The sequence below is a fragment of the Somniosus microcephalus genome, chromosome 2 (genome assembly GCF_052327205.1).
Source record: "Somniosus microcephalus isolate GS21.2 chromosome 2, FLI_Smic_1.0, whole genome shotgun sequence".
Taxonomy (NCBI): domain Eukaryota; kingdom Metazoa; phylum Chordata; class Chondrichthyes; order Squaliformes; family Somniosidae; genus Somniosus; species Somniosus microcephalus.
Window position 1 is genome coordinate 230,210,577 of NC_140988.1, and position 288,358 is coordinate 230,498,934.

Sequence of the window (288,358 nt, forward strand, 5' to 3'; positions counted from 1 at the left end):
TTATCTGGTCATTATCACATTGCTGTTTGTGGGAGCTTGCTGTGTGCAAATTGGCTGCTGTGTTTCCTACATTACAACCTTGACTACAACACAAAAAAAGCACTTCATTAGCTGTAATTCGCTTTGGGACGTCCTGAGGCCGTGAAAGACGCTATAGAAATGCAAGTCTTTCAAGTTCCACGCTGCTCACAGCACTGAGACTACCCTGGCTAAAGTCACAAATTATATTCTCTGTGACTGTGATGCATTAGACTTCACAGTGTTTGGCATGATCAACTGCACCATCACCTCAATCACCTCTCTTCCATTGTTCAGATCTGTTACACTGCTCTTGTGTGGTTCCATCAATGCATCTTCAGCAATGGTTTCCAGCACTGATACTTCCGGAGTCTTCTCTACCTACTCTACAGATCCTAGCCCACATTTCCCTCCCAACTCCACCCCACTGCATTCTCTCCTGGACCGAACCTCCTTAGATCCAGCCCAAGACACCAGTTTTTCTTTGATATGCACATGTTGCAGTGGGTAGGTGAGCGATAACAACTCCTGCTTACTTTTCAACTGGTTGACATTGCAAGCTTCCTTCAAAGTTCAGTCAAAGAAGCATGGTGACCAGGATGAGAATGGACACCAGCCCTCCCCCAGCTCTTACAAACGTGCCTTCCAACATTCCCAGAAAACATTAAGTAAAGACAAACGGAATAGGTTTTGGGGATGCCGCCCAGGATGGTGATGGCAGTGAGCTCCTTGTCTATAATTTGAAATGTTTCTGTGGTGTTCCAGAGGGAGTTACAAGGTGAACTGTGGCTTTGTGCCCAGGGAAAGATGATGTAATTGCTACAACATTCAGAGGATTGGGCTTTGCATCTACCTTCAGGTCTCCACTGGAGGTCAGATAAAAAGGAGAGACTAGGCGATAAACAAAAGAGGAGAGAGACATACAGAGAGAAAAGAGAGGGGTGCATACAGAGAAAAAGAAACAAAATATGAGAGAGAAACAAAAGAACCAAAGTGGAGATGAAGAGAAAACATTTTATGCAGCGAGTTGTTATGATCTGGAATGCACGGCCTGGAAGCAGATTCTATTGTAACTTTCAAAAAGGAATTGGATATATACTTGAAAAGGAAAGATTTGCAGGGCTATGGGGAAAGAGCTGGGGAGTGGGACTATTTGGATAGCTCTTTCAAAGAGCTGGCACAAGCACGATGGGCTGAATGGTCTCCTGTGCTGCATGATTCTATCTTGAAAGAACTATAACTGCAAATTGTTATTGTGGATTGCCTGATGTTACAAATAAATCATTATTTTCTCGACATTTTAATCTACTTTTCTATATATCAAATATATAATTATTTTGTAACGGAATAGGAAAAACGTGTGAAAAAGGCATTACATACATGCAATCTTTAGACGTATTTGAGTTAAATATTTTTTTTAAAAAGTAGGCACTAATGGAAATTACAATCATCGTAAAAAAGTTAATAAGGATTCACCTTGTAGGAACGTCATATTGTATTTTGCTAAACAGGGTTAATGCCACACATTTCTGAATGCTCTACTACAATAAGAACTGAACAAGATTACCTGCCGCAAAGAAATAGCGTTGCTACAACTAAAGAACCGCGGTGGCAGCACAGCGCACGCGTAGCGTCCCTGACACCAAAAGCAAATAGTAATCCCCCCACCCCTGTATAAATACCGCAGAAACCCCTCTGCCTCAGGGGGGTCGGAGCTGATTGTGCGGCCAAGCTAAGTAAGTAGTGCGCGGCCATTCGCAGGAACTACGAGCGGCTGCACCTCAGCTATGGCTGACACTTTGCGAAGGTTAGTCAATACGACGACCTACAAACTGCTGCAGAATAAACTTGAAACCTGGTACAAAGAATATCATGTGAGTTTTATTTTACTTTCGTTCTTTTTCATTTGGGAAATTCAGGCGACTTTGCCAGAAAGTCTATGTGAGAATGCAACTTTTGTAACCAGAATGTCACTGTGCAATATACTGGATCTGGCAGCATCTATTTGCAAAACGCTATTTTTTTAACCAAAATAAAATCGTATCAGTTACAAAATAATTATTTATGTTTGCACGAACAAACTACTTGAAAACACTCATGTATAATCTAATTTGCATTGTGAATGGCGCTAACACTGATGTGCTTTGGTCTCACGTTAATTTAATAAGCGATCAATCTTAGTTTTGATTAGCTGCATGTAATTGTTATTTTGCTATTTAATGTAGTAGGCTGCAACTGCAAATATAAGACAGATTTTTAGACACTATACATTCCAATATGCAACGTGTCCTGGTAAGGTCATTCTTGTAGACATTTTGCAGGTTAACGTGGAGATTTCCCGGGAGTTTGGTAACCAAGGACGCTCGCTGCTATGGCAATGTGAAAACCAGCTCCAGTAAAATTGTTCAACACATTTTCTGCAGCTACGCTCTTCAATGCATTTTTACTCCTTCAATCAAAATTACTTAAGTACACTTATCGCTGACACTGTCATATGCAAAAGTGAAGCTAACATTAGCCCACACAAATAATTTTGTTTTTTATTACAGATAATATTTTGCTAATAACCAATGTGTAAATAGATAGTGACATTTTGTAAGGGAACAATACATATTTTTAGGCAACATTGCAGGTAAAACTACAGCAGCAACTTGTTGAGTTTCATTTTGTTGTCTTTCATTTCTACACAGGATTGAGTTTCAGGAAAATACCGTATTTGCATAAATCGGTTGCAGTCAATGTCTATTAAGACGATTATCTAAGTCAGTAAACATTTGCAAATTTGCATGGGCAACAAAATTGACTCATTATTTAGAGTTTTATTACAATCGGAGATTTATGATTTCATTCCCATAAATACTATTCATTTAATCATTTTGAAATATACATTTAGAATAATCAATTGGAGAAGTCTTTCATTATAATGGAGTTGCATTTAGTTTAATTAGCTTCAGGAACCTTGTCCTTCACATAATATTACAACTACATCCATTTATTAAAAAAAATCTCCATTTACTTTCTTGCTAGTCTGATTAAACACAATCTGTAAATAATGTGACCAGCTTGTTCCACAGCAAGACAATGAAATACTATTTAAATTAATACGTAGAAATATAGCCTTTAGTTAGTACCTTGATTACATCAGTAGCTTTAGGTTTATTATACATTAAACACTTGTTTTGTGGTGCTCTGTCTAGGCTTATTTTTAGGCAGCACAAACAATAATGCCCAGAATTTCCTCAGTTCGATTTACATTACTGTTGCACCTTTGGGGGGAAAAGTGTTACATCTGCCACTGGCCTCTCTTCTTAGGCAGTCCCTCGGAACCGAGGATGACTTGCTTCCACATTTAAAATGAGTTCTCAAGTGACTGATGAGTCCAATGCGGGACCTACAGTCTCTGTCACAGGTGGGGCAGATGGTGGTTGAAGGGGTGGGTGGATGTGGTGCTTGGGTTGACGTGCGCTCCTTGCGCTGCCTGCGCTTGTCTTCTGCTTGCTCCCGGCCAAGAGACTCGAGGTGTTCGGCGCCTTCTCGGATGCTTCTCCTCCACTTTGTGCGGTCTTGGGCCAGGGATTCCCAGGTGTCGATGGAGATGTTACACTTTTTCAAGGAGGCTTTGAGGGTGTCTTTGAAGCGTTTCCTCTGCCCACCTGGGGCTGTCTTGCCGTGCCGGAGCTCCGAGTAGAGCGCTTGATTTCGGAGTCTTGTATCAGGCATGCGGACAATGTGACACGTCCATCGGAGTTGATTGAGCGTGGTCAAAGCTTCGATGCTGGGGATGTTGGCCTGAGCAAGAACACTGACGTTGGTGCGCCTATCCTGCCAATGGATTTGCAGGATCTTGTGGAGGCAGCAGTGATGGTACCTCTCCAGTGCTTTGAGGTGCCTGCTGTACATGGTCCATGTCTCTGAGGCATACAGCAGGGTGGGTATCACTGTTGCTCTGTAGACCATGAGCTTAGTGCCGGGTTTGAGGTCCTGGTCTTCAAACACTCTCTTCCTCAGGCGACCAAAGGCTGCACTGGCATACTGAAGGCGGTGTTGGACTTCGTCGTCGACGTCTGTCCTTGTTGACAGTAGGCTCCCGAGGTATGGAAAGTGGTCCACGTTGTCCAAGGCCTTGTCATGGATTTTGATAATCGGGGGGCAGTACTGTGTGGCGGGGGCAGGTTGGTAGAGGACCTTTGTCTTACGGATGTTTAGTGTAAGGCCTATGCTCTCGTACACTTCGGTGAAGGTGTTGGCGATGGTTTGGAGATCGATCACCGAGTGAGCGCAGATGCAAGCATCGTCTGCATACTGTAATTCAACGACAGAGGATGGGATGACCTTGGATCTGGACTGGAGGTGACTAGCGGGCCTCTAGAGGGAGATGCATGAACATTTCCTGGGTATTCTCATTTGTATATCTATTGGTGCGAGTAGCTGAACTAGCAGAAAATGATTGCAGCCTTTTAAATGTATTGTTCAGCCTGCGCTATTCACCAGAACACTGGGGGACAAAGTAAGGCAGGAACACTGCTTGACTCTTTCATTCTCTCTCAAATTACTTCACTGCATGTTTTACCAATACTTTTATTATAATTTAATATTCATAATTTGGTCGAAGTGCTATCAGTGCCTAGAGGGCAGCAGGACATGGCACCAAGCCAGAAGTGAAGAATGCACAAACTAACTCCTTCACAGGGGGAATTGAAGGCAGGATGAACAGGCTTCTGAGTGTGGGTGCCACCAAGTCACCCAGGATTATCACTCATGCCACCTGGAGGGAGTTGGCACTAACACTGACTGCCAATTTTCTCACCCGAGCATTTCAGAACAGTGCTGGAAGAAGTTCCATACCCTCAGTAGGACAGGCAAGGTATCACACTGTACACCTCTCCCTTTTCTTCCTTTACCACCCTGGGCACCAGCACACTCTTCATCCTCTTAAAGCAGCAGTTTCTTCGTTAATCTTTCGCTATATTCTCTGGTTAAGGATGCCTCCAACTCCTACCCTGCACTATGGCTACATTACTCCCCAAACACACAACAACTGCCTTGTACAACCCCAAAACCCCATCCTCCACTTTAACATGCTCACACCCATCCCCATCTCTCTTACTTCACCTCTCCCATGCCACTTGCCACTGCCAGACTTCATTTACTTATCTCTTTGCAGGACAAATTGGTGAACAATGCCAGGCACCAGAGGGGTTTCCCCCACCTTTAGACACCTCACCCCCTTCGAGGACAAGGCCCTGCAGCTTTGATATCAATGGAAACAAAAATTGGGAGCGGTGTATAACGGGAGCCGATCTGATACCAGCTATTTTATGCTATCGCCACAAGTTAAAATGATCCCCTGTGAAGGAGGAGGTGCTTTTCTGAAGTTAGCGTTAAGCCAAATTGTCTGGGTATAGTTGAGGGAACTTTATTCTGCATCTGACTGTGCTGTACCTGACGTCCAAGTGCTAAATGTTGACACTGGTTAGCAAGATTGAAAAAATGTTTCATGCCCCAGAAATATCCTCCATCGTCTTCATGAACACACAAGATTAACAAGAAACCATAAGCTAAAGGTTATAAAAAATGTAATTTCTTCATGAATTCATGCAATAAACTTGGTTGGCAAATGCTTAATCTATTGAGTTATTAAATAAGAAATTGAGACATTCCTGATTTCAGGAAGGAATCATAGGCTCCTTTCTCGCACTATTGTTATAGGTCTATCAGAAAGTAATTTGCAGTCAGTTACAGGAAAATGTCCAATATATGCACATTTCTTTTAAACAAAATGGGTTATGTACGAGATATTCCCATTAGGAGACTGTTAATTCTTGATGTTTCTTGGACTTAGTATGGCCCAAAACCATTGAGAGCAGTGGGCGTGAATTGTCTGCTCTGTGCTAGAGTGGACTGAATGTGCAATTTCTAGTACATATTGAAGATGTAGCCAGGTTATCCATCCTATACAAGACTCTCATGTTTTGGGATTTTTTTTGACCATTTTTCTGCAGAAAGAATTTGGAAAAGAATTACTCTTACATTTTGAGGCTTTAAAGCAAGTTCAGGGAAAAAAGACACCTAGACAAAAGGTGATTAATATGCTAATGACAGTTGTTTTCCACAAAGATTGTAAACAATAGCAATTCATTAGCTTTTCTTGGTAATCAATAAACACCTTGCATCCGAAAATGCTGGAAAAACTCAGCAGGCCAGGCAACATCCGTGGAGAGAAATTAGAGTCGACGTTTCGGGTCGAAACCCTTCTTCAAAACTGGAAAGGAGATGAAATAGATCGAAAGGTGGGCTGGGGAGGGAATAAAAGAAGTGAATAGACATTAAGAGGTATTCAAAACGAGACGAGATGGTGATAGGACTAGTAAAGAGACAAAAGACGGCTCAGATTAGGTATGAAATATACTGGCAGAATGGGAGACAGCTGCCATGTAAAAAAAAGAGGAAAGGGGGTGAAGGGAAAACCCAAAACAAAGGGGTGGGGAAAAAAAATATAAGTAAAAATGTAATAGGGGCCAAGGTTATGATCTGAAATTGTTGAACTCGGTATTGAGTCCGGAAGGCTGCAAAGTGCCTAATCGGAAGATGAGGTGCTGTTCCTCGAGTTTACGTTGAGGTTCCGTGGAACAATACAAGAGGCCAAGGACGGTGAGGTCCGAGTGGGAATGGAGCGGTGAATTAAAATGACAGGTGACCGGAAGCTCGAGGTCACCCTTATGGACTGAACGGAGGTGTTCCGCAAAGCGGTCACCCAATCTGCGTTTGGTCTCCCCAATGTAGAGGAGACCGCATCGTGAGCAGCGAATACAGTATACTAAATTGCAAGAAGTACAAGTAAATCGCTGTTTCACCTGGAAGGGGTGTTTGGGGCCCTGGACAGTGGGAAAGGGGGAGTTATTGGGGCAGGTGTTACATCTCCTGCGCTTGCACGGGAAGGTGCCAGGCGAAGGGGAAGGGCTGTTGGGGGTGATAGAGGAGTGGACTAGGGTGTCTCGGAGGGAGCGGTCCCTACGGAATGCTGAAAGGGGAGGGAAGGGGAAGATGCGTTTGGTGGTGGGATCACTTTGGAGGTAGCGGAAATGGCGGAGGATGATCCATTGAATGTGGAGGCTGGTGGGGTGAAAGGTGAAGACAAGGGGAACTCTATCGTGGTTCCAGGAGGGAGGGGCAGGGGTGAGGGCAGAAGTGCGGGAGATAGAATGGACACGGTCGAGGGCCATGTCAACCACGGTAGAGGGGAATCCTCGGTTGAGGATAAAGGAAGACATGTCGGAAGCACTGGTGTGGAAGGTGGCATCGTCGGAGCAGATGCGGCGGAGACGGAGAAACTGGGAAAATGGAATAGAGTCCTTTTGGGGTGGGAGGAAGTGTAGTCCAGGTAGCTGTGGGAGTCAGTGGGCTTGTAGTGAATATTGGTCAATAACCTATCCCCAGAGATGGAGACGGAGAAGTCGAGGACGGGAAGGGAAGAGTCAGAGATGGACCATGTGAAGGTGAGGGAAGGGTGGAAATTGGAGGCAAAGTGAATGAAATTGTCTAGTTCAGGGCGAGAGCAGGAAACGGCACCGATACAGTCATCAATGTATCGGAAAAAGAGGTGAGGGAGGGGACCTGAGTAGGACTGGAACAAAGAGTGTTCCACATATCCCACGAAAAGGCAGGCATAGCTAGGACCCATGCGGGTACCCATAGCAACACCTTTGATTTGGAGGAAATGAGTGGAGTTAAAGGAGACGTTGTTCAATGTAAGAACAAGTTTAGCCAGGCGGAGGAGGGTAGTGGTGGATGGGGACTGGTCGGGCCTCTGTTCAAGGAAGAAGCGGAGCGCCCTCAGGCCATCCTTGTGGGGGATGGAGGTGTAGAGGGATTGTACGTCCATGGCGAAAAGGAAGCGGTTGGGGCCAGGAAACTGGAAACTGTTAAAGTGGCGGAGGGTGTCCGAAGAGTCGCAGATGTAGGTGGGAAGAAACTGGACAAGGGGAGAAAAGATAGTGTCGAGATAGGAAGAGATAAGTTCCGTGGGGCAAGAACAGGCTCTTTTTTACATGGCAGCTGTCTCTCATTCTGCCAGTACATTTCACACCTAATCTGAGCCGTCTTTTGTCTCTTTACTAGTCCTATCACCATCTCGTCCCATTTTGAATACCTCTTAATGTCTATTCACTTCTTTTGTTCCCTCCCCAGCCCTCCTTTCGATCTATTTCATTTCCTTTCCAGTTTTGAAGAAGGGTTTCGACCCGAAACGTCGACTCTAATTTCTCTCCACGGATGTTGCCTGGCCTGCTGAGTTTTTCCAGCATTTTCTGTTGTTATTTCGGATTTCCAGCATCTGCAGTATTTTGCTAACACCTTGCATCCATTGTGTTGAGAAGTCTCTGGTCCTGGGTGCTTGGCAGGGTTTCCTGCAGCCCTTCTCTTCCACCTGTGAACAGAGGGAGACAGAAGCACATGTAGGAGAGAGAGGGGAGAGGGAGGGGCAGCAACAAGGTTAGAACACAGTGGAGTAGTTAGAAGGTAAATTGTTTAAGCCAAGCAAGACAACTCACTGATGTAGGGAAGCATAATGTATTAATTATTTTATATTATTACACAAAGGCAAGTTCTACTGATTGAACATAATGAATCCGATCATAACTTGCTGTGAAATGAAGCAGCTTAATGATTTATGTCTGGCCTAGATTAGGCCCCGATATTTCTGGGGAGGATGTGGGGGAGCACAGTAGTGCGGGCGAAACCCGTTGAAGCCGGGGAAGACGCGTTGGTTCTGCCAAATTTAACGGCAGGACCTCATTATCATTTTTTTCTTCCGTTTCCCGCTTGGCAGCCTTCCAAATTGTCCGGCTGCTGGGCAGGAAAACGAGCGACAAGAGGCTGCAGCCGGGGACCCTTGGGGGCATTGCCGGTCTCGCGGGGCAGCCTGCAGGTCGGGGTGGAGGTTGCCAATCACGGCAGGGGCTGGCGAGAGGACACGATCTGCAGAAGGCGTCCTTGAGCGGTCAGGGGGAGCCCAGCTGCTCCTCCTGGGCCACGAGGAGCGCTATAAAAAGCACTTAGTTTCTGGAGCCAGGTTACGCTATTGTATTATTAGATACTAGCTGGAGTGCCCGGCGGTGCCAAGGGTTTTTTGAGGGCATATAAATGAGTTTGTCTGTCTGTCTCTCTGTGTGGGAAGGAGAGAGAAAGAGAGAGGGAAAGAGAGAGAGAGAGAGAGGGAAGAGGAGAGAGAGAGAGGGAAGGAGAGAGAGAGGGAAGGAGAGAGAGAGAGAGGGAAGGAGAGAGAGAGAGAGGGAAGGAGAGAGAGAGGGAGGGAAGGAAAGAGAGAGAGAGAGAGAGGGAAGGAGGGAGAGAGAGAGGGAAGGAGAGAGAGAGAGAGAGGGAAGGAGAGAGAGAGGGAAGGAGAGAGAGAGAGGGAAGGAGAGAGAGAGAGGGAAGGAGAGAGAGGGGGAAGGAGAGAGAGGGAAGGAGAGAGATAGGGAAGGAGAGAGAGAGAGGGAAGGAGAGAGAGAGAGAGGGAAGGAGAGAGAGAGAGGGAAGGAGAGAGAGAGGGACGGAGAGAGAGAGAGAGGGAAGGAGGGAGAGGGAAGGAGAGAGAGAGGGAAGGAGAGAGAGAGAAAGGGAAGGAGAGAGAGACAGAGAGAGAGGGAAGGAGAGAGAGAGGGAAGGAGACAGAGAGAGAGAGAGAGGGAAGGAGAGAGAGAGAGAGGGAAGGAGAGAGAGAGAGGGAAGGAGAGAGAGAGAGGGAAGGAGAGAGAGAGAGAGGGAAGGAGAGAGAGAGACAGAGAGCGCGAGGGAAGGAGACAGAGAGAGAGAGAGAGGGAAGGAGAGAGAGAGAGAGAGAGAGAGAGTGTGAAGGAGAGAGAGAGAGAGAGAGGGAACGAGAGAGAGAGAGAGGGAAGGAGAGAGAGAGAGAGAGAGGGAAGGAGAGAGTGAGGGAAGGAGATAGAGAAGAGAGGAAGACACCCCGGGGAAGGGGCTGGACTCAGAGCCCGGCGGGTGAAGAAGGGCGGCCGCCATTTTGTGAGGTCGGCGGGAAGTTTGAATTGCGGCGGCCGAAGGAAGGAAGAAGGTGAGCTCTCCCTCCCTCTCCCACCCCTTCACACTTTCCCTCCCTCACCCTGTCTCTCTCCCTCCCCCTCTCTCTCCCTGCCGCTCTCTCTCTCCCCCCTCTCTCTCCCTGCCTCTCTCTCTCTCCCTGCCTCTCTCTCTCTCCCTGCCTCTCTCTCTCCCTCCCCCTCTCTCCCTGCTGCTCTCTTTCTCCCCTCTCTCTCCCTGCCCCTCTCTCTCCCTGCCCCTCTCTCTCTCCCTTCCTCCCCGCTCTCTCTCCCTCCCTCTCTCTCCCTCTCCCTCCGACTCACCTCGGTACCAGAACGGAGTCAGTCCGACACCGGGAGGCCGGGTGCCCATCGCTCAGAAGCGAGCCCGGGGTTCCTCATGTTTAACCAGGCGGGCCTTTGGACCCAGTTGGCCAGGCAGCAGTCGAAGGCCTTTCGCTCCGGACTCCCGTGAAGAAGGGCGGCCGCCATTTTGTGAGGTCGGCGGAAAAGAGAGAGAGGGGGGGAAGGAGAGAGAGTGTGGGGGAAGGAGAGAGAGAGAGAGGGGGGGGAAGGAGAGAGAGAGCCGCCGCTCCTCCGGTTGATGTGTTGCGGGCCGACCCCTGATGAGCGCCCGATCCGCTGAGCCGGAGCCGGAGCCCTCGCCACTGCTCCCCTGCTCGCTGTCTCTCGGGCTGCGTGGTTCTCTGTTTTCCCGCGCAGCCGGCCAGAGAGAAGAAAAGCAAAAGAGATGAAGAGAGACGCGACTGAGTGAACAATCGAATTTAAAGCAGCCTCTCCCCTGCTAAAAGGTGAGAGCCGGAGGGAGATTTTGCGGGTGAAGAAGGGCGGCTGCCAGCGCTTCAGGCCCGGCTGGTCTTTAATGGCTGCCACTCACCTCAGCTCAGCTCCCGCTTGGCAGTTTGAAGGATTAGGCCCCGCCCACAAACGCCATGAAACGCCCCCCAATTGATCAACCATCACGTCACTCAACGCTAATGAGCGGTAGGATTGGTCAACCGCTAATGAGCGGATTTTTGAATGTTTTTTGTATACTGTCGGAACAATTTTTGTCTGACCAAAAAGTACATATGCCTATGACACTCCCCTGATCATCAGCTTTCTTTTGATATAACATATGTGTAGGTACGCTCTATAACTTTTGAGTGTATAGCGGACACACAGACAAACAGACAGACAGACAGACAAACCAACTCCATTTTATATATAGACAGATGGGCAGTATGGGCACCTTCCTGAATCTAAGGTGCTCAGACTGCTCATGGGAGTGTCTAACACTGAGGATATCTGAGGCAAGACCCAAAATTTGGAACAAAAACCACGGCCTGGAATTTACTTGGAGCTACTCCTGCTCTGCTGCCATAACTTCACAGGAAGAGCAGCAAAAACCCCTTAATATTGATTCATGATATTTTTCATTGAGTGCAAAAAATTCTCCCTTGGTGTCCCTGATTCTTGACTAGAGTTAGAGTTTTGTATGTCCAGGGCAGGTAACTATGCTGGTAAGTCATACACCATAGGGCAAAATGGGAATGAAGGCATCATAGAGGACTCTCACCTCAACCATCACACCTGGGGCCATTTGTATAGGCCAAAAAGGAGCAACCTGTCACTAATGCTGCTCCTCTGTAACGTTAGCCATAGGCCCCTACCTCAGCCTCTTTGTCACTGAAAGATTTATCCATATAAAAATAGGAGCAGGAGTAGGCCATTCAGCCCTTCGAGCCTGCTCCACCATTCAGCATGATCATGGCTGATTGTCTTATCTCAATACCATATTCTCGTTCTCTTCCCATACCCCTTGATGCCTTTTGTGTCCAGAAATCTATCTATCTCCTTAAATATATTCAGTGATTTGGCCTCCATAGCCTTCTGTGATAGATAATTCCACAGGTTCACCACCCTCTGAGTGAAGAAATTTCCCCTCATCTCAGTCCTAAATGTCCCACCCCGTATCCTGAGACTGTGATCCTTCGTTCTAGACCCCCCAGCCAGGGGAAACATCCTCCCTGCATCCAGTCTGTCTGGTCCTGTCAGAATTTTATACGTTTCAATGAGATCCCCTCTCATTCTTCTAAACTCTAGTGAATACAGGCCTTGTCGACCCAATCCCTCCTCATACGACAGTCCTGCCATCCCAGGAATCAGTCTGGTGAACCTTCGCTGCACTCCCTCTATGGCAAGTATATCCTTTCTTATGTAAGGAGACCAAAACTGCACACAGTACTCCAGGTGTGGCCTCACCAAGGCCCTGTATAACCGTAGTAAGACATCCTTGCTCCTGTACTCAAATCCTCTTGCAATGAAGGCCAACATACCATTTGCCTTCCTAACTGCTTACTGCACCTGCATGTTTGCTTTCAGTGACTGGTGTACAAGGACACCCAGGTCCCTCTGTACATCAACATTTCCCAATCTATCATCATTTAAATAATACTCTGCCTTTCTGTTTTTCCTACTGTAATGGATAACTTCACATTTATCCATGTTATACTGCACTGCCCACATTGCCCACTCACTCAACTTGTCTAAATTGCCTTGAAGCCTCTTTGCATCCTCCTCACAACTCACAATCCCACCTAGTTTTGTGTCATCAGCAAACTTGGAAATATTAAATTTGGTTCCCTCATCTAAATCATTGATATATATTGTAGGGGCTGGGGCCCAAGCACTGATCCATGCGATACCCCAATAGTCACCGCCTGCCACCCCGAAAAAGACCCATTTATTCCTACTCTCTGTTTCCTGTCTGTTAACCAATTTTCAATCCATGCTAGTATATTACCCCCAATCCCACGTGCTTTAATTTTGCACACTAACCTCTTATGTGGACTTTATCAAAGGCCTTCTGAAAATCCAAATATACCACATCCACTGGTTCTCCCTCATCCATTCTACCAGTTACATCCACAAAAAACTCCAGTAGGGTTGTCAAACACGATTTCCCTTTCATAAATCCATGTTGACTTTGTCTAATCCCGTTGATATTTTCTAAGTGTCCTGTTATCACATCCTTTATAATAGACTCTAGCATTTCCCCTACTACAGTAGTTCCCTGTTTTCTCTCTCCCTCCTTTTTTAAATAGTGGGGGTACATTTGCCAACCTCCAATCTGCAGGAACTGTTCCATAATCTATAAAATTTTGGAAGATGACAACCAATGCATCCACTATTTCCATGACTACCTCTTTTAGTACTCTGGGATGCAGATTATCAGGCCCTGGGGATTTATCAACTTTCAGTCCCATTAATTTCTCCAGCACTATTTTTTTATGGTGTGGAGATGCCGGAGTTGGACTGGGGTGGACAAATGTAAGAAGTCACACGACACCAGGTTATAGTCCAACAGCTTTATTTGAAATCACAAGCTTTTGGAGCGCTGCTCCTTCTTCAGGTGAAGTGGAGAAATGCATAAAGACACAGCTTATATAGTCAGAGAATCATGTCAGATGTTTACAGGTAACCTTTCCAACTGCCATTTATCACACCTCGGCAGAGAGATAATCACAGCAGTCAAAGGTGTGAATGGTATCCAAACAGGTCAGTCAGGGAAACATTACATCAAAGAACAATGAGGTGGGGTCACAAGGGGTCAAATATTGCAGATGCTGGGGTCTGTATGAAAAACAAAAAAACAGACAAAAAACATTTTTTTTTTGGCTGGAAATCACAGCAGGTCCGGCCGCATCTGTGTAGAGAGAACAAGCCAATGTCGACTCGAGTCTGGATGACCCTGCATCAGGTGGGGTTACATGTAGCGTGACATGAACCCAAGATCTCGGTTAAGGCCGTCCTCATGGGTGCGGAACTTGGCTATCAGTTTCTCCACTTCACCTGAAGAAGGAGCAGCGCTCCGAAAGCTTGTGATTTCAAATAAAGCTGTTGGACTATAACCTGGTGTCATGTGACTTCTTACTATTTTTTTACTAATACTAATTTCCTTTAATTCCTCCTTCTCACTAGACCCTTGGTTCCCTAGCATTTCTGGGAAGTTATTTGTGTCCTCTTCCATGAAGACAGAACCAAAGTATTTGTTTAATTGCTCTGCCATTTCCTTGTTCCCCATTATAAATTCTCCCGTTTCCGACTGTAAGGGACCCACATTTATCTTCACTAATCTTTTTCTTTTTACATACTTGTAGAAGCTTTTACAATCCGCTTTTATGTTCCTTGCAAGTTTACTCTCATACTCTATTTTCCCCTCTTAATCAGTCCCTTGGTCCTTTTTTGCTGAATTCTAAACCGCTCCCAATCCTCAGGCTTGCTACTTTTTCTGGCAACTTTATATGACTCCTCTTTGGATCTAATACTATCCTTAATTTCTTTTGTTAGCCATGGTTGGGACACTTTTCCTTTTGAGTTTTTGCACCAGAAAGGAATGTATAACTGTTTCAATTCATGCATTTGTTCCTTAAATATTAGTCATTGCCTATCCACCATCATGCCTTTTAATGAAGCTCCCCAATCTAACCTTCGTAGTTTCCTTTGTTTAGATTTAAGAACCTAGTTTTGGATTGGACTTCTTCACTTTCCATCTTAATGAAGAATTCTATCATGTTATGGTCACTCTTCCCTAAAGGACCCCGCACAACAAGATTATTAATTAACCCCTTCGCATTGCACAATACCCAATCTAGGATAGCCTGTTCCCTAGTTGGCTCCTCAACGTACTGGTCTAAAAAACCATCTCGTACACACGCCAGGAATTCATCCTCCACAGTATTATTGCTAATTTGGTTTGGCCAGTCTATATGTAGATTAAAGTCACCCATGATTACTGTAGTACCCTTGTTACATGCATCTCTAATTTCCTGTTTGATGCCATCCCCTACATCACCACTACTGTTTGGAGGCCTATGGACAACTTGCACCAATGTTTTCTGCCCCTTGGTGCTTCTTAGCTCTACCCAGACTGATTCTACATCTTTATTTTCTGAGCCAATATCCTTTCTCACTATTGCTCTGATTTCATCCTTTATTAACAATGCCACTCCACCCCCTTTTCCTTTTTGCCTGTCCTTCCTAAATATCGAATATCCTTGGATATTCAGCTCCCAGCCTTGGTCACCACCCTGCAGCTATGTCTCCGTAATCGCAATGATATCGTATCCGTTTACATGTATTTGCACTGTTAATTCGTCTACCTTATTACGAATGCTTCGTGCATTCAGATACAGTGCCTTTAGATTTGTTTTTTTAACATTATTAGACATCTTAACATTTTTTTGTATTATGGCCCTATTTGTCTTATTACCATTTTTTCTTACCCGGACCCTATTTGTTAGTGCACTCCTTTTTTTGCATGCTCTGTCCCTTCCTGACACAATCTGGTTACCCTTATCCCAATCACTTTCCTGCTTCCTTGTCTTTTCTCTTTAGCATTCTAGGTTTCTCTCCACCGTGACCCTCCCCCCCACTTTGTCACCTCCAGATCCAACTACTCTAATGTTCTCCTTGTCAGCTTCCAATCTTTTGTTTGCCAAAAGCTCTAACTTGTCCAAAACTCTGCCACATCTATCCTGTCCTGCACTAATTCCTGCTTGCCTATCACCCCTGCCCTCGCTGACCTACATTGGCTCCCTTTCCCCCAATACTTTAAATTCAATCCAGAGAATACTGCTCTGCCTCATGGTTCTGCAAAGATCGTGGATGTGCAGCTAAACGCCACCATGAGGTCAGTATCAGGGACGCTTAAGTCCACTCCAACTGAGTGGCTCCCGGTGCTGTCCCACACTGCCCCATTCACCGCGGTGCCAACGTGCTCTGTGAGATGAAAAAAGTCATGAGCAACATCGACCTTCCCATTCACGAAGAACTGAAAAACCCACCATGAAAGCGCTTAAAATCATGCCGGCCATTCTGGGAAACAGCAGCCAATATTCATGCAGCTGGTATCGACCCACTATCCAGAAGGACGGAATCGTGGGACGCATGTAATATAAAGAACCAACATCTCATCACTGATCCAACAGCAGAGGTCCCTGACTTTGACCTCCCTCGAAGACAGTGGACAGCGCTCAACCCAATCTGCACAGAGCATGGACGATGCGGCCGCCTGCTCCACAAGTGGAAGATGAAAGACGACCCGAAGTGCAACTGTGGCCATGAGTCCCAGACCATGGAACACATCACATCAACCTGCCCACTAGGATCTGTTGCGGGAGGCACCTCATTTCTCCACTCGGCATCTCAGGAGGCCATCGAATGGATAGCCAAACTTGACATCCCATTCTAAGCTTTTCTCATCGTACGAAATAACAACATCTCTGGTCAGGCTACACAGAATACTATGCACAGTTCTGGTCTCCATACTATTAAAAGGTCATAGAAGCACTGGAGAAAGTGCAAAAAAGATTTACAAGGATGGTACCAGAACTGAGAGATTACAGCTATCGGGAAAGATTGAACAGGGGCTTTTTTCTTTAAAAAAATAGAAGACCTAGAGGAGACCTGATAGAAGTGTTTAAAATTATGAATGGGTTGGACAGGGTAGGTGTGGAGAGCATATTTCCACTTGAGGGAGAATCCATAACTAGGGGGCCATAAATACAAGATAGTTACTAATAAATCCATTACGGAAATAAGGAAAAATTTCTTTACTCAGAGAGTAGTTAGAATGTGAAGCTCACTACCACAGGAAGTGGTTGAGGCAAATAGCTTCGATGCTTTCAAAAGGAAACTAAACAAGTACATGAAAGTAAAGGGAATAGAAAGATATGCTGAAATGCTGAGATGAGGTAGATGGAAAGGGAGGCGACTTGTGTGGAGTATAAACACCAGCACAGAATAGTTGGGCCGAGTGGCCTGTTTCTGTGCTGTATATTCTATTTATCCTATTTGTACTGTGTCTGGTGTATGGTATCTTTACAGTAACGTATCATTCTGAGTGTGTGCTGATATCCATTGATGTTTACAGAGCAGGAAGGGCAGTATGATACTTCAATTAGTAGTAACATTTATTTCACATTAATGTGCATTACTGCTCAGATTCCTGTGTCCAACTCTGTGACTTTGATTATATGTGCCAAAGTGTGAGATATGAAAAGGTGTGTCAAGATTATGGTAAATGTCATGAAAATGAGTCCCAATAAGTGAATGGGTGAGGTGAATTTATTATGTGTGTTACTGTGTTCATGTGGTCCGAATGGTCCTTCTCAAATTGCTAAGTTCTATACCAGGGGTGTCAAATTAATTTTATATAGTGGGCCTGATCTGTTATCCTGGCACTTGGCGTGGGCCACATTCAGCAAAAGTTATTAAAAGAAAATAAAGATAAACCATATTGGGTCCCAGACTATAATCCTTAATTAGATTTTTCATTCATCTTCAATTATTCCACGCTTTTTGTATTTTGCAGATGTAACTTTTTTGAATTTTTTTCCCCAAGTTCTTCCCCTTCCTTTCCCTGTTGCATTTGTAGTTCATTTTCTTTCTTATCTGTATTTTAATTTCTCTGTGCTTCCATTTGTAAGACATCTTGGGGGAAAATTTGGTTGCTTAGCGCCTCCCGTTAGCGCCTCTAGGAACTTAGCGCCCGAGCGTGGCGATTTTAGCGCCGCTCGTGAAATTGACCAGACATTTTGCAGCGGTGCTAAACACTACCGCCACGATCTCCTGCGCCCGCAGATCGTGACGTCAGTCAAGCGTGCAATGCTCTGGTAGCGTCCCGGGCCGGATATTGAGTCGGGCCCCCTGCCTTTTCGCCTGCCGCTAGCAATGACTGGTAGAGGAGAATGTTTTGCAGTCGGGAAGGGGCTGGGGAGCGCTATTTAAAGGCGGCCGCTTCCTGTCTTTTCTTGTCGGCGAAATTTTTGCACTACGCATGCTGAGAGGGAGAGAGACATCTGGAGAGATTCAACGCTGTACGAAGGAGTTTTGGGTACTGAGCAGCACTTTGCAGGTTCATTTTTATTTCACCTTCATTCCAGCGATTTTAGAAGAGACTGTGGGGGCTGCACTGACTCGGGGCGTCGTCCTGTACCTGCAGAATCGGAGGCAGCAGAGAGAGAGTGGCAAACATGGCCAGAAGGAGGAGGGCCAACAGGCCTCTGCACAGGAGACCTTACCCACCCAGGGTATTCAGGGAGCAGTCCTCATACCTTCATTTGTCTGAGGAGCAGTGTTTGCGCAGGCTGCACTTCAGCAAGGAGGTGGTCACTGAGCTCTGCCACCTGCTGCAACCAGATCTGCAGCCTCAACTCAGTACCAGGACGTCTCTGTCGGTGGCAGTGAAGGTGAGAGTGGCTCTGAATTTTTATGCTAGCGGCTCCTTTCAAGCTTCTACTGGGGACATAGCGAATATCTCCCAGTTCGCTGTCCATTGTTGTATCCATGTAAGGGGTGGTGTGTGTGTGGTCAGCTTTACCTCTGACTCGCTGAGAGGTTCGAATCACTCCCACTCCCTTGGTCCTAGACTTTGGACTTATTTGGGGGTTGTAATGAAATTGCAGCAGACACCTGGGTTGGTCAAAAGAATTGAGATCTTTATTTTGAGACAGGAAAATATATAATACAATAAATCTTATACTTTAAAAGGGGGAACACTCGGAATATGCGAGGGAGAATTACAATATACAAAAGTACCTCACCCTCCCGACCCCACTATCCTAGCCAGGTTGAAATCCAGAGGACCAGGAAATGCTCACCAAACGACTTTCTTGACAGATTGTAGAGGTTTGCGATTTCGGGGTTCTCTCTAGTTGTGGTGGTTGGGGCCTGCCGTACCCCGGATGTTGTGGAAGACTGCACCTGCGTTGGGTCTTCAGTCTTGGTCTGTCCGCTAATGCGGTTAGCTGCGTAGTTGGATTTATCGGGTAAGTACCCAATTTTCTTTAGTTAGGTAAAGTTTTTAGGGTCTTTTGTGTCAAATCTTACCCAGGGGTAAGTCAGACTAGCCTGCAGAGTGGAAACAAGTTGGTGATTTTCGAATTCTCGGTGGTTGGTTTCTTGTTGTTCGTGGTGGCCCAATATTACCTGGTTGGTGGTAATATTGGTAGTTGTTGGTTTCTTGAGGCCTTTGGTTGCCATGACTTTCCCTTTCCTTCTGTTTTGTTCTTCTTTCTTCAAGTCTCTGATTGAACTGTACTGTCTTTTGAACACAGCGATGATCTTGATCTCTCCTGGATGTTACCATGCTGTCTTGTCTCACTGTGCTCAATGTGCTGACTGTGTGCTCTGATCTTCCTGTTTCACCAAACAAGCAGGCCTCAATTATACTGTTTTGAGGCCTGGCTTATCTGACCGCCAAATCTCTGGTTCTTTTGTTAATTTTGGCAGGCTCGTTATTTTTAATATGTTTTAAATCCTCAACGAGCTTCGGGGATGGTCCATCTATCTTTAATTGGCTTTTAACTGGTTTCGGGATTGCCTTGAAATCAGTTTAAAATGTGTAAAGCGTTTTGGAAATCTTTCTGATTGGTTTTTAAACTGCTGTTTGATTGTCTTTTCCTGCTGGGGCCAGCTTCTCTTTTGTTGTCTGTTGGCATGTATTGTTTTATTCATGTTCTTGGTGGCTCTGTGAGTTTCGGCGGGAACAGTTTTTATTGTCTTTATGTAGAAAGGTTGGGGTGGCCCAGAACATTCCCAGACGATCCAATACTCAAACTGTTTGTGTTTCGGGGGCCCATCCCACCTCCTTTTGTCACAGTTTTCCACAAGCCTGAACATGCCTTTTAAACCTGCCAAATCTTCCTGGGGTTTTGATTTTAAGCCCCTTTGGCCCAATATTATCTCAAACAGTCCAATATCTCTTCTTTCTTACTTTGGGGGAACTTGTATAATTTTGCGAGCCTTATACACCCCCCTGTGATATTTTATTACTATAGCATAATGCAGTTGTGAGCAAAATTTTCTGATCCTCGGGAGCCAACCTTCCCCTGTATGATAGCAAAATACTGCAGATGCTGGAAATCCGAAATAACAACAGAAAATGCTGGAAAAACTCAGCAGGCCAGGCAACATCTGTGGAGAGAAATTAGAGTTGACGTTTCAGGTCGAAACCCTTTTTCAAAACTGGAAAGGAAATAAAATAGATCGAAGGCAGGGCTGCGATAGAATTAAACCCAAAACAAAACACTCTCATGTTCCCTTTAGGTGTAGTGTTTACAGATATATACAAGGTACAAAAAAAATTCAATTACATACACATCCAAGCACAGAGGGGGTCCAACACCCCTGCACCACTTGGCAGAAATTATACACACACATAGGAAAATAATGACACACACACTCATCAAACTTTATTTTTAATAACGGTCAAGGTTGGTTTTATACCTGGTCATAGACTTTATTTTTATTTTTGTCCTATGCTCCCTCATGTTGAGAGCGGAGCATCTGGTCCCTTCCTTTGCACTTTGTACACAACAAGTATAAAACTATAATAACAACAGAAAATGCTGGAAATACTCAGCAGGCCAGGCAGCATCCGTGGAGAGAGAAACAGAGTTAACGTTTCAGGTCTGGGACCCTTCGCTGACAAACTACTAAAAGAGGTGAAGCCAGTCGAATCCAAGAAGGGACCTCTATATTTTCAAACATATCCCACCAGGGTGGAACTACAATGTCCAAGATCTTGGCCCCTATCTCGACTGTCTTCTGTTCTAATGGGTAGAAATGTTTCTGTGAGATGACTACTGCTTTTAATAGGGCGGTAAGATGTTCTGGTAGAGGTGGAATCTCATAGCCAAAATGTGTTACGTAATTTTGCAGGTTGGTAATGTTTTCCCTGACAGTGAGGTGAACAGTTGAGGGTTCAGGGATGGGTACAATCCGTTCCTGGGCCACTTGAACTTCTGCCTTGGGTTTAAAACAAAAACTGCTGTCACTCACCGGGCACCAGATGTACTGTCCATGCCGGCAGTGGAGCGCACTTGTGGTGACACAATATGTCCCACCCCCTATGAATGCTACCTGTGGGGAAACATGGCCTTGTGCCATTACCTCCATGGTACAGTTAACAGGTTGTGCGCCAGCAGCTTTAAACCCGCACTGTGGTCTCGAATAGGCATTCAAGTGCTGGGGACACCCGGAGATGTCTGTACCTGTTATAGCGTGCTCCCACTTTATGACATAAGGTGGGACCTCTGCAAAACGGACGTGTGTACCCCCTTGAATGATCCCAATGTTCTCCACCCTGTATACCGGTGCAGGTCAGGCTGTCCCAGCCATGACCGGCATCCTCACTATTATCCCCACGATAGTGTGATTGGAACGTCCACAATCCACTGGGCAGGGTAGGCTTCAGAGGCTAGACGGAGCTGACACAGACTCAGCGAATTACTAAACGGGTGGAGGGCTGCGAGGTGCTTGTTGCTAATCCAGGAGGGGACTAAGCCTTGTTTTAAATCCTCCAGGTTGCTGCGGCCCTCGCCCAGCAACCATGCCCCGTATAGCACGCACATCTCATTCTGTGCAGCTTGATCCGAAGCATTCCTGTCCTCCCGTATGAGTGCATTTACTGTTTTAGCATGTCTCTCCAGCTCAGCAATTATCTCCTTTAAATGGACCTGACGTGCCTCAATAACTTCAAGACTCGAAGTTAGTAGAATAAAACAAAGGCTTTTATTAGCAAAGAAAAGATGCCGGTGGCTGCACCTAGCTTCACCTGGCGTGCTGCTGTTCTACTGCAGGACAAGCCTGGACTTGTCTTAAGTAGGGCCAGGTATGGGCGGAGCTGACACACAAAGGGGGCGGTCCCCTATACACAATACAAGGTACAAACACCGGAGCAGGCAATACAATATATACAGTTAACTACAGAGTCTGATGAATGACATATTTCATCACAGGACCGTCATAGCCTGGTCCTCATGTAGCTCTGAGCCCACCACTGTGTTCTCCTCTGTTAGGAGTTTTCTTAACTGGGTCTTTAAACCATTTATCTGGGTTTGCAGCTCTATATCATCTAGGCTGTTTATCACTGAGGATCCTGTAATATAGGCTGTAAAGATATCATTCCAGGTCTTCTTTGTCTCCCCGCGCCCATATTATGGTCAGGATGTAAACTGTACAGTTTCGCTTTGTCTACCCTGGCAAAGACAAATTCATAAAATTTTCTAAACATTTCCTTCAGCAGGGCTTGGCACAACTGTTCTGTCTTTTTAGGGCACCACTCAGGTAAGTGCACCTCGGTCAAGTTCAGGATCACTGAGGCCACTGCATAGTGTACCCCCTGGTACAGCAACTTATCGGTTGGCAGTAGGACTAACCCATTCCCTGGTCCCTTGGTGGTGGTAGCACACCTCTGGACTATAGTCCGTGATGTCGTGGTCATGAGCAGGGGCTTCCGGGGGCGGGCTACGAGTTCGGTGGCATTGACTGGAATCGGGGAGTGTGGGATCGCATATGCATGCAGGCTGGAATCCCACTCCATCCCCTTCCCGGCATCTTGCCATTGCCGGTGGAAGATGATGGATATGCCTGTGGGGCAGACCTTCTCTGACCCCCACATGCAAACATAAATCCCCATATCTGGTCCCCACCACTTGTCCCAGCACACACTCAATCCCCCTCGGGTCCCTGTAATCGTCCGATGGGTATTGTTCTCCAATCGTTCCCAATCGACTGGGGTTTCCTATATCCTTGCTCAGCTTTCTGAGCCACCACCACCTATCCAAACGAATCTGTCCCTTGCATGTCAAACACACACGTTTCTCCTCAGTGACGCTGACCCTTGTAGCAACGATCTGTACCCTGGGGCACGTGATGGAGGCCTCCCCGTACGTGAACCTGGTCTGGCTGGAGTACTGAGTCGAGTTAGACCCCAGCCACCCTGGCCACCTTCCCTCGTGGAAGTAAATGGCGAGCTCCTCCACACCCCGTTCGCCACCCCCTGTGGTAACGATCGGTGCTCTCTCTCCTGAACACCCATAGATGTAGGAGTCTTCCACGTCTCCTCGGTCACTGATGCTCACCTCTACCAGGGCGAGCAGGAGCAGAACCTTCCTCATCCCAATTTCCTTTCTGTAGGGACACACAAAACAAAATAGCCATGTCCTGAGAAGGTTCTCTGGCCTGACACAGTTAACAAAATTCAAACTTTTACTTATCCTATACTAAAATTAAACCACTAAAATCCCAAACTTCCAAACTGTAAAACATTCTTAAAATACTTCAGATAGCTATATACATCCGCTGCCCGTCTCTGGATGGCCAGGCTAATCCCTGTTAGGCCTCTGCCTTTTGTGGAATCTGGGCAGCTTGTACGCCTGGGCGTAAGGTGACCTGTGCCACTGGAGTCGGAGAGTCCTCCTTAAAACACCTGGGAGTTTCCCTGAATCCCAGTTAATCGGGGGAATGTGCCCTCCTGTGCTGCAACACACTACCCCTCTCGGTGTGGCTGCTGAGTCCCTATCCTGTCCTGTGGGTTCCCCGCAGCCTGATGCTGCAGGCTGGGGACCCTTCTCTCTCTCTTTGCCCAACACTACCTCTCCTGTGAGTCCCTCACCTTTGGAGGCTGTAGGCTGGGGATCTGTGTCCTTAGACTTGTCCCTGACCTTGGGTTTTCCCCTTTTGTTAAGGGTTCTCCTGGGGCTGGACCGTTTAAAATGATACTCGGGTGACCAAGGTAGTTTAGGCTGTGGTATGCGAGGAGATCTACTTAAGGCTCTGGCTACTGGGGGTGTAAAGTCTGTGGGTTGTGCAGTAAATAAATACACAGACTTTTGAAGTACAAACAAACAGGTCTTTACTATTCAGAGGTCAGGGCGAATCTGCCCTAGTTACCCTGTAACATCACTTATATACTGGTGTGGTCACTGTCGGTATTACCGTATACAGAAGCCAATCAAATAGTGCCACACCTAAAGTAGTTCTCTTAAAGGTGAACGGTTACACTCAATCGTTCCCTTAAAGGTAGACGGGTACATACACTACAATCCTCCCTTTTTAGCTTATTACTTACAGGGTCCCCGTTAAACATACATATCTTCAACTTCACATAACAATTTACAGATATACTCTCGGTGGAGAACAAACAATTTACAGAGATAATTCCGGTGGAGTCAACGTCATATAAAACAGTTTACAGATATACTTTCGGTGGGAACAGTGCACAGGTTCAGTCTCTGCGGAAACAGTTCATAGATTCAGTCTCTGATCTTGACTCATTCCGAACAGCATCTCTTTGGTGTAGCTGGTTCACATGGCTAGCGTGACTCCTCCATAGCCTTTTTCTTAACGTAACAGCTTGACCTTCCGTCCTGTTGAACCAGCAGTGCGGACTTTTACAACCAACTGGCTGTCTTGATAATTTTCGGGTTTTCAACTAATTTAGCTCCTTTCATGGTGTCCTGCCTGAGATGATAGTATTTTAGACAGTTATTATCTCCTGCTTCTTCTTTTTCTTTTCTGCCTTTTTGAAACTCTCGGAGCTCCTTTCTCTGCGGCCATCTGTAGCGCCATCAACTCTCTATGTTCATTAGACCTTAAGTGCTTCATGCGGATTTCTGTACTTTGGGAGTTTTCATCACAAACTGGGCAGACCAGATCCTCGTAATATTCAGTGTCACTCAATAGGTCAGGATAGTATTCGGGGTCGTCCTGAGTTAGGCCAGTGAGGGGCCCTTCTACTTCCTTCTTATCCAACTGGACGTTAGCCGACGGTGGTTCCTTCTCTGACCATCTTTCTTGAAAAGACTTCTTCAAGCATTCATATTCATCCCGCTCTTCCTGGGATGTCTGCCATTCCTTCACGCCTGGCCTCATTTGTGAGTTCAATACCTTCCCTTCCATCGGGGATTCCGTTATCAGGCTATTTAATCCTTCTACTGAAGTAGCTGTTTCCGCATTCTTCTGTTCCCCTTGACGTAATTCAGCATACTTTTGACATCCATGTGCAAGCTGTGTTGCCCCCTCAGCTCTCTCCGTGACTTTTGGAAGCTCCGAATTCTTTCCCTTTGAAACCTGAAACTCGTGTTCCCATTTTGGAGTCTTGTCCCTCAGCGTGTATAAGAGTTGGCTGGCCGTTAACTCTTCTACGGGGACACTGTGGATTAGCGCCTTCTCCATTTCATCCACCTTTCCCTCCAATGTTTTCACCTTCCTTTCCTCCGGTCCTTTGGTTTTAAGCGCTCGAAGAAATTGCGCCTTGGTGTTCTCTAACTCCTGATCAGGGGCCATTCCTACAGTCTCTGTGTTCCTTCCATTGGCCTTTCCTTCCACTGCCCGGATTCCTAGTTGAATATGTTCTTCAAGTTGTTGGACCTCTGCCATTGCCGCCTCATATTTGTCTTGGGTTTCCTTCAATAATTTAACGAGTTCTTGGACATCTTGAATTTCACGTTCTGCTATGTCTTCCACCTCTAATTTTCCATCTACGGATGGAATCTCTACCGATGAGTCTGGCTTGGCCTGGAGCTCGTCAAACATTTCCTGCAGCCTTTGTAATTCTCGCTCATGTTCAAACTTTAGTTGTTCATATTCTTTCACTAAAACTAGCTTTTCGGAGGTTGCCGAGTTAACCCCTTCCAGGATTGTAGTCTGGGCCCGTTCATACTGTTCCTTCAACTTGTTACACTCTGCTTGCAACGAGTCGTAGAGATGAACTGGGATAAAATCCTGGCTTCCTGAAGATTCCTCTTCCTTTAGGTCGTTCTGTAAATAGTCTAGTTCCTGAACAGTTTCAGGGAGATGTGATTGGTACTTGGCCACGATGGCTCTATGGTCGCTCTTTTCTCGAGCTAGCTGTCTCTGTTGTCTTTCCAGGTTCTCCCATTCAGTGTCCCAGAACTTTTCCATATTTTTCATCTCTTGTACGAGACGGTCACTCCACTGTTCTAATTGTTGTCGTACTTTGACATAAGTTTGAGTCCGAGCTCGGTGTTCTTCCGTCGTGGATGAATCCTTAGCTTGAACAGGCTCAGAATTCTCTGTCAACCTGGAGTTCTGCTCTGTAACTTTATTCTTCTTGGTGACATAAGTCTTTCTGCATGTCTTTGTTTCCTTCCCCATCGTCGGCAAGTCCCCTTTAGCCTTGTCATGCATATTTGAATTGGTCTTATCGTCATCCATCTCAGAATCTGAGCTGATAGCTTGCACCGAATCCTCCTTCATTATGGCTTTTAGGTAGTGCCATTCCATGTCTATTTTCTTAATCCACTCCCATCCTAGAAGTGGTGGTCCTCCCTCAGGTAATACGTACAAATTCATTCTTGGGTGTTCTTTCCCTCTATCTCTCACCTTGACTCTTATTTTCCCCATGGGGTATACATTATGCCCCGTGTATGTCTGTAATACGAACTTGGTATTTCTCAAAGGTATGTGAGAGAATAGCCGGTGGTAGTCCCTTCGGTTGATGACTGATAGAGCTGATCCAATGTCCAGCTCTATTCGTACTTGGACTCCAGCTATTTTTAGTACGACCCAAATCGTTTGTAGATCAGTTTCTTTCCCCACATTGTGGATCTTCAGACTACCCAGCTCCTGGTTGTTTGGGTCTGAGTCTGAATTCTGTTCGTCTGAACTCTTTTCAGCCACCTTGTGTACCTTGTTGTACTTTTCTTGTGGTGGCTTCCGTTGATTGTTGGTCTTTTTCCCGGACCTGCATACCTTCGCGATGTGACCCAGTTTGCCACATTTCCGACACTCTTGGTTCTTAAACCAGCAGTGATTCTGGTCGTGCGTGGTCTTCCCACAACGGTAGCATTTTGTTGTGCTCGAAGTAATTTGGTCCACCCCGAGTGCCGCCGCCTTTAGCTGCATTTCGGCCGTTCCTTTCACTGCGGCTTCGTGTGATGCAGCTATGAGGACAGCCCTGTCCAGTGTGAGGTCGTTTTCTTCCAGTAGTCGCTTCTGCGTTCCTTCTTTGGACAATCCGCATACGAACTTGTCCCACAGTGCCTCTGTCAGATTCCCTCCGAACTGGCAGTATTTCGCTAGCCTACGCAGTTCGACCAAGTATTCCGCATTGCTTTCGTCTTTCCTCTGCGTTCTTGCGTAGAATTTGAATCGCTCAGCCAGCATCAACGGTGTGGGGTTCAAGTGGTCCTTCAGCACAGCCACAATTTCTTCGAAGGTCTGATCCGCTGGTTTAGCTGGTGCTATTAGATGCTTCAAGAGCCCATATGTTTTTGCCCCCATCGAGTTTAGCAATGTTATCGCCTTGTCGTCTTCCTCTATTTTGTTGGCTTCGCAATAGATCTCTATGCGTTCCACGTACGTGGCCCAGTCTTCTATTTCAGAATTAAAATCGTTAATATTCCCTCGCTTAGGCATCTTTCTTTCTTTGAAGCAGCACAGTATTTCTTTAAGTATTATTTATTATCTTCTTTTTTTTTCGAAAATGGCGGTTTTCCTGCGAAAATGGCGGTTTCCCGCTCTTCCCTTCCCTCTCTCTCTCTCTCTCTCTGCCCACTTCAATGGCAGTTAAGATGGCGGTTCTTTTCCCGTGAAAATGGCGGTTTCCCGCTCTTCCTTTCTCCCCCTGCCCACTTCAATGGCGGTTTCCCGCCTCTGTCGTCTTCCCCGCCTAATGGCGGCTTCCCGCGTTTCTCCCTGGTGTAAGGGGTACGCTTTCCCCACAGCGGACAGGTTCAGCCGCTGGGCTGGCTCTCGCACAGCTCCCCTTACTCGGCTCTGTCTTTTCCTCCCGCCCGCACGGCTCTACCGGCGCTGGGTACACCCCGTTAACGGAGGACAGTTCAGCCGCTGGACTGGCTCTCGCGCAGTCTCTCTCTCCCCGTGCTCGGCTCTGTCTCTCCCTCTCCCGCACGTTCGGTTCTACCAGCTCTGGGTACTCCGTAGGTGGAGAACAGTTCAGCCGCTGGACTGGCTCTCGCGCAGTCTCTCTCCCCGTTCTCGGCTCCTGTTCGCTCTCCCACTCCCGCACGTTCGGTTTTGCCGGCTCTGAGTACCCCGTTGGTGGAGAACAGCTCAGCCGCTGGACTGGCTCCTCGCAGTCTCTCACTCCGCACCCGGCTCTCACCCGCACGGTTCCCGTTCGCCTCCCCAGCCCTCTCGCAGACCGGTGTTTCCCTCCCCGGCTGCGGCTGGGTTTCTCCTCCCGCGCCTACTCGCAGGCTCAGCGCTTCGTGGCTGCGGTCGCTGCCCGGATTTTTCCCGCCGATCGCGGTCCGGCTGTCACCCGACGCCGTTGGACCCGACTTTTGGCCGGTACAGCTCCCCCTCGACCGAGGTCGAGTGCTCTGCCCTTCTCCTCCGGATACTTCTACCCCTTCCCCTACTCACAGTCTCTTCGGCCGCCTTGTTTCTTGCTGGTCGGCTCACTCCACACCGTGGTAGCAGGGTAATCAGTGCCTGTTGCTGATGAAGCTTTTGTTGCTAGTCTTCCAGCTTCTGTAAAGTACCACACTTTCTGTTGTTGTAGCCTCGTGTTTTCTTTTGGTAGCACGATGAGGGCGGTTGCCTCTCTTCGACGCTCTTTGTTACTTTGCTATTCTTGCCGCAGGGTACGATCGGACTCATCGCCACTGTAAAGTCTGTGGGTTGTGCAGTAAATAAATACACAGACTTTTGAAGTACAAACAAACAGGTCTTTACTATTCAGAGGTCAGGGCGAATCTGCCCTAGTTATCCTGTAACATCACTTATATACTGGTGTGGTCACTGTCGGTATTACCGTATACAGAAGCCAATCAAATAGTGCCACACCTAAAGTAGTTCTCTTAAAGGTGAACGGTTACACTCAATCGTTCCCTTAAAGGTAGACGGGTACATACACTACAGGGGGTGTACCTGAGACCCACTTAATTGGTGGGAGGGCCTCTCCAGTCACACACGTCACTGCCCCCACCTTTGCGGTCTGTGAGTCTGCCACAGCTGCAGGCGGCTGCTCTCTAGCTTCGGTGCGGTTGACCCTTGCTGACCGTTCTCCACTCAGTCTTAAACAGCTTGCACTGATTAATGTGGAACCACTTTGTGCGGTGGGGCATCTTGATGGCATGCACCATGGGGCTTGCCTTGTCCACAATGCTGTATGGCCCCATATACAATGGTTTGAAACTTCCCAACCGAGCAAAGTTCCTTACCATGACCTGATCCCCTATCTCCCACGCGTGGTGCCTGTTGGGTTCTAGCAGCAATCGGCTACTTCGATGCTGTTTTCCCATGTTGCTAACAGCCTGCCAGTGAACCTGTTTAAGGTGTGCAAACAGATTCCTGACAAAACTGTCCCGGTTCACCTCTCTGAGCTGGCCTTCCGTGAGCACCGGGGCTAGCACATGGGTGGGGGGCCGCATAACCCTGCCAGTCATCAGCTCGTGTGGGGAATACCCTGTGCTTTTTGACTGGCTGGCTCGGATCCCCATTAGGACCAACGGTAAGACTTCCACCCACTTTTTGGGTGAGTCTCCCATCTCCTTGCGCAGCTTTTCTTTTATAGTACGGTTTAAACGCTCTACAGGGCCCGATGACTGTGGGTTGTAGGCGACGTGCCATTTCCCTTCAATGCCGAGCACCATGAGGGTCTCTTGCATGACCTGTCCGGTAAAGTGACTGCCTTGGTCAGACTCCACGTACTGTGGGAGTCCCCATCGCGAGAACACTTCCCTGACCAGGATCTTAGCTGTACCCAATGCGGTAGCTGTACGGCAGGGAAAAGCTTCTACCCACTTTGAGAACACATCCACCAGGACTAAGCAATACTTGTAGCCTCCCTGGGCGGTGGGTAGGGGCCCGATGTAATCGATCTGGATCGATTGCCATGGTCTCTCTACCCTCCTGGTGTGTCCCAAAGATACCTTCCTTTTCTGGGGGTCAGGGTTATTGGCAGCACACACCAGACAGCTGGCACAGAACTCGCGGGCCTGTTCCCTCAGTCCTGGCCACCATCCTGCCTGTTCCACCCGCTGCCAGGTGGCCTCAGGCCCGGGATGCCCCGCTCCTGGACCCTCATGGGCCAGTTGGAGGAATTACCTTGGGTGCTGCTGCGGCACTACCCACTGCTCCCCCCTGAACAGCATGCCTTCCTTGACAGTGATGGCTGCTGTACCGTATGGGCTCTCTACTTTCTCCCCTTTTGTGAGCGCGTTCAAGATGGCTCTGAGGATGGGATCCCATACCTGGGCCTGCTTTAGATCCGGGACCAAGACTACCCACTGTGTACCTCCCTTGTCCCGGACTGCGGCTACCGAACCTGTCTGGTAGGGGTCCCAAAACTCTCCTTCCCTAGCTCCCTGCTTGGGCAATTCATCTGCCCTTTGGTTACCCTCCCTCATGGGTTCTGTCTTTGAATGGGCCTTAACCTTGTGGATCTAGACCTTCCCTTTCCCTACGGCTGTCATGATTTTCTCCAGCAGAGGCTTGATTGCTAGGGGTCTCCCGTTGCCAGAGGTGTATCCCCGACAGGACCAGATGGCCAGGGATTCCGTACACGAATTGCACATGAATCATGATTGTGAGTGGCAAATGCGCCGAGGTGTGCTCGCACAAATGCCTGGTACTCCACTGGAGTGTTACTGACCATTTGCTCGAGGTCGTAACCCTCCTTGGGTTTTAGGGTACACAAGGTCCCCTTTCCCTGTTTTTCTGGGATAACTGCCACTTCACTCTCTTTGCCGGTGCATGCTCCCCACAGACAGTGGTTCCTGAGATCCACTAGAATCCTGTGGCCTATAATAAAATCAGCCCCCGGGATCCCTTTCCCTTCCTGCTCCCACTTCATTAGAACACAAGTCCACTTGGTGTGGAGTGCTCCCAAATGAATGGACAGTGGGATAGAGAATGAGCCAACCTGTTCGTTACTTGTGAACCCCACTAAGCTGTACGGGACCCCGTTAGACAGAGGTGAGGCAGCGGGGTTATTTGAGTAGACTATGGTGCTCGAAGCTCCCGTGTCCAACAGATAGGTCCCTTTTACCTTTTCCACTTCCATCTTAACAAGCGGTCTTTTCCATACATCGTACTCAAGGGGACACAGATAGACAGGCTGCGCTGGCTCCAGCCATAAGTCTGTGTTAACTGGGGCAGATGGAGGTAAAACACCCGTGGCTGTGGCTACCCTCCCTGGGCCAGCCAACAAAACTCGAAGTGCAGCTACTAACGAATCAACTGCGGGGGGAGAGGTCGGTGTTTCTGCCTTTGGGGCAGGAGCTGGGGAATTTTTCCCCACACTATCCTTCCAAGGATTTCTACAGTCCCTTCTCCAATGCCCACTCTTCCCACACCCGAAGCAGTTATGCCTCGTATCGGAAGGTGTTGTGTATGTAACTTTAAGGGAATAACTGGTCTTAGACTGCAGTACCGGCAGTGACCACCCCTGTATAAAAGGCCCTAGCAGGCTTCTGTAGTTTCAGTTTCAAGCTGCCTCTTGTTCAGTAAAGTACCTGTTAAACTGTTCTCCCGAAGTCCGTGTATTATTGAGGCGCGGACTTTACAGTGGCGACGAGTAAGTTCGAACTCACCTGCAGTGTGGCATCATCTCACGGGGATCTCGCCTGAAAGGAAGGTCCTGGAAGGTCGTAGTCTGAGCAACGGACGTCGACCGAGGGCAACTGCCCAAAGAATCCATCGGTGTTTGGAGAATTGCGGGAGAGACTGTGGTTCCAGCGAATCGTGCTGGTAGCAGGTAGTGCGCTGACCCTTCCGGACTGCGGCGGGCTCAAGCTCGATCGAGCGGCTCTACAAATCAGGCCGCGCAGCGTCGCCGGGAAAAGAAAACAAGAGAGAGAGGGTGGAGCGCACAGGGCGCGGTCGGTGCTCGAGAACAGGACAGCGGAGAGAAACTAAACGGGGGGGAAGGAAAGCGAGATGTGCCGAAGCTGCGGGTCGCCGCCATTACCCTGTAGAACGCTAGGAGCAGCGTGGCAGTAAGGGGAAGAAGCAAAAGCATGGGAGGCACCATTTTATCCCGTTGGGGAAGTAGCAAAAGCGCGGGAGGCGCCATTTTATTCCATTGGGGAAGAAGCAAAAGCGCGGGAGGCGCCATTTTAAATCGCCCAAGATGCCGAAAAGTGGCAGTATCACTGCTTTCGACAACGAGGTAGAAGACTGGACCACGTATGTGGAAAGAATTGAAGTGTACTGCAAGGCAAATGAGGTGGCTGATGGAAAGAGGGCGTCGGTATTATTAAATCTGATGGGTGCGAGTACGTACGGCCTATTGCGGAATTTAATTACCCCAGTTAAACCAATGGAGAAAAGTTTTGAGGAGATTGTTCATATGTTACAGGAACATCTAAGCCCTACACCACTGCTGATAGCAGAAAGATTCAAGTTCCATAAAAGAAACCAGCACAAAGATGAGAGCAATGCTGACGATCTTACGGAACTACGCAAGTTATCGAAGCACTGCCAGTTCGGAGCAGGACTGGCAGACACCTTACTGGATAAGTTTGTCTGCGGGCTCCAAAGTGAAGGAACCCAGAAACGACTACTTTCAAAAAAGGACCTGACGCTAGAACAGGCTTTCAGCGTGGCAGTATCCTACGAAGCAGCAGCATGGGGAGCTGTGGAAATACAACAGAAACCACAAGAATACAGCGCTAACGAAATGGCGTATGGAGCTGAAAAGTGCTATCGCTGCGGCAGAACAACCCATGAGCAGAAGGACTGCTGGTTTAAAGACAAAATATGCAGGCAATGCGGGAAAATGGGACATACAGTAAGAGTCTGCAGGTCGGGAAAGAAGACCAACACGACAAGAACTACTAAGGAACAGTACAGGAAAGTAAAGAAACTGACAGATAGTAGTTCAGAAGATCAGGAGAGTGATAAGGACTCCGGGAGCAGGCGACTAAGTTGTTTAAAGTTACACAACGTGATCGCAAAAGAAGATCACCGAACCATTTGGGTCACCCTCATGATAGCAGGGTCCCCAGTGAAGATGGAATTGGACACAGGATCAGCCCTAACTGTCATGAATCGACGAGACTATGAGCGGCTATTCTCACACATACCCTTAAAGGACACGTCCATTGTATTGAAGACATACACGGGGCAAAAGGTCTACCCCAGAGGAAAAATAAGGGTGCCAGTTGAATATAACGGAAAGGAAACACAGAAACTATACATGTATATACTACGAGATCTCGAGTCAATACAAAGAAGGTTCACTCGGTTAATCCCAGGGATGAGGGGATGGACATATGAGGAGAGGTTGAGTAGATTGGGACTCTACTCATTGGTGTGCAGAAGAATGAGAGGCGATCTTATTGAGACATATAAGATTGTGAAGGGGTTGGATCGGGTGGATGCGGGGAGGATGTTCCCGATGATGGGTGAAACTAGAACTAGGGGGCATAGTCTTAGAATAAGGGGCTGCTCTTTCAAAACTGAGATGAGGAGGAGCTACTTCACTCAGAGGGTGGTAGGTCCATGGAATATGCTGCCCCAAAAAGCTGTAGAAGCTACATCATTACATAAATTTAAAACAGAAATAGACAGTTTCCTAGAAGTAAAGGGAATTAAGGGTTACGGGGAGCGGGCAGGAATTTGGACATGAGTCTAGGTTCGGATCGGTCATGGCCCTGTGGGTAGCGGAGCGGGCCCAGGGGCCGTGTAGCCTGATCCTGCTCCTATTTCGTGTGTCTAATTCTGTTAGATTCAGGAGATGGTTCTGTGATAGTGGATTGGCGGTTAGGATCAGATCAGCCATGATCTTATTGAATGGCGGAGCAGGCTCGAGGGGCCGATTGGCCTACTCCTGCTCCTATTTCTTATGTTCTTATGTTCTTATGAGATAGAGGACCACCATTATTGGGACGTGAATGGATCCGAAGACTACAATTGGATTGGCATTCCATTCTGGCACTAACTGTGACTGACAAAAAAGATGATGATGTCACACCTGGACGTCTGTCACAAATTCTATCTGACGCGGAAGAGGTGTTCCAACAAGGACTTGGGACTCTAAAAGGAGTAAAGGCAACCATAAAGATTGAGGATAACGCAACCCCAAAATTTTTCAAGGCCAGACCGGTGCCATACACGATACGCCCAGCTGTGGAAGCTGAACTGGAGAGTCTGGAGCGTTCGGGGGTGCTGTCTAAGGTGGACTGGAGCGAGTGGGCCACACCCATCGTTCCTGTAATGAAGAAAGCATTGAGCAGCATGCCTGGGGAGCCAAGGAAGGTTCGCATCTGTGGCGACTTCAAGGTGACTGTGAACCCAGTCCTGCACACAGTACAGTATCCGCTTCCGTGGATAGAAGATATTTTCGCCTCACTATCTGGAGGGAAACGTTTTACAAAGATTGACCTGGCTCAAGCGTATCTACAAATGGAGGTGGAAGAAGTATCTAGGAAATACCTCACGATAAACACTCACAAAGGCCTTTACCAGTACAATCGACTGGTATTTGGGGTAGCATCGGCCCCGGCTATGTGGCAGAGGGCAATGGAACAAGTCTTGCAAGGGATCCCGGGGACCCAGTGTTATTTGGACGACATCCTGGTTACGGGCGAAAATGACAATGAACTTGCCAACCTGGAACAGGTGCCCACGAGATTGCAGGAATATGGGCTACGAGCCAACCGTCCCAGATGCGAGTTCTTTAGGAGACAAATCTCGTATTGTGGCCACATGATTGATGAGGAAGGGTTGCATAAGTCGCTGGACAAGATTGAGGCTGTAGTCAAGGCTCCAGCACCAGAAAATGTGTCGCAACTGAGGTCGTTCCTTGGGTTGGTGAACTACTACCATAAGTTCTTGCCGAATTTATCTACAATTCTGCACCCACTGAACACCCTCCTTCAAACTGGTGTAACATGGAAATGGAGTGATGAGTGTAAGCGTGCCTTTCAGGAATGTAAATGCCAAATCACTTCAAAAGAAGTATTGGCCCACTACAACCCAACACTACCGATTCGGTTGGCATGTGATGCGTCACCTTACGGCATTGGAGCGGTGCTGTCACACAAATTCCGTGACGGTTCAGAGAGGCCAATAGCCTTTGCATCGCACTCGCTAACCTCAGCCGAGCGTAACTACGCCCAGATTGACAGGGGGGCCCTCAGCCTGGTGTGGGGGGTGAAGAAGTTCAATCACTATCTGCACGGGCAGAAATTCACCCTACTGACTGATCATCAACCCCTGGTCTCAATTTTTAACCCAAAGAAGGGCGTTCCGGTGATGACGGCGCAACGGCTGCAAAGATGGTCACTTTTTCTAGGGGCACATCAGTATGACACAGAGTACAAAGGTACGAAACAACATGGAAACGCTGATGGGCTGTCGTGCCTACCATTGCCTATGGCGGAAGAAGCACCTGCAGTGGACCCAGTGGAGATATTCCATGCGACCATAGTCGAATGTTTGCCTGTTACAAATGCAAGTATTGAGAAGGAAACCCAAAATGACCCGACACTCTCTCGGGTCTATGATTTGACGGTGAAGGGATGGCCAGCATATGGCGACTCACTGTTGCCAGCATTCTCGCCAAGGAGGGAACAGCTGTCAATGTGCCGGGGAACCTTGATGTGTGGATCCCGAGTGGTAATTCCACCCAAGTTGAGAGAGAGAGTACTCAATGAGCTTCACGAGGGTCATCTGGGAGGGGTAAAAATGAAGAGCCTAGCCAGGGCGTTTGTGTGGTGGCCGGGAATCGATAAAGAAATCGAGGATATGACCAAGAGATGCACAGGATGCCAGAAGGTCCAAAACGCTTCACCACAGGCCCCGCTACATCCATAGGAGTGGCCCTCATCTCCATGGCAACAGGTACACATTGATTTCGCTGGTCCATTTATGGACTCAATGTTTCTAATCGCTGTGGACGCCCATTCGAAATGGCCAGAGGTCATTAAAATGTCCTCCACCACCACGGAGAAAACTATTGCAGTCCTAAGGACCATCTTCGCCAGGAATGGGTTGCCAGAACAGATCTGTTCCGACAATGGCCCACAGTTTGTGTCTGAGGATTTCCGGAGGTTCCTGAAGAATAATGGGGTGAAACATTACACATCTGCCCCATATCATCCAGCCACAAATGGATTGGCTGAGAGGTTTGTTCAGACCTTTAAAAAGGCCATAAAGGCAATGTATAATGACGACATACCACTGCAACACAAGGTGGATAACTTCCTGTTTGCTTACCGGAATGCGACACATGCAGTAACCAACCAAACTCCAGCCGTACTGTTTTTCAACCGGAGACTAAGATGTCGCTTGGATTTGCTCAAACCAAACATAAGACGAGATGTTGAGGATAAGCAGTTCCAGCACATAAATGAGAAGCCAACCAGGAGCTTCAAGATAGGGCAACCAGTCTTGGCCCGCGACTACCGAACAGAAAAATGGCAGCCAGGCACGATATGCACACAGCAGGGACCACTAATGTACACAGTGGACGTTGGAGAGAGCATCGTGAGATGCCGTGCTGACCAGATTCTAGAGTCACAGTAACAAGCCAAACCTGTACCACAAGCATGTGCACCTGGTAATGAGCCCGAAGTACAGATTGCGTCTACCTCAGAAGCAGGGGTATTGGAAGCTGACGAACCAACCAATGACAATGAGCCAGAATTGACTCCACCGCCAGAACAGGATACTCAAGAAAGGCGCTATCCAGTCCGGATCAGGAAGCCTCCTCAAAGACTGAACTTATAAATGACTATTTCAGTTGATGTATATATTACTGAGAAAATTGTAATTGTAATTAGTTATTATTTAGTTGTTAAATGAATGTTATGTACTGTTTATCTAAAAGGGGAGGGATTGTTGTGTATGTACCTTTAAGGGAATAACTGGTCTTAGACTGCAGTACAGGCAGTGACCACCCCTGTATAAAAGGCCCTAGCAGGCTTCTGTAGTTTCAGTTTCAAGCTGCCTCTTGTTCAGTAAAATACCTGTTAAACTGTTCTCCCGAAGTCCGTGTATTATTGAGGCGCGGACTTTACAGAAGGGTTACCCCCTTCCTGGTGCCATTCCTTCTTACTCTGGCTAGGTCTTAGCTTGTGAACTTTTCCTTTTGTTTGTGATTCTTCCACCCCTCTACCTTTGCGGTAGGCCAGGGTCAGTTGTCTGACCACTGTCTCCTCGGTGACTTGGGGGCCCTTTGGGTCGAACCACAGCTCGGCCTTGGCACTGATCTGTGGCAAGCTGTTTGCCACCAGACTTTGGAGCCAGTGAGCCAGCTCACTCTGGTTCAAATTAGCCCGGTCGAGATCCCCATTACAGGCACTCCTGTACACAGGCGACAGCCTGTCTGCGAAAGCCTGTGGGGTCTCCCCTGCCAACTGGGTAGTCTTCTCCACCCGGGAGAACGGACGACCATCATTCATCCCCATCACCTCCAGAACTTGATCCCGGATGGCAGCGTACCCTCCCAGTCCCTTCTTGCACTCGGCAGAGAGGGACTGGTACAGCTTGCCATCTAAGTTGAACAGAAGCATCTTGGCCATTTCTGAGCCGTCGCACTCATTAATGCCTGCTGCTTGTTCCACTTCCATAAGGTGGACTGAGGGGTCTCCCTTTTGAATGAGCTTGCTCAGGTGGCTTACCATAGCCCTAAGCTGTTAGGTCCCATGGGGAATCACGAATTGGCTTTCAAGAGGTCCCTTGCCCCCACCAACCCCGGGTGGGCCAAACTTTTGCTGTCGAGCCGGGCACATCGGCCCTGGCTCCGACCTTTCCTGCATTTGTTTGCCCACTTCTGCCTGCTGCCAAACCGAGTCAAAACCCGGCGCCACAGGTGGCGGTGGTGTGCACTCCTCCCTGTCCTCCCTACAGGTTGCTTGTCCCTCCTGCTGCCCAACCGAGTTGTTCCCCGGCACCACAGGTGACGTCTGCACAGTTTCTACTTCTACCTCCCGGTCTACCCGGGCCGCACCCGGGCTTACTAGGCACACCATGCCTTTTGCCCTGGACAGAGCAAGTTTTAAATTGTCTATCTACTTTTGACAGGGGCCGTGATCTCCCGCTTCAAAATCCCTAGTGCTTGCTACTTTATAAGCTGCCTTCACATCTCTGAACCTTTCCTCCTGTTCCTTTAACTGTCTGGTTAGGCGAGCGTTCTCCTCTTTCAGTACTAGCTCATTTCCTTTTGCCTCGGTGACATGACACCGAAAATACTCATGCCTGTTCCTGTGTTTCTCTACTAGCTGTAATTTCTCTTGATTTTGGGCTTGTAAGTCTTGCAATAGTTCTTCCCCTGCCATAGCTCTTGCCTGAGACAGTTTGGTTGCCTCCTGCAGCTCTGCTGTCAATGCTTTAACATGCTGATCTAAAAGCTGGATCTGTCGTAGGGCACAGACCAACCAGATGGCCTTCTCTACTGACTTCTTATGATCCTTGCTCTCAGTCCATTTGGCTGCAGCGTCCATGGGACACCCAGCACGCAACAGACTGGTCACCCACTTCTTTGTGATATTCACCTTCTCAAAAACGTAAGAGGAAATCCTCTCTTCCATCTTCGTTCTTTCATCAAACGCAGGGTCTATTGCATTACTTCCCTTTTGCCAAAGTCCTGCCGTGGTCGCCATTTCTGTAAGGGGTGGTGTGTGTGGTCAGCTTTGCCTCTGGCTCCCTGAGCAGTTCGAATCGCTCCCACTCCCTTGGTTCTAGACCTGGACTTGCTTGGGGGTTGTAATGAAATTACTGCAGACAACTGAGTTGGTGAAAAGAACTTGGATTTTATTTGAGACAAGAAAATATACACAACACAATAAATCTTATCACTCTAAAAGGGGGAACACTTCAGAATATACGAGGGAGAATGACAATAGACAAAATACTTCACCCCTACCAATCCCACCTTACAATAACTAGGTTGGATTCCAGAGGATCAGGGAAATGCTCACCAAACGCAAGAATAGTTTGTAGAGTGGGAAAAACTTGCAGATCTTCGGTTTCTTCCAGGTTGGTTTCTTGTTGGTCGCGGTGGCCCAATATTACCTCGTTGTTGGTAATATTATTGGTTGTTTGTTTCGTGGGGCCCTTGGTTGCCGCGATTCCTTTCCGTTCTTCTTCTGTTGTCCTTCCGTCGATTGATTGTCCCGAGGCTGATGTCTTTCAAATGAGCTGTGCCTCTGTCTGTGTCTGTCCGAACTGTACTGCTGACTTCAATTCACTGACTGCTGTTTCATTTCTCTGACTGAACAAAACTGATCGAACTGATCGAACCCATCGAACTCATCGAACTAACTGCTTTCTTGTGGAGACTGGTCTTTAGTTTATACTAAACGAAGCCTGCTAATCTTGTTAGATTTTGGGCGGGCTCGTTAACTTTAATAGTTTTTAAATTCTCATCGAGTTTCGGAGATGGTCCCATCCATTTTTAATTGGCCTTTAACTGGTATCGGGATTGCTTCAAAATCAGTTTAAAATGTGTAAAGCATTTTGGAAATCTTTCTGATTGGTTTTAAACTGCTGTTTGATTGTTTTCTTCCTGCTGGGGCCAGGCTCTCTTTTGTTGACTGTTGGCATGTATTGTAATATTCATGTTCTTAATGGCCCTGTGGGTTTTGGCGGGAACAGTCTTTTGGTGGGCTTATTGTCTTTATGTAGAATAGTTGGGGTGGTCCAGAACATTCCCAGACGATCTGGCCTTTTCCAATACTCAAACTGTCTGTGTTTCGGGGGCCCATCCCACCTCCTTTTGTCACAGGTTTTCCACAGGCCTGAACATGCCTTTTAAACTAGCGAAATCTTCCTGGGGTTTTGATTTTTGGTCCCCTTTGGCCCAATATTTCCTTCAAACAGTCCAATATCTTTTCTTTTCTTACTTTGGTGGAATTTGTATAATTTTGCGAGCCTTACATCCGGGAGGTGACAAATGCCCACTATAAAAGGAGACGCAAGTACATCTCTTTCCCCATGACCCGGGCCAAATAGCATGAACGCGCATGTGGCTTTGCTAGGATAGCGGACTTCCCCATGGTGCAGGGCGCCACTGACTGCACACATGTGGCATTGCAGGCACCACATGAAAATGCAGAGGTATTCCGAAACCGCAAGGGCTACCACTCCTTAAATGTGCAGTTGGTCTGTGACCACACACAGCTCATACTCGCCATCAATGCCCGCTATCCTGGCAGCAGCCACGATGCTTTCATCCTGCGCCAGACTGGTGTGCCAGATGTTTTCCAGGCACCGCATCACCCAAGTGGATGGCTCCTCGGGGGCACTCTGCACCTGGCTGATAACACCGCTCCGTAACCCCAACACCCCTGCCGAACTGCGGTATAATGAGAGCCATAGCGCCACCAGGAACATAATTGAGCAGACGATCGGCATGCTGAAGCAATGGTTCCGCTGTCTGGACCACTCAGGAGGAGCCCTGCAGTACTCTCCTGAGTGAATCTCCCTGTTCATAGTTGGGTGCTGCATGCTTCACAACCTTGCAATCCTGAGGACCCAGCCATTGCCACCAGATATTGGTGCACCACCTGAGGAGGAGGGAGAGGAGGAGGAGGAGGAGGAGGATGAGGAGGAGGATCAGCAGCACCAACGTGGGAGGGAGGCGCACAATGTTGCCAGTGCAAGGGCTGTCCATGAATGGCTTATAAGAAGCCGTTCTAGGCCCTTACTGAGAAGATGGCTTTTGGCATGGAGAACAACATCATAGAAAACATCCCGCACCCCCTATTGCCAGCCAAAGCGGGAATGATTCAAAAGACCAAAAATGTAAATTTTGAATAAAAAAACTGATTTATTTTACAAACTCTGTTTGTCATTTATTCAGGACAAACAATTAAAAACCAACACAACAAATCATGAACTAACAGAACTGGTTCTCACAACATGGAGATAAACAGCAAAACAGTAAACAAATGTAATCACACAAACCTCAACCTTTGCCACAAACATTCCCACCATTTATTTACACCTCCTACTGTTTGCCCTTCGAAGGTGATCTCCATCCCCTGCGCACTTCCCCCCTTCCCACCCTACGGCTCCTCCGTGGCTGCAGCAAGGCTGGTGGAAGGCTGCTGAATGTTAGATCGAGAGACTACAGATACCCTCGACCAGCTCTGGGCCTTGAGGCCCCGGCTGCAGACTGCACCAGCTCTGCATGGGCGGCAGCAGTCTGGGCTGGCTGTGTTGCAGGCCGTGGCAAGTGCAATGGGGAAGTGCCAGTGGTGGGAGCAGGAATGCTGTCATCCTGAGAGGGGACGGCACCTTCCTGCTCGACTGACACACTGGCACTCTCACGGGGCAGTACCTCAGCATCCGGAGCAATCTGCTGGAGCACAGATTGCTGGCCTGCTGCAGTACTGTGAGATCCCCGAGGGACTGTGGGTGACCCAGCGAGGATGGCAGCAGTCAGTGCTTGCGTGATATCAATCTGAGACTGCATGAGAGCAGTCTGAGACTGGATGGCACCAGCCAGTGACTGAATTGCAGCACTAAGCCGTGCATTGCATCGGCCTGTCCTGAAGTGGACTGCTCAACACTCCTAGCCAGTCAATCCATGCATTTGGGCACCCCTGCCATTGCACCCATGAGCTCAGTGTGCATGCTCAAGGCCTGGCTATTCATGGCCGCGTTGGCGAGGTCCTCATCCGAGTCCTGTGCAGCAGGACTTGCTTGCCTACTCACCCTCCGGGGAGCTGGCCCCCGAGCTTCCCTACCCCCATGGCGTTGTTGCAGCCCGCTGGGTCCAGGAGCTTTGCCCTCATCAGACCCTACCCCCCTGCTCCTCTCCAGGGAAGGCGTGACCCCAGTGTCGGAATTGGCTCCCTCGAGAGACGCAGGCGGTGAGGCTCCGGCTTCCTCTTCCTGCTTGTCTGGGGCATCGCTGCCACTGGCAGGTTGAGGGACAGGCTGGTCAGCTGGTGGTTCACTATCTGAAAGCAGGGAGGTACAAGAGTGGCTTTAGCTTGAAGACAGGGGGGCAGGAAGGGAGCAAAGACTGGAGACAGTAAGTTGGATTGAAAGTGTTAAAGGCTGGTGTTGTGAGGGGCAAGTGGTATGAGAGAGGAGAGAAAGCTGATGAACATACCATTGCTGTCCCAAAGGGGGTCGACATCTCCAGCGGCCACGGCACCTATGACCTGGCTGGCAACGATCCTGTGCACTCTTGCCTCCAAATCGGTCAGGGGGTGTAGGTCAGCCGGTCCTCCTCCCGTGCGTTGTTGTACCACCTGTTACGAGAGAGCTTGGCCTGCAAGGAAAAGGACAGCGTCTGAGTGAGTGTGCAGCCATGTGCTTGCCTGATGTGCCTCCCATTGTTGAATAGCCCTTAATGCATGCAGCCATGTGCTTGCCTGATGTGCCTCTCATAGTTGAATAGCCCTTAATGTATGCAAGGTGTGGAGTGTGCATGTGTGTTTTATGAGATGGCCATAGGTCTTGGATGAGCGTTGGGCATTTGGGGTTTTTAAACCCTCTGGGCACAGAGTGAAGTTGAGATGGAGGGACGTAGAGGTATTGAAAAGCAGCCACTCACCCTGACCACCTGAGTGAGGTCGTTGAACTTCTTCTGACATTGGGTGTGGGTCTTCAGCACCAGGCTCCTCGAGGAGACGTGCTGAGCCACCTCCCTCCACACTCTTCGGTATTCCAGGGCAATGGCCTCCTGCCACTCTGGGTACAGCACTACCCGTCGTTGCTCGACCACACCAACCAGAGCCACAAAGACCTGATCGCTAAATCGCTGATCTCTCTCCCTGGGCCTATCCATCACTCCTCTCAGCACAATGGTGGTAGGTCTTTCCAGCACCAGAGCCAATGCTACAATGAGCAAGGTGTGGCTGACTAGCAAGATGGCCCCTCCCCTTTAAGAAATGGCCGATGCCAGTCTGTCTGGGTTCCATTGCTAACTGACGGAAGTGTTCTGAGGTAGCGCCTTGCTCCTCGACGTTGGCGCCTAAAGAGAGGTGTGTAGCGCCTGATTGAGCACTCAAATCACCTCTAGGGGCGAAGGAGGCGAATTTTGCAGTCGGAGGCGATAATTAGTGCCGGGCGCTAAACTTTGCGTCCGGACAATATTAACGCCCCAAAATGGGCGATGCCGAATTTTTCCCCCCTTGTATCCCTTATTATTTCTGTTAAGTATATATTTATTAAATTAACCAACTATTTAAATAATTATGATGCTGTTGGTTGAATTTAATAATGAACTTAATAAATTGTGACTGGATTTATTAAGTGATTAATGTCAATTTCTTTGCTATTTACAGCACTGATTTTATTTAAAAATTTGCTGAGATGACTATGAATTTAAGAAATACCATTTTGGAAGTGCGTTACATGCCAATGAGCTGTTGACAGCAATTAGTTAATATTTAATAATTGGCCAGTTTTATTAATTAGCTGTGTTTCTACCAACCCATGCATTATCGCCCTTCAGATCCACATCTAGTGGTTCAACCTGCTGCTGCTATTCCAGTTCCGGGTCCTGCAGCTGCTGTATGAGCATTCACAATTGAGATGCACTCACTGTGCCTATGATCTCACTTACTAAGGTTGTTGCAATGTGTACCTCAGCAGCTAACACACATGCTCTACATCCAATCTCAGACTGCAGAAACCTTTCTTGATCCCCTTACTCATATTGTTCAGGCTGCTCAATGTCTAGGACACAAACTCTTTCAGAGCATCCTCATGCTGCACAATGGTCCTCCTGCAGCCAAGTGAAACTCACATGCCACACATATGGGTCACATCCTGTGCTGGGAGGTTTATTTCCTAAGGCATGTCTAGAGTTGTTGGTCCTCCGCTTAGCACCTCTGAGCCTTTCTGAAGACTACTCTGGGAGCATCGCCTTAACAATAGTACCATTACATCAGGATTCACTTAATGAAGCGATCTCCCTTATCTAATGTAGTAAGTGATTCAGGGGTGCTACAATAAAAGGAGAAAGCTCCTTCTGCTGGTGTTTCCAACTGACATCACCTCAGCTTCGGTAGTGTTCTGAGGTAGTGCCTCGCTCTTGCATCCATGAATTTGATGAGATCTGGAGCCGAGATACGGTGCATTTTGAACTCCTAGGCCATTACTCACCTCCACTGAACCCCTGGATTAATCTCTGCTGGCTCTTAGTCGACTCTCCACTCCTCCTTGGCACTCCATCATCCACTGGACAACCTCCAGCCATGCGCTCACTGATACTCTGCCCTTCAAAGTTCCTAGACTCCCTCGCCCTCCATAACTGTCTCTAAACCTGGACATTGGTTCATTTGATATTCCAAACTGACTCCACCCTATCTACGTCAACTTTGTTCCACTGCAGGGCCTCACACTTTAACTTTGGAGTCTCTCATATCATCGCCCAATGTTGACAAACAGGACATGTTTCTCTTAATTTTTGCCATACTTATGTAGCCTAATTTCCCTGTGTGTCCATTTTGGCTGCCACTCCGGACCCCAGCATATTACTTTTATATACCTTTTCTTCTTCTCTTGACCCCTATTGGGTCCTTCTCTTCTGTCTTCTCCCCTTCTTGTGACCCAGTTATGCTCCCTTTTATTTCTCCCTTCTCTAGTACTTTCCCCGCCCCTTATCCCCTACCCAAACCCATCACTATCCCTCCGCCTTCCTACTCTCTTGCCGCTGTCCCAGGCTTGAATCCGCATTGAATAAGACCACAGCTACCTTCTGTGCTTCCCTTGGCATTCTCCAACGAGCTCATCAAGACACCCATTGTTACCTCCTTAAGTGTAGCAATCCCAACTGCCACATCCTCTTCTCTTGACAGCCTTCCCACCCAGATAACCTGCTGTGGATTAATCTTGCCAACCTTCTTTTTTTCTTGTCCTTTTCACCCCACCCACCACTGCTGCCTTGGAATTTGTCAGCGGATTAACAATTATCGCCCCTCTCCTCATTTGCCTCCCGAATGTCTGTTTACTTGTGACTAAGGCCCTTGCTATCCACTGTCTTTTATTGTGGATAATTGCATTGACTTAATGGCTTTAACAGAAACTTGGCTCACGGATGGTGCTGCTCACCCATCACCCCTGTGCTCGTTGACCTATATTGGCTCCTGGTCCCTCAATGCCTCAAATATAAAATTCTCATCCTTGTGTTCAAATCTCTTCATAGCCAAACCAATTCCTGTCTATGTAAGCTTCTCCAGCCCTACAATCATCTGTTAAATCTATTTTCCTCCAACTCTGACCTCTTGTGCATCGCCCACTCCCTTTGCCCCACCACTGGCAGCTGTGTCTTCAGCTACCTAGCCTCAAGCTCCAGAATTCGTTCTCTAAACCTCTCCATCTCCCTCCCATCCTTTTAAGGCCCTCCTTAAAATCCATCCCTTTGACCATGCAAATGTCTCCTTCTTTGACTCGTGTGAAATTTTAGCCTGATTACACTTCTGTGAAGTGCCTTGGGACGTTTTCTACATTAAAGGTGCTATATTTGTGCAAGTTATTGTCAGTTGAGGCACTTCAGAAGAGTGAAAAATGCTATTATCAAAAATAAATCAGGCTTAGCCAGATTTCTAGAATTAACATTAATGGCAAAGTGTTGAGAGATTGCATCCAGATGAAAACATGAGGGCCTAGAAATTCAGTTGGTAGCACCAGTGATTAGCACCTAAAGGCCTAGAAATTCAGTATAGCCACGTTTGGGGCGCTACAGCCGGGCGGCCGCTAAAGTTTGCACCCGGCACAACTTCGCGCCACCTTCGCCGATATTCAGTGGCATCGCCCCAAGAGGTTGCTGCTGCGCTAAAACAGGCGATGCACGACTATCACTAGGTGCTTAGCCGGCGGCCCGGGGCGAAACCCCCGAGGGCGGGCGCAGCGCAGGTGCGGCGAGCTGCTGATTGACGGCAGACACTCTGGCGCCGGTGAGCTCTTAAAGAGGGAGGGTGGATTTGTTTTTTTGAATGGCCGAGACTGGTGTATTTGTGTTTTTTGAAAGGCCGAGACTGCTCGATTTGTGTTTTTGGGGGGGGCTTCTCTCCATTAGTTTGTTATGTGGGAAGGGCACAGAGGTATCAAAGTAATAAATGTTCTTAAATCGCACTGTCCATGCTTTCTTTTGGAAGTCCTGGTTGCCCTGCTCGGCTGAGGGCTTGTGGAGTGGCTACATTCATCTTGTGCCATTCCCTGAGAGGGGGCCTAGAACCGACGTTCAATAAGCCGCCGACGGGCGGCCCTTGCACTTTCTGCCTCCCTCCTGTGCTGGTCCTCCTCCTCCTCCTCTGGTGGTCCTCCAATGTCTGGTGGCAGTGGCTGAGTCCTGCGGATAGCCAGGTTGTGCAGCATGCATCACACGACCAAGAAATGGGAGACTCGCTCAGGCGAGTACTGTAGGGCTCCTCCGGAACGATCCAGACAGCGGAACCGTTGCTTCAGGACGCCGATTGTTTGCTCAATGAGGTTCCTGGTTGCTTGATGGCTGCCATTGTATCCCTCTTCAGCAGGGGTGCTGGGCGCACGGAGCGGGGTCATCAGCCAGTTGCACAAAGGATAGCCTTTGTCCCCGAGAAGCCATCCTCGTGGGTAAGGCTGGGCCTGGAACATGTCTGCCACAGAAGTCTGGCGCAGGATGAAGGCATCGTGGCTGCTGCCTGGAAAGCGGGCATTGACAGCTAGTATGATCTGCCTGTGGTCACACACCAACTGCACGTTGAGCGAATGGTAGCCCTTCCGGTTGCGGTAATCCTCGGCATGCTCTAGAGGTGCCCACAAAGCCACATGCGTGCAGTCAATGGCGCCCTGCACCATGGGGAAGCCCGCTAATGCTGCAAAGCCCATTGCACGCTGTTGCTGCTTGACAAGGGCCATGGAGAAGGAGATGAACTGACGTCTCCTTCTGAAAAGGGCATTGGTCACCTGGCGGATGCAGCAATGTATGGCAAACTGGGAGATGTTGGAAATGTCCCCAGCAGCGGATTGGAAGGAGCCAGTGGCATAGAAGTTGAGAGACACCGTCACCTTCACTGCCACCGACAGAGATGTCCTGCTCCTCAGCTGTGGCTGCAGATCTCCGCGAAGCAGGTGGCAGATCTCAGTGACCACCGCCCTTCGGAATCGCAGCCTCCGAACACACTGCTCCTCAGACATGTTCAGACGGTGGCATAGTGGTTAGCACTGTTGCCTCACAGCGCCAGGGACCCGGGTTCGAATCCGGCCTCGGGTGACTGTCTGTGTGGAGTTTGCACATTCTCCCCGTGTTTGCGTGGGTTTTCTCCGGGTGCTCCGGTTTCCTCCCACAGTCCAAAGATGTGCGGGTTAGGTTGATTGGCTATGATAAATTGACCCTTAGTGTTAGGGGGATTAAATACATGGGGATAGGGTGGGATATGTGTTGGTGTAGGGGTTACGGGGATCGGGTGGGATATGTGTCGGTGCAGGCTCGATGGGCCGAAATGGCCTCTATCTGCACTGTGGGGTTTCTGTGATTCTGTGAACTGCTGGCGGTATACCCTGGGTGGGTAAGGCCTCCTTAGCCGACGCCTGTTGCCCCTTCTCCCTCTGGCCATGACTGCCACTCTCTCACGGTGTCTCTGAGCCCTTTGAATGCAATGGAGAAGGCCAACGTTTGCACCCATTGCAGCCCCCATTATATGTTTCCAATCAATGCTATGGCTCTGAAGTTAAAGACAAGTGCAAAGCTGTGGCCTGAAGCCACAAGTACCTGTGCGAGTGTTGAGCCAAACCAGAAAGCTCTCTAACTTTGTCTCTCTGCAAAGATCCGTCTCTCACAAAGAAGGAGTGTTGCAAAATGGCTGCCATTTCTACTGCAGGAGGAATGCCATTTAATTAGCGCCCCCCGTGCCCCGCAGTGACTGGGAACCATTCCCCTCTACCAGTCGCTAGGGGCGCCAGGCGCGCAATAGGCCGGTGCCACTGAATTTCCGGTTTGGGGCGCACAAAGGGCGTTGCACGATGAAATGATGTCAGGATCTGCGCGCGCAGCTGAGCGCGCGCAAAGGCTTTGCGCTGCCGCTAAATCTTTACTGAAGTTGGGGAGAGGCGCAGATCGCGCAGCGCCCGCCGCTAGCCGCCTAGCACCCCATGTCTCCTCCTCCTAAGGCGCTAGCGGCTGGTGCAAACAACTGAATTTCTAGGCCAAAGAGCCCGAGAATTGGGGCGTTACCCAATTTTTGGGCGGGCGCAGTGAATATAGCGCCACCTCCCATATTGAGTATGATTTTAGCGCCGGCGCTAACTCTTTGCGCGCACCCGCGGGCGCAGGCAGATCATGACGTCATTTCAGTGTGCAACGCCTTTTTTGCGTCCCGGACCGGATATTCGGTGGCACCCGCAACCTTTCCGCCTGGCGCTATTAGTGACAGTTGGATGGAGCGTTCCCAGGCCCTTTTCGGACTCGGGGGGGGGGGCGCTATTTAAAGGTACAGCACTAGTATAAAAGCTGCAGCCATTTGGGCTGGCCATCCTGATCGTTGCTGGAGAGAGTTGCTGACCTTCTGTTGGACAGTAATTTTCTCATTGAGCCTTCGGAGGCACTGGCACTGGCAGCTTGAGGGCCCGGCTCCCAAGCTGGTGATGCAGCATAAGAACATAAGAACATAAGAAATAGGAGCAGGAGTAGGCCAATCGGCCCCTCGAGCCTGCTCCGCCATTCAATAAGATCATGGCTGATCTGATCCTAACTGCCGATCCACCATCACAGAACCATCTCCTGAATCTAACAGAATTAGACACACGAAATAGGAGCAGGATCAGGCTACACGGCCCCTGGGCCCGCTCTGCTACCCACAGGGCCATGACCGATCCGAACCTAGACTCATGTCCAAATTCCTGCCCGCTCCCCGTAACCCTTAATTCCCTTTACTTCTAGGAAACTGTCTATTTCTGTTTTAAATTTATGTAATGATGTAGCTTCTACAGCTTTTTGGGGCAGCATATTCCATGGACCTACCACCCTCTGAGTGAAGTAGTTCCTCCTCATCTCAGATTTGAAAGAGCAGCCCCTTATTCTAAGACTATGCCCCCTAGTTTTAGTTTCACCCATCATCGGGAGCATCTTCCCCGCATCCACCCGATCCAACCCCTTCACAATCTTATATGTTTCAATAAGATCGCCTCTCATTCTTCTGAACTCCAATGAGTAGAGTCCCAATCTACTCAACCACTCCTCATATGTCCATCCCCTCATCCCCGGGATTAACCGAGTGAACCTTCTTTGTACTGACTCGAGAGCAAGTATGTCCTTTCTTAAGTATGGACACCAAAACTGTACGCAGTATTCCAGGTGCGGTCTCACCAATACCTTGTACAACTGAAGCAATACCTCCCTATATTTATATTCTATCCCCCTAGCAATGAAAGCCAACATTCCATTGGCCTTCTTAATCACTTGCTGCACCTGCATACTAACCTTTTGAGTTTCGTGCACCAGGACCCCCAGATCCCTTTGTACTTCAGTACTTTCCAGTTTCTTGCCATTAAGATAATAACTTGCTCTACGATTTTTCCTGCCAAAGTGCATAACCTCACACTTTCCAGTATTGTATTCCATCTGCCAAATCTCTGCCCACTTACTTAGCCTATCTACGTCCCCTTGCAGGTTTTTTATGTCCTCCTCACTCACTACTTTCCCTCCCATCTTAGTATCATCTGCAAACTTTGATATGTTACACTCGGTCCCCTCCTCCAAATCGTTAATATAGATTGTAAAGAGCTGGGGACCCAGCACTGACCCCTGCGGAACACCACTAGTTACTGATTGCCAGTCTGAGAATGAACCATTTATCCCAACTCTCTGCCTTCTGTTAGATAGCCAATTCTCTATCCATGCCAGAATATTACCCCCAATCCTGTGATTTTTTATCTTAAGCAATAATCTTTTGTGTGGCACCTTGTCAAATGCCTTTTGGAAGCTAAATACACTACGTCCACTGGTTCCCCTTTATCCACCCTATATGTTACTTCCCCAAAGAACTCCAGCAAATTTGTCAAACATGACTTCCCCTTTGGAAAATTATTACCAATGCATCCACAATCCCTACTACCACTTCCCTCAAGACCCTAGGATGTAAGCCATCAGGTCCAGGTGATTTATCCACCTTGAGTCCCATTATTTTACCGAGTACCACTTCCTTAGTGATTTTGATCGTGTTTAGCTGCTCCCCCCCTAGAGCCCCCTGTTTGTCCAGTGTTGGGATATTCTTAGTGTCCTCTACTGTAAAAACTGATACAAAACATTCATTCAGTGTTTTTGCCATCTCCATATTTCCCACCATTAATTTCCCGGTCTCATCCTCTAAGGGACCAACATTTACTTTAGCCACCCTTTTTCTTTTTATGTAACTATAAAAACTCTTACTATCTGTTTTTATATTTTTTGCTAATTTACTTTCATAATCTATCTTCCCTTTCTTAATCAATCTTTTTGTTATTTTTTGCTGTCTTTTAAAGTTTTCCCAATCCTCTATCCTCCCACTAGATTTGGCTACCTTATATGCCCTTGTTTTTAGTCAAATACTATCCTTAATTTCTTTACTTAGCCACGGATGGCTGTCTTTTCTTTTACACCCTTTTCTTCTCAGTGGAATATATATTTTTTGGAAGTTGTAAAATAACTCCTTAAGTGTATCGTCTTACCCTTTAATCTATTTTCCCAATCCACTCTACTCAATTCCGCTCTCATACCTTCATAGTCTCCTTTATTCAAGCTTAGCGCGCTTGTTTGAGATCCAACCTTCTCACCCTCTAATTGAATATGGAATTCAACCATGTTATGGTCACTCATTCCAAGGGGATCCTTTACTAGGACATTTTTAATTAATCCTGTCTCGTTACACAGGACCAGATCTAAGGTTGCTTGCCCCCTGGTCGGTTCAGTTACATACTGCTCAAGAAACCCATCCCTAATACACTCAATGAACTCATCCTCAAGGCAGCCCTGCCCAATTTGATTTGTCCAATTAATATGATAGTTAAAATCCCCCATAATTATAGATGTTCCCTTATTACAAGCCTCAACTATTTCGTGATTGATACTCCGTCCAACAGAGTTGCCACTTTTCGGAGGCCTATAGACTACGCCCACTAGTGTTTTTTTCCCCTTATTATTCCTTACCTCCACCCAAACTGTTTCATTATCCTGATCTTTTGACCCAATATCATTTCTCTGTATTACAGTGATTCCTTCCTTTATTAACATAGCCACCCCACCTCCCCTTCCTTCCTGCCTGTCCTTCCTGATCGTTAAATAACCTGGTATGTTTAATTCCCAGGCATTGTCACCCTGCAGCCATGTTTCTGTAATGGCCACAAGATCATACCCATATGTAGTTATTTGTGCCATTAACTCGCCTATTTTGTTACGAATGCTACGCGCATTCAGATGGAGAACTTTCAAATATGTTTTGTGACACTTAGTTCCTGCTTTTGCCCTTTTTATTACTTTACCTTTTACTCCATACCTTCTGCCCCTTCCTGACACGCTCTGGTTTTTAATTTCCCCACTGCTACCTAAGTCTATGACCTTCTCTGTTGTCATTTTTATTATTTGCGCTCTAGGAACCTCCCCCCCACTAGTTAGTTTAAAGCCCTCTCTACAGCCCTAGTTATATGATCTGCCAGGACTCTAGTCCCAGCACTGGCCAAGTGAAGCCCGTCCCAATGGAACAGCTCCCTCCTGCCCCAGTACTGGTGCCAGTGTCCCAGGAAGCAAAACCCATTTCTCCCACACCAGTCTTTGAGCCACGCATTTAACTCTCTAATTTTATTTGTCCTAGCCAAATTCGCTCGTGGCTCAGGTAATAATCCAGAGATTATTACCCTTGTGGTTCTGCTTTTTAATTTGGCCCCTAGCTGCTCAAACTCCCTCAGCAGAACCTCCTTCCTTGTCCTATCTATGTCGTTGGTACCAACATGGACCACGACAACTGGATCCTCCCCCTCCCACTCCAAGTTTCTCTCCAGTCCAGAGGAGATGTCCTTAACCCTGGCACCGGGCAGGCAACACAGCCTTCGGGACTCTCGCTCTCGGCTGCAAAGAACTCTATCTATCCCCCTAACGATACTATCCCCTACCACTACAACATTTCTTTTAACTCCCCCCACTTGAATGGCCCCCTGCTCCACGGTGCTGTGGTCAGGTTGCTCATCCTCCCCGCAGTCCCTGTTCCCATCCTCACAGGGATTAAGAGCCTCGAACCTGTTGGACAAGTGCAAGGGCTGCGGCTCCTCCAACACTACCTCCTGGATCCCGTACCTGCCTCACTTCTAGTCACACCATCCTGACCCTGGCCACGGCATCTGAAAGGAGGGAGGTGGAAGAGTGGCTTTAGCAAAAGGACAGGTTGGCAGCAAGGGATGTCAGATTGCGGCAAGGCTATGACATGGGTCCACAGTGAGAAAGCATGCTGGCGGGGGGAACAAGTGGAAGGAGACAGTTGTAAAAGGTGAGAACGTTACCATCACTGTCGATAATGGGGTCGGTAGCTGCAGTGGTTACAGGACCACTCAGACGTCCTCCAAGAATCTGGTGGACTCTCTCGAGATCTGTGAGAGTGAGCACTTGTGGAGGTCCTCCACCGGTGCGAAGCTGGTCTTTGCCAATCCTCGCCAGCATGGACTGCAGGGGAAAGGAGGGGAAGTTATGTTACCTGATGCCCTGAGTGATCATCTCATGCCCCCCATGGTGCAAGAGCCCTTACATGACGCCCTGAGTCAAATGTGCATGTGTGAGCCCAGAAAGGGCCATGGGTGCTTGCTGGCAGATGGCCAATGGGGCACAGGCCACCCTGTAGCCATAATGTCAGGTGCAAATGAAGGGATGCAGAAGCTTGCAGGAACAACACCCACCCTCACGACCCGAGTGAGGTCGTTGAATTTCTTTCTGCATTGGACAGGGCTCCTGGTCACCATGCTGCTGGAGTTGACCCTCTGGCATACATCCCTCCAAGCTCGTCGGTAGTCCTTATGATTCGGCCTCCTGCCATTGTCTGGGTAGAGAACATCTTGCCGGCGCTCCACTGCGGCCACCAATTGCTCCAGAGCCTCATTGATGAAGTGCTCTGCTCTCTGTCTCACCTTCTCCATCTGGTCCAAGTTTTTATCGCCAGAGAAGGGCCTGTGCCGATTCTGAGGCCTGCAAGGCGCAGAGTGTGGATGCTGAAGCTGACTGACCCACCCCTTTAAGAGCTGGCCGGCGCCTGGAAGTCTCGTGGTCATCGGTAATTGAGAGCACCTGCGCTGAGCCTGTCCGCTCCGATATTGGGTTGCGCCGGAAGTTTAGCACCTTAGGGGCTAGATTTTCAGTTGCTTGCGCCAGCAGTTAGCGCCTTAAGAGAAGTGATTTCCGGGCGCTATGCGTGTAGCGCCCGGGCGCAGCGCAGTTTGCGCCCCGCCCCAAATTAAGTTGCCCGTTAGCGCCGGCGCAAAGTTTAGCGCCCGCCCGGATGCGCGCGCAGAAAATGACGTCACATCCTCGTGCAACGCCCTTTGGCCGCCCCGATTGCAAACTTCAGTTGGACCGCCCCATTGTGCGGCGGGCGGCCGGAGCGTTTGGAAAAAGGAACGCAACACAACCAGCGCGGGCCCCGGGGGGCGCTAATTAAAGGGAACGTCCTCTCCAGTATAAAGGCCATCCTTTTTTCAGAAAACAGTCTTGTGCAACGCATTTCTGGAGACACAACAAGGAGGATAGCTAACTGGTTTCAAGCAGCAAGAGCCAGGTATTTTTGGACTCAGGCAACAGCGCTGCAAGTGGCCATTTGGAAATTAGAGTGTTTGCCAGGATTTGATGGGGGTTGCATGGGGTGCCAACGCGGAGCTGCAGCTCCATGTCCGTAGGGCTCGCAGACGCATTGTGAGAGGGGCAGCCCTGGCTAGAGGCAGAGGGGGCTACAGGCGTCGGCCACGTAGGCCTTACCCAGTCAGGCTATACCGCCAGCAGCGCTCCTACCTAAACATGAGTGCCGCGCGATGTGTTAAAAGGCTCCGATTCCGAAAGGGGGTGATTGCAGAGATCTGCCACCTGCTTCGCCGAGATCTGCGGCCAAAGCTCAGGTGCAGGACGTCTCTGTCGGTGGAAGTGAAGGTGACAGTGGCATTGAACTTCTATGCCACCGGCTCCTTCCAATACGCTGCTGGGGACATAGCAAACATCTCCCAGTACGGCGCGCATCGCTGCATCCGCCAGGTGACCGAAGCACTGTTCAGAAGGAGAAGCCAATTCATCTCCTTCCCCATGGCCCTGGAGAGCCAGCATCAGCGCGCATTGGGATTTTCCAGACTCGGGGAATTCCCCTTGGTGCAGGGCGCCATTGACTGTACGCATGTGGCTTTGCGGGCCCCTCTGGAGCATGGCGAGCAGTATCGCAACAGGAAGGGCTACCATTCTCTGAATGTGCAGCTGGTCTGTGACCACAAGCAGCGCATCATGGCAGTCAATGCCAGCTTCCCAGGCAGCAGCCACGATGCCTTTATCCTGCGGCAGAGTACTGTGCATGACATGTTCCAGGCACAGCCTCCCCCAAGAGGATGGCTACTCGGGGACAAAGGCTATCCTTTGTGCACCTGGCTCATGACCCCGCTCCGCGCGCCCAGGACCGCTGCTGAAGAGGCCTACAACGAGAGCCATCAAACCACCCGCAACATCATCGAGCTAACTATTGGGGTCCTCAAGCAGCGGTTCCGCTGCCTTGATCGCTCCGGAGGAGCTCTCCAGTATTCGCCGGACCGGGTCTCCCAATTTGTGGTGGTTTGCTGCATGCTACACAACCTGGCTATCCGCAGGACTCAGGCACTGCCACCTGACGTTGGACCAGCACCTCAGGAGGAGGAGCAGGAGGAGCATGAGGAGGAGGAGGAGGAGGAGGAGGAGGAGCAGGAGTACGTTCCCAGGAGGGAGCGACCAGGGCCAAGGGCCGCACGACGCCACCTTATTACACGGTACTTCTAAGCCCCCTGTCAGGGAATGGCCAGGGGCCATGAGGGAAGATGAATGCAGCCGCTCCGCAAGCCCTCAGCCGGCGAAGCCAACAAACACTAAGAAGAACAACCATGGAGACTGCATGAATAAAGATAATTTTTTATTAAACAAAAATGAAAAGCCCTTCCCACATGAATCCCCAAAAACAATAAACGGGCCCCACAAAAAGCCCAACAAACGACTCACTCCCACAAACTGGGGAGGAGCCACTCCACCTTTATTGAAACCGGGCCTCAACGTCGGCCTAACGCAAAAAAAAAGCCCTCCAAAAGCACAACCATGGGCAAAATAAAGATGGCCACCGCCATATTAAAGGAAAGCTGGCCACACCCTCTACTGAGTGGCCCGCGAGGGCGAGACCTTGGCCAGCATTTTGCCTCCCCTGCCCTGCCTGCTGCTCCTTCGCAAGCTCTGCCCAGTGGCTGCTGCGAGGCTGGGGGAAGGCGCCTGAGGCTCAGATGCCCTTCCGCCAGATGCCGCTGGGGGGCGGCCTACACGGCGTTTGGGCCTCGAGGGGCCGTCTCCTGAGTGGCGCGCCTGAGCCTGGCCACCATCAGCTGCAGCCGCTTGCCCTTGACGCCCCAGAGGGGGAATGGCGGCGACGGATGGTGCAATGTGGGCCAGCTGGCGTCTGGGATGCGCTGGCTGGTGCTGTGGCGCGGTGGCACTCGGCCGGGCCCGCACTGCAGGATCCGCAGCAATCAGCCGACGGCCGGCTTGCTGGGATGGTCCAGCGCGGCGCCTGCCCTGGCGATGCCTGCCTGAGACAGCGCGTGTGGCAGCAGTGAGTGGCCCTCTGGTCCTGGTGTGCGCGCGCATCACATCCGCCAGGGTCTTGACGGCATCAGTTAGCATGCGGCCAGTCGCGGCAGTTGCTGCCCCGAACTCGCGCACACTGGTCGCCAGCGACTCGATGGCCTCAGGCATGCGCCCCACCACGCTCATGAGCTCCGTGTGGCGCCGGTCCGAGTCGTCGGCCATCTGATCGAGCTTCCGCACCTCCTCCGAAGTGAAGGTGTCCGGACTGGAGTCGCGACTCTCCCGCTGGGGAGGAGGGGGCCGAACTAGGGGACCCTTGCCGCGTTGGTGACGGCGAGTGTGCCGAGCAGCAGCACTCCCCTCTGATCCTTCCCCCCTTTGGGGGGAAGGCCGCGGGCCACGCGCACGGCTGCTGGGTGGCTGGACGCCACTGGTCCCAGAAGCTGCATTGCCCTGCGACAGTTCCTCCAGGCACTCGTCCAGTGAGGAGGTGTCAAGCATTTCCTCCTCTCCTGCGGGACGTGACTGTTCCCCCGAAGGTCCGGCTTGCTCCTCCTCCTCCTCCTGGTTGGAGGTGCTGTCACTGGCAGCCTCAGGGTCCTGGTCGTCACCAGCTGAAAGCAGGAATGCACAAGAGTAGCTTCAGAGTGAGGAGACGGCGTCAGCGAGGGAGTTAGGACTGGTGGGATTCAGCGCATTGGTGGGACAGTGGCAAAGGAGGTAGCTCGGATGGGCCAGTGCGACGCGAGAGGGCCAAAAGGCGAGGTCCTTACCATTGCCGGGCAGTGGAGGGTCGGATACACCGCACGCTGTGGGGACAATCACACGGGCTCCCATGAGCACACACACGCGCTCCTCCAGCCGAGTGAGCTTCTGCAGCTTGGCGCGGCCACCCCTGGCACGGGCCTGGCGATTAAACGCTACTTTAGCCTGCAAGAGAAAGGACGGGCTGTAAGTGCGCAGTGAAGCCCTGATGTAGTGTGCACTGCCTCCCATGGTGGAATAGCTTGGACAGAGTGAAGCCCTGATGTAGTGTGCACTGCCTCCCATGGTGGAATAGCTTGGACAGAGTGAAGCCCTGATGTAGTGTGCACTGCCTCCCATGGTGGAATAGCTTGGACAGAGTGAAGCCCTGATGTAGTGTGCACTGCCTCCCATGGTGGAATAGCTTGGACAGAGTGAAGCCCTGATGTAGTGTGCACTGCCTCCCATGGTGGAATAGCTTGGACAGAGTGAAGCCCTGATGTAGTGTGCACTGCCTCCCATGGTGGAATAGCTTGGACAAAGTGTAGAGTGCCGAATGGCCATTTGATGCTCATGACTGTCCCAATGCTGCTGGCTGAGGGCTGGCCAAAAGGACTTTCAGGTCCCTTTGCCCATCATGTCAGGTGTACATGCAAGAATGAGGAGGAGACTGGAAAGGCTACTCACCCTCACAATCCTGGTCAGATCGTTGTATTTCTTACGGCATTGTTTGTGGGTCCTGGGGGCCTCGCCGGTGAACGTCACCCTCTGGGCGATCTGCTTCCAGGCTTTGGTGTAGTCATGGTGGGTTGGATTCCTCCCACTCTCTGGAAACAAGATCTTGCGCCTCACCTCCAGAGCTGTGACCATTATGTCCAGATCACCCTCTGAGAAGCGCAGGGCACGCTGACGGGCCTTCTCTGGCGTTGCCATGACTCCCTGGGGCTGAGCAGCAGTGTTGAGGCCTCTTTGCAAGGCTGCAGTGTGCAGGGCGTGGCAGCAGACCAATTCGTCCCTTCCCCCTTTAAGAGCTGGTCGGCACCACGGGGTCTGCTGTCAGTGCAAAAATGACCGCACCCGTGCTGCGCCCCGCCTGGGCGCTATCCCTCTGGACCGCCGGCTTAGCGCCTAAAGAGAGTAGTGGAACGCCTCTTTTAGCGCTCCACCAACCTCTTAGGGCGAAGCCACTGAATTCCCGGCAACGGGGCGCTACTTTGGGGCGGGCGCTAACTTCGGGCGGGCGCTAAAGCTAGCGCCCCAAAACTGCCTATACTGAAAATCTAGCCCTAGGAGTCCCGTGTAACGCCTGAATTTGCGCCTCAATCACCTTTAGGGGCGATGCAACCCAATATCGTGCCAGGTGGCGATAAGTTGCGTCTGGCTATAAACTTTGCGCTGCGCCAATTCTAACGCCCCAAGCGGGGCTATACCCAATTTCTAGGCCGGGGAATTTTAGATGAAAGAACTTTAGTGTTGGTAATTCTGAAAAGTAGAGCTATTATATCTATCTTTTCATTCTATTGGATAATGTGAAGGGTTCTTACTTTTTTTTCTTTGCCTGATTCACAGATCAACTCATGTGATCAGAACTTGAATCGATGCTGTGAACTTATTGAACTGACCTCAAAGGTCCAAGGGGAACTATTCACCATCCTCAGTCTTGCAGCAAGGGAAGGTATCACGTTTAAAACTTCAAATCTTATTTCCACATCTCTTTTTTGCCAATCACCTTTTAAAATCAAGACCACTTCACCTTCACTTTATTTACTGGGATTGCAGGCACCTATTGATTTTTTGGCTATCAATAGAAGGATTTATTGTGGGGGGAAATGAGCCCAGACATCAGTTTTAACCTGAAAAAGCTATCTGATGAGACATATCCTCAGCAGGTTCCAAGTTTTTACCCTGCACAGAGGCCTTCGTTCGTTAGCATTGTGAAAAGAGTGGTTTGAATATATTTTAATTATTTTTTTATGTTTGTATTTTTCTCCACTTTTGACCTCATACTGTTGCTTTAAGTGCCAGGCGGGAGGATGAATTTGGGAAAAGACTAATCCTACCATTTTTTCCAAAACTTTCAGGGTAATGACCAAGAAGTTTGTGAAGTTAGGAAGTCTCTTAGATTGTAGCTTGCTGGCCTTTTTGGGGTGCAGCTCTGCATTTGCTGCAGAAATAATTTGATGTGAACGGATTGCAAACACACCATTCTCATCATTTACCAGTTGTTTGGAAATAAATGATCTACAGGATAGCAGGTACAGTGAGCCACAGGGGTAGATATTCCATCCATTAATTTAAATGGACAGAAAACTGGGCAGGCCCCCTTACGGGTATGCAATTCTCCCTGCCTGATTTTCCTACATTCGCTGCATTCAGACAATCCAATGTGCCCAGGCACAAGACCAAGAAAATCTACACTACAGTCTTTACAAGATAATATTTGCATTTTTATTATTTTTTTTAAAAAGCACATTGCTGCAATAAAAGTTTTGGGATGCCAGCCTTTCAATAGTTGAGTTCTAAATTTATGCCCAATCTAGTTTGGCCTCTATGTCTAGTTAGTCTTATTGCCGAAATTAAGTTGTGTACATGTAGATGTGCCTAGTGCAGGTTAATCATAGTTAGGGTTAATCCTTTGCATTCAAAGGAGAAAGTAGCTGAACAGGCAAGTACGTTTAAATATAAAACATTAAGCCCTTCATTTGTTCCAGATAGTTATTTCATGGATCTTTCAAGAAATAAAGATGATAGTCAATCATTGAAGCATTCCTCCATAGACTCCTGAGGAAATCCATTTCATTGAGTAGTGAGAGGGAGTTTTGCCTAAACTGAATTTCATTACTGAAATGTAGTTGGCTCGAAGCTAGTTTCATTTAATTTAGCTTCAAAATCTATTTATCATAGAAGGAGAGTGGGAGCCAGTATTGTGCAGAACTTGAGTGATGTGTGAGTTTCTTTTAGGGATACACTTAGTACCACTGTACTTCAATTGCCCCTTCCGGCTCTACATTAAGGTAAATGTATTTTAAAATCTTACCATTTTGGTGGCGACATGCAGCTGTTTCTTTAAGGGCCATCTGTTAGGCCGCATGTAGACCTGGTTTTCCTGAATGGTGCTGGTGCTGGCTACCTCAGGGCAACCCAATATTGCAGAGAGAGCCTCAAACAGGCGTTGGGTCCCTTATTTGCATATGCAAAGGTACTAACGCTTGTTTCAGGCGCAGGCCCTGGACACCAGTTGCCAATTTACCAATATAGTGGGTGGTCCCCCTCTGGTTATAATGAACGTGTGCTTCCTGCCCGGCATATTAGAGGCTAAAGAACATAAGAACATAAGAACATAAGAAATAGGAGCAGGAGTAGGCCAATCGGCCCCTCGAGCCTGCTCCGCCATTCAATAAGATCATGGCTGATCTGATCCTAACCGCCAATCCACTATCACAGAACCATCTCCTGAATCTAACAGAATTAGACACACGAAATAGGAGCAGGATCAGGCTACACGGCCCCTGGGCCCGCTCCGCTACCCACAGGGCCATGACCGATCCGAACCTAGACTCATGTCCAAATTCCTGCCCGCTCCCCGTAACCCTTAATTCCCTTTACTTCTAGGAAACTGTCTATTTCTGTTTTAAATTTATGTAATGATGTAGCTTCTACAGCTTTTTGGGGCAGCATATTCCATGGACCTACCACCCTCTGAGTGAAGTAGTTCCTCCTCATCTCAGTTTTGAAAGAGCAGCCCCTTATTCTAAGACTATGCCCCCTAGTTCTAGTTTCACCCATCATCGGGAACATCCTCCCCGCATCCACCCGATCCAACCCCTTCACAATCTTATATGTTTCAATAAGATCGCCTCTCATTCTTCTGAACTCCAATGAGTAGAGTCCCAATCTACTCAACCTCTCCTCATATGTCCATCCCCTCATCCCCAGGATTAACCGAGTGAACCTTCTTTGTACTGACTCGAGAGCAAGTATGTCCTTTCTTAAGTATGGACACCAAAACTGTACGCAGTATTCCAGGTGCGGTCTCACCAATACCTTGTACAACTGAAGCAATACCTCCCTATATTTATATTCTATCCCCCTAGCAATGAAAGCCAACATTCCATTGGCCTTCTTAATCACTTGCTGCACCTGCATACTAACCTTTTGAGTTTCGTGCACCAGGACCCCCAGATCCCTTTGTACTTCAGTACTTTTCAGTTTCTTGCCATTAAGATAATAACTTGCTCTACGATTTTTCCTGCCAAAGTGCATAACCTCACACTTTCCAGTATTGTATTCCATCTGCCAAATCTCTGCCCACTTACTTAGCCTATCTATGTCCCCTTGCAGGTTTTTTATGTCCTCCTCACTCACTGCTTTCCCTCCCATCTTAGTATCATCTGCAAACTTTGATATGTTACACTCGGTCCCCTCCTCCAAATCGTTAATATAGATTGTAAAGAGTTGGGGACCCAGCACTGACCCCTGCGGAACACCACTAGTTACTGATTGCCAGTCTGAGAATGAACCATTTATCCCAACTCTCTGCCTTCTGTTAGATAGCCAATCCTCTATCCATGCCAGAATATTACCCCCAATCCCGTGATTTTTTATCTTAAGCAATAATCTTTTGTGTGGCACCTTGTCAAATGCCTCTTGGAAGTCTAAATACACTACGTCCACTGGTTCCCCTTTATCCACCCTATATGTTACTTCCTCAAAGAACTCCAGCAAATTTGTCAAACATGACTTCCGCTTCATAAAACCATGCTGACTTTGTCCTATTAAATTATGATTATCCAAATGTCCTGTTACTGTCTCCTTAATAATGGACTCCAAAATTTTACCTACCACAGATGTTAGGCTAACCAGTCTATAGTTTCCAGCCTTCTGTCTACTGCCCTTTTTAAATAAGGGTGTTACATTAGCAGTTTTCCAGTCTGCCGGGACCTTTGCCGAGTCCAGGGAGTTTTGGAAAATTATTACCAATGCATCCACAATCCCTACCGCCACTTCCCTCAAGACCCTAGGATGTAAGCCATCAGGTCCAGGTGATTTATCCGCCTTGAGTCCCATTATTTTAAAGCGAACGTTTCGCACTCGATAAATGGGCGCGTGCCAGTGAATTTGTAGGCCAAAGACCCTAAAATTTCATAGCGGTTCTACTGATCCCTCGCCAGAACTCTCAGGGAAATGGTTTAAATGGTGGTTTTCAGCCCCTGTGGAATTTCAACTCCAAGATCTTCTTGCACAGGTGGTGAATATGTGGTATAGTCTCCCCAGGGAGGCAGTGCAAGCGGAGGGTGTTCTCAATTTCAACACAATGACAAGTTCTGACCTTTCAGACTGACCCAATGGTTGGAAATGGACTTTTCTGGTGTTCTTGGAGACTTTGGAGCGCATTAGGGGATTGGTTGAGAGACTGAAATTAAGTATGTGTAGTAATGTTTCATTGGTAACCAAGGTATCCTGAAACTTGCTTTATTGCCTTAGGGAGTTGAGGAGTAATTTCCCCAGAGGTTTTACTGAAATTGGCCAAGGGTTTTTCCTCTTTTTTTTGCCTCTTCCAAATCAACATTATTAATGATTCAGGAGGGTGGTGCACAAGGTTGTGCTTTCTGATGGATAAGGTGAGTCTTGATGGGTTTAAAGATCTTTTCTCCCTTTTTGTATGTTAATATTCATGCATGAGGAGGTGTAGGAGACTTGCCCCAGTGATGTCAGCCAAGGGGAACCCTATAGACCATGTCCATTATCCGTCATTGATGTGAATGGGGTTGCTCTGTTTCAAGAGCAGGAGCTGTCATTCGAGAAAAAAGAAATTCAATAGTCTACTCTTATTGTTTTTTAAAAAATAGGCAAAGGAAGATGTTCTAAAATCAATCAGTAAATATAGTAATTCCATCAAACACATCAAAGGCTAACACTGAATAAGCACTTAAACAAACAGTTGCCATTACCTAATTTTAACTTTGTTTTAAAAGGTGGTGTTTATTCTGGCGTTGATACTATCAAATCCCGATTCTTGCCATGGCTTGGGTCTAGTTTTACCGTCATTACCTCAGGGGTGACCTCTGCCACCAGCCTTACTCTCATGCAGGTATGTAAATATATAACCTCAATGACTCCTGTTCTTGCATTTAAAAATCTCTGCTGATCATGTGTCTCAGAACTTAATTTTCACCAGTCAGCAACATTTTTTTTTGCTGTAGCAGGCCATCTAATGGCATCTATTGTTAATTAAAAACTGAAAATGCTGGAAATACTCAGCAGGTCAGGTAGCATCTGTGGAGAGAGAAACAGAGTTAACGTTTCAGGTCGATGAACCTTCGTCAGCCGTAACCGTACATATAAATCTTGAAATACAGTAACAAATTTGTTTAAAAAAAATGTGTCTGTAATTTGTGGTCAGCGGTGAAGCAAAGGTGCTCGCCGCTGGCCCCGAAGAAAGCTGCCCACAGAGATTTTGCGATCCCTGTGGTGAGAAGTTTGCCTTTTTCAACATTTAATTGTTTGCAGCGCTGTGAATAGGGGATTCCTATAGCGATGCTGCAGTGACGTCAACAAGCTGACTAAGTAGCCAATCACATTGAAGAATTCTCAGACGGCAAACCAGGAAATGAGAAGCTGCTTTTATCTGGATTTATTAAAAATGTTACAGAGAGCAAAATAAATATTGGGACTTTCACATGGGGATAAGGTAGAAGCTGAAATATCCTGAACAAACTCTTTAACAAAAACACATTTTTTTAAAGTTTACATTTTCTTTAAATGTTATCATTATGGAGAGATTTTACATTCCACAAATATAAAAAATTAGATTTTCAGGGCCAGAACGGTTGTTTAGCAGTCAATACGCTGTTGAAACCTCAGTCACACCTATTCCAACAAGGCTCAACATTTAATGAGGTATTTAACAGTGACATTAGCGTGGAAAAGCCCAAGTTTTTATCAGTTTCACTGATTACACTGATTGCTGGCTATTGGGGGTGGGGGGGGTGTCCACAGCACAGCCTGTGTCGGAGCTAAGTCCTGAAGTTGCGGTCAGTTTCAGAGGAGTAATGACGGTGAATGCGGATAGTTCGCTGTCATTAACCACTGCAAATTCCGGGCCATGTAATTTTTTGACTTTGTGCTCGCTGGCGAACCTTGCCTTCTGGCAGTGCCTGTGGGAAATTCTGGTCTATGGGCAGGATTTTCTCGGGTCCCACCCGCACGGTGCGGGGGGACACAGAAGATGGCGGGAAAGCTGATTGACAGGCTGGCTTCCAGTTGTGCGGGGAACGTGGCCACAGGACCAAGTAAGTGCTGGGCCGAGGATGGTGGTGGTGGGGGGTGGGGGTCCGATCCCCCAGAGTGGTCCGATCCCTGACCCCGGGGCTGAGTCGCGATCCCAGTGGTGGGGGGGGGGGTCCGATCCCCAACCCTGGGGCTGAGTCGCGATCCTGGGGGGGGGTCCGATCCCCAACCCTGGGGCTGAGTCGCGATCCTGGGGAGCTTGGGGGGCTGGGAGGAAGCGCTCCTGCTTCTGCTGGCCCACAAGGATTTCTCCCCGAGGCTGAGGCCACCTCGTTGCAACTACCAGGAATCCCGAGCCCCGGGATCCCTGACCGCCTGCAGTGAAACCGGCAAAGCCGATTAAAGCAGAGGCTTCAGGCCTCATTATAGTATTTAAATTGCCAACCCGCTTCCTGGCAGCGGGTTTGCAGCCTGCCACCCCGTCCCTCCTGAGTTAAAGCTGAAAGTGGGCGGGTTGAGGTCAGGGTTCACATTTTTTCAACTTTCATTTCCCCCACACCTCCAGCCCACCCGTTCCTACCTCTGAAAATTCCGGCCATTGTGTGTTTCTGATTAGCTCAAACAATAATTTGGTTCATTTACTCTAATGTAGATAGGTGGAAAAACCTACCTGTGGAACACATTGCTTCCTCACTGACCCCCCTATATAGCCGCAGCCCTACCAATGTAATTCCAGCAGAAGTGTGCTGGAAGGGCCAGGAATTACGTTGGGACCTGAATACACTGGGTTCCGGCCTTGTGTTGGGGAGTCCGTAGGCCTTGTAAGAGGAAGAACTTCTATTACCCCTTACAGGGGAGTAGTGTAGGAGAAGGTGGGGCTAAGGAATCGGGACTCAATACTGCGAGGTCTTGCATCCCTAGTTCTCCTAAAGACCCAGGCCTAGAAATTCACTATGGCCCCGCCAGCTGGCTAACGGCCAAAAGTTAGCGCTGGGCGCGGAGCCATGTGCGACCGTCCGATATTCACTTTTTGCGCCCCAAGTCGGAACTGGCCGCTATTCCAGGGTGTGCCCGCCCCCGCTTGGGGCGCTGAAACTGAATTTCAGCGCTCTAAGTGCCGCTGCGCCACCCGATGCGGTGCGGCAGGCTGCGGTACTGCAGGCCTCCTCCTTCTCTTAAGGTGGAGGTGACTGCAACGGGGAGATCGCCGCTGGATTGTGCCGGCAAATGAGCCCGGCACCACGGAGAAGTGCCGGGCTCGCGGAAAGCAGCCGGCAATGCCGCGGGGGGGGGTGGTGGAGGAGGCCGGGGAAGGAGGTGCGGGCAGGCGGCCGCCGAAAAAGTGGCCGGCCGCACCTCCACCTTTATGCGCCCCACTAAGGCTGCAGTAAGGCCCTGGTCTCCGGATGCTAGTAGCGGCCGCCACGGAGGAGGCGGCGGCAACTGAATATGGGCGTCGGGCCGGCATCGGGGCGGAAACGGGGCACTGCGCACACCGATGACGTCATCGGTGCCGGCGCAGCGCTACCGGCTACCGCCGCCATTACCGCCGAGCTCAATATCAGCGCAACCTCCTATACTGGCGCAGAAACCCTCTTTAGGCGGTAACTGGGCACAAAGCTTGCAGCGCCTTACTGAATTTCTAGGCCCCAGTGTATGATTGAACAGCAGCACCAAGTTGCCGAATTGTGGTTGTGGGGCATTGTTTTTAAAACTGATAAATGTTCCCCCTAAAAAGGGAATCCCTGGAGGCAGTTCTGAAGTGGAGTCTCCAACACAACCACCCACCCCCCCCACCCCCCGCCACCAGCCAGCCAGCCACTCTTTCGTCACAGCATGTGTCCTCTTTGGCAGTTGGACCCTGGATATGCTATTTAAATAAAGGACCTACCCTTAACCCTGCCAACTTTAGTGGGGTCAGTGACAGAGGTTCTGGATCGGCACATCCCAGTACTTATGCTGCGATGCGCCCAGCTGTGGATTTTTGGCCCCAATATTTATTATCTTAAACACAGGTAAAATTCAGTAAATCTGAAAAACAAACACAAAAGTTACTCATTGCATCTTCCATTGATTCAACAACTTTCACCTCCATAGGCCTCCACTTTTCTTAGCAGCTTGTACCTTGCTTTCTGCTCCAATCCTGGAGCTCTTATCTTTCTTTAACTACCTTCACTATGGTGTTGAGTTAGTGCCTCTCAGCTTTGCTCTTATGATCTCCCTGTATGATAATTTAGATATAAACCTCATTGCTGCTTAACGGAGCAATGGCCGCACCGCACGGCGCAGGTAACCTAGGTGACAGGAATGGCAGCCAGATCGAAGAAACAATTGGCAAACCTCACATTGTTTACCCACTAAAATTATTAGCTACAAAAATGCCTCTTTCACCCTGAACTGTGGTTAAGGGGTTCACTAACTCTCTATATCTTGTGTGTTTCCATATCACCTAACATAACAGCACTGTGAAGCATAACTTGTTGAAGCAATAATGCCATCTATGTATTTATGCAAATTAAAACGAGGTGAGAGTCATATGCTGAACAATGCTCTTGTTGTATTACTGGTGACGGTGTGAGTGAGACTGGTCAGTCAAAATTTGAACCAGCCTGCTATGGTAGGATTTTTAACTAAATTTTTGCAACTACCAATGTAAAATTAGTGCAAACAAATAGATTTTAACAGTAATGTAAAATTTACAAGCTGTAAATATCCATTAGAATGGATATTCATCCTATCTACTTATCATACTTCATTTTTCTTTGCATCTTTATTTCACAATTCTTTAGATAGGGGGTTTCCTTTGTTCATAAATCACAAACTGTGCTTGTGTAAGTATACACACATAAGCTAATATTTATGTTGTTCACTGTGGATATTGTCTTCTAGGAATCTGCTGAAAAGGATCAGAAACTGAGGGAACTGGCAACAGTCCATGAACAGGAAATGCTAGAACTGGAGACTGAATTAAATACAACACGTCGCCAACTGGGGACAATCAAACAGGAGTAAGAAATCTAATGTAGAGTTATTAATCTATCTGATTTCTAAAGAATCTTTAATCATCAGCTCCATGTTGTTGAAATCATTTTTTTTATTGGAAGCAATAAATTTTCATAGGAAGAATTCTTGAGCTTCAGAAGACAACCAATCAAACTCAAAGAGGGTCCCGGGTCCGGATGGATTACATTCGCACATTTTAAAAGAATCTAGGGAAGAGATAGCAGAGGCGCTATTACATATGTTTAATAATTTGTTAGAAAAAGGTGTAGTGCCAGAGGACTGGCAGATAGCTAATATAATACCTATATTTAAGAAGGGAGATAGAACATGTCCAGGGAACTATAAACCAGTCAGCTTAACATTGGTGGTAGGAAAAATAATGAAATCCCTACTAAAGGAAAAAATGGAAGAACATCTAGAAACCAAAAATATAATAATGAATAGTCAGCATGGATTTCAAAACGGAAAATCTTGCTTAACCAACCTCATTGAAATTTTGAAGAGTTAACAGAGAGAGTAAACAAGGGTAATGTAGTAGATGTAATTTATCTGGATTTCCAAAAGGCCTTCGATAAGGTACCACATAATAGACTAATGAATAAGATCAGGGAATGCAGAGTCAGGGGACAAGTAGCAGAATGGATAGCTAGCTGGCTTCAAGACAGAAAGCAGAGAGTAGGGGTAAAGGGTAGCTATTCACAGTGGCAGAAGGTGGAACATGGGGTCCCACATGGATCAGTGCTGGGACCACTGTTGTTCACAATTTATATTAACGATTTAGACCTTGGAATCAAAAACACAATTTCTTAATTTGCAGATGACACCAAATTGGGGGGGAAAGCCAATACTGAGGAGAACTCCAACAAATTACAAGACGACATTAATAAACTTTCAGAATGGGCATATAATTGGCAAATGAATTTCAACACAGATAAATGTGAGGTATTACATTTTGGTGTGAAAAATAAGGAGGTCACATATTACTTGGAAAATAAGAATCTAAATGGGGTAGAAGAGCACAGGGATCTCAGAGTACAAATACACAGATCACTAAAAGGTGTGACACAGGTTATCAAGGCCATAAAAAAGCAAACCAAGCACTAGGGTTTATTTCTAGAGGAATAGAATTGAAAAGTAGAGAAGATATGCTAAACTTGTATCGAACCTTGGTTAGACCACACTTGGAGTATTGTGTACAATTCTGATCGCCATATTATAAAAAGGATAGAGAGGCATTGGAGAGGGTGCAAAAAAGATTTACAAGATACCAAAAATGTGAGGGTATACCCATTAGGAAAGGATGAACAGGCTGGGAGGTGACCTAATAGGGGTCTTTAAAATTATGAAAGGTTATGTAGAACAGACACAGAGTGTGTTTCCATTTGTGGGGAAGAGCAAAACTAGAGGCCATCAATATAAGATAGTCAGCAAGAAATCAAATAGGGAATTCAGAAGAAACTTCTTTACCCAGAGAGTGGTGAGAATGTGGAACTCGCTACCACAGGGAGTGGTTGAAGCGAATAGTATCGATGCATTTAAGGGGAGGTTAGATAAGGATACGAGGGAGAAGGGAATAGAGGGTTATGCTGATATATGACAGACGGGAGGAAGCTCGAGTGGAGTATAAACGTCGGCATGGACTGGTTGGGCCGAATGGCCTGTTTTTGTGCCGTATATCCTATGTAATGGCCACATGGCAATGACACAACAGTCAGTAGGTTGAACTTTTATCAGTCCAGCACTTGTCAGCCATTTCTTTCAATAACAGTTTCTTGTAGAAAATAAAACACAAATATGTGTCCTACTCCCTGTAAAGAACTAATGGGATCGATTTTTAACTCGGGCTGGGATGGGTGCGTGGAGGGACCTGAAATGGGCGGTGCAGCTGGAAGTCTGAAATCTCGTGATCAGCTGGATCTCTTTTTAATATCTGAAAGCGGCCTCCTGCCAGAGGTCAGCGGGAATGACAGTAGCTCGGTGGGCAGGCGCAGCAATTGGCACGGGAGGTAGTGGCTGGCGGGTCCCCAGCACAAGTGCTGGGGTAGGGAGCTCGTGTAGGGAGTGCTGGGGAGGCCCAAGGATTCCTTCCAGGTCCCGGAGGAGTACTCCTGCTCCTCCTAGCCCCCAAGACCTCCTCCCGAAGAATAAAACAATCTTACTTGCCTTGCCCTCTTCTGGCCACTCTCCTGCATCCTACCAGGTTTCTCTGGTGGCTTTGACACCACTCAGGCCATTCACCAAGACTTCGTTAAAATAACATTGCGCACCGATGACCTTTAGATTTAAATTAGACGCTTGCTTGCTTGCAGCTGGAGCCTTGGCTGAATTCAAAGTTAGCGAAGGTAAAATGCCGGCAGGTGGGATGGGGCAGCTTTGGCCAATTTCAAGCTCTCCCATGCACTGTTCCCACCATTGAGTGTAAAAATAGAAAGAATGATGCCTGCAGATTGAGTCCCACTGCAAAAAGATCAGATTCATGTATGGTAAAACCAACGTGAAGCAAGAATATGCTAACATTAAGGCCGCGATTTTATCAATGGAGGCGGGTTGGGTGCGGGTCATGTGGTTTCCGGCTTCCAGTCCCGCCTCCAACTGCATCCGGCCCACAGGCGTGATTTTACGTTGATTGACCTTGTTAAGCCCGCCCTGCGGGCTTGCTGGCCAATTAAGAGGAAGCCGGTCAGATGACGTCATTTGATGACACGTCATCTGCCAGTTTTCTTAAAGGGACCACGCACAATGTTTTTTTGACAGCTGATTTCTCAGTGTTTGACAGCATTGAGGTGCTACAATCACTGTACAAAGGTGACCTCTTGCACCCAGGCTCGCCAATGACTCCCTCCATAGGCTGGAATAGATAGCAACTGCAGGTGACATGACAGAAGCGATCTGTCACTGATGAGAGAGGTTCCCCCAATGAGGTGGCACTGGACATGGATTTCAAAACTTGTAACCTAAAGAAATGTGTAAATGTATTAAAAATGCATTTCCCAACATTTTCTTACCTCTGAGACTCACCAGTGCAACATTGGATCCTTCACACCACTTCTGTAGCTGTCATCAATCCACAAACATTACAGCAGACTCGCAAAACGCCACACTTACCTGGCATGGTGTCCGGACGTCGGGAAACCCAAGCCAGGAGACGGGTTCAATCAAAATGATTTTAACCTTTGAGCCGCCTCCAAACCCACCTTCTGAGCGCCGGCAAAATCCAGCCTTAAGTTTCTATGATAAGGGGGGATAAACAAATTAGGTATTTAAAATTGGTAGGCTGGGAGCAATTTGTTGCTTTTCATTAAGTGAAACTTTACTCCGTGGCCCAATGACCTTACCTCACAGCTTTTGAGCATTGATGTATTTTGAAGTTAAGAGGAAGCAAGATAAAATTTGTAGCTTTGTTTAGAAAAAAACATGACTGTCCTGATTGTTGACAAGTGGCTGATTCTCAGTTGGAAAAGGAGGGATTGAAGATTACTTGCAAGTTTAAGATGTTTTGAATAAGTTGTGCATATTACTCGCTCAGTGAACCTATCTAGTGAACAGCTGAACCGCGTAGACCAGGATCGTTTGATTCTTGGTCAGTGCTGAGTTAGCTGATATCAGTTATGCAGCAGTATGGGTGCCATAATTGGTCATTAGTGCTCTGATTTAGAGAGCTGAAAATTGTTCATGATTTCAGCTCCTCAGCAGTATCGCCCCTGCTGGAAATATCTGATAAATACAGGATCAGGCTTGGCTGTGATGCCCCCTCCCCTCCCACGGTTCATATATGAATAAGGAGAATTCAGATGAGGTACCAGAGGGCTGTAGAACTGTACCCCAACAAGATGTGACTGTCTACAGGAGTGGTGAAACTTGGTGAGAGGGGTAAAAAATAACTTGCTGAAATTTAACGTTAAAAAAAGACATGCTGAAATTTAACTTTTTAAAAAAAAAGATAGTTGGATAGATTTTGACTTTGGCTATCACCCATTTTACACTATTGCACAATCGGCAACCCGATTTCCAAAATAAAAATCGGGAGAGATGTAAAAATGGGCTGCTGATTCACTGTCAACCTTTTTACACTATTGCACAAAGTCAAAATCTACCCCAGTGTGTATATAACAGACATATCTGTTGTAAGGTTCGCAAATTTCGGCAGCCCCCGAAGATTATTTTTATTAAAGAAAACCTGGTTGGAATGTACCTTAAAAACCCAGGACATCAAAGATGGCTGTTAGGCCTCGTGGCAATAGAGAAAGACAGCCTGTCTGAATATCTCCCATCACTGGCTGACAAAGGATTGAAAAAAATACCAGCCTCTGAGTACTTGAAACTGTCAATCAACTGTGGTTTAGGAAGTTTTCAACACGGAACAAAGGATTGTTTGTTTACAAGCCCTCAGCAGTGTTGACTCAAGGGCTTAAGCACTTGAAGCTGTCAATCAATTGCGGTTGGGCGGTGACCACAGGACAAAGGATTGTTTACACGAACACTTGAGAACTGTTTACCAAACACTTAGGGCTAGATTTTCAGTTTAGGCAGTTTTGGGGCGCTAGCTTTAGCGCCCGCCCGAAGTTAGCGCCCGCCCCAAAGTAGCGCCCCGTTGCCGGGAATTCAGTGGCTTCGCCCTAAGAGGTTGGTGGAGCGCTAAAAGAGGCGTTCCACTACTCTCTTTAGGCGCTAAGCCGGCGGTCCAGAGGGATAGCGCCCAGGCGGGGCGCAGCACGGGTGCGGTCATTTTTGCACTGACAGCAGACCCCGTGGTGCCGACCAGCTCTTAAAGGGGGAAGGGACGAATTAGTCTGCTGCCACGCCCTGCACACTGCAGCCTTGCAAAGAGGCCTCAACACTACTGCTCAGCCCCAGGGAGTCATGGCAACGCCAGAGAAGGCCCGTCAGCGTGCCCTGCGCTTCTCAGAGGGTGATCTGGACATCATGCTCACAGCTCTGGAGGTGAGGCGCAAGATCTTGTTTCCAGACAGTGGGAGGAATCCAACCCACCACGACTACACCAAAGCCTGGAAGCAGATCGCCCAGAGGGTGACATTCACCGGCGAGGCCCCCAGGACCCACACACAATGCCGTAAGAAGTACAACGATCTGACCAGGATTGTGAGGGTGAGTAGCCTTTCCAGTCTCCTCCTCATTCTTGCATGTACACCTGACATGATGGGCAAAGGGACCTGAAAGTCCTTTTGGCCAGCCCTCAGCCAGCAGCATTGGGACAGTCATGAGCATCAAATGGCCATTCGGCACTCTACACTTTGGCCAAGCTATTCCACCATGGGAGGCAGTGCACACTACATCAGGGCTTCACTCTGTCCAAGCTATTCCACCATGGGAGGCAGTGCACACTACATCAGGGCTTCACTCTGTCCAAGCTATTCCACCATGGGAGGCAGTGCACACTACATCAGGGCTTCACTCTGTCCAAGCTATTCCACCATGGGAGGCAGTGCACACTATATCAGGGCTTCACTCTGTCCAAGCTATTCCACCATGGGAGGCAGTGCACACTACATCAGGGCTTCACTGCGCCCTTACAGCCCGTCCTTTCTCTTGCAGGCTAAAGTAGCGTTTAATCGCCAGGCCCGTGCCAGGGGTGGCCGCGCCAAGCTGCAGAAGCTCACTCGGCTGGAGGAGCGCGTGTGTGTGCTCATGGGAGCACGTGTGATTGTCCCCACAGCGTGCGGTGTATCCGACCCTCCACTGCCCGGCAATGGTAAGGACCTCGCCTTTTGGCCCTCTCGCGTCGCACTGGCCCATCCGAGCTACCTCCTTTGCCACTGTCCCACCAATGCGCTGAATCCCACCAGTCCTAACTCCCTCGCTGACGCCGTCTCCTCACTCTGAAGCTACTCTTGTGCATTCCTGCTTTCAGCTGGTGACGACCAGGACCCTGAGGCTGCCAGTGACAGCACCTCCAACCAGGAGGAGGAGGAGGAGCAAGCCGGACCTTCGGGGGAACAGTCACGTCCCGCAGGAGAGGAGGAAATGCTCGACACCTCCTCACTGGACGAGTGCCTGGAGGAACTGTCGCAGGGCAATGCAGCTTCTGGGACCAGTGGCGTCCAGCCACCCAGCAGCCGTGCGCGTGGCCCGCGGCCTTCCCCCCAAAGGGGGGAAGGATCAGAGGGGAGTGCTGCTGCTCGGCACACTCGCCGTCACCAACGCGGCAAGGGTCCCCTAGTTCGGCCCCCTCCTCCCCAGCGGGAGAGTCGCGACTCCAGTCCGGACACCTTCACTTCGGAGGAGGTGCGGAAGCTCGATCAGATGGCCGACGACTCGGACCGGCGCCACACGGAGCTCATGAGCGTGGTGGGGCGCATGCCTGAGGCCATCGAGTCGCTGGCGACCAGTGTGCGCGAGTTCGGGGCAGCAACTGCCGCGACTGGCCGCATGCTAACTGATGCCGTCAAGACCCTGGCGGATGTGATGCGCGCGCACACCAGGACCAGAGGGCCACTCACTGCTGCCACACGCGCTGTCTCAGGCAGGCATCGCCAGGGCAGGCGCCGCGCTGGACCATCCCAGCAAGCCGGCCGTCGGCTGATTGCTGCGGATCCTGCAGTGCGGGCCCGGCCGAGTGCCACCGCGCCACAGCACCAGCCAGCGCATCCCAGACGCCAGCTGGCCCACATTGCACCATCCGTCGCCGCCATTCCCCCTCTGGGGCGTCAAGGGCAAGCGGCTGCAGCTGATGGTGGCCAGGCTCAGGCGCGCCACTCAGGAGACGGCCCCTCGAGGCCCAAACGCCGTGTAGGCCGCCCCCCAGCGGCATCTGGCGGAAGGGCATCTGAGCCTCAGGCGCCTTCCCCCAGCCTCGCAGCAGCCACTGGGCAGAGCTTGCGAAGGAGCAGCAGGCAGGGCAGGGGAGGCAAAATGCTGGCCAAGGTCTCGCCCTCGCGGGCCACTCAGTAGAGGGTGTGGCCAGCTTTCCTTTAATATGGCGGTGGCCATCTTTATTTTGCCCATGGTTGTGCTTTTGGAGGGCTTTTTTTTTGCGTTAGGCCGACGTTGAGGCCCGGTTTCAATAAAGGTGGAGTGGCTCCTCCCCAGTTTGTGGGAGTGAGTCGTTTGTTGGGCTTTTTGTGGGGCCCGTTTATTGTTTTTGGGGATTCATGTGGGAAGGGCTTTTCATTTTTGTTTAATAAAAAATTATCTTTATTCATGCAGTCTCCATGGTTGTTCTTCTTAGTGTTTGTTGGCTTCGCCGGCTGAGGGCTTGCGGAGCGGCTGCATTCATCTTCCCTCATGGCCCCTGGCCATTCCCTGACAGGGGGCTTAGAAGTACCGTGTAATAAGGTGGCGTCGTGCGGCCCTTGGCCCTGGTCGCTCCCTCCTGGGAACGTACTCCTGCTCCTCCTCCTCCTCCTCCTCCTCCTCCTCATGCTCCTCCTGCTCCTCCTCCTGAGGTGCTGGTCCAACGTCAGGTGGCAGTGCCTGAGTCCTGCGGATAGCCAGGTTGTGTAGCATGCAGCAAACCACCACAAATTGGGAGACCCGGTCCGGCGAATACTGGAGAGCTCCTCCGGAGCGATCAAGGCAGCGGAACCGCAGCTTGAGGACCCCAATAGTTAGCTCGATGATGTTGCGGGTGGTTTGATGGCTCTCGTTGTAGGCCTCTTCAGCAGCGGTCCTGGGCGCGCGGAGCGGGGTCATGAGCCAGGTGCACAAAGGATAGCCTTTGTCCCCGAGTAGCCATCCTCTTGGGGGAGGCTGTGCCTGGAACATGTCATGCACAGTACTCTGCCGCAGGATAAAGGCATCGTGGCTGCTGCCTGGGAAGCTGGCATTGACTGCCATGATGCGCTGCTTGTGGTCACAGACCAGCTGCACATTCAGAGAATGGTAGCCCTTCCTGTTGCGATACTGCTCGCCATGCTCCAGAGGGGCCCGCAAAGCCACATGCGTACAGTCAATGGCGCCCTGCACCAAGGGGAATTCCCCGAGTCTGGAAAATCCCAATGCGCGCTGATGCTGGCTCTCCAGGGCCATGGGGAAGGAGATGAATTGGCTTCTCCTTCTGAACAGTGCTTCGGTCACCTGGCGGATGCAGCGATGCGCGCCGTACTGGGAGATGTTTGCTATGTCCCCAGCAGCGTATTGGAAGGAGCCGGTGGCATAGAAGTTCAATGCCACTGTCACCTTCACTTCCACCGACAGAGACGTCCTGCACCTGAGCTTTGGCCGCAGATCTCGGCGAAGCAGGTGGCAGATCTCTGCAATCACCCCCTTCCGGAATCGGAGCCTTTTAACACATCGCGCGGCACTCATGTTTAGGTAGGAGCGCTGCTGGCGGTATAGCCTGACTGGGTAAGGCCTACGTGGCCGACGCCTGTAGCCCCCTCTGCCTCTAGCCAGGGCTGCCCCTCTCACAATACGTCTGCGAGCCCTACGGACATGGAGCTGCAGCTCCGCGTTGGCACCCCATGCAACCCCCATCAAATCCTGGCAAACACTCTAATTTCCAAATGGCCACTTGCAGCGCTGTTGCCTGAGTCCAAAAATACCTGGCTCTTGCTGCTTGAAACCAGTTAGCTATCCTCCTTGTTGTGTCTCCAGAAATGCGTTGCACAAGACTGTTTTCTGAAATAATGGATGGCCTTTATACTGGAGAGGACGTTCCCTTTAATTAGCGCCCCCCGGGGCCCGCGCTGGTTGTGTTGCGTTCCTTTTTCCAAACGCTCCGGCCGCCCGCCGCACAATGGGGCGGTCCGACTGAAGTTTGCAATCGGGGCGGCCAAAGGGCGTTGCACGAGGATGTGACGTCATTTTCTGCGCGCGCATCCGGGCGGGCGCTAAACTTTGCGCCGGCGCTAACGGGCAACTTAATTTGGGGCGGGGCGCAAACTGCGCTGCGCCCGGGCGCTACACGCATAGCGCCCGGAAATCACTTCTCTTAAGGCGCTAACTGCTGGCGCAAGCAACTGAAAATCTAGCCCTCCAGGTTTGTTTGCCCAGCACTCGAGAAATCAGTGGGACATTTCAAACTGGTCAGCTCCATTCACAGACCAGTTAAACGAATGGGAAACGCATTCAAACCCATTACAGTCAATGGGGACAGATTGGTCCCTTTTGTATAGCCCAGATACATCCAGATTTGGGCGCGAAGATAAGGGCTCCTAATGGGGTATAAAGATAGCCCCTCAGGAAGCCATTCTCTCTGTCTCTACCGCCTCGCCTCCGGTGCCCTGCCTTCAAGAAGATTGTCACAGCCCGCCCAAAGAAGTGGAATACCAGCAGTTACTTTTGAATTACTGGGGTATCTCTACTTCGGGCGGTGAAAAATCCAAGGCAGACCGCAGGGGCACGGAGCAGGCGTTTCAACATCGTGGACTGGTGAGCATAAACTTTCTGGCCCATTACAAGGCAACCTAGATAGGTATAAGGGGTGGGAATTAAAGGGGAATTTTGTTAAATTGTAATTTTAGTCAATTTTCTCTCGATGTGTCCGTTTCTCCTCCCCGTTAAGTAAAAGTGTGCTGTATTTATAATTATTCTCACTCTATAGCAATTCATTCTTCATTTCAATAAAACATTGGCTTTCTTTGCACCAAACCACTGGTCTCGTTTTATCCATATCGCTACTGAAATAAGTCCGGTGGTCAGAACTAAAGGGGAAGCGATTCGAACCGCACGGGGCTGGAACAGCTCAGACACACGGCTGACTGACCAGGCAAATACCCCAAAACACCACCAAAAAACCCCCTACACTGTATGATCAAAGCGGATGAAACTTAGCTATACAACATATGTTTGGATGCACTATTGTTGTTGACAACGGAAGGAAAGCACTAATGTGATTAAAATTTGACCAAATATAAAAAGGCTTTCTTTAAATCTGTTGCAGATACAGCCCCTCTGGAATAGATGTAATCAGCATAAAGTTGTTTCATGTAGATTGAGTTACAGATTGCATGATTAAATAGGCTGATATTCAGATATTACAAACTGGTATTTTTGTCTATGCATAATTTATAGAAATCAGAAAATTTGTTTAGTTATGTCTGTTGCAAATGAAAACAAGATACATTTCAGTGAAGCTTGAATAGCTGCTGACTGAAACGGACTGTTGACTGTTGAATTCATTAAGTGCTTCCTAAACCAAAATTGCCACCAACTCCCTGACAAGGCTATGAGCTACTTTACCCCAAATCACCATCACTTTCCCCCCTTCAAGTGCATATAATTAAAAAGCAAAGAACATGCATTTATATGGCACCATAACATGTTCTTCAACTGTCCAAAAGCATTTCACATACAATGAATTACTTGAAGTGCAGCCAGCATTATGTAGCCAAATGTGCCATTTTTCACACAGCAGGTTTGTATAAATCGCAATGAAATAAACGACCAGTTAATCTGTTTTTTGGAGTTGGTTGATCAAGGTGTTGGCCAGGATAGTAGAAGAACTCCCTGCTCTTGAATCTTTAACATCCACCAACCTATAGGAAAACAGGACATTAGTTTGATGTCTCATCCAAATGGCAGCACCTCTAACAAGGCAGCATTAGTGCTGTATAGAAGTGTCAGCTTTGATTCTGTGCTTAAGTCAAGGAGTGGGTCTGAACCCACACCGTCTGACTTCGAGCTATGAACCAAATGATACGGGTGCTTATTATCTACACTTCCCTCTCCAAAGCCACTACTACCATGTTCCTTTCCTGGGTGACCCTTTGCAGCTTTTACCATTTTATACTAATGGCTCAATTGGTAGCATCTCGCCTCTGAGTCAGAAGGTTGTGGGTTCAAGTCCCACTCCAGAGATTTGAGCATAAAAATCTAGGCTGACACTCCAGTGCAGTACTGAGGGAGTGCTGCACTGTCGGAGGTGCCGTCTTTCAGATGAAACGTTAAACCGAGGCCCTGTCTGCTTTCTCAGGTGGACGTAAACGACCCCCTGGCACTATTTTGAAGAAGAGCAGTAGAGTTATCCCTGGTATCCTGGCCAATGTTTATCCCTCAATCAACATCACTAAAAATTATCTGGTCATTATCACATTGCTGTTTGTGGGAGCTTGTTGTGCGGACATTGGCTGCTGTATTTCCTAGATTACAACAGTGACTACACTTCAAAAAGTACTTCATTGGCTGTAAAGCGCTTTGGGACATCCGGTGGTCATGAAAGGCGCTATATAAATGCAACTCTCTTTTTACTAATGATTATATCTGAAATCAGGTATTGCATCTGTTGAAGTGGACGTTTTGATCCTTGGAAAACAGGGCAGTGTTTGAACAGAGTTTTTGAGGCAGCTATTGCAGTGGAAAAGTGTCTCAATTTGCAGACAATATCCCATACCTGGGATACCTATGAAAGGATGTCACAGTATTTTTAAATTCAAATACCAGCTTTGCTGAGAAATGTTCATGGAAGCTTTGGTAAAACCTATTAATAGATGATGCAATATTGTAATATATTACTGCTTTATTTAAGCGATAATTTATATTTGTCATGCGACATATACGGTCTTAATTATAGTTAAATGAGCTCCATATACACTGTGCTACATATATTTGCTCTTCCCTGCACGCTCCCCTTGTTGAAATCAAGGCTCATTGCACTAATTAATTCTTTCCTATGACCTCAAAATGGTGGAACTTCTTACCTTGCTCATTTTTCTCTTCTACCTATGATCTACATACTTTAAACACCCAAGCTTTATGCCATCTAATAATTACTATTTGATTTATAATAGGCCAGAATTTACTGCAGCAGGGCAGGAAATGGCATCTGCCATTAGTTAGACTTGCCCCTGCACCCTGCAGCTCAAAACATTTTTGCCCACAAAGTGGCTGAAAGTGCGAGCTGATAATGGCGCAGCGAGGGAGACAGAACATCTGGAACCTGAATGAACAGGGCAACCAACAGTGTATCTCCTTAACCAATCAGATTTAAGGATTGAGAAATAAACAGCGGAAGGACTAAGAAGGAGGGTGAATTAAAGGGGGTGAATTCAATGTCAAATGAGGTATAGAAAGAGAAATAGAGAGGGAAAGAAAGATTGGATTAAGAAAGGAAAAGTAAGAAAAAATGTTAAATTAAAAATTTGACATTTCTAAAATCTCCCTGAAGGAATGAGACTGCACACTTGAAATAGTTAATTTTCAGTGGTAGAGAGGTTGTAGAGAGTCATTAACACTTATCAGGTTGTTAAAAGGTTACTTGTGCTTGTAATGACAAGGCATAACTTTCTGTGACGTGTTTAATGGGCAAAAAAACAATGGGGAGGCTAAGGACGCGATACTGTTTTCACGAAGCTAGCGGTGGAGCGGCACCACTCGGACAGCAGCTTTTTGATATTCGCATTTAATTGCACATCTGCTTCTCGCCTGAAGTGGCTGAACCATTTTCCCATAAATAACGGCGAGCGCCATTAGCCTCACTGTTATTTTGACAGCAAATTCTGGCCCCTTGTTTTCTCTCCTACTCTTTTTAAACTTGGTGGCATTCTGCCTTAAGAACTTGTTCTTTCAGCAAAGTTCCTCACTTACAAAGAGAGTGTAACAACAACCGCTCGTTCTCAATTACAGGGCCAGTTCCTTGTAGTGTCTGGCCAGATGTAACTTATCACTTGTACTATATTCTAGAAAGAATTGATAAAATTAGTTCTTGTACAATATCATATATTTAAACAAAAACCTCAGGAGCTCTACTGAATATTTTGCTTGCTTGAAGAAGGGGAGATTTCTTGTTTTTCCTTTACTGTATTTTGTTTTTGTTTGAGATGTAAAGATATAAATACGTGTTATAACTGGCTCTTCCATGTGTTGTAATTCTTGCACTGTGGGTAAAATTCAAACTAGGAATCTTGGGGGAAAAATTCAGTTGTTTGCGCCTCCTGTTAGCGCCTTAAGAGGGCGCTAATGGGGTGCAAAGCAACTAGCGCCCAAGCACGGCAATATTTGCGCCGCTTGCGAAATTAGCTAGACATTTTGCGGCGGTGCTAAACACTACCGCCACGATCTCCTGCGCCGGCAGATCATGACGTCAGTCGAGTGCGCAACGCCCCGGTAGCACCCAGGACCGGATATTGAGTGGCGCCCCCTGCCTTACCACCTGCCGCTAGCAACGACAGGTTGAGGGGAGCGTTTTGCAGTCAGAAAGGGACTGGGGGAGAGCTATTTATTCCTGCCTTTTTTTGTTGGTGACATTTTTGCACCACGCATTCTGAGAGAGAGAGAGAGAGAGAGAGACTTCTGGAGAGATTCAACGCTGTGTGAAGGGGTTTTGGGTACTGAACAGCACTTTGCAGGTTCATTTTGATTTGCCCTTCCTTGCTTCGCCAGCGCTCTGAAGTAGCGCCTCGCTGCTCGGCCTTTGCACCTTAAGACAAGTGTGAAGCGCCTGATTTAGCGCTCCAATCACCTCCAGGGGCGATAAAAGCCAAGTTTGCCGTCGGAGGTGATAATTAGCGCCAGGCGCAAAACTTTACGCACGGCCGATAATGGCGCCCCAAATGGGGCGATACTGAATATTTCCCCCCTTTTCCCTCAATAAGATTTTTTTTTAATCTAGTCACTGAAGACACATGAATCTGTGCTAAAAATTGACCATTTGGAGGTCTGTTCAGAACTTAAGAGCTAGCGCTATGGGCATTTTGTTCCTTAGTTTGTTACACTGGCTCATTGTTGGTTTCTGTATGCTGTAGGTTAGCAGAAGCTCATCTAGAACTGGATGATACTCAGAACAAATCAGCTGCAACATTCCTAGTAACAGAGGATGAAATCGTTCAACTGAGAGCTGAGTAAGCTTCAAGCCTTTAAATAATCTTTGTCAATTTCTTGCATAGAAAAATGTGTTACATTGAAAGATAGAGGGATGTCTGTCCAACTGTTGATTCATATTGGTACATGAGATTCTGATGGATGCCAACTTCAGCTTGGATACAGTCCTTTGGAACTATGCTGAGAAGGGATGAAGGGCTTTTTGCTCTTTTTTTACCTTTCTTCAATCATAGCAAAGTCCCAGTGCAGGCTAAACTTGTGGCATATAAGACATGTGCTAACAGTTCTCTTTTATGGTTCAGAACTCTTCACATAGAACAGAAAGACTTCCTTCAGCCCGTGTGCAAAGGTGAATTTATGGCAAATGGGGAAACAATTGCAGGGAGAGAGAGCTCTGGTCTACCCTGACCAGGCACATCTCTTTGCCAAAGTGCCTCACGAGACCTGGATTAAGCTGTTGTGGTGAGTAGGTTTCCTGCCTGGCACTAGAGTTGACGTTCTTATGTTCTAGAGAGCAAATAATAGAAATGACAACAGAGAAGGTCATAGACTTAGGTAGCAGTGGGGGAATTAAAAAACAGAATGTGTCAGGAAGGGACAGAAGGTATGGAGTAAAAAGTAAAGTAATAAAAAGGGAAAAAACAGGAACTAAGTGTTACAAAACATATTTGAAAGTTCTTTATCTGAATGCACGTAGCATTCGTAACAAAATGAATGAGTTAACGGCACAAATAATGACATATGGGTATGATCTTGTGGCCATTACAGAAACATGGCTGCAGGGTGACCATGACTGGGAATTAAACATACCAGGTTATTTAACAATCAGGAAGGACAGGCAGGAAGGGAGAGGAGGTGGGGTGGCTATGTTAATAAAGGAAGGAATCACTATAATACAGAGAAATGATATTGGGTCAAAGGAGCAGGATAGTGAAACAGTTTGGGTGGAGGTAAGGAATAATAAGGGGAAAAAAACACTAGTGGGTGTAGTCTATAGGCCTCCGAACAGTTGCAACTCTGTTGGACGGAGTATTAATCAGGAAATAGTTGAGGCTTGTAATAAGGGAACAGCTATAATTATGGGGGATTTTAATTATCATATTAACTGGACAAATCAAATTGGGCAGAGCAGCCTTGAGGAAGAGTTCATTGAGTGTATTAGGGATGGGTTTCTTGAGCAGTATGTAACTGAACCGACCAGGGGGCAAGCAACCTTAGATCTGGTCCTGTGTAATGAGACGGGATTAATTAAAAATGTCCTAGTAAAGGATCCCCTTGGAATGAGTGACCATAACATGGTTGAATTCCATATTCAATTAGAGGGTGAGAAGGTTGGATCTCAAACAAGCGTGCTGAGCTTGAATAAAGGAGACTATGAAGGTATGAGAGCGGAATTAATTAGAGTGGACTGGGAAAATAGATTAAAGGGTAAGACGGTACATGACCAGTGGTGTACATTTAAGGAGTTATTTTACAACTTCCAAAAAAAATATATTCCACTGAGGAAAAAAGGGTGTAAAAGAAAAGATAGCCATCCGTGGCTAAGTAAAGTAATTAAGGATAGTATCCGACTAAAAACAAGGGCATATAAGGTAGCCAAATCTAGTGGGAGGATGGAAGATTGGGAAGTCTTCAAAAGACAGCAAAAAATAACAAAAAGATTGATTAAGAAAGGGAAGATAGATTATGAAAGTAAATTAGCAAAAAATATAAAAACAGACAGTAAAAGTTTCTATAGTTATATAAAAAGAAAAAGGGTGGCTAAAGTAAATGTTGGTCCCTTAGAGGATGAGACCGGGAAATTAATGGTGGGAAACATGGAGATGGCAAAAACACTGAACAATTATTTTGTATCAGTCTTTACAGTAGAGGACACTAAGAATATCCCAACACTGGACAAACAGGGGGCTCTAGGGGGGGAGGAACTAAATACAATTAAAATCACTAAGGAAGTGGTACTTGGTAAAATAATGGGACTCAAGGCGGATAAATCCCCTGGACCTGATGGCTTGCATCCTAGGGTCTTGAGGGAAGTAGCGGTAGGGATTGTGGATGCATTGGTAATAATTTTCCAAAACTCACTGGACTCAGCAAAGGTCCCGGCAGATTGGAAAACTGCTAATGTAACACCCTTATTTAAAAAGGGTAGTAGGCAGAAGGCTGGAAACTATAGACCTGTTAGCCTAACATCTGTGGTTGGTAAAATGTTAGAGTCCATTATTAAGGAGACAGTAACAGGACATTTGGATAAACATAATTTAATAGGGCAAACTCAGCATGGTTTCATGAAGGGGAAGTCATGTTTAACAAATTTGCTTGAGTTTTTTGAGGAAGTAACATACAGGGTGGATAAAGGGGAACCAGTGGACGTAGTGTATTTAGACTTCCAAAAGGCATTTGACAAGGTGCCACACAAAAGATTATTGCTCAAGATAAAAAATCACGGGATTGGGGGTAATATTCTGGCGTGGGTGGAGGATTGGCTCTCTAACAGAAAGCAGAGAGTTGGGATAAATGGTTCGTTCTCAGATTGGCAACCAGTAACTAGTGGTGTTCCGCAGGGGTCAGTGCTGGGTCCCCAACTCTTTACAATCTATATTAATGATTTGGAGGAGGGGACCGAGTGTAACATATCAAAGTTTGCAGATGATACAAAGATGGGACGGAAAGTAGTGAGTGAGGAGGACATAAAAAACCTGCAAAGGGACATAGACAGGCTAAGTAAGTGGGCAGAGATTTGGCAGATGGAATACAATACTGGAAAGTGTGAGGTTATGCACTTTGGCAGGAAAAATCATAGAGCAAGTTATTATCTTAATGGCAAGAAACTGGAAAGTACTGTAGTACAAAGGGATCTGGGGGTCCTGGTGCACGAAACTCAAAAAGTTAGTATGCAGGTGCAGCAAGTGATTAAGAAGGCCAATGGAATGTTGGCTTTTATTGCGAGGGGGTTGGAATATAAAAACAGGGAGGTATTGCTGCAGTTGTACAAGGTATTGGTGAGGCCGCACCTAGAATACTGCATACAGTTTTGGTGTCCATACTTAAGAAAAGACATACTTGCTCTCGAGTCAGTACAAAGAAGGTTCACTCGGTTAATCCCGGGGATGAGGGGGTGGTCATATGAGGAGAGGTTGAGTAGATTGGGACTCTACTCATTGGAGTTCAGAAGAATGAGAGGCGATCTTATTGAAACATATAAGATTGTGAAGGGGCTTGATCGGGTGGATGCGGTGAGGATGTTCCCAATGATGGGTGAAACTAGAACTAGGGGGCATAATCTTAAAATAAGGGGCTGCTCATTCAAAACTGAGATGAGGAGAAACTTCTTCACTCAGAGGGTGGTAGGTTTGTGGAATTTGCTGCCCCAGAAAGCTGTGGAAGCTACATCATTAAATAAATTTAAAACAGAAATAGATAGTTTCCTAGAAGTAAAGGGAATTAAGGGTTACGGGGCGCGGGCAGGAAATTGGACATGAGTCTAGGTTCAGAATGGTCATGGCCCTGTGGGTAGTGGAGTGGGCCCAGGGGCCGTGTAGCCTTGTTCTGCTCCTACTGTGTTCTAATTCTGTTAGATTTCAGGAGATGGTTTTATTCCTGTTCCTGGCTGGGGTGGAGATCGCCTTTACAGAAGGTAAGTACTGTAGAAAATATAGGGACAGAGTGATCTCCTGGAAGAATTTCGATCGCCTAGATGGGTCGGAGAGGAATTTCCCAGATTTTTTTCTCCCAAATTGGCCATTGGGTCTTTATCTGGTTTTTCGCCTCTCCCGGGAGATCACATGGGTTCGGGTGGATGCAGAGTGATAGAAGATTTGAGGTTAGGATCAGATCAGCCATGATCTTATTGAATGGTGGAGCAGGCTCGAGGGGCCGATTGGCCTACTCCTGCTCCTATTTCTTATGTTCTTATGTTCTTATGTTCATTAATAAATAGATATTCTTATTATGAACACAGCTAGCTTTTGCTAGTTACTTTATTGAGCACATGTGGACTAGGTATTGTATCTGTAGAGACTTCCATCTTGACTGCTGCCTTGTGGGTAGCCTAGTGCCTCATGGGTAATGTAGTCTTAATATATATACAGCTGGGTAGTGTAGTCTTATATACAGCTCTACACAGCTCTACGGCTCCACCTAGTGTCCACTATACAATGACATGTTATTGATCATTACATCCCCCTTTGAGGTTTAACAAAATCAATATCAATCAACTTTCAAGAAAACAATAAAGATAATATCAGTAACACTTTTGTTAGTGCTCTATAAACATAAACATTTTCAAAACAGTCAACACATTTTCAAAGCTTTACATTGTACTCAAAGATTAAGTCTATCAGGCTCTTTTACTTCACATGTGGATCTTCTCAACACGGGTAAGTCTGATGTGCCTTCATGAGATTGTTCTGGCAGTGAATGACAAGATGCAGTTGCGGCATTGTCATCAATCTGGTCTTGAATAGTCTCTTGTGTTTTTAGGAGGGAACGGCGGTTCCTCCTGAGAATCTGTCCTTCCTCAGTTCTAACAGTGTATGACCTTGGTCCTACTTCCTCAAGAACTGTAGCTTTCCTGTTCCATGCATCTGGATCCTCAATCCTGACAACATCATCCCTTGTCAATGGTTTTAGAGTTTTGGATGACTTGTCATAGTATGATTTCTGTTTCAGCTTTAACAGTTGAAGTCTCTGTCTCAGTTCCTCACTTTGCTGTTCTTTTGCACAGCAGGGTAGCGTGGTGCGCAATTTGCGACCCATTAGTAGTTCAGCAGGTGAAGAACCACAGTCTAAAGGTGAGGCTCGGTAGCTCAGCAGGGCGAGATAAGGATCAGACTTGCTTTCTGTCGCTTTCTTCAGTAGCTGCTTGAGAACTTGAACACCTTTCTCTGCCTTACCATTTGACTGAGCATACAAAGGACTGGATGTGATGTGCTGAAAGTCATAATGTGCTGCAAACTGTTGCCACTCCTTACAGTTGAAGCACGGACCATTGTCGCTAACGGCAATCCTGGGAATTCCATTTCTGGCGAAGATGGATTTCACATGTATTATGACACTGCTTGCTGTGGTGCTTGAGAGCAGCGCCATCTCAGGATAGTTAGAATAGTAGTCAATCACTATTAGATAGTCTTTGAAAATGAAAAAGGTCCATACCAACCTTTTGCCATGCTGCTGTTGGTATGTCAGCTACTATCATTGGTTCCTTTGCTTGTTTGTTTTGGTGTTTCTGACATGTCTCACATTTGCCTATCATGTTCTCAATGTCCTTATTTATGCCAGGCCAATAAACAGTGTCTCTTGCTCTCCTTTTGCATTTTTCAATTCCGAGGTGTCCCTCATGAATCCTTTTGAGCATGTCTTGACGTAGAGCCTGTGGAATGACTATTCTGTTCTGTTTTAGTAATAGTCCACTTGCGACACTCAATTCTGACCTTATGTGAAAATATTTTGGACAGGAACCTTTTGGCCAACCATGATGAATGTTCTCTATTACTGTTTGTAATACTGTGGCCTATAAATTCGGTGACGCCCCGCCAGCACGTTTGCGCCGGAAATTTAGCGCCCGCCGCCGAGCCAGTTGTACCCGCCCCAAATTCACTTTCAGCGCCCCAAAGCGGAAGCGGGCGCTGGTACAGGGTGTGCCCGCCCCGCTTGGGGCGCTGAAAGTGAATTTCAGCGCTGCCGGTCCCGCTGCGCCACCCGATGCGGAGCGGCAGGCTGCTGTACTGCAGGCCTCCCCCTTCTCTTAAGGGGGAGGTGCCTGCAACGGCCGGAGCCCCGTTGAAAGTGCCGGCAAAAGAGCCCGGCACAACGGCGAAGTGCCGGGCTCCACGGAAACCAGCCGGCAATGCCGCGGGGGGGGGTGGTGGAGGAGGCCGGGGAAGGAGGTGCGGGCAGGCGGCCGCCGAAAAAGCGGCCGGCCGCACCTCCGCTTTAAATAGCGCCTCTAAGGCTGCAGCACGGCCAGGTTTTCAAAACATTGTTAGCGGCCGCCAGGGAAGAGGCGGCCGCTACTGAAGATGGGGATCGGCGTGGTTTCGGGCGGTACCGGGGCGCTGCGCACACCGATGACGTCATCGGTGCCGGCGCAGCGCTACCGGCTTACGCCGATTTAAAGGTCCACCTAATTTCAGCGGCGACGCAACTTCCGGCGCAACCCACTCTTGCGCCCCTAAATGGGCGCAAACCCAAGGGAATTTCTAGGCCTGTATCTTTTACTGTTTCTTCTGCTATTTGCTTTGATTGTGTGTCTGACACGGGCAGCGCAGCAGTGACCATACTCACATGAACATCCACGTCTTCTTCAGTAGAGCTCACATGACTCATTTTGGGTGCTCGGGATAGTGCATCTGCTAACACTATGTATTTGCCTGGTGTGTAGATCAGTTCAAAGTCATATCTTTGCAGCTTCATCATGAGTCGTTGCATCCTTGGAGACATCTCATTCAGGTTTTTTTTTATGATGGCAGCCAGTGGGCTGTGGTCTGTCTCAACTGTGAAGGTGGGAAGTCCATATATGTAGCCATGAAACTTTTCTAGTCCAACTACCAAGCCTAGACATTCCTTTTCAATCTGGGCGTATCGACACTCAGTATCAGTCATAGACCTGGAGGCATAGGCAACAGGCTTCCAATCTTCACCCTCTGCTTGTAGCAAGACCGCACCTAGGCCATCTTTTGATGCATCCGTTGACACTTTGATTCTTTTTGTTGGGTCAAAGAAGGTGAGTACAGGTGTGGTTGTCAGCACTGTTTTGAGGTTTATCCACTCTTGTTCATGTCTTTCTGTCCATGCGAACTCATTTGTTTTATGTAGCAGGTCTCGCAGACAGGCTGTCTTGGCTGACAAGTTAGGAATGAACTTTCCAATGAAGTTTATCATCCCCATGATGCGTAGCACTCCTTTTTTGTCAGTGGGTCGGGGCATTTTGAGTATGGCGTTTACTTTTTTCATATCTGGCTCTATTCCTTTACCAGATAGATTATCTCCTAGGAAAGTGACTTCCTGGACGCCAAACTGACACTTGGCTTTGTTGAGCTTCAGTCCATTCCGGCATATGCTCTGTAGCACTTTAGTCAGTCTCTCATTGTGTTCTTTCAGTGTGGAGCCCCAGATGATGATGTCATCAACATAGACCCGAACTCCTTCCAGACCTTCAATTATGTGTTCCATCGCTCTATGAAAGATTTCAGATGCAGATATTATCCCGAAAGGCATTCTGAGGAAACAATACCTGCCAAATGGTGTGTTGAAGGTACAGTATTTAGTGCTCTCTTCATCCAGTTTTAGTTGCCAAAATCCTTGTGAGGCATCGAGCTTTGTAAAGTATCTGGCACCTGACATTTCACTGGTGATTTCTTCTCGCTTGGGAATCTGGTAGTGTTCACGTTTTATGTTTGCATTTAAGTCCTTTGGATCCATGCATATTCTTAGATCATTGTTCTTTTTCTTTACACATACCATAGAGTTAACCCAGTCTGTTGGCTCTTCGACTTTCCTGATGACTCCTAGTGTGGTCATTCTGTCCAGTTCATTATTGAGCCGGTCACGCAGGGGTGCTGGAACTCTTTGTGGAGCATGTACCACTGGCTGAGCATCCTGCTTTAGCTGGATCTTGTAAGTGAATGGTAGAACTCCAAATCCTTTGAACACATCCTGGAAATTATTCACCACAGAATCCACTGAGTCATCTGGTCTGCTTATGGCACAGTTTATACGGTAGACTCTTTTGACCAGTTCTAAGTCCTCACAAGCTTTGTCACCCAGTAGTGAATCAAGCCTTTCAGCCACAACAGAAAACATGAGATGATGCACTTTGTCTTTGACTGTCACTTTAAGTCTGCATACACCTAAGCTATCTATTTTCTGTCCATTATAGTCCTTCAGTAGTACTGACTTTTTCTGTATTTTGGGCTTTTCTTTCATATTGTTAATGTCACTCATACTGATTAAGTTTGCTTTTGCCCCAGTGTCTAGTTTCAAGGTAACTAATGCTCCATTTACCTGCAGTGGGATCATCCATTTGTCCTCTTTTACTGCATTAACTTTATGTTCAGCCTTGTCCATTTCTGAGGGCTGCACATTTTCTGTATCCTTTTTGATATTGTCACATGACACCATTCCTACAAAAAATGTCTCACTTAAATCAGTGTCCTCAATTACATTAACTCGTTGCCCTTTCTTAGTTTGTACTTTTGAAAAGCATTGTTTGGCAATGTGATTCTTTCCATTACACTTTGTGCACATTTTTCCAAATGCTGGGCATTGTCTTAACTGGTGTTTGTAATCACAGCGTTTACAATTAAAAATTTCATCCTCCGATTGCTTTTCATTTCTGTTCTGCCCATGTTTCTTCCCCTTATAGGACACAGCACCGACAGCAGCATTATCACTCATTACAATCGCATCATTATTGATTTCACTGAAAGTCTTCGCGTGCTTTCGAGCTAGCTCGCTGGCTTGGCATATTTTCACCGCATTTTCCAAATTTAATTCGGTTTCTCTCAACAGACTTTCCCTGACTTTTTTATCATGAATACCAAACACAATCTGGTCACGAATCATGGATGCTTTGAGCTCAGAGAAATTACATGTCTGTGCTTTCAGTTTCAGATCAGTTATAAAGCTATCAAAAGTCTCATTTTGCTGCTGTGTCCGAGAACAGAAGATGTATCTTTCATAGGTCTCATTCTTTTTGGGAGAGCAATGTGCATCAAATTCTTTTAGCACATCTTCTAATTTTTCTCTGTTCTCCACTGGATTAAATACAAATGTATTAAATACCTCTATCGCCTGTGGGCCTGCAACCGTAAGCAGCAACGCTATTTTTCTTGCATCTGGCTTCGTACCGAATCCGATGGCTGCAATGTAGAGTTTGAATTGTTGTTTAAAAATCCGCCAATTGTAGTCGACATTTCCCTCGAGATTCAAACGCTCTGGTGGCTTCAAATTCTCCATGTCGCTTTTCACAATTTTTTAGCAGATCTTCATCATCCTGGTACCATCTTATGTTCATTAATAAATAGACATTCTTATTATGAACACAGCTAGCTTTTGCTAGTTACTTTATTGAGCACATGTGGACTAGGTATTGCATCTGTAGAGGCTTCCATCTTGACTGCTGCCTTGTGGGTAGCCTAGTGCCTCATGGGTAATGTAGTCTTAATATATATACAGCTGGGTAGTGTAGTCTTATATACAGCTCTACACAGCTCTACGGCTCCACCTAGTGTCCACTATAGAATGACATGTTATTGATCATTACAGACGTCTTGCACATCAAGGTGGCTGTCACATGGCTCCTTCCTTCACAGTGAAAGTAGATGTCCGTACTACAGCCAATGAGCAAACTCAGAGGTTTTGGATGACAGCTACTAAAAGGCATTACATAGAGACTGAAACAAATGTGATCATATATCCAGGGGCCGGTGCTTACCATGATTGGGTTCCAGAGAGGAAAGCAGCTGCTGCTATAATGCCACATCTCCAACTGGTGGTATGGCATGCTGTGCTCTGGTAGATGGTGACAACACATTCTCACATTTTCTGCTGAGTTGTGCTGCTCACAGTGTTACTCATGAGGAGCTCTCGATACTTGCTGTCCAATTGACAAGAGCTCAAAGCCATGCTTTTCAGTTACCCAACTAGTGAGTATCCTCCCTGGGGGTGGAATTAAGAAAGTAATTTCTCTATGGATTTGAGTTGGCTTCAGGATGATACTCCAGGGCTGATCAATGGGACCTAGGAAATTGACGTGTCACTGGGGCTGGGATTCTTCCCACTCAGCTTCAGATACTTCTGCAAGCCAATGCTTTTAACAGCTACAAAATACAATACTGCAGATGCTGGAATTCTGAAACAAAAAAAGAACATGATCAGGCAGCATCTGTGGAGAGAGAAACAAAGTTAACATTTCAGGTCAGTGACCTTTCGTCAGAACTGGAACCTGTCAGAGATGTAATGGCCCAGAACTTCACGGGTGAGTACGCACGGGGTACTCACCCGTAGGCCCAATGGAAGTGCCGGTTTCCTGCATGCACTGCGCATGCGCGGGAAACCGGCACTTCCGTTCCCCTGAACGAAGGGGTTCAGAGGTCGAACGCGTGCGCGGGAGAGGCTGCGCGTGTGCATCAAACTTAGGATTATTTTACAGGTTTTCCCGGGAGGGTAAGTCTGCAGAAGTTAGACATGTAAAAAGCAGGCGTAAGGCCCGCTTTTTACAAGGTAAGTGGTGAATTAATTAAAATTAAAACATTTTTTCCACAGGTTTATTATTTTTAAATACTTTTAGGCAAGGTAAGTTTATTTTTAGCCCCGTTAGAAAATAAAATAATTTTTTTCAAAAATTTAAATTATTGTTTAAAATAGTTATTTCATGTAATTTATAGTTTATTTAAAAAATGTGATGTTTTTTAAAAATGTATTTGAAGATTTAGTGCTATTTTGTGTCCGTAGTATTTATAAGTTTTGACAGCTCTTCCTGTCAATCTTATGAATGGAGCATTCCCTGCTCTGATTGGCTCTCCATGGCCCACGTGATCCCAGGGGATGCATTGAACTAACTGCGCCCCTGGGATACACAAGCACTGCACGCCGGCAGCTGGAGCAGACCCTGGATCGGAATTCCACACGGGCCCACAGCTCAACGGTCGGCACGCAAGGTAAGTGCAGGTCGGGGGCTTGCACCTGCGGGAAGCCCCCAACCCGAATTTCTGGGCCATTAGGTTTTAAGCAAGTGCAGGGGCACGGAAAGGGGGGAGAGGAAGAAAGAACAAAAGGGAAGGTCTGTGATAGGGTGGAGGGCAGGAGAGATTAAATGACAAAAGGGATGATGGTGCAAGGCAAAAGGAGATGGTAATGGGACAAGTAAAGAAACAAAAGATGGGCCTAGAGGAGGTGTAAAAGGTTATAGCAGAATCATTACCAACAGCTGTTGTCCAAAAAAATGGGACCAGTGGTTATGATCTGAAATTGTTGAACTCAGTGTTCAGTCCGGAAGACTGTAAAGTGCCTAATCGAAAGATGAGGTACTGTTCCTTGAGCTTTATTAGAATAGCTAATGTTACCCCACTGTTCAAAAAGGGTGGTAGAGGGTGGTAGAGAGAAAACGGGGAATTACAGACCGGTAAGCCTGACATCGGTAGTGGGGAAAATGCTAGAGTCCATTATAAAGGATGTAATAGCAGAGCACTTGGAAAAAAGTGACCGGATCGGACAAAGTCAACATGGCTTTACAAAAGGTAAATCGTGCTTGACTAACCTACTGGAATTTTTTGAGGATGTAACTGGTAAAATAGATAAGGGAGAACCAGTGGATGTGGTGTATTTGGATTTTCAAAAGGCTTTCGATAAGGTCCCGCATAAGAGATTAGCGTGTAAAATGAAGGCACATGGGATTGGGGGCAAGGTATTGACTTGGATAGAGAACTGGTTGGCAGACAGAAAGCAAAGAGTTGGAATAAACGGGTCTTTTTCCGAGTGGCAGGCAGTGACTAGTGGGGTACCACAGGGACTGGTCCTAGGATCCCAGCTATTCACAATATATATTAATGATCTGGACGAGGGAACTAGATGTAATATCTCCAAGTTTGCAGATGACACAAAGCTGGGTGGGCGTGTGTGCTGTGAGGAGGATGCCGAGAAACTCCAGTATGATTTGGACAGGTTGGGTGATTGGGCAGAAGCATGGCAGATGCAATATAACGTGGATAAATGCAAGGTTATCCACTTTGGTGACAAAAACAGGAAGGCAGATTATTATCTAAATGGCAATAGATTGGGAGAAGGGGAAGTGCAACGAGACCTGGGTGTCCTTGTGCACCAGTCGCTGAAAGTAAGCATGCAGGTGCAGCAGGCGGTTAAGAAGGCAAATGGTATGTTGGCCTTTGTAGCGAGAGGGTTTGAGTACAGGAACAAGGATGTCTTGCTGCAGTTGTACAGGGCCTTGGTGAGACCACATCTTGAGTATTGTGTGCAGTTTTGGTCGCCTTATCTGAGGAAGGATGTTCTTGCCATGGAAGGAGTGCAGCAAAGATTCACCAGGCTGATACCTGGGATGGCAGGAATGACGTATGAGGAGATATTGGGTCGATTGGGCTTGTACTCGCTGGAGTTTAGAAGAATGAGAGGGGATCTCATCGAAACTTATAAAATTCTAACAGGACTAGACAGACTAGATGCAGGAAGGATGTTCCCGATGGTCGGGGAGTCCAGAACCAGGGGTCACAGTCTAAGGATAAGGGGTAAGCTATTTAAGACAGAGATAAGGAGGATTTTCTTCACCCAGAGAGTGGTGAACCTGTGGAATTCTCTGCCAAAGAAGGCAGTAGAGGCTAATTTATTAAATATATTCAAGAAGGAGTTGGATATATTTCTTAAGGCTAAAGGGATCAAGGGATATGGAGAGAAGGCAGGAACAGGGTACTGAATTTGGATGATCAGCCATGATCTCATTGAATGGCGGAGCAGGCTCGAGGGGCCGAATGGCCTACTCCTGCTCCTATCTTCTATGTTTCTATGTAAATTGCTGTTTCACCTGGAAGAGGTGTTTAAGGCTCTGGCATTCACTCTAATTCAGGGAGGGAAGTTGTGTGCTGTTGCTGGCATTAAAGGCTTTTTAACCTGGCTGGAAATTTAAGCCTGCTGATTGCTATTAGAAATGGCAGCCAAATGGTCTCCACCTCTGCAGTGTAGGCCTGCTGCATCCAAAAGTATTCATTTAAAAAAAAACTTGCTTGTCTTGGAAGGAAATTGCTGGCTGTCGATTACATATCCTGCGATCTGATGGGGTGGCCCTGTAGCTTCTAACGTCCAGTTTGGTTTGCTGGTCTTCTGGACAAGAGCCCATTTGACAGAATTTCAGGAAAGTGATGTAGGAGGCATCATGATACCACTCCTGTATCATTTGTATTCAATTTAATAGCTTCCCGTGCCAGGAAATGCATGTCTTGGGGAAAATGAGTTGGAGACCTGGCATTACAGATCTCTAATATAAAATATATCTGATATATATTCTTTCAGATTTCCATCATCTGCAGTATTTTTCTTTTATTACAGAACTCTAACCCTTTTTCTTTTCTCTAACTCCCCAGAAACGAGTGCATACGGGCATTAGGCAGGGGAAAGTTGGCCCCACTATGTAGCCACGAATCACCCAAGAAATCAGATGATTTTTCTGATCACTTTCTTTGGCATTTTGGAATAAGCTGTGTCCTGTATTCTCCAGGCTGAGAGCAGTTCGAGAGCAAGTGAGATTTTATAAACAAAAGGTGGATGTACTGGATGACTATGAGCGGCAGATCAGACAACTAAAGGATGAAGTCTCCTTCCTATCTGCAGAGAAATCCTTGCTGCAAGAAAGGTACAGTCCGTCGCCCCTCCTCACGAACCCTCAGTCCCCACCCATCTTTAAAAGGTTCTCCTTATTGAGAACCATGCTGCTTTGGTTTCCACAATATCTACTAAACCACTGATTTTCTCCGATATGCAATTGAACTCACATTTTTTATCACCCAGTAGCAGGTAATTTGAAGGATCTCCATTTAAGGGCAAATGCTAGGAATGTCTTGCTTCTTCCAAGATTGTATGAGCTGAGTGTTATGTTCATTAATAACTAGACATTCTTATTATGAACAGCTAGCTTCTAGCTAGTCATTTATTCAGTACACGTTCTCTAGCTACAGCATCTGTAGAGATTCAGCATGTGTACTTCTGTGTGCAGGCAGCCATCTTGACTACTGTCTTGTGGGTAGCCTAGTGCATCGTGGGTAGTGTAGTCTTAAACACATACAACTAAATATACAGCTCTATACAGCTCTATGGCTCCATCTAGTGTACCACTCTAGAATGACATGTTATTGATCATTACACTGAGGACTCAATTCTCCCATGGGTTTGAATTTTTTAGAATGCCAGTTGACCATGGAGTTAAAATTAAGGGGGTGATTTTAGCCACCAGGCGAAAATTAGGCAGGTGGGCTGTTTAAAATCACCCAGGTCACTTACCCTCCTTGAAGCCTGCAGGAGGTGACTTGCCACTATTTTAACCTGCTCCACTGAGCAGTCAACCAGGACACCCACCCAAAGCCAGCGGGGTCCTTTGTAATATATGCATGTTGGTGTCCCAATGATGTCATCAAGATCCACCTGTAATTTTTACTCGGAGGCCTAAGCGGGAAGTGGCAGTTAGTTTCCTACCAGGCCAAGCCAGCGAAAAAGTGGATCCGTGCCAGAAGTGACCGAAGAGGTAAGTTTAAGCATTTTGTTTTACTTTCCTTGTGAGGCCAGGAGTAGCAGCAGTGCTCTTCCTGTCTCTCCCAGGGAATCTTGAGCCTCCCCTGCTGTGATCTCGCCCCTCTGGAAGATGGCCCAACATCCGATCCCACCACTTACCTGGTATCAGCGGGCAGCCTCTGATCCACGTGAATTCCCACCGTTTCCCCCCCGGACTGGGTGGGAAGTCGTCCAGCAGCATATAAATGAAGTCCAGGAGCTAAAATAACCCCGGGCCTCTTTTTCTTTTGCTGCAGTAAATGAATTTTGAGCTGACACCAAAACTTGCCTGTCAAAAACTGGCCCGCAGTTCAAACCCAACCCCGGAGCAGTTTTATTCCCAGCAGTGTCCTGACAATTCCAGTTTTAAATGATCAGATATTTCTTCCTCTTCAACGTCTCCAGAGGAAACACCATTGAGCAGTAAGATGACTGATGTGGAATTTATATAATGGTTGTGGTGTCCAGAGTAATGTAATAACTACTTTCAACCACTGCAAGTTCTACAACATGTTTCAGAGTGTTGCTGTCACTCTCCCTAAAGTTTCTGTCAGAAATACTACATATCAGAAGATACTCAGAAGTAATAATTTTCTTCTTTCCAATTTTTATCGCAGCTGAGCCTAACTCTGTTGTCACCTGGTGTCCACACATGTGCACTTTTAATGAGGGTTGCCATAGAGTAGCCAGGAGCAGGAATCCTGACTAGTTTTTCCTTTCTTTATCTCGGGGCCAATTGTTGATGCCGTAGATGAAAACAGCTATGTCTGCATAGACCAGGATTAAACCTGGGATTTTCTTGCTCTGCATGGCTTAGAGAAGGGGAATTTACCTCCGAGTTCTTGGGATGGCTGGATAAATAATTTTTATCAGCTTTCATTTTCTTTAACATAACCTATTCCTTAGTAAAGTAGGCACAGCAATGCTGGGGAGGGGGGTGGGGTAAATCATTTTCCGAGTTTGTGCTGATGGTGGGGAACCTTATCCACCCCAGAGTATATTAGAAAATTGGAGACACTCCCACTCTGCCTGCGATTTTACAATATGCACTGGTAGTCCCTGCTACCAGCAAGTACTCGCAAAGTTCCTTCATTTAATTTTGGAACAGCTTCGTCTATTTTAAAGACATTTTGCCTGAGAAAAATGTTCTCAAAACAGAGAAGCTCACACACCCGAGGACCTGATCTCCAACTACTGCTGTACTGGGCGCAACTGCAATATTGCCCAACCGTGTTGTGCATCAACGTAAGGTGGGTCTTCCATTTCTTTCATTTTTTTTTGTTCAAGTAAATGTTTAAAATCTAAAAATATAAGTGCAAAAACTATAGGGCAGTAATAGTAGGTGATGTCAACTACCCCAATATTAACTGGGATAAAATTAGTGTGAAGGGTATAGAGGGTGCGGAATTCCTAAAATGCATCCAGGAGAACTTTTTTAGCCAGTCCAACAAGGGAGGGGGCGGTTCTAGACTTAGTTTTAGGGAATGAAGCTAGGCAGGTAGAAGGCGTATCAGTGGGGGAGCATTTTGGTGCTAGTGACCATAGTTCTGTTAGATTTAAAGTAGTTATGGAAAAAGACAAGGATAGACCAGGAATAAAAATTCTAAATTGGGGAAAAGCTAATTTTGCTAAGCTCAGAGGGGGTTTAGCCATAGTGGACTGGAAACAGTTATTTGAAGGTAAGTCAGTGTCAGAGCAGTGGGAGGCATTCAAGGAGGAGATCCGGAGGGTTCAGACCAAATATATGCCCTTAAAGAAAAAAGGTGGGACTAACAAATCTAGAGGCCCCTGGATGTCTAGAGACATACAAGTAGGATGAAGAAAAAATGGGAGGCGTATGACAGATATCGAGGGCTAAATACTCCAGAATCTTTAGAGGAGTACAGAAAGTGCAGGGGTGCAATTAAAAAGGATATTAGGAAAGCAAAGAGAAAGCATGAAAAATTCTTGGCAAGTAAAATCAAAGAAAACCCAAAGATGTTTTATAAATATATTGAGAGTAAGAGGATAACTAAAGAAAGGATAAGATCATGAGGGTAATCTGTGTGTGGAGCCGAGAGATGTCGGTAGGGTTCTTAATGAATACTTTGCGTCTGTTTTCACAAAGAAGAGGGGCGAAGCAGACATTGCTATCACGGGGGAGGAGTGTGAAATATTAGATGAAATAAACATAGTGAGAGAGGAAGTATTAAGGGGTTTAGCAGCTTTAAAAGTGGATAAATCCTCAGGTCCGGATGAAATGTATCACAGGCTGTTCAGCGAAGCAAAAGAGGAAATTGCAGAGGCCCTCACCACCGTTTTTCAATCCTCTCTGGCTTCAGGTGTGGTGCCAGATGACTGGAGGACTGCTAATGTGGTACCCTTGTTTAAAAAGGGAGAAAAGGATAGGCCGTGTAATTACAGGCCAGTCAGCCTAACCTCGGTGGTGGGAAAATTATTGGAAAGAATTCTGAAGGACAGGATAAATCTTCATTTAGAAAGACACGGATTAATCAAGGATAGTCAGCACGGATTTGTTAAGGGAAGATCGTGTCTGACAAACTTGATTGAATTTTTTGAGGAGGTAACAAGGAGGGTAGATGAGGGTAGTGCGTTTGATGTAGTGTATATGGACTTTAGCAAGGCTTTTGATAAGGTTCCACATGGCAGACTGGTCATGAAGTTAAAAGCCCATGGGATCCAGGGCAAAGTGTCAAGTTGGATTCAAAACTGGCTCGGAGACAGGAAGCAGAGGGTAATGGTTGATGGGTATTTTTGTGACTGGAAGGCTGTTTCCAGTGGGGTTCCGCAGGGCTCAGTACTAGGTCCCTTGCTTTTTGTGGTATATATCAACGATCTAGACTTGAATATAAGGGGTATGATTAAGAAGTTTGCAGATGATACTAAAATCGGCTGTGTTGTTGATACTGAAGACGGAAGCTGTAGACTGCAGGAAGATATCAATAAATTGGTCAGGTGGGCAGAACAGTGGCAAATGGAATTTAATCCGGAGAAGTGTGAGGTAATGCATTTGGGGAGGGCTAACAAGGAAAGGGAATACACATTAAATGGTAGGACACTGAGTAGTGTAGAGGAACAAAGGGACCTTGGAGTACATGTCCACAGATCCCTGAAGGTAGCAGGCCAAGTAGATAAGGTGGTTAAGAAGGCATACAGAATGCTTGTCTTTATTAGCCATGGCATAGAATACAAGGGCAGAGGGGTTATGCTTCAACTGTATAAAACACTAGTTAGGCCTCAGCTAGAGTACTGTGTGCAGTTCTGGTCACCACATTACAGGAAAGATGTGACTGCACTAGAGAGGGTACAGAGGAGATTTACAAGGATGTTGCCGGGAGTAGAGAATCTTAGCTATGAGGAAAGACTGGAGAGGCTGGGTCTGTTTTCCTTGGAACAGAGGAGGTTGAGGGGAGACTTTATTGAGGTGTATAAAATTATGAGGGGCCTAGATAAAGTGGATAGAAAGGACCTATTTCCCTTAGCAGAGGGGTCAAAAACCAGGGGGCACAGATTTAAAGTAATTGGTGGAAGGTTTAGAGGGGAAATGTCTTCACCCAGAGGGTTGTGGGGGTCTGGAACTCACTGCCTGAAAGGGTGGTAGAGGCAGGAACCCTAACCACATTTAAAAAGTTCTTGGATGTGCACTTGGGATGCTCCAACCTGCAGGGCTACGGACCAAGAGCTGGGAAGTGGGATTAGGCTGGATAGCTTTGTTGGCCGGCGTGGACACGATGAGCTGGAATTCTGGAATTTGATCCTTCCGTGCTGCAACTTTCTATGATTCTATAAGTAAAACACTTTGCAGTGTCCATTATAACAGCATATTTATCACACTGGGCCTGACAATTTATCACACAAACAGCAAAGTCCCAAGCTGCTTCATTTTTTAATGTTGTATTACCCATATGAGTGTAGGGTATTTACAGAATCATACAGCACAGAAGGAGGCCATTCAGCCCATTGTGCCTGTGCTGGCTCTTTGAAAGAGCTATCAAATTAGTCCCACTCCTCTGCTCTTTCCCCAAAGCCCTCTAATTTTTTTCCTTTTTTCCTTTTGAAAGTTCCTGTCGAATCTGGTTCCACCATGCTTTAAGGCAGTGCATCATAACAAGTGAAAGAAAAGTCTCCTGATCTCTCCCCTGGCTTTTTTTTGCCAATGATCTTAAATCTGTGTCCTCTGGTTACTATTTCTAGGACTTTGAATGAGCTGAGGTTTGCTTCTACCAGTTGATGACCTGAAATATGAGCTGCTTTATTCTCAGTTGGTCCAGTTGTGAAATTGAAGCTAAATGTTGGGATACTCTGAGATGTAGGGGCCAGAGCTAACATTCCAATGCCAGGTTTAGTAAAAAGTGTTAAAAGTAATATTGTACTCAAAGAACTAAACACGCTGCCTGGTTTCCCAGTGAATCCTTTTTAAATCACCAATATAGTCACCTCCCCTCCTGTCTCCTCCATTATGTTTCAGGGGCACAGTGCGTTCCCCAGCACCTTGGGCTATTACGTGTCTATTAATCATGTGTGAGCTTGGACAATGAGCGTAAGCAGGCTATTTGATGATATGGGCATCATAGCCAAGCCTGATCTTGTATTCACCTGATATCTATACATATGCACTTCCAGCAAGGATGGATAGCAATCAGAAGCAAGAACCCTGGCCAATCTTCTCCCTATCCCGGTTGTAGTACTGTCATCATGGGCATCAGATAAATTTTATGGTGTTTAACTGGATGAGATCTAACAGGCAGTGGTATTTATCATAGCAGTTTTAACAGTTTCATTGCAGCCCATATCTACTAAAAGTCATAGGGGCTATATGCCTACTCAATGGAGTATAATTTCCTCCATTAACTATTTGTGGCCAAATTATAAATGTAATAATAAAGAGCGTGTTTATGCTTTTGCTACAAATAATGAAGAGAGGAAATCTTCGCCCACTGAGTCAAATAAAAGACAAGGGGGAAAGATTTCTTTTCTGCCCTTTGTGTAATGAAAGCATAAATCTGTTCTCTGCACACAGAGGAATTACTCCCCCAAGATGAGGAAGAGTTGATGAGAGCAGGGCAAGTGGAAACAGCAAGGTCCCAATCCTGAAAGGCATTTTAAAACTGTGCCGGTATCTATGTTGAAAAATCAGACAGTGGGGAAAGATGCAAAGGATCACTATAAATTGTCTAAGGTTTGTTTCTTCCCCCGCCCCTCTCCCCGCCCCATGAGAGTTAGCAGCTGCCCAGAAAATAATAAATAAGGTTGTTTATAATGTAACGGGTATATTTGTTAATTCCAAAGCGCTGCCCCATGTTTTATTATTGCGCTATGTTGTAATGCCAATGATTATTTTTTTTTAGAATCTCAGGACGGCGTTCTCCTATCTCTTTTCCTTCTGTGACCAATTGCTCACCGACCTATGGTAAACTGACTAGTGCATCTCGTCATGCTCGACTGGTTTCCCGCTACAATGATCTTTATGCCAATGAACGTCTGAATGCACAAAATCTCCTCAGACGTTATGTTGATGATCTTGAGATGGTGCAGAGAATAATATTCATTGCCACAGCAGTAAGTAGAGAGATATAGCAGAGAAACACATTGCAGTATAAGGCTGATAACAACAGTAAAGCATTTTCTGATAGTCCTGCAGTTTTGGAGACTCAGTTGTTTTGTACAAAAGTCCAATTTTTTGGAGGCTTCACTTCCAGTATGGATTCTTGATCGGTGGCAGTGTGGATTGGAGAACGTCATTAATTTTAGAGACCAGCAAGTCAGGAACACTGCAATTAAGATGTACTGACTTCCATGCACAAACTGACAATATACAAGAAGACATTACTAAACCTGCAGAATGGGCGTGTAAATGGCTAATTAATTTCAATATCGATAAGTGTGAGGTGGTGCATTTTGGTAGGAGGAATAAGAAGGCCACCTACTCCTTGGAAAATAAGAGTGAGGTGCAAAGGGATCTAGGGGTATAGATTCATAAATCATTAAAAGTAGCAATGCAGGTTAACAAAGCCATATAAAGTGCAAACAATGTTCATTTCTTGAGGAATAGAATTGAAAAACAAAAAAGTTATGTTAGACACATGGCCTAGAAATTGGGTTTTGGCTTAGCCAGGGCTTTAGCGCCGGAAATTAGTGCCGGCGCTAAGTCCCCTGCGCGCGCCAAAAATTCAGTGGCGCCGCGCCCAAATGGCTGCCGGCGCTACTGAAGGGTCTTAGCGCCTGGAAAAGGGCGCTAACTGCCGTTTCGCGCCACAATTCTGGCGCTGCGGCACCCGATGCGGTGCGGCAGGCTGGGGAAGTGCAGGCCTCCTCCTTCCGTTAAGGAGGAGCTGCCTGCATCCGGCCGCGGCCCGCGCAAATCTGCTTAAAAATGAGCCCGGCACCTCGGACAAGTGCCGGGCTTGCATCTGTTCCGGGGGGGGGGGGAGAGAAGTCCGGGGAGGGAGCTGCGGGCAGGCGGCCGGCGGGAAAGCGGCCGGCCGCCACGGGGCCTTTAATGCGCCGGCGCTAACTGCAGTAAGGCACCTCTGACAAAACGCTGGTTGCGGCTGCCACCGGCGAGGCGGCCGCAACTCAATTTCGGAGTTCGGGCGGGTTACCACGGCAACCGGGACGCTGCGCACACCGATGACGTCATCGGTGCCGGCGCAGCGCTACCGGAGCAACGCCGATTTAGGGCCCCAGGGAATTTCACTACTGGCCATAACTCCGGCGCAAGGCCCTCTAGCGCCTCAAATGAGGCGCTAAGGCTACTGAATTTTCAGCCGAGGATCTTGGTTGGACCACACTTTGAGTACTGTGTGCAGTTCTGATCCCCATATTACAAAAAGGATATAGAAGCACTGGAGAAAGATTTATAGGGATAATTTATAGGGATAATGCAAGAACTGAGAGGGTACAGCTAGGAAAGACTGAACAGGCTGGGCCTCTTTTCTCTAGTAAACAGAAGACTGAGAGGTGTCCTGATAGAGGTCTTTATAATTATGAAGGCATTTAATAGGGTAGATGTAGAGAAGGGGTTTCCAGTTATGGGGAGTCAAAAACTAGGGACCATAAATATAAGGTAGTCACTAATAATTCCAAGATGGAATTCAGGAGAAACCTCTTTACTCAGAGTGGTGAGAATGTGGAACTCGCCACCACATGGAGTAGTTGAGCCAAATAGCATAGATGCACTTAAGGGGAAGCTACATAAGTACATGAAGGAGAAAGGAATAGAAAGATATGCCGATAGGGTGAGATGATGTAAGGTGGGACGAAGCTCGTGTTGAGCAAAAGCACCAGCATAGACCTGTTGGGCTGACTTGCCTGTTTCTGTGCTGTAAAATTCTATATAATTCTAATTAATTTTCTGATCTTCGTTGAACATAACTCTGTGCTGGGGATGGAGCCTCATAAAACATAATGGCCTAGAAATTCGGTGGGCTGTGCCACCAGTTAGCGCCTAAAGAGGGCACTCAGTGGCTTTAGCGCCACTGGCCGCGCCTCCCGTGATATTTAGCTGGGGTGCTAATGGCGGCGTTAACCTGTTGCGCTGCGCCGCCTCCGATGACGTCATCGGTGTGCGCAGCGCCCCGCTACCACCCCGATCTCGATATTTGGCAGCGACCGCCTCTGTAGCACCATTCACAAATGGTGCCCGGTTCACGGGGCCTTCCTGTGGCGGCAGTGGCGCAAATTAAGGTGGAGGTGCGGGGCGGCCGTTTTTTTCGGCGGCCGCCTGCCAGCACCTCCGTCCCCGGCCTCCTGATCGCCCCCCGCGGCATTGCCGGCTGTTTTCCGAGAGCCCGGCACTTCTCCTTGGTGCTGGGCTCTTTTGCCGGCACTTGCGATCTCTGATCGCGCTGGTGCAGGCCCCTCCCCCCTTAAGAATGGGAGGAAGGCCTGCAGTACCGCAGCGCGCCGTGCCGCTGCGTGTGGCGCTGCGGCATGTTGCGCTGCGATATTCAGTTTCAGCGCCCTAAGAGGGACGCGGAGCGCCTCGAGTCTCACCCCGTGTCCCTCTTGGGGTGCTCAAGCTGAATTTCCGGCGGTCGCTACTGCTCCAAACGCTACGCTAAATCCGGCGCCCAGGCGAGCTTGGCGCCCCGTTTGCGGCTCCACCCAATTTCTCCCCCAATCTATTTTTTAATGCTGCCTCACCTTCACTGACTCTCTGTAATCTCACTAACACATTCTGTACACCAAAGGCTTGTAATATTTCACATTGTATATCAAACAGCTAGTGCCCAAGAACCATTGGGGGTCAAATTTCAGGCTTTTAAAATCCCAAGTTAGGCATCAACTAATCATTATTTCCTGATTCACCTTGTATTCTCTTTTTCAGCCTCGGTGATATCCTGCATTATGGGCTTTGTTTTCTCAGTAACTACAGTAACTAATTTTTTTAAATTGAAATTTCTCAATAGCTCACTCAAAAACCAAACTATTCAGTCCAATGCCAGCTACATGAAAATCCCAACCATCACACTGCAGTCAAGTAGAACGTATTAATATACCGTGAAATATTTTTTGGGGTTGAATTATGAGGACAGGTTGCATATACTTGTATTCTCTTGAGAATAGAAGATTGAGGGGTCATCCGATCAAGGTGTTTAAAATTCAATAGGGTAGATACAGAAAAACTATTTCCTCTGATGGGGAAATCAAGAACGAGGATAAATAATCTGAAAATTAGAGCTAGACCATTTAAGAGGGAAATCAGGAAGCACTTTTTCACACCAAGGGTAGTAGAAATCTGGAATTCTTTCCCCCTAAAGGCTGTGGATGCTAGGACAATTAGAGTTTTCAAGACTGAGATCGATAGTTTTTTGTTAAGTAAGGGTATCAAAGGATATGGAACACCACCACCTCCAAGTTCCCCTCCAAGTCTCACCATCCTGACTTGGAAGTATATCACCGTTCCTTCATCGTCGCTGGGTCAAAATCCTGGAAGTGCCTCCTTAACAGCACTGTGGGGGGAGTACCTTCACCACACGGACTGCAACGGTTCAAGAAGGCGGCTCATCACCACCTTCTTAAGGGCAACTAGGGATGGGCAATAAATACTGGCCTTGCCAGTGACGCCCACATCCCATGAACAAAAAAAAAATTAGGCAAGTAAATGGAGTTGGGGTACAGATCAGCCATGACCTTACTGAATGGTGGAGCAGGCTCAAGGTGCTGAACAGCCTACCCCTGTTCCTATGTTCCTATATTTAGTTAATTTATGATGAAAGGACTATAATGAAATAGATCAGGTTGATGAGTTAAATGTGGGTGAGCACGTTGGGAGTGACCTACATTTAACTCATCTACTTGATCTATTTCATTACTCTCTTTCCTCTCCAAAGTTCTTGAATGTATTGTCACCTCCCAAACCTGTGCCCATCTTTCCTGCAATTCCATGTTTGAATCTCTCCAATCAGCTTTCCATCCCTGTCACAGCACTGAAATGGCCCTAATCAAAGTCACAAATGACATCCTCTGTGACTGTGATTACGATGCATTATCTCTCCTCGACCTGTCTACAGTCTTTGACATAATTGACCACACCATTGTCCTCCAACACCTTTCTTCTATTGGCCATCTTACTGGGATTATCCTTGCTTGGTTCCACTCTGACCTATCCGAATATAGCCAAAGCATCTCCAGCAATGGCTTCTCTTCCTGCCCGCACACATTTACCTGTAGGGTACCCCAAAGATTTGTCCTTAGTCCACTCCTCTTCCTCATCTACATGCTTCCCCTTAACAACATCATCCGCAGACATGTGTTCAGCTTCCTCGTGTACACTGCCCGCACTCAACTCTATCTCTCCACTGCTTCTCTTAACCCCTCCACTGCCTCTGTGTTGTCAGAAATATGAGGAAAGATTTGAAAATGTAGTACTGTTTTTGTTAGAACAGTGGCGATTAAGGGGTAATTTGATAGAGGTGTTAAAAATTACAAAGGGATGGAACAAAATGGATAGGAAAAGATTGTTTCCAGTGATCGAGGGGTTTAGAACAAGGGGGCATAGATAAAAGATTAAAAGAAAGAAATTTAGGATAGAAAGCAGGAGAAAATTTTACACAGAAGGTTGTGAGGCTGTGGAATTCACTACCGGAATTAGTGATTGAAGCAGAGACCATGTCAACATTTAAGAATAGATTAGATAGGTGGTTGAAGGAAAGAGGGGATAAAGGGATATGGGCACATGGGATTAGGAGTACTGCACATGTGGAGGATAAACATCAACATGAGCTAGTTGGGTAAATGGAATGTTTCTGTGCCATAATTTCTATGTAATTCTATATTTGCATGTAATCTGGAATGGGAAAGGGCCAGTGTCACCTTAGATTTGTATGGCACTATATACATCACACACATGCTGTAATGATGGTTTTGTGATGTAAATAACTGCATTAATTCTTTACAAAGTGAGGAAAAAATATTTTCCAACAACTGTATAGTGTGACCTGGCCTCTTTAAGGTCATTATGATATTTGGCGCAGTGGCACAAATACTGGCACTGGGTGGCAGTGCAGACGGCTGTATTTCTGCATCTGGTAGTAGCTTTTGAAGTGTGGATAATGTAAATATTTCCATCTCTTCAACATTAGGGAATTAGTGTGGTGTTTAAGGTTGGAGACCAGGAACAGAGCTAATATGTTAGTGAGAGGCTACTTGGCAAGAGTAGTTCATTGTCCATTGCTTAAAGTAAAAATCAGGAGGCTATGCAGAAAGGAATATGCCAGCTGCTCTAACAGAAGATGCAATCTGTAGTCACAACCGTGCAACAGACACAAATGTAATTTTTCCTCAAGAAAAAATTCTATCCTAGCGTGACAGCAGTACAGGAAGGATGTCTGTTTTGTATTGCAACAGGAAGCTCTTTTTGATCTGTGCCAAATGTACAGTTTTCCACCAGTGCTGAATCTAAGCCAGCGTTTGAAGCTTTGTAACCATGAAAGCTGATTATATGTAAAGCACTTGTTAACTGGGATAAAATAGAAGATGCACGACATAGAAGAGATAAGTAAATTGCATCTAACAGTATAAGCAGAAATAAATACAGATAATAAATTTTATCGCTTGGAAGGGTCATAGAACAGGAATGGGGGTGAGATGGAATATAGTGGATTATGATGAGATGTTGTAGAAGATGTGAACCTCAATTTTCCTCACTCCACCATAAATTGGGTGGTGCTGTCCTGATTTGACATTTGATGAACTTGGCCATATTTCCAGGTTAATATGTCAGGCGAGTGCGGGGCAGGATTACTGGCTGGGAGTTGGTGCTCGCTCCAAATCCAGAGAGAGGTTTTGTGCACTGCTATTGGTCTGCAGGCGGTTGTTTTGGCCTGGTCTCTGCTGGTAGAAATCGCAGCCAAGTGGCCTCTGCCACTGCATGTGCAGCCTTTCTGCATTGAAGAATGGGGATTAATACTTGTCTGAGGCAAGTGTAAGTTGCTGGAAGGTACTGGTTGCTCCTTTGCAGATCCTGCCATCTGAAGAGGTAGCCTTGGCCCTGCAACTCCTAACTGGCACAGATCTGGCAGGATCCCTAGTAGGAGGGATAATGATGTTAAGTGTTAATATTATACCTGTACAGGAAACTTTTTTTACCTGGCACCAATGGGACCGGCGTGGTGCCGGTTTATCAAAAAGTCCAGATTACAGAGAGGTATAATAAAAGGTACGAGAGCTCTGTACACAGCAACAAATCCAGGCTTCCCTGTTGCTTAGCAACAGGTAGAGGAACTCTGACCACAAGATGCAAACGACCCTGTTGCTTAGCAACAGGTGCAGGAACTCCAACCACAAGATCCAAGCGTCCCTGTTGCTTAGCAACAGGTGCAGGAACCCGACCGACCACAAGATCCAAGTGTCCCTGTTGCTTAGCAACAGGTGCAGGAACCCGGCCACAGATCCAGGAACAGGCCACTAATATGAAGTAAAAGTTACCTGAACCTACTCCTGAATTTTGCCAGTTAACAGAGATTTCTGGTTATTTAGGTGCCGGTAAATCGAGAGTTTCCTGTATAATGAACAGAAACATTTTCCTCCACTGGTAGTGGCGGCTCTTCATATATGGCTTTGTGGGTGGTGGTGATGGCCTTCCAGTACTTCACGCTAGTAACTATTTTTCCTGTGTAAGTCGAGGCAGTAAGTGCAATGAAAGCCATCACAGACAAGCTTAATCCTCTTCTCAGCCATTACCAATATACACACTTCCAGCAGTGGATGACAGTCAGGAGCTGGAATCCTGGCCCAGGGATGGTGAGACTAATTATCATTCCCCTATTGCCAAACCAGTTGAGATTAGTTAACTCAGCACAAACCAGGAATTAAACCCATGGGCCTAGAAATTCAGTTGCGTTCGCCAGCCGTTAGCGCCATAAGAGGGGTAGGTTTCGAGCGCTAGGCACTTAGCGCCCGGGCACAGACCGATCTGTGCCTACGCCCAACTTCAGTTGACATTTAGCGCCGGCGCAAAGTGTTTGCGCGCGCTCAGCTGCGCGCGCAGCTTATGACGTCATTTCGTCGTGCAACGCCGTTTGTGCGCCCCAAACCGGAACTTCAGTGGCGCCCGCCCAATGTGGGCGTGGCGCTGTTAAGAACTGTGAAGTGGAACGCAGCAGAGGCCCTGCGGGCCTCGGGGAGCGCTAATTAAAGGGCACTTAGACTGAACTATAAAGGGCAGCCATTTTGCTGCAATGACTTTAGTGCTACGGATTTCTGGACAGAGACCAAGGAAGAGACCTTACTGAATTGGGCCAACATAGGAGAGGTATTTTTGGCTTCTGGCCAGAGCTTGCAAATTTGTCTCATTGTGATTTCACTGTTTGCAAGTATATTATGGGGGCTGCATGGGGTTCCAACCCTCAATTCCAGCATTATGTGCGAAGGGCTCGCAGACGCTGTGTGAGAGGGGCAGCCATGCCTAGGCGCAGAGGGGCCATCAGGCGTCGGCAATGTAGGCCTTACCCACTCAGGGAATACCGCCAGCAGGTGTCCTATCTCACCATGACTGCCGCGCATTGTGTTAAGAGGCTGCGCTTCAGAAGGGAGGTGGTTGCAGAGATCTGCCAGCTGCTTCACAGAGATCTGCGTCCACAGCTGATGTGCAGGACGTCTCTGTCGGTGGAAGTGAAGGTCACGGTGGCTCTGAACTTTTATGCAAGCGGCTCCTTCCAAGCCGCTGCTGGGGACATAGCGAACATCTCCCAGTTCGCCATGCATCGCTGCATCCGGCAGGTCACCGATGCCCTTTTCGCAAGGAGACACCAATTCATCTCCTTCCCCATGACCCTAGAGAGGCAGGAGCAGCGTGCAGTCGGATTTGCGAGGATCGCCGACTTCCCCATGGTACAGGGCGCCATTGACTGCACGCATGTGGCTATGCGGGCACCTATCGACAATGCCGAGGATTACCGCAACCGGAAGGGCTACCATTCCCTCAATGTACAGCTGGTGTGTGACCACAGGCAGCGCATCCTAGCTGTCAATGCCCGCTTTCCAGGAAGCAGCCATGATGCATTTATCCTGCGCCAGACTACTGTGGCTGACATGTTCCAGGCACAGCCTCCCCCAAGAGGATGGCTTATCGGGGACAAAGGCTATCCTTTGTGTACATGGCTCATGACCCCGCTCCGCGCGCCCAGGACCCCTGCTGAGGAGGCATACAACGAAAGCCATCAAGCCACAAGGAACATCATAGAGCAAACGATTGGCGTCCTCAAGCAATGGTTCCGCTGCCTGGATCGTTCCGGCGGATCTCTACAGTATTCGCCGGATAGAGTCTCCCAGTTCGTCGTCGTTTGCTGCATGCTGCACAACCTGGCTATCCGCAGGACTCAGGCACTACCACCTCACGTTGGACCACCACCTCAGGAGGACGAGCAGGAGGACCATGAGGAGGAGGAGGAGGAGGAGGAGGAGTACCAGCCCAGGAGGGAGCCACAAGGTCCAAGGGCCGTCCGTCGGCGGCTTATTGAACGACACTTCTAGGCCCCCTGTCAGGGAATGGCTTGTGGCAATGAACGCACCTGAATGCAGCCGCTCCGCAAGCCCTCAGTCGGTTAACGCAACAACCACTTGAAACATGACACATGGACAAGCTGAATAAATAAAAAGCTTTATTTAACAAACTCAGGGCCCTTCCCACATGAAACCCAAAAACAGACAAGACCCCCAAAAAACAGTCAAAAACATATCTCACTCCCACAACCTGGGGAGGAATAACAAAACTTGTCCATCCAAATGGCCTTCATCCTCGGCCTTACCAAGACAAACCCCCCCATACAGAACACAAACACCCCCATATAAAAAAACATTTGCCTTCATCTTCGGCCTTACCAAAATAAACCCCCCCCATATAGAACACAAACACCCCCATATAAAAAAACATTTGCCTTCATCTTCGGCCTTACCAAAATAAACCCCCCCCATATAGAACACAAACACCCCCATATAAAAAAACATTTGGCAACACACTCTACTTTGTGTGCCGAGAGGGCGAGTCCTTGTCCAGGCTTTTCTGGCCCCTGGCCGACCTGCTGCTCCGCCTCAACCTGGGCCCTGTAGGTGTTGCAAAGCTGGGGGAAGGCTCCTGAGGGGCACAATGCGTGACGGCAGATGCCCTTGGGGGTCGACCTAGACGAGCTCCGGCCCTGGAGGGGCCGGCTGCTGACTGCTGCAGCTGTGGCTGGGCAGCATCAGTCTCTCCAGCAGCTCGTCGCAGCTTTGCTGGGGGAGTGGCAGTGGCGGCTGCAGCAATGGGGGCAAGCTGGCTGATGCCAGGCGCTCGCTGGTCGCCAGAGACACTGGCAGTCGGCCGGGCTGGCACTGCAGCAAGCGCAGCAATCTGGTGAAGCCCAGACCACTGTGCTGCAGCAGCGCGGCGGGTGCCCTGGCGATGCGTGCGTGACACAGCGAGTGTGGCAGCAGTGAGTGCCTGTACTGCCCTGGTCTGTGCCCGCATCAGACCAGCCAGTGACTGCACGGCACCACTCATCAACTCTGCACTCGCTGCCTGTGCTGCCCTGAAATCGGCCCGACTCGCGTCCTGTGATGCCCTGAATTCTTCGTGACCCCTGGCCTGTGCTGCCCCGAATTGTTCGTGACCCCTGGCCTGTGCTGCCGCGAGTTCTTCTAAACCCCTGGCCTGTGAGGCCCTGAAATCGGCCACACTATGAGCCAGGGACTCAATGGCCTCAGGCAACCGTCCCACAACCCCCATGAACTTGGTGTGCCGACGATCCGAGTCCGCGGACATTTGATCAAGGAGGCGCACCTCCTGGGCGAGGACCGTCTCCGGACTGGAAGCTGGACTCTCCCTCTGGGGAGAAGGCCGCCGAGCTGCCCGACCCTTCCCGCGTGGCTGGACGCCACTGGGCCCAGCAACTGCACTCCCCTGCAACACTTCCCCCCTCTGGGGAGAAGGCCGCCGAGCTGGCCGACCCTTCCCGCGTGGCAGGATGCCACTGGGCACAGGAGCTACACTCCCCTGCAACACTTCCCCCCTCTGGGGAGAAGGCAGCCGTGCTGCCCGACCCTTCCCGCGTGGCTGGACGCCACTGGGCACAGGAGCTACACCCCCCTGCAACACTTCCCCCTGGCTCTCCTCCAGGCAAGACGTGTCCCCTCCATTGCCATCCCCTGGCGCGGATGAGGGTTCCCCCGATGTGCCGCCTTCCTCTTGCTCCTCGTCGTCCTCCTCTTCCGAGGGACTGACACTCGCAGCCTCAGGGACCTCCTCCTCACCAGCTGAAAGCAGGAAGGCACAAGAGTAGCTTTAGAGTGAGGACAGGGCGTCAGCGAGGGAGGCATGAGTGGTGGCATTATGCGCATTGGTCGGACAGTGGCAAAGGATGTAGATCTGAAGCGCAAGGGGAACGAGAGAGGTCCAAACGCTCATGTCCTTACCATTGGGGCCCAGCACAGGGTCGGCATCTCCAATTGCAACGGGGCCAATCACCCGGGCACCCATGAGTCGACCCACGCGCTCCTCCAGGTCACTGAGCTCCTGGAACTGGGCACGGCCTCCCCCGGTGACAGTCCGGCTCTTCAGATTCTGGGCCAGCTTGGCCTGCAAGAGAAAGGACGGCCTCTAAGTACAGTGTGGTGCCCTGTTGTTGTGTGCACTGCCTCCCATGGTGGAATAGCTTGGCCAGTGTGGTGCCCTGTTGTTGTGTGCACTGCCTCCCATGGTGGAATAGCTTGGCCAGTGTGGTGCCCTGTTGTTGTGTGCACTGCCTCCCATGGTGGAATAGCTTGGCCAGTGTGTAAAGTGCAGAAAGTGCTATTGATGTTCATGCCAGTGCCATAGCTGCTGGATGAGGGCTGGCCATTAGGCCTTTGAGGTCCCTTTGCCCATAATGTGAGGTGCACATGCAAGGATGAGGAGGACACTGGAAAGGGTACTCACCCTGACCAACCGAGTGAGGTCGTTAAACTTTTTCCGGCATTGGCCACCAGTCCTGGGGACATCGCTGTTGGCTGTGACCCTCTGGGCGATTTCCCTCCAGGCTCTCCTGTACAGCCTCTTGGGAGCCTTCTTGCCACTGTCCGGGCACAAGATATCTCTTCTCTTCTCCAAACCCCTAAGCAGCACCTTCAAATCATGGGCAGAGAAGCGCTGCGCTCGCTCACGGGCCCTCTGCATCGTTGCTGGCGCTATTTCTCTCCAGCAGCAGTGTTTAGGCCTAGCTGGAGGGCTGCAGTATCCAGGGCGTGGCAGCAGACCAAGTCGACCCTTCCCCCTTTAAGAGCTGGCCGGCGCCAGGGTGTCTGCTGTCAATCAAAACATGACGGCACCTGCGCTGCGCCCGGCCTCGGCGGTATCAGTCTGCACCGCCAGCTTAGCGCCTAAAGATAGGGGTGCAACGCCAGTTTTAGCGCTCGAGCAAACTCCTTGGCCAAAGCTACTGAATATCGGCGAAGTGGCCTCCACTTTCCGGCGGGCGCAAACTTTAGCGCCCGCCCGACTTTACCGCCCCAAAAGTGGCTATACTGAATTTCTAGGCCCTGACCTTCTTGGTCTCTATTTTTCAGTGTATCACCATGTACACAGTAAAACACTTGCCTACTGAGCATAGAAGGAATAAGCAGAAAAAATCCTGTCAAAATTATTTATGATATTGTGGGCCATGGTATAAAGATTGTTTTCACTCCTTAAATCAAACACAAGTTATTTTTATTTTATTTTTTCTGGGAATGATACTACACAACTCAAGTGGCAAATACAGACCTGAATGAACTTCTAGCTGTGCAATGAAAACCCATTAAGGCAAATATCCCAGAAATGGAATGACTTGCACAACATCAAACAGTACAGAGTAATTCTTGTTTCTAACTTGCTGCTCCCATTGAACATAGGAGGCATTCCAAGCAGCCAAAATGGCTTTCCGACAATTCAAACTGCGAGTACGGAAAACACTTTCTCCTTCTCACCTCGGGCCAGAGTCACTGAATGAAACTGTGATGGATTATATCATTCGCAACATGGATCTCTATGATGTCCAGTCCAGCATCAACGTATGTATGAATGAAAGTACATTGAAAGATGCGTCAAATGTGCTGTAGGCTCTCGAATGTACAATTGATTCCATTTATTATATGTATGCCTTTTCACTGCTGTTTAAGATAATCCAGCTAAATTGAATAATCTATACTAACCACTTACTTACACTGGAAATCAAAAAGAGCCACAATATTTCTGAATCTTTCAATCTCAGTTTTTGTTTAACATACAGCATTAAAATATTTATAATTCATGTTGATTAGAAACACTTTAAATATTGCAGAAAAATTCTCTTATGCTTGCTAGGTTGATCTCATAAATATCAGGACAGTTTAAGAAAATAAGTAATTAGTGAACAAAAGGTAGGATAGAAATAACTGTTGACTATTTACGGATATTAAATGCACACATAACCAATGCTTTTCTCCAGTATTTTAACAGAAGTGTTAACTAACGCTTCCATTAAAATACTAGAGAGAGGAATTTGAAATAGGTTCATTATGCATTCATATAGCAACATCAGCGATGGTAACTTGTACCCTAGTATTTTTTAGAATAATTGCATGAGCTGGAAATATCTGTACAGTGATATCCTTGAAAGTCCCATGTCTGTAACTATTACAATTCACTGAAAGCAAACTTAATAGACCCTCAGCCCTTTTTAGATAATGGTCAATATACATTCATAATGATACAGCTCTGTTTTTTAAAGCAACAGAAAACTTTCAGATGGTAATATCAACCAAAGCCAAATACTGTCCTGATTTGTTCAAAGGGCCAGTATTTTGCATTTATATATTTTAATTAATGTCTTGAAGTAGAAACTTTTTACAGGTTGATCTATACAGCAGAAAAGGGAAATAAAAAATGATTGTGCCTTTTTGTTTATTCATGATGAACTTGTCCGTATAATTTTTTCTGATTACTTTGGACTGACATCTTACCTTTTCCTCTTTTGTGGCATTTCTCCTTAACAAGGAGGTTCTTGTTTCAGTGTGGCAGCAGGTTTGACTTCCTTCCTTTCTAAATAAACAGGTCTGGGGTGAAATTCATCTTGGGCGGTATTGCAAAATGGGCGATAGTGCTTTGGCAGCCAGTTTTACACTACGCTCGATTTTCTTTCCCCTTGACTTCATAGACTGCTATCAGTGGGCACCCACTCCACTAGGGCTGCATTAATGTGCCCACCATACAGAGAAGGCTGAAAAGTCTGGGTGGAGGGTACCCATATGTTGGGGGGGGCGGCATAACAGGTTCCCTTCATGCCCCCAGAAACAGCATAATCGAACAGCCACATTGAAAAAAATGGGCTCCTCTTTGGTTTTCTTGGTCTCAATCCTGGCCTGGACCCTCAAATGGGCTCCACTTCTACCCCTGTTGATGAAGTACGCCCGGTCTCACCTCATGCCAAGACCCAATGAAGGCGCGGCAATGCGGGTGTCCCCTTCCCTAGTTATGCTCCATCTCGCATTGATGGCCATGTTTGGACTGTACGGGGGTTCTGAAGCCCCCCACCCCCATGCCATTCTGGAAACTTGATCACCAGTCCAGCTCCTGGTCTAGTTACCGAATGTTCTGCTGTAATGCTGCCAAATTTACAGATTACAGACGACTAGATTTTCAAGATCCATGTTCTAAAAGTTAACCCATAAGAAGAGATACCAATTCATGGTGTCTGTTAGTTTAATGGAAATCCTATGTGACTACTGGGCACTAAGGAATACACACTCTCAGTAGTTCACCTTTCCTTCATACACATATTTAATTATTTCTTCTGATATCAGCCATCTCCATTTAGGTTAGTTTAGTATGGTCTCGATTTTTTCTTTGAAAGAGAAAGAGAGTCAGTGAGGGCAAGCAGATGATAAATCCAGAATAACTGGATTGAGTTTTACATAGGAATAAAAGTAGGCCATTCAGCCCCTTGAGTCTGTTCTGCTTTTAAAACCAAACCCTTTTATAATTTTTTTTTAAGGGTGCAGCAAAGCATGTTCAGAGAAAACAATTTGTCAGCAAAGCACTGCCTCTCTGACATGACTTCACAGTATGTCACCTCTCTTGGCATATTCTAATGGTTCCTGAAAATCTATGGTTTTTCTGGTGCATTCCCACCATAAAATCAGCAGGAGTCCACCGGAAGGGCCAGAAACTGGGCAGAGATGTGCGTGCGCTGGTTCCTGGCCTTATCCGGGATGGTTGGGGGTGTAACCTCCGCCTGTCCCAAACTTGACGCACATTATAAGGGGGACAGGGACTCCTCATGCCCGGAGTTCCTACTAAGTCAAACAACAACAACTGCGAAACCACTAAAGTGACGTCATAACCAGGGAAGGAGCTGATTGGTAAGTAGGACCTGGTGAGTATTTCTACAGTCCAGTCGTTAAAGTAAAAGTAAGGTCTCTAGTTTAGAGTAAGTAGGGTTTAAAGGGAAGTAAGATCCCTAGTGTATTTAATATTCTTTAATTTAAAGGAAGTAGAGGGAGTAAATTAAGGGTAGGACATGGCAAGGCAGCTCAGCAGCCTGGAGTGCTCCTCCTGTGCTATGTGGGAAGTCAGGGACACTTGCAGTGTCCAGGGTGAACACATGTGCAGGAAATGTCTCCAGCTGCAGTTACTCAAAATCCACGTTTCGGAGCTGGAGCTGCGGCTGGAGTCGCTGTGGAGCATCCGCCAAGCTGAGATCTTCGTGGATAGAACGTTTAATGAGGTGGTCACACCACAGGTAAAGAGTGCACAGGCAGACAGGAAATGGGTGACTGCCAGACAGAGTAAAAGAACTAGGAAGGTAGTGCAGGAGTCCCCTGGGTCCATCTCCCTCTCCAACAGATTTTCCGTTTTGGATACTGCTGGGGGAGATGGTTTCTCAGGGGAATGCAGCAAGAGCCAAGTCCGTGGCACTATGAGTGGCTCAGCTGCACAAGAGGGGAGGAAAAAGAGTGGGAGAGCAATAGTGATAGGGGAACAGACAAATGTTTCTGTGGCCACAGATGTGACTCCAGGATGGTATGTTGCCTCGCTGGTGCCAGGGTCAAGGCTGTCACTGAACGGCTGCAGGGCATTCTGAAGGGGAAGGGCGAACAGTCAGAGGTCGTGGTTCACATTGGTACCAACGACATGGGTAGAAAGAGGGATGAGGTCCTGCAACAAGAATTTAGGGAGCTAGGTAGCAGATTAAAAAGCAGGACCTCAAAGGTTATAATCTCTGGATTACTCCGAGTGCCACGTGCTAGTGAGTATAGGAATAGGAGGATAGAGCAGATGAATGCGCGGCTAAAGAGTTGGTGCAGAAGGGAGGCCTTTAGTTTCCTGGATCACTGGGTCGGCTTCTGGGGAAGGTGGGACTTGTACAAGTCAGACGGGTTGCACCTGAACCACAACGGGACCAACATCATTGTGGGGAGGTTTGCTAGTACTGTTGGGGTGGGTTTAAACTAACTTGGCAGGGGGATGGGATACGGAGTGGAGCTATAGTAGGGGGTGATGCACAGCCAAATATAGAGGGAAAAAAAAGTTAGCTTGGAAGGCGGAGCAAATATGTAAAGGCAGAAGGGAGTATGGCAAGGCATGATGGCATTTATTTTAATGCAAGGAGTCTTGCGAGTAAGGCAGATGAATTGAAAGCGTTGATGAACACATGGGAGTATGATATTGTTGCTGTCACAGAGACATGGTTGAGGGAGGGGCAGGACTGGCTGCTCAATATTCCGGGGTATAGAATCTTCACGCGAGACGGAGGGGGGTATAAAAGAGGAGGGGGTGTCGCAATATTAATCAAAGAGTCAATTACTGCTGTAAGGAGGGATGATATCTTAGCAGGTTCTGCTAATGAGGCCATATGGGTAGAACTTAAAAACAAAAAGCGGTCAAGCACTTTGCTGGGAGTGTACTATAGGCCCCCAGACAGTCAGGGGGAGATAGAGGAACAGATATATAGGCAAATCTCAGAGAAGTGTAGAAATAATAGGGTAATAACAGTAGGGGATTTCAACTTCCCCAATATTAACTGGGATAGTCAGAGTGTGAAAGGCTTAGAGGGTGCAGAATTCTTAAAGTGCATCCAGGAGAGTTTTTTGAGCCAACATGTAGAAAGTCCTACAAGAGGGGGGGCGGTACTGGACCTAATTCTAGGGCATGTAGCTGAGCAAGTGGTAGAAGTGTCATTAGGAGAGCATTTTGGTGACAGTGACCATAATTCGGTAAGATTTAAGGTAGTCATGGAAAAGGACAAAGATGGACCGAAAATAAAGGTTCTAAATTGGGGGAAGGCCGATTTTAATATGATAAGGTATTAGATCCGTGTGTTAATGGAGACACGGAATGCAGGAGTTGGTTTAACAAGTCTTTACTGAATGGAGACAACCTGGAAACTGAAACTACAGAAGCCTGCTAGGGCCTTTTATACAGGGGTGGTCACTGCCGGTACTGCAGTCTGAGACTAGTTATTCCCTTAAAGGGACATACACAACAATTCCTCCCCTTTTAGATAAACAGTACATAACATTCATTTAACAACTAAATAATAACTAATTACAATTACAATTACGGTTGCTAGATACATTGGTTGAAGTTAAGCAATTATAAGTTCAGTCTTTGAGGAGGCTTCCTGATTCTGTCTGGATAACGCCTCTTTGGGATATCAGGTTATTCTGGCAAGGTTGAGTCGGGATCAATGTCGTTGTTTAGTTCGTCTGCTTCCAATATCACCGATTTGGCGGTAGATGCAATTGGTACTTCAGTTTCATCGCCAGGTGTATCAGATCGTGGTGTGGAGTTGACGTTTTCCAGTGACTCTAGAATCTGGTCAGCATGGCGTCTTACAATGCTCTCTCCAACGTCCATGGTATACATTAGAGGTCCTTACCGTGTACAGATCGTTCCTGGCTGCCATTTCTCTGTGCGGTAGTCCCGGGCCAAAACTGGTTGACCTATCTTAAAACTCCTGGTCGGCCTTTCATTCATATTCTGAAACTGCCTGTTCTCCACATCTCTTCTGACGTTTGGCTTAACCAAATCCAAGCGGCATCGTAGTCTTCGATTGAAGAACATCATGGCTTGAGTTTGGTTGGTAACCGCATGTGTCGCATTCCGGTAGGCAAACAAGAAGTTATCCACCTTGTGTTGTAGGGGTATATCTTCATTACACATTGCCTTGATAGCCTTCTTGAATGTTTGAACAAACCTCTCGGCCAATCCATTAGTGGCTGGATGATATGGGGCAGATGTGTAATGCTTAACACCATTGTTCTTTAAGAACCTCCGGAACTCTTCAGACACAAACTGTGGTCCATTGTCAGAGCAAATCTGTTCAGGCAGCCCATTCCTGGCGAATATGGTTTGTAAGACTGTGATAGTTTTTTCTGTGGTGGTTGAGGACATTTTTATTACCCCTGGCCACTTTGAATGTGCATCCACCGCAATTAACAACATCGAGTCCATAAAGGGACCAGCAAAATCAATGTGCACCCTTTGCCATGGAGATGAGGGCCACTCCCATGGATGTAGAGGGGCTTGTGGTGGGGCGTTTTGGACCTCCTGGCATCCTGTACAGCTCTTGGTCATCTCTTCGATTTCTCTATCGATTCCCGGCCACCACACAAACGCTCTGGCTAAGTTCTTCATTTTAACCCCTCCCAGATGACCCTCATGAAGCTCATTGAGCACTCTATCCTTCAATTTGGGTGGAATTACTACTCTGGATCCACACATCAAGGTTCCTCTGCACACTGACAGCTGTTCTCTTCTCGGCGAGAATGCTGGCAGCAGTGGTTCGCCATGTGCTGGCCATCCCTTCACCGTTAAATCATAGACCCAGGAGAGTGTCGGGTCATTTCGTGTTTCCTTTTCTATGTTTGCATTCGTCACAGGGAGACATTCGACTATAGTCGAGTGGAATAACTCCACTGGATCCACTGCCAGTTCTTCTTCCACCGTCGGCAACGGTAGGCGCGACAATCCATCAGCATTCCCATGCTGTTTAGTTCCTTTGTACTCGATGTCATATTGGTGTGCTCCTAGGAAAAGGGACCACCTCTGTAGCCGTTGTGCCGTCATTATCGGTACGCCCGTCTGAGGGTTGAAAATGGAGACGAGAAGTTGATGATCAGTTAGTAGAGTAAATTTCTGACCGTGCAGGTAGTGATTGAACTTCTTCACCCCCCACACCAGGCTGAGGGCCTCTCTGTCAATCTGGGCGTAGTTACGCTTGGCTGAAGTTAACGAGCGTGACGCAAAAGCTATCGGCTTCTCTGAACCATCAAGGAATTTATGTGACAGTACCGCCCCAATGCCGTAGGGAGACGCATCACACGCCAGTCTTATCGGTAGTGATGGGTTGTAGTGAGCCAATACTTCTCTTGAAGTGATTAGGTCCTTACTCTTCTGAAAGGCCCGCTTACATTCATCGCTCCATTTCCATGCTACTCCCGTTCATAGTAGGGCGTTCAGTGGATGCAGAATTGTGGACAAATTCGGCAAAAACTTATGGTAGTAATTCACCAATCCGAGGAATGACCTCAGTTGTGACACATTTTCAGGCGCTGGAGCCTTAACTACCGCTTCAATTTTGTCAGGGGACTTATGCAACCCCTCTTCATCAATCACGTGGCCACAATACGATATCTGTTTCTTAAAAAACTCGCACTTAGGGCAATTGGCTCGTAGCCCATGTTCACGTAGTCTAGTGAGCACCTGCTCTAGGTTGGCAAGGTGTTCACTGTCATCATCACCTGTCACTAGGATGTCGTCCAAGTAACACTGAGTCCCCGGAATCCCTTGCAGGACTTGTTCCATCGCTCTTTGCCATATCGCCGGAGCTGATGCTACTCCGAATACCAGTCGATTATACTGGTAAAGACCTTTGTGAGTGTTTATCGTGAGATACTTCCTAGAGCATTCTTCAACCTCCATCTGCAAATATGCTTGTGCTAGGTCAATTTTTGTAAAACGCTTCCCTCCAGATAGTGAGGCGAAGATATCTTCTATCCTTGGAAGAGGATATTGTACTGTGTGAAGGACTGGGTTCACCGTCACCTTGAAGTCCCCACAGATGCGAACCTTCCTTGGCTCCTCAGACTTATTGTTTAACGTTTTCTTCATGACAGGAATGATGGGTGTCGCCCACTCGCTCCAGTCTACCTTAGAAAGCACGCCTGCCTTCTCCAGATTCTCCAGCTCTGCCTCGACGGCTGGGCGAATTGCATATGGTACCGGTTTTGCTTTGAAAAACTTGGGAATTGCATTCTCCTCTATTTTTATCGAGGCGGTTACGCCTTTAAGAGTGCCCAGTTCTTGTTGAAATACCTCTTCGGCGTCAGCGAAGATTGTTGACAATCATCCAGGAGTGACGTCGGCATCCTCTTTACCAGCCACCGTCAGTGCCTGAATGGACTGCCAGTCTAAACTTATCTTTCTGATCCATTCACGTTCCAATAACGGTGGTCCACCATCTTGCAGAATGTAGAGATACAATTTCCGTATTTTCTTGCCGTTGTATTCGACAGGCACCCTTATTTTTCCTCTGGGGTATACTTTTTGCCCCGTATACGTCCTCAAGACAATGGATGTCTCTCTCAAGGGTACGTGTGAGAATAGCCGCTCGTAGTCTCGTCAATTCATGACGGTTAGAGCTGATCCTGTATCCAATTCCATTTTGACTTGGGACCCTGTTATCGTGAGGGTGACCCAAATGGTTCGGTGATCCTCTTTTGTGATTACGTTGTGAAGTTTGAGACAGCTTAGTCTCTTGTTCCCGGATTCACTATCGCTCATCTGGTCTTCGGAACTACTGTCCATCATCTTTTGTACTTTCCTGTACGGTTCTTTAGTAGCCTTTTTGTTGTCGTTGGTCTTCTTCCCAGACCTGCAAACTCGTGCAATGTGTCTCATCTTTCCGCATTGCCTGCATATTTTGTCCTTGGACCAGCAGTCCTTCTGGTCATGATTTGTTCTGCCGCAGCGATAACATTTTGCAAATCCCCGTGTCATTTTGTGGGTGCCGTATTCCTGTGGCTTTTGTTGTATTTCCGCAGCTCCCCTTGCTGCTGCTTCGTACGATACTGCCATGTTGAAAGTCTTATCTAGCGTCAGCTCTTTCTCTGAGAGTAACCTCTTCTGGGTTCCTTCACTCAGGAGTCCACAGACAAATTTGTCCCGTAAGGTATCTGCCAGTCCTGCTCCGAACTGGCAGTGCTTTGATAGCTTGCGTAGTTCCGTAAGGTAATCAGCATTGCTCTCATTTTTATGCTGATTTCTCTTGTGGAATTTAAATCTTTCTGCTATCAGCAGCGGTGTAGGATTTAGGTGTTCCTGTAGGATAGCAACAATTTTGTTAAAACTCTTCGCCTTCGGTTTGGCTGGAGTAATCAGGTCCCGCAATAGGCCGTACGTTCTTGCGCCCATTAAATTTAGCAATACCGATGCCTTTTTCTCATCGGCTATTTCGTTTGCCTCGCAATATACCTCGACTCTTTCCACATACGTGGTCCAGTCTTCTATTGCATTATCGAAGGCAGTGATATCGCCAGTCTTTGGCATCTTAAAAATCTAAAATGGCGCCTCCCGCGCTTTTCCTTCGTCCCCGATGGATCAAAATGGTGCCTCCCGCGCTTTTCCTTCTTCCCCGCTGAGTTAAGATGGCGCCTCCCGCGCTTTCCCGCCGCTGCCGCTGCTGCCAACGCTGTTCTCCGCGGTATTTTTATTTTTCTATCGCGCTTCAATATTTGCTCCGTTAATTGAAGAACCGTTCCCGTCGTGGAGCGGACCCTCTGGGACACTTCCCTCCCTCTTCTTAGGTCCGAACGCTGCCCGGCTTCGAGGCACCGGCCGCGCCCTGTGTGCTGCACCCTCTCTCTCTCCCTTTGCTTCCCGACTCGCTGCCCGGCCCCGTTGCAGAGCCACCCGATCAAACTCTAGCCCGCCGCAGCCCAGGAAGGATCAGTGCACTACCTGCCACCAGCCCGATTAGCTGGGAAACCACAGACTGGAGAACCAAGCCTGGCTCTTGACAGTCTCTCCTGCAAGTTTTCAATCCGATAATTTGGAGGGCGGTTGCCCACGGTCGACGCCCATTTTTGGATTATTTATTTATTTTTATTTTTTCTGGCTTTGACCTTCAATAACGTCGTCTGAGGTGCTGCCGAGTTGCAGGTAAGTTCGTTTCTTACTCGTCACCAGTATTAGATCCGTGTGTTAATGGAGACATGGAATGCAGGAGTTGGTTTAACAAGTCTTTACTGAATGGAGACAACCTGGAAACTGAAAGTACAGAAGCCTGCTAGGGCCTTTTATACAGGGGTGGTCACTGCTGGTACTGCAGTCTGAGACCAGTTATTCCCTTAAAGGGACATACACAACATAAGGCAGGATCTGGCCAAAGTGGACTGGGATCATATACTTGTAGGAAAATCCTAGAGGAGTATAGAAAGTGCGGGGTGTACTTAAAAAAGAAATAAGGAGAATGAAGAGGGGGTATGAAAAAACACTGGCGGGCAAAAGAAAGGAAAATCCCAAGGTGTTTTATAAGTATATTAAGGGCAAGAGGATAACTAGGGAAAGTGTAGGGCCCATTAGGGACCAAAGTGGCAATCTGTGTGTAGAGCCGGAAGATGTAGGTGAGGTTTATAAATGAATATTTTGCATCTGTGTTCACTATGGAGAAGGACGATGTAGGCATAGAAATCAGGCAGGGGGATTGTGATATACTTGAACAAATTAGTATTGAGAGGGAGGAGGTACTAGCAGTTTTAGCGGGCTTAAAAGTGGATAAATCCCCAGGCCCTGACAAGATGTATTCCAGGCTGCTGTGTGAGGCAAGGGAGGAGATTGCAAGGGCTCTGACACAAATTTTCTGAACCTCTCTGGCCACAGGGGAGGTGCCAGAGGACTGGAGAACAGCTAACGTAGTACCATTATTCAAGAAGGGTAGTAGGGATAAACCAGGGAATTACAGGCCAGTGAGCCTAACATCAGTGGTAGGGAAATTATTGGAAACAATTCTGAGGGACAGAATTAGTCTCCACTTGGAGAGGCAAGGATTAATCAAGGATAGTCAGCATGGCTTTGTCAGGGGGATATCGGCCTAGAAATTGGGTTTTGGCTTAGCCAGGGCTTTAGCGCCGGAAGTTAGTGCCGGCGCTAAGTCCCCCTGCGCGCGGCAAAAATTCAGTAGCGCCGCGCCCAAACGGCTGCCGGCGCTACTGAAGGGTCTTAGCGCCTGGAAAAGGGCGCTAACTGCCGTTTAGCGCCGCAATTCCGGCGCTGTGGCACCCGATGCAGTGCGGCAGGCTGGGGAAGTGCAGGCCTCCTCCTTCCGTTAAGGAGGAGCTGCCTGCACCCGGCCGCGGCCCGCGCAAATCTGTTTAAAAATGAGCCCGGCACCTCGGACAAGTGCCGAGCTTGCATCTGTTCCGGGGGGTGGGGGGGAGAAGTCCGGGGAGGGAGCTGCGGGCAGGCGGCCGGCGGGAAAGCGGCCGGCCGCCGCGGGGCCTTTAATGCGCCGGCGCAAACACATGTTGGACTCTGTTGCCAGAGTCTTAGTTGCGGCTGCCACGGGCGAGGCGGCCACAACTGAATTTCGGCGCTGGGGCCCGTCGGCATGGCAACCGGGACGCTGCGCACACCGATGACGTCATCGGTGCCGGCGCAGCGCTACCGGTGCAACGCCGCTTTAGGGCCCCAGGGAATTTTTCAACTGGCCATAACTCTGGCGCTAGTCCCTCTAGCGCCTCAAAAGCGGCGCTAAGGCTAGTGAATTTCTAGGCCATCATGTCTAACCAATTTGATTGAATTTTTCAAGGGGTTGACTAGGTGTGTGGATGAGGGTAGTGCAGTTGATGTAGTCTACATGGACTTCAGTAAGGCTTTTGACAAAGTCCCGCATGGGAGACTGGTCAAGAAGGTAAGAGCCCATGGGATCCAGGGCAATTTGGCACATTGGATCCAAAATTGGCTTAGTGGCAGGAGGCAGAGGGTGATGGTCGAAGGTTGTTTTTGTGACTGGAAGCCTGTGTCCAGTGGTGTACCGCAGGGATTGGTGCTGGGTCCTTTGATGTTTGTAGTGTACATTAATGATTTAGATATGAATGTAGGAGGTATGATCAGTAAGTTCGCAGATGACACGAAATTGGTGGAGTGGTAAATAGCGAGGAGGGAAGCCTCAGGCTACAGGACGATATAGATGGGTTGGTCAGATAGGCAGAACAGTGGCAAATGGAATTTAACCCTGAAAAGTGTGAGGTGATGCATTTTTGGAGGACTAACAAGGCAAGGGAATACACAATGAATGGTAGGACCCTAGGAAAGACAGAGGATCAGAGGGACCTTGGTGTGCATGTACATAGATCCCTGAAGGCAGCAGGACAGGTAGATAAGGTGGTTAAAAAGGCATATGGGATACTTGCCTTCATTAGCCGAGGCATAGAATATAAGAGCCGGGAGGTTATGATAGAGCTGTACAAAATGCTAGTTAGGCCACAGCTGGAATACTGTGTGCAGTTCTGGTCACCACATTATAGGAAGGATGTGATTGCATTGGAGAGGGTGCAGAGGAGATTCACCAGGATGTTACCTGGGCTGGAGCGCTTCAGCTATGAAGAGAGACTGGACAGGCTGGGGTTGTTTTCCTTAGAGCAGAGAAGGCTGAGGGGGAATCTGATTGAGGTGTACAAAATTATGAGGGGCATAGATAGGGTAGATAGAAAGGAACTTTTCCCCTTAGTAGAGGGGTCAATAACCAGGGGGCATAGTTTCAAGGTAAGGGGCAGGAGGTTTAGAGGGGATTTGAGGAAAAACTTTTTCACCCAGAGGGTGGTTGGAATCTGGAACTCACTGCCTGAAAGGGTGGTAGAGGCAGGAACCCTCACAACATTCAAGAAGCATTTAGATGCGCACTTGAAACGCCATAGCATACAAGGCTACGGACCAAACGCTGGAAAATGGGATTAGATTAGACAGGGTTTGATGGCCGGCGCAGCACTATGGGCCGAAGGGCCTCTTTCTGTGCTGTTTAACTCTATGACTCTATGACTAGTCCCTCAGTGACACTTGGTGTATGGCTGGCGGAGGTATGACAGACCAGGCATACCAGCTGACTGGGGCAGAAGTGAGGCCCAACTAGAGGTCCAGGCTGCGAATGTAGAGTGGGGGACACTGTTTAAATTTCTTTTGTGAGAGGGGCCCTAACATTCCCCCTGTGGCCCTGGCCTGACTACCTCAGCGACGTTCTGGCATGTTTTCTATGGCAGGTGTCTTAGATTTACCCCAATGGCATCGGGTGCCTGCCATTGGCGGGCAAATTAGAGAACTTTCCCCTGACCTTGGACAGCCTGCTGGGGACATTGGCGGAGGTTCCCATGGAATGCACCTTGGCCTGCCCCTTTCTGGATTTTTGGGGACATTGGCCCTGATATTTACTGGGCGGGTGATGGGATGCTAAAAATTGCTGAAGAACCCGGCAAGGCTTAACAGCACGATCTCATAAAAATTATTTTGGCCTGTTTCCCGCCGGGCAGCCGTGCATTTGGACAGCCTGGCCAGCAGTCAGGAGGGAAAACCAGCGGAGGAGGCCTCAGCTGGGGACCCTTCGGGATGGTCCCTGGCAATTGGAAAAGGGGAAGAGTGCCTGCGATCGGAGCCGGGGGAGGGGGAGGGAGAGTCCATGATCAGGGGGAGGGGGGAAGGAGAGTCCATGGTCAGGGGGAGGGGGGAAGGAGAGTCCATGATCAGGGGGAGGGGGGAAGGAGAGTCCATGATGTGGCTGAGGGGGGAAGGAGAGTCCATGATCAGGGGGAGGGGGGAAGGAGAGTCCATGATGTGGCTGAGGGGGGAAGGAGAGTCCATGATCAGGGGGAGGGGGGAAGGAGAGTCCGCGATCAGGGGGAGGGGGGAAGGAGAGTCCATGATCGGGGGAGGGGGGAAGGAGAGTCCATGATAAGGGGGAGGGGGGAAGGAGAGTCCGCGATCAGGGGGAGGGGGGAAGGAGGGTCCGCGATCAGGGGGAGGGGGGAAGGAGAGTCCGCGATCAGGGGGAGGGGGGAAGGAGAGTCCATGATCAGGGGGAGGGGGAAGGAGAGTCCATGATCAGGGGGAGGGGGGAAGGATAGTCCGCGATCAGGGGGAGGGGGGAAGGAGAGTCCATGATCGGGGGAGGGGGGAAGGAGAGTCCATGATAAGGGGGAGGGGGGAAGGAGAGTCCGCGATCAGGGGGAGGGGGGAAGGAGAGTCCGCGATCAGGGGGAGGGGGGAAGGAGGGTCCGCGATCAGGGGGAGGGGGGAAGGAGAGTCCGCGATCAGGGGGAGGGGGGAAGGAGAGTCCATGATCAGGGGGAGGGGGAAGGAGAGTCTGCGATCAGGGGGAGGGGGGAAGGAGAGTCCATGATCAGGGGGAGGGGGAAGGAGAGTCCGCGATCAGGGGGAGGGGGGAAGGAGAGTCCATGATCAGGGGGAGGGGGGAAGGTGAGTCCATGATCGGGGGAGGGGGGAAGGAGAGTCCATGATCAGGGGGAGGGGGGAAGGATAGTCCGCGATCAGGGGGAGGGGGAAAGGAGAGTCCACGATCAGGGGGAGGGGGGAAGGAGTGCCTGCGATTGGGGAAGGAGTGCCCGTGATCGGGGGTGGGTGGGGGGGGGTGGTGGGGGGGTGGAGCGAGCCCATGATCGGGGGCGGGGTAGGGGAAGGGAGACCGCGATCGTGGGGGGGATGAGAGCCTGCGATTGGGAGGCTGAAAAGAGCCCGGGATTGAGGTGGGGTGGGGGGGTGGAAAAGATAGCTCACGATCAAGAGACTGAAGAGAGCCCGCGATTGGGGGGAAGGGGGGAGAGAGCCTGCAACCGGTGGGGGGAGGTTGGGGGGGCTGGGAAGAGTGCCTGCGATTGGGGTTGGGGGCATGGGGAAAGACAGCCCATGATCGGGGAAGCTGAAGGCTTCCTTGGGGGACCGGGGGGAGCATTCCTCCTCCTCCTGACCCACAAGGAGTGCTGGAAAAGACACTTAACTTGTGGAGACAGCAGCTCCCACCTCACTTTCACTGCCGGGTTTCCCGACCCCAGGGAAACCCCCGGAGCGGCAGTGAATTTTAAATCGGGCTCCCAATTGCACTGTGGGAGCTCCATTTAAATATGTTAATGAAGTGTCCCGCCTCTCCCACCGACCCTGATCTGCCCATCATGGGAGGTTTAATATTGAGGCTGTGGTGTATGTAACCTGTTCCGCCTTAAGAGATGTACTACTTTCTCTGGCTGCTGTATACGTAATACCGGTGGTGACCACCGGTATATAAGCACTGTGTAGTAATATTGTATTTAGTATAGTCCTGACCTCCAACCAGTAAAGACCTGTTGAACTTTAATCTTGTAGTCTGTGTTAGTAATTACAACTAGAACACACAGACTTAACAGTGGCGACGAGTCCGATTCTTACCCTGCGGCAGTTTATATCCACGGCGGCTTCGTCCACAGAACGGACGTCGAAGAGAGGCTTCCACCCTCATCACCCTGCTGGAAGACACGTCGCGCGGCAGACATCGAGAAACCAGAGTGCAGAAGACATCCTGAACTCGAAGCCTCCATCAGCGGCTGTCAGCTATCTTCTTTCTACCTCGGTGGTGGGTAAGCCGGGCAGCGACGCGACCAAAAAGTCGGCCGCGTTGGCTGTACAGACGGGGAGGGAAGACGGAGGAATAAGGGCGGTGAGATCGATCGCGACCGGAGATAAGGGCCGGGCCGCATTCGGGCCGAAAGGCGCAGCACGGGGACATCGATCGCGGCTGGTGATAAGGGCCGGGCCACATTCGGGCTAAAAAGGCGCAGCGTCTGGGGCAACTGAAGGCGTGAGAGCCGCGGTGAAGCGGAGACAGCGTCGGGGGACGGGTGAAGACCGCCAAGCTCGGGAAAACCGCCATTTTGTAGGCGGAGGACGAAGACAAGAGCGGGAAGCCGCCATCTTGGATAAAAATTAAAATAACTTAAATTGCAACGATGCCTAAACATGGGAACATTAATACCTTTGATAGCGACATCGAAGATTGGGCCATGTATGTAGAACGCATACAAAATTATTGTAAAGCAAATAAAATCCCAGATGAAGAGAAAGCACTAACATTATTAAACTTAATGGGTGCGAAGACATACGGGCAATTGAAACACCTTTTATCACCAGATGAACCGGCGGATAAGACGTTCGAGGAGATTGTTACTGTCCTGAAAAATCATCAAAACCCCACGCCGCTGATGCTAGCGGAATGATTTAAATTTTACAGCAGAAGGCAGCTGAAGGATGAAAGCAATGCTGAATATTTAATGGAATTGCGTAAGCTAGCAAAGTACTGTCAGTTTGGAACGAGACTGACAGAGGCGCTACGAGATAAATTTGTGTGTGGTTTATTAAAAGAAGATACACAAAAGCGACTGCTCGAGGAGAATGAGCTGACGCTTGAGAAAGCGGTCACTATGGCAGCAGCACACGAAGCCGCAGCGAGAGGCACGGCAGTAATGCAGCTATGGTCACCGGAACTCAGTACAAATAAATTGGGTTTGAGTACTGTAAAATGTTATCGTTGTGGAAAGACAACGCACGATCAGAACCAGTGTTGGTTTAAAACCAAGAATGCAGAATGTGTGGCAGGCTTGGCCACATAGCTAAAGTATGCCGGTCAGGAAAGAAGACCAGCAACAAAAAGTCACCGCAAGGAAAATACATAAAGGTACACAAGGTGACAAAGAACAGTTCGACCGAACAGAAGTCAGATTCAGACGCTAGCAGTAATGAACTGGGTAGCTTAAGAGTACACAACGTTGGTAAGGATGCAGATCTCCAGACAATTTGGGTCACCCTTCAGATAGCAGGAGTCCAAGTAAAGATGGAATTGGACACTGGATCGGCATTGACGGTCATGAATAAGAAAGATTACAAAAGGTTATTCCAACATATTCCCCTACGGGATACGGAGATTATATTGAAAACATACACGGGGCAAAGAGTGTACCCCATTGGAAAGATAGAGGTAAAAGTGGTCCACAAGGTCGAAGAAAGCCAAGTAATGGACTTATATGTGCTACCTGAAGGAGGTCCACCACTACTGGGACGGGAGTGGATTAGGAAAATGAATATGGACTGGCACTCCTTGAAGGCACTAACGGTAGATTCCGGGGAAACAGATGTCAAACCTAAACGATTGTCCAAAATATTGGATGATGCTAAAGAGGTGTTCCAGCAGGGACTGGGAACACTGAGAGGAATTACGGCAAACATCAAGATTGATGAACATGCACACCCAAAATTTTTTAAAGCCAGACCGGTACCCTATGCAATACGACCTACTGTAGAAGCGGAACTGGAAGCACTAGAACGTTCAGGTGTACTGTCTAAGGTAGATTGGAGTGAGTGGGCTACGCCCATTGTTCCCGTTATGAAACATCCTTCGAGCAACAAGCCAGGAGAACCAGGGAAGGTTCGCATCTGTGGAGATTTCAAAATCACCGTTAATCCGGTGCTTCACACGGTGCAGTATCCGCTTCCGTGGATTGAGGATATTTTTGCTTCGTTGTCTGGCGGGAAACACTTCACCAAGATAGACCTGGCGCAGGCGTACTTGCAGATGGAGGTTGAAGAAGAGTCACGCCAATACCTCACGATCAACACGCATCGAGGTTTGTACCGGTACAATAGGCTGGTTTTTGGAGTGGCATCGGCTCCAGCAATTTGGCAGAGGGCCATGGAGCAGGTATTACAGGAAATTCCAGGCACACAATGTTACCTGGACGATATTCTGATTACAGGTGATGGTGATGAAGAACACCTCGCAAACTTGGAACTGGTGCTCAACAGACTGAAAGAGTATGGACTTAGAGTTAATCGGCAGAAATGTGAGTTCTTCCAGAAGCGGATCTCGTACTGTGGTCATGTCATTGACCGGGAGGGGCTTCATAAGTCTCCTGACAAGATAGAGGCAGTTGTAAAGGCTCCCGCTCCGGATAATGTCTCTCAGTTGAGGTCGTTTCTAGGATTGATTAACTATTACCATAAATTTCTACCAAATCTATCCACGGTACTGCACCCGCTAAACGCTCTTTTACAGAAGGGGGTACCATGGGAATGGAGCGAAAACTGTAAGAAGGCATTTCGCAAAAGCAAAGAATTGATCACCTCAGAGGAAGTGTTGGCTCACTTCAACCCGACACTGCCTATTCGGTTGGCTTGTGATGCTTCTCCATATGGTATTGGGGCAGTACTCTCACACAAGTTGCCAAATGGCACGGAAAGGCCAGTCGCGTTTGCATCCAGATCATTGACCTCCGCTGAGCGCAACTATGCGCAGATCGATAGGGAGGCTCTCAGCCTTGTATGGGGAGTGAAGAAGTTTAATCATTACCTGCAGGGCCAAAAATTCACACTTCTGACAGACCATCAGCCGTTGGTATCCATTTTTAACCCTAAGAAGGGTGTTTCAGTGATGACAGCACAGCATCTCCAGAGATGGTCCCTTTTCCTAGGGGCACATCAATATCAAATAGAATTCAAAGGTACGAAGCAGCATGGCAATGCTGATGGGCTGTCGCGCCTGCCACTACCTGAAGCAGAAGAAACGACGAAAGTTGACCCTGTTGAGTTATTTCATTCGACCATCATCGAGTGTTTACCAGTCACCAATGCAAGTATTGAAAGAGAAACCAGGAACGACCCGACACTGTCCAGAGTCTACGAGGTGACAGTGAAAGGATGGCCAACACGTGGTGATCCTCTGTTACCGGCATTCTCGGCAAGGCGAGACCAGCTGTCCGTCTGCCATGGTACTTTGATGTATGGGACAAGAGTGATTATTCCTCCCAAGTTAAGGGAAAGAGTTCTAAAAGAACTGCATGAAGGTCATCTGGGGGGAGTTAAGATGAAAAGTCTTGCTAGGGCTTATGTATGGTGGCCGGGTATTGACCAACAGATAGAGAAGTTGACGAAAAGCTGCGCTGGGTGCCAAAAAGTGCAAAATGCACCTCCGATCGCACCACTACACCCATGGGAATGGCCTTCAGCCCCATGGCAACGCGTACATATTGACTTTGCTGGTCCATTCATGGACTCCATGTTCCTAATTGCGGTGGACGCACATTCCAAATGGCCAGAAGTGATCAAGATGAATACCACTACTTCAGAAAAGACAATTGCGGTGTTAAGAACAATATTCGCAAGGAACGGATTGCCAGAACAGATCTGTTCGGACAACGGACCACAGTTCGTGTCGGAAGAATTCCAAAAATTCTTAAAGAAGAATGGGGTGAAACATTATACCTCTGCCCCATATCATCCGGCGACAAATGGGTTGGCCGAGAGATTTGTCCAAACATTCAAAAAGGCAATAAAGGCCATGAACGATGATCAGATTCCGCTACAGCACAAGGTGGACAATTTCCTAATGGCATATCGAAATGCCGCTCATGCAGTGACTAACCAAAGTCCTGCCATGATGTTTTATAACAGGAGGTTGTGGTCCAGGTTGGACTTGTTAAAACCAAATGTGCGGAGGGAAGTGGAAAACAAACAGTTCCGGCATATTAATAACAAGACCACTCGAAGTTTCGACGTAGGACAACCAGTGTTGGCAAGGGGCTATGGAAATGAAAAATGGCAGTCCGGAACAATTCGGGCCAGACAAGGACCTCTGATGTACACAGTAGATATTGGTAACAATGTGATAAGGCGTCATGCGGATCAACTGGTAGAATCGAGAGCAAGGGTCGAACCCATGGTTGCGACAGAGACAACTGTGGAAGACGTTAATGAACCTGAAGCATCTACCTCGGCAGGGAATGTACCTGAGGATGATAACACCCAATGCATGGGAGACCAACTAGAGGAGTCACCTCAGCAACAGGAATCAGAGACCACTGAAAGGCGTTATCCAAACCGAATCAGAAGGCCTCCTGAGAGACTGAACCTTTGAACTGTTTATACCTGAAGTTATATATGTTATTATGTTATGTTAAATGGGGATATGACTGTTAAGCTAAAAAGGGAGGATTGTGGTGTATGTAACCTGTTCCACCTTAAGAGAACTTAAGCCTGTTCCACCTTAAGAGATGTACTACTTTCTCTGGCTGCTGTATACGTAATACCGGTGGTGACCACCGGTATATAAGCACTGTGTAGGAGTATTGTATTTAGTATAGTCCTGACCTCCAACCAGTAAAGACCTGTTGAACTTTAATCTTGTAGTCTGTGTTAGTAATTACAACTAGAACACACAGACTTAACAGAGGCCATTGAGTTTAATGTACAACATAGCAGTACAATGCAGCCATAATATGTACACTTCACTGAGGCAGCATTTTGAAGCCACACTAGCACAGTTTTACGATAATCTCAACCAGACTAAGCACGCTAGTGGATTGCTGTCCTAACTTGTAAGGATTTCAAAACATTGAATAAAATTTAGGTACTGGAATGTATACCAAGTTTTACCATATATTAAATATATTTTTTTAATGTTTTTAATTTAACTCCTCAACACTTGGAGAATGTCACTAACACACCCTCTCTAAAAGCATGCTCTGAATCTCTAGCTTGTTTTACTGAATTTTTCTAAAACTGCAGATCAGCCACCAACTATAATTGGCCTATAGTCAGATGATGGTGTTGTGATGTTAGTGCTGAAAGTCACATGTTGATTTACCCACATTCTTGTGGAACATTTATAGTGGAGGAGACATGTTTAACTGTAGGGTAGCCCGTAAAAAATCAACTCATGTTTCAACAGGATGTGATACGCAGCTTGAGCGTCAATCCAAAGATCTCCTTCCCGCCTGAGGTCGACTTCATATTGATCAGCAGTTTTATCCGTGACGTGTGTCGTGTAGCCTTTGCCTTGCAGACGCTGGAGCCCCCACTTGACGTTGCCTTCACGACAGATGGTGAACTCTTCAATGAGAACAAGTGAGAGTGCCCTTCATTTTATCACAATGAGCAAAATAGTGTTTGTGGTGGGAAATACTGGCATTGCCTCCTACACATCTGGAGAAAGCGTGTGCTAAGTAACCCACCATTGCACAAATTGGCTGCCGCGTTTTCCCACATTACAGCAGTGACTACACTTCAAAAGTACTTCATTGGCTGTGAAGCGCTTTAGGACATTCTGAGGTCATGTAAGGTGCTATATAAATGCAAGTAAACCTAACATATCACACCAGAGATGTTACATTTATAGGGAGTCCATGAATGTCAAAGATGCATAAACCATGAATGACGCCCTAATTGAAGGGGGGATTGTCCCCATTTTGGGGAGGGAAAGAGCCTGGGGGGGTTAACATAACTTTAATCACAAGCAAGCAACTCAGATGGTTTTGAGACACTTTGACATTTTCACAGTATACATTACATCATTGGTACTTTGTGTGTTGGAAATTATGCCAGTAACTTGCTAATGGCAACATTCTACCTTTAAACTTTATTTTTGATGGCATCTTATATGAGTTAATAATTTTCCATACAACAATCAGTGCTATGATATTCCACGGGAATCTTTTAAATGTGTTGAGTTACAGGTCAATCAGTAATATCTAACCATAGTTACTCTATTTTTTTGTATCCCAATTGACTATTTAACCTAGAAATCACTATCCGTGATATCCGTGGACAGGAGCTTAATGCATTTGTATGGCATTCCCATATCTGTTTTTATTACATGGGTGTTAAAGAAAGACTTGCATTTATAACCCAATTGTTAACCCATTTATTTCAAATGTGTTAGCACCCTTCTAAAATAGCAGACAGAGGAGTGTCATATTAACATGTACGTATTTATCCACTGATATTGCCAACAATTCTTTCTAGGCCCTTATTTTAAAAAAGGGAAAACAATGCATCAATCTAATGTCTGCAATGATACTGGAGAGAATTGATATTGGAAAGAAGCAATTCTAAAAGCTACTGATGATAACCTAAGCCATGATACATTGTTAATTAAATGATCCATGTTACAGGTTGAGAAATGAACTTTATTGGAATAGAAATCCCTTTTCCTTCCCTATTGATATTGTGTAATCAATCTGCTTCAAAGTTACTGCAGACTCATGAAGGTCAATTGGATAATCACTTTTCTATTCAATGTTGCTGAACTGCTTCACATTTTGATTTGCTGTTTCCAAAATTTAAATCGACCTCATCTTTTTACAGCATTTTATCAGTGCAAATCACAGTAGAATACAAAGATAATAGATGTATATTTTCTTGGGACGTTTTACAACTTTAAAGGTGCTTTATAAATGTAGGTTTGTTGTTGTTGTATTCATTGAATTACACGATCTGTGATACTAAGTGTATACATAAAAGTAGATCCAATAAGCAGTGTAAGAAATTAACAATTTACTTGACCAAAAGCATAGCCCGGGAAATTCCTCAAAGCTGCTGCCACGCCTCTGACATTACTTCACCGGATGTGTGCTGGAAATCGCGTTTACATAGAATTACATAGAATTTACAGCACAGAAACAGGCAATTTGGCCCAACTGGTCCATGCCAGTGTTTATGCTCCACATGAGCCTCCTCCCACCCCTCTTCATCTAACACTATCAACATATCCTTCTACTACTTTCTCCCTCATGTGCTTATCTAGCTTCCCCTTAAATGCATCTTTGCTATTCGCCTCAACTACTCTCTGTGGTAGCAAGTTCCACATTCTAACTATTAAATCCGTGAATCTTAAGGTATGGTGTTCTTCAATAAATAGACAGAGACTGCAGATCAACAATCAACAGGTGTTTACTGGATGAGGGTAGTCTAAAAACTAACAGTACAGATGCCTGCTCAGGGCTTATATACAGGTGTGGTCACTGCCGGTACTACAGTATACAGGAGCTGTAAAAGTAGTTCTCTCTTAAAGGTACATACACTACAATTCCTCCCCTTTTAGATTAACAGTACCATAACATTCAAATAACAGTTAACACTTTTAACATGGACAGTAACTGAAATAGTCCATTTATAGATTCAGTCTTTGGGGCGGCTTCCTGATCCTTTCTGGATAGTGCCTTTCCTGAGTGTCTTGTTCTTGGTGCGGAGGCGATTCTGGCCCCCTGTCGTCGGTTAGTTCATCAGTTTCCGATGCTACTGTTTCTGGGGTAGATGCTACCGGTATGTCGGGTTCATCACCAGGTACGCTAGACATGGGGTTAACTCGTTCCTGTGACGCTAGGATCTGGTCGACATGGCGTCTCACAATGTTCTCCCCGACATCCACTGTGTACATTAATGGCCCCTGCCGTGTGCATATCGTTCCGGGTTGCCATTTCTCTGTTCGGTAGTCGTGGGCCAAGACTGGTTGTCCTACATTGAAGCTCCTTGTCGGCTTCTCATTGATGTGCTGGAATTGCTTATTCTCAACATTTCTTCACACATTTCGTCTGAGCAAATCCAGACGAGATCTCAACCTTCAGTTAAAGAACATCATGGCCGGGGTCTGGTTGGTAACTGCATGTGTCGCATTTCTGTAGGCTAACAGGAAATTGTCCACCTTGTGCTGCAGTGGAATGTCGTCATCGCACATGCCCTTACTGCCTTTTTAAAGGTTTGTACGAACCTCTCAGCCAATCCATTTGTGGCTGGATGATACGGGACGGATGTGTAATGCCTTACCCCATTCCTTCTCATAAATTTCCGAAACTCTTCGGACACAAACTGTGGTCCGTTATCAGAGCAAATCTGCTCTGGCAAGCCGTTCCTGGCAAATATGGTCCGTAGGACTGCAATCGTTTTCTCCGTAGTGGTGGAGGACATTTTGATCACCTCAGGCCATTTCGAGTGCGCATCCACTGCTATTAAGAACATTGAGTCCATGAATGGACCAGCAAAATCAATATGCACCCGTTGCCATGGAGAGGAGGGCCACTCCCATGGGTGTAGAGGGGCATGTGGTGGTGCATTTTGGACCTTCTGGCATCCTGAGCAGCTCTTTGTTAGGTCCTCGATTTGTTGATCGATTCCTGGCCACCACACATAAGCCCTAGCAAGGCTTATCATTTTCACCCCTCCCAGATGGCCTTCGTGAAGCTCATTGAGCACTCTCTCCCTTAACTTGGGTGGAATTACCACTCGGGATCCACACATCACTGTCCCCTGGCATTCTGACAGCTGTTCTCTTCTGGATGAGAATGCTGGCAACAGTGAGTCGCCATGTGTTGGCCATCCCTTCACCGTCAAATCATATACCCGAGACAGTGTCGGATCATTTCGGGTCTCCTTCTCTATATCCGCGTTAGTTACTGGCAAGCGTTCAATTATCGACGAATAAAATATTTCGACAGGGTCCACTGCTGGTGCTTCATCCACAGTAGGCAGTGGCAGGCGTGATAGCCCATCAGCGTTTCCATGCTGTTTCGTGCCCTTATACTCTATTTCATATTGGTTCGCCCCTAGAAAAAGGGACCATCTTTGTAGCCGTTGCGCAGTCATCACCGGAACGCCCTTCTTTGGATTAAAGATGGAGACAAGTGGTTGGTGGTCAGTCAGCAAGGTGAACTTCTGCCCGTGCAGATAGTGGTTGAACTTTTTTACTCCCCATACTAGGCTGAGGGCCTCCCTGTCAACCTGGGCGTAGTTGCGCTCGGCTGAGGTTAGTGACCGAGATGCAAAGGCTACTGGCCTCTCCAACCCGTCTGGGAATTTGTGTGACAGCACCGCTCCAATACCATAGGGTGATGCATCAAACGCCAACCGAATTGGTAGTGCTGGGTTGAAATGGGCCAACACCTCTTTTGATGTGGTCAATTCTGTGCAGTTTTGGAAAGCTCGTTTACATTCGTCATTCCACTTCCATGGTACCCCCGTCTGCAGTAGGGTGTTCAGTGGGTGTAATACTGTAGACAAATTTGGTAAGAACTTATGGTAGTCCGAGGAATGACCTCAGTTAGAAACATAGAAACAAAGAAGATAGGAGCAGGAGTAGGCCATTCGGCCCTTCGAGCCTGCTCCGCCATTCAACGAGATCATAGCTGATCATCCAAACCCTAGCACCCGATCCCTACACCAACAGCCATCCCACCCAAGCCCTATCCCCGTAACCCCGTAACCCCACGTATAATCCCCCCGAACACTAAGGGCCAATTTTTTTTTTATCATGGCCAATCAACCTAACCCGCACATCTTTGGACTGTGGGAGGAAACCGGAGCACCCGGAGGAAACCCACGCAAACACGGGGAGAATGTGCAAACTCCACACAGACAGTCACCTGAGGCCGGATTTGAACCCGGGTACCTGGTGCTGTGAGGCAACAGTGCTAACCACTATGCCACCGTGACACATTTTCCGGTGCTGGAGCCTTGACTACTGCCTCAATCTTCTCAGGGGACTTATGTAACCCCTCTTCATCAATAACGTGGCCACAATACGAGATTTGCTTCTGGAAAAACTCACATTTGTGGCGATTAGCTCGTAGCCCATATTCCTTCAATCTAGTGAGCACCTGCTCCAGGTTGGCGAGGTGATCACTGTAATTTTTGCCCGTGACCAGGATGTCATCCAAATAACACTGGGTCCCTGGAATCCCTTGCAGGACTTGATCCATTGCCCTTTGCCAAATAGCCGGAGCCAATGCTACCCCGAACACCAGCCGGTTGTATTGGTAGAGACCTTTGTGAGTGTTGATCGTGAGGTATTGTTTCGAGGCTTCTTCTACCTCCATTTGCAGGTACGCCTGGGCCAGATCAATCTTAGTGAAGCATTTTCCTCCAGATAGCGAGGCGAAAATATCTTCAATCCGCTGAAGCGGATATTGTACAGTGTGAAGGACTGGGTTCACTGTCACCTTAAAGTCCCCACAGATGCGAACCTTCTTTGGTTCCCCAGGCGTATTACTCAACGACCTCTTCATTACAGGAACGATGGGTGTAGCCCACTCGCTCCAGTCCACTTTGGACAGTACTCCTGAACATTCCAAACCTTCCAGCTCTGCTTCGACGGCTGGGCGGTCTGGCCTTAAAAAACTTTGGGCTTGCATTTTCCTCTATTTTAATCGTCACTGTTATGCCTTTTAGTGTTCCGAGTCCCTCCTGGAACACTTCTTGTGCGTCAGTTAGCATTTTTGACAGTAGTCCAGATGTGACATCGTCATCCTTTTTGGCCTCTACCGTCAGTGCCTGTATGGAATGCCAATCTAATTGTATCTTCCGGATCCATTCACGTCCTAGTAGTGGTGGTCCTCCATCTGGCAATACATATAGGTCCATTTTTGGTATTTCCTGGCCGTTGTATATCACGTTCACCCTTATTTTTCCTTTGGGGTAGACTTTTCGCCCCGTGTACGTCTTCAAGACAATCTCTATATCTCTCAAGGGTATATGTGATAATAGCCGCTTGTAGTCCCTTCGGTTTATGACTGTTAGGGCTGATCCTGTGTCCAATTCCATTTTCACTTGGACTCCATCTATCTTGAGCGTGACCCAGATAGTCTGGTGATCCTCCATTTTGCTTACATTATGTAGTTCCAGACAACCCAGCTCCTTGCTTCCGGAGTCTGTATCACTTTTCTGTTCGTCTGAACTACTCTCCGTCACCTTATGTACCTTTTTGTACTTCTCTTGTGGAGATTTCTTGCTGCTGGTTTTCTTCCCCGACCTGCAGACTCTTGCTATGTGTCCTGCTTTTCCACACTGTCTGCACACTTGGTCCTTGAACCAACAATCCTTCTGGTCGTGTGTTGTTCTGCCGCAGTGATAACACTTCCCTGCTCCATATGACATTTCATTGGTGCCATATTCTTTTGGTCTCCGTTGTATCTCTGCAGCGCCCCGTGCGGCTGCTTCGTGTGATACTGCCATGCAGAAAGCCTTGTCCAGCGTAAGATCCTTTTCTGATAGAAGCCGTTTCTGGGTTCCTTCACTTTGAAGCCCACACACAAACTTGTCCCTTAACGTATCTGCTAGTCCCATTCCAAACTGGCAGTGTTTCGATAGCTTGCGCAGTTCCGTTAAATACTCAGCATTACTTTCGTCTTTATGCTGGTTCCTTTTGTGAAACTTAAATCTTTCTGCTCTCAGCAGCGGTGTGGGATTTAAGTGGTCCTGTAGGATTTCCACTATGTTTTCGAAATCCTTATCCACTGGCTTCTCTGGGGTTATTAAGTTTCACAGTAAGCCATACGTTTTTGCACCCATGGAATTCAACAAAACCAGTGCTTTCCTGGCATCTGGCACTTCATTCGCCTTGCAGTACACCTCAATGCGTTCCACATATGTCGCCCAATCTTCAACTTCATTGTTGAACGCTGTGACACTGCCACTCTTCGGCATCCCTGGGTGTGGTTAGACTGGCTAAAATGGCGTCTCCCGCGCTCTCCCTTCTTCTCCGCTGGCTCAAAATGGCATCTCCCGCGCTTCCCTTTCTTCCCGCGCTCGCCCTTCTTCTCTGCTGCGGCTTCAAAAATGGCGTCTCCCGCGCTCTCCCTTCTTCTCCGCGGCTCAAATGGCGTCTCCCGCGCTTCCTTTCTTCCCCCGCGGACGCTGCTCAGCCCTTGAGCCTTGGCTGCGCTCTGCGCGTTTTCCTGTGCACCTCTCTCGTTGCCGCCGCTCGGTCCTGAACCCCGGCTGTGCTTTACCCTCTCTCTCTTTTTGTTTTCCGTCTATGCCGCTCGGTCTTCAACCCCCGGCTGCGCCCTGTGCGCTTTACCCTCTCTCTTACCCCGTCGACGCTGCTCGGCCTTTTCTGTGCCGTCGGTCGGCTCCAGCCGCCGCTGTCCGGGAAGGGTCTGCGCTGTACCTGTTGCCAGCCTATTGCTGGATCGTCGTGGCTGGAGAACCAAGCCCAGCTCTCAACAGCCTCCCCTGCGATGCTCACTCTCTGCCAGATGACTGGGCGGTTGCTCGTGGTCGACGCCCGTGCTTCTGGCCTCGACTTTCTTCCACTGTCCTCCAGGAGCGAATCCTTGGGAGGAAATGCAGAGTTGCAGGTAGGTTCGAATCGACCTCGTCACCACTATTAAATCCGTGAATCTTAAGGTATGGTGTTCTTCAATAAATAGACGGAGACTGCAGATCAACAATCAACAGCTGTTTACTGGATGAGGGTAGTCTAAAAACTAACAGTACAGATGCCTGCTCAGGGCTTATATACAGGTGTGGTCACTGCCGGTACTACAGTATACAGGAGCTGTAAAAGTAGTTCTCTCTTAAAGGTACATACACTACACTAACCACTCATAGGAACAGGAGAAGACCATTCAGCCCTTGAACCTGTTCCACATTTCAATGAGATCATGGCTGAACTGTACCTTAACTCCATCCACCTGTCTTGGCTCCATATCTTTCTATATACCCTTGTCTAGCAAAAATCTATCAATCTCAGATTTAAAATTACTAAATTACACTCTGGGTAAAGACGTTTCTACCGAATTCCCAATTGGATTTATTAGTGACTATCTTATATTTATGCCTAGTTTTGGTCTCCCCACAAGGTCTATCAGGTCACCTCTCAGCCTTCTCTTTCCTGGAGAAAAGAGCCCCAGCCTGTTCAATCTTTCCTGATAGCAGGTTATACTTCATATAGTTGCATAGTGGACCTGAAGGTCTTCTCTTGTAGGCTAACTACAAAGGGACCCACCTTGCAGACAACTGACAGCATCGTAGAGCCCTGAACAAGTAATCCCATGGATCTGGATCCAAAGCATAGGAACAGGAGCAGGCCATTCAGCCCATCGAGGTGTTCAATTAGATTATGGGTTCAATAACATAACCACTACACTACCGCACTAAGTGAGCTTTTTGTACGATGTGAAATAAGGCCTCAAGTTTTTCGAAGTATATTTATTTGTATACAAGGCTAAACAGCCACTTGTGGAACATTACTCTACGTGATTTGACACCACTTCCCTTTATACCATAGGCGGAGGTACAGGAGTAGGTCATTCAGCTACTCGAGCCTGTTCCGTCATTCAGTTAGATTATGGCTGATCTGTACCTGAACTCCATTTACATGGGGGAAAAGGGATTTCTGCCACACTTGTGGCAAAGTAAAGCTGGCTAAGCAGGAAAAGCTCAGAGGAATCTCATGACATAGTCTTTTGAATAATGACACTAAATGAGCATCATTCCAAAGTTGAATTTAACCAACAACCACAATAAATTGAGACAGAATTCAATATCACTTTGTTCTGCTCTGCCACTTCAAGGACAACCTCAAAATCAAAACAAAGTGCTGGAAATTCATAGTAGACTGATTAACATCTGAAAGATAAAGGAAGGTTAAAGTTTCAGGCCCTATACAAAATCTTTCTCTTTCAGATGTTAATTAGCATGCCGTGCATTTCCAGCATTTTCTAGTTTTCTTTCAGATTCCCAGGATTTATAATTTTCTTCTTAGCCTAAAAGTTACTGTTTGTGAATAAGTGTACCGAAACTTTGAGTTATGACCTTACTCTGTTCACTATTTTAATGAAGACATTAACACATATATTTTAAATTAGTCATATATATTTGCTCAGAAATAAGTGACTATTATGAGATTTGCTGAGTAATTTTCTGATGTGCAGGTATTTTGTTTTTTTGCAAGGCAAAGTTGGTAAATAACCACTTTTATGTACAAGAAGATGGTAGCATAGTGTTTGTGTTAGGTTATGGCAGCATAGTGGTTGTGTTAGGTTATGGCAGCATAGTGTTTGTGTTAGGTTATGGCAGCATAGTGTTTGTGTTAGGTTATGGCAGCATAGTGGTTGTGTTAGGTTATGGCAGCATAGTGTTTGTGTTAGGTTATGGCAGCATAGTGTTTGTGTTAGGTTATGGCAGCATAGTGGTTGTGTTAGGTTATGGCAGCATAGTGTTTGTGTTAGGTTATGGCAGCATAGTGGTTGTGCTACTGGACTAGTAATCCAGAGGCAGCTGAGGAATTTAAATTCAGTTAGTTAAATAAATCTAGAATAAAAAGCTAGTATCAGTAATGGTAATGATTGTCGTAAAAACCCATCTGGTTCACTAATGCCCTTTAGGGAAGAAAATCTGCCGTCCTTACCCAGTCTGACCTATATGTGACTCCAGACCTACAGCAATGTGGTTGACTCTTAACTACTCTCAGTTGTATCAAAACCGCTACAAAAAACATTAATAAGAATAAAACCAGACAGATCAGCAGGCATCAACCTAGGCACCGGATTCAGACACAACAAAGGCACACCCAGCCCAGTCAAGCCTGCAAAGTCCTCCTCACTAACATCCGTCAGGGTTTTTGCACCCTTGCCCAATTGTTCGACGTGACTCCAATATGGTACAGTGGTATTTTATTAGGTATTACACAAAGGTCAGCACTTATATGTGCCTTAGCAGTAGTTTACAGTACAGAACGAGAATTATATCACCCGATCTGTCCTGGGTAAAGTTCATGCCCTCTTGATAGGAGTCTTAAAGGAAGCTTCCATCCCACCTGGGGTCTCTTCCACCTCACTCCGCCTGGGGTATCCTCTGTTCGTTGGCCCTTGCCTTGGTCTCACCCCGCCTGGGGTATCCTCTGTTCATTGGCCCTTGCTTTTTCTTCACCCCACCTGGGGTATCCTCTGTTCGGATCTGGATCCTCCTCTCGTGGGCCACTGCTGCCTGGTTCCTCTCCAGGGTCAGCCCTTGCTCCTGGTGCTTTACAGCCTAACTCTCGTAAGTTGTCCCCTTTTATGCCATTTTTGAGGGTGGTTACAGGGGTCGATATTGACACAGGTATCTACCCCACTGGGGTCTTTCCAAAGGGTGGGGTGGCCAATAGGGCGTTAAGGTTTTTTTCAGACAAAGGAAAGAAGAGTCGCCCATGTCTCATCCCTACCTTTGATGGACAAAGGGTGATTGACTGGTCCTCAAGATGTCATACCTTCATGGCTGACCAATCATCGGCCTACAATAGAGCAAGAGGGCTGTTCCTCCATCTTATCTGACTCTTGCTTTTTCTCAAGGCCTTAGCCAGCAACTTCAGGACCTGTTATCTCCTGTTCTACAAACACTGTCTGGTCCCAGGCCTGGTAATTCTAAGACCCTATTGTAAAGACAGCGGGCTCGATTTTAACGCAGCCAACAGGTGGGCTTTTAGGCGTGCGGGGGATTAAAATCGCAAAACCTGGGGGTTGGGACCCCCCCCGCCTGGTTCCCGGCTCCATGCCATTTTAACCTAGGTGTGTCTGATTGACCCGAATCAGTCCCGCCTGCAACAGGCGGGACTGGTCTTTAGAGCCCTTAAACAGCACTGATTGGCCTTTATAATCCCATTTTAAAAGGCCCTTGCCTGTTTAACCCTTTCCCCACGTAAAACGCGCCTGGTGGGGATCACGCCTGTGAAACCTGGCGTGAACACTATTGGCTTGCTGACTATCAGATGCAGGTCCAACATTAAAGAGGATATTTGATCAGTCATCATTTGCAGGTGGCAGGACTTTGTTGTCTCAGGTCTGGGGCAACTTTTACCAGGCCTAACCACACCTGTGGAAGCTTGGAGCCTCACACACTTCTCCAGTGTGACCTCCTGTGAGACCCCTCTCGCCACCCTCACTCAGCGCTTCCTCAACTGAGGCACCTACCAGAAGCATGGGAGGCCTTTTTTTCCTTCCCCTCTTGGCATTAGAGGACCTCCAGCCCCATTCGCGAAATGACATATGCCACAACTGCAGAAGTTGCCCAGAATTTTTATGAAAAACAAACTGATGGCATTTTTACAAAATACACAGCATTTCACCCAAGTGACTACCCTTGTGACTATTTGTGCTTTATTTTCCTCTTACACGTGCTCCTACGTAGTGGTTCCCCTGTGGCTTCAGCAGATATGGAGGCCCCTTGCTCACTTTCCTGCTGCTCCTGTCTCGACACCTTTGGCGGGCATCCTCTGGGATGGCGAGCCTGTGAGGGCTCACCAGCAGTCTGCTGCTCCTGCGGCTGTGCAGGGGTTGAGACCTCTATCTCCGTTGGGTGTGGACTCCGGCGGGGCTCTGACCAAGGGCTCTGCAGTGGCATGGAAGTGTGAGCACTTGGAGAGGAGCCCCCACTTCCTTGAGGTCTGCCACCAACCTCCCTCTCATGGGTCAGGTCCCCCTCAGTGCCTGCAAGTGGCTTGAGAGCAGCTTGCTGCACATCAGGGGGGCCATGGGGACTCGTATCTACAATGGCAGTCCTACTCAGAAGGACTTCCATGAAGGTCTGGTTTCTCTGTTCAATAGATGCCCATCGCTCCTCAAGAGATGTCATTCTATTCTGAACACTCACCATGTTTTCCATACCCTGGCGACTAAGCTCCCCCATGGCCGTAGCCATCCTCTCCTCTACTGTTGCCCTCCTCTCCTCTACCGTAGCCATCCTCTCCTCTACGGTAGCCAGCCTTACCACGGAGGCAGCAATCATTTCCATGTAGGTAGCCATCCTTTCCGTGTTGATGCGTTCATGCGCCAATGACTCCACAAAGGCTCTGCTCATGTTCAATATGGACTCCTCCATTCGCTCCACACTCGCAGCGACCCTAGAGACAAAACCTGCCAGAGACTCCTGCATCTGTGCATGGAGTTCCATCACCTCTGATCTTACGGATGGACCCAGAGGCAGAGGGTCGACATGCAGCTGAGCTGAGCTGGCAGAGTCCTGCGCCCTCCGATGAGGACTCTCCACTGCTGTTCCTGTCTCCACAATCTACTGATGCTCACTTGTGAGCTGTGATACACCAGGTGACAACTCTACTCTATGTCCCGAAGGTCCCACCGAGGTGTGAGTGTCTGCGCTGGTGCTGGGTGCGCTTGTTTGTGCTGACGCTGCGCCCTCAGAGGTTGCAGATTCCTCTGAGGAGTCCGGCTGCTCAGGCTCTTCCTCCTGCACAGTGGGGATGGGGGCTCTCGATGGTCCTGTGGGGGAGTCAAGGAAAAAGTTAGAGATGTGATGCCAAGGTTACATGCACATTGCATTTTGCAGATGATCATAAGTCCATATGATGTAGCTTCAGAATCATTATCAGCGACTCATGCAATGCCAATGAGAGAGATGGAAAACTATTCTGTCACCAGCTTGCGGGGATGCTCCTGTCTGTCCTTCCCCAACGTCCACATCTCGGTCAGCCCCGGCAATCTTCAGGACGCCTTCCTCCCAGGGGGTGAGCTGGGCTAATGAGGGCGGCCCTCCTCCTGTCCTGGCTTGCTCTCTCCTGTTGTGAGCTCTCTTTTCCTGCAATGAGGGAGACAAGTGGAGGTTGAGTGAGAATGAAGGAGTGAGTGCAGAGATTGCATAGCATAGATACTTAGAAGGAGACAAAGATGGAGTGAGGTTGCAATACCAAGGGCCCTCCCTGTGTGTTGTCAGTTGTGTTGAAAGCATCAGAGTGAGAGGGAGTATGAGGGCTGCACGCTGGCATAGTTCTGTGAATGTGAGCATAGAAAGAGAGGGAATGGGTAAGGGTGCATGGATGTGAGTGTCTAGTGGGGTGTGCAGGAAGAGATTGCTAAAGCTGAGTGTTGGTGAGGAAAGGCAATGGGGATCAGATTGAGGGTGATGGAAAATCATACAGTACTTACTTTTCCAGTGCGAAGAAGGTCATGGAATCTTTTCCTGCACTGCAACCACATTCTTTGTGTGAGCCCCAAGCAGTTGACTTGATCTGCCACCTGCAGCCACACAGCCTTGGTCTGACTGGGAGGTCTCTTCCTCCCTGAGGAAGGGAACAGGACCTCCCTGTGGGCCCTAGCACCATCCAGTAATGCCTGCAGTGAAGCCTCATCAAATTTGGGGGCAGATCTGGCCCTCCCGCTACCCGTTGCTCCTGCAGGCTCCTGTGCCATCTTAATGGTGAAGCTTGGGAGCCTGCAGAGGAAGCAAGGCTTGCTGTGGACCTTAAAAGCAGCAGCAATGGTGATGTCATATTCTGCGACTTTCTGACTGGAAATACTCAATTGCCAAGGCTTCCCACACACTGGAAATCAATTGGCCAATTGAGTAAAAATTGCATCAATCTCATAGACCCATTTAGAATCGTGTGGGAATCACTAAATTCGGGGAACCCGCCAATTCCTCGCACCTGAGATAAAATCGACCCCAGTGTCTTAACTAGTCCCAGGACCAGTTAGTTGATTCTCACACTATGTTAATTGTGTGAAGGCAGAATGCTTCTTCTTCTCAGTGTTGCAAAGCTTGACAAATTTTAGGTTTTATGACTACTGTATACTTTGATTAATATGAAAAAGGTGATCATATAAAGAACTGTAAAAAAAATACATGTGCTACAATGAATCAAGGTGCATCTGTGAGGTTATAACAAGTGCTTACAATCTGTTAGTAGTCATCAGGTACATTTTTGGTTAATACAAAGGTGACCTCACAAAATATATATCCAATACAGATTTAACATGTAGTGGAATAGTCTTTCACATCTGGGGACTTGTACCAAAATTGGGAGAGCTGTCCCACAGACTAGTCAAGCAACAGCCTGACATAGTCATACTCACAGAATCATACCTTTCATGTCCCAAACTTCTCCATCACTATCCCTGGGTATGCCCTGCCCCACCGGCAGGACAGACCCACCAGGGGTGGCGGCACAGTGGTATACAGTTGGGAGGGAGTGGCCCCAGGAGTTCCATTGACTCTGGACCCCATGAGGTTTCAGGGCATCAGGTCAAACATGGGAAAGGAAACCGCCCACTGATTACCACTTACCGCCCTCCCTCAGCTGATGAATCTGTACTCACAGAATCACAGAATCACAGAAACCCCACAGTGCAGATAGAGGCCATTTCGGCCCATCGAGCCTGCACCGACACATATCCCACCCGATCCCCGTAACCCCACGTATTTAATCCCCCTAACACTAAGGGTCAATTTATCATAGCCAATCAACCTAACCTGCACATCTTTGGACTCCTCCATATTGAACACCAATCGGAAGAAGCACTGAGGGTAGCAAGGGCACAGAATGTACTCTGGGTGGGGGATTTCAATGTCCATCACCAGGAGTGGCTTGGTAGCACCACTACTGACCGAGCTGGCCGAGTCTTGACTGGACCTGCGGCTGATGGTGAGATAACCAACATGAGGGAAAAACCTACTTGACCTCGTTCTTGTTGAATCCGTAAATCTTAGGTAGTGTGTCCTTCAAATAATCGACAGAGACTGCAGAGAAACAATCAACAGGTGTTTACTGGATGAGGGTTGCTCTAAAACTAAACAGTACAGATCCCTACTCAGGGTTATATACAGGTGTGGTCACTGCCGGTACTACAGTATACAGGAGCTGTAAAAAGTAGTTCTCCCCTTAAAGGCACATACACTACAATTCCTCCCCTTTTAGATTAACAGTACCATAACATTCATTTAACAATTAACACTTTTAACATGCAACATTAACTGAATATAGTCCATTTATAGATTCAGTCTTTGGGGCGGCTTCCTGATCCTTTCTGGATAGCGCCTTTCCTGAGTGTCTTGCTCTTGGTGCGGAGGCGATTCTGGCCCCCTGTTGTCGGCTGGTTCATCAGCTTCCGATACTACTGTTTCTGGGGTAGATGTTACCTGTATGTGGGGTTCATTACCAGGTACGCGAGACATGTAGTTGACTCGTTCCTGTGACGCTAGGATCTGGTCGACATGGCATCTCACAATGTTCTCCCCAACATTCACTGTGTACATTAGTGGCCCCTGCTGTGTGCATATCGTTCCTGGTTGCCATTTCTCTGTTCGGTAGTCGCGGGCCAAGACTGGTTGCCTTACATTGAAGCTGCTTGTCGGCTTCTCATTGATGTGCTAGAATTGCTTATTCTCAACATTTCTTCGTACATTTGGTCTGAGCAAATCCAGACGAGATCTCAACCTTCGGTTAAAGAACATCATGGCTGGGGTCTGGTTGGTAACTGCATGTGTCGCATTTCTGTAGGCTAAAAGGAAATTGTCCACCTTATGCTGCAGTGGAATGTCGTCATCGCACTTGGCCCTTACGGCCTTTTTAAAGGTTTGTACGAACCTCTCAGCCAATCCATTTGTGGCTGGATGATACGGGGCGGATGTGTAATGCCTTACCCCATTCCTTTTCATAAATTTCCGAAACTCTTCGGACACAAACTGTGGTCCGTTATCAGAGCAAATCTGCTCTGGCAAGCCGTTCCTGGCAAATATGGTCCGTAGGACTGCAATCGTTTTCTCTGTGGTGGTGGAGGACATTTTGATCACCTCAGGCCATTTCGAGTGCGCATCCACGGCTATAAAGAACATTGAGTCCATGAATGGACCAGCAAAATCAATATGCACCCGTTGCCATGGAGAGGAGGGCCACTCCCATAGGTGTAGAGGGGCATGCGGTGGTGCATTTTGGACCTTCTGGCATCCTGAGCAGCTCTTTGTCAGGTCCTTGATTTGCTGATCGATCCCGGCCACCACACATAAGCCCTAGCAAGGCTTTTCATTTTCACCCCTCCCAGATGGCCTTCGTGAAGCTCATTGAGCACTCTCTCCCTTAACTTGGGTGGAATTACCACTCGGGATCCACACATCAAGGTCCCCTGGCATACTGACAGCTGTTCTCTTCTGGATGAGAATGCTGGCAACAGTGAGTCGCCATGTGTTGGCCATCCCTTCACCGTCAAATCATATACCCGAGACAGTGTCGGGTCATTTCGGGTCTCCTTCTCTATATCCGCGTTAGTTACTGGCAAGCGTTCAATTATAGTCGAATAAAATATTTTGATAGGGTCCACTGCTGGTGCTTCCTCCGCAGTAGGCAGTGGCAGGCGTGATAGCCCATCTGCGTTTCCATGCTGTTTCGTGCCCTTATACTCTATTTCATATTGGTTCGCCCCTAGAAAAAGGGACCATCTTTGTAGCCGTTGCGCAGTCATCACCGGAACGCCCTTCTTTGGATTAAAGATGGAGACAAGTGGTTGGTGGTCAGTCAGCAAGGTGAACTTCTGCCCGTGCAGATAGTGGTTGAACTTTTTCACTCCCCACACTAGGCTGAGGGCCTCCCTGTCAATCTGGGCGTAGTTACGCTCGGCTGAGGTTAGCGACCGAGACGCAAAGGCTACTGGCCTCTCCAAGCCGTCCGGGAATTTGTGCGACAGCACCGCTCCAATACCATAGGGTGATGCATCGCACGCCAACCGAATTGGTAGTGCTGGGTTGAAATGAGCCAACACCTCTTTTGATGTGATCAATTCTTTGCACTTCTGGAAAGTTCGTTTACATTCGTCATTCCACTTCCATGGTATCCCCGTTTGCAGTAGGGTGTTCAGTGGGTGTAGTAACGTAGACAAATTCGGCAAGAACTTATGGTAGTAGTTCACCAGCCCGAGGAACGACCTCAGTTGTGACACATTTTCCGGTGCTGGAGCCTTGACTACTGCCTCAATCTTTTCAGGGGACTTATGTAACCCCTCTTCATCAATAACGTGGCCACAATACGAGATCTGCTTCTGGAAAAACTCACATTTGTGGTGATTAGCTCGGAGCCCATATTCCTTCAATCTAGTGAGCACCTGCTCCAGGTTGGCGAGGTGATCACTGTCATTTTCGCCTGTGACCAGGATGTCGTCCAAATAACACTGGGTCCCTGGAATCCCTTGCAGGACTTGATCCATTGCCCTTTGCCAAATAGCCGAAGCTGATGCTACCCCGAACACCAGCCGGTTGTATTGGTAGAGACCTTTGTGAGTGTTGATTGTGAGGTACTGTTTCGAGACTTCTTCTACCTCCATTTGCAGGTACGCCTGGGCCAGATCAATCTTAGTGAAGCGTTTTCCTCCAGATAGCGAGGCGAAAATATCTTCAATCCTCGGAAGCGGATATTGTACCGTGTGAAGGACTGGGTTCACTGTCACCTTAAAGTCCCCACAGATGCGAATCTTCTTTGGTTCCCCAGGCGTATTACTCAACGACCTCTTCATTACAGGAACGATGGGTGTAGCCCACTCGCTCCAGTCCACTTTGGACAGTACTCCAGAACGTTCCAAACCTTCCAGCTCTGCTTCGACGGCTGGGCGGATCGCATAAGGCCTTAAAAAACTTTGGGCTTGCATTTTCCTCTATTTTGATCGTCGCTGTTATGCCTTTTAGTGTTCCGAGTCCCTCCTGGAACACTTCTTGTGCGTCAGTTAGCATTTTTGACAGTCGTCCAGGTGTGACGTCATCATCCTTTTTGGCATCGACCGTCAGTGCTTGTATGGCATGCCAATCTAACTGTATCTTCTGGATCCATTCACGTCCTAGTAGTGGTGGTCCTCCATCTGGCAATATATATAAGTCCATTTTTGGTGTTTCCTTGCCGTTGTATATCACGTTCACCCTTATTTTTCCTTTGGGGTAGACTTTTTGCCCCGTGTACGTCTTCAAGATAATCTCTGTATCTCTCAGGGGTATATGTGAGAATAGCCGCTTATAGTCCCTTTGGTTTATGACTGTTAGGGCTGATCTTGTGTCCAATTCCATTTTCACTTAGACTCCGTCTATCTTGAGCGTGACCCAGATAGTTTGGTGATCCTCCATTTTGGTTACATTATGTAGTTTCAGAAAACCCAGCTCCTTGCTTCCGGAGTCTGTATCACTTTTCTGTTCGTCTGAACTACTCTCCGTCACCTTATGTACCTTTTTGTACTTCTCCTGTGGAGGTTTCTTGCTGCTGGTTTTCTTTCCCGACCTGCAGACTCTTATTATGTGTCCTACTTTTCCACACTGTCTGCACACTTGGTCCTTGAACCAACAATCCTTATGGTCGTGTGTTGTTCTGCCGCAGCGATAACACTTCACTGCTCCATATGACATTTCATTTGTGCCATATTCTTGCGGTCTCCATTGTATCTCTGCAGCGCCCTGTGCGGCTGCTTCGTGTGATACTGCCATGTTGAAAGCCTTGTCCAGCGTAAGATCCTTTTCTGATAGAAGCCGTTTCTGGGTTCCTTCACTTTGAAGCCCACATACAAACTTGTCCCTTAAAGTATCTGCTAGTCCCGTTCCAAACTGGCAGTGTTTCGATAGCTTGCGCAGTTCCGTTAAATACTCAGCATTACTTTCGTCTTTATGCTGGTTCCTTTTGTGAAACTTAAATCTTTCTGCTATCAGCAGCGGTGTGGGGTTTAAGTGGTCCTGTAGGATTGCCACTATGCTTTCAAAATCCTTTTCCACTGGCTTCTCTGGGGTGACTAGGTTTTGCAGTAAGCCATACGTTTTTGCACCCATGGAATTCAACAATACCAGTGCTTTCCACATATGTTGCCCAATCTTCGACTTCATTGTCGAACGCTGTGACCCTGCCACTCTTCTGCATCCCTGGGTGTGGTTAGACTGGCTAAAAATGGTGTCTCCCGCGCTCTCCCTTCTTCTCCGCTGGCTCAAAATGGCGTCTCCCGCGCTCTCCCTTCTTCTCCGCTGACTCAAAATGGTGTCTCCCGTGCTTCCCTTTCTTCTCCGCTGCGGCCCAAATGGCGTCTCCCGCGCTTTCTTTTCTTCCCCCGCGGACGCTGCTCAGCCCTTGAACACCGGCCGCGCTCTGCGCGTTTTCCTGCGCGCTTCTCTCATTGACGCCGCTCGGTTTTCAACCCCGGCTGCGCCCTGCGTGCTTCACCCTCTCTCTTACCCATCGACGCTGCTCGGCCTTTTTCTGTGCCGCGGTCGGCTCCCGCCGCCGCTGTCCGGGAAGGGTCTGCGCCGTACCTGCTGCCAGCCCGCTGTGCTGGATCGTCGCGGCTGGAGAGCCAAGCCCAGCTCTCCACAGCCTCCTCTGCCTGCTCAAGTCCTCTCAGGATGGTCGACGTCCGCACTGATGGAATCGGCCTTCTTCTGCAGAGTTGCAGGTAGGTTCGAATCACCTCGTCGCCAATGTTGAATCCGTAAATCTTAGGTAGTGTGTCCTTCAAATAATCGACAGAGACTGCAGAGGAACAATCAACAGGTGTTTACTGGATGAGGGTTGCTCTAAAACTAAACAGTACAGATCCCTACTCAGGGTTATATACAGGTGTGGTCACTGCCGGTACTACAGTATACAGGAGCTGTAATAAGTAGTTCTCCCCTTAAAGGCACATACACTACAGTTCTCACCAAACTACCAGTTGCAAATGCATCTGTCCAAGACATGTTTGGTAGGAGTGACCACCGCACAGTCCTTGTGGAGATGAAGTCCCGTCTTCACAGTATGGACCCCTTCCATCGTGTTGTGTGGCACTACCACCGTGCTATGTGGGATAGATTTAGAACAGATCTAGCAGCTCAAAACTGGGCATCTATGAGGTGCTGTGGGCCACCAGCAGCAGCAGAATTGTATTCCACCACAACCTGTAACCTCATTGCCCGGCATATTCCTCACTCTACCATTACCGTCAACACAGGGAACCAACCCTGGTTCAATAAGGAGTGTAGAAGAGCATGCCAGGAGCCGCACCAGGTGTACCTAAAAATTAGGTGCCAACCTGGTGAAACTACAACACAGGACTACATGCTAAATAGTTGAAGCAGCATATTATAGACAGAGCTAAGCGATTCCACAACCAACGGATCAGATCAAAGCTCTGCAGTCCTGCCACATCCAGTCATGAATGGTGGTGGACCATTAAACAACTAACGGCAGGAGGAGGCTTCATGACAATCCCATCCTCAATGATGGCGGAGCCCAGCACGTGAGTGCAAAAGGCAAGGCTGAGGCGTTTCAACAATCTTCAGCCAGAAGTGCCAAGTGGATGATCCATCTCGGCCTCCTCCTGAGGTCCCTACCATCACAGAAGCCAGTTTTCAGCCAATTCGATTCACTCCAAGTGACATAAAGAAACAGCTGAGCAGACTGGATGCAGCAAAGGCTATGGGCCCCGACAACATCCCGGCTGTAGTGTTGAAGACTTGTGCTCCAGAACTAGCCGCACCTCTAGCCAAGCTGTTCCAGTTCAGCTACAACACTGGCATCTACCCGACAAAGTGGAAAACTGCCCAGGTATGTCCTGTCCACAAAAAGCAGCACAAATCCAATCCGGCCAATTACCGTCCCATCAGCCTACCCTCAATCATCAGCAAAGTGATGGAAGGTGTCGTTGCTATTAAGCGACCCTTACTCACCAATAACCTGCTCACCAATGCTCAGTTTGGGTTCCACCAGGACCACTCAGCTCCAGACCTCATTACAGCCTTGGTCCAAACATGGACAAAAGAGCTGAAATCCAGAGGTGAGGTGAGAGTGACTGCTCTTGACATCAAGACAGCATTTGACTGAGAGTGGCATCAAGGAGCCCTAGTAAAGCTGAAGTCAGTGGGAATCAGGGGGAAAACTGTCCACTGGTTTGAGTCATACCTAGCACAAAGGAAGATGGTAGTGGTTGTTGGAGGCCAGTCATCTCAACCCCAGGACATCACTGCAGGAGTTCCTCAGGGCAGTGTCCTAGGCCCAACCATCTTCAGCTGCTTCATCAATGACCTTCCCCCCGCCCACCACCCCCCCATCCCCCATCATAAGTTCAGAAGTGGCGAAATTCGCTGATGTTTGCACAGTATACAGTTCCATTCACAACTCCTCAGATAGTGAAGTAGATTTTTGCCCGCATGCAGCAAGACCTGGACAACCTTTAGGCTTGGGCTGATATGTGGCAAGTAACATTTGCACCACACAAGGCCCAGGCAATGATCATCTCCAACAAGAGAGAGTCTAGCCACCTCCCCTTGACATTCAATGGGATTATCATCGCTGAATCCCCCACCATCAACAACCTGGGGTTTATCATGTCGAGAAACTTAACTGGCCCAGGCACAGAAATACTGTGGCCACAAGACCAGGTCAGAGTCTAGGTATTCTGCGGCGAGTGACTCACCATCCAGGACAAAGCAGCCCGCTTGATTGACACCCAATCCACTACCTTAAACATTCACTCCCACTGGCGCACCGTGGCTGCAGTGTGTACCATCTACAAGATGCATTGCAGCAACTCGCCAAGGCTTCTTCGACAGCACCTCCCAAACCCGCGACCTCTACCACCTAGAAGGACAAGGGCAGCAGGTGCATGGGAACACCACCACCTCCAAGTTCCCCTCTAAGTCACACACCATCCTGACTTGGAAATATATCGCCGTTCCTTCATTGTCGCTGGGTCAAAATCCTGGAACTCTCTATCTAATAGCACTGTGGGAGTACCTTCACCTCACGAACTGCAGCGGTTCAAGAAGATGGCTCACCACCACCTTCTCAAGGGCAATTAGGGATGGGCAATAAATGCTGGCCTTGCCAATGACGCCCACACCCCATGAATGAATATTAAAAAAATGTGTGATGGAAAAACCAGGTACACATTGTAAAACATCCAAGGAATTGAAATTAAAATTGTACACAGAAGTATTGTAGGACACAGTGGAAAACCATATTGTTGGCAAGTTTACCAGCTTAAAAAACGTCCGTGGGGGAAAAATTGGGTATCACCCATTTTGGGCTGCTAATATCGGCCAGGTGCAAAGTTTAGTGCCCAGCACTAATTATCGCCTCCGACTGCAAAATTCACCTCTATCTGACGTCACAATCTGCGGGCACAGGAGATCGTGGTGGTAGTGTTTAGCACCGCCGTAAAACGACTGGTCAATTTCACGAGCGGAGCTAAAATCGCTGTGCTCGGGCGCTAGGTTCCTAGCACCCCATTAGTGCCCCCAAGAGGTGCTAACAGGAGGCGCTAACCAACCGAATTTCCCCCCCGTGTCTATACATGAGACTGGTCTGCTGACGCATTCAGTCAGAAGGTTGTGGGTTTAAATCCCACTCCAGGGACTTGAGCACATAAATCTAGGCTGACACTCCAGTGCAGTGCTAAGGGAGTGCTGCACTGTCGGAGGTGTCGTCTTTCAGATGAGACGTTAAACCGAGGCCCCGTCAGCTCTCTCAGGTGGACGTAAAGGATCCCATGGCACTATTTCGAAGAAGAGCAGGGGAGTTCTCCCCGGTGTCCTGGCCAATATTTATCCCTCAACCAACACAACAAAAACAGATTATCTGGTCATTAACACATTGCTGTTTGTGGGGGTTTGCTGTACGCAAATTGGCTGCCGCGTTTCCCACATTACAACCAGTGACTACACTCCAAAAGTACTTCATTGGCTGTAAAGCGCTTTGAGACATCCGGTAGGCATTGTAATGATCAATAACATGTCATTCTAGAATAGTACACTAGGTGGAGCTATAGAGCTGTAGAGCTGTATACTGCTGTGTGTTTAGTTGAATGTGTTTAAGACTACACTACCCACGATGCACTAGGCTACCCAGAAAGCAGTAGTCCAGATGGCTGCCTCTACAGGATGCACATGGCATGAATAAATGTCTAGCTCTAAGCTAGCTGTTCATAATGCAAACGACTAGTTATTAATGAACATAACATGGTACCAGGATTGGTGAAGATCTGCTCAAAATTGTGAAACGCGACATGGAGAATTTGAAGCCACCAGAGTTTTTGAATCTCACGGGAAATGTCGACTACAATTGGCGGACTTTCAAACAACAATTCAAACTCTACATTGCTGCCATCGGGTTCGGTATGAAGCCAGACGCAAGGAAAATAGCGTTGCTGCTCACGGTTGCGGCCCACAGGCGATAGAGGTATTTAATACATTTGTATTTAATCCAGAGGAGAACAGAGAAAAATTAGACGATGTGCTAAAGAAGTTTGATACACATTGTTCTCCCAAAAAGAATGAAACCTATGAAAGATACGTGTTCCATTCGAGGACACAGCAGCAAAATGAGATTTTTGATAGCTTCGTGACTGATCTGAAACTGAAAGCACAGACATGTAATTTCTCTGAGCTGAAAGCATCCATGATTCGTGTCCAAATTGTGTTTGGTATTCATGATAAAAAGGTCAGGGAACATCTGTTGAGAGAAACTGAACTAACATTGGAAAATGCTGTGAAAATATGCCAAGCCAGTGAGCTAGCTCGACAGCACGTGAAGACTTTCAGTGCGATTGCAGTAAGTGCGGCTGTCGGTGCTGTGTCCTACAAAGAAAAGAAACGTGGGCAGAATAGGAATGAAAAGCAATCAGAGGATGAAAATTTTAATTGTAAACGCTGTGGTTACAAACACCAGTTAAGATAATGCCCAGCGTTTGGAAAAATGTGCACAAAATGTCATGGAAAGAATCACTTTGCCAAACAATGCTTTTCAAAAGTAACAACAAAGAAAGGGCAACAGGTCAATATGATTGAGGACACTGATTTAAGTGAGACATTTTTTGTATGAATGGTGTTATGTGACAATATCAAAAATGATACAGAAAATGTGCAGCCCTCAAATATGGAAAATGCTGAACATAAAATTAATGCAGTAAAAGAGGACAAATGGATGATCCCACTGCAGGTAAATGGAGCATTAGTTACATTGAAACTAAACACTGGGGCAAAAGCAAACTTAATCAGTATGAGTGACATTAAAAATATGAAAGAAAAGCCCAAAATACAGAAAAAGTCAGTACTACTGAAGGACTATAATGGACAGAAAATAGATAGCTTAGGTGTATGCAGACTTAAAGTGACAGTCAAAGACAAAGTGCATCATCTCATGTTTTCTGTTGTGGCTGAAGGACTTGATTCACTACTAGGTGACAAAGCTTGTGAAGATTTAGAACTGGTCAAGAGAGTCTACCGTATAAACTGTGCCATAAGCAGACCAGATGACTCAGCGGATTCTGTAGTGAGTAATTTCCAGGATGTGTTCAAAGGATTTGGAGTTCTACCATTCACTTACAAGATCCAGCTAAAGGAGGATGCTCAGCCAGTGGTACATGCTCCACGAAGAGTTCCAGCACCCCTGCGTGACCGGCTCAAGAATGAACTGGACAGAATGACCACACTAGGAGTCATCAGGAAAGTCGAAGAGCCAACAAACTGGGTTAACTCCATGGTATGTGTAAAGAAAAAGAACAATGATCTAAGAATATGCATGGATCCAAAGGACTTAAATGCAAACATAAAACGTGAACACTACCAGATTACCAAGTGAGAAGAAATCACCAGTGAAATGTCAGGTGCCAGATACTTTACAAAGCTCTATGCCTCACAAGGATTTTGGCAACTAAAACTGGATGAAGAGAGCACCAAATACTGTACCTTCAACACACCATTTGGCAGGTATTGTTTCCTCAGAATGCCTTTCGGGATAATATCTGCATCTGAAATCTTTCATAGAGCGATGGAACACATAATTGAAGGTCTGGAAGGAGTTCGGGTCTATGTTGATGACATCATCATCTGGGGCTCCACACTGAAAGAACACAATGAGCGACTGACTAAAGTGCTACAGAGCATACGCCGGAATGGACTGAAGCTCAACAAAGCCAAGTGTCAGTTTGGCATCCAGGAAGTCACTTTCCTAGGAGATATTCTATCTGGTAAAGGAATAGAGCCAGATATGGAAAAAGTAAACGCCATACTCAAAATGCCCCGACCCACTGACAAAAAAGGAGTACTACGCATCATGGGGATGATAAACTTCATTGGAAAGTTCATTCCTAACTTGTCAGCCAAGAAAACCTATCTGCGAGACCTGCTACATAAAACAAATGAGTTCGCATGGACAGAAGACATGAACAAGAGTGGATGAATCTTAAAACAGTGCTGACAACCACACCTGTACTCACTTTCTTTGACCCAACAAAGAGAATCAAAGTGTCAACGGATGCATCAAAAGATGGCCTAGGCGCGGTCTTGCTACAAGCAGAGGGTGAAGATTGGAAGCCTGTTGCCTATGCCTCCAGGTCTATGACTGATACTGAGTGTCGATACGCCCAGATTGAAGAGGAATGTCTAGGCTTGGTAGTTGGACTAGAAAAGTTTCATGGCTACATATATGGACTTCCCACCTTCACAGTTGAGACAGACCACAGCCCACTGGTTGCCATCATAAAAAAAAATCTGAATGAGATGTCTCCAAGGATTCAACGACTCATGATGAAGCTGCAAAGATATGACTTTGAACTGATCTACACACCAGGCAAATACATAGTGTTAGCAGATGCACTATCCCGAGCACCCACAATGAGTCAAGTGAGCTCTACTGAAGAAGACGTGGCTGTTCATGTGAGTATGGTCACTGCTGCGCTGCCCATGTCAGACACAAAATCAAAGCAAATAGCAGAAGAAACAGTAAAAGATATAGGCCTAGAAATTCGGTGGGGTTAGCGCCCAATTAGAGGCGTTAGAGGGTCTTGCGCCGGAATTATAGCTGGTAACGAAATTGCGTTGGGCCCTACCATCAGCGTTAGCTGGTAGCGCTGCGCCGGCACCGATGACGTCATCGGTGTGCGCAGCATCCCGGTTGCTGTGGTAACCCGGCCCCAAGCCCAAATTCAGTTGCGGCCGCCTCGCCCGTGGCAGCCGCAACCAACGATTGTTGAAAGGGATGTTACACACCTTTGCGCCGGCGCATAAAGGTGGAGCGGTGGCCGGCCGCTTTCCCGGCGGCCGCCTGCCCGCACCTCCCTCCCCAGACTCCTCCACCACCCCCCCGCGGCACTGATGTGTGTGGCCCGCGAGCCCGGCTCTTCCCCGAGGTGCCGGGCTCATTTGTCGGGCGAATTGACCGGCCAGCGGTCGTCTGCAGGCAGCTCCTCCTTAACAGAAGGAGGAGGCCTGCAGTACCCCAGCCTGCCGCACCGCCTCGGGTGCCGCAGCGGGGGATTAGCGCCTCAAAACTGCACTGAACGCCCATAGTGAGGCGCAAAAACCCTCCATTAGCGCCCGCCGCCGTCTGGGCCCGGGGCAACCGAATTTTCGTCGGGCGCAGCGGCATTAACGCCGGCGCAAAATTTCAGGCGCTAAAGCCCTGGCGGACCCACAACCGAATTTCTAGGCCACAGTGTTACAAACAGTAATAGAGAACATTCATCATGGTTGGCCAAAAGGTTCCTGTCAAAATACTATCACATAAGGTCAGAGTTGAGTGTCGTAAGTGGACTATTACTAAAACAGAACAGAATAGTCATTCCACAGGCTCTACATCAAGACGTGCTCAAAAGGATTCATGAGGGACACCTCGGAATTGAAAAATGCAAAAGGAGAGCAAGAGACACTGTTTATTGGCCTGGCATAAATAAGGACATGTAGAACATGATAGGCAAATGTGAGACATGTCAGAAGCACCAAAACAAACAAGCAAAGGAACCAATGATAGTAGCTGACTTACCAACAGCACCATGGCAAAAGGCTGGTATGGACCTTTTTCATTTAAATGGTAAAGAATATCTAATAGTGATTGACTACTATTCTAACTATCCTGAGATGGCGCTGCTCTCAAGCACCACAGCAAGCAGTGTCATAATGCATGTGAAATCCATCTTCGCCAGACATGGAATTCCCAGGATTGCCATTAGCGACAATGGTCCGTGCTTCAACTGTAAGGAGTGGCAACAGTTTGCAGCACAGTATGACTTTCAGCACATCACATCCAGTCCTCTGTATGCTCAGTCGAATGGTAAGGCAGAGAAAGGTGTTCAAGTTCTCAAGCAGCTACTGAAGGAAGCGACAGAAAGCAAGTCTGATCCTTATCTTGCCCTGCTGAGCTACCGAGCCTCACCTGTAGACTCTGGTTCTTCACCTGCTGAACTACTAATGGGTCACAAGTTGTGCACCACGCTGCCCTGCTGTGCAAATGAAAAGCAAAGGAAGGAACTAAGACAGAGACTTCAACTGTTAAAGCTGAAACAGAAATCATACTATGACAAGTCATCCAAAACCCTAAAACCATTGACAAGGGATGATGTTGTCAGGATTGAGGATCCAGATGCATGGAACAGGAAAGCTACAGTTCTTGAGGAAGTACGACCAAGGTCATACACTGTTAGAACTGAGGAAGGACAGATTCTCAGGAGGAACCGCCGTTCCCTCCTGAAAACACAAGAAACTATCCAAGAGCAGATTGATGACAATGCCGCAACTGAATCTTGTCATTCACCACCAGAACAATCCCATGAAAACACATCAGACTTACCTGTGTTAAGAAGATCCACACGTGAAGTAAAAAAGCCTGATAGACTTAATCTTTGAGTATAAAGTAAAGCTTTGAAAATGTTTATGGTTATAGAGCACTAGCAAAAGTGTTACTGATATCATCTTTATCGTTTTTCTTGAAAGTTAATTGAGGTTGATTGATATGATTTTGTTTAACCTCAAAGAAAGGGGGATGTAATGATCAATAACATGTCATTCTAGAATAGTACACTAGGTGGAGCTATAGAGCTGTAGAGCTGTATATAGCTGTGTGTTTAGTTGAATGTGTTTAAGACTACACTACCCACGATGCACTAGGCTACCCAGAAAGCAGTAGTCAAGATGGTTGCCTCTACAGGATGCTGTACAAGTCCACATGGCATGAATAAATGTCTAGCTCTAAGCTAGCTGTTCATAATGCAAACGACTAGTTATTAATGAACATAACAGTCGTGAAAGGCGCTATGTATATAAATGCAAGTCTTTCTTTCTTTCATACAGACAGACTTTTCTCAAATACAGCTGTCGGAAGCTGGACAGGAACAAGTCCATTTTTCATTTCTTAAAATTGCTGTTGCCACTTCAAGCAGTGAGGAAGTAAAAAGAAGGAACTTGTACTTATATAGCGACTTTCACAACCTCAACACATCCCAAAGCACTTCACAGTCAATGAAGTACTTTTGAACTGTAGTCACTATTGTAATGTAGGGAAATATGGCAGCCAGTTTGCATTCAACAAGGTCCCACAAACATAATCTGTTTTAGTGATGATGGTTGAGGGATAAATATTGGGCAGGACACCGGGAGAACTGTCCCGCTCTTCTTCAAATCGTGCCATGGGAGTTTAACATCTCATTCGAAAACAGCACCACCAACAGTGCAGCACTTGCTCAGTACTTCATCGGAGTGGAGAGTCCCAGGACTGTGAGTCTCCGTGGATCCCGAGGCCCCAGGTACGCGGGCATTTTATTTGCGAATCAGAGGCATTTCCCCGCGGGAAGCCTCTGACCGCAAATTCAGGAGCTACGTGTTCCAATTTCTGGAGTGGGGCTTGAACCAACAACGGCCTAACTCAGAGGTGAGAGTTCTACCACTGAGCCAAGACTGACACCCACACTCAGACTAAAATGTTAACGTAGTGTTAAAATTCAACATAAAGCATATAGAGTGACAACAAGAGGACGAATGAAAATATTTACACAAGAATGCTGTTTCCTTACAAGTGCTCATTATGCAGATCTATTGTAAGACTGTTGATTTTTGCACAGTTCTGACTGCTTCTTCCCAGGACGTAGAATTTTAAAGGACATAAACCTTTTTCCCCCATCCATTCCAGGTATCGCCGCAGCTATGACTCTGATTTCACCGCTCCTCTAGTGGTTTATCACATCTGGCCAGCCCTGATAGAAAATGACACTGTTGTTGCTAAGGGAGAAGCATTCACAAAAAGAGGAGCTCTGGTGAGTAGAGTAACCTATAGGTAAATGTAGATGATTGGAGAAGAACGGCTGACTGTGGGCTGTAATTCTCATCCTTGTTTTCAGTTCCCTCCATGGCTTCGCCTCTCCCTATCTCGCTAACCTCTGCCAGCCCCACAATCCCCCGAGATATCTGCACTTGTCCAATTCTGGCCTCTTTTGTATCCTTGATTTTCTTCGCTCCACCATTGGCGGCCGTGCCTTCAGCTGCCTAGGCCCTAAGCTCTGGAATTCCTTCCCTAAACCTCTCTGCCTCTCTACCTCTCTTTCCTCCTTTAAGACGCTTCTTGAAACTTACCTCTTTGACCAAGTTTCTCCTTATGTGGCTCGGTGTCAAATTTTGTTTGATAATCGCTGCTGTGAAGCGCCTTGGGGCGTTTTACTATGTTAAAGGCACTATATAAATGCAAGTTGTTGTAACAGTCTAACCTGGCTGTAGACTGGACACTTCTATTTCACTTAAAACCTTCAGTAGAGTGGGACAAATAAAAGAAAGCAATCTGAGGTTGAAATGACCCGAATTGGTGACTGGGTTAACTAATCAATGTCCTCAAATTGGTACAGTTCAGATCATATTTTGACCCACATGGTACATGTGCTGCTATCTTGCTCCTCACCTACTCCACATTTTTCTGTTGTCATGGTTGGTAAAAGGTGAGTGGATTCAATATATAACTTTAAAAAACAATTACTATTGCTTTTTAAAAATTAAATCCGATGGTTGCTAGCTTAATGGTGATGATCTGACTACTAATAGCACATGTGGACTTTGTACTCAGTCCATTTATTAAAAACATTGATAAACAAAATGGGGGCAAAATTGGCTTGCGCCCCCTTTGGGGCGCTAACTTCGCTAGGGCGCTACTTTTAGTGCCCCAAAAAAGTTAGCGCCTGAAATTGAATGGTAGCGCCCCAAACAGGAAGCGCTCCCCCTCCCTCTTGAGGTGCTCCCATTGAATATCGTGGCGCTACGTTCAGCAGCGCCACACGCGTCGGCATGTAGCGCCGCGGTATTACAGGTCTCTTTTAATAAGGGGAGGGGACTAGCACAGCACGCACCAGGGCCCTGCTGGACCATCAGGGAGCGGGGTGCCAGCAAAAGAATGACCGATCGTGGCCGGCACCCTGCAGGAGGAGGCGAGAGGGGGCGGGTGCTGGCAGACGGCCCAAACAAAAATGGCCGCCCGGCACCTGCCCTTTAATTTGCGCCGCCCCGGCCACAAACACGGCGCCATGACCCTGTTGGACATAGCGTCCGGCGGTAGGTCAGGGGGCACGAGCGAGGTTTGCGGCCGGGGCGCTGTGCACGGCGATGACACCCTCACTGGAGGCGCAGCACCACAGGTGCTACTGGCTACCGCCACCGCTAACCTCCCACTGAATTTTGCGGGAGGTGTCAGTGGCGATGCGCCCGGGCGCTAGCTCCCTCAATGTCTTCTTATGAATATTTTGCCTGGTAGTCTAATTTTGTGAGCCTAGGAAACAATGCTGGGTACTCTGTATCCCGAGCCTTTAGCATGTTTTCATGGGGCTTTGCAACTCCAGATCAGCTCTTAAGGCTGGCCTGAAGTTGTGGCCTCTACTATTTCAATGGAGGTACTCCAGGATTCAAAGTAGCGCTCCATGCTTGAGTGGTCGAGGGAGAGACCCAGCTCATTTAAATAGATGTTTTTATATATAAAAAAGAAAATCCTTTCTCTAAAATGGGGGACTTCTTTGAATAAAAATACTCCCCCAGACTTACTTTCCCTTTAATCATAAAATTAAAAACCTGTTGCTTTCCTTTTTAACAGTAATCTTTTTTTTTGGCAGCTTTTACTGAATTGTACTCAGTTACTGTAGAATGATGGAATTAGTCCAAACTTACAGCAAATGTCTCCCTTTCTGTTGGTAATCTTTGTATTTTCATTGATTCAGTGGTCACCAAGTAAAAGCCGAAGCAGAAGTTCCAGTCCCATCCGTTCTTGTTCCACCAGTCCAGCCCGTGCCCTGGTAGGTTATTTTTAAATGACCTTTGCTGCGACTCTAACAATACAAAGTGATATTAGACTATCAGCCATTAACCAAAGCATTACAGACATAGTTAATACAGATTTGTATGTATTTTTATATCTATTTTCTTTCATTTTTGGGGGGTAGTTAAATTGTTAAAAATCAAATTCCCGACCTGAACCCGCCCACTTCTGGTTTTAATGGAGGCGGGATGGGAAGCAGGATGGGGCCGGGCAGCCAACCCTCCCCTGGAGGCAGGATGTCAATTTAAATATTACAATGAGGTTGGAAGCCTCTTTTTTAGCCTTCATTTTGTTTTTAACTGCATGTGGACAGGTTTTACACAATTCGTAAAACCCGGCAGTAACAGCAAGGCGAGGACTGCTAGATCCAGGAGGTAAGTGCCTTTATACCTACCTCCTGGGTCCAGGGACCCTGCCTAGCCCACCCCCCGCAATCAGAGACCCTCTCACGAGGCATCCGACCACTCCCCCAGGCCCCCCCCCCCCCCGATGATGCTGAGGCTGGCCACATTCTTCACTTTCCTCCCCCCCCCGCCCCGCCCCCACCGAACCTCCGGTGGCCGGCCATGATCTTCCCTTCACCTACCCCGATCATCCGGCCTCAATCGGGAGGGCATAAGAACATGAGAACATAAGAAATAGCAGGAGTAGGCTATTTGGCCCCTCGAGCCTGCTCCGCCATTCAATAAGATCATGGCTGATCTGATCTTGGCCTCAACTCCACTTTCCTGCCTGTTCCCCATAACCCTTGACTCCCCTGTAGTTCAAATATCTGTCTATCTCAGCCTTGAATATATTCAGTGACTCAGTCTCCACAGCTCTCTGGGGTAGAGAATTCCAAAGATTCACAACCCTCTGAGAGAAGAAATTCCTCCTCATCTCTGTCTTAAATGGGCGACCCCTTATTCTGAAACTGTGCCCCTAGTTCTAGATTCCCCCACGAGGGGAAACATCCTCTCAGCATCTACCCTGTCAAGCCCCCTCAGAATCTTATATGTTTCAATAAGATCACCTCTCATTCTTCTAAACTCCAATGAGTATAGGCCCAACCTGCTCAACCTTTCCTCATAAGACAACCCCTTCATCCCAGGAATCAACCTAGTGAACCTTCTCTGAACAGCCTCCAATTCAAGTATATCCCTCCTTAAATAAGGAGACCAAAACTGTACGCAGCACTCCAGGTGTGGTCGCACCAATGCCCTGTACAGTTGTAGCAAGACTTCCTACTTTTATACTCCATCCCCCTTGCAATAAAGGCCAAGATTCCATTTGCCTTCCTAATTACTTGCTGTACCTGCATGCTAACTTTTTGTGTTTCATGTACTAGGACTCCCAGATCCCTCTGTACCGCAGCATTCTGTAGTCTCTCTTCATTTAAATAATATTTTGCTTTTCTATTCTTCCTACCAAAGTGGATAACCTCACATTTTCCCACATTATACTCCATCTGCCAAGTTTTTGCCCGCTCACTTAACCTATCTATATCCCTTTGCAGACTCTTTGGGCAGGATTTTCATTGGGCCGTGGAGTCGGGATTGGAGGCGTGTGGTGATTAAAATCCCGAAATCAGTGGTCCCGACTCCATCCCGCACCTAACCCGCCTCCATGCCAGTTTCAAAGGAGGCGGGTACCCGCCCCGCACTGGGACCCGCCTACCCGAGGCGGGAAGGGATTAGTGCCAATTAACTGCCTGTTAACAGGTAGTTAACAGGCAGTTTTTAGCCTAATCCCTATTTTTAATGCTGAAGTGTGGGATTCCCGATGGCTCCAAACCACGCCTAGTTAGAGGAGGCGGGCCATCGGGTTGAAGGACTTGGAGGGGTCGAGATGTCGGTGTTCAGGTGAGTGATGGGTGCATGAGTGCAAAGGTAGGTGTGTTTGGTGTGTCTAAAGTGTTTAAAGAAGTTTAAATGACCCTTTCTTACCTTTTCAGCTTTCCTTCCTTTATGTCTCGGGAGCCCCTCATCTCAGCGGCACAGAAAGCAGAATGGCTGTGAACTGTCAAAAGTGACAGCCTTCAGCTTTCTGTGCAGGAGAGATTTCTAACTGAGTCTGTGGAGTAGAACTCAGGTTAGAAGTAAGACTGTCAGTGTTTGACAGCTTCAAACAGCTGTGAAACGCTGATATTTCATCTGTCAAAACCTCTTGACAGATGAAATTTCAGTCTGTGATGTCACCTGTTGCTGGGTGGCCCTTAATTGGCCTGCTGAGCCCGCTGGGCGGGCTCAACAAGGTCAATCAAGTTAAAATCGCGTGGATTGGCCACATTTCGATGGAGGCGGGACTACAACCCCGAAAGTTGTAGTCCCGCCTCCTACCTGACTCCTGAATGAAAATCCAGCCCTTTGTGTCCTCCTCACAACTTACTTCCCCACCTATCTTTGTATCATCAGCAAATTTGGCTACAGTACACTCGGTCCCTTCATCCAAGTCATTAATATAGATTGTAAATAGTTGAGGCCCCAGCACTGATCCCTGTGGCACCCCACTAGTTACAGTTTGCCAACCTGAAAATGACCCATTTCTGTTCGTTAGCCAATCCTCTATCTGTGCTAATATATTACCCCCAACACCATGAGCTCTTATCTTGTGCAGTAACCTTTTATGTGGCACCTTATCGAATGCCTTTTGGAAATCCAAATACACTACATCTACTGGTTCCCTTTTACCCACGCTGCTCATTACATCCTCAAAGAACTCTAATAAATTTGTCAACCACCATTTCCCTTTCATAAAACCATGTTGACTCTGCTTGATTGTATTATGATTTTCTAAATGTCCTGCTACTACTTCCTTAATATTGGATTCCAGCATTTTCCCAATGACAGATGTTAGGCTAACTGGCCTATAGTTTCCTGCTTTCTGTCTCCCTCCTTTCTTGAATATGGGTGTTACATTTGCAGTTTTTCAATCCGCCGGGACCTTTCCAGAATCTAGGGAATTTTGTAAGATTACAACCAATGCATCCACTATCTCTGCAACCACTTCTTTTCAGACCCTAGGATGCAGGCCATCAGGACCAAGGGACTTGTCGTCTTTTAGTCCCATTCGTTTGCCTAGTACTTTTTCTCTAGTGATAGTGATTGTTTTATGTTCCTCCTTCCCTTTTGCCCCTTGATTTTCCACTATTATTGGGATGCTTTTAGTGTCAGCCATGATCTCATTGAATGGCGGAGCAGGCTCGAAGGGCCGAATGGCCTACTCCTGCTCCTATTTCTTATGTTCTTATGTCTTCTACCGTGAAGACAGATACAAAATATTTGTTCAAAGTCTTTGCCATTTCCTTGTTTCCCATTATTAATTCCCCAGTCTCATCCTCTAAGGGACCAACGTTTACTTTAGCTACTCTCTTCCTTTTTATATACTTGTAGAAGCTCTTACTGTCTGTTTTCATATTTCTTGCTAGTTTACTCTCAAAATCTATTTTCTCCCTCTTTATTATTTTTTTAGTCATCCTTTGAAAGTTTCTAAAAATTTTCCAATCTTCTGGCCTACCACTAATCTTCATAACATTGTATACCTTTTCTTTCAATTTTATAACCTCCTTAACTTCCTTAGTAAGCCACAGATGGTTCATCCTTAATCTTCTGGCCTACCACTAATCTTCACAACATTGTATGCCTTTTCTTTCAATTTTATAACCTCCTTAACTTCCTTAGTAAGCCACAGATGGTTCATCCTTAATCTTCTGGCCTACCACTAATCTTCACAACATTGTATGCCTTTTCTTTCAATTTTATACCCTCCTTAACTTCTTTAGTAAGCCACAGATGGTTCATCCTTCTCGTAGAGTCTTTCTTTCTCACTGGAATATATCTTTGTTGAGAGTTATGACATTAAAAGTCTGCCACTGCTTATCTACTGTCTTACCATTTAATCTATTTTCCCAGAACACTTTAGCCAAATCTGTCTTCATACCCGGGTTTCCTGACCACCTCGGAGCCGCCTGCCTCCCCCATGAAAATCCAGCTCTTTATCTCAGCTTTTGCTGGAAGCAATAGATGGTTTGGACTACTGCTTTTGACTGAGACTGTAAATTGTGCTGTATGCAGGAAGCATGCACAGATAACATGGTGACTTATAATAGGCTCAGTCAGAGTGCTCTGCCCCCACTGGGTGTGCTCTGTAAGAATAAGTAAAACAAACTCAATAAAATAGTAGGATTGATTGCATGTGATATTTCAGGCCAGCCCTTGTTACTTTGTCCAGTGCACACTCCCTGAGCTAAGCTTTGTCCTGTTCAGTATGCTGCAATACTGTGACAACAAATGCAAATATTAGTCAATTAACAATGTTCACCTCAATCATTTAAATTGAAAACAATCTGCTTTTTGTGTCTCCTCCATTCCCTAGTTGAATTGCCTGGCACGCAACCTGCTCTCAGTCCTCTTTTTTAAAACAGTTCTTTTGTTAAACTTCTTTGAAGTAGACCAAAGCTGCCAGGGGTGAATCATCTACTGATTTTCATCCTCCTTCCCGGTGTGCAAATACCCATCCTCTGCTCTGTACCTCCTCTGTCAGCGCAGCTGAGATCAGGAACTAACCATGTTCACAAACATTATTGGCATGTCCTAGCCTATTGGCACAATGTGCTGGAGCACCAACATCACTAATTTATTTGCTTTTTAAATTATTGCAATTTAAAAATCCAGAGTTGGAAATATTATTTTCTTTTTGTATACAATAAATATACTGCTTTGAGTCATAAGTACCAATATAACTAGAATTGCAGTATTGTTCTGTTGATGGCTTACAGCTTTTACTGCACATTTTAAAAAAATCTAACGTATCAGAAAAATGCTATGCAATGTGACTAAAGTTTCACTATCATTATGATTGAACAATCTCGTACATTATTTATGGGCTGCTCAGTATCTCATTCAGAGTGGCCACGTATGTACAAGTTTTCTGCAAAAGATGACAGGAAGTATATATTGGCTTTGGAGGCGGTACAGCTTAGATTTACCAGAATTATGGCCAATGGAATCTTGGCTTTTATTGCAAGGGGGATGGAGTATAAAAGCAGGGAAGTCTTGCTTCAGTTATACAGGGTACTCGTGAGGCCACACCTGGAATACTGCATACAGTTTTGGTTTCCATATTTAAGAAAAGATATACTTGCTCTCGAGGCAGTTCAGAGAAGGTTCACTCAGTTGATTCCGGAGATGAGGGGGTTGACTTATGAGGAAAGGTTGAGTAGGTTGGGCCTCTACTCATTGGAATTCAGAAGAATGAGAGGCAATCTTATCGAAACATATAAGATTGTGAGGGGGCTTGATCGGGTGGATGCGGGGAGGATGTTTCCATTGATGGGTGATGTTAGATCTGGGTATCTTAATGTGGTGTCCTTCAATAATCAGACAAAGACTGCAGGGAACGATCAACAGGTGTTTACTGAATGAGGGTTCAAACTGCAACTGACTGTACAGAGCACCACTCAGGGCTTATCTACAGGTGTGGTCACTGCCGGTACTACAGGATACAGGAGCTGTAAAAAGTAGTTCTCCCCCTTAAAGGTACATACACTACAATTCCTCCCCTTTTAGATTAACAGTACCATAACACTCATTTAACAATTAAATATCAAACTAATTACAATTAACACTTTTAACAGGCAACATTAACTGGAAATAGTCTATTAAAAAATTCAGTCTTTGGGGAGGCTTCCTGATTCTTTCTGGATAACGCCTTTCCCGAGTGTCTCGCTCTTGGTGCGGAGGCGATTCTAACACCCTGTCGTCAGTTGATTCATCAGCTTCCAATGCTATTGTTTCTGAGGTAGATGCGACCTGTACGTCGGGTTCCTCACCAGGTACGTATGGCCGAGACATGGGGTTGACTCGTTCCTGTGACTCTAGGATCTGGTCAGCATGGCATCTCACAATGTTCTCCCTAACATCCACTGTGTACATTAGTGGCCCCTGCCATGTGCATATCATTCCTGGTTGCCATTTCTCTGTTCGGTAGTCATGGGCCAAGACTGGTTGCCCTACATTGAAGCTCCTTGTCGGCTTCTCATTGATGTGCTGGAATTGCTTATTCTCAACATCTCTTCGTACATTTGGTCTGAGCAAATCCAGACGAGATCTCAACCTTCGGTTAAAGAACATCATGGCCGGGGCCTGGTTGGTGACTGCATGTGTCACATTTCTGTAGGCTAACAGGAAATTGTCCACCTTATGCTGCAGTGGAATGTCGTCATCGCACATGGCCTTTACTGCTTTTTTAAAGGTTTGTACGAATCTCTCAGCCAATCCATTTGTGGCTGGATGATACGGGGCGGATGTGTAATGCCTTACCCCATTCCTTTTCATAAATCTTCGAAACTCTTCGGACACAAACTGTGGTCCGTTATCAGAGCAAATCTGCTCTGGCAAGCCATTCCTGGCAAAAATGGCCTGTAGGACTGCAATAGTTTTCTCCGTGGTGGTGGAGGACATTTTGATCACCTCAGGCCATTTCGAGTGCGCATCCACGGCTATTAAAAACATCAAGTCCATGAATGGACCAGCAAAATCAATATGCACCCATTGCCATGGAGATGAGGGCCACTCCCATGGGTGTAGAGGGGCATGTGGTGGTGCATTTTGGACCTTCTGGCATCCTGAGCAGCTCTTTGTCAGGTCCTCGATTTGCTGATCGATCCCCGGCCACCACACATAAGCCCTAGCAAAGCTTTTCATTTTCACCCCTCCCAGATGACCTTCGTGAAGCTCATTGAGCACTCTCTCCCTTAACTTGGGTGGAATTACCACTCGGGATCCACACATCAAGGTCCCCTGGCATACTGACAGCTGTTCTCTTCTGGATGAGAATGCTGGCAACAGTGAGTTGCCAAGTGCTGGCCATCCCTTCACCGTCAAATCATATACCCGAGACAGTGTCGGGTCATTTCGGGTCTCCTTCTCTATACCGGCGTTAGTTACTGTCAAGCATTCAATTATAGTCGAATGAAATATTTCAACAGGATCCACTGCTGGTGCTTCCTCCGCAGTAGGCAGTGGCAGGCGTGATAGCCCATCAGCGTTTCCATGCTGTTTCGTGCCCTTATACTCGATATCATATTGGTGCGCCCCTAGAAAAAGGAACCATCTTTGTAGCCGTTGCGCAGTCATCACCGGAACGCCCTTCTTTGGATTAAAGATGGAGACAAGTGGTTGGTGGTCAGTCAGCAAGGTGAACTTCTGCCTGTGCAGATAGTGATTGAACTTTTTCACTCCCCACACTAGGCTGAGGGCCTCCCTGTCAATCTGGGCGTAGTTACGCTCGGCTGAAGTTAGTGACCGAGACGTAAAGGCTGCTGGCCTCTCCGAGCCGTCCGGGAATTTGTGCGACAGCACTGCTCCAATGCCATAGGGTGATGCATCACACGCCAACCGAATTGGTAGTGCTGGGTTGAAATGAGCCAACACCTCTTTCGATGTTATTATTATTTATTACTGTTGTTTTATTTATTATTACTCTTTCTATTAGTATTTCTATTAGTATTTTATCATTGTTATGCCATATTTATTCCAATGTTGGGAGGACTCGTAAAAATCAACATTTCATTGTGCAGTACACACGTCTGCTGCATATATGACAAATAAAATTGAATTGAATTGAATTAAATTGAATTGAATTGAATGTGATCAATGCTTTGCTCTTCTGGAAAGCTCGTTTACATTCGTCACTCCACTTCCATGGTACCCCCGTTTGCAGTAGGGTGTTCAGTGGGTGTAGCACGGTAGACAAATTTGGCAAGAACTTATGGTAGTAGTTCACCAGCCCGAGGAACGACCTCAGTTGTGACACATTTTCCGGTGCTAGAGCCTTGACTACTGCCTCAATCTTTTCAGGGGACCTATGTAACCCCTCTTTATCAATAACGTGGCCACAATACGAGATCTGCTCCTGGAAAAACTCGCATTTGTGGCGATTAGCTCGGAGCCCATATTCCTTCAATCTAGTGAGCACCTGCTGCAGGTTGGCGAGGTGATCACTGTCATTTTTGCCCGTGACCAGGATGTCGTCCAAATAACACTGGGTCCCTGGAATCCCTTGCAGGACTTGATCCATTGCCTTTTGCCAAATAGCCGGAGCTGATGCTACCCCGAACACCAGCCGGTTGTATTGGTAGAGACCTTTATGAGTGTTGATCGTGAGGTACTGTTTCGAGGCTTCTTCTACCTCCATTTGCAGCTACACCTGGGCCAGATCAATCTTAGTGAAGCGTTTCCCTCCAGATAGCGAGGCGAAAATATCTTCAATCCACGGAAGCAGATATTGTACAGTGTGAAGGACTGGGTTCACTGTCACCTTAAAGTCCCCACAGATGCGAACCTTCTTTGGTTCCCCAGACGTATTATTCAACGACCTCTTCATTACAGGAACGATGGGTGTAGCCCACTCGCTCCAGTCCACTTTGGACAGTACTCCTGAATGTTCCAAACCTTCCAGCTCTGCTTCGACGGCTGCGCGGATCGCATAAGGTATCGGTCTGGCCTTAAAAAACTTTGGGCTTGCATTTTCCTCTATTTTGATCGCCGCTATTATGCCTTTTAGTGTTCCGAGTCCCTGCTGGAACACTTCTTGTGCGTCAGTTAGCATTTTTGACAGTCGTCCAGGTGTGATGTCGTCATCCTTTTTGGCATCTACAGTCAGTGCTTGTATGGAATGCCAATCTAGCTGTATCTTCCGGATCCATTCACGTCCTAGTAGTGGTGGTCCTCCATCTGGCAATACATATAGGTCCATTTTTGGTGTTTCCTTGCCGTTATATATAACGTTCACCCTTATTTTTCCTTTGGGGTAGACTTTTTGCCCCGTGTACGTCTTCAAGACAATCTTTGTATCTCTCAAGGGTATATGTGAGAATAGCTGCTTGTAATCCCTTCGGTTTATGACTGTTAGGGCTGATCCTGTGTCCAATTCCATTTTCACTTGGACTCCTGCTATCTTGAGCGTGACCCAGATAGTTTGGTGATCCTCCGTTTTGATCACATTATGTAGTTTCAGACAACCCAGCTCCTTGCTTCCGGAGTCTGTATCACTCTTCTGTTCGTCTGAACTACTCTCCGTCACCTTATGTACCTTCTTGTACTTCTCCTGTGGAAATTTCTTGCTGCTGGTTTTCTTTCCCGACCTGCAGACTCTTGCTATGTGTCCTACTTTTCCACACTGTCTGCACACTTTGTCCTTGAACCAGCAATCATTATGGTCGTGTGTTGTTCTGCCGCAGCGATAGCACTTCACTGTTCCGTATGACATTTCATTTGTGCCATATTCTTGCGGTCTCCGTTGTATCTCTGCAGCGCCCCGTGCGGCTGCTTCGTGTGATACTGCAATGCTGAAAGCCTTGTCCAGCGTAAGATCCTTTTCTGATAGAAGCCGTTTCTGGGTTCCTTCACTTTGAAGCCCACACACAAACTTGTCCCTTAAAGTATCTGCTAGTCCCGTTCCAAACTGGCAGTGTTTCGATAGCTTGCGCAGTTCCGTTAAATACTCAGCATTACTTTCATCTTTATGCTGGTTCCTTTTGTGAAACTTAAATCTTTCTGCTATCAGCAGCGGTGTGGGGTTTAAGTGGTCCTGTAGGATTGACACTATGTTTTCAAAATCCTTTTCTACTGGCTTGTCTGGGGTTACTAGGTTTCGTAGTAAGCCATACGTTTTTGCACCCATTGAATTCAACAATACCAGCGCTTTCTTGTCATCTGGCACTTCATTCGCCTTGCAGTATACCTCTGTGGGTTCGACATATGTCGTCCAATCTTCGACTTCATTGTCGAACGCTGTGATACTGCCACTCTTCAGCATTTTTGGGTGTGGTTAGACTGGCTTAAAATGGCATCTCCCGCGCTTTCCTTTCTTCCCCGCTGCGGCTTAAAATGGCATATCCCGCGCTTTCCTTTCTTCCCCGCTGCGGCTTAAAATGGCGTATCCCGCGCTTTCCTTTCTTCCCCGCAGCGGCTTAAAATGGCGTCTCCCGTGCTGCTGCCAACGCCGCTCTCGGCGGTCCTCCTGGCAAATGGCGACGCCCTGTGGGCCTCGCGCGCTGCTCCTGCGCTGCTGCCAATGCCATTCTCTGCGGTCCTCGTGGCAATGGCAGCGTCTCGTGTTTTCCTGCGCGCCTCTCTCCCCCGTTGACGCTGCTCGGCCCCTGAACACCGGCTGCGCTCTGCTCTCTCTTGCCTCTCTCCCCCGTTGATGCCGCTCAGTCCCGAACACCGGCTGCGCTCTGCTCTCTCTCGTTGACGCTGCTCGGCCCTTGAACACCGGCTGCACCCCATGCGCTCTACCCTCTCTCTCACTCCCCCGTCGACGCTGCTCGGCCCTTTCTGTGCCGCTCGGTCGGCTCTAGCCGCCCCTGTCCGTTTCGCTGGACCACCGTGGCTGGAAAGCCAAGCCTGGCTCTCGACAGCCTCCCCTGCGATGCCCGTGCTTCTGGACTCGACCTCCTTCCACTGTTCTCCAGGAGCGAATCCCTGGGAGGTTAGGTAGGTTCAAATCTTTCTCGTCGCCAATGTTGGATCCGGGTATCTTAATGTGGTGTCCTTCGATAATCAGACAAAGACTGCAGGGAACGATCAACAGGTGTTTACTGAATGAGGGTTCAAACTGCAACTGACTGTACAGAGCACCACTCAGGGCTTATATACAGGTGTGGTCACTGCCGGTACTACAGGATACAGGAGCTGTAAAAAGTAGTTCTCCCCCTTAAAGGTACATACACTACAGGTGAGACTAGAACTAGGGGGCATAATCTTAGAATAAGGGGCTGCCATTTCAAAACTGAGATGAGGAGAAACTTCTTCACTCAGAGGGTAGTAAATCTATGGAATTTGCTACCTCAGAGAGCTGTGGAAGCTGCGACATTAAATAAATTTAAGAAGGAAATAGACAGTTTCCTAGCTGATAAGGGAATTAAGGGTTATGGGGAGCGGGCAGAGAAGTGGACGTGAGTCTAGGTTCGGATCAGCCATGATCCTATTGAATGGCGGAGCAGGCCCGAGGGGCCGTATGGCCTACTCCTGCTCCTACTTCTTATGTTCTTAATTATACCAGGGCTTAAAGGGTTAAATTATGAGGACAGGGTGCATAAACTTGGTTTATGTTCCCTTGAGTTTAGAAAGTTGAGGGGTGATTTAATCAAGATGTTTAAAAGGATTAAGGGATTCGATCAGGTAGATGCAGAGAGACTTTCCTCTGGTGGGGAATCCAGAACAAGGGGGTACAATATTAAAATTAGAGCTAGGCCATTCAGAAATGAAATCAGGACACACTTTTTCACACGATGGATGTGAATACTGGAACAAGTGAAATTTTCAATGCTGAGCTCAACAGATTTTTGTTAAGTAAGGGTATCAAAGGATATGGAGCAAAGGCAGGTAAATGGAGTTGAAGTAGATATCAGCCATGATCAAATTGAATGGAGGAACCGGCTTGAGGGGCTGAATAGCCTAATCCTGTTCCTATCTTCCTAAATTTTATTGCAGCAATAAAAATGAAGACTAAGCAATATACTAATGGGGAAATAAACTAACTTGTCAATCAAAACTTTAAAAAATGCAATTCACCTTTAGAAGCACAGAACCAGGCCATGCACACACTGCTGACCACTTTTCAACTGACTAAGCAGCACTGCTATTGAGGAGGCAGCGAGAAAGCCACAAGATCCAACAAGGGACCCATTTAATATAATATGGGACCTTACTGATGTTTGTGCGGGCCACCAGCACAGCTTTCAAAAATGCTGGTATTCTTGTCAGCTGCAAAATGCTGTGTTGTCTGATTTTGTGACCTGCACTTGCTGGCTCTGTGCCCACAGCAGAGCCTTGCAAAATCAGGACCATAGTTGCTGAAGAGACGGAGCACTCCATTTTGGGAGTGGAATAGCAACAGGGGATAAGCATTAATGCAGATTACCTGTACCGTGGCCAATTCAGCAATTTATCTGACAATAATTGGTACTGTTGATATAATCCTTGAGATAATCACTTCAGGTTAATGATGCATCCAGAGAACACTCTTACCTGTATCACTCTGCTGGGAGTTTAGTAATCTGTAATGCAGGTTTTCAACAGTATGGAGACTTGTTTCAGCCATCAGGTCCATCCATAGCGGCTAAAATAAATAATAGAATTAATTAGCATTGTATTAAACTGATATTGTTGTCCACCTAACATCTGTAAGGCAGCTCCATCGAGTGTTGCTGAAAACTCTAATAAGTCGACCACCCACTTGGCTCGGTTTCAAGCTGCTTGAGTGGGTTTGATGATTGTGACCATTGACGATTGTGCTCCTTGTATTTTTTTAATCATTTCTTGTTTCATGCAATATGAGTGCATATTTTTTTTGCAACTGCAAGATTGAGAACTAACATTTTATGTCATTTGTTCTGCAGTCTTCCCGAAGCCGCAGCCCTTCCCCCATCAGACGAAGCATTAGTCCCAGTAAGTGTGAAACATTTTAAAATCTGGACTGGTTTAGAGGTTGATTCTTGAGTGTATGATGTAACCGTCAAAGCGGTTTAACTTCCTCTGGCAGTTGGCTGGTTAATGTGTTTGCGCAAAATTTCTTTGCGTACTACCTTAACGCAGGTGCTAAGCAAGATGTACAGTCACCGCACCAATCTGTGTTTAGGGAAGGGAGCAAAATGCTCGAGGCTGGTCTAAGGCCGGGCGGACCAGTGATGGCCCCCTGAAGAAATATGACGGGAAGAAACACAGAAAGCTAGCATACAGGTACAGCAAGAAATAAGGAAGGCAAATGGCATGTTGGTCTTTATTGCATGGGGGTTGGAGTATAAGAGTAAGGAAGTCTTGCTACAATTGTACAGGGCCTTGGTGAGACCACACCTGGAGTACTGTGCACAGTTTTGGTCTCCTTATCTGAGGAAGGATATACTTGCCTTGGAGGTGGTGTAACAAAGGTTCACTAGATTGATTCCTGGGATGAAAGGGCTGTCCTATGATGAGAGATTGTGTAGAATGGGCCTATACTCTCTGGAGTTTAGAAGAATGAGAGGTGATCTCATTGAAACATACAAGATTCTGAAGGGGATTGACAGGGTAGATGCTGAGAGGTTGTTTTCCCTGGCTGGTGTGTCTAGAACTAGGGGGCATAGTCTCAGGATAAGGGGTAGGCCATTTAAGACTGAGATGAGGAGGAATTTCTTTACTCAGAGGGTTGTGAATCTTTGGAATTCTCTGCCCCAGAGGACTGTGGATGCTGAGTCGTTGAGATTATTCAAGGCTGAGATCGATAGATTTTTGGACTCTAGGGGAATCAAGGGATATGGAGATCGGGCAGGAAAGTGGAGTTGAGGTCGATGATCAGCCATGACCTTATTGAATGGCAGAGCAGGCTCAAGGGGCCGTATGGCCTATTCCTGCTCTTATTTCTTATGTTCTTAAGGTCAAGGAATCAATGTCTCCATGGCAGGAGTCCCTAAAATGATTTGGGGTGGTGGGGGTGGGGTGGGGTGGGATGGGTGGGTGGCGGCTGGAGGTGGAGAATTAAATGAACAAAATGAAAACTTGTCATAATATTCAAAGGCTTTCTCACATTTGTTTTTTGAGTGTTGTGATTAGTTCCTATTTTGTGAATTGAATCTTTTTTAAGAGGCTGAAGTTTATTATATGTGTTCTGACACATGCAAGATGCTAAACTTTTTTGAATGATATCGATTGGCCTTGAAATTGCACATTTTTGACAAATGAACACTTAAATTCAACAGGTTAACACCCATTAAAACAGCGAACAAAGCAATTTCATATGAATATGTCCGAGGTGCCCGCAGGGAACAATAGCTAGGAAATTATAGATTTAATATAAAGGGATGGAATATGTGCTTGCCATTTCGTGTCCAGTGCTCCCTGCAAACGCCAAACCTTATAGCGAATCATCCCCAACGAATTCATACACTATTATTGGCAATGTATTTGTAAGACCATTAGGTTAAAAAGAGGGAAAAAGGATAGAAAGAAGGAAAGACTTACATTTATATAGCGTCTTTCATGACAACCGGACATCTCAAAGCGCTTTACAGTCAATGAAGTACTTTTGAAGTGGAGTCACTGTTGTAATGTGGGAAACGCGGCAGCCAATTTGCGCACAGCAAGCTCCCACAAACAGCAATGTGCTAATGACCAGATCATCTGTTTTTGTTATGTTGATTGAGGGATAAATATTGGCCAGGACACAAGGGATAATGCCCCTGCTCTTCTTCGAAATAGTGCCATGGGATCTTTTACGTCCACCTGAGAGAACAGACGGGGCCTCGGTTTAACGTCTCATCCAAAAGACAACACCTCCGACAGTGCAGCACTCCCTCAGCATTGCACTGGAGTGTCAGCTCCGATTTATGTGCTCAAGTCTCTGGAGTGGAACTTGAACCCACAACCTTCTGACTCAGAGGCGAGAGTGCTACCCACTGAGCCACAGCTGACACACTTATCATGGTGATGATAATGGTGCCAAAATTCATCAAGCAGCACATTGCTGCCAGAATTGCAGGATTTCTGGATCCCACTTTGACTCGGCATTGATTCCGTCCCAAATCCCAGAGACGGGGTCATTAACTTAAAGGGAACGGACATCCACACCACTTATGGTGCTCCCCTTCCTGTGGGAGACCAGGAATATTGGAGTCGGGGTAGGGGGCATTCTGGTCGTAGAGTGGATTTTTAAAAAGAAAAATGCTGCCATTTCTCCATGCTGCAATTGATTACCATCAGGAAACCAGCATTAGGACCCCACTTCCCTATTGGTCTCATGATTGTGCCTACATCAAGGAGGCATACTTTCAACTGACCATCAGAAAGGTGGACTAGCAGGATTTCCTGCAGGGAATGTTATCCCATCAGTCCTGCCTCTTTCTGTGATGTCAGGGGCAAAGAGGTGGGTGCAAGAAATGCCAACTCCCTCTTTCAAATTTTTGCATAGTGGTAAAGCAAAAGGGGTGGAGCCCTGGCGGAACTGGATACAACCCCAAATTCGGCAACCCCCCCCACACCTGGTATACGTCATCCCTCCCCCCAACACCTGGTATACGTCACCCCCCCCCCACACCTGGTATACATCATCACTACCCCCCACACCTGGTATACATCATCCCTCCCCCCAACACCTGGTATACATCATCACTACCCCCCACACCTGGTATACGTCACCCCCCCCCCCACACCTGGTATACATCATCACTACCCCCCACACCTGGTATACATCATCCCTCCCCCCAACACCTGGTATACATCATCACTACCCCCCACACCTGGTATACGTCACCCCCCCCCACACCTGGTATACATCATCCCCCCACACCTGGTATACATCATCCCCCCACACCTGGTATACATCATCCCCCCCACACCTAGTATACATCATCACTACCCCCCACACCTGGTATACGTCACCCCCCCCCCACACCTGGTATACATCATCCCCCCCACACCTGGTATACATCATCACTACCCCCCACACCTGGTATACGTCATCACTACCCCCCACACCTGGTATACGTCATCACTACCCCCCACACCTGGTATACGTCATCACTACCCCCCACACCTGGTATACGTCACCCCCCCCCCACACCTGGTATACATCATCACTACCCCCCACACCTGGTATACGTCACCCCCCCCCCACACCTGGTATACATCATCACTACCCCCCACACCTGGTATACGTCATCCCCCCCCACACCTGGTATACATCATCACTACCCCCCACACCTGGTATACGTCATCCCCCCCCACACCTGGTATACATCATCACTACCCCCCACACCTGGTATACGTCACCCCCCCCCCCACACCAGGTGTACATCATCCCCCCACACCTGGTATACATCATCCCCCCCACACCTAGTATACGTCACCACCCCCCCACACCTGGTATACATCATCACTACCCCCCACACCTGGTATACGTCACCCCCCCCCACACCAGGTGTACATCATCCCCCCACACCTGGTATACGTCACCCCCCCCCCGCACACCTGGTATACATCATCACTACCCCCCACACCTGGTATACGTCACCCCCCCCCACACCAGGTGTACATCATCCCCCCACACCTGGTATACATCATCCCCCCCCGCACACCTGGTATACATCATCACTACCCCCCACACCTGGTATACATCATCGCCCCCCACACCAGGTGTACATCATCACTACCCCCCACACCTGGTATACGTCACCCCCCCCCACACCTGGTATACATCATCACCCCCCACACCTGGTATGCATCATCTCCCCCCCCCACACCTGGTATACATCCCCCCCCCCCACACCTGGTATACATCATCCCCCCCACACCTAGTATACATCCCCTCCCCACACCTGGTATACATCATCCCCCCCCCCACACCTGGTATACATCATCCCCCCCCCCACACCTGGTATACATCACCCCCCCCACCCACACCTGGTATACATCATCCCCCCACATCTGGTATACATCCCCCCCCACACCTGGTATACATCATCCCCCCCACACCTGGTATACATCATCCCCCCACATCTGGTATACATCCCCCCCCACACCTGGTATACATCATCCCCCCCCCACACCTGGTATACATCCCCCCCCCACACCTGGTATACATCATCCCCCCACATCTGGTATACATCCCCCCCCACACCTGGTATACATCATCCCCCCCCCACACCTGGTATACATCCCCCCCCCCACACCTGGTATACATCATTCCCCCACACCTGGTATACATCATCCCCCCCCACACCTGGTATACGTCACCCCCCCCCACACACCTGGTATACATCATCCCCCCCACCCACGCCTGGTATACATTATCCCCCCCACACCTGGTATACATCATCCCCTCCCCACACCTGGTATACATCATCCCCCCCCCCCACACCTGGTATACATCATCCCCCCCACACCTGGTATACATCACCCCCCCCCACCTAGTATACATCATCCCCCCCACACCTGGTATACATCATCCCCTCCCCACACCTGGTATACATCATCCCCCCCCCCCACACCTGGTATACATCATCCCCCCCACACCTGGTATACATCACCCCCCCCCACCTAGTATACATCATCCCCCCCACTCCTGGTATACATCATTCCCCCCCCACACCTGGTATACATCATCCCCCCCACACCTGGTATACATCATCCCCCCCCCCCACACCTGGTATACATCACCCCCCCCCACACACCTGGTATACATCATCCGCCCCACACCTGGTATACATCATCCCCCCCCCACCTGGTATACATCAACTCCCCCACACACCTGGTATACATCATCCCCCCCCACACCTGGTACACATCATCCCCCCCACACCTGGTATACATCATCCCCCCCCACCTGGTATACATCATCCCCCCCTACACCTGGTATACATCATCCCCCCCACACCTGGTATACATCACCCCCCCCCCACACCTGGTATACATCATCCCCCCCACACCTGGTATACATCATCCCCCCCCACCTGGTATACATCACCCCCCCCCAAACCTGGTATACATCATCCCCCCCACACCTGGTATACATCATCCCCCCCCCACACCTGGTATACATCATCCCCCCCCACACCTGGTATACATCATCTCCCCCCCCACACCTGGTATACATCATCCCCCCCACACCTGGTATACACCCCCCCCCCACACCTGGTATACATCATCCCCCCCCACACCTAGTATACATCCCCTCCCCACACCTGGTATATATCATCCCCCCCCACACCTGGTATACATCATCCCCCCCACACCTGGTATACATCCCCCCCCCCACACCTGGTATACATCATCCCCCCCCACACCTGGTATACATCCCCCCCCCCACACCTGGTATACATCATCCCCCCACACCTGGTATACATCATCCCCCCCCCACACCTGGTATACATCACCCCCCCCCCCACACACCTGGTATACATCATCCCCCCACACCTGGTATACATCATCCCCTCCCCACACCTGGTATACATCATCCCCCCCCCACACCTGGTATACATCATCCCCCCCCACCTGGTATACATCATCCCCCCCCCACCTGGTATACATCATCCTCCCCCTACACCTGGTATACATCATCCCCCCCCCCACCTGGTATACATCATCCCCCCCCACCACCTGGTATACATCATCACCCCCGACACCTGGTATACATCATCCCCTCCCCCATACCTGGTATACATCATCCCCCCCACACCTGGTATACATAATCCCCCCCCCATACCTGGTATACATCATCCCCCCCCCCACACCTGGTATACATCCCCCCCCCCACACCTGGTATACATCATCCCCCCCACACCTGGTATACATCCCCCCCCACACCTGGTATACATCCCCCCCCTCCACACCTGGTATACATCACCCCCCCCCATACCTGGTATACATCCCCCCCCACACCTGGTATACAACCCCCCCTCCACACCTGGTATACATCATCCCCCCCCATACCTGGTATACATCATCCCCCCCCACACCTGGTATACATCATCCCCCCCCCCCACACCTGGTAGACATCATCCCCCCCACACCTGGTATACATCATACCCCCCCACCTGGTATACATCACCCCCCCCCACACCTGGTATACATCATCCCCCCCCCCACACCTGGTATACATCATCCCCCCCCACACCTGGTATACATCATCTCCCCCCCCCCACACCTGGTATACATCATCCCCCCCACACCTGGTATACATCCCCCCCCCACACCTGGTATACATCATCCCCCCCACACCTAGTATACATCCCCTCCCCACACCTGGTAGACATCATCCCCCCCCCCCACACCTGGTATACATCATCCCCCCCCCACACCTGGTATACATCATCCCCCCCCACACCTGGTATACATCCCCCCCCCACACCTGGTATACATCATTCCCCCACACCTGGTATACATCATCCCCCCCCCACACCTGGTATACGTCACCCCCCGCACACACCTGGTATACATCATCCCCCCCACCCACACCTGGTATACATTATCCCCCCCACACCTGGTATACATCATCCCCTCCCCACACCTGGTATACATCATCCCCCTCCCCCACACCTGGTATACATCATCCCCCCACACCTGGTATACATCACCCCCCCCCCCACCTAGTATACATCATCCCCACCCACACCTGGTATACATCATCCCCCCCACACCTGTTATACATCATCCCCCCCACACCTGGTATACATCATCCCCCCCCCCCACACCAGGTGTACATCATCCCCCCCACTCCTGGTATACATCATTCCCCCCCCCCAGACCTGGTATACATCATCCCCCCACACCTGGTATACATCATCCCCCCCCCCACCTAGTATACATCATCCCCCCCCACACCTGGTATACATCACCCCCCCCCCACACCTGGTATGCATCATCCCCCCCACACCTGGTATACATCATCCCCCCCCACCTGGTATACATCACCCCCCCCCACACCTGGTACACATCATCCCCCCCCACACCTGGTACACATCATCCCCCCTACACCTGGTATACATCATCCCCCCCCCCACCTGGTATACATCATCCCCCCCCTACACCTGGTATACATCATCCCCCCCCTACACCTGGTATACATCATCCCCCCCACACCTGGTATACATCATCCCCCCCCCCACACCTGGTATATATCATCCCCCCCACACCTGGTATACATCATACCCCCCCACCTGGTATACATCACCCCCCCCCCAAACCTGGTATACATCACCCCCCCCGCACCTGGTATACATCATCCCCCCCCCCACACCTGGTATACATCATCCCCCCCACGCCTGGTATACATCATCTCCCCCCCCCACACCTGGTATACATCATCCCCCCAGCACCTGGTATACATCCCCCCCCCACACCTGGTATACATCATCCCCCCCCCACACCTAGTATACATCCCCTCCCCACACCTGGTATACATCATCCCCCCCCACACCTGGTATACATCATCCCCCCCACACCTGGTATACATCCCCCCCACACCTGGTATACATCATCCCCCCCCCCCCCCACACCTGGTATACATCCCCCCCCCCCACACCTGGTATACATCATCCCCCCACACCTGGTATACATCATCCCCCCCCCACACCTGGTATACATCATCCCCCCCCCCACACACCTGGTATACATCATCCCCCCCACCCACACCTGGTATACATTATCCCCCCCACACCTGGTATACATCATTCCCCCCCCCCCTGGTATACATTATCCCCCCCACACCTGGTATACATCATCCCCCCCCACACCTGGTATACGTCACCCCCCCCACACACCTGGTATACATCATCCCCCCCCCACCTGGTATACATTATCCCCCCCACACCTGGTATACATCATCCCCCCCCACACCTGGTATACGTCACCCCCCCACACACCTGGTATACATCATCCCCCCCCCCCCACACCTGGTATACATCATCCCCCCCCCACACCTGGTATACATCATCCCCCCCCCACACCTGGTATACATCATCCCCCCCACACCTGGTATACATCATCCCCTCCACACCTGGTATACATCATCCCCCCCCCTACCTGGTATACATCATCTCCCCCCCACCTGGTATACATCATCCTCCCCCTACACCTGGCATACATCATTCCCCCCCCACCTGGTATACATCATCCCCCCCCCCCCACCTGGTATACATCATCCCCCCGACACCTGGTATACATCATCCCCTCCCCCATACCTGGTATACATCATCCCCCCCACACCTGGTATACATAATCCCCCCCCCCCCATACCTGGTATACATCATCCCCCCCCACACCTGGTATACATCCCCCCCCCCACACCTGGTATACATCATCCCCCCCACACCTGGTATGCATCCCCCCCCACACCTGGTATACATCCCCCCCTCCACACCTGGTATACATCACCCCCCCCCCCCCCATACCTGGTATACATCCCCCCCCACACCTGGTATACAACCCCCCCTCCACACCTGGTATACATCATCCCCCCCCCATACCTGGTATACATCATCCCCCCCCCCACACCTGGTATACATCATCCCCCCCCCCCCACACCTGGTATACATCATTCCCCCCCAACACCTGGTATACATCATCCCCCCCCACACACCTGGTATACATCATCCCCCCCCCCCACACCTGGTATACATCATCCCCCCCCACACACCTGGTATACATCATCCCCCCCACACCTGGTATACATCATCCCCCCCACACCTGGTATACATCATCTCCCCCCCCCCACACCTGGTATACATCACCACCCCCCCCCCCCCCCACACACACCTGGTATACATCATCCGCTTGGCCTCTCAGGTCAAGGAATTTTGGTCTAATGGTTCTTTGTAAAATGTTTTTTGAAAGGAGGATGTAGATGGTGAAAAGTGCATTTTAAGTAAGCTCAGTGCAACCAAAATAACTGTCCATTTTTCCTGAAATACTCCAGTTTCTTTCAGCACTTTCCATGTACTTTTCTTACTGTTACACTAAGTGTAATTTCAGACAGGATTTCACTATAAGATGGTGCAGCTTTAAGACATCATGTGGGCAGACACAAAACCCACACAGTGGGACTGGAGACCAAAGCATTTGAAACTGCCTTTTGTGTGGTACAGTACCAGAGTTCTAAGGAAACATCTTGACTGAGATAATTGCCAGTTTCTCATAGTTTTAGGCAGAATGCAATGCTTTCTAACTAGAACATCAAAGGCAACATGGCAGTGGTTTTGCAGATTATTTATTGGTTAGTTGTTTTGTCACGTTATTGTGTTAGTCAGATACAGATGAACTGCCCCTTTATGTGGGAGTGTTTGTTAAGGTGGACATATCAGAGGTAGACACTAGAACAGTACTTCCAGTGACAGCACTCACTGACGGCATCCAGTACTCCCAGAGCAAGCATAATAGGTTCATAGTGAGAAACCTTCGGTCATATTGCAATACAAATCAGCCCCATCTGGAGAAGAACCCCCAAGTCCAATGGTTGACAGACAGTTCTATACCTTGCACGTCATTTTCTACCTTCTCTTTCTGTCAAGGTTAGCGAAATACACTGGGCTATGATTCTACAGGTGCAGTCAGCCCCCTGGCACCTCATCTAATTGGCTGTCCTTCATGTTTGAGCCTTAATAGTTAGTGTGGACATTCTAGCAGTGTTGCTGAATAATGATCAGGAACTAGAACCCTGGCTGTTTTGTTTCTTCTCCCTAGTCCCAGCTAATTCAGCACACAGATCGAACCTGCGATATTCCTCAATCTCTGAATGGCATCCTGCATGACTGCGACCACAGCACACTTTCCTTTCTCAAACTTCTCAACCTCTCCATAGATTTTTACACAGTTAAGTTCTCCATCCTTCTCCTCTGTGGCCATCAATCTTTTCTGGTTTCATTCTTAACTGTCCTAATGCAGTCATTATATCTCCTCTAGTGGTTCATCTGCTACCTCCTATTCTTAATTTATATGCCGCCTCTCCACGACATCATTCACGAACAAGGGCCCAGCTTCCACATACATAACAATGACCTACAGTATTAGCTCTCCACCTCCATAACAATGACCCACAGTATTAGCTCTCCACATACATAACAATGACCCACAGTATTAGCTCTCCACATACATAACAATGACCCACAGTATTAGCTCTCCACATACATAACAATGACCCACAGTATTAGCTCTCCACATACATAACAATGACCCACAGTATTAGCTCTCCACATACATAACAATGACCTACAGTATTAGCTCTCCACATACATAACAATGACCCACAGTATTAGCTCTCCACATACATAACAATGACCCACAGTATTAGCTCTCCACATACATAACAATGACCCACAGTATTAGCTCTCCACATACATAACAATGACCCACAGTATTAGCTCTCCACATACATAACAATGACCCACAGTATTAGCTCTCCACATACATAACAATGACCTACAGTATTAGCTCTCCACATACATAACAATGACCCACAGTATTAGCTCTCCACATACATAACAATGACCCACAGTATTAGCTCTCCACATACATAACAATGACCTACAGTATTAGCTCTCCACATACATAACAATGACCCACAGTATTAGCTCTGCACCTCCAAAACGTTTGTCATGCTGTTCAGTTGCCTAGTGCATGAGCTAGAATTTTCTCCAGCTCACCAATTCAATTCAATTCAAATTGCTTTATTGGCATGACAAGATACATCTTATGTTGCCAAAGCACAGAAAAACATGTATGATTGAACATGTAAACGCAGATCTAGACATACAGTGTATAGACCATCTGTATGACCAGAACCATCCTGTTTAGCTCCTGGTAGAAACTTTGCATCTTAAGCCTTCTCCCTGCTTGCTTGCTATGATTGAACCCACAGGTGCACAACTTTGGCGCCCTATGTAACCCAGAGCTCAGCTTTAACTCTTTTACGTCCACCTGAGAGGAATACTGGTACATAGGAACAGGAGTAGGCCATTCACCCCTCGTCTGCTCCACCATTCAATTAGATTATGGCTGCTCTGTATCTGAGCTCCATTTAACCGCCTTTGCTCCATATCCCTTAATACCCTCACCTAACAAAAATATGTTTACATATGTTAGCGTGAGAACAGTGGTGCAGCTGTAGGTTTCCTGGGTTTACACTGCTAATGTATTCTGGGATTTATATGGTGAAGCAGCTGCCAAAACCTGATGCAGGCTGAAGTGAGGAGTTTCTGATACAGAAGAGTGGGGATTTTGAATAGATATTTCTGCAGCTGGGAAATGCTTTCTAAAGCATTTGTTTTGCCATTCTGCCTCCAGACACCTGGACTTTCTCCTCACGGGTTGAGACCACCAGCAGACTTTCAGACCCCCCCCACCACCCCCTACCCACAGTCAGCAGGAGGTATGGGATTCCCAATGGGCGTACCCTTGTATGTCATTCTCATGGAGGAGGGGGAGGAGCACCACAGGATGGAGCAATGGAGCAAATAAGACTCGGGCAGAATTTACTGCAAGCAGCATCACAGCACATGTCATCACTGAAGTCTTCTCTTCTGTGTTCCTCAGTCTACCTTTGACACCACAGCCTCACCTCCTTCTCCCCCACTTTCCCTCAAGCCACTACCCATCCTACATCAGCCCATTTTGCCCCTACATGACCATGCCAATCATCACTGCCTGAGTGAAGATGTCAGCACCACGTAAGTGCCCCCTTTCCTGTCTGACCTCCATCAGTAACAAAATACCATGTCAGTGCACATTCTAGTTTATTACAGTGAATTCCAAAGTGCACACAGTCAGCCTACTCTTTCTTAACATCATACTGCCCCGGGTGCCTACATGTGCCTTTTTTAAACCTCTTATCTTCTTTTTGCCACCTTAGGGCCAGGATCATGGCAGGTGGTTGGCTGCTCATTTTCTGTAAAAGGCTTATGGAACTGAGGCTGCCCTTGTCTCATGGCAGGGAAACGCTGCTGGCTTCATCTCTGGAGCTTGCTCCTGGGCAGCCTGGTCTCTGCTCCCTTTTCCCACTGGCATGGTGATCTGAAGGGGAAGTCCAGAGGCCTGAGAGACCGCAGTATCAAGCAGGTGGACTCCAGCTGTCAACATTCCAATGCGCCATTTATCTGTGGCCCTACTGACCAGTAGGAGGGCTGGTCTAATGGCAGCTATCAGATGCTGAAAACCTTGAGGTGCAGCGGCCGCTACAGTATGGAAGCCACGATTCACGTTGTGCACCATTCTGTCCCCTATTGCCTTCAGAGAGGCAGTCTGTGGAGTTGGAGGCGGAGCCACCGATGGTCCAATGGCCGCTTCTTAAACTTCCAGCATCTTGAGATGACTTTTCTGCTCAGACAGCCAGATAATAGCTTGAGGGCTCAATCCCAACCTGGAGTGTGTCTCCGTTGTCAAGTCTCATGCCCAAGAAGGTACGATCTGTGGACCACCCTATCTGGTAATGCTGGGCTGTGTTGCCCACCTCAGGTACAGGCAGACACCCCCGATGATACCTTTGGAAATTCTGTTTTTCCTCCAGCTCCCAAAGGGCAAAATTAATTCCAAAGGAATGCCCAGCAAGGACAACCGTGAGTGGTAATGGGGCAAATAGAAATAAGACACTAACTGGAACTGAAAAAGACCAAAGAAATGCTTCAAAATCAATCGAACAGAAGAAAAATAATTATACCTAATTTGAGGGTGATACAGCTTTAAGAGATGCAGGGAAGGACTTCCAATTGTTGTGTGCTGGCAAGATTGCCTTCTGCTCCAATCCAGGTACATCTGGATAAGCTTGCTCCATGGTGCAAGGCAGCACGATTTACATTCACTGCTGCTGCACTGGTTTCCCAGGGGTCAGGAAATTTGGCAGTGAAAGGGAAGCTGGAGCTGCTGATTCAAGAAGGTAAGTGACTTTCTCAACACTCCTTGTGGCCAGGCCCCGATGGCCTCTCTCTCCCTCCAGATCTCTCCCCCGCCGCAATGGCCAATCTTTCGTGCTCCCCCCCCCTCAGCCTCGATCGCTGACCTTACTCCCTCCTGATTGCTGAGGACCGTCCCCAAGAGTCCCCAGCTGCAGCCTCCTGTCACTGGGTTTCCCTCCCGGCCACCAGCCAGACTGTCAATTTGGCCAACTATCGGACGGGAAACGGAACAAAAAAATGTTAGAGGTCCTGTCGTTCTGTTCGGCAGGACCTCCGCATCCCAGCCTTGCCGGGTTCTTCGGCTGTTTTCGGCCTCCCAGCACTCTCCCTGCCTCCCCATAAATATCGGGGCCTATGATTCAGCGGAACTAAAGGGTGAAGGTGTATAATACCAGTATATAAACCACATAGCGCTGAAATTGATGTCCTGTGTTTAAAAGAAAATATATAAACATCACAATAGATTCTTCCTTAATTCCAACCTATACATTGCAAACATGTGAAAGGAGCACTCCAGCTTTACTCACGTCTCTGGCAGACCCTTTACACTGAGTACTTTCTTTTTCTCTCAAATTCTACAGCAGGATTTTATAAATTTTAAGATGAATAAAGCTAGGTATTAGATATATAAAAAACAATTTCTGTTCAAAGTGTTTTTGAAAATGCACTGTTGAGTGGCCAACTATTGTAATGACTATTAAATATGTGCCCCAAAATTTGCATTGATTATTACCATACATTGTGTAAGGGGTGGTGTGTGGGTTCAGTCAGCTTCACCTCTGACTCCTTTGAGCGGTTCAAATCACTCCCACTCCCTTTTGTCCTAGACTTTGGACTTATTTGGGGGTTGTAATGAACTTGCGACAGACACCTGGGTTAGTCAAAAGAATTCAGATCTTTATTTTGAGACAGGAAAATATACAGTACAATAAAACTTATACTCTAAAAGGGTGGGGAACACTCGGAATAAGCGAGGGAGAATTACAATATACAAAATCCCTTACCCTCCCAACCTCACTACACTAACTAGGCTGGAATCCAGAGGACCAGGAAATGCTCACCAAAACGACTTTCTTGACAGATTGTAGAGGTTCGCGATTTCGGGGTTCTCCTTAGTTGTGGCGGTTGGGGCCTGCTGTACCCCAGACGTGGTAGAAGACTGCACCTGCGTTGGGTCTTCAGTTTGGGTTGGTCCACTGATGCGGTTAGTCGCGCTGTTGGATGTATCGGGTAAGTACCCAATTTTCTTTGGTTAGGGCAAGTTTTAGGGTCTTTTGTGTCCAAAACTTACCCAGGGGTAAGTCAGACTAGCCTGTAGAGTGGAAACAAGTCTTTGGTTTGCGAGTTTTTCGGTGGTTGGTTTCTTGTTGGTCGCTGTGGCCCAATATTACCTGGTTGGTGGTAATATTGGTGGTTGTTGGTTTCTGTAGGCTTTTGGTTGCCGCGATCTCCGTTTCTTCTTCTGTTCCTTCAAGTCTCCGATGATGATCTCTCTCTCGAACTGGCTGGCTGACTTGACTTCTGATGACGAACTGACTGTTGAACTGAAAAGGCAGGCCTCAATTATACTAATTTGAGGCTTGGCTTATCTGACCGCCAAATCTCGGGTTTCTTTGTTAAATTTGGCGGGCTCGTTATTTTTAATAGGTTTTTAAAACTTTAACGAGCTTCGGGGATGGCCCATCTAAACTTAACGAGTTTCAGGGATGGTCCATCTAACTCTTAATTGACTTTTGACTGGTTTCGGGATTGCCTTGAAACTAGTTTAAAAATGTAAATCGTTTGTCAATCTCTTTGATTGGTTTTGGACTGCTGCTTGAATTGTTGTATCCTGTTGGGCTATGTTCTTTTCTTTGTGTTGCTGGGGGTAGGTACTGTTTTATTCATGTACCTGGGCTCTGTGTTTTTCGGCGGGAACAGGTTTCATTGTCTTTATGTAAAGGCTGAGGTGGCCTAGGACATTCCCAGACTGTCCAATATCCAAACTCGGGGGCCCACCCCACCTTCCATGTGTCACAGCCTTTTTGCAAGTCTGAACATGCCTTTTAAACCAGCCAAATCTTCTTGGGATTTTTATTTTTAAATCCCTTTGGCCCAATAATTCCTTAAAATAGTCCAAAATCTCTTCCTTCCTTACATTTAGGGAAAATGTGTAATTTAACTCTTTGAATTCTTCTGTTAGGCCCAACCACACATTTTATTCTTTTTACAGATTTCTTCTGTGATGGTCCAAAATCATTTTAAATAAGGTTATTCTTCTGTTTTGGGGTTTTGCAGAATTTTGCGAACCTTACAATTGCTATACATTTTGCATCAATAATAAAATGCCTCACTCATATTAGAAACTGTCAAGCTTTAATGAGTTTCAGCCAGTACTGTGTAATTCTCTTTTCTCAACAGCTATTTTACTTTAATTTACAAAACTTTTATGGCAGATAAGCTGACCCGCATAAAATAACTTATAAGATTTACTAGCAACAGAGAGCCTAACCCAGATAAATTAACACTTGATTTTTTTCTGCTTACCCAGGACGCTGAAGGAATCAAAGTTCAAAAAATAACAGATTGATGGACTTCTGAAAGCATCCCAAGTGACACCAAGAGCAGTTTAATCAACAGAACCAAATCAATGTGAATAATGCGTATTTTTTCATCTTCTGGGAAAGGAATACAGTCCGCTTTTGTTTGTTTTTAGCGCGTGTTGCTTAATTGTTGTGAGTTATTAAATACATCCCTTGTACTGTATCATCTTAAGCCTTATCTTATGGGTCATATTTATTTGACAATACCTGGGAGTGTATATTCACAAATCCTGGAAGGTGGCGGAGTTGATAAGGCAGTTAAGAAAGCATTTGGGATAGTTGGCTTTGTAAATAGGGGCATTGAAAAACAGGGAAGTCATGTTAAACCTTTAAGCCTCTGGTTAGGCCTCAGCTGGAGTATTGTGTACAATTCTGGGCACCACACTTTAGGAAGGATGTTAAGGCCTTGGAGGGGGTACAGATGAGCTTTACTAAGATGATACCAGGGATGAGGGACTTAAGTTATGTGGAGATATTGGAGAAACTGGGATTGCTCTCCTTAGAGCAGAGATAGTTAAGGGGAGACCCAATAGAGGTATTCAAAATTATGTGGGGTTTTTACAGTGCAAGTAGGGGTAAACTGTTTCCTCTGGCAAGTGGGTTGATAACCAGAGGTCATGGATTTAAAATAATTGGCAAAAGAACTAGAGGGGAAATGATGACTTTTTTCACACAGACAGTTGTTAAGATCTAGAATGCACTACCTGAAAGGGTGGTGGAATCAGATTCCATAGGAACTTTCAAAGGGTAATTGGACATATATTTGAAAAGGACTAATTTGCAGGGCTATGGGGAAAAAGCTGGGGTGTGGGACTAAATTGGACAGCACTTTCAAAGAGCCGGCACAGGCAGGACTGGCCGAATTGTCTCCTTCTTTGCTGTAAGATTCTATGATTCTATAACTGAGCGTGGGCAAAGCACGCAATGCATTCCTGATTTCTGTGGTCGCTGTGATCACAAAATACATTAATAGGCATGGAAGGAATTTAGCTGAAAGAATAAAACAAAAACAAACCCCCCTCCCCTTTACTTGTAGGAATAACAAAATGTTCTTTCAAAGTCCTGAGGTCTTTGATATTTTTTTCCCCAGTCTTAAACACTGTAAACCGAGCGCAATATTAAACAGAAAGCAAAATACTGCAGATGCTGGAAATCTGAAATAAAAGCAGAAAATACTGGAACCTCAGCAGTGTAGAGATTAAGGGGAGTATAACTGGGGTTATTGTCTCTGGCCAGTCAGAAGTATCTGAGCTGCTCCAGAGCCCCGTGCGGTTTTGAATCGCTCCCCTTTTCTGGTTCTGACCGCCGGACTTATTCAGTAGCGATGTAGACAAAACGAGACTCGTGGTTGGGTGCAAAGAAGACCAGTATTTATTGAAATAAAAGGAAATAAATTGAAAAGAATCAATACAGCACACCTATGCTTAATACAGCACTATTACTTAATACAGTACACTTTTGCTTACTACAGCACTCTTTTGCTTAGTACAACACTCTTTTACTTAATACAGCACTTTTACCTAGTGCAGCACGCTTTTACTTAATACAGTACACTTTTTTTAGTACAGCACTTTTACTTAATAGGGGAGAGGAAATGGACACATCGAGGGAAAATTGACTAAAATTACAATTTTAACAAAATTCCCCATAATTCCCACCCCTAATACCTATCTAAGTTGTCGTGTAATGGGCCAGAAAATCTATGCTCACCAGTGAAACGCCTGCTCCGTGCCCCTGCAGTCTGTATTCTTCACCGCCCCGAAGTAGAGATACCCCAGTATTTAAAAGTAACTGCTGGTATTTCACTTCTTTTGGCGGGCTTGCTGAGCTGTTCTTCTGTAGGCAGAGCACGGAGGCGAGGCGGCAGAGAGAGAGAGATGGCTTCCTGAGAGGCTATTTTATACCCATTGGGAGCCATAATCTTCGCGCCCAAATCCCGATGTATCTGGGCTATACAAAAGGGAATCGATCTGTTCCCATTGACTGTGATGGGTTTTAATGTATTACCCCATTCATTGACTGGTTTGAATAAAGCTGTCTTAGTTTGAAAAAAACATGTCTGTTTCCTTAAGTGCTGAGTAAACAGCCCTTGGATGTTAGTGTAAACAAATCCATTGTCCTGCGGTCACCGCCCAACCGCAATTGATTGACAGTCTCAAGTACTTAATCTCTTGAGTCAACATTGTAGAGAGTTCATGTAAACAAAGTTCTTTGTTCATGTTGCAGCTTCCCAAACCGTATTTGATTGACAGTTTAAATACCTCATTACTTCAGAGGCTGTTTTTTTTCTCCAAATCCTTTATCAGCCATCTTTGATTTTCCTTCCACATACACGCAGGCTACCTTTTTTTCTTCTGCCATGAGGCCTGACAGCCATTTTTGATGCCCTGGATTTTTAAGGTATATTCTACCCAGGTTTTCTTTAATCAAAAATATAATCTTCGGGGCTGTAGAAATTTTGGAAATTCTTGCGAAACCTTACAGCAGGTCAGGCAGCATCTGTGGAGAGAGGAAGACAAGGTTAACATTTCAGGTTGATGACCTTTCATCAGAACTACTAAAAGAACCAGTTCTAATGAAAGTTCATTGACCTGAAACGTTAACCCTACCTTCCTCTCTCCACAGATACTGCCTGACCTGCTGAGTGTTTCCGACAATATTAAACAGGCTCTTGTACTACTGAAACCAGGGCTATTGGTGCCCAAATATGGTGGTGAATGTAACACACAGGTAAAATTGTTTCATGTTTGACTGAAATCTGAAATGCTGATTTTGGTTGTATAATTGTTCTTTAATGAGTGCAAATGCTGTTTGCTAATTATTTTTTTCATAATATTACTGCTATCCTACATGTTAACCTGTGATTAAAAAGGCATTATCTAACACAACTATCAGTGACCCAATAGAATCAAAAGGGGGAAGAAGGAACACTTTCCTTTCCTTCAGTGATCACTAGCATTCCCTATTCCATCATTATTGCAATAGGAAAATGCTTTACACAGTCAATTTGTCTAGATGTTTGGTCGCAGATCATAATTCAATAGAATTTACCAGATTGTTCTGATATTAACTTTGGCCAATGAAATGGAATGAAAAGCACAGTTAAACCTAATCTACAGGCAAACATTAACTATATTCTAATAATTTCTACAAATATCCCATCTTGCATTTCTCTCATTTTCCTTCATTTTACTTAAAGCTTGAAGTATTTTCCTATTATTCTACTATTATTTGGTAGCAGTAATGTATGGTAGCATAGTGGTTATGTTACTGGACTAGTAATCCAGAGGCCTGGACTTCTGGAGATGTGTAGTTCAAATCCCACCACGACAGCTGGGAAATTTTAATTCAATTAAATAAATCTGGAATAAAAAGCTAGTATTAGCAATGGTGACCATAAAACTACCAGATTGTCATAAAAACCCATCTGGTTCACTAATGTCCTTTAGGGAAGGAAATCTGCTATCCTTGTTGGGCCTACATGTGACTCAAGACCCACAGCAATGTGGTTGACTCTTAACTGCTCTCTGAACTGGCCTAGCAAGCCACTCAGTTGTAGCAAACTGTGATATGAAGAATAAATACCACATGGATTGTAGCGGTTCAAGAAGGCGGCTCACCACCACCTTCTCAAGGGCAATTAGGGATGGGCAATATGCTGGCCTTCCCAGTGACACCCACTTCCCAGGAACAAATAAAAAAAATCTGTTTCTATATTCCACTTATGTCAAAAATCTATTTTAATGTCATAATCCCATTTCATAATAGAGAGGCCCTACTTTATTTACCAGCTTTTCCTGTTTTCTCCTGATTCTATTGGGTCTGTTTAATATGTATTGTTCTAGTACTGTACCTGTATAACTTTAAAAAAGAAAGACTTGCATTTATATAGCGCCTTTCACAACCACCAGACGTCCCAAAGCGCTTTACAACCAATGAAGTACTTTTGAAGTGTAGCCACTGTTGTAATGTAGGAAACGTGGCAGCCAATTTGTGCACAGCATCTCCCACAAACAGCAATGTGATAATGACCAGATAATCTGTTTTTGTTAAACAATACAATGATCACAATGTCATGGTACGTAAGTGTAAGCAGTATTGAGAGAACAGCCAGGGATTAAAAATACAAAGTTGCCTATAATTCTTTGACCCTCAAGCTGTGATAAACGTGTGCTATGTGTGTGTGTGTGTGTGTGTCTATGCACGTGAATGCGTGGCATTGGCATATTTACTTTTTTAAAGTTTTATAACCTTTATCCTGCACACAAGCACTTTCTGTCGTGATTGTAAGAGATCGAAGTAGTTTAACAATAGCCTAACAGAATTCCTGCTATAATCTGTGATTGATTAATGTCAGCAAAAGTAGGAACCACAGTCAGTTTTTCTTCAATTATTCACTCCTTTTTTTTAGCAAAAATAATTTAAACGCTATTGTCGAGTAGAATTGGGTGATGCATTGCCCTTTCACCTATGGGATCTGGGTTCAAATTCAGTTCCAGCAGATAGGACAACAATCTCCAATGCCTGTTGGCTATCAAACATGTTTGGATACTTTGGCCGGAATTTTCACCTTCGCGTTGGGTGGGTGAGTGCGGGCAGCCTAGTGGGTCCAAAACGCGATGTTTTCAGCAACGCGCTACTTTCATTTAATGGCCCCAATTGAAAGAGTCATGCGTGTTTCCCGGCCCTATTAAATGGTGCAGATCTGATGACATCAACAATGACTCGTTTTCAGCGCCCATATTTAAAGTAGTCTTGCACTGAACTCACTTGAAGGTTACCAGAGGAAGGTGGAAGTTGTCAAAGAAAGGCCACAGGAGAGATAAAACTTTTGAAACATGGATAGCCAAAGGCAGAGGGCTGCACCCCGGTTCTTAGATTCTTCCTTGCACACGCTTGTGGAGAGCGCGCAGGGAGGTCCTCTTCCCTGCTGACAGGCAAAAGAGACATCCAGAAGCAACAAAGAGAGCCTGGCTGGATATTACTGAGGAGGTCAGCAGCAGGGATGTGGTCAAGAGGACCTGGATCCAGTGCAGGAAGCACTTCAATGATCTCATGAGGTCAGGAAAGGTGAGTGCAATACCACACTCACCCTCATCCTGATGTGCCTCTCACCACATCCCCATCACTCTGCCTTCCCAAGCCTACTCCTGCACCTCACTCCTCACAAACATACCTTGCATGTCCACCTCTGCCTCTCTCTCTATGTACATACTCACATCCCCATCTGACTAACCACCCCTCACACTCACCCTCATCCTAATACAATCGTAGCAAGTAACACCACAGAAGGAGGCCATTTGGCATTGGCACCCCACTCCCTCATAGTCACCCTCTACAGATGTAATCCATCCATTAGGAAGGAAAGGAGATAATTTTATTAACCTCGAGTGCGTTGTTGGCAAAGTGTTTAAAGACCTACACAGGGCACAAGAATGAGAAGTACTGCATATTCACCAAATTCTGCGTTACTGGTGGGAAATCTCAGGGTCTGAGGACAACTTTGTGTACATCTGGAACCTCCAGACAAAGGAGATAGTGCAGAAATTACAGGGACACAGAGTGCATATTTGGCACTTGAATCCCCAACATTATTCTTCAGGTTTTAGCCACAGTGATCCAAGTAACAAGTTCCTACAGATTTTATACTTAGCAGAACCAGATTTTACTCATGTGGCATTAATATTACCATTCAAGAATTTTGTGCTATATTTAAAAGTACATGAGAAATGACGACTTTAAACTAAAGTATTGCATCTACTGCTTTGAGTAATGTTTGAAAATGACTTTTTCATGGTGTGTGCTTTATATTTTTCTAAACATTTTTATGCTTTAGAAACTTTTATGTATCAAAAACCTTTTTATAATTAATCAATATGATCATATGTTTTGTTTTTATTGAAATTGTATGTATTGTCAACTATGAAGTAAAGTTATACCACTTTTCAGTTGGCTATTGTGTGATAAGTCATGTAACGTGTTTGGAAGAATATTAAATCAATTCCTCCAACTGTAAATCTTCATGTGGTGCTTGGAAATACTGAGAGTTCTGGGTTTAACAGGTTACCATTATAAGTACCAGGGCTGAGGTTCTGAAGCTGCGGCTTGCTCAGCTTCCCTATGCCTAGTGCACAATAATACGTCTTGGATGCATCTGTGGTACACAGAGCCTGTGCACTTACCTAGGCCTGTTAAGGGCATGAAAAGCATGTTAGTAAGGGCTATTCCCTATAATGTGCCTCAACAAAGTTTCAGATACTCATCACCCATATAAAATGAGCTGTATAGGAGGCCCCCTTCTTATGTTGGGGTAGAAAATGGTTACAATGAGGCCCAATTTTGGGGACCAATGTCTTGCTCCCAAAGACACCTGAAAAACGTCTGACCTGAAATTGGGAAGGTCATTTTTCAAGCATCCTGCCCGGCCACCTAAAGCAGCCGATAAACGTCTGTTTTAGGACCTGTCAGAAATTGGGCTGCCCTGAGTGAAGCATTGGGCTTGTTCCGCTCAGGTTTTCCAGGCATGGATGTGGCCTAGCAAGCGACCACCACCAAAAAGGTAAGTTTATTTTTTTTAAAATTAATGTTGAGGGAGGAGGAGCAGGAGGGCCGCCCCCTCCACACTGCCCTCCCCCGGGACATATCTGAGGGTCGCCACTGGCGATGTAGGTGACCCAAAATTGGCTTCTTGGGTGGGCAAGCTGTTTGTCGAGGCACAACGGGCACCAGCAGCTCACCACAATTATTTAACTAAGGCCTGAGGACTCATTGCTCGCGATCCTTGGGCCTCCATCTTCGGGCACAGGGCTCGTTTGCCACACTCACTTAGTGCCTGAAAGAACTTCTAGGCCAGTGTATCTTTGTTGGTAAAGGCTTACCCATTTGGATTTTGTCCGTTGCTGTTAGAAATGTTTTCATTGCCTCTTTGCTGTATGCTGTTTTTTGGACAAAGGAAGTTACTTGCAACTTCTTAAAGCTACACTTAATTTGCTATATGTGCCTGTTTCCTTAAGGAGCTTTGTGTGTTACTTTGATAGAAGCAATGGGGCCTGGATATTCCACCCACCGCTCACTCAAAAACCAGCACAGACGTGGCATCCGTCGGAAAGCCAAACCATCAGTGAATACAATTTGCACATCTCTGACAAGAAGTTTGTATTAGGCAGCAAATCAAACTTTGGATTTTAAAATTGGCCCATTCAAATCCTTAGTAACAAGCAATAATGATAGTTTGAGGATTTGGGCAATCCATTCAGTAACTCATTATATTTCACCCATTTTATTTAAAAAAGTGAATTGTCACTTGAGTCCAATACTCGATTAGCAAGATGCAAAGAGAATGCTGTTGTTTGTGTTAAATGGACAGACATCTGCTTATTCCACAATGAATCAGATGCAGCACTGGCTAAGAGAAGACTTAAAAAGCAGCAAGCACCAGTCTAAACAAATCTGTAAGTCTTCTTTTCTGTTTCCTGTTTTTACTGGCAGTGATAAAAGGATGATTATCAGACATCTAACATCAGAGAGTGAGGGAAGAGAGATACAGATATTAGACTTTGGTTCACTATCAGTGGGGTAAAGATTGCAATTCATTCAAATATCTGTATATGTCACCAAGTTTTAAGTACATTTTCATTATGACTGAAAAGAGATGACTTTGTCACCCTAATCTATTCTAAAAAGAACGAAAGGAACATGCCAAGCAAGTGTAAGATATGTACTGTTCTTACTAGATGCTAGTGGCTTAAGATTTTAGAGTTTTGGTCACTACTTTGGGATAAAGAACTGAGATATTTACATGAGCAATGAGGTAAATTCCCAGTAATCTCATCTCAATGCACATCAAATTGTGAAGTAAGGATAGTATTCAAATGTATCAAACCTAGGTTGCCTCACTCACTGTATAGAATTCAAGTTTACCAAATTCTGTCCTCTTGCTATGACTCTCTCTCTCTACATCTATATATATAAACGGATCGATCTGTCTGTCTGTCTGTCTGTCTGTCTGTCCTCCGGTGTGCGTCTGTCCGGCTATGCGCTCGAAAGTTATAGAGCGTACCTACACGTGCGTTACGTCGAAAGAAAGCTTACCTTTCCAAAACGGTCGTAAGCGTATTTACATTTTGGCTGGACAAAAATCGCACCCGCGGTATCCAAAAAACGTTCAAAATTCCGCTCATTAGCATCTCATTATCCGCTCATTAGCCATAGGGTGACGTCGAGGTCGACCAATCGCACGCCGGGTTCCTGGCGCGTGCGGGCAGGCCCTCCTACAGTCGAGTGACGGGACGATTGACCAATCCTACGCTTCGGTGACCTGACGGTCGACCAATCGGTGCCTGTGTGGGCGGGCCTTATCGTTCTGAACCGAGGTGAGTCGCCGCCATCTTGATTCCAAACTTTTCATTTCTTTTTCCCACTTTCTGTGTGTTTCTTTAAAAATCTACAATTCCAGCAAAAAAAAAGTTGCTTTTAAAACACAAATTGTTTTTTAAAAAAGTTAATTAATTTGTAAATCTTTTGTCTAACCTCTATAATTCTCCTACCTTTCACCGTTTTTCCAGGCCCGGGGCCTAGGCTTCTCCAACTGCCAGCAGTGCAACTCTAGGCCCAGGCTCCCGGCCTAGACAGAGACAAACACTGGCAGAGGGCAGAGGGTGTGCTGCCTCAGCTCCAATCCCAGGGTCAGTAGGTGGGGAGGCTTCATAAGCAACTGGGGTAGGTCGTAAGCCCCGAATAATAATCTGAAGATCCTGTGTTTGCAGCTGAGGAAATTTCTTCTGCTGACAGCCCCAGGTTAACGGCAGCCATCTTTGTCAAGGAGGGCAAAAAGTTTCAGTGCAATGCCATTTTGATTCAGTGTGTAACAGAGTGCATGCGCGGCCATCTTAGTACAGGAACATAGAGTGGGTGGGGCTTCTGTGCTCCAAATCTGTGTCTGTGACAGACAATCGACTGTGTGGGCGGCGCCTAATCTTTCTAACTGAAAAGCAAGCGGCGGCCATTGTTTGTGATAAAACACACTGAGGTGAGCACCCCTTTTTTAATAAAAAGATTGGTGAGGTTGTAAAGTGTATGTTACAGAAAGATTTACCAAAAATGTTTTATAAGTACTTTAAGTTTTATGTTTCCCCACCCCTTGCTCCCCCCGCTCCCTTTCACCACACCTCCATTTCCCCCCCTTCTCCCCCTCCCTTTCCCCCCCAACCCCCCCCACCCTTTACCCTCCTCCCCCCGCTTTACCCCCCTCCCCCCTTTACCCCCCTCCCCCCCTTTACCCCCCTCCCCTCCCTCTCCCCCCTCCCTTTCCACCCTTCCCCCCCACCCCACTTCCCCCCCCCAACCCCCCTTCCCCCCCACCCCCCCCAGAGATCGGGAGGCGGAGAGGGGAGGAGGGTTACCAAGGCAACCGGGACTCGGGAGGGGAGGGGGAGCAGAGAGGGTTACCCCGGCAACCGGGCTCGCCAGCCGCAATCGGCCGCTCAGGCCCAGAGATCGGGAGACGGAGAGGGTAGGAGGGTTACCAAGGCAACCGGGCCCGGCCAGCCGCAATCGGCCATCTCAGGCCCCCCTCCTTCCCCCTCCTCCCCTCCCACCCCCTCCCCCCTCCCTCCTCCCCCTACCCCATCCCCCTCCCCCCTCTCCCCACCCGCCTCACCCCCTCCCCCTCCCCCCCTCCCGAGCCCCATCCCTCACCCCCCTCCCTCCCCCTCCCTCTCCCCCCTCCCTCTCCCCCCTCCCCCCCTCCCTCCCCCTCCCTTTCCCCCCTCCCTCCCCCCTCCCTCCCCCTCCCTTCCCCCCTCCTCCCCCTCCCTTTTCCCACCCCCTCTCCCTCCCCCTCTCCCTCCCCCTCCCTTCCCTCCCCCTCCCCCTCCCTCCCTCCCTCTCCCCCTCTCCCTCCCCCCTCACCCCCTCCCCCTCTCCCCCTCCCCCTCTCCCCCTCTCCCCCCCTCCCCCTCTCCCCCTCACCCCCCTTCACCCCCTCCCCCTCTCCCCCTCTCCACCCCCTCACCCCCTCCCCCTCTCCCCCTCTCCCCTCTTTCTCACTCTCTCTCTTCCCCCCCAGTCGCTCTCTCTCTTCCCCCCCAGTCGCTCTCTCTCTTCCCCCCCAGTCGCTCTCTCTCTTCCCCCCAGTCGCTCTCTCTCTTCCCCCCAGTCGCTCTCTCTCTTCCCCCCCAGTCGCTCTCTCTCTTCCCCCCCTAGTCGCTCTCTCTCTTCCCCCCAGTCGCTCTCTCTCTTCCCCCCAGTCGCTCTCTCTCTTCCCCCCCAGTCGCTCTCTCTCTTCCCCCCCAGTCGCTCTCTCTCTTCCCCCCCAGTCGCTCTCTCTCTTCACCCCCAGTCGCTCTCTCTCTTCACCCCCAGTCGCTCTCTCTCTTCCCCCCAGTCGCTCTCTCTCTTCCCCCCCAGTCACTCTCTCTCTTCCCCCCCAGTCGCTCTCTCTCTTCCCCACGTCGCTCTCTCTCTTCCCCCCCAGTCGCTCTCTCCCTTCCCCCCCAGTCGCTCTCTCTCTTCCCCCCCAGTCGCTCTCTCTCTTCCCCCCAGTCGCTCTCGCTCTTCCCCCCCAGTCGCTCTCTCTTCCCCCCCAGTCGCTCTCTCTCTTCCCCCCAGTCGCTCTCTCTCTTCCCCCCCAGTCGCTCTCTCTCTTCCCCCCCAGTCGCTCTCTCTCTTCCCCCCCAGTCGCTCTCTCTCTTCCCCCCCAGTTGCTCTCTCTCTTCCCCCCGTCGCTCTCTCTCTTCCCCCCCAGTCGCTCTCTCTCTTCCCCCCCAGTCGCTCTCTCTCTTCCCCCCCCAGTCGCTCTCTCTCTTCCCCCCCAGTCGCTCTCTCTCTTCCCCCCCAGTCGCTCTCTCTCTTCCCCCCCAGTCGCTCTCTCTCTTCCCCCCCAGTCGCTCTCTCTCTTCCCCCCCCGTCGCTCTCTCTCTTCCCCCCCCCAGTCGCTCTCTCTCTCCCCCCCCAGTCACTCTCTGTCTTCCCCCCCCCCCCCCGCAGTCGCTCTCTCTTCCAACAACAACATTCCCTCGAAAAAGCCTCACCACCGCCGGGCACTACAGCTAGTATCTATATATATAAAAGGATCATTCTGTCTGTCTGTCTATCTGTCTGTCTGTCTGTCCTCCGGTGTGCGTCTGTCCGGCTAGGCACTCGAAAGTTATAGAGCGTACCTACACGTGCGTTACCTCCAAAGAAAGCTTACGGTTCTGGGACGGTCTTAAGCATATTTACTTTTCGGTCAGACGAAAATTGTTCACGCCTTATGCAAAAAACCTTCAAAATTAAACTCATTATCTGCTAATTAGCATTGATTGACTGACGTCAAGGTTCGACCAATCCTGTGCCGTCACCATTGACCAATCCTACAGTTCAGTCGCCTGATGGTTGGCCAATCGCTGCGTCTGTGGGCGGGACTAATCGTTTTCATCTCAGGGATGTGGCAGCCATTGCCTCAAGCTAAAAACCCCATTTACTTCCAGCTCAAAATCTGCTGATCCGGCTTCGAAAAAGTTAGTATCTCTTATGTTATTTTTAAATGATTTACCAAAAACGTTTTATAAGTACTTTCACTTTCATCTTTCAAGGTATTAAAAGGTAGAAATGTTGCCCGGCAGCAGATTGAGAGAGGGACACAGAAACAGGGCCCAAAAGCCTGGGACTCGATTTAAAATGTTGCCCGGCAGCAGATTCACAGAGGGACACAGAGAGGCCCCAAAGCCTGGGACTCGATTTAAACCGCCCGGCCCAAAACAGCCCTGGCAAAGCCGGGCTCCCCCAGCTAGTATATCTATATATATAGATGTACTAAACCTCATCCCTTCAGTCTCACTGTATATAGCATTCATACATATGAAACCGTACCTCATTTTCTCTCGCAGCTGACTCAGGCAGAACATTTCACTATGTAAGGGTAAAATATCCTTTAGTTCGCCAGCTTTTCATGTTTAACCTAGTGAACAAACTCTATCCTCTGTCAGCTGTCAGTTGGAAACAGAAGGGCCCCAATATTCCTTCCCCCCTCCGCCCACCCCAAGTGCAGGTCAAGCAGAAGTCATCCAAAGTGTGCTATGCCTGACAACATTAACATGACCCTGACATACCCCAGTCTGCCAGTATTCTGCACACAGAATCAGCGGCAGAAAAATAGGAGCAGAACACCGGGGCCAGATGTTTTGAAGGTCTAAAAACACTTCCATGCAAAACATATGCTTTTGTTAAATCAGAAGCAAAATACTACGGATGTCGGAAATCTGAAACAAAAACAGAAAATTCTGGAAACACTCAGCAGGTCAGGCAGCATCTTTGGAGAGAGAAACAGATGTTTCAGGTTGATGACCTTTCATCAGAATGCCAACTCTGAACTGATCGACCTGAAACGTTAACTCTGTTTCTCTCTCCACAGATGTTGCCTGACCTGCTGTAATATTTCCAGCATTTTCTGTTTTTATTTTGCTTTTGTTAAATATTTAGAGCACATTCTTAAATATGTGATTAAATGGGCTGTGGCTGAAATAAAGTTATAAATTGGCTATTTTTACCTGCAGCTGAATCCAGCAAGACCACTCCTGGACAAACTGTTTCCCAGATTCTCACTTCTGCCCCTGAAGGATGCGATATAATAATGCATGGGCAGCGCAGTGCTCTGCACCGTACCAATATAGAGTGACAACTAGCTATTCAACTGTGGTAGGCTTCAGAGTCGAGCTTGATCCTGTCCCCCCCACTGTTCATATGGCTACGTTTTCCAGCAGGATTCACTGGATAGTAATCAGGAGCAGGAATGCTGGCTGATTTTGTCCTCACCCATTCTCGCTATTTTGTGGGGCTAAGTGTACTACTCCTACCTTTGCAGCTGAGATCAGTCAACTCAGTACGGACTATGGTCTGAATCTGCACCTTTGTGATCTGTACCCAGTACTACACCAGGTGATACAATGTCTGTTCCTCACACTAACTGTAAACAGTATAGGGTTATATTATAAAATCTGTAGACTAGACGCGAGGATTATTTAACATTGTGGTCTCAGAATTTTAGGATTTGAGGACACAATTAGCAAGCTTTGAAAAACACTGGAGAGAAAAATGATTTAAATTTTTCGCTGGAGCAGTAGATATGTGGAATAAACAATCAGCTGGCAAAAGTAATGAATGCTGTGTTGATTAACTTCTTTAAAAAAGAGGTGGGTAAACCTGGTTCAAAATGGGACTACGGGTTATCAGGATAAATACAAAAGATAAAATATTCTATGTGGGCCCTGAGTCACCCGTGGAAATTGGTCAGAGATGTAAGTATGGATTGTAAGGTGTAATTTTACAGATTATGCTCATGGAATGGAACCTCACCCTCAAGGTGCTCGTATCATAAACACGGTGCCTGCTGTCCATGATTTTCCTTCCATTAAGGTGAGGCTCCGTGCCAGGAGTACGCTTTCATTAAATTACCCCTGTACAGGAAACTTTCGATTTACCGGCACCTAAATAACCGGAAATCTCGGTTAACTGGCAAAATTCAGGAGTAGGTTCAGGTAACTTTTATTACTTGCCTTCCTCCATTTGTTGCTGTGCAAGGGTGTGGCTGCAGCTGTTGCTAAGCTACAGAGACGCTTGCAACTTGTGGCTATTGTTCTGAAGCTGTTGCTAAGCAACAGGGTTTGTTGCTTTATACGGAGCTCTCAGCTCCGTATCTTTTGCTATAGCTTTTGGTTATCCGGAATTTTTGATGAACCGGCACCACGTTGGTCCCGTCCGTGCCGGATAAAAAAAAGTTTCCTGTATTTTAAAGTTCTGGAGTTTTGCTTGATTACCTCTGAGGGAAAAGTTTGACAGTGTTTGGTTTTCACGGAGGTTTACCTTTGGTTGGTTGCCTTCCTGAGGAATTTGAGTGAGTTGGATAGAGTCCATGGTAATACAAACTATTCAGCCTTAATGGTCGGGATGACTTTCTCCACTGCTATACATTCCTGTGTTCAGACTCTGGGCTACTGGAGAATAACCTGAGCAATATCAGGCACATAGTTCATAATCCTGCAGGGTGAGGGAGTTATATAAACCCAATTCATGTGATGATTTATTTTTCTTTTAAATATGTTGGTAGCCAGTTTAAAAGCTGCTTCTGAGTCTAGACAGTGAGTATCGGGGTAGGGGAAAATCAGTTCTTTATTTCATTTATGATGGTGAAAAAGACAGTATTTATATAGCCTCAAGACATCCCAAAGCGCTTTACAGCTAATTAAGTATTTTTGAAGTGTACCCACTGTTGTAATGCAGGAAACACGGCAGCCAATTTGTGCACAGCAAGCTCCCACAAATGGCAATATGATAATAGCCAGAAAATCTGTTTTAGTGATGCTAGTTGAGGGATAAATATTGGCCAAAGCTAATGAGCCTATATATTTAGAAGAACTATGCAATAGATAAATAAAACATTATAAATAATACATTAATAATATATGGGTGCGATTCTAAGCAAATAATTACAGATAAACTCCAGGCAGGCAGAAAAATCCAGTCTTATATATCTTCTGTGACAGCAGCTATTAAGCTTGGGTCAGTGGAAGCACTTTTACTTTAGATTCAGGAGGTCATGGCTTCAAGTCCCATTCCGGGCCTTGAACACATAGGCCTGAAAATGGTACGGGAGTTATGCTGATCTCCTGCTGAAGTAGAACCCCTGCAGAATCTTCATTCCATAATCTGGTCCGACACTTCAGTGGAGTATTGGGGGAGTGCTGTGTTGTTGGAGATGTTGGGGGTAACTTTCAGCTTCGTCAGACGTGGACAACTGGTGGTAACGGATTGGCTGCCCATTATACGCCTTGGCCGATTTTCCTTTCATTGACTTCAAGGAACCGCTGCAGGTCATGCCAAAAAAAAAAATTAAAAACCAGCTTTTTAAATGATTTTGGGGATCAGGAGGAGCATGAACCTTCCCACCTACTGACGGGGTCTCTGTGGACCTCCCCCCCGCAGAATTGCACCCCCCACCAGCTTTAATGAGTTACTTCTTGTTGTATCTATGCTTTAATACATTCAATCAAGCATGTAGATACGTCGAATTAAATCAGAGTCAGGCAGACAGGCTTCGAACTGATCTTTACTTTATTCGTAAAATGGCTGACTGCAGCTTTCCCGGGTAATTCCCATAATGCAATGCACATTACATTACCGTATTAACTGGTGTTAAACTCGCACATTACATTACCGTATTGACTGGTGTCAAACTCGCAATCAATACACGACATCCCCCTTTTCCTTGGAAACAAACTTGCAGTTTACAAACAGTTGCTTACAATAACACTGTATAACTTATTTGGTTTATAAACTTTTTACAAACTTGTATCGTACCACACAACTAAATAATTCCCAGGTTTAAACATTTAACATCACCCATGCAGTTCTCGCACAGTTTATGTTGTGACATAATCAGACAGTCTTTGGGGTTTTCTTTTAACTCTTTGGGGTTTTCTTTTAACCCTTTGAGGTCTGGCTGTATTGGGTATGTCTGACATGTTGGTGTCAGTGGGTATTGCCTGTGTCACAGTGGTATGTGTGTCAGGGTCTACTATACTGTCCTCAGTCCCTTGTGTTTCCTCCTGCTCATGGAGTGTCTCCTTTGGTCCATTGGTTCTGTATTTCTTCACAAACGTAGTGTTTCTCGAGTAGCGTGCTCCTTCTGGAGATTCCACTACTACTTGACTCCCTGTTTTACTCAAAACTTTGTGCGGTGTGGCATTAAAAGGAGTGGTGAACTTGTCCACTTTGTCCTGCCGTACCAGCACTGTGTCGCCAACTTCCACCTCTGAGTATTGTGTTCTCCGCTGTTCATCTGCGTACAGTTTGGACTTGCCTTTTTGTTCTGCGTCCCGGTCACGTACTTCCATGTCTGCACGTGACTCTGTGATGTCTGGCAGCTTTCCTCTCATTTTCCGTTTAAAGAGCAGCTCTGCCGGGCTCTTTCCTGTCGTGGCATGGTCAATGCTCCTGTACACAGTCACATATTTTCTAAGTTCACGTTTCCAATCTAGTCCTTCTGACTGAGCAATTCTGATTCTCTTCATCAGCGATGCATTCTGGCGCTCGACTTCTCCGTTAGCCTGAGCCCATTTTGCTGTCGTTTTCAGGTGTTTGATCCCGTTGTTTTCACAGTATTCTTTGAATAATTCAGATCTGAATTGGGGGACCATTATCAGATTTGCAGGTGATTGGCAAACCATGATGGCTGAAGATTGACTATAAACTATCAATAACCTTCTCTGTTGTTGTGGAGGTCATGATGTCGTATTCATAGTAGCGACTATAATAATCAACTACCACAAGAATGGAGTGGTTGGATGGCAAGGGTCCCAGTAAGTCTATAGCTACATCCTGCCAGGGGCCCTCCGGTAATGGTGTTGGTCTCAATGGTTCAGGTGGGTCGGGTCTGGCTACTATCTGACAGCCGTGGCACGCTTTACAGTGTTTTTCAGCTGCCTTGTCCATGCCAGGCCACCAAACCTTGGTTCTGAGATGTTGCTTTGTTCCAACTATTCCCAAGTGTCCTTCATGTGCTAACACCAGGGTTCGTGCATGTAACACTGTGGGTAGCACGATGCGTGTTCCCCGAAGAACTAGGTACCCCACTACGCACATCTCGTTTGCAATTGCTGCATAAGCTTTACAGTTCTCAAAATGTCCATTTGTGATTGCCTTCCGTACCTCAATCAGCTCTGGGTCGGTAGCAGAGGCTTCCTCCACCTCTCTAGTAATGAGTGCTTTTGGTGTCGCACTCACAGCTACAAATCTCACATATTCATCTGAGCCATGAGAATGTCTCTCCTGTTGTGCTGTCTCCCCCAGCAATCGTGACAGTGGGTCTGCAATGTTTTGCTTGCCTGGAATGTGTATCACCTTAAAATCATATGGCTGTAATCTAAGTACCCATCTCTCTATATGGGCACAGGGTTTAGAGTGTGGGCCGTATATCACTTGTAATTGCTTATGGTCAGTTACCAAGTTAAATTTTCGGCCATACACATACGGATGCAGGCGCTCATAAGCCCATACAAGAGCTAAGGCCTCTCTCTCTGTTTGAGAGTACTTCCTGTAGTGTATGTACCCGTCTACCCTTAAGGAAATTATTGTATGTAACTGTTCACCTTTAAGGGAACTACTTTAAGTGTGGCACTACTTGTTTGGCTTCTGTATACTGTAATACTGACAGTGACCACACCAGTATATAAGTGTTGTGACAGGATAACTGGGGCAGATTCGCCCGGACCTTCGAATAGTAAAGACCTGTTTGTTGTTATTTCTGAAGTCTGTGTATTTATTAACTGCACAACCCACAGACTTTACAGTGGCGACAAGTCCGATCGTACCCTGCGGCAAGATTACCAAAGCAAGAAGAGCGTCGAAGAGAGGCAACCGCCCTCGTCGTGCTGCTGGAAGAAAACACGAGGCTGCAGCAGGAGAAAGGTGGAAGACTTTAGCAACAAAAGCTTCCGTCTGCAACAGGCACTGACTACCCTTCTACCACGGTACAGAGTGAGCCGATCAGCAGGGAACAAGGCGGCCGAAGAGACTGTGAGTAGGGGAAGGCGTAGAGAATATCCGGAGGATAAGGGCAGAGCACTCGACCTCGGTCGAGGGGGAGCTGAGCCGGTCAAAAGTCGGGTCCAACGGCGTCGGGTGACAGCCGGACCGCAATCGGCGGGAAAAATCCGGGCAGCGACCGCAGCCACGAAGCGCTGAGCCTGCGAGTAGGCGCGGGAAGAGAAACCCAGCTGCAGCCGGGGAGGGAAACACCGGTCTGCGAGAGGGCTGGGGAGGCGAACGAGAACCGTGCGGGGGAGAGCCGGGTGCGGAGAGAGAGACTGCGAGGAGCCAGTCCAGCGGCTGAGCTGTTCTCCACCAACGGGGTACTCAGAGCCGGAAAAAACGAACGTACGGGAGTGGGAGAGAGACACAGCCGAAAACGGGGTGAGAGACTGCGCGAGAGCCAGTCCAGCGGCTGAACTGTCCTCCGTTAACGGGGTGTACCCAGCGCCGGTAGAGCCGTGCGGCCGGGAGGAGAAGACAGAGCCGAGTAGGGGGAGCTGTGCGAGAGCCAGCCCAGCGGCTGAACCTGTCCGCTGCGGGAAAAGCGTACCCCTTCCACCAGGCAGAAACGCGGGAAGCCGCCATTAGGCGGAGGAGCCGACAGAAGCGGGAAACCGCCATTGAAGTGGGCGGGGAGAGAAAGGAAGAGCGGGAAACCGCCAAATTCGCGGGAAAAGCCGCCATCTTAGAAAAAAAAAAATACATAAGAATTTAAAGAAATATTTGTGTTGTACCCAAAGAAAGGAAGATGCCTAAGCGTGGGGACAGCAACGATTTTAACTCCGAAATAGAAGACTGGCCCACGTACGTGGAACGTATTGAGATACATTGTAAGGCTAACAAAATAGCTAAGGAGGAAAAAGCTGTAACCTTACTTAACATGATGGGTGCGAAAACATTCGGGTTGTTGAAACATCTTCTCTCTCCAGCTAAACCGGCGGATCAGACTTTCGAGGATATAGTAGCGGTGCTGAAGGATCACTTGAACCCCACACCGTTGAAGCTGGCTGAACGATTCAGATTCTATGCGAGAACGCAGAAGAAAGACGAAAGCAACGCAGAATACTTGGTCGAACTGCGGAGGCTAGCGAAACACTGCCAGTTCGGAGGAAATCTGACAGAGGCACTGCGAGACAAGTTCGTATGTGGATTGTCCAAAGAAGGGACGCAAAAGCAACTACTGGAAGAGAACAACCTCACACTTGACAGGGCTGTCCTTATAGCCGCATCATACGAAGCCGCAGCAAAAGGAACGGCGGTAATGCAGCGGAAGGCGGTGGCACTAGGGGTGGACCACATCACCTCGAGGACTACGAAATGCTATCGTTGTGGGAAGACAACACACGACCAGAAGCGTTGCTGGGGTAAAAACCAAGAATGCCGGAAATGTGGCAAGATCGGGCACATAGCTAAAGTGTGCCGGTCAGGGACGACGTACAACAATAACGAGTCCTCACAAAAATGGTACAGAAAGGTACAAGAGGCGACTAGGAAGAGTCTGAAGGAACAGAAGTCGGACTCACACTCCAAATGCAAAGGACTGGACAGTCTGAGAATCCACAACGTGAGCAATGAAGCTGACCGACAAACTATCTGGATAACGCTACAGATTGCAAAGGTCCAAGTAAAAATGGAAGTGGACACCGGATCGGCGTTGACGGTCATGAATAAGCATGACTATAAGAAATTTTTCAAGCATATTCCACTACGGGATACGGAACTAGTACTACAGACATACACGGGGCACAAAGTATTCCCCATCGGAATGATAGAAGTCAAGGTGAGATACAAGGATAAAGATCATCACCGGTTGGACCTGTATGTATTGCCTGAGGGAGGACCACCACTCCTGGGACGGGAGTGGATCCGAAAAATAAAATTGGACTGGCAGTCCCTAAACACCATGACGGTGGATTCCGAAAAAGAGGATGTCAAACCTGAACGGTTGTCCAGAATATTGGATGAAGCTAAGGAGGTATTCCAGCAAGGACTGGGAACGCTGCGAGGTATTAAAGCAAAGGTTAAGATTGCAGAAAATGCAAGCCCAAAGTTTTTTAAGGCCAGATCAGTTCCTTACGCAATACGACCAGCGGTGGAGGCAGAACTGGGAGAACTTGAACGATCAGGGGTTCTGTCAAAGGTGGACTGGAGTGAGTGGGCCACGCCCATTGTTCCCGTCATGAAGTCCTCACTGAGTAATAAGCCTGGGGGACCGGGGAAGGTCCGTATCTGCGGAGATTTCAAGATTACTGTGAATCCGGTGCTTCACACGGTACAATACCCGCTTCCGCGGATTGAAGATATCTTTGCTTCGTTGGCTGGAGGGAAACATTTCACGAAAATAGATCTGGCTCAAGCATATCTACAGATGGAGGTCGAGGAAGAGTCACGCCAGTACCTCACCATCAACACTCACAGAGGCTTGTATCGCTACAATAGACTGGTCTTTGGGGTAGCTTCGGCGCCAGCAATTTGGCAGAGGGCCATGGAACAGGTGTTACAAGGAATTCCAAGCACGCAGTGCTACTTAGATGACATTTTAATCACGGGAAAAGATGAGGAAGAACACCTCACGAATTTGAAACTGGTACTCACCAGGTTGAAGGAGTATGGCCTTCGGGTTAATCGCAAGAAGTGTGAGTTCTTCCAAAAACGGATCTCATACTGCGGTCATGTCATTGACCGAGAGGGACTACATAAGTCACCCGAAAAGATAGAAGCGGTTGTGAAGGCCCCCGCCCCAGGAAACGTATCACAGTTAAGATCATTCTTGGGGTTGATTAATTACTATCACAAGTTTCTGCCAAATTTATCCACGGTACTGCATCTGCTGAATGACCTGTTGCGGAAAGAAACACCATGGAAGTGGAGTGAGGAATGCAAAAAGGCTTTTCGCAGAAGCAAGGAGTTGATTACCTCTGAAGAAGTGTTGGCTCATTTCAACCCAGCATTACCCCTTCGTCTAGCTTGCGATGCTTCCCCGTACGGAATTGGGGCAGTACTCTCGCATAGGCTACCAAATGGCTCGGAAAGGCCAGTGGCTTTCGCGTCCCGATCATTGACACCCGCGGAGCAAAATTACACACAAATAGATAGGGAGGCCCTCAGTCTTGTGTGGGGCGTGAAGAAATTCAACCATTACCTACAATGTAAAAAGTTCACATTGCTGACAGACCACCAGCCGTTGGTGTCCATATTCAACCCAAATAAGGCCGTTTCCACCATGACAGCACAAAGGTTACAAAGGTGGTCCGTGTTACTTGGGGCACACCAATACGAAATTGAGTACAAAAGGTCTAAACAGCATGGGAATGCTGATGGGTTGTCACGCTTGCCATTGCCGATGGTAGAAGAAGCGAGTATAGTGGACCCAGTAGAGTTGTTCCACTCATCCATAGTGGAGTGTCTACCAATAACAAACTCAATGATTGAGAATGAGACAAGGAATGACCCGACTCTTTCACGAGTCTATGATGTAACGGTGGAGGGATGGCCAGCACAGAGCGAACCAACACTGCAAGCATTTGCACAGAGGAAAGAACAACTGTCAGTGTGTCGAGGGACCCTGATGTGTGGATCTAGAGTGGTGATTCCACCCAAACTCCAAAAGAAGGTGCTAAAGGAGCTGCACGAAGGACATCTGGGGGGAGTAAAGATGCAAAATCTAGCAAGAGCGTTTGTGTGGTGGCCAGGCATTGATAGAGACATAGAGGAGATCACGAAGAACTGCCTAGGATGTCAGAGGGTTCAGAATGCGCCACCACAGGCTCCTCTGCACCCATGGGAGTGGCCCTCATCTCCCTGGCAAAGAGTACACATCGACTTTGCTGGTCCATTTATGGACTCGATGTTCCTAATAGCGGTAGATGCCCACTCCAAGTGGCCAGAAGTAATTAAGATGACCACCACCACGACGGAAAAAACCATCACGGTGTTAAGGACTATGTTTGCTCGGAATGGCCTGCCAGAACAGATCTGTTCTGACAATGGACCGCAATTTGTATCTGAGGAATTTAAGAAATTCTTAAAGAGCAATGGGGTTAAACATTACACGTCAGCCCCATACCATCCCGCCTCCAATGGATTGGCTGAAAGGTTTGTCCAGACCTTCAAGAAGGCCGTAAAGGCCATGAGTAATGAAGACATAAGTTTACAGCATAAGGTGGATAGTTTCTTGTTGGCATACCGAAATGCAACCCATGCGGTCACGAATCAAACTCCCGCGATGATGTTTTGTAATAGACGCCTATGATGTCGGCTGGATTTACTCAAACCAAACGTCAGAAGGGACGTAGAGAACCGGCAATTCCAGGGCATGAACGAAAGGGCCACTAGATCCTTCCAGACCGGTCAACGAGTTTTGGCCCGGGACTATCGTACTGAGAAATGGCAGCCTGGAACGATTGGAAAAAGGCTAGGCCCGTTGATGTACACTGTGGACATTGGAGACAATATAATAAGGCGCCATGTTGACCAGATCATAGGGTCCGCCACAAATGGGCCCCCGACTTCACCACCTTACCCGGATAAGGTTGAGACTGAGTTACCCAGAACACCTACGTCCGATCTGGTAGTTCTGGAGTCAGAGGAACCTGACACTGTGCTTCGAGCCGATTCAACTTTACCAGAAACACCTACTAGCCCGCTTGGAATGACGACACCATTGCGGCGTTACCCGGACAGAATCCGGAAACCTCCCGAAAGACTGAATCTATGAACTGTCTTAAATAAATCTGTATATATATATATGTGATAATGTATGTCCACTATGGACTCAGTATGTTGAAAGCTAAAAAGGGAGGATTGTAGTGTATGTACCCGTCTACCCTTAAGGAAATTATTGTATGTAACCGTTCACCTTTAAGGGAACTACTTTAAGTGTGGCACTACTTGTTTGGCTTCTGTATACTGTAATACCGACAGTGACCACACCAGTATATAAGTGTTGTGACAGGATAACTGGGGCAGATTCGCCCGGACCTTCGAATAGTAAAGACCTGTTTGTTGTTATTTCTGAAGTCTGTGTATTTATTAACTGCACAACCCACAGACTTTACACTTCCTTTCACAGTCTGTTAAACTACGACTTACATAGCATATTGGCACCTCTTGTCCCTGTTGGTCCTGAACTAGTACTGCGCCTAAACCTATAGGACTGGCATCTGCTATCACCTTGGTTGGTGCGTCCTTATCAAAATATGCTAAAGTGCCGGCTCTGGCCAACTCTTCCTTGAGTGCACTGAATGACTGTCTCTGTTGTGATCCAAATTTAAATGGTGTGTCTTTTCTTGCCAGGTGTCGCAGTGGCTCTGATAGCGTTGCAAACTGCGGGATGAATTTGCTACTGTACCCAACGAGTCCCAAGAAACTCCTCACCTCTGTAGCATTCTCTGGTTCCCGAGCTTCTGCCACCGCTCGCACTCTCTCTGCTGTTGGTCCGATGCCCTTTTCAGACAACAGGATTCCCATTAACAGGGCCAAATTAAAAAGCAGAACCACAAGGGTACTAATCTCTGGATTATTACCTGAGCCACGAGCGAATTTGGCTAGGACAAATAAAATTAGAGAGTTAAATACGTGGCTCAAAGACTGGTGTGGGAGAAATGGGTTTTGCTTCCTGGAACACTGGCACCAGTACTGGGGCAGGAGGGAGCTGTTCCGTTGGGACGGGCTTCACTTGGCCAGTGCTGGGACTAGAGTCCTGGCGGATCATATAACTAGGGCTGTAGAGAGGGCTTTAAACTAACTAGTTGGGGGGAGGTTCCTAGAGAGCAAATAATAAAAATGACAACAGAGAAGGTCATAGGCTTAGGTAGCAGTGGGGAAATTAAAAACCAGAGCGTGTCAGGAAGGGGCAGAAGGTATGGAGTAAAAGGTAAAGTAATAAAAAGGGCAAAAGCAGGAACTAAGTGTCACAAAACATCTTTGAAAGTTCTCTATCTGAATGCACGTAGCATTCATCACAAAATAGACGAGTTATATCTACATATGGGTATGATCTTGTGGCCATTACAGAAACATGGCTGCAGGGTGACAATGCCTGGGAATTAAACATACCAGGTTATTTAACGATCAGGAAGGACAGGCAGGAAGGAAGGGGAGGTGGGGTGGCTATGTTAATAAAGGAATGAATCACTGTAATACAGAGAAATGATATTGGGTCAAAAGATCAGGATAATGAAACAGTTTGGGTGGAGGTAAGGAATAATAAGGGGAAAAAAACACTAGTGGGCATAGTCTATAGGCCTCCGAACAGTGGCAACTCTGTTGGACGGAGTATCAATCAGGAAATAGTTGAGGCTTGTAATAAGGGAACATCTATAATTATGGGGGATTTTAACTATCATATTAATTGGACAAATCAAATTGGGCAGGGCTGCCTTGAGGATGAGTTCATTGAGTGTATTAGGGATGGGTTTCTTGAGCAGTATGTAACTGAACCGACCAGGGGGCAAACAACCTTAGATTTGGTCCTGCGTAACGAGACAGGATTAATTAAAAATGTCCTAGTAAAGGATCCCCTTGGAATGAGTGACCATAACATGGTTGAATTCCATATTCAATTAGAGGGTGAGAAGGTTGGATCTCAAACAAGCATGCTAAGCTTGAATAAAGGAGACTATGAAGGTATGAGAGCGGAATTGAGTAGAGTGGATTGGGAAAATAGATTAAAGGGTAAGACGATACATGATCAGTGGTGTACATTTAAGGAGTTATTTTACAACTTCCAAAAAATATATATTCCACTGAGAAGAAAAGGGTGTAAAAGAAAAGACAGCCATCCATGGCTAAGTAAAGAAATTAAGGATAGTATTCGACTAAAAACAAGGGCATATAAGGTAGCCAAATCTAGCGGGAGGATAAAGGATTGGGAAAATTTTAAAAGACAGCAAAAAATAACTAAAAGATTGATTAAGAAAGGGAAGATAGATTATGAAAGTAAATTAGCAAAAAATATAAAAACAGATAGTAAGAGTTTTTATAGTTATATCAAAAGAAAAAGGGTGGCTAAAGTAAATGTTGGTCCCTTAGAGGATGAGACCGGGAAATTAATGGTGGGAAATATGGAGATGGCAAAAACACTGAATGAATATTTTGTATCAGTCTTTACAGTAGAAGACACTAAGAATATCCCAACACTGGACAAACAGGGGGCTAAAGGGGGGGAGGAGCTAAACACGATCAAAATCACTAAGGAAGTGGTACTCGGTAAAATAATGGGACTCCAGGCGGAAAAATCACCTGGACCTGATGGCTTACATCCTAGGGTCTTGAGGGAAGTGGCGGTAGGGATTGTGGATGCATTGGTAATAATTTTCCAAAACTCCCTGGACTCGGCAAAGGTCCTGGCAGACTGGAAAACTGCTAATGTAACACCCTTATTTAAAAAGGGCAGTAGACAGAAGGCTGGAAACTATGGACCAGTTAGCCTAACATCTGTGGTAGGTAAAATTTTGGAGTCCATTATTAAGGAGACAGTAACAGGACATTTGGATAATCATAATTTAATAGGACAAAGTCAGCATGGTTTTATGAAGGGGAAGTCATGTTTGTCAAATTTGCTGGAGTTCTTTGAGGAAGTAACATATAGGGTGGATAAAGGGGAACCAGTGGACGTAGTGTATTTAGACTTCCAAAAGGTATTTGACAAGGTGCCACACAAAAGACTATTGCTTAAGATAAAAAATCATGGGATTGGGGGTAATATTCTGGCATGGATAGAGGATTGGCTATCTAACAGAAGGCAGAGAGTTGGGATAAATGGTTCATTCTCAGACTGGCAATCAGTAACTAGTGGTGTTCCGCACGGGTCAGTGCTGGGTCCCCAACTCTTTACAATCTATATTAACGATTTGGAGGAGGGGACCGAGTGTAACATATCAAAGTTTGCAGATGATACTAAGGTGGGAGGGAAAGTAGTGAGTGAGGAGGACATAAAAAACCTGCAAGGGACATAGACAGGCTAAGTAAGTGGGCAGAGATTTGGCAGATGGAATACAATACTGGAAAGTGTGAGGTTATGCACTTTGGCAGGAAAAATCGTAGAGCAAGTTATTATCTTAATGGCAAGAAACTGAAAAGTACTGAAGTACAAAGGGATCTGGGGGTCCTGGTGCACGAAACTCAAAAGGTTAGTGTGCAGGTGCAGCAAGTGATTAAGAAGGCCAATGGAATGTTGGCTTTCATTGCTAGGGGGATAGAATATAAAAATAGGGAGGTATTGCTTCAGTTGTACAAGGTATTGGTGAGGCCACACCTGGAATACTGTGTACAGTTTTGGTGTCCATACTTAAGAAAGGACATACTTGCTCTCGAGCCAGTACAAAGAAGGTTCACTTGGTTAATCCCGGGGATGAGGGGATGGACATATGAGGAGAGGTTGAGTAGATTGGGACTCTACTCATTGGAGTTCAGAAGAATGAGAGGCGATCTTATTGAAACATATAAGATTGTGAAGGGGTTGGATCGGGTGGATGCGGGGAGGATGTTCCCGATGATGGGTGAAACTAGAACTAGGGGGCATAGTCTTAGAATAAGGGGCTGCTCTTTCAAAACTGAGATGAGGAGGAACTACTTCACTCAGAGGGTGGTAGGTCCATGGAATATGCTGCCTCAAAAAGCTGTACAAGCTACATCATTACATAAATTTAAAACAGAAATAGACAGTTTCCTAGAAGTAAAGGGAATTAAGGGTTACGGGGAGCGGGCAGGAATTTGGACATGAGACTAGGTTCGGATCGGTCATGGCCCTGTGGGTAGTGGAGCGGGCCCAGGGGCCGTGTAGCCTGATCCTGCTCCTATTTTGTGTGTCTCATTCTGTTAGATTCAGGAGATGATTCTATGATAGTGGATTGGTGGTTAGGATCAGATCAGCCATGATCTTATTGAATGGCGGAGCAGGCTCGAGGGGCCGATTGGCCTACTCCTGCTCCTATTTCTTATGTTCTTATGTTCTTATGAAAATCAATCGGTCCATGTTGAATTGGCACTTCTCTGAGTTTAGTGTCAGTCCACTTTCCATTAATCTGGTCATGACAGCGTGCAGGCATCTGTCGTGCATTTCCTGGTCGTGTGCATGCACGATAATGTCGTCTGAGATGTTTTCAACACCCTCTATTCCAGCTAAGGCATTAGCTATCTCGTGCTGATATTGCTCACTAGCTGAAGATACACTGAATATCAGCCTCTTGTACCTGTATACTCCGTTATGTACTGCAAACATTGTGATTTCTCATGACTCAGGGGTCAGTTCTAGCTGGTGATAACCCCATTTCAGGTCTAGCTTACTAAACACCGTCGAGCCGTTCATACCTTGGAGTATCTCATCAACGGTGGGTATTGGATATCGTTCCCTCACTATTGCCTGGTTTGCTCGTCTCATGTCTAGGCATAACCTTACATCCTTATCCGCTTTTGGTACAATAACCACAGGATTTACCCATGGGGTGGGACCAGTTACAGGTTCGATAATGTCCATGTCCCTCAATTGTTTTATTTTGGCTTCTACTGCCCCCCTTAAGTTGAATGGTATACGCCTGAGTGGCTGGGCCACAGGCTTCACTTGTGGGTCGATATACAAACTGATCTGTTTTGTGTTCAGCCTTCCTACTCCCTGGAACACCTTTGGATACTGCTGTTCTAGTAGCTGTCTTACATCTACCACAGCTGAGACATCTGCGCCTATTTTTAAAACTCCCAGTTTCATGGCTGTCTCCCTTCCTAGCAACGGCTCTCCATGGCCTTTAACCACAATGATCTCCGCCTGCTCAGTTCTCTTACCTATTGTAATCCCACATGTGAATACACCTTTAACTGACAGTTGTCGGCTAGAAGCATAAGAGAATAACTTTCTCTCTGTCTTAGGGACATGTGACTGACACTTAATGTGTTCTGACTTTAATCCTTCCCATGTATTCTCATCTATCACATTATTAGTTGCACCCGAATCAATTAACATTCTGAGGTTTACTCCTCCCACACAAAAGGTAAGTCTCTCTGTCACGTTATTTCCAGTAACAGCAAATGCACAGTTATTTTGTTCCTCTACATTGTTCACACTGTGTTTCTTTGTACCATTTGTGCGGCATACTTTGGAGAAATGATCCTTTCCCTTGCACTTATGACACGTTTGTCCGCGTGCTGGGCATTTCGGATCTCTGCCCATGTGGTCTGTGTGTCCACATCTGTAACATTTCCTTTCGTTCCTATCGCCATTTCCCTTTGGTTTCTCTGTCGAGCTTTTCGCATAATACCCTCTTTTCTGTGTAATACGACGAACAGTATCTGTCTCCGCCTTCTCTATACATGACATGGCTGACATCTGCTCCTTGACGTTTTCACATAGTGAGGCCAATTGTAACGTGCGGGCGAGCGTTAGATCATGCCCTTCCTCTAGCAATTTCCTCCGCACATAGGCTGACGTGCACCTACTCAGGATAGCGTCTCTTATTTGATTATCTGCATCCCCCCCAAAAGCACAGTCTTTAGCAGCCTGCCGCAAGTGAGTAGCAAATTGTTGCACAGTCTCACCTGTCTTCTGGGACAACTTATGAAAAGTCTGTCTAGCAAATGCTGCGTTGACCAGGGGCACGAAGTAGTAATTCAAAGCACTAACCACCGCCGTGTAGTCTACTGGCTCTCCTGTGTCTGGTAGAGTCGAAACGATATACTGGACATCTGGTCCTGCTAGGTGTAGAAGTAGAGCTCTTCTCCTCTGCTTTGTTGCAACTGTAGAAGCACCGTCGATAATGAATCCTTTGCCATCGGCATGAAGCTCAAAAGACATTAACCACCTCGTCCATCTTGGACCCAACGTGGCTGGCCCGGCAAAGCATGCAAAATTTTGAATGCCGGTCTTCTCCATCCTAGCTAACTAAAACTTGGGCAACTACCTTTTTAAAATGATTCCTTTCATTATCCTCATCGCCAATGTTGTATCTATACTTTAATACGTTCAATCAAGCATGTAGATACGTCGAATTAAATCAGAGTCAGGCAGACAGGCTTCTAACTGTGATCTTTACTTTATTCGTAAAATGGCTGACTGCAGCTTTCCCAGGTAATTCCCATAATGCAATGCACATTACATTACCGTATTGACTGGTGTCAAACTCGCAATCAATACACGACACTTCTGGCTTGGCTCTGCGGAGGAGCCACTGGGTTTCTCGCCCTCCCCCACCATCGGCGAACTGCCTGTCAATTCTTGTTCCACGCTGGCAGGTCACCGTGCATATAGACAGGCTAAGTGAGTGGGCAAACCCCCCCATAATCATAATCAACTTTATTGTCATTGTTAGTGCACAAGTGCAGTACAACGAAATGTAGGCTTGCGGCTCCCGAGAGTGTACATTTAGATTAAGACATTTAAACATTCAACATTCATTTGGCTTGTAATACATTAACATAAACATAATAAAGTGCATTGGCAGATGTGCAGGCTTTAGAGTTTATTTGTGGAGTTCAGTAGGATGACAGCCCTGGGAAAGAAGCTGTCCCTAAATCTGGTCGTTTGGGTGCGAATGCATCTGTAGCGTCTCCCAGATGGCAGGGGGGCGAACAGACTGTGGCTGGGGTGGGTAGGGTCTTTGATGATGGTCAGTGACCTCCGTAAACAGCGTTTCTGGTATATGTGCTCTATGGCCGGTAATGCGTTGGGCAGTTTTGACTACCCGCTGCAGGGCTTTCTGGTCATAGGAGCTACAGCTGCCATACCATACTGTGATACAGTTCGTCAGGATGCTCTCTATTGTGCAGCGGTAAAAGTTAGAGAGGATCAGGGGTGACAGGTTACATCCCTTCAGCCTCCTTAGGAAATATAGGCGCTGCTGGGCCTTCTTCACCAGAGAGGAGGTATTGAGGGACCAGGAGAGGTCTTCCGTGATGTGGACTCCGAGGAACTTAAAGCTGTCCACCCTTTCCACCACAGCCCCATGGATGTGGATGGGGGTGTGACTTCCGCCTTTAGACTTCCTGAAGTCCACAATGATTTCCTTGGTTTTCTTGATGTTAAGGGCCAGGTTGTTATCGGCGCACCACTTCACGAGATGCTGGACCTCCTCCCTGTAGGCTGACTCATCGTTGTTGGTGATCTGGCCTTTTGGCATTTGGCAGATGGAGTATGTGATGAAATATGTCATTCATCAGACTCTGTATTTAACTACATATATTGTATTGCCTGCTCCTGTGTCTTTACCTTGTATTGTATATAGTGCACCGCCCCCTTCCTCCCCATTGGGTGTGTCGGCTCCGCCCATACCTGGCCCTACTTAAGACAAGCCCAGGCTTGTCTTGCAGCAGAACAGCAGAATGCTAGGTGAAGACACAGGCATCTTTCTTTGCTAATAAAAGCCTAGTTTTATCCAGTTAACTTTGAGCCTTGAAGTTATTGAGGCGCATCAATTTTATTAGCAAACTTTCAACGATGGATCAACTTTTGAAACCGGAACGCTTGGATTTGGACCCACATGCTTCGGATGCATCGGCACAGTTTGGACACTGGTTCCAGTGCTTGGAATTTTTTATGGCCAACTCCGAAGCCGTCACAGCCTCTAGAGCCACCGGAGATGTGAAACTCGGGACCCTGCAGAATCGGGTAAGCCACCGGGTTTTTCCACTCATCCAAGATGCCGCCACCTACCTGGATGCCTGCAACATTCTAAAGGCCCACTATCAGCGGCCTACCAACGAGGTGTACGCCAGGCATCTGCTTGCTACCTGCACACAGCGACCCGGAGAGTCGCTAGAGGACTTTCTAGTCACCCTAAAAGTGCTTGGCAAAGACTGCAAATGCAAAGACGTGAAAGCCACGGTATACACAGACGAGCTTATTCGGGATGCCTTTATCGCAGGCCTTAGCTCTAATTACATCCGGCAGAGACTGCTAGAGAAAACGGGCCTAGATCTGACACAGGCTGTGGACACAGCGCGATCGCTGGATGTGGCTCAGAAGAACTCTGACTCCTACTCTTCAGGCCGCGCGGCCCACGCCGCCTCGTACGCACCAAGGGCGCTGCCATGTTGGAAGACATCTTCCCCGCCCGGTAGCCCAACACCGTCGGGGCCCTGCTCTCCCCCCAGAAGCCCTACGACCGCCGCGACGCATCGGGGCCCCAAATGCTACTTCTGCGGGCAGACGAAGCACACCAGGAGCCTGTGCCCGGCGAAAGGCACCACCTGCTGTAAGTGCGGTAAGAAGGGGCACTTTGGGAAGGTGTGCAGAGGGAACCCACAGGCAAACCCGCCACCGCCGCGTGCATGCCGTGGGAGCGGCCATCTTGGACGCCATCTTGTCCGACCTCGTGGGGTCTGCCATCTCGCGAGCAGACATCGTGGACGCCATCTTACCCAGCCTCGTGTGGCCCACCATCTTGTCCCGATCAGGGCCCTACAGTGGCGTCGATCACAGTGGACCAGTCCAGACCGCACCCACTATCCAAATCGATGGCGGACATCGAGGTAAACGGGTGCAAGGTTAAATGTTTAATTGACAGCGGGAGCACGGAGAGCTTCATTCACCCTGGTCTGGTACAACGACTCTCTCTAACTATAGTCCCTACTCAGGGCACGATCTCTATGGCCGACAAAACCCAGATATCGACTATTGCGGGTTACTGCGCGGTACGATTGTCCGTTAAAGGCACTGTATATAATAATTTTAAACTGTTAATTATGAAGGATTTATGTGTGAGCGTGATCTTGGGCCTGGATTTTCAGTGCCACCACCAAAGCATCACGCTCAATTTCGGTGAGACCCAGCCGCCCCTCACAGTGTGCGGTCTGGCTACCCTGAAGGTAAAGCCGCCTTCGCTATTCGCGAACCTTACCCCTAACTGCCGGCCAATAGCGACCAAAAGCAGGAGGTACAGCTGGGAGGACAGGCGGTTTATCGCGACCGAGGTAGACAGGCTCCTGAGGGAGCGCATTATTGAACGCAGCAACAGCCCGTGGCGCGCCCAAGTGGTGGTGGTGAGGGGTAGCGAGAAGAAGCGGATGGTGATTGACTATAGTCAAACAGTCAACATCTATACCCAACTAGACGCCTACCCGCTACCCCGCATATCCGAGATGGTGAACCAAATTGCCCAATACCGGGTGTTCTCCACTATCGACCTCAAGTCAGCGTACCACCAGCTCCCTATCAGACCAGAGGACCGTTCGTACACTGCCTTCGAGGCAAACGGACGCCTCTACCAGTTCCTCAGAGTCCCCTTTGGGGTGACGAATGGGGTCTCGGTCTTTCAGAGGGAGATGGACCGCATGGTCGATGACCACCACTTGCAGGCAACCTTCCCCTATCTCGACAACGTCACCATCTGCGGCCACAACCAACAGGACCACGACTCAAACCTCGCGAGGTTTCTGAAAACCGCACAAAAACTCAACCTCACTTACAACGAAGACAAGTGCGTTTTCAACACCACGCGCCTCTGCATACTAGGCAGCGTGGTGGAGAATGGGGAAATCGGACCAGACCCCGACCGATTGCGCCCCCTACGGGAGCTGCCCCTGCCCAGCACTCCCAAAGCCCTGAAAAGGTGCCTGGGGTTATTCTCGTATTATGCCCAATGGGTCCCTAGCTACTCCGATAAAGCCCGCCCCCTCTTGAAAGCATCCTCTTTCCCACTCTCTGCTGAGGCCCATGCTGCCTTCAAAAGCATTAAGCAGGATATTGAGCAGGCCACGCTACAGGCAGTGGACGAGAACACTCCCTTTCAAGTGGAAAATGATGCGTCTGACTTTGCCTTGGCGGCCACCCTCAACCAGGCGGGGCGGCCCGTAGCTTTCTTCTCGAGGACCCTCCAGGGGCCTGAGATCAGACAGTCCTCCGTGGAAAAGGAGGCCCAAGCCATCGTGGAGGCAGTGCGCCACTGGCGGCACTACCTAGCCGGCAAACGCTTCACCCTACTTACCGACCGTTTATGTTCAATAATAAACAGAGGGGGAAGATTAAAAATGATAAGATTCTTAGGTGGCGGATCGAGCTCTCCACCTTCGAGTACGACATCATATACCGGCCGGGGGCCCTTAACGAATCCCCCGACTCCCTCTCACGAGGGATGTGTGCCAATGCCACCGGGGATCGGCTACAGACCCTGCACAACAACCTCTGCCACCCAGGGGTCACAAGGCTGTTCCACTTCATAAAGTCCCGCAACTTACCCTACTCGATTGAGGAAGTTCGGTCTCTGACCAGGAACTGCCGCACTTGTACTGAGTGCAAGCCTCGGTTCTACCGCCCTGATAGAGCCTACCTAATCAAAGCTACACGGCCCTTTGAGTGGCTTAGCTTAGATTTCAAGGGCCCCCTCCCGTCCATCGACCGCAATGTTTACTTCCTGAACATTGTGGACGAATACTCCCGTTTCCCATTCGCCTTCCCCTGCCCAGACATGACCAGCGCCACGGTCATTAAATGCCTCAACAGCCTGTTCTGCCTGTTTGGTATGCCAAGCTATATCTACACGGATAGGGGGGCGTCCTTCATGAGTGAAGAGCTACGCCAGTACACGCTGACAAAGGGGATTGCCACGAGCCGTACCACCAGCTACAACCCCCGGGGTAACGGTCAGGTGGAGCGAGAGAACGGGACAGTATGGAGGGCAGTCACTCTAACTCTAAGGACCAAGGGCCTCCCTATCTCCCGCTGGCAGGAAGTCCTCCCAGATGTGCTCCACTCAATACGGTCACTATTGTGTACCGCCACTAATGCCACGCCTCATGAGCTAATGTTTGTGTTTCCCCGGAAATCCACCTCAGGCGTATCCATACCGTCATGGCTCTCCACCCCAGGTCCGGTACTTTTGCGGAAGCATGTGAGGGGCCACAAGACGGACCCTCTCGTGGAGCCAGTGCACCTGCTCCACGCCAACCCACAATATGCGTATGTCCGGCACGCCGACGGACGGCAGGACACTGTGTCCATAAAAGACCTCGCCCCAGCCGGTAACAACAGCAACAACGACAACGACTACAACAACAACAGCAACAACGACAACAACCACAACAACTATTACCCACCCACTCCACCCACCATTCTTTCATCACCCCTGGAAGAACACCAGCCAACGGTACCCCCACCACCTACTCCTTCAACAACCCCGGTGGTGCCCCCGGCAGAGACCCAGGAGGTCACCTGGGGCACCCAGCCGGCACCCGTGGCACCGCAACCGTTACGTCGGTCACAGAGGACTATCACACCCCCGGACAGACTAAATCTGTAGAAGGGGTGAATGTGATGAAATATGTCATTCATCAGACTCTGTATTTAACTACATATATTGTATTGCCTGCTCCTGTGTCTTTACCTTGTATTGTATATAGTGCACCGCCCCCTTTCTCCCCATTGGGTGTGTTGGCTCCGCCCATACCTGGCCCTACTTAAGACAAGCCCAGGCTTGTCTTGCAGCAGAACAGCAGAATGCTAGGTGAAGACACAGGCATCTTTCTTTGCTAATAAAAGCCTAGTTTTATCCAGTTAACTTTGAGCCTTGAAGTTATTGAGGCGCTTCAGAGTATAATGTGGGAAAGTGCGAGGTTATCCACTTTGGCAGGAAAAATAAAAAAGCAAACTATTATTTAAATGGAGAGAGATTACAAAATGCTACAGTTCAGAGGGACCTGGGGATCCTTGTGCATGAAACACAGAAAGTTAGCATGCAGGTACAGCAAGTAATCAAAAAGGCAAATGGAATGTTGGCCTTTATTTCAAGGGGGTTGGAGTATAAAAGCAGGGAAGTCCTGCTACAACTGTACAGGGTATTGGTGAGACCACACCTTGAGTACTGCGTACAGTTTTGGTCTCATTATTTAAGGAAGGATATACTTGCATTGGAGGCAGTTCCGAGATGATTCACTAGGTTAATTCCAGAGATGAGGGGGTTGACTTATGAGGAAAGGTTGAGCAGGCTGGGCCTATACTCATTGGAATTTAGAAGAATGAGAGGTGATCTTATTGAAACATATAAGATACTGAGGGGGCTCGACAGGGTGAATGCAGAGAGGATGTTTCCCCTCATGGGGAAATCTAGAACTCAGGGGCACAGGCTCAGAATAAAGAATCGTCCTTTTAGAACTGAGATGAGGAGGAACTTCTTCTCTCAGAGGGTCATAAATTTGTGGAATTCTCTTCCCCAGAGAGCTGTGGAGGCTGGGTCATTAAATACATTTAAAGTGGAGTGTAGTAACCTGGGAGGTTATGTGTAACCTGATCCACCAGGTGGTGCTGTGGCAATTGCTCTCCTGAGTTAAGTCTGATCTGTACTGGTTGTACTCTTTGTGTTTGCTGCCTCATGGCAGAAGCTTTTATGTGCAAGTGTTGATTAAACCATGTTACGGAGTTAACCTGTGTCTGTCTCCATCTATGGCCAGCTCAAGATACCACATATGGCGACGAGAATAAAGGACGGAAAAGTTTTGGAGTATTCGGAAGAGGTGCTCGGGTTGGTTAGCAAACTAGTCGGAAAAGCACGAGGCTAGGCCGCGGGAGTCGAAATGGAGCTTGATTTTTTGGCTGAAGTGACCGGACTCCAAGGATGGCAGGAACGGTAGGCTCCGTGGCACCTTTTGACAGCAAGTCACAGTCTTGGGAGGAGTATTGTGAAATACTGAGCCATTTCTTTATGGCAAACGAGGTGGACAGTGCTGAAAAGAAAAGGGCCATTTTACTGAGTTGTGTGGGAGCGCAAACCTATACATGGATGAGGAATCTGCTGAGCCCGGAGCGGCCAGGAGAAAAATCTTTTGACGAGTTGGTGAGTCTACTAAAGAATCATTTCAATCCGAAACCTAGTGAAATAGTACAGAGATGGAAATTCAATTCGAGGATTAGGAGGCCGGAAGAAAGCGTTACTGAGTATGTGGAGGAGCTTCGGAAGCTCGCACAGGACTGTAATTTTGGAAATATGCTCACAGTCGTGTTAAGGGACAGACTAGTATGCGGAGTTAACGACGACAGTATACAGCAAAGGTTGCTGTCAGAAGAAGGATTAACGTTTGAGACGGCACTTAAAAAAGCACAAGCCATGGAGATGGCTAACAAGGACATTAAGGACTTAAACAGTATGAGCAAGGAGAAATGGAGTAAACCAGTGGGAGGAGCTGTTTTCAAGATGGAAGCTGGCGCGAAAAGTCCATGTGGCAGGACGAGCCATTATGCAAAGGACTGCAGGTTTGCAAAGGCAAAGTGCCACAATTGTGGAAAAATAGGGCACTTAAAGAAAGTCTGTAAAAGGGCAGTGAGTGAGAGAAGCAGTGCTAAAGGGGCAAAGCATGCTAAAGGGGGGAGGGAGAAGTACACAAAGCAGGCAAATTACACAGGGAGGAGGTTTTCACTATATACAGTATAGACACTTCAAGGCCCAACGTACCCCCTCTCACTCAGTATTTGATAGTGAACGGAGGTCAAGTAAAGTTTGAGATTGACACCGGATGTAGTGTAACCATAATGTCGCAGACTGAGTACGCCAAGCTATGGGGGGAAGCAAAAGTACCAGAGCTAGGTACATGCCCCATTAGTCTCAAAACCTACACAGGACAGAAGGTGGACATTTTGGGGGCGGCCGAAGTACAAGTGGAACACAAAGGAGTCACCAAAGAGCTTACGGTGGTAGTGGTAGCAGGGTCAGGGCCAAACCTGTTAGGGCGAGGGTGGATCAGTGAGTTGAGTGTGGACTGGCAGGCAATGAATAAAATGGAGGACAGTACAGAGGCACTGCAAGAAGTGCTGACGAAGCATGAGTTAGTGTTCAAGGATGAACTGGGCACCTTAAGGGGAGCCACAGCCAAGATTCATGTAGCCAGTGATGCCACGCCTCGCTTCTTTAAACCAAGGTCGATACCTTTTGCAATGAAAACCAAGGTTGAGGCGGAACTAGATCGCCTGCTAAAGGACAAAGTAATAGAACAAGTGAAATTTTCAGACTGGGCGGCACCAATAGTCCCGGTATTGAAGCCCAACGGTAACGTAAGGGTGTGTGGTGACTATAAGTTAACAGTGAACAGAGTATCATCACTGGAACAGTACCCCATTCCGAGAATGGAGGACATGTTAACATCGCTCGCTGGGGGAGAAAGATTCAGCAAACTGGACATGAGTCATGCATATCAGCAGATATTGCTAGGTGAAGAATCAAAAAAGTTTGTCATGGTGAACACGCACAAGGGGCTGTTCACGTATGCCAGGTTACCATTTGGTGTCTGTTCTAGCCCAGCAATATTCCAACGGACTATGGAGGGCATTCTGCAGGGCATTCCAAAGGTGGCCGTGTACTTAGATGATATTCTGCTAACAGGAAGTGACGATCAGGATCACTTAAAAACACTGGACAAAGTGCTACAGCGGCTGGAAGAGGCGGGGCTACGCCTGAAACAGAGTAAGTGTAGTTTCATGGAGAAGGAAGTTACATTCCTGGGACATCGGGTGGATGCCACAGGCCTCCATCCATTACCAGGTAAAGTGCGGGCAGTGCAGGATGCACCGGCACCCACCTCAGTGACTGAACTGAAAGCCTATCTAGGGCTCCTGAATTATTATAACCGGTTTCTTCCAAACTTATCGATGCTGCTGGCACCCCTGCACAAACTGCTGAGAAAGGAAGAGCCATGGCGTTGGGGGCCAGAGCAAGCGAAAGCATTTCAGCAGTCAAAGGAGCTACTTCAGTCCAGCAGGGTGTTAGTGCATTACGACGAGAAGAAGGAGCTGATAATGTCCTGCGACGCATCACCCTATGGAGTGGGGGCAGCGTTGGCCCACCGCATGCCAGATGGAGCGGAAAGGCCCATCGGGTTTGTTTCACGCACGCTCACAGCTGCGGAAAAGAACTATTCACAGCTTGATAAAGAGGGGTTGGCCATTATATTTGGAGTGAAGAAATTCCATAAGTACATATATGGGAGGAAGTTTGTAATCAGTACTGACCACAAGCCTCTTATTAGCTTACTGAATGAGATGAAAGCAGTGCCTCAAATGGCATCACAGAGAATAATGAGATGGGCAGTAATACTAAGAGCCTATGAATATGTGATCACGTACAGAGCTGGCAAGGAAAACGGGAACACGGATGCTCTCAGCCGCCTGCCCCTCTCAAAATCTCCTCGCAGTACTTCCCCTGAGGAGCACGTCCTGATGCTGGATCAGGAGATCAGTCCCCTGATGACTTCAGCGCAAATCCAGGGCTGGACAGCCAAGGACCCCGTTCTGTCAAGGGTCCATGAGTATGTGTTGAAAGGCTGGCCAGATCACCGTGAGGGACCGGAGTTCGTGCCGTACAGACAGAGACAGCACGAGCTCAGTGTCCAAGATGGATGTTGTGGTGTATGTGCCTTTAAGAGCAATTATGGTGTATGTGCCTTTAAGAGCCCCAGGTGTGCGTAATGCCGGTAATTGCCACTTGGGCTATATAAGCCTGTGTATTGTGTATATCCTTTAGAAACCCCCCCCCAGACTTGCTTAGTAAATACCTATGAACCAACTCCTGTCTTCAGTGTCTTTATCTGCACACGGACACTACAGTGGCGACGAAGTGGAAACGGACTTACCTGCAATTCGGCAGCACCTCAAGGACATCGATTCCTCCAGCGTCCAGAAGACTCAAGGAAATAAGAGAAACTGTGGTTTCACCAGCTGGCCAAGCTGGTGACAGGTACTGCGCTAATCCTTCCTGGGCGTCAGGCTGGAGATCCAGCGGCAGGCTCTACAGCTGAGACAGGCAGCGAAATCGGAGGCAAGCAATAACGGACTGGGAGGGTGCACTCGAGAGACGGCCGGTGCGGCAAGCAGGTCAGCGCTTAGATCTCCGTCGGGAACGAGTCTCCAACAGTGAATAAACGGAAACCACAGTAAAACAGCGTTGTTATCGGTAGCAGCGGCGGGAAAGCGCGGGAAGCGCCATATCGTTGCTACAGAGAGAAAAAAAAAGCGTGGGAAGCGCCATATCTTTTCTGAAATGCCTAAATCTGGTAATATTGAGGCTTTTGATTGCGAAATAGAAGATTGGACCACATACGTGGAAAGAGTAGAGGTTTATTGCACTGCAAATGGAATAACAGATAAAAAAAAAGCTTCAGTACTTCTGAACTTAATGGGCGCGAAGACATATGGGCTGTTACGGAATTTAATCACTCCAGCCAAACCAAAGGACAAGACTTTTAAAGAAATTGTTGATACCCTGCAGGAGCATTTAAACCCAACACCGCTGCTGATAGCAGAATGATTCAAGTTCTTCAAGAGAAATCAACACAAGAATGAAAGTAACGCTGATTACCTAAACGAATTAAGAAAGCTATCAAAGTACTGTCAATTCGGAGCAGGACTATCGGACTATCTTCGAGACAAATTTGTTTGCGGTCTCTTAAGTGAAGGAATACAAAAAAGACTGCTTTCTGAAAAAGATTTAACATTGGACAAAGCTTTCAGTATTGCTGTATCATACGAAGCAGCAGCAAAAGGAGCTGCAGAGATACAACAAGAGACACAGGACTTCGGCACCCATAAAATGACACAGGAGTTCGGAAGATGTTATCGCTGCGGCAGATCCACCCATAACCAGAGGGACTGCTGGTTCAAGGGCAAAGCATGCAGGCAATGTGGTAAGATTGGACACATTGCACGGGTATGCCAATCTGGACAAAATAAATCCACTGACAGAAAACAAAAAATCAATAAAGAAAAGTACAGGAAGGTACAAATGATGACGGACAATAGCTCCGAAGACCAGAATAGCGATAGCGACTCCGGAAACAAGAGACTAAGCTGTCTCAAATTACATAATGTACTTGCCAAAGAGGATTACCAAACCATTTGGGTTACCCTCACAATAGCAGGGTCCCCAGTTAAAATGGAGCTAGATACAGGATCAGCTCTAACCGTAATAAATCGACGAGATTACGAGAGGCTATTTTCGCATATACCTCTAAAAGACACATCCATTATCTTAAAAACATATACGGGTCAGAAAGTCTACCCCAAAGGAAAAATAAGGGTGCCTGTGGTATACAACGGCAAAGAAATACAAAAGTTGTATTTATACATTCTACAAGATGGTGGTCCACCGTTGTTGGGACGTGAATGGATAAGGAAGATACGTTTAGACTGGCACTCCATTCAGGCACTGACGGTGACCAGTAAGGAAAAAAACAATGATGACATCATACCTGAACGATTAAAAGACATCTTGGCCAACGCCAAAGAAGTGTTTCAAGAGAAACTAGGAACCTTGAAAGGCATCACCGCCTCAATAAAAGTGGAAGATACAGCAATTCCAAAATTTTTTAAGGCAAGACCGGTGCCATACGCAATACGTCCGGCAGTCGAGGCAGAGCTGAAGAATTTGGAAAAGGCAGGCGTATTATCCAAAATAGATTGGAGCGAATGGGCAACACCCATCGTTTCAGTCATGAAAAAAACATTGAAAAATAACTCTGAGGAACAGAAAAAAATTCGCATCTGTGGGGACTTTAAGGTGACTGTAAACCTGGTCCTTCACACGGTACAGTATCCTCTTCCGAGGATAGAAGATATTTTCGCCTCACTATCCGGAGGGAAACGTTTCACAAAAATTGACTTGGCACAAGCATATCTACAGATGGAGGTTGAGGAAACCTCTAAAAAGTATCTCACAATAAACACACACAAAGGCCTGTACCAGTACAATCGACTGGTTTTTGGAATAGCATCAGCTCCAGCTATCTGGCAAAGAGCTATGGAGCAAGTCCTGCAAGGGATTCCGGGGACTCAATGCTACCTAGACGACATCCTTATAACAGGAGAAAACGACAACGAGCACCTTGCCAATTTGGAGCAGGTGCTCACTAGGCTGAAAGAACGGGGCCTACGAGCAAATCGCCCCAAGTGCGAATTTTTCCAAAATCAGATATCATATTGTGGCCACATAATTAATAAGGAAGGGTTGCATAAGTCACCTGAAAAAATTGAAGCAGTTATAAAAGCCCCAGCACCTGAAAATGTTTCACAATTAAGGTCATTCCTGGGATTAATAAATTACTATCATAAATTTTTACCGAACTTATCAACTATTCTACACCCTCTTAATGATCTTCTACAGACAGGAGTGATTTGGAAATGGAACGAAGACTGTAAACGTGCCTTCCATAAATGCAAAGACTTAATCACATCCGAGAAAATTTTGGCTCATTACAACCCATCACTACCAATCAGACTGGCGTGCGATGCCTCCCCTTACGGCATAGGAGCGGTATTGTCCCATAGATTCCCTGATGGCTCGGAACGGCCGATAGCTTTTGCGTCACGCTCATTGAACTCAGCTGAGCGTAACTATGCCCAGATAGACAGGGAAGCACTCAGCCTGGTATGGGGAGTGAAGAAATTCAACCATTACCTACACGGACAAAAATTTACCTTGCTGACTGACCATCAACCCCTCATCTCCATATTCAACCCTAAAAAAGGTGTCCCCATTATGACGGCACAAAGACTACAGAGGTGGTCCCTTTTTCTAGGGGCACACCAATACAACATTGAATACAAAGGGTCAAAACAGCATGGGAATGCTGACGGTTTATCACGCCTACCGTTGCCAACGATAGAAGAGGCACCTACAGTAGACCCAGTAGAGATATTCCACTCTACCATAGTGGAATGTCTACCGGTGACAAATTCTGCCATTGAAAGGGAGACAAGAAATGACCCTACTCTCTCACGGGTCTACGATTTAACAGTGAAGGGATGGCCAGCACATGGCGAACCACTGTTGCCAGCATTCTCGCAAAGAAGAGAACAGCTGTCAGTGTGCCGAGGAACCTTGATGTGTGGATCCAGAGTGGTGATTCCACCCAAACTCCAGGATAAAGTACTAAAGGAGCTTCACGAGGGGCATCTGGGTGGAGTGAAAATGAAGAACCTAGCTAGGGCGTTTGTATGGTGGCCAGGTATCGATGGAGACATCGAAGACATGACCAAGAGCTGCCTAGGATGCCAGAAGGTCCAAAATGCTCCGCCTCAGGCCCCTCTACATCCATGGGAGTGGCCCTCATCTCCCTGGCAAAGGGTGCACATCGACTTTGCTGGTCCATTTATGGACTCAATGTTCTTAATCGCAGTTGATGCACACTCCAAGTGGCCGGAGCTAATAAAGATGTCCTCCACCACCACGGAAAAAACCATCACAGTATTAAGGACCATATTTGCCAGGAATGGGCTGCCGGAGCAGATATGTTCTGATAATGGACCGCAATTTGTGTCCGAAGAATTCAGAAAGTTCTTAAAGAACAATGGGGTAAAGCACTACACGTCCGCCCCATACCATCCCGCCACCAATGGATTGGCTGAAAGGTTTGTCCAGACCTTCAAGAAGGCCATCAAGGTCATGGGTAATGAAGACATAAAACTTCAGCACAAGGTGGATAACTTCTTATTTGCATATAGGAATGCAACGCATATGGTTACTAACCAAACTCCCGCCATGATGTTCTACAATAGAAATCTAAGATGCCGGCTGGATTTGGTCAAGCCCAACATCCGAAGGGACGTGGAGAACCGGCAGTTTCAGGGCATGAATGAAAGGCCAACTAGGGCCTTCCAGATAGGCCAACCGGTTTTGGCCCGGGACTACCGTACCGAGAAATGGCAGCCTGGAACTATCTGCACACGATTAGGACCACTGATGTATACCGTGGACATCGGAGACAGCATAATAAGGCGCCATGCTGACCAAATCATCAAGTCATCCGAAAAGGGACAACCTACACCACCACTCTATACATCTAACGATGAAGTAGAGATACCCATATCTACCTCCGATCCGGTGATACTGGAGCCCGATGAACCCGACACTGGCCTTCAAGCCGAATCAGCCTTGCCAGAAGAACCTACTACACCACCAGAAACTACTACACCCCCGAGGCGTTATCCGGACCGAGTCAGGAAGCCTCCTGAGAGACTAACTTATAATTAATTAATACAGCAATGTATATTATTTTGCATATAACATGTAATTAATAATTACTTAAAATATGATGTACTAGTTAGCTAGAAGGGGAGGAATTGTGGTGTATGTGCCTTTAAGAGCCCCAGGTGTGCGTAATGCCAGTAATTGCCACTTGGGCTATATAAGCCTGTGTATTGTGTATATCCTTAGAAACCCCCCCCCCCCCCCACCCCCCCCACCACCCCACCACCCCACCACCCCACCACCCCACCACCCCCAGACTTGCTTAGTAAATACCTATGAACCAACTCCTGTCTTCAGTGTCTTTATCTACACACGGACACTACAGATGTGTGCTATAGGGAGCACGCATCATAGTCCCAGAGCGGGGACACTCTACTTTGATGGAACAGTTGCATCAATCGCACCCAGGAACGACTAGAATGAAAGGATTGGCTAGGAGCTACCTGTGGTGGCTTAACTTGGATGCTGAAATTGAGTCAAAGGTAAAGTCATGCACTATATGTCAGGAACAGAGGAAAGCACCTGCCGGGGCACCACTCCATCCCTGGGAGTGGCCCAGCAAACCCTGGAGGAGAATTCACATAGACTATGCGGGACCTTTTATGGGCAAAATGTTTTTGGTGCTGGTTGACGCTCACTCAAAGTGGATCGACGTTTATCCAGTGAGCTCTGCAACGTCTGATGCCACACTGAATTGTCTCAGGAACAGCTTCAGCACGCATGGTATTCCAGAAATGATTGTATCCGACAATGCACAGTGTTTTGTTAGTGAAGGGAGCAAAGAATTCATGGTAAGGAATGGAATCACACATGTCACCTCGGCTCCATATCACCCAACCTCAAATGGGTTAGCCGAGCGAGCCGTGCAGACTTTTAAGGAGCTCATGAGGAAGAGCTCAGGTGACACCCTGGAGACCAAGCTCAATAGAGCCTTGTTTATTTATTGTATACACCCCAAGCTACCATGGGGCTTTCTCCGGCTGAGTTGATGATGGGGAGAAAGTTGCGGTGCACGTTAGACCTGATACACCCAGTTCTCAAAAGCAAGGTTGAGACAAAACAAACAAACCAAAAAGCGTACCATGACAAACATACTAAAGCTCGCCATTTCGCCATAGGGGACTCTGTGTACACCCGGAACTTCGGTTATGGACCTAAATGGATACCAGGACTAATCCAGGACATTACAGGACCTGTGTCGTACTCCGTGTTACTAGGGGATGGTCGAGGGGTTTGTCGGCATGTGGATCAGCTTTTCAGCCGGCAGCAGGGGGAACTGCCTCAGATGGAACAAAGGGCAGTAGAGGAGGCTGTTCCAGGACCCAGCACGGCTTATAAGGTGCCAGTGGACACTGGTACTGCCAGGCCACAGCGGGACAGAGTAAAACCAACATCAGAGACTACTCCAATCTCAAGTGCGAATGAATCTGAGAATCCACCACAAGTGGAATTAAGACGTTCACAAAGGATTCGCAAGCAACCAGAAAGACTTATACAAACCTGTTAAATTAGTCAGGGGTTAACCATGGTTAGAGCATACTGGTTAGTTAAAATGTAGTACCTAGTAAGGGTTATTGTTTAAGAATTGCATACGGCAATCTTAAGGGGGGAGGAGTGTAGTAACCTGGGAGGTTATGTGTAACCTAATCCACCAGGTGGTGCTGTGGCAATTGCTCTCCTGAGTTAAGTCTGATCTGTACTGGTTGTACTCTTTGTTTCTGCTGCCTCATGGCAGAAGCTTTTATGTGCAAGTGTTGATTAAACCATGCTACAGAGTTAACCTGTGTCTGTCTCCATCTATGGCCAGCTCAAGATACCACATGGAGATAGACACATTTTTGCAAGATAAGGGAGTGAAAGGTTATGGGGGGTGGGCTGGGAAGTGGCTTTGAGCCCAAGATCAGCCATGATCTTATTGAATGGCGGAGCAGGCTCGAGGGGCCAAGTGGCCTAATCCTGCTCCTATTTCTTATGTTCTTATGTTCTTATATTGAAATGAGACTCGAACATGAAAATGGTTTCACGCTGATTCCATCAAGTGGGCAGAGGGCTGATATAATATTGAAAACTATAAGAAAAAACTGGAAGACTGCTGTATGTGATGTGGCATGTGATTGCTGTGCTGCAAATCAGATACATAACAGTCATTTTGTGTGTGTCACTATGGTGATTGAGGGCAGGATACAAACTGGCAAAACTGATGTGCATGCCGTCTGATGCATTGTGAAACTTTAGTGGTTAAGAATAACCCAGGAAAAAAAACCCCACCAGTTTGGAGTCTATATAATAAATTGTGAAACATAAATATTATGCAGTACAAATATAATCCCAGTCATTATTGTAGCCTTTAATTATAATAATGAAAAAATGTAGCTTTTTACTTTCTTAAGGAAGAAAGGTACAACTTCTATGTTACAAACTTTATAAGAAGCTGCTGTGGTTGAAAGGGCTTTGTTAAAACCTTCTGCCTTCCTCGTCCATGAACCCGGCAAAACCCTAACGAATTTAGCAGTGGATCAAAGGCACACGTAAATTGGGCGTGGGCCGTCACTCAGCTAAATGTGTCATTGCTGTGCATGTCTTACGTCTGTAAAACGGACGAGCAAATTGAATTTATGTCCCAATGTGTTTTCTATAATGGTGGCACCTAAAACTACACACAGTGCTCTAACTATGACCTAACTATTGCTGGGTACAAAATTATCATAAGATCTTTACTCTTGTAATCTGCCCCTATTTATAAAATCCAAAATGCTATTGACCTTTTTTGTCTTTGTCTACCTGCTCTTTTGCTTTCAGCAAATTATGGGGGAAAAATTCAGTTGGTTGCGCCTCCCGTTAGTGCCTTAAGAGGGCGCTAACGGGACGCAAAGCAACTAGCGCCCGGGCGCGGCACTGCCCATGCCTCCCGCAAAATTCAGCAGGAGGTTAGTGGTGGCGCTAACCGGTAGCGCCCTGCGGCACTGCGCCGCTGGCCATGACGTCATTGGTGTGCGCAGCGCCCCGCTCACGCCCCGGCCACGATCTTCGGGAGCGCCGCCTGACTTACCGCCGGACGCTTTGTCTGACGGGGTCAGGGGGGCGTACCTGCGGCCGGGGAGGCGCAATTTAAAGGCGAGGTGCGGGGCGGCCATTTTTGTTGCTGGCCGCCTGCCAGCACCTGCCTGTGCTCCTGTCCCAGACCTCCTGAAACGCCCCCCCGCGGAGTGCTGGCTGCGTTTCAAGAGCCCGGCACTTCTCTTGAGTGCCGGGCTCTTTTGCCTGCAGTCCCGATCCCCGGGGGCCCAGCTGGGCCCCAGGTCACGCTGCACAAGGCCCCTCCCCTTTAAGAAGGGGAGGAAGGCCTACAATACCGTGGCGCGACGTGCTGCAGCGTGTGGCGCTGCGGCAAATAACGCCGCAATATTGACTCACAGCGCCCCAAGAGGGATGCGGGGCGCTTCCAGTAGCGCCCCGCTTCCCTCTTGGGGCGCAACCACTCAATTTCCGGCGCAGCGACGCTAATTTTTCTGGGGCACTACTTTTAGCGCCCCGGCGAAGTTAGCGCCCCAATTGGGGCGCAACTCAATTTTTAACCCTATGTGTTTTAAAGCCAAACTGTCCGTTCATCCATACCCTTCAGTGTCTTTCCATGGAGTACCCCCCCACTGATTCCAGTCCCCTCCCCGGCCACTGCCTCAGGCTGAACCAGACTGTTTGCAATCTTGGTGTCCAATTCAACCCCATATGTGCTTCCGACCCTATATCCTCTCCATCACAAAGTCCGCCTACTTCCAACTCAGTAACATTGTCCACCTCTGCCCTGCCTCAGCCCATCTGATGCTGAAACTCTCATCCATGCCTTTGTTATCTTCACACCCGACTATTTCAATGATCTCCTGGCTGGCCTCCCAAACTCCACCCTTTGTAAGCTTCAGCTCATCCACAACTCTGCTTGCCATATCCTAACTCACACCAGCTCCTGCTCACCTATGACCCATGTTTTTGCCGCCTACACGGACTCTCAGACCCCAACACCTGCAGTTTAAAATTCTCATCTTCATATTTAAATCCTTTCATGGCGTCACCATTCCCTATCTCTGTAACCTCCTCCAACCCTACAACATTGCTCCCTAAACTCTCCATTCCTCTGACTCTGGCCTTTTGTGCATTCCATTCTCTCTTTGCTCACTATTGGCGGCCAGGCTTTCAACCGTCTAAGCCCAACGCTGTAGAATTCCCTTCCTAAATACCTCTATCTCTCCACCTTGCTCTCCTCCTTTAATAGCCAGAGTCAGAAGGTTGTGGGTTCAAGTCCTACTCCAGGGACTTGAGCACATAAAGCTAGGCTGACACTCCAGTGCAGTATTGAGGGAGTGCCGCACTGTCGGAGGTGCCGTCTTTTGGATGAGACGTTAAACCGAGGCCCCATCTGCTCTCTCAGGTGGACATAAAAGATCCCATGGCACTATTTCGAAGAAGAATAGGGGAGTTATCCCCGGTGTCCTGGCCAATATTTCTCCCTCAATCAACATAACAAAAACAGATTATCTGGTCATTATCACATTGCTGTTTGTGGGAGCTTGCTGCGTGCAAATTGGCTGCTGTGTTTCCCACATTACAACAGTGACTCCACTTTAAAAGTATTTCATTGGCTGTAAAGTGCTTTGAGACGTCCGGTGGTCATGAAAGGCAGTATATAAATGCAAGTCTGTCTTTATTTCTTGCCTCCTGAAAACCCAACTCTTACCCCATCTAATATCTCCTTCTTTGGCTTGGTGTCCATTTTTTTCTGATTACACTTCTGTGATGCACCATGGGATTTTTTTTTAACACTGTCTATAGTATCTGCAGTACTTAGATGCAGAAGAAAACTGCATACTTTGGGAATGTGGCATGGTAAGACTGATCAACAGTATGAAGGACCAGGTAGATGGCACATGCAACAAAGTGTTGCTTGCACCCTTTTTGCATTCTTGCTGCTCACCCATGCCGTGCCTTTTTTTACAACTTTACAGCTCTTTCATTGTATTTCATGCACACCCATACCTTAGCAGAAGACACAGCCAAAATACAATGTACAGTAAAAGCCTTGCCATTCACATACTCCAAAGGTTTCAGGTTGGCCACATGGCAATAATCAGTGACTCCCTGCACTTTGGGAAATGTGCCAATGGGTGATATTGGGAATGTACTGTAGGGTTGGAGGAGGTTACAGAGATAGGGAATGGTGAGGCCATGAAATGATGTTCAGTGGGAAAAGAAATTGAGTTCTGGCCAAGCTGACCAATGCTTCAGTCACCTTTTTGATGTATATGTGGCCAGCACAGTACCTGATATTGCAGTGGTAGCTGGGAATGAGCCATAGACATAACAGTTAAGAGCATTGATAATCGTGCCAGTCACTGATGTTTGTGTCCCTATGTTGCAAGTTTGATACAGGTGTTCTTGCTACAAATGGAAATACTATGTCCTGCTTGCTTGGAGCAAGCTGAGGTAGTTGTCCTGTGAATTGGCAAATAGGTGTCCCATGGGTTGTAGAATGGTCTGGGGCCTGCTGATCTCCCTGGCATGCCTTCTTTCATCATGCTATGAAATCGAGGTGCTTTAAAAACAAACTTACCCAAGGAATGAGGATAGATGGTCATCAACATTTTCGCCTCAAAATTAATATTTTCATTAAAATTTCAGACATATGGAAAAATGTCTGATAAAAATGACACTGTACTGAAAAGGTGCTTTAAATATTACTGGTGTATAGATGATATCACTGTCTCTTTGGATGGGCTCACTTATATGCACCTCGCAATAGCATCGTGATTATGTTACAGCTATAGTAATCCAGAGGCCTGGACTAATGATCTAGTAGATGGAATTCAAATCCCACCACAGCAGCTGGGGAAGTTAAATTCAGTTAATTAAATAAAGCTGGATTAAAAAACTAGTATCAATAATGGTGACTATGAAACTACAGTATTTTTGTAAAAACCCATCTGGTTCTCTAATGTCCTTTAGGGAACAAAATCTGTAGTTCTGGCCTATAAGTGACTCCAGACCCACAGCAAAGTGGTTGGCTCTTAACTGCCCTCTGAAATGGCCAAGCCACTCAGTTGTGCCAAACCGCTACGAGAAACAAGAATTTTAAAAAATGTGCCTTTGCACCCCCGCATCCAATGACTGCATGGGTACAAGAAAGTATACATGGCCAAGCTGTCATGGCAGTTGCCAAAGTGGGGCAGCTTGGTGTTGAATCATCCCAGGTTGTCGCTCACAGTGTTTGGTGAAGCAGCACCAGCTCAGGAACCTTTAACTGAAACACAGCATCCAGCCACCACCGACGATCCAGCTACTGGGGAGCATATCAGCTATTGAGCATAATAACAACAGAAAACACTGGAAAAACTCAGCAGGCCAGGGCAGCATCCGTGGAGAGAGAAACAGAGTTAACGTTTCAGGTCGATGACCTTTTGTCAGAACTGGAAAAAAGCAGGAAATGGAAAGCAGGTTTAGGGGCTGGGAAAAGGGGGAGGGGATGAAAGAACAAAAGGGAAGGTCAGTGATAGGATAGAAAGCAGGAGAGATTAAGAGACATTGAGAGATATTCAAGGCGAGAGGAGGTGGTAATGGGACAGGTTAAGAAACAAAGGATGGCTCTAGATGGGGTGTGAATTGCGCTGGCAGAATGAAGGACAGCTGCCATGTGGGAGGGAAAAAGAAAAAAAAAAGGTCAAACAAAAATTGTGGATAAAAAAAAGAAGAAAATATCTATATATATAAAGCGGTTCTTCTGTCTGTCTGTCATGCCGTCTGTCTGTATTGAATAAACTCGAAAGTTATAGAGCGTACCTACACGTGTGTTACATCGAAAGAAAGCTGACGATTCCAGAACCGTCCTAAGTGTATTAACGTTTCAGCCAGACAAAAATTGCGCCCGCGGTATCCAAAAAACGTTCAACATTCCGCTCATTATCCGCTCATTAGCATCGAGTGACGTCGAGGTCGACCAATCGTACGGCGGGTTCCTGGCGCGTGCGGCCGGGCCCTCCTACGGTCGAGTGACGGGACGATTGACCAATCCTACACTTTGGTGACCTGACGGTCGACCAATCGGTGCGTGTGTGGGTGGGCCTTATCGTTCTGAACCGAGGTGAGTCGCCGCCATCTTGATTCTAAACTTTTCATTTCTTTTTCCTGCTTTCTGCGTGTTTCTTTTCAAATCTACATTTCCAGCAAAAAAAAAGTTGCTTTTAAAACACAAATTGTTTTTAAAAAAAGTTAATTAATTTGTAAATCTTTTCTCTAACCTCTATAATTCTCCTACCTTTCACCGTTTTTCCAGGCCCGGGGCCTAGGCTTCTCCAACTGCCAGCAGTGCAACTCTAGACCCAGGCTCCCGGCCTAGGCAGAGACAAACACTGGCAGAGGAGAGAGGGTGTGCTGCCTCAGCTCCATTCCCAGGGTCAGTAGGTGGGGAGGCTTCATAAGCAACTGGGGTAGGTCGCAAGCCCCGAATAATAATCTGAAGATCCTGTGTTTGCAGCTGAGGAAATTTCTTCTGCAGACAGCTCCAGGTTAACGGCAGCCATCTTTGTCAAGGAGGGCGAAAAGTTTCAGTGTGACGCCATTTTGATTCAGTGTGTAACAGAGTGCCTGCGCGGCCATCTTAGTACAGGAACAGAGAGTGGGTGGGGCTTCTGTGCTCCAAATCGGGTCCTGGTGACCAAGACAGACAATCGGCTGTGTGGGCGGGGCCTAATCTTTCCAACTGAAAAGCAAGCGGCGGCCATTGTTTGTGGTACAACACTGAGAGGTGAGGACCCCTTTTTTAATAAAAAGATTGGTGAGGTTGTAAAGTGTATGTTATAGAAAGATTTACCAAAAATGTTTTATAAGTACAGGAAACTTTGTGCTATCCGGAGGTGAGCTATCCGGCAATCTGGAGCCACCACAAAAATCAGCAGCCGTTTTTTATTCTTTGTTTATTTTCCTTTGTTTCAACAGTCAAGCTGTGCAAGGTCTGTAGCTATAGCAACAGCTTTAGCTGCAGAGGTTTAGGGCCACACCCGAGTGTTTAGAAGCTGTTGCTAAGCAACAGTGTTTGTTGTCAAATACGGAGATAAGAATCTCCGTATCTCTCAACATTAACTCTGGAGAGGGTGGGTGCCGGATAGCACAAAGTTTCCTGTACTTCAAGTTTATCTCTCCCCCCTCCCTTTCCACCCCCCACACCACCCCTCCCCCCTCCACACCCCCCACACCCCCTCCCCCCCACACTCCCTTCCCCCCCACCCCCCCTTCCCCCCTCCCCACCACACCCCTTCCCCCCTCCCCACCACACCCCTTCCCCCCCTCCCCCCCTTCCCCCCTCCCCACCTCCCCTTCACCCCCTCCGCACCCCCCTTCCCCCTCCCCTCCACCCCTTTCCCCCTCCGCACCCCCCTTCCCCCTCCCCTCCACCCCCCTCCCCTCCACACCCCTCCCCACCCCTTCCCCCCTCCCCTCCCCTGCCCCCTTCCCCCCATGCCCCCTACCCCTCCCCTCCCCCCTTTCCCCTCCCCTTCCCCCCTCCCCCTTCCCTCCCTCCCCTTCCCTCACTCCCTCCCCTCCCCTTCCCTCCTTCCCCCCTCCCCACATCCCCCCTCCCCTCCCCCCCACATCCCCCTCCCCTTCCCCCTCCCCCTCCCCCTCCCCTTCCCCCTCCCCCTCCCCTTCCCCCCTCTCTCCCCTTCCCTCCTCCCTCCCCTTCCCCCTCCTCCCTCCCCTTCCCCCCTCCCTCCCCCTCCATCCCCCTTCCCCTCCTCCCTCCCCCTTCCCCCTTCCCCCTCCTCCCTCCCCCCTTCCCCCTCCTCCCTCCCACGCATCGCCCCCTTCCCCTTCCCCTACTCCCCCCTCCCCCTCCTCCCCCTCCTCCCCCTCCTCCCTCCCCCTCCTCCCCCCTCCCCCTCTACCCCCTTCCCCTTCCCCTTCCCCCACTCCCCGCTTCCCCTTCCCCCACTCCACCCTCCCCCACTCCCCCCTCCCCCTCCCCCCTCCCCCTCCCCCCTCTCCTCCCCCTTCCCCCCCTTCCCCCACTCCTCCCCCTTTCCCCTTCCCCCACTCCCTCTCCCCCCCTCCCCCTCCCCCCTCCACTCCCCCCCTCAGCCCCCTCCCCCTCCACTCCCCCCCTCCCCCCGTACCCCCCTCCACTCCCACCCTCCCCCCTCCGCTCCCCCCTCCCCCCTCCACTCCCCCGTCGCTCTCTCTCTTCCCCCCAGTCGCTCTCTCTCTCTTCCCCCCAGTCGCTTTCTCTCTCTCCCCCCCAAGTCGCTCTCTCTCTCTCTTCCCCCCCAGTCGCTCTCTCTCTCTCTTCCCCCCCAGTCGCTCTCTCTCTCTCTTCCCCCCAGTCGCTCTCTCACTCTCTTCCACCCCAGTCGCTCTCTCTCTCTTCCCCCCAGTCGCTCTCTCTCTCTCTTCCCCCCCAGTCACTCTCTCTCCCCCCCAGTCACTCTCTCTCTTCCCCCCCAGTCGCTCTCTCTCCCCCCCCAGTCGCTCTCTCTCTTCCCCCCCGTCGCTCTCTCTCTCTCTTCCCCCCCAGTCGCTCTCTCTCTCTCTTCCCCCCCAGTCGCTCTCTCTCTCTCTTCCCCCCCAGTCGCTCTCTCTCTCTCTTCCCCCCAGTCGCTCTCTCTCTCTCTTCCCCCCCAGTCGCTCTCTCTCTCTCTTCCCCCCCAGTCGCTCTCTCTCTCTCTTCCCCCCCAGTCGCTCTCTCTCTCTCTTCCCCCCCGTCGCTCTCTCTCTCTCTTCCCCCCAGTCGCTCTCTCTCTCTCTTCCCCCCAGTCGCTCTCTCTCTCTTCCCGCCCAGTCGCACTCTCTCTCTCTTCCCCCCCAGTCGCTCTCTCTCTCTCTCTTCCCCCCAGTCGCTCTCTCTCTTCCCCCCCAGTCACGTTCTCTCTCTCTTCCCCCCCAGTCGCTCTCTCTCTCTTCCCCCCCAGTCGCTCTCTCTCTCTCTTCCCCCCCAGTCGCTCTCTCTCTCTTCCCCCCCAGTCGCTCTCTCTCTCTCTTCCCCCCAGTCGCTCTCTCTTCCCCCCCAGTCGCGCTCTCTCTTCCCCCCCAGTCGCGCTCTCTCTTCCCCCCCAGTCGCGCTCTCTCTTCCCCCCCAGTCGCTCCCTCTCTTCCCCCCCAGTCGCTCCCTCTCTTCCCCCCCAGTCGCTCTCTCTCTTCCCCCCCAGTCGCTCTCTCTCTTCCCCCCCAGTCGCTCTCTCTCTTCCCCCCCAGTCGCTCTCTCTCTTCCCCCCAGTCGCTCTCTCTCTTCCCCCCAGTCGCTCTCTCTCTTCCCCCCAGTCGCTCTCTCTCTTCCCCCAGTCGCTCTCTCTCTTCCCCCCAGTCGCTCTCTCTCTTCCCCCCATCGCTCTCTCTCTTCCCCCCCAGTCGCGCTCTCTCTTCCCCCCCAGTCGCTCTCTTTCTTCCCCCCCAGTCGCGCTCTCTCTTCCCCCCAGTCGTGCTCTCTCTTCCCCCCCAGTCGCGCTCTCTCTTCCCCCCAGTCGCGCTCTCTTCCCCCCAGTCGCTCTCTCTCTTCCACCGCAGTCGCTCTCTTCTCTCTCTTCCCCCCAGTCGCTCTCTCTCTCTCTTCCCCCCAGTCGCTCTCCCTCTCTCTTCCCTCCCAGTCGCTCTCTCTCTCTCTTCCCCACCAGTCGCTCTCTCTCTTCCCCCCCAAGTCGCTCTCTCTCTTCCCCCCCCAGTCGCTCTCTCTCTTCCACCCCCGTCGCTCTCTCTCTTCCCCCCCCCAGTCGCTCTCTCTCTTCCCCCCCCGTCGCTCTCTCTCTTCCCCCCCCCCCAGTCGCTTTCTCTCTCTCTTCCAACAACAACATGCCCTCAAAAGACCCTCGGCACCGCCGGGCACTTCAGCTAGTATATATATATATGTGATAGGGGCCGAGGTTATGATCTGAAATTGTTGAACTCTATGTTGAGTCTAGAGGGCTGTAGAGTGCCTAATCGAAAGGTGAGGTGCTGTTCCTCGAGCTTACGCTGAGCTTCCGTGGAACAATGCAAGAGGCCGAGGACAATGAGGTCCGAGTGGGAATGGGGTGGTGAATTAAAGTGACAGGCCACCGGGAGCTCGTGGTCCCCCTTACGGACTGAATGGAGGTGTTCCGCATAGCTGTCACCCAATCTGCGTTTTTCACCCCAATGTAGAGGAGACCACATCGTGAGCAGCGAATACAGTATACTAAATTGCAAGAAGTACAAGTAATTCTCTGTTTCACCTGGAAGGGGTGTTTGGGGACCTGGACTGTGGGAAGGGGGAAGGTATAAGGGCATGTGTTGCATTTCCTGTGCTTGCACAGGAAGTTGCCGTGCGAAGGGGAAGGGGTGCTGGGGGTGGTAGAGGAGTGGACTAGGGTGTCGGGGAGGGAGCGGTCCCTACGGAATGCTGAAAGGGGAGGTGAGGAGAAGATGCGTTTGGTGGTGGGATCACGCTGGAGGTGGCAGAAATGGCGGAGGATGATCCGTTGAATGTGAAGGCTGGTGGGGTGAAAGGTGAGGACAAAGGTGAGAACTCTATCGTGGTTCCAGGAGGGAAGGGCAGGGGTGAGGGCAGAAGTACGGGAGATAGAACGGACACGGACAAGGACCGTGTCAACCACAGTAGAGTGGAATCCTCTGAAACACTGGTATGGAAGGTGGCATCGTCGGAGCAGATGCGGCGGAGATGGAGAAACTGGGAGAATGGAATAGAGTCCTTACAGGAGGCGGGGTGGGAGGAAGTGTAGTCCAGGTAGCTGTGGGAGTCAGTGGGCTTGTAGTGAATGTTAGTCAATAACCTATCCCCAGAGATGGAGATGGAGAAGTCGAGGAAGGGAAGGGAAGAGTCGGAGATGGACCATGTGAAGGTGAGGGAAGGGTGGAAATTGGAAGCAAAGTGAATGAAACTTTCTAGTTCAGGGCGAGAGCAGGAGACGACACCGATACAGTCATCAATGTACCAGAAAAAGAAGTGAGGGATGGGACCCGAGTAGGACTGGAACAAAGAGTGTTCCACGTCGGCGGCAGCAGCGAGAGCAGCCCTGGGTGGAGACTGAGCGCGGAGACCGAGGAGTTAACGAGCGGGGAGAGAGAGTGGCCCAGACACACCGGCGGCAGCAGCGAGAACAGCCCTGGGTGGAGACTGAGCGCGGAGACCGAGGAGTTAAAGAGCGGGGAGAGAGAGAGTGGCCCAGACACAGCGGCGGCAGCAGCGAGAAGTAAAAAGTAATCGAAGTGTGACGTCACCAGAAAGCAGGTAAGTGATTGGTTGGTGAGTATTTCTCTCTTTCTCGCTTTTTTCCAAACGTAATTTTTGTGGTTTCAAGTTTCTAGGGTCTCTGTTGTGTAGCGGGGAATGGTAGTAAACAAGGGCCCTTGAGTATATCATTTAATTGTAGTGTAATTAATGGTATTGATTTGATTTAATTTAATTTGAATTAATTAAAGGGTAATTCATGGCAGCACAGCTTGGCCCTGTGGCATGCTCTTCCTCCAATATGTGGGAAATCAGGGACACTTCCTGTGTCCCTGACGAACATGTGTGCGGGAAGTGTATCCAGCTGCAGCTACTGACAGACCGCATTGCGGTGCTGTAGCTGCGAATGGATACATACTGGAGCATTCGTGATGCTGAGGACATCGTGGATAACACGTTTAGGGAGTTGGTCACACCGCAGGTAAAGGCTGCATAGGTAGGGAGGGAATGGGTGACCACCAGGCAGAGTAGTAGGTGCAGGCAGGTAGTGCAGGGGTCCCCTGTGGCCATCCCCCTTTCAAACAGATATACCACTTTGGATATTGTTGAGGGAGATGGCTTATCAGGGGAAGGCAGCAGCAGCCAACTTCCTGACACGATGGGTGGTCCTGCTACACGGGACGGGAAGAAAAAGAGCGGGAGAGCTATAGTGATAGGGGATTCTATTGTAAGGGGAATAGATAGGTGTTTCTGTGGCCGCAAACGAGACTCCAGGATGGTATGTTGCCTCCCTGGTGCAAGGGTCAAGGATGTCTCGGAGCGGCTGCAGGGCATTCTGGAGGGGGAGGGTGACCAGCCAGTTGTCGTGGTGCATATAAGTACCAACAATATAGGTAAAAAAATAGGATGAGGTCCTAAAAGCTGAATATAGGGAGTTAGGAGGTAAATTAAAAAATATTCAATTCAATTCAATTTTATTTGTCATATATGCAGCAAACGTGTGTACTGCACAATGAAATATTGATTTTTACGAGTCCTCCCAACATTGGAATAAATATGGCATAGCAATGATAAAAATACTAATAGAAATACAGTAATAATAAATAAAAACAACAATACTAAATAATCATAAATTATTCGTTCATGAGTCTTATGGCCTGGGGGTAGAAGCTGTTTCGAAACCTGCTAGTACGAGACCGTATGCTTTGGTATCTCTTACCGGACGGGAGCAGGGCGAAGAGGTTGTGGCTGGGGTGGCTCGCGTCTTTGATGATTCTCAGGGCCTTCCCCCGGCACCTCTCGGGGTAGATATCCTGCACAGCAGGTAGTTTAATTCCTATAGTATGTTGTGCAGCTTTCACCAACATCTGTAGAGCCTTGCGGTCTATGGTGGTGCAATTGCAGCCGGACAGGATACTCTCGATGGTGCACCGGTAGAAGTTGGTGAGAATCTGGGGGGCCATTCCAAATTTCTTCAGTCTCCTGAGGAAGAACAGGCATTGGCATGCCTTCTTGGTTATGACATCGATGTGATGGGACCACGTTAACTCCTCTGTAATGAATATACCCAGGAATTTGAAGCTGCTGACCCTCTCCACCTCAGCCCCTTCGATGTAGTTTGGCGTGTGTCCCTCCCCCTGCCGTTTCCTGTAGTCCACGATCATCTCCTTTGTTTTGCTGATGTTGAGGGAGAGGTTGTTGTACTTGCACCATTCTGCTAGGGCTCTTACCTCCTCCCTGTAGCCTGTCTCGTCGCCATCTGTGATCAGGCCTACAACTGTAGTATCATCAGCAAACTTGATGATGGAGATGGAGTTGTGCGTGGCCACGCAGTCGTGAGTAAACAGGGAGTACAGAAGGGGGCTGAGCACACAACCCTGGGGAGCTCCCGTGTTCAGGATCAGTGTGGAGGAGGTGTTAGTGCCTATTTTCACCACCTCACGTGGCAACGTGATGAAATAGGACCTCAAAGTTAGTAATCTCAGAATTGCTACCAGTGCCACGTGCTAGTCAGAGTAGACATAGAAGGATATTTCAGATGAATACGTGGCTACAGGAATGGTGCAAGGGGGAGGGATTCAAATTCCTGGGACATTGGAACTGGTTCTGGGGGAGGTAGGACCAATACAAACTGGACGGTTTGCACCTGGGCGGGACCGGAACTGATGTCCTAGGTGGAGTGTTTGCTGGTGCTGTTGGGGAGGGTTTAAACTAAAATGTCAGGGGGTTGGGAACCTGTGCAGGGAGACAAAGGAAAGGGAAGCAAGGATAGAAACAAAAGACAGGAAGGAGAAAAGCAAAAGTGGAAGGCAGAGAAATCAAGGGTGTAAATCAAACAGGCCCACAGTAAATAAGAATTCTAAAAGGACTAAGGGGGAGAAATTCAGTATCACTAAGCGAAGCAGATCACCTTCAAAGGGCAAAAAGTAGGAGGTGTGGCAAAATGCTGTTAATTTTTTTACTGAAGGCCAAGGATCGTGGTCATTTTTTGGTTACTCTTTTGTTCATTGTCTCCAGGTTGTGAGAGCCAGTTATGTGTATGACTGCTTTTTTTTGGGTTTCTCTCTATTACTTCGTCATGCGGGAAGGGCACACAGTTTGTTAAATAAAGAAGTGTCTTTATTCAGAATGTGCATGTTTACTCTTTGAACTATTTGTTGCCTTGACCGGCTTAGGGGTTGCGGAACGGTTCCATTCATGTTCTTTCAATGGCACAAGCCATTCCCTCAGAGGGGGCCTAGAACCGACTTGCATTAAGCCGCTGATGGACGGCCCTTGCAATTTGTGCCTCCCTCCCGTCTTGGTGCTCCTCCTCCTCCTCCTCCTCTGCACGGTGGCATAGTGGTTAGCACTGTTGCCTCACAGCACCAGAGACCCGGGTTCAAATCCGGCCTCGGGTGACTGTCTGTGTGGAGTTTGCACATTCTCCCCGTGTTTGCGTGGGTTTTCTCTGGGTGCTCCGGTTTCCTCCCACAGTCCAAAGATGTGCGGGTTAGGTTGATTGGCCATGATAAAAAAATTGACCCTTAGTGTTAGGGGGATTAAATACATGGGGTTACGGGGTTACGGGGATAGGGCTTGGGTGGGATGGCTGTCGGTGTAGGGACCGGGTGCTAGGGTTTGGATGATCAGCCATGATCTCGTTGAATGGCGGAGCAGGCTCGAAGGGCCGAACGGCCTACTCCTGCTCCTAGTTTCTATGTTTCTATGTTTCTATGTTTCTGCTGGTGCTCCAATGCCTGGTGGCAGTGGCTGAGTCCTGAGGATTGCCAGGTTATGCAGCGTGCAGCACACTACAATGAAATGGGAGACTCGCTCAGGTGAGTACTGAAGGGCTGCTCTGGAATGGTCCAGACAGCGGAACCGTTGCTTGAGCACGCCGATTGTGTGCTCAATGATGTTCCTGGTCGCTTGATGGCTCTCATTGTATCATTCTTCAGCAGGGGTGCTGGGCGCACAGAGTGGGGTCATCAGCCAGGTGCACAGAGGATAGCCCTTGTCCCCGAGAAGCCAGCCTCCTGGGTGAGCCGGTGCTTCGAAAAGGTCTGCCACAGAAGTCTGGCGCAGGATGAAGGCGTCGTGGCTGCTGCCTGGAAAGCGGGCATTGACAGCGAGGATCAGCTGTCTGTGGTCACACACCAACTGGACGTTCAACGAATGGAACACCTTCCGGTTGCGGTAATCCTCGGCATTCTCTTGCGCTGCCCACAAAGCCACATGCGTGCAGTCAATGGCGCCCTGGACCAGGGGGAAGCCCACTATTCTTGCTGCTTGTCCAGGGTCATGGGGAAGGAGATGTACTGACGTCTCCTTTTAAAGAGGGCATTCGTGACTTGACGGATGCAGCAATGCACCACGAACTGGGAGACATTGGCAATGTCCCCAGTAGCAGATTGGAAGGAGCCGGTGGCATAGTAGTTGAGAGCCACTGTCACCTTCACTGCCACTGACAGAGATGTCCTGCTCCTCAGTTGAGGCTGCAGATCTGGCTGAAGCAGGTGGCAGAGCTCAGTGACCACCTCCCTGCTGAATCGAAGCCTCCGAAAACACTGCTCCTCAGACATGTTGAGGTATGAGAACTGTTGGTGGAAAACCCTGGGAGGGTAAGGTCTCCTGTGCCGACGCCTGTTGGCCCTCCTCCGCCTGGCCATGATTGGCACTCTCTCTCGGCATCTCTGAGCCCTCTCAATGTAATGGGGAAACCCAACGTTTCCACCCATTGCAGCCCCCATAGTATGTGGCCACTCAAGGTTATGCCAGTCAAAAAGCAAACCAACTACAAAGTTCTGGGCCGAAGCCACAAGTACCTCTGCGAGCGCTGACTCAATGCAAAAAGCTCTCTCCCTTTGTCTCTCTGCAAATCTCTCTCTCTCTCACAGAAGGAGTGGTCCAAAAATGGCTACCACAAAGAAGCCAGGAAGAACCCCCTTTAAATAGCGCCCCCCCAGCCCCACAGCGACTGGGAACCGTTCCAGTCAACCAGTCGCTGGGAGCGCCAGGCGGAAAGGAAGGGGGCGCCACTGAAGTTCCGGTTCAGGGCACCCCAAGGTCGTTGCACCATGAAATGACGTCAGGATCTGCGCACGCAGCTGAGTGGGCATTGCGGTTTTGCGCCGCCGCTAAATGTCCGCTCAATTTCGCGAGAGGCGCAGGTCTTGCCGCACCCGGGCGCTAGCCGCATCGCGCCCACTTATCGCCCTCTTAAGGCGCTAACGGGTGGCGCTAACAACTGAATTTCTCCCCCTAAGAGTGTTAAAAATCAAGTCTGAAGTCTTTGGGGGAGCAATTCAGTATCATCACGTTTGGGGCGTTATACTCGAGCGGGCGCGAAATTTAGCGCCCGGCGCAAATTATTGCCACCTACTGCTAAATTGACCTGCTTCGCCCCAGGAGGTGCTTGGAGCGCTAAAACAGGCGCTGCATGACTGTCTTAAAGCGCTAAGCTGGAGAAGCGAGGCGCTACCACCGAGGGCGGGCGCAGCGCAGGTGCAGCCAGTTAGCGATTGCACGCAGACACGCAGGCGCCGTTCAGCTCTTAAAGGGGAGGTTCGATCTTGGATTGTAGCCACACCCTGCGCATCGGAGCCCTGATTCTCGGCCTGGACAGACCTGCTGCCACATTTCTAATGCCTAGGACCATGGAGAGGGCCAGGGAGCGAGTGCAGTGGTTCAGTGAGGGGGCCCTGCAGGTTCTGGTTGGCGCGGTGGAGCGCAGGCAATCTATCCTGTTTCCGGACAGTGGCAGGAGGCCGCTGCCCAATGAGTATCGCAAAGCTTGGAGGGAGGTGGCTCACAGAGTGACCTCCAGCAGCATGGTGCCTAGGACCCCTGTGCAATGCAGGAAGAAGTTCAACGACCTCACTCGGGTCATCAGGGTGAATACCCTTTTCAGCACCCTCTTCATCCCTGCATGTCCACCTCACTTTATGGCCAAAGGGTCCTGAAAGCCCCAATGCCCAGCCCTCATCCAACACCTATGGGCCTTTCATGAAACTCACACGCACATTCAGCACTTTACACACTGTAAGGGCTATTCGACCATGGGAGGCAGTGCAGCCAAGATCAGGGCTTCACACTGTAAGGACTATTCGCCCATGGGAGGCAGTGCAGCCAAGATCAGGGCTTCACACTGTAAGGGCTATTTGACCATGGGAGGCAGTGCAGCCAAGATCAGGGTTTCACACTGTAAGGGCTATTCGACCATGGGAGGCAGTGCAGACAAGATCAGGGCTTCACACTGTACTCAGAGCCCGTCCTTTCTCTTGCAGGGCAAGCTGGCCCATAACAGGAGGCAGCAGCAACGGACCGGGGGAGGCCGGCCTCACCTTCAAGACCTCAGCGATCTGGAGCAGTGAGTCCAGCGGATTATGGCAGCCGGATGATTGGTCCCATCGCCACTGGAGATGCCGACCCCGTTCTGTACAGCAATGGTAAGGTCATCACCTTTTTGACCTCTCTCCTTCCACTTGTGCCTCACACCAGCACCCTTTGCCACTATCGAACCAATACAGTGCATTGAAGTATTCATGCCTCCCTTGCTGCTGCCCTGTGCTCATGCTAAAGCAACTCTTGTACCTCCCTGCTTTCAGATGCTGATTCACCAGGTGAGGAGGCGGGTCCTCAAGCTACCACTGTGAGTGATTCTGAAGGCGAGGAGGAAGAGGAAGCCGGACCATCAGTGCCACACTCAGCTGAGGCAGCCCATGGCCATAATGGGGACACGTCTTCCCTGGTGGGGGGCAGGGGGGAAGGGTCTGAGGAGGGTGAAACTCCGGGGCATGCTGCAGTGCTGCCCTGTGGGAGTGCCAGTGTGTTGTCCGACCAGGGACTGGCTCTCCTCTGTCAGGATGGCAGCATTCCTGCTGCCAACACTGTCACTTCTCCACTGCAGTTGCCATCACTTTGTAGGACAGACTGCTGCCGCCCATGCAGAGTTGGAGCAGTCAGCAGCCGGGCCCTCCAGGCCCAGAGCTGGTCCAAGCCGTACCTCAAGGGCATCTGCCGACTCAGTTTCTGACACTCAGCAGCCTTCCCCCAGCCTTGCTGCAGCCGCTGGGGTCCCATTGCGGAGGAGCTGCAGGGTAGGAAGGGCCAATCTCACAAGCGAAGCAGATCACCCTAGAAGGGCAAAAAGTAGAAGGTGTGGCAAAATGCTGTTAATTTTTTTACTGAAGGCCGAGGATCGTGGTCATTTTATGGTTACTCTTTTGTTCATTGTCTCCAGGTTGTGAGAGCCAGTTATGTGTCTGACTGCTTTTTTTGGGGTTTCCCTCTATTACTTTTGTAATGTATATACCTTTAAGGGGGGAACTACTTTTTACAGCTCATGTATACTGTAGTACCGGCAGTGACCACACCTGTAGATAGCACTGAGTAGTAATCTGTACAGTTCAGTTCCAGAGTGAGCCACGTTGAGTAAACACCTGTTGTATCGTTCTCCCGCAGTCTGTGTCTTATTACTGACGGACACAACATTGGCGATGAGGCAAATTCGATCCTACCTGCAACTCTGCATCACCTCCCAGGGATTCGTTCCTGGAGACCAGTAGATTGGAGGTCAAGGCCAGAGGCACGGGCGTCGTCCACGGGCAACCGCCCAGTCATCCAGCAGAGACTCAAGAATTGCGGGGGAGGCTGTTGAGAGCCAGGCTTGGCTTTCCAGTCGCGGTGGTCCAGCGAAACGGGCTGGCAACAGGTAGTGCGCAGACCCTTCCTGGACAGTGGCGGGCTAGAGCCCGACCGAGCGGCACAGCAAAGGGCCGAGCAGCATCGACGGGAGAGAGAGAGAGAGAGAGGGCAGAGCGCACAGGGCGCAGCCGGTGTTCAGGGGCCGAGCAGCGTCGAGCAGAGGGAGAGAGACGCGCAGAAAACCGCGAGGCGCCGCCATTGCCACGAGGACCGCCGAGAGCGGCGTTGGCAGCAGCGCAGGAGAAGCGCGCAAAACCTACAGGGCGCCGCCTTTGCCACGAGGACCGCCGAGAGTGGCGTTGGCAGCAGCGCAGGAGAAGCACGTGAAACCTACAGGGCACCGCCATTGTCACGAGGACCGCCGAGAGCGGCGTTGGCAGCAGCGGGGGAGGAAGGAAAGCACGGGAGACACCATTTTAAGCCATTTTTAACCACACCCAAAATGCCGAAGAGTGGCAGTATCACTGCAATTGACAATGAAGTCGAAGATTGGACTACATATGTCGAACGAATAGAGGTATACTGCAAGGCAAATGAGGCGTCAGATGGCAAGAAAGCGCCGGTATTGTTAAATTTAATGGGTGCAAAGACGTATGGCTTATTACAAAATCTAGTAACCCCAGCGAAGCCAGTGGAAAAGAGTTTTGGAGACATAGTGACGATACTACAGGAACATTTAAACCCCACACCACTGCTGATAGCAGAAAGATTCAAGTTTCACAAATGGAACCAGCATAAGGATGAAAGCAATGCTGAATATTTAACAGAACTGCGCAAACTATCGAAACACTGCCAGTTTGGAACAGGACTGGCAGATACCTTAAGGGACAAGTTTGTGTGTGGGCTTCTAAGTGAAGGAACCCAGAAACGGCTTTTATCTGAAAAGGACCTTACGCTGGACAAGGCCTTCAGCATTGCGGTATCATATGAAGCAGCAGCATGGGGCGCTGCAGAGATACAACAGAGACCGCAAGAATATGGCACAAACGAAATGCCATACAGAACAGAGAAGTGCTATCGCTGTGGCAGAACAACACACGACCAGAATGATTGCTGGTTCAAAGACAAAGGCCTAGAAATTCAGTATAGCCACTTTTGGGGCGGAAAAGTCGGGTGGCCGCTAAAGTTTGCGCCCGGCGCAAAGTCGAGGCCACTTCGCCGATATTCAGTAGCTTCGCCCTAAGAGTTTGCTCGAGCGCTAAAACTGGCGTTCCATAACTATCTTTAGGCGCAAAGCCGGCGGTGCTGAGCTAAACCGCCGAGGCCGGGCGCAGCGCAGGTGCGGTCATTTCTTGATTGACAGCAGACACCCTGGTGCCGGCCAGCTCTTAAAGGGGGAAGGGTCGAGTTCGTCTGCTGCCACGCCCTGGACACTGCAGCCCTCCAGCTAGGCCTAAACACTGCTGCTGAACAGAAATAGCGCCGGGAAAGATGCAGAAGGCCTGTGAACGAGCGCAGCGCTTCTCTGGCCATGATTTGAAGCTGCTGGTTGGGGCTTTGGAGAGGAGATGCAAACACCTGTTCCCGGACAGTGGGAAGAAGCCTGCGACCAGCGTCTACAGGAAAGCCTGGAGGGAGGTCGCCATCAGGGTGACAGCCAACAGCGAGGTCCCCAGGAACTCTATCCAATGCAGAAAAAAGTTCAATGACCTCACGAGGATTGTCAGGGTGAGTACCCTTTCCAGTGTCCTCCTCATCCTTGCATGTGCACCTCACATTATGGGCAAAGGGACCTGAAAGCCCTAATGGCCAGCCCTCATCCAGCAGCTATGGGACTGGCATGAACATCAATTGCACATTCTGCACTTGACACACTGGCCAAGCTATTCGACCATGGGAGGCAGTGCACACCAGATCAGGGCTCCACACTGGCCAAGCTATTTGACCATGGGAGGCAGTGCACACCAGATCAGGGCTCCACACTGGCCAAGCTATTCGACCATGGGAGGCAGTGCACACCAGATCAGGGCTCCACACTGGCCAAGCTATTTGACCATGGGAGGCAGTGCACACCAGATCAGGGCTACACACTGTACTTAGAGGCTGTCCTTTCTCTTGCAGGCCAAGCTGGCCCACAATCAGAAGAGCCGGACTGAGACCGGGGGAGGCGGTCCCCAGATCCAGCAGCTCACTGACCTGGAAGAACGCGTGGGTCGCCTCATGGGAGCCCGGGTGATTGGCCCCGTTGCCAGTGGAGATGCCGACCCTGTTCTGGGCACCAATGGTAAGGACATCACCTTTTGGACCTCTCTTGCCCCACTTGCGCATCAGATCTACATCCTTTGCCACTGTCCGACCAATGCGCTGAATGCCACCACTCATGCCTCCCTCGCTAACGCCCTCTCCTCAATCTAAAGCTACTCTTGTCCCTTCCTGCTTTCAGATGGTGAGGAGGAGGTCCCTGAAGCTGCCACTGACAGCCCCTCGGAAGAGGAGGAGGAGGAGGAGGAGGAAGAGGAAGAGGAAGGCGGCCCATCAGGGGAACCCTCACCCGCGCCAGGGGATGCCAATGTAGGGGACACGTCGTCCCTGGAGGAGAGCGTGGGGGAAGTGTCGGAGGGGAGTGTCGCTCCTGGGACCAGTGGCGTGCAGCAACGCAGGGGGTGTGCGGTTGCTCAGCGGCCTTCTTCCCAGAGGGGTGTAGTTGCTGGGCCCAGTGGCATCCAGCAACGCGGGAAGGGTCGGCCAGCTCGGCGGCCTTCTCCCCAGAGGGAGTGTCCGGCCTCCAGTCCGCCAACGGTCAACTCCGAGGAGCTGCGCCTCCTCGATCAAATGTCCGTGGACTCGGAGCGCCGGCACACCGAGCTCATGGGGGTTGTGGCACGGATGCCTGAGGCCATCGAGTCCCTGGCTCATAGTGTGGCCGAGTTCGGGGCCTCACAGGCCAGGAGTTTGGAGCTATTCGGGGCAGCACAGGACGCGAGTCGTGCCGAATTCGTGGCAGCACAGGCAGCGAGTGGGCAGCTGATCAGTGGTGCCGTGCAGTCACTGGCTGGTCTGATGCGGTCACAGACCAGGGCAGCACGGGCACTCACTGCTGCCACACTCGCTGCGTCAGCCAGGCATTGCCAGGACACCCGCCGCGCTGTAGCAGCACAGCGGTCTGTCGTTCGGCACATGGCAGCGCATGCTGCAGTGCGGGCCCGGGCGAGTGCCAGTGTGTCACTTGACCAGCGGCGGCCTGCCATACGCCAGCTTGCCCCCATTCCTCCAGCCGCCACTGTCACTCCCCCAGTGGAGCTGCCACGAGATGCTGGTCCAACTGATGCTGGCCAGCCACAGCTGCAGCATTCACCAGCCGGCCCCTCGAGGCCCAGACCTCATCTAGGCCGACCCCCAAGGGCATCTGCCGTGACGACATGTGCCCCTCAGGAGCCTTCCCCCAGCCTTGCAGCAGCCACTGGGCACGGTTTGAGGAGGAGCAGCAGGGCGGCCAGGGGCCGCCAAAGGCTGGACAAGGAATCGCCTTCGCGGGCCACAAAGTAGAGGGTGTGGACAAATGTTTGTTTATATTGGGATGGTTGTTTTGTTTCTGGGGATGGTTGTTTTGTTTCTGGGGATGGTTGTTTTGTTAAGGCCGAGGATGAAGGCCATATTTGTTCAAATGTTTTGTTATTCCTCCCCAGGTTGTGGGAGTGAGTCATGTGTGTGACTGTTTTTTGGGGGGTGTTGTCTGTTTTTGGGTTTCATGTGGGAAGGGCCCTGAGTTTGTTCAATAAAGCATTTTATTTATTCATATTGTCCATGTTTGATCTTTGAAGTGTTTGTTGCCTTAAGTGGCTGAGGGCTTGTGGAGCGGCTGCATTCATGTTCTTTCATTGGCACAAGCCATGCCCTGACAGGGGGCCTAGAAGTGACGTTCAATAAGCCGCCGACGGGCGGCCCTTGGACCTTGTGCCTCCCTCCTGGCCTGGTACTCCTCCTCCTCCTCCTCCTCCTCCTCATGCTCCTCCTGCTCCTCCTCCTGAGGTGGTGCTCCAGCGTGAGGTGACAGTGTAAGATTCGAAATTTTCAGCAAAAGTCACGCAAGAAAACCGGATAAAATAAGACTGTTTATTGACTAAAGTAAGCTTGCACAGGAAAACCTTTGATAAAAGGGCATACAAAATGGCCGCCGGGCCTCGTGATCAGTTTTCTGGACCATTTTATTTCTGTTACTGCAAGCCAGACAGGCTTGTGGATTGAAGACAGTAAGCCCGCGAAAGCCAGTATCTGGGAACCGAAACTCAGAGAAACAGCATACATATTCAATGGATTCTAAGTACAGGATGGGGCCCATCAAGATATGGGCGGACAATGCAAAAACACTTATACCCATTTATTGTACAAAGGAGAAACCATTTAACAGCCATCAAGGAAAATCTCCGGACCGATCAATATGCGAACCGAGTCGCGATGACAATGTAAAAGACATTAAAAGACATTATCGGCCAGGAAGGCCAGTTAAGTTATCACCGGCTCCCGTTACAAGACAAAGCGCCCCTGCAGAGATTTCTGCCCGCCAAAATTAATACAAAGACAGGACTATGATTTGGCGGGAGATAAGACTGTCCCAAAAGAGTATAACTATGGATTGAAAGTCCATCTAAGTTACTACTTCTTCTTCTTCTTGGACGACTTCAGACTTCTACTTCTTCAAGAAACAGCTTCTTCTACAAGGAACGAACGGACGAACGAAGGACAGACGGTGCCAGGATCGGCGCCTCTTCTACCTCGGTAGCTTCGGAATCGATGAAGACGCTTCGTCTTTTTAAAGACGTTTCGGACGGACAATTTCGGTGAAAAGACAACGTGGTCGGTGTTCAGCCAGACAAGGCTCGGCCACGACGAGAAGACGACGAGGGTGGCCCGGGTACTGGGGTCGGGAGATCATCGACGACCCAGGCCGAAGGAGAAGAAACCCTCTGGAAAACCGACGATCCAGGCCGGAGAGATTCTCCCATGTGCAGGCAGTTCTTCAACAGCCTGTAGCTGATGGTCTGCTCCATGAACCCAAATCCACAATAGTGGATCTCAACCTTGACGAGCGCTCATCGAGGCTGTGTCTACCCCGCCGCCGAGAGAGAGAGAGAATATCGACTGCGCCAGAAGTTTCCAAATCCACGTGACGACGGAAAGCGGTGCCAAAAGGCTGCGAACCCCCTTTTTCGCGATTTTGAGAGTGGTGAGCATGATCCCAAGTTCCCCAGGTCGAAACTTAGTTTAGGTATAGGGGAGGGAGTTAAGGGTAATCGTAATGTGTTTTCCCTTTTACGATGTGCCGTGTGTTCCCCATTTCCATAGAGTCAAGTTCATAAATTTGTGCATGATTGTAGTTACTTTAATCTGTGCCTATGACATGTATTTTGTAATGCTTTAAACTGTTTAAAAATAAAAGCATCCATTTCGTGCTATTCAGCCTGGTCTATTGAGTCCTTTCTCTGCACTACTGTTCTCTGCATCTAAGTCCAAGGTCTAGAACCGTAGGGGGAGTGGGTCGAACCACTCAAGGGTAATTATTGCACAAAGCCTGGCAGGAGACCAGAACGAGCAAGAGAAACCCCCTACAGAAATGGCGACCGCGGCAGGACCTTGGCAGCAGGAAAGTAGTGTGTTAGATCAAGGTCTGAATAAACGAAATGTGATGGATGAAAGAATAGCAGATTATGTTTTTGGAAAAGTCAACCTCACAAAACAATGGATATCTGACCTATTAAGGGATAGGCGCCCGCTAGACGCAGCCATCAAGTGGACAGAGGGTAAAGAGCATAAGAAATCTGTAGAAAAAGCGGTCTGGCTGATGTGCTACAAGAAGCAAGTCCAGCTTTTGGACCAGATCGTTGCAGCACAGACAGCCCAGATCAAAGGGTTGCTTACAGATGTAGAGGAAAAGGTTGCGGGAGGTCAAAAACTGATTGAATCGCTTAACGCGCTGAATCAGGAACGCCACTCCATAATTCGATGCCACGAAACCCAGGTAGAGTATATAAAATGTCAGGTCATTGAGGCCAAGGCCAGTGAAGGTAGAATGAGAGACAGGTGTTTCCGTCTAGCTAAGCAAATAGAGGCCCAAGAGGAAAAACTTCTGGGAGCCAGGGCAGCATATAAGATGGCCATGGAGGATAGATCTGAGAGCACCGACCACAGCGCTTGCCGCCGGGAGCAAGAGGACCTGAGAATGGCCCTAGCCAAGGCAAACGGGTTGGTGTGTCTCATAAATCCAGCTATTGCTAGCCAAGGAATCCAAAAGACCGATTCCACAAGAGATAGTTCGGGAACCAACCCCCGAACCCTCTGCGCCTCCTGCTTATGATGAGTCTTGGACTCCGGGGAAGGAGACGGAGACGGTAGAGGGAGAGATTCCTGAGGTAGAGCAACACCAGATAGTAGAGTCAGGGCCGGCGCCGATGTGTCCAACTAGACACCGGAGGCTCGGTCCAAATGAAGAAAATGGCGATGACGGACCTCTTGAGAGTCAGATCATATTGCCCCATAGCGCACGACAGCTAAGGGAAATGATAAGTCACATCCCAAAACTCTCCGAGTCAGGAGATCCCTCCGTGCATTTCAGGGACGTGGAGCAGACCGCAGCAGTCAATGACTGCGACGGGGTTGAACAGTCTAAAATGCTGCTGTTCTCCCTGGACAGCTCGCTCCTCCAGTGTCTCCCTGACGAGAGCAAGAGAGCGCACAGGGACTATGAGTTGCTATGGGATGAGATCCTGGAGATTATGGGAGAGGGGGACGGAACTCCGTTCCTCCGTTTAGAAAAGACAGTGCAGCTAGAGGGAGAACCCCCACGGGTTTTCGCCGGAAGGTTGTGGCCCGTGTATCGGCGCAGCTGCCCGGGAGGACCGGAACGGAACGCGCTAAATGAGGAACAAAGGGCTCATTGGCTTCGGTGCCTGGTAGCAGGTTGCTTGCCAATAGTGAGGGAGCAGGCCAAAGCACGGTTTGACCCCACTAACGCCCGCTCCACGGAGGAAGTAGTACTTGATCAACTCACGATCAGTTATAGGAACAACAAGGGTAAGAAAACGCCTGTTGTAAAAGGAAAAGTGCATGAGGTGAGGCCCGCAGCTTCTGCTAAAAGGGAATGGCATCAGGAGGGAAATCGCCCTCCCCAAGCCAACAGCAGTTGTTACGGGTGTGGGAAGGAGGGTCATTGGCGTAAGGACTGTAGAAATCCATGGAAGGATAAGAGAGAGAGAGCGTTCGCCGCAGCCCAAGCCCGAGCCCAAGCCCAAGTCGCCCACGGTCCGATCGTTACCCCAGCACCAGCACAAGCACAAGCCCAGACCGCTGCCCCAGCACCAGTCCAGAACCCAACCGTAGCCCCTGCCCCAACCACAGGGGGTGGTGCGGTTGTGGATCCCGCTGCGATCGAGTCAGTCTTGGAGACTATGCGGTCTCTGATGACCTGGCAGGGGAAGGTAGCGGTCGCCAACAGCCCTATCGCTCCCGAGACCCCAACCGAAACACCTAAATGACTGACGCCCGCGCAGCCCGTCTACTTGTGTCTGCTCCGCTATGATGCCTGGAGAAGACCTGTGGTGGAGATGGAGGTGGAAAGACAAAAGGGTAGTTACCTGTTGGATACGGGAGCTTCGTGTACCGTGATCCACACAGATAAACCTTTCGCCTCACCTCTGTCCGCCCAGGCTCCATACTCAGTAGCGGGTTTCACAGGCACAGAACAGGCTGGCGCGTACTCCATCCCGCTCTCCATTCAGTTGGGAGCACTCCACACCACATGGACGTGCATCCTATTGAAGTGGAATGAGGGGGGTGGAAAAGGCATCCTCGGGGCTGATTTCTTGGTGGAACACGGGATCCTCGTGGACCTGAGAAATCACTGTCTCTGGGGAGCCGAGAGCGGTTTAGGTAAGGTAGTCGTAATCCCAGGGAAGGAAGAAAAGGGGGCCCTGTGCACTATGAAGCCGTCAGGAGGTTACGATCTCGAGCTCATGGTAGCGAACGTCCCAACGGACTTGCAGGCGTGCGTGTCGGAAAATCTGACCGCGTTTGCCACCCACAAGCACGACTGTGGGAGAGCCACTGGGTTTGAAGTCAGCGTAGACGGGGACCCCATGATCCGACCCCAAAAGCAGTATAATTTCCCCAAGGAGGCAGAACCCGACATGGAGACGGCAATATCTTCATTGGTGCAGCAGGGCATGTTGAGAACAATAGCCACTCACGTGAACTCCCCATTATGGCCGGTAAAGAAGCCGGACAATTCGTGGAGAGCCACGGTGGACTACAGAGTCCTCAATAGTAACATCCCAGCCTGCGCGCCCACGGTAGCAGCAGTTGCAGACCTAATAGGGAGTATTCCAGCATCGGCGACCACGTTCACGGTGCTGGACATCTCGAACGGTTTCTGGTCCATTCCGCTGCGGCGGGAGGATCAGCACAAGTTTGCCTTTACTTTCAAAGGGCAACAGTACACTTGGAACTGCTTACCACAGGGTTTTCACAACAGCCCCAGCATTTTCCATCAATGCATGGCGGGGAGTTTAAAAGAGTTTAGCCAGCCCAACCAGATAGTACAGTATGTGGACGACTTACTCCTGTTCACGGACACAAGGGAGGAGCACGGCCCACTATTAGCCGAATTGCTGGAACTGTTAGAAAGGAAGGGTTTCAAAGTAAACCCGAAGAAAGCCCAGATCGGCCAGCAGGAAGTCAAATTCCTGGGTCTGGCCATCCGCGCTGGGGAAAGAGCCATAGATAAGGCCAGAAGGGAATCAATATAAGATCTGCCGATCCCCAACACAGTAACTGGTGTAAGGTCCTTTTTGGGATTGACCGGGTACTGCAGAGATTTCATCGAGGACTATGCTGCCATGGCAGCCCCGCTACTTCGACTCTTACACAAGGGAGTCGAGTGGTCTTGGGATGAGGGGTGCCAGGCAGCATTCGAGAAGTTGAAAAGAGATCTGCAGACCGCGCCAGCCCTAGGGGCCATAGATGGGGGAGAGGAGTTCTTCCTGGAGGTAGCCGCTAGTGGGGACAGCCTGAGCGCAGTGTTGCTCCAGGAGCGGCACGGCAAGCTGAGACCAGTAGTTTATTCCTCCAGGGTGCTCACGGATGTAGAGAGGAGTTTCTCCAATTGCGAACGGCATCTCCTGGCCACGCATTGGGCTGTGAACAGATCAGTGATCTTCACAGGAACCTCTCCCATCACGCTCCTCACCCATCACACCCCCACAAAGATGCTTCTGGATGGAAGGATTAAGGATGGGACCGTAAGCAGCGCTCGGATTGCGCGCTGGACCCTTCTCCTTTCCCAGATGGATCTCAAAGTTAAAGGCCTTTGCGCGCCAAGGCTCGCAGCCAACATGGCATACCCCGGAACAGCCCATCGGTGTTCCGTAGAGGGGGTATGGGAGGTCAACATAGGTTTACGGGCCGGGATACACCCCACAGGCCGCGAAATCTACGTAGATGGTTCTAGCACTGTATCTGCTGGCGAACGACTCACAGGGTGTGGAGTTTATGACCCTGCGGCAAACATTGCCCTGGCGATTAAGCTCCCCAGCACTATGAGCGCACAGCAGGCTGAACTGTCCGCGGTGGCGTACGTGGTTACCCACCCCGAGATTTTCCCAACCCCATACACGATTTGCTCAGACAGCATGTTCACATGCAATTCATGTACAGAGTACCTCGCCATCTGGTCCCGACGCGGATATACCTCCGCGGACGGGCGGCCTTTAACAGTTAAGCCCTTGCTGGAGAAGATCCTGGCAGCTGTGGGCAAGGAAGGGGAGGTGTTCATCCATAAGGTGAAGGCTCATTCCACCACAGAACCCCGCAGTCAGGGCAACCAGCAGACGGATGCGCTAGCCAGGGAGGGTGCCCGCAACGGCATTCTCTGGGACCCCTATGAACCCGGACCCGTGGCGGCGATTCAAGGCAGGGAGGGAATTCCAGGGAACACAGGGGTGACACCGCCCCCAGACCTAAAGACCATCCAAACCCTGGATCCCGCCCTAAAAACAGTCCTAAAAGCCATCACAGAAGGCAAGCAGGTAGAGGGTCCGTACAGTACGGCAGCCCTCACAGTCAAAGAAGGCATGCTGTTCCGAGAGGAGCAGTGGGTTGTGCCGCAGCAGCACCGGAGGGAATTCCTGCAACTGGCCCACGAGGGTCCAGGAGCGGGACACCCCGGGCCTGAGGTCACCTGGCAACGGGTAGAGCAGGCGGGATGGTGGCCGGGACTGCGGGACGATGTCCGCGAGTTCTGCACAAGCTGTCTTGTGTGTGCTGCAAACAACCCAGACCCCCACAAAAGGAAGGTGCCCATGGGGCACATCAGGAGGGTAGAGGGACCATGGCAGTCAATTCAGGTCGACTACATAGGGCCCCTGCCCGCCGCCCAGGGAGGCTATAAGTACTGCCTTGTCCTGGTAGATGTGTTCACCAAATGGGTAGAAGCTTTCCCGTGTAGAACAGCTACGGCACTGGGCACTGCTAAGATCTTGATTCGGGAAGTGTTCTCACGGTGGGGACTCCCCCGTTTTGTAGAGTCCGACCAAGGGAGTCAGTTCACCGGTCAAGTAATGCAGAACGCCCTCATGCTCTTGGGCATTGAGGGGAAGTGGCACGTAGCATACAATCCCCAGTCATCCGGGATTGTTGAACGCATGAATCGGACCCTCAAGAAAAAGCTGAGGAAAGAGACAATGGGCTCGCCCCAGAAATGGGCGGAGGTCCTGCCTTTAGTCCTCATGGGGATCCGAGCCAGCCAGTCCAAAAGTACGGGGTATTCCCCGCACGAATTAATGACTGGAAGGATCATGCGAACCCCCACCCATGTACTAGCCCCGGTGCTCACTGAGGGCCAGCTCCGAGAGGTGAAACGAGACAAATTCGTCCAAACCCTTTTGGAGCACCTGAAACAGATTTATGGGCAGGCGGCTGGGAACATGGGAAGACAGCACCAGGGAAATAGACTGTTACTGGAACCTCGTAAGCAACAAGAGTGGGTAGTCGGAGACCAGGTCATGGTCCGAAACTACGCCAGGGTAGGGAGTTTTGAACCACTGTACATGGGGCCTTACAGCATTGTGGACAAGGCCAGCCCCATGGTTTGTGCAGTGAAGGTGCCCCGACGTACCAAATGGTTTCACATTAACCAGTGTAAACTGTTTAAATCGGGTGCACAAGGGCCATCAAAGGGGACCAGGTCTGAGAACAAAGATCCTCAGCCTGTAACAGAGTCACAGACCACACAGGCTGGAACAGTAGCCTGCGTGAAGGGAGAGGCCATCCCATTGGAGTGGGAGGTCTCCCCTCTAGAATGGGATTCGAACGAGGAAGAGCCCGAACAGCTCGACCCCGCCTTAGACCCAATCACGGAGGAGGAGGAGTCAGAGGACGACGATCCCGCCCTCGACTCAAGCTTGGGGGAGGTAGGGAATGGGGGCGGAGACTCATTACCTGTAGGGACAGGTGAGGTGGAGTCGGAAGCCACAGATCCCGACTCCGGGGGGGCGGAGCCTGAGGGAAGGGAGCTGGAGCCGGCAGCTGTGGAGGAACCACAGGCTGTGGCGGTAACAGTCCCAACCACCGGTCCATCAGCCCCGGGAGCCCAACCCAAAGCAGCCCCTCGTAGGTCGGCTCGAGCGCCCCAGCCCAGAAAGTTTTGGCCAGATTCTCCCCATTTTTCCCAACCTCGGTTTAGAGCAGCCCCAGGAAGGCATGGTTCCCGTTCAACAGCGACAGGCTGCGGGGGATCAAAGCCGAGGGCCAGTGCAGCCCCACCGCAGGGTGTGGCGCGCGACAGCCCTCACAGGGATTAGGCAAGCCGCCCCGCGGAGGGCGGCGCTGTACATAAGTTAAGTTAGGTAATTATGGTGATAGTTTAAGGAATATAAAGTATATGGTGTTAAGATGTGTTAAGAGTACAATTTTGAAATCTGCCCGGTATGTGTGTTTGTTTGGGAGCGGGGTCCAGGAACCCGCGCGTCCATTTAATTAGGCCAGCGCCTATTGGGAGCCCGGCTACATCATTTTATTGGTTACAGAAACCTGGGATATGATGAAAAAGATTCTCATCGCGTTCGTGGCGATCGGGTGCGGGTGGGCCTACCGAGGCCGCACCAAGGACGTCATCATCTTCGGGTGCTCCGGGGACACGGCCCCCATCGCAACGGATGGGACAGGGGAGCGAGAGGTCGAGGAAACCGCCACCTACTTCCACCAAGGGAGATGGCCAGGTTGGCTGGGAACGAATTCTACGGAATACTCCAGCAATTTCGGTTTTGCCTACCAAGAGACTTCATTAACGTGCCCTCGGGTGAGGATCCTTGCACCCAGAGTCAGCGTTACCGTGGGAAAGAGGATCTGTCTGGTGTGTAATGGGAACGTACCACTAAGGCGATGGTGGTGGCTGCGAAAGCTGGGAAAGGACATGAGGAACTCTACGGTCGAGTGGGAGCGACTGGGTAATAATACCCATCGGACTATTACGGGGACTCACGGACAATTACGTGTGTGTTGGGACAAATGGTGGGAACCAGAGGAAGGAATATATGTCTGTATGTGGGGTTCGAGACACGTTTGCCCCAAGGGCGTATCCATCTTCTTCCAGAGGCAGTGGCAGGATGAAGGAAAGGGGATGAGACGGGATGTCAGCACTCGAGCGTGCGGAGCCCCATACTCCCCTATTCCGGTAAACGCCACTGAACTCATCACCTGCCCACGCAAGCCCCTGCCCACGCTTCCGGTAGCACTAGCCCAGAAAGAAGGGTGCCCAACCACCACCAAGGGACCCGGGAACGGTTTAGTATTGGTACCCACCGGTCAGGTGCTGTACCAAGGGGTACACTACGCGGTGGCCTCAGTGATTTTGAATCTCACGGAGGTACGATTGCCGGAGTGGTGTCCCAAAGAAACGGAACAATTATACCAGGTCCTGTTAACCCGAATGTTCAGACAGTTTTACGAATTTGACTTTGCCGACATCGACAAAGACAAATTATACACCACACCGCCAGAAGTTTTGGATCGAGTCGGGAGGCAAAGAAGGGGTACAGTAAATGACATATTCACTGCTTTTAATACCGGGACATCTGTCGTCAACGCTCTAGATAACGTGGAGCTGCAGACACAGATCAACGGTTTAAAAGCCCAGTTAAGGAACATACTGACAGACGAAAATAAGGTAGTGGGTTCTGAATTGCATGAGGACCAGGCCATGACACTACACTTTAAGGAAATAATAGCTGAGCTGGAGAAACACGCGAGAACGGTAAATGCGCTCATTAAGGAGGATCGGAATGCGTCCGATCAAGCTGCGCAAAATGAGGCCTGTGTGCTATACGGGGCGTGGTTACTGGGCGAGGGCCGCAGTAATCTTGAGGATTTAAAACAGGGTTTGGTCCCGTCCTGGATCAGCAACAAGCACTTGCAAGCGCTCCACCCTTTTGAGAATGCATTAAGCCCATGCCAGCTCAGACTAGCTGCAGAAGCGTACCCAGTCCCAGTGGACTGCGGACGTTCGAATCATACTATCATGGGGATAGTGGTAAGAATGCCGGTGTTGGGTCCCGCAGCAAAGCCCGCCCCGGTATACAGGGTAGAGAACATTGGAGTCATTCAGGGGGGCGCACACATTCGTTACGCAGTGGTCCCGCCTTACGTCATCAGATGGGAGCGTACGATGACAGGCACCGACCTCTCGGGATGTCGGAGCCGGGGAGCACACATCATCCTGTGTCCCAGCACTTGAATGCCTTTTTGAAACCACAGTGCGGGTTCAGAACCGCTAGCGCGAAGCCGATAAATTGCACCATGGAGGCAATGGCAGAGGACCATGTGCCCCCGCAGGTAGCATATATCGGGGGTGGGACATACTGCGTCACCACTGCAGTGCCTCATTACCGCTACGGACAACACGAGTGGTGTTCGGTCAGTGATAGCAGTTTCTGTTTCAAACCCAGGGCCGAAGTTCAAGTGGCACAACAACTAATTGTTCCCATTCCTGCACCCTCCACCGTTCACCTCACTGTCAAAGAGAATTTCACAGACTTGCAACGATTCGTCGCGCATTTTGGTTATGTCATTCCCCCTCTTCCCGAACACCTCACCAAGATTTTAAAAGCCGTTATAGTTTCACAGAAACATTTTTACACACTGGAGGAGAAGACTTTAGAGATAGGAAAAGACATATTGGACATAACCATCCCACCATGGTGGGACTTGTTCACTAACATAGAGCTCCCGGCCTGGATTAGATTAGCATCCCACATCCTAGTGGTGTGTCAGGTTTTAATTGTGATATTTTTGCTTTTCGTACATTGCAAAAGAGGCAAATGCCTCCGGAGGCACAAGAACACAGGAGAATGGAGAGAACGCTATGTGCGAATGGGGGAAGAAGACACCCCACTTTAAGCTGCTAGTATTGAAGGTTAAGCGCCCCTCCATTTTTAGATTTTGGCCATTTGCGTGTTTTGTTTTGGTTTTAACGATATGAATATTGTTATGTTATTAGTCGTTCTTAAGTTTTAGGATTAATAAAAGGTGTATGCAGGTGATGCAAGGGGGTATCAACCCCTGCACATCTGACAGATGAATGTGTTATAGTTTAAGATATGCTGCCTATGATTGTTCAAGTGTGCAAAAGGTAATTTTTGTTTTCTTCGGAAATGGGAACTGCATGTGTCATGAGGGTCATAGATAGTTAAGTGCCAGGAATGTTTGGATGTGGGGAATCAGGGAAAATTTGCTCACCAAGGATTATTGATACTTTAAGCAAGCTATCAGTATCACAGGGGGGCCTGTAAGATTCGAAATTTTCAGCAAAAATCACGCGAGAAAACCGGATAAAATAAGACTGTTTATTGACCAAAGTAAGCTTGCACAGGAAAACCTTTGATAAAAGGGCATACAAAATGGCCGCCGGGCCTCGTGATCAGTTTTCTGGACCATTTTATTTCTGTTACTGCAAGCCAGACAGGCTTGTGGATTGAAGACAGTAAGCCCGCGAAAGCCAGTATCTGGGAACCGAAACTCAGGGAAACAGCATACATATTCAATGGATTCTAAGTACAGGATGGGGCCCATCAAGATATGGGCGGACAATGCAAAAACACTTATACCCATTTATTGTACAAAGGAGAAACCGTTTAACAGCCATCAAGGAAAATCTCCGGACCGATCAATATGCGAACCGAGTCGCGATGACAATGTAAAAGACATTAAAAGACATTATCGGCCAGGAAGGCCAGTTAAGTTATCACCAGCTCCCGTTACAAGACAAAGCGCCCCTGCAGAGATTTCTGCCCGCCAAAATTAATACAAAGACAGGACTATGATTTGGCGGGAGATAAGACTGTCCCAAAAGAGTATAACTATGGATTGAAAGTCCATCTAAGTTACTACTTCTTCTTCTTCTTGGACGACTTCAGACTTCTACTTCTTCAAGAAACAGCTTCTTCTACAAGGAACAAACGGACGAACGAAGGACGGACGGTGCCAGGATCGGTGCCTCTTCTACCTCGGTAGCTTCGGAATCGATGAAGACGCTTCGTCTTTTTAAAGAAGTTTCGGACGGACAATTTCGGTGAAAAGACAACGTGGTCGGTGTTCAGCCAGACAAGGCTCGGCCACGACGAGAAGACGACGAGGGTGGCCCGGGTACTGGGGTCGGGAGATCATCGACGACCCAGGCCGAAGGAGAAGAAACCCTCTGGAAAACCGACGATCCAGGCCGGAGAGATTCTCCCATGTGCAGGCAGTTCTTCAACAGCCTGTAGCTGATGGTCTGCTCCATGAACCCAAATCCACAATAGTGGATCTCAACCTTGACGAGCGCTCATCGAGGCTGTGTCTACCCCGCCGCCGAGAGAGAGAGAGAGAATATCGACTGCGCCAGAAGTTTCCAAATCCACGTGACGACGGAAAGCGGTGCCAAAAGGCTGCGAACCCCCTTTTTCGCGATTTTGAGAGTGGTGAGCATGATCCCAAGTTCCCCAGGTCGAAACTTAGTTTAGGTATAGGGGAGGGAGTTAAGGGTAATCGTAATGTGTTTTCCCTTTTACGATGTGCCGTGTGTTCCCCATTTCCATAGAGTCAAGTTCATAAATTTGTGCATGATTGTAGTTACTTTAATCTGTGCCTATGACATGTATTTTGTAATGCTTCAAACTGTTTAAAAATAAAAGCATCCATTTCGTGCTATTCAGCCTGGTCTATTGAGTCCTTTCTCTGCACTACTGTTCTCTGCATCTAAGTCCAAGGTCTAGAGCCGTAGGGGGAGTGGGTCGAACCACTCAAGGGTAATTATTGCACAAAGCCTGGCAGGAGACCAGAACGAGCAAGAGAAACCCCCTACAACAGTGCCTGAGTCCTGCGGATAGCCAGGTTGTGCAGCATGCAGCAAACGACCATGAACTGGGAGACTCGCTCCGGCGAATACTGCAGAGATCCGCTGGAACGATCCAGGCAGCGGAACCGTTGCTTGAGGACGCCAATTGTTTGTTCTATGATGTTCCTAGTCGCTTGATGGCTCTCGTTGTATGCCTCTTCAGCAGGGGTCCTGGGCGCGCGGAGCGGGTTCATGAGCCAGGTACACAAAGGATAGCCTTTGTCCCCGATAAGCCATCCTCTTGGGTGAGGCTGTGCCTGGAAGATGTCAGCCACAGTAGTCTGTCGCAGGATAAAGGCATCGTGGCTGCTGCCTGGAAAGCGGGCATTGACAGCTAGGATGCGCTGTCTGTGGTCACACACCAGCTGTACGTTGAGGGAATGGTAGCCCTTCTGGTTGCGGTAATCCTCGGGATGGTCCAGAGGTGCCCGCAAAGCCACATGCGTGCAATCAATGGCGCCCTGCACCATGGGGAAGTCCGCGATTCTTGCAAATCCCACTGCACGCTGCTGCTGCCTCTCCAGGGTCATGGGGAAGGAGATGAATTGGCGTCTCCTTCTGAAAAGGGCATTGGTGACCTGGTGGATGCAGCAATGCACGGCGAACTGGGATATGTTAGCAATGTCCCCAGCAGCTGATTGGAAGGAGCCGGTGGCATAGAAGTTCAGAGCCACCGTCACCTTCACTTCCACCGACAGAGACGTCCTGCAACTCAGCTGTGGACGCAGATCTCTGTGAAGCAGATGGCAGATCTCTGCAACCACCTCCCTTCTGAATCGCAGCCTCCTAACACATTGCGCGCCAGTCATGTTGAGATACGAGACCTGCTGGCGGTATTGCCTGAGTGGGTAAGGCCCACGTTGCCGACGCCTGTTGCCCCCTCTGCGTCTAGCCAGGGCTGCCCCTCTAACCCAGCGTCTGCGAGCCCTTCCGACATAATCCTGAAACTCAGCATTGGCACCCCATGCAGCCCCCATAATATGCTGGCAAACAATGAGATATCAGTGAAGGCGAATTGCCAAGCTCTGGCCTGAAGCCAAAAATACCTGTCCTAGTGTTGGCCCAAAGCAGTAAGCTCCCTTCCTTGGTTTTTTTCAAAAAATCCGTTGCACAGGAGTGATTGCTGCAAAATGGCAGCCCTTTATAGTGCAGGGTAAGTGCCCTTTAATTTGCGCTCCCCGCGGCCCGCTTCGGCCGTGTACCGTTCCACTCCACAGTCGTTAGGGCCGCCCGGCGCACAATGGGCCGGCACGACTGAAGTTCCGGTTTGGGGCGCACAAAGGGCGTTGCACGAGGAAATGACGTCATAATCTGAGCGCACGCAAAGACTTTGCACCGGCGCTAAATGTCTACTGAAGTTGGGGTGAGGCGCAGATCGCGTTGCGCCCGGGCGCTAAGCGCCTAGCGCTCGAGATCTACTCCTCCTAAGGCGCTAATGGCTGGCACATGCTACTGAACTTCTAGGCCAAAGTGTGCAGACAGTGTGGAAAAGTAGAACACATAGCACGAGTCTGCAGGTCGGGAAAGAAAACCAGCAATAAGAAATCTCCAAAAGAAAAGTAGAAGAAGGTACATAAGGTGACGGAGAATAGTTCAGACGAACAAAAGAGTGATACCGACTCCGAAAGCAGGGAGCTGAGTTGTCTGAAACTACATAATGTGATCAAAACGGAGGATCACTGAACCATTTGGGTCACTCTCAAGATAGCAGGAGTCCAGGTAAAAATGGAATTGGACACAGGATCAGCCCTAACAGTCATAAACCGATGGGACTATGAGTGGCTATTCTCACACATACCTTTGAGAGACACAAAAATTATTTTGAAGACGTACACGGGGCAAAAAGTCTACCCCAAAGGAAAAATAAGGGTGACCGTTATATATAACGGTAAGGAAACACCAAAACTAGACCTGTATGTATTGCAAGATGGAGGACCACCATTACCGGGATGTGAATGGATCCGGAAAATACAGATGGATTGGCATTCCATACAGGCACTGACTGTGGCTGACAAAAAGGATGACGACGTCACACCTGGGCGACTGTCAAAGATCCTAACTGTCGCGAAAGAAGTGTTCCAGCAAGGACTCGGAACACTAAAAGGCATGACAGCAACAATTAAAATCGAAGAAAACGCAAGCCCAAAATTTTTTAAGGGCAGACCGGTACCTTATGCGATCCGCCCAGCCGTCAAAGCAGAGCTGGAGTGTCTGGAACGTTCAGGAGTACTGTCCAAGGTAGACTGGAGTGAGTGGGCTACACCCATCGTCCCTGTGATGAAAAAGTTGTTGAGCAGCATGCCTGGGGAACCAAGGAAGGTTTGCATCTGTGGGGACTTTAAGGTAACAGTGAACCCAGTCCTTCACACCGTGCAATATCCACTTCCGCGGATTGAAGATATTTTCGCCTCGCTATCTGGAGGGAAACGCTTCACTAAGATTGATCTGGCCCAGGCGTATCTGCAAATGGAGGTAGAAGAAGCATCAAAAAAATACCTCACAATCAACACCCATAAAGGTCTCTACCAATACAACCGGCTGGTATTCGGGGTAGCATCAGCTTCGGCTATTTGGCAAAGGGCAATGGAACAAGTCCTGCAAGGGATCCCAGGGACCCAGTGTTATTTGGACGACATCCTGGTCATGGGCGAAAATGAAAGTGATCACCTCGCCAACCTGGAGCAGGTGCTCACTAGATTGAAGGAATATGGGCTCCGAGCTAACAGCCCCAAATGCGAGTTTTTGAAAAAACAGATCTCGTATTGTGGCCACGTTATCGATAAAGAGGGGTGACATAAGTCCCGAGAAAAGATTAAGGCAGTAGTCAAGGCTCCAGCACCGGAAAATGTGTCACAACTGAGGTCGTTCCTCGGGCTGGTAAACTACTACCATAAGTTCTTGCCAAATTTGTCTACAATACTACACCCACTGAACACCCTACTGCAAACTGGGGTGCCATGGAAGTGGAGTGACGAATGTAAACGAGCTTTCCAGAAGAGCAAAACACTAATCACATCGAAAGAGGTATTGGCCCATTTCAACCCAGCACTACCAATTCAGTTGGCGTGTGATGCGTCACCCTACGGCATTGGAGCGGTGCTGTCGCACAAATTCTCGGGCGGCTCAGAGAGGTCAATAGCCTTTGCGTCACGATCACTAACCTCAGCCGAGCGTAACTACGCCCAGATTGACAGGGAGGCCCTCAGCCTAGTGTGGGGAGTGAAAAAGTTCAATCACTATCTGCACGGGCAGAAATTCACCTTGCTGACTGATCACCAGCCTCTTGTCTCCATTTTTAATCCGAAGAATGGCGTTCCGGTGATGACTGCGCAACGACTACAAAGATGGTCACTCTTTCTAGGGGCGCACGACTATGAGATTGAATATAAGGGCATGAAACAGCATGGAAATGCTGATGGGCTATCATGCCTGCCACTGCCTACTGCGGAGGAAGCACCAGCAGTGGATCCTGTCGAAATATTTCATTTGGCTATAGTTGAATACCTACCGGTAACTAACGCTCGTATAGAAAAGGAGACCCGAAATGACCCGACACTGTCTCGGGTATATGACTTGATGGTGAAGGGATGGCCAGCACATGGCGACTCACTGTTGCCAGCATTCTCGACAAGGAGAGAACAGCTGTCAGTGTGCCGGGGGACCTTGATGTGTGGATCCCGAGTGGTAATTCCACCCAAGTTAAGGGAGAGAGTGCTCAATGAGCTTCATGAGGGTCATCTGGGAGGGGTAAAAATGAAAAGCCTTGCCAGGGCTTATGTGTGGTGGCCGGGAATCGATAAACAAATCGAGGACCTGACCAAGAGCTGCTCAGTATGCCAGAAAGTCCAAAATGCACCACCACATGCCCCTCTACACCCATGGGAGTGGCCCTCATTTCCATGGCAACGGGTGCATATTGATTTTGCTGGTCCATTCATGGACTCAATGTTTTTAATAGCCGTGGATGCGCACTCAAAATGGCCTGAGGTCATCAAAATGTCCTCCACCACCACGGAGAAAACTATTGCAGTCCTATGCACCATTTTTGCCAGGAACGGCTTGCCAGAACAGATTTGCTCCGATAACGGATCACAGTTTGTGTCCGAAGAGTTTCGGAAATTTATGAAAAGGAATGGGGTAAGGCATTACACATCTGCCCCGTATCATCCAGCCACAAATGGATTGGCTGAGAGGTTCGTACAAACCTTTAAGAAGGCAATAAAGGCTATGTACAATGACAACATTCCACTGCAGCATAAGGTGGACAATTTTCTGGTCACCAACCAGGCTCCGGCCATGATGTTCTTTAACCGAAGGTTAAGATCTCGCCTGGATTTGCTCAGACCAAACGTACGAAGAGATGTTGAGAGTAAGCAATTCCAGCACATCCATGAGAAGCCAACAAGGAGCTTCAATGTAGGGCAACCAGTCTTGGCCCGCGACTACCGAACAGAAAAATGGCAGCCAGGAACGATATGCACACGGCAGGGCCCACTAATGTACACAGTGGACGTTGGGGAGAACATCGTGAGACGCCATGCTGACCAGATCCTAGAGTCACAGGAACAAGTCAACCCCATGCCTCGCCCATACGTACCTGGTGATGAACCTGACGTACAGGTCGCATCTACCCCAGAAACAGTAGCATCGGAAGCTGATGACCCAACCAACGACAGGGTGCCAGAATCGCCTCCGCACCAAGAGCGAGACACTCGGGAAAGGCGCTATCCAGAAAGGATCAGAAAGCCTCCCCAAAGACTGAATATATAAATGGACTATTTTCAGCTAACGTTGTATGTTAAAAGTGTTAATTGTAATTAGTTTGATATTTAATTGTTAAATGAGTGTTATGGTACTATTAATCTAAAAGGGGAGGAATTGTAATGTATATATCTTTAAGGGGGGAACTACTTTTTACAGCTCATGTATACTGTAGTACCGGCAGTGACCACACCTGTATATAGCACTGAGTAGTAATCTGTATAGTTCAGTTCCAGAGTGAGCCACGTTGAGTAAACACCTGTTGTATCGTTCTCCTGCAGTCTGTGTCTTACTACTGACGGACACAACAACTTTGTCATGCGGGAAGAGCACACAGTTTGTTAAATAAAGAAGTGTCTTTATTCAGAATGTGCATGTTTGCTCTTTGAACTATTTGTTGCCTTGACCGGCTTAGGGGTTGCGGAACGGTTCCATTCATGTTCTTTCAATGGCACAAGCCATTCCCTCAGAGGGGGCCTAGAACCGACTTGCAATAAGCCGCTGACGGACGGCCCTTGCACTTTGTGCCTCCCTCCTATCTTGGTGCTCCTCCTCCTCCTCCTCCTCCTCTGCTGGTGCTCCAATGTCTGGTGGCAGTGGCTGAGTCCTGAGGATTGCCAGGTTATGCAGCGTGCAGCACACTACAATGAAATGGGAGACTCGCTCAGGTGAGTACTGAAGGGCTGCTCCGGAATGGTCCAGACAGCGGAACCATTGCTTGAGCACGCCGCTTGTGTGCTCAATGATGTTCCTGGTCGCTTGATGGCTCTCATTTATCATTCTTCAGCAGGGGTGCTGGGCGCACAGAGTGGGGTCATCAGCCAGGTGCACAGAGGATAGCCCTTGTCCCCGAGAAGCCAGCCTCCTGGGTGAGCCGGGGCTTCGAAAAGGTCTGCCACAGAAGTCTGGCGCAGGATGAAGGCGTCGTGGCTGCTGCCTGGAAAGCGGGCATTGACAGCGAAGATCAGCTGTCTGTTGTCACACACCAACTGGACGTTCAACGAATGGAACCCCTTCCGGTTGCGGTAATCCTCGGCATTCTCTTGCGGGGCTCACAAAGCCACATGCGTGCAGTCAATGGCACCCTGGACCATGGGGAAGCCCGCTATTCTTGCAAATCCCATTGCGCGCTCTTGCTGCTTGTCCAGGGTCATGGGGAAGGAGATGTACTGACGTCTCATTTTAAAGAGGGCATTCGTGACTTGATGGATGCAGCAATGCACCGCGAACTGGGAGATATTGGCAATGTCCCCAGTAGCGGATTGGAAGGAACCGGTGGCATAGAAGTTGAGAACCACTGTCACCTTCACTGCCACTGACAGAGACGTCCTGCTCCTCAGTTGAGGCTGCAGATCTGGCTGAAGCAGGTGGCAGAGCTCAGTGACCACCTCCCTGCTGAATCGAAGCCTCCGAAAACACTGCTCCTCAGACATGTTGAGGTATGAGAACTGTTGGTGGAATACCCTGGGAGGGTAAGGTCTCCTGTGCCGACGCCTGTTGGCCCTCCTCCGTCTGGCCATGATTGGCACTCTCTCTCGGCATCTCTGAGCCGTCTCAATGTAATGGAGAAACCCAACGTTTCCACCCATTGCAGCCCCCATAGTATGTGGCCACTCAAGGTTATGCCAGTCACAAAGCAAACCAACTACAAAGTTCTGGGCCAAAGCCAGAAGTACCTCTGCGAGCGCTGACTCAATGCAAAAAGCTCTCTCCCTTTGTCTCTCTGCAAATCTCTCTCTCTCTCACAGAAGGAGTTGTCCAAAAATGGCTACCACAAAGAAGCCAGGAAGAGCCCCCTTTAAATAGCGCCCCCCCAGCCCCACAGCGACTGGGCACCGTTCCAGTCAACCAGTCGCTGGGAGCGCCAGGCGGAAAGGAGGGGGGGCGCCACTGAAGTTCGGGTTCAGTGCGCCCCAAGGGCGTTGCACCATGAAATGACATCAGGATCTGCGCGCGCAGCTGAGCGGGCGTTGCGGTTTTGCGCCGCCGCTAAATGTCCGCTCAATTTCGTGAGAGGCGCAGGTCTCGCCGTGCCCGGGCGGTAGCCGCATCGTGCCCCACTTATCGCCCTCTTAAGGCGCTAATGGGTGGCGCTAACAACTGAATTTCTCCCCCTTTGTGTCTGAATGGGAGGAGCATTCGTAATAAGGTGGATGAATTAGCTGCGCAAATAGATGTAAACGGATATGATATAATTGGGATTATGGAGACATGGCTCCAGGGTGACCAAGACTGGGAATTCAACATCCAGGTGTATTCAATATTCAGGAAGGACAGGAAAAAATGAAAAGGAGGTGGGGTAGCATTGCTGGTTAAAGAGGAGATTAACACAATAGTAAGGAAGGATATTTGCTCTGATGATGTGGAATCTGTATGGGCAGAGCTTAGAAATACCAAGGGGCAGAAAATGTTAGTGGGAGTTGTATACAGACCCCCAAACAGTAATGCTGAGGTTGGGGATGGAATTAAATGGGAAATTAGAGACACATGCAATAAGGGCACAGCAGTTATCATGGGTGACTTTAATCTACATATAGATTGGGCTAACCAAATTAGTAACAATACTGTGGAGGAGGAATTCCTAGAGTGTATACGGGATGGTTTCCTGGACTAACATGTCAAGGAACCAACCAGAGATCAGGCCATCTTAGACTGGGTATTATGTAATGAGAAAGGATTAATTAGCAATCTTGTTGGGCTAGACCGCTTGGGGAGGAGCGATCATAATATGAGAGAATTCTTCATTAAAATGGAGAGTGAAGTAGTTGACTCAGAGACTAGGGTCCTGAATTTAAATAAAGGAAACTATGATGGTATGAGGCGAGAGTTGGCTAGGACGGATTGGGGAATGTTACTTAAAGGGTTGGCAGTGGATAGGCAATGGCAAACATTTAAAATAAAACAAAAAAGGTGACTCAACAGTGGCTAACAAGGGAAATTAGGGATAGCATAACATCCAAGGAGAGGACATATAATTTGGCCAGAAAAAGCAGCAAACCTGAGGATTGGGAGCAGGTTAGGATTCAGCAAAGGAGGACAAAGGGATTAATTAAGAGGGGGAAAATAGATTATGAGAGTAAGTTTGCAGGGAACATAAAAACTGACTGTAAAAGCTTTTATAGAGATTTGAAGAGAAAAAGATTGGTGAAGTCAAGCGTAGGTCCCTTGCAGTCAGAATCAGGGGAATTTATAATGGGGAACAAAGAAATGGCAGACCAATTAAATACATGCTTTGGTTCTGTCTTCACAAAGGAGGACACAAATAACCTCCCAGGGATGTCGGGGAACATAGGGTCTAATGAGAGGGAGGAATTGAATGAAATCAGTATTTGTAAGGAAATGGTGTTAGGGAAATTGACGGGATTGAAGGCCGATAAATCCCCAGGGCCTGATAATCTACATCCTAGGGTACTTAAGGAAGTGGCCCTAGAAATAGTAGATGCATTGCTGGTCGTCTTCCAAAATTCTGGAACAGTTCCCATGGATTGGAGGGTAGCTAATGTAACCCCACCATTTAAAAAAGGTGGTAGAGAAAAAACGGGGAATTATAGACCGGTAAGCCTGACATCGGTAGTGGGGAAAATGCTAGAGTCCATTATAAAAGATGTAATAGCAGAGCACTTGGAAAACAGTGACAGGATCAGACAAAGTCAACATGGGTTTACAAAAGGTAAATCATGCTTGACTAATCTACTGGAATTTTTTGAGGATGTAACTGGTAGAATAGATAAGGGAGAACCAGTGGATGTGGTGTATTTGGACTTTCAGAAGGCTTTCGATAAGGCCCTGCATAAGAGATTAGCATGTAAAGTTAAAGCTTGGGGGTAAGTTACTGTCTTGGATAGAGAACTGGTTGGCAGACAGGAAGCAAAGTGTTGGAATAAATGGGTCTTTTTCCGAGTGGCAGGCAGTGACTAGTGGGCTACCACAGGGATCGGTGCTAGGACCCCAGCTATTCACAATATGTATAAATGATCTAGACAAGGGAACTAGATGTAATATCTCCAAGTTTGCAGATGACACAAAGCTGGGTGGGCGTGTGTGTTGTGAGGCGGATGCAGAGAAACTCCAGTATGATTTGGACCGGTTGGGTGATTGGGCAGATGCATGGCAAATGCAGTATAATGTGGCTAAATGCGAGGTTATCCACTTTGGCGGCATAAACAGGCAGACAGATTATTATCTGAACGGCAATAGATTGAGAAAAGGGGAAGTGCAACGAGACCTGGGTGTCCTTGTGCACCAGTCACTGAAGGTAAGCATGCAGGTGCAGCAGGCGGTTAAGAAGGCAAATTGTATGTTGGCCTTCATAGCGAGAGAAGGATGTCTTGCTGCAGTTGTACAGGGCCTTGGTGAGACCACACCTTGAGTATTGTGTGCAGTTTTGGTTGCCTTATCTGAGGAAGGATGTTCTTGCCATGGAGAGAGTGCAGCGAAGATTCACCAGACTGATTCCTGGGATGGCAGGAATGACGTATGAGCAGAGATTGGGTCGATTAGGCTTATATTCACTAGAGTTTAGAAGAATGAGAGGGGATCTCATTGAAACTTTTAAAATTCTAACAGGACTAGATAGACTAGATGCAGGAAGGCTGTTCCCGATGGCGGGGGAGTCCAGAACCAGGGGTCACAGTCTAAGGATAAGGGGTAAGCCATTTAGGACTGAGATGAGGAGAAATTTCTTCACCCAGAGAGTGGTGAACCTGTGGAATTCTCTGCCACACAGGGCAGTTGAGGCCAATTCATTAAATATATTCAAGAAGGAGTTGGATCTATTTCTTGAGGCTAAAGGGATCAAGGGATATGGGGAGAAAGCCGGGACAGGGTACTGAATTTGGATGATCAGCCATGATCTCATTAAATGGCGGAGTGGGCTCGAGGGGCCGAATGGCCTACTCCTGCTCCTATCTTCTATGTTTCTATGTTTCTATACCCCACGAAAAGGCAGGCATAGCTAGGACCCATGCGGGTACCCATAGCAACACCTTTGATTTGGAGGAAATGAGTGGAGTCAAAGGAGACGTTGTTCAATGTGAGAACAAGTTCAGCCAGGCGGAGGAGGGTGGTGGTTGATGGAAACTGGTTGGGCCTCTGTTCAAGGAAGAAGCGGAGCGCCCTCAAGCCATCCTGGTGGGGGATGGAGGTGCAGAGGGATTGTACGTCCATAGTGAAAAAGAGGCGGTTGGGGCCGGGAAACTGGAAACTGTTAAAGTGGCGGAGGGCGTCGGAAGAGTCGCGGATGTAGGTGGGAAGAGACTGGACGAGGGGAGAAAAAATATAGTCGAGATCGGAAGAGATAAGTTCCGTAGGGCAAGAACAGGCTGAAACGATGGGTCTACCAGGGCAGTCCTGTTTGTGGATCTTGGGAAGGAGGTAGAAGCGGGCTGTGCGGGGTTGGGGAACTATGAGGTTGGCAGCTGTGGGGGGAAGATCTCCAGAGGAGTTGAGGTCAGTGACAGTCTTGAAAATGGTGGTTTGATGTTCAGCAGTGGGGTCATGGTCCAGGCGGAGGTAGGAGGAGGTGTCGGAGAGTTGGCGTTCAGCTTCCGCTATGTAGAGGTCGGTTCGCCAAACAACAACAGCACCACCCTTGTCAGCAGGTTTAATGACAATGTCGGGGTCGGATCTGAGAGAATGGAGTGCTGCAAGTTCAGAGGGAGGTAGGTTGGAGTGAGTGCAGGGAGCAGAGAAATGGAGACAGCCGATGTCACGGCAGCAGTTAGCAATGAAAATATCTAGAGAGGGTAAGAGGCCAGGGGGAGGGGTCCAGGTAGAACGGGAATTCTGAAAGCGGGAGAAAGGGTCAGTCGTGCAGGGGAAAACTCCTGGCCAAAGAAGTGGGCACGGAGGTGAAGGCGGCAGAAAAAGAGCTCAGCATCATGCCGAGCTCGAAATTCATTGAGGTGGGGGCTCAGGAAATTCATTGAGATGTGGCGCCACATGAACACTCTCGACCTCTCTTTTCAGCAGCACCAACGCACTCTATCTCAAAGCTGTTCGGGTCCACAGTTCCATTTCATCCTTCGACTCATCCGACACTTCAACAAAAAACTTTTTTTCTTCCTTTCTGATGTCAAGGATCGCAAGCTTCATCAACTCTTGAACACCAACGCTATTGAGCATATCACTTAAGCACCGTGTGGCAAACATTAGCATGAAACTCATTTTAGCAAATCAAGAGTGATGGCAATATGCCCAGAGACTTTAGATTGGAAGCTGGTTTGAGATGAATGGTCTGCTTGGCAGTATGTTTTTAATTTGTTGTCTGCAATATTGATAAAATCACATTTATTAAACTGTTGTTCATCATTAGCTGCCCATAGAAGTTTCCTCCCTTAAGAGCATTGATGATCTAATTGAGTTGGTAGTCTAGTACCATAACCACATACGCAGAGCTTGGAGACATGGCCTGGTTAATTGCAATCAGAGTGGATTGCAAGCAGAGTGGAAGAATTTGGTGATAGTAGGAACTCTCATGTCAAACTCTAAAGGAGGAGTGGAGCCACAGAACCCGAGCACTCTAAGTTAAGTATCTAGATATCTAATATTTAGGTTCTTTGACCTTGAAATTCGTGGCCACCACAAAAATTGCCGGTGTCACCACTGCTTCAGGTTAACGGCCGCAAACTGGTCGTGGCAGTAAGAGAGAAAAATTCACGCTGGGGATTAAAGATTTTTAGCCCAGCGCTAACGCACTGTGTAACACCCTCCTGGTGGCGTTGGTGCAGGCATCGGAGGCGAAGTTGGCATCCAGAAGCGACGATCCAGCTTCCAACAGCCTCTGGAAGCGAGGCAATGTGTTCACTAGGCATTGTGGGACATTAAACGGGCAATGCCTTCTTAACTGATAAAAATAAAAATGAAGTAAGAAAATGCAGTTTTCAGCCTTTAATGCTTCTTAAAAAAAAATTTACATTAAAAAGAAATCCCAAATGGGAGTCTTCTGCTCTTAAAGCTGAATTCCCTTCCACACCTCAAAACATGGGAAAAGTGCTTCAGCACTTAGACAAATGTCTCAGCAGGCCAGGGAAGGGGCACAAAGGGTCTCGCACGCAGCACTCCAGCTTTGTGCAGGGGGCCAACACTGCAAGAGAGGCCCGCTACCCACAGGGGCCAGGAGGCCCTCCAGAAAGTACAATGTGGGACCACATCATCGTGAGCGTCACCGCCACCACCACCTGGCCCCAGTGCCCAAAGAAGCTTCATGACCTCAGACCACTGATACTGCAGGCGGATGATTCCATCCCAGATATCCTGGCCAGAAAGGGGCTGTCTGGGTTGCATCCGTCCTTCTGCTTCCTCCTCTTCTGCTTTCTCCTCTTCTGCTTCTTCCTCTACTGTTCCTTCCTCTTCTGCATCTTCCTTTTCCCTCTGCGAGGGTATGGTGTAAATCTGAAATAAAAACATAAAATGCTGGAAATACTCAGTAGGTCAGGCAGCATCTCGACCTGAGACGTGAGCTCTGTTTCTCGCTCCACGGATGTTGCCTGACCTGCTGAGTATTTCTAGAATTTTCTCTCTGCTTTGAGGCCTTCCTTTACCAACCAAGGCATTGTAAGCGTCGAGCAGCGCTCCCTACACACTTAAAAAACTTTTTTAATGTATTGCAGCAAGCCACTACTTCAATAAAATCAGAAAAAAATCCAGTCCTAAAGCTTAAATGCAAACTTACCTGAAAGACGTGTGTGTCCCTTTAAGAGGTGCTGACAGCGCCTCTGTGAGTCTGCTGAACGCTGGGTTTTCATGGCGAGCTTAGGACCCAGTGCTGAACACAACGCTAGGGTTGAAGTTAGCTGAGATGCTGTTAAGTCGGCGTTGCACACCGACTGACGTCATCCTCTCCCTGATTTAAATCTTACCATCGATCTTACCGGCTATCGATCTTACCGGCTATCGATCTTACCGGCTATCGATCTTACCGGCTATCGATCTTACCGGCTATCGATCTTACCGGCTATCGATCTTATTGGCACCGCTGCCGGGCCTTGGAAAATGATGGACGCTGGGGGACCTGCCACCAGCTTGGGAAAGAGCGGCGGCTGCCCTCTTTTCGCTATTTTTCGCCGGTACTGGGTGGCATAAAGCCCTCAAATTTTTAGCCCTTTGTGTTTAGTTTCTCAGTGGTTCTTGTCAAACTTGAGTCAATAATTTTGTCTTTTTTCTCTCTAAGTTAGGGCAGTGGGTTAAACTAAGATGTTTAGTTAGTAGTCTAATAAATAGAGGCATGGCAGGCCCCCTCAATCCCGTCATATGCACATCCTGTGCCATATCCTGGAGGGGTCAAGGACAGAATCTATTTGGTTCGAGTTGAGAAACAATAGAGGTGCCATTACACTACCAGGTTTATTCTATAAGCCACCAACTAGTGGGAAGGATATAGAGGAGCAAATTTGCAGGGAAATTACAGAGAGGGGCAGGAACTATGGAGTAGTGATAATGGGGGACTTCAACTATCCTAATATAGACTGGGATAGTAATAGTGTAAAGGGCAGAGAGGGGGATGAATTTCTGAAGCGTGTTTAGGAGAACTTTCTTGATCAGTACATCTCCGGTCCAATGAGGAAGGAGGCATTGCTGGATCTGGTTCTGGGGAATGAGGTGGGTCAAGTAGAGCAAGTGTCAGTAGGGGAACACTTAATCATGACTGAGGTACTAAATGAATACTTTGTATCTGTCTTCACCAAGGACGAAGATGCTGCCAAAGTCATAGTGACAGAGGAGGTAGTTGAGATACTGGATGGGATAAAAATTGATAAAGAGGAGGTGTTAGAAAGGCTGGCTGTACTTAAAGTAGATAAGTCACCAGGACTGGATGGGATGCATCCTATGATGCTGAGGGAAGCAAAGGTGGAAATTGCAGAGGTACTGGCCATAATCTTCCAATCCTCCTTAGATACAGGGGTAGTGCCAGAGGACTGGAGAATTGCAAATGTTACACCTTGGTTCAAAAAAGTGTGTAAGGATAAACCCAGCAACTACAGGCCAGTCAGTTTCACCTTGGTAGTGGGGAAGCTTTTAGAAATGATAATCAGGGACAAAGTTAACAGACACTTGGACAAGTGTGGATTAATTAAGGAAAGCCAGCACAGATTTGTTAAAGGCAAATTGTGTTTAACTAACTTGATTGAGTTTTTTGATGCGGTAACAGAGAGGGTTGATGAGGGCAATGTGGTTGATGTGGTGTACATGGACTTCCAAAAGGCATTTGATAAAGTGCCACATAATAGGTTTGCCAGCAAAGTTGAAGCCCATGGAATAAAAGGAACATTGGCAGCATGGATACGAAATTGGCTAAGTGACAGGAAACAGAGAGTAGTGGTGAACGGTTGTTTTTCGGACTGGAGGATGGTACACAGTGGTGTTCCCCAGGGGTCAGTACTAAGACCACTGCTTTTCTTGATATATATTAATGATTTGGACTTGGGTGTACAGGGCACAGTTTCAAAATTTGCAGATGACATAAAACTTGGAAGTATAGTGAACAGTGAGGAGGATAGTGATAGACTTCAAGAGGACGTAGACAGGCTGGTGGAATGGGCAGGCACATGGCAGATGAAATTTAACGCAGAAAAGTGTGAAGTAATACATTTTGGGAGGAAGAACGAGGAGAGGCAATATAAACTAAAGAGTAGGGCCTAGAAATTCAGTCGCGTTTGCGCCCACTTATTGGCTATAAAGTGGTTTGCGCCGGAAGTTTTTTAGCGCTCGAAATTCAGTTGGTCCCTAATATCGGCGTTAGCCGGTAGCGCTGCGCCGGCACCGATGACGTCATCGGTGTGTGCAGCGCCCCGGTTCCAATGGTAATCCGTCCCGATGGCCAAATTCAGTTGCGGCCGCCTCGCCCGTCGCGGCCGCAAACAGCATTTGCAAAACGGTGCCTTGCAGCTCGGAGAGGCCGGCGCATAAAGGTGGAGGGGCAGCCGGCCGCTTTCCCGGCGGCCGCCTGGCCGCACCTCCCTCCCCGGACTCCTGCACCACCCCCCCGCGGCATTGGTGTGTGACTCCCGCGAGCCCGGCACTTCTCCGTGGTGCCGGGCTCATTTGCCGGGGGAATCCAGCGGCGATCTCACGGCTGCAGGCAGCTCCTCCTTAAGAGAAGGAGGAGGCCTGCAGTACCCCAGCCTGCCGCACCGCATCGGGTGCCGCAGCGGCAGCTGGACGCCTGAAACTGACATTCTTCGCCCCAAACGAGGCGGCCAAACCCTGCAATAGCGCCCGCCTCTGTCTTGGGGCGGCGCAACTGAATTTCAGGCGGGCGCTACGGGAATCCGGGCGAGCGCAAAATTTCGGGCACTAAAGACCTGGCGCGGCGATACCGAATTTCTAGGCCTAGAATTCTAAAGGGGCTGCACGAACCTGGGCGTATATGTGCACAAATCATTGAAGGTGGTAGGGCAGGTTGAGAAAGCATTTAAAAAAGCATTCAGGATCCTGGGCTTCATAAATAGAGGTATAGGGGGCAAAATTGGGTCACGCCCCCTTTGGGGCGCTAACTTCGCCGGGGCGCTACTTTTAGTGCCCCGAAAAAATTAGCACCCCCCCACTGCCAAAATTCACTGGTAGCGCCCCAAGAGGGAGGCGGGGTGCTACTGAAAGTGCCCCACCTCCCTCTTGGGGCGCTGCGAGTGAATATTGCGGTGCTACGTGCCGCAGCACCACACTCTGCGGCATGTTGTGCCGCGGTACTGCAGGCCTTCCTCCCCTTATTAAAGGGGAGGGCCCTAGCGCAGCGCGACCCGGAGCCCAGCTGGGCCACCAGGGATTGGAGTGCTGGCAAAAGAGCCCGGCACTCAAGAGAAGTGCCGGGCTCACGGAGCGCAGCCGGCATACCGCGGGGGGGAGGCTTCACAGGAGGCTGGGGACAGCAACGGGGGCAGGTGTTGGCAGGCGGCCAGCACCAAAAATGGCCGTCCAGCCCCTCCCCTTTAATTTGCGCTGCCCCGGCCGCAGGTAGGCCCCCCGGCCCCGTCGGACATAGCGTCCAGCAGTAAGGCAGGGGGCGCTACCGAAGATCGCGGCCGGGGCGCGAGCAGGGCGCTGTGCACGCCGATGATATCATCACTGGAGGCGAAGCACCGCGCGGTGCTAACGGTTATTGTCGCCACTAACCTCCCGCTGAATTTCACGGGAGGCGTTGGCGGCGCTGCACCCGGGCGCTAGTTGCTTTGCGCCCCGTTAGCACCCTAAGAGGGCGCTAATGGGAGGTGCAAATCAACCGAATTTTTCGCCCATAGAGTACAAAATCAAGGAAGTTATGATGAACTTTTATAAAACACTGGTTTGACCTCAACTGGAGTATTGTATCCGCACTTTAGGAAGGATGTGAAGGCCTTAGAGTGGGTGCAGAAAAGACTTACAAGAATGGTTCCAGGGATGAGGGACTTCAGTTACGTGGATAGACTGGAGAAGCTGGGGTTGTTCTCCTTAGAGCATAGATGTTTGAGAGGAGATTTGATAGAGGTGTTCAAAATCATGAGGGGTCTGGACAGAGTAGATAGAGAGAAACTGTTCTGATTGGTGGAAGGGTCGAGAACCAGAGGACACATATATAAGGTGATTGGCAGAAGAACCAAAGGTGACATGAGGAAAAACTTTTTTACGCAGCGAGTGGTTATGATCTGGAATGCACTGCCTGAAAGGGTGGTGGAGGCAGATTCAATTGTGGCTTTCAAAAGGAAATTGGATAAGTACCTGAAGGAAAAAAATTTGCAGGGCTACGGGGAAAGGGTGGGGGAGTGGGGGTAGCTGAAGTGCACTTGCAGAGTGCTCACTGCAGTGCATCCGCAAGGCTGAGAGCTACGTGGATAACATGTTTCAGGAGATGGTCACCCCGCAGCTTAAGATTTTGCAGGCAGAGAGCGAAAGGATGACCGCCAGACAGACAAAGAGGATGAGACAGGTAGTGCAGGAGTCCCCTGAGTGCATCTCACTCTCTAACCGGTATTCAGTTCTAATTACTGGTGAGGGTGATGGTTCCTCTGAGGAGTACAGCCAGAGCCAAGACTATGGCACCAAGGGTGGCTCAGCTGTACGGGGGTGGGGTGGGGTGAGTAGGAACGTCAGGAAAGCAATAGTGTTAGGGGATACACTAGTTAGGGGAACTGACATGAGTTTCTGCGATGAGGTCAATAACCAGGGGGCATAGATTTAAAGTAATTGGTAGAAGAATTAGAGGAGAGTTGAGGAGAACGTTTTTCACCCAGAGGGTGGTGGGTGTCTGGAACTCACTGCCTGAAAGGGTAGTAGAGGCAGAAACCCTCATCACATTTAAAAAATACTTGGATATGTATTTGAAGTGCCGTAACCTGCAGGGCTACGGACCAAGAGCTGGAAAGTGGGATTTGGCTGGATAGCTCTGATGGGCTGAATGGCCTCCTTTTGTGCTGTGAATTTCCATGATTCTATGATTCTTCATTGTCGTGCATAATTCCAGGGAACGATGACGATGCTTGGGAGCACTGTGCATACAAAGGGCATTGGTATAATTGTGTGAAGGACTTATTAATTGATCTTGAGGGATAGTTTCGGAAACTGTTGTTCACCAGTGGCATCTTCAGAATCTTCAAAGTCACGTGTGTCCTCCCTTCAGTAGGCTGAGGGCCCTCTTCCTCCAGCACCCACATGTTTATTCCACATTGCTCAGAAAAGTTGTATAGCATTCAGCAAACCATGATAATGTGTGACACTCTGGCTGGGCTGTACTGGAGGAAGCCCCCATACATTGGAATGATTGCTTCAATATTCCTATAGTGTGCTTGATGATGGCTCTCATAGACGAATGCAGCTTTTATGATACTTTTATGAAAGTAAGTCAATTCACCCATCAGGTGAATGATAATAAGTGGATAAATATTTGAATAATCCCTTGTGTAATATTAATGACATGAAGACTGCAACAACACTGCAATTAAAATAAAACTAGAAATGTTTTAGTTTATACAGAAACTATTTAAAATTAAGAAATGCTTCTTAATTCTAGGTGGCAGTATGTGGGTTGTCAGCTTATGGTTGTAATTTCCGCAGATTAAGTTTTTTATCATAGTCTTACCACTGAGAGGGAGATTGGGGGGCGGGGGAGCAGAAGATACAATTGGTGATGTGATGACAACCCTAATGAATTAATTGCATTGCTATTATGTCTGGTAAAGTGCCTTTCAGGATTGCGCTGTATGCTGCTATCCAAATACAGACTAGAAATTACATTTGACAATATTAACATGCAAATACTTAAGATGTTTAAAATAAATGGGTTAACACCCCAGGCAAAGCAGTGGACAGAGGAGGGCCCTCTGTGGTGAGAAGTTTGCCTTTTTTGACATTCAATTTTAGGTTTAAAAAAATTGTAATTTTTTATCATAATGGAGAAATTTGACACTCCACAAATATAAAAATTAGTTTTTCAGGGCCAGAATGGTTGTTTAGCAGTCAATATGCTATTAAAAACCCAGTTACACCTATTCCAACAAGGCTTAATATTTAATGGGATAATTAACAGTGCGGAATTATTAGTGCGGAAAAGCCCAAGTTCCGTCATTTTCACTGATTTCACTGATTACACGGATTGCTGGCTATGGCGGAGGGCAGGGGAGTCCACAGCGCAGTCAGTGTCGGAGCAGGGAATGACTGACCGCAATTTCAGGATTTCCGCATTTAGATGTGCATGCACTAAATCCTGAAGTTGCGGTCAGAGGCATAGTGATGGCTAACGCTGGTCGTTCACCGTCATTGCCCACTGCAAATCCCGGGCCATACAGTTTAAGAATTTGTATGCTAACATCACAGTTAACTTTATGTTTTTAAGTATCAGTTTTTATTGCAGCATCTTTGCCACCAGATGGCAGTGTTGATTCACGACTGATTCATATTTCATCCCCACAGCACACACATCCCCCAACCATCTTCAGCCACGACAATCTTTAATGAATTTCCAAAACAGTAACATAACCGGTCACATCTCAGAGTTAATCATTACCGCATGTGCAAATAAAGCGGTTAAATTCTTCTTTGCAACGGAGACTAGATACAAAATTCATTTTACAAAAAAACACAAGCTTTGATTATAAATACATTTTCCAACCATAAAAATTAATACATCACTATCTTAAATTGCAGAAAGGAAAGCTGAAAGAAGGAAGAATTATAAACAGTTCTTCTCCACATCTGTGTTTTTGTCAAAGTAAAGAAACCTATTCCACAAATTGAAAGCTGCTTTCAAGTGATGCGTGACTATTGTGTATTTAATCAACAAAAGAAGATAAAAGTGTAGAATATTTAATATGGGGTAAGTGAGTCCATCAGTTGTTGATTACCTTCCTTTGTCTACATTCTTTGCTCTCTTTTTAGAATGCTGTACTGTACAATCTTTCCCAAACACCAAATTACGGAAGTTTTTTTAAACTACAGAGCTAAATCCATAAATACCATGTTTTGCGACTGGAAATCAATGGCACACTGTAAATCTATCAATATAAAACATGATGATTTACGCTTCGTATTTATTTATAGCTGCGCACTTCAACATGAAGATTGTGTAATATTCAATAATGGGCCTGGGATTGCATCAAAGCTTTACAGCCATACATATTTGAGAGTTTGGAATTGGGGTTTACCAAAACATAATAATCCAACATGTTATTCACATACATTGAGATTTCTTCTTATTTTCTGATTGTCAAGATGATATTTACACATATATGGTAAAATAAACTATTCCTGCACTTTGCGTTCACTGGAATTTGACCTAATTGGGGGAGGGAGGAATGTTGTTCTGCTCACATAAGAACATAAGAAATAGGAGCAGGAGTAGGCCAATCGGCCCCTCGAGCCTGCTCCGCCATTCAAAAAGATCATGGCTGATCTGATCCTAACCGCCAATCCACTATCACAGAACCATCTCCTGAATCTAACAGAATTAGACACATGACATAGGATCAGGATCAGGCTACACGGCCCCTGGGCCCGCTCCGCTACCCACAGGGCCATGACGGATCCGAACCTAGACTCATGTCCAAATTCCTGCCCGCTCCCCGTAACCCTTAATTCC

At 48.3% G+C, this 288,358-nt stretch overlaps 1 protein-coding gene across 8 annotated transcripts; it reads left to right on the top strand.

Annotated features, from left to right (window-relative positions):
• Positions 1 to 1,700: 1,700 nt before the first annotated feature.
• spata18 (spermatogenesis associated 18) lies at positions 1,701 to 190,500 on the top strand. Of its 8 annotated transcripts, none has more exons than XM_085969939.1 (14): positions 10,000 to 10,087; positions 18,002 to 18,307; positions 57,847 to 57,952; positions 62,253 to 62,368; positions 66,397 to 66,515; positions 80,151 to 80,246; positions 93,449 to 93,583; positions 99,843 to 100,053; positions 111,841 to 111,999; positions 131,724 to 131,899; positions 160,203 to 160,326; positions 162,262 to 162,336; positions 174,745 to 174,793; positions 190,286 to 190,500. In XM_085969939.1, exons 2-14 carry the CDS (start codon positions 18,092 to 18,094, stop codon positions 190,291 to 190,293), a joined length of 1,590 nt encoding a protein of 529 aa, XP_085826065.1. In that variant the 5' UTR covers positions 10,000 to 10,087; positions 18,002 to 18,091; the 3' UTR covers positions 190,294 to 190,500. The 8 variants fall into 8 exon arrangements, with proteins under 8 accessions (XP_085826066.1, XP_085826065.1, XP_085826064.1 ...); XM_085969938.1 differs by lacking the exon at positions 190,286 to 190,500 and adding an exon at positions 166,250 to 166,363; XM_085969940.1 differs by lacking the exons at positions 10,000 to 10,087; positions 18,002 to 18,307; positions 190,286 to 190,500 and adding exons at positions 1,701 to 1,892; positions 166,250 to 166,363.
• The last annotated feature ends 97,858 nt before the right edge of the window (positions 190,501 to 288,358 follow it).

Bases quoted from the DNA above. Each gene is read 5' to 3' on its own strand.
- spata18 (XM_085969938.1), top strand. From the start codon at position 18,092: ATGGCCAGAAGGAGGAGGGCCAACAGGCCTCTGCACAGGAGACCTTAC. The intron at 160,327-162,261 runs GTGAGTAGAGTA...TCATTGATTCAG, and splicing joins TCACAAAAAGAGGAGCTCTG to TGGTCACCAAGTAAAAGCCG. The intron at 162,337-166,249 runs GTAGGTTATTTT...CTATTTTCCCAG, and splicing joins CCAGTCCAGCCCGTGCCCTG to AACACTTTAGCCAAATCTGT.